The 249,152-nt window shown below is 40.9% G+C and overlaps 1 protein-coding gene and 1 long non-coding RNA gene across 4 annotated transcripts in view; both read left to right on the forward strand.

Annotated features, from left to right (window-relative positions):
• The first annotated feature begins 61,314 nt into the window (after nucleotides 1-61,314).
• SAMD12 (sterile alpha motif domain containing 12) lies at nucleotides 61,315-239,055 on the forward strand. Of its 3 annotated transcripts, XM_042785943.1 has the most exons (6): nucleotides 61,316-61,469; nucleotides 80,909-81,084; nucleotides 108,066-108,195; nucleotides 147,843-147,983; nucleotides 158,510-158,581; nucleotides 229,719-239,055. In XM_042785943.1, exons 1-6 carry the CDS (start codon nucleotides 61,457-61,459, stop codon nucleotides 229,739-229,741), a joined length of 555 nt encoding a protein of 184 aa, XP_042641877.1. In that variant the 5' UTR covers nucleotides 61,316-61,456; the 3' UTR covers nucleotides 229,742-239,055. The 3 variants fall into 3 exon arrangements, with proteins under 3 accessions (XP_042641876.1, XP_042641877.1, XP_042641878.1); XM_042785942.1 differs by lacking the exons at nucleotides 158,510-158,581; nucleotides 229,719-239,055 and adding an exon at nucleotides 164,863-165,284 and having other exon boundaries at nucleotides 61,315-61,469; XM_042785944.1 differs by lacking the exon at nucleotides 158,510-158,581 and having other exon boundaries at nucleotides 61,319-61,469.
• Nucleotides 239,056-246,757: 7,702 nt separating this feature from the next.
• The window catches only part of LOC116963344, a 3,931-nt gene continuing 1,536 nt past the window's right edge, over nucleotides 246,758-249,152 (forward strand). Inside the window, exons 1-2 of the long non-coding RNA XR_004408095.2 lie at nucleotides 246,758-246,858; nucleotides 248,289-248,494. This is a non-coding gene — a long non-coding RNA (uncharacterized LOC116963344). The remainder of the gene's footprint in view (nucleotides 246,859-248,288; nucleotides 248,495-249,152) is intronic.

Below are 249,152 nucleotides of genomic sequence, written 5' to 3' on the forward strand. Positions count from 1 at the left end.
CTTTCCTTTCCTTTCCTTTCCTTTCCTTTCCTTTCCTTTCCTTTCCTTTCCTTTCCTTTCCTTTCCTTTCCTTTCCTTTCCTTTCCTTTCCTTTCCTTTCCTTTCCTTTCCTCTCCTTTCCTCTCCTTTCCTCTCCTTTCCTCTCCTTTCCTTTTTCCTTTCCCTTCCCTCCCCTCCCCCTCCCCTCCCCTTCCCCTTCCCCTTCCCCTTCCCCTTCCCCTTCCCCTTCCCCTTCCCCTTCCCCTTCCCCTTCCCCTTCCCCTTCCCCTTCCCCTTCCCCTTCCCTTCCCCTTCCCTCCTTCCTTCCTTCCTTCCTTCCTTCCTTCCTTCCTTCCTTCCTTCCTTCCTTCCTTCCTTCCTTCCTTCCTTCCTTCCTTCCTTCCTTCCTTCGCCCATTCTGAAAGTGGCAAGATGGCAAGGAAATGATCTGAGCCCTCACGATGACCGTGACAAACAGATGGAGAGGCTTTATTGGCTTGGCTCCAAAGGAAATGAAATTACTTTGAGGAATTTTCAAATTTTGCATAAAATTAGCTGGATGCCAACCCACATGTTTAGATGTGGGTCAGATGAAAATTATTGTCATAGGAGATGTGGAAGGTCAAATGATGAGACAACCCGCTCCTTGTGCTTGTGTCCAACAATGACAAAAATCTGGAAGGAAGTGGTAACATAAAGGGGGCTATCTGGGATTACAGGCTGCCAACACTGGTGCAGTGGTTTTGTTGCATGTCTATTTGGAACTAAAAATCATAGCAAAAACTGTCATAAGGTTGATACTTATGCATGTACAGAATGTTCAAATAAATACAGTACTGGAGTAATTGGGCTTCAGGGGGACTAACAGCAAGTTTGCAGAAGAATCATTTCTGTAGGAGACTGTTGGTATAGGAATGGAGATGACAGGAAAGCAGTGTTGGGGCAGCTGGGATGGTGGTGTGGTGGCACAGATCTTAGGTGACACGGATCAAGCACTTGGTTGCAAGGTGTAGGAAGAAGACTGCAGAAAACTTATACCCACATCTCTGTACAGAATACACACAAGAAACAATTCATCACTCCAGAGTGGAAAGTCTGGGAGATGATGACAGCCTTTCCAGCCTTGTTTTCATTATTTATTTCAACCCTTAGAAATACTAGGAGGTATCTGCTCTCCGCACTACAGCTCAGAATATCCAGAACAGGGCAAATAAAGAGTATGATGAATTTTTAGGTAAGAAACAACACTAATGATGGTCTCTTGTTTGACATCTAAGACCCCACCTGAATAGCACAAGACTTAAAAGCCCCACAGGTCATAGGGGCAAAAAAAGAAAGGAGAAATCAGAAAGATCTGAAGCAAGATTGGCAGCCAAAAGCAACTTGGGGCCACTGATATGTTAAAGCCTGGGACACAGTCAGTGGATTTGTTGGCGCCGAGGAAGAGCCTGATTAGAAATGCCAGGAAAGAAAGGAAATTTTACAGCCCAGACATGGAGTATGGCTTGCATATGCTGGCCAGGCTAGAGCAAGCAGGATGCAGGAGCTAGGGACGAATTCATCAGTGTAAGCGGATATATGAAAGAAAACATTTCAGACTCTTAGTCCAAAGAAGGTGGGAGAATTTCACCCCTGCCAAATAAATCATAGGAGACCTTGGGGTGAGATCATTATTTACCTAGAGGGTGCGGTAGGACCTCAACCAAGCAGGGTGCTCAGCCTGGGGCTCCAGCCACAGAAGAATCACCACAAAGCCAAGTGGGGAAAGCAAACAGCATCAGAACTGAGGCCAGACAGGTCCAAATCTGATAAAAGTTCTTAAATCCAGACATACCTCACATTTTTCCAGACTTTTATCAATGCTGTTATAGAGAGTATTGTAAGAACTGGCAAATTGCTGCTACAAGACGATACTCTTGCTGAGCCCAAGTTAAAGGAAAATATCAATTAAAAATTTTTTAAAATCCTTTGTTCCACTCACAGTATAGAAATCAGGGAAAGCTGAGGCAATTGATCCAACACAGCACAGTATCAAGAGCTCTTCTTAGTCTGTAGAGTGAAAGCTCTACAATTCATGCACTGAATTAGCCATCAGTATTTTTTTCATCACAAGTAAAATGAGTTTTCATATGAGATTTTCGTATGTGATAAATGCTCACATGACAGCAAAATAGTCCTGTCCCAAGCACACTGGGAAGGATAAACAGAATAGCTTATTGTCCCACACCCCAGAGCTGTTCCAGGCCTCCCTGCCAAGCCAGCAGAGTGCAATGGGTGTGACACTCCTCTGGGAGCTGCACTTCAGTCTGTATCTGGCTGGTCTCTGCGTGCATTCCCTACTGTCCTCCTCATACCTATGGTCAAAAGCTCCTGAGGACCATCACTGAATTCCTCTGAGAGCAACGCTCAAAAAAACAAAAAGAAAAAAAAAAAAAAAAGAGAAAGGGATGAAACACCTGCCTTTGTTTTCCATGTTTTTCTATTTCCAATATTATCCAAGTACGTGAGAACAATTGGTCTCAAAGAAAGAGTAATGTGCATGATAAATTATGTTCTGCTTCAAGCTAGAGGACAATAGACTTACAATGGAAATTTTGCCCCAGTCATTTGTTTCTTCTATGAGTTCCATTACCAAAAAAAAAAAAAAACAAAAAAAAAAAATTGGAATTTGTTTTTTCAATTTCAAATGCTTGAGAAGTTTTCACTCGGAAAACACAACAGAAACCATAAAGCATGTGGGTGCGTTGGCAAACCATTTGGGTTTTAATGACCATCATGTATATTTTTACTGGGGAGAAAGAAGTTCCTGTGTTTTTTTTCCAATATACCATTGCTTTAGTGGGAGTCAAAAGTGAAGTGAAACCATCGTGTTAACCGAGAGGATACCAAGATGACAGTGTTCTTCGGTTGTTCCCAGCACTAATACCCACTTGAAAGCAGTAAGGAGACCTTATTTCCTTTTGGGGGGTTTATTTTAGCATTTGAAATATGGCAGATAGCATAATTGGATTTTAAATATCTGATCCAAATTTATTTCAGGGGGTTGAGTCAAAACAAATACAAATTCAAGTTTGCCTAGTGCATTTAAAAACTGGCAGCACACACATTTCAGGACCTCACCGATTACAGCACTTCACTCATTTCTGAAACAGTTGGCTGCATATTATTTCTATCTAAAACCGTGTCCCACACTTTCAGGCTTAGTTGCGGGTCCGTAAGTGTTTGTTCTATTATTCAATCATATTATAAAATGAACCACATTTTCCAATAGCTACTTCATGTTCCCTATTTCATTTTTAATTGCGGCATTTCTTCAAACATCAGCTGTCCCGCAGGATTTCATTTTTGGACCACTTCTGCAAGCCACTAAAAATGATGAATTCTTGAAGCTTGCAATCTGAGCTTCGTTTAAGCCCACATACCAAAATCTTATCCAAAACCACGTGAAAGTAGCCAAAACCAACTCCATACCACTTCCTAGGTCTAAGTTGCATAACAAATAGGTCTGCACCCTCCCATAAAAAAAAAATAAAGTCCCCTCGCCTCTTGTATTTTTCATGGACAGAGAGTTACTTCAATATCCATGATGCATTAATATTGTCCTGCACCATGTAAACATGAGCCTTCTGTCAGTTGTATCTTTTTAACTTTTAACTCTTGCATTTTAAATCTTCTGATTTCCTGTGGTCTGATGACATTTTCACTCAAATACAGGGAAAAAGAGTTTGTGATTACTGACAGGCTAGCTTTCATCATCTAAACCACCTCTTAATCTTTATTTTAATTTCTGAATGTCTAAAACTGTCTAGATGCTGCTGGTGCTTGTTGTCCCATCCCCATCTGACCCCTTAAGGACCCTTCTCTGTCCTGTGTTGCAACCACTAGGTCATCCCACGCTCTCTCAGATAAGTATATGGGTCTTTCAGTGTGGCCCTAAAGAATTTACAGAAAATTCTCAGGCCAGTAATCCAGCTTTCTGTGGAAAAAGATCATTATTACAAGGTCCACATGTGAAGAAAATAATCAATCACCGTCTTCTGGTGGAATGACAGAAAAAAATGCTGGTGTGGATGAGGTTGCTGCCATATGACTTATGGTGGCTGGGATCCAAGAAATCATCATATCTCAAGCAGGTCAAAAAGGACAGGCACCTTCAGCTTCATCTCCTGTCACTATTTTTTTCATAACTTCTACTTACACCACCGAAATTATCAAATTTTAATTTTTCATGTATTACATATTGCAAAGCACTCCAAGTGGAATTACTTCTTTTATCTAAATTCTCCTGAAAGGAACCAAAGTAGTGAGTTTGTCATGGGAATGCATTCAAAAATAGACTCTAATATAAGTTGCACAGACACAGACATGCAACAAGGAGCTGCAGCCTCTTCCAGGTGTCACCAACTACTGCTGGTCTCTGGTCATGTAATCTATCGAGCAGCATGTGGGGGCACGTAGGGAGCACTGAGGTGGTGGCAGTGCTGCCCAGAAACTACTGGCTGTCACCTCCAGTGTCTTTGTTCCCCCTAAGCAGCGTATTTTTGGCTTCAAGTTGCTGTTGTTAATCCTCCTGTGACACAGAGGGTGGCATGCCCTGTATCCGGGCTATGGAGCTCTTGTGAACACTGGAAGAGAAACCGGGAGGTTTGTTGAAGCTCTGATAACCGTCTAACCTGGCCCTCATATGGCAGAGCAAAAGAAGGCCCAGCTTCTGCTAAGCATGCTGAGTTTGCAGTCCATGTTTCCATATAGCACTTGAAACCCTTAGTCCACATCACCACCACTTCTACCCACCATGGTCACAGGCTTCTTAAGCCTCCCTTCTATCACACAGTTGCTCACAAAGCGTATCTCTCTTCTATACAGATCATTCCTGCTTCTTTTAGGACAAGAATCCTCAGGTCTTTCAGGAAGGCCAATCAGAGCAAGATGAAGCTGTGTGTTTTGCTTTCACGTCCAGTGAGAAACCAGAAATATTTCTTCCTACACTGTAATGAAAAACATGGTATCATTGCTAGAAGCAAGGCCTGGGGTAGATCCTCCTTTCTCGTGTTCTGAAATGCCTCTTTTGGGAAATGTAGTCCACAAACAGCAGGTGAATAAAGGTGTCTGTGAAACATGAAAGAAACATCTCAGAATATAAAAAAAGGCCTATGTCCATTAATCTAAGAAACAAGCCGATCCATGTGCATGTTCTTGTCCTTCACTAAGGAATCTGTACAGTCCCTCAGCTTGGGACAGTCATGGGAAAAGTCTGAAAATGGAAGATGAAGAAAGAAAAACCAAGAAAAATGCAGAGTATAGAGCAACACATTTAAGGGTGGACCCACAGTCTGGTTCAGCAGTTAGTTCATAAGCCCTTAATATACAGCTCCTTCCAACAGGCATCAGGATTCTTCATAACCTTCAGCTTATATAAGATTCCACATCGGAGGAGTGTTACAGAAACCTCCTTTTGGGTGGCTAAAATGTTGATATTTGTGACAGGTTTGCATCTGGCAGAAAAGGTCATATTTGCCTTGACATAAGCATAAAAATTACTCCTGGCCAGAGTTGCTCCTGGAGAGTACAGGTACACAACTGGAATGTGCTGAATGCTGTGTTATGCTATCCTACAAGTGTCAGTCATGCTTTCTCAAGGAGTGCTGGTATAGATTCTGCCAGCTCTTCTGGCTGCCTTCCCTACCCAATTCATCCTGTCTGGCATGAGTGATGAGATCTCAGCCAGGGCTTAAGCTCATCAAAGTGGTGTATCACTCATCATCCATGGCAGAAATGACAATGATGTAGAAGCTGAAAGTCATCAGTGAATTGGATGCACCAAAGTCAATGTTCCTCCCTAATCTTTCCAGTGTCTTCACACAAAAGCTACGCCAGAATCAAGGGGATATAAATTATTAAGGGAATACAAATTGAGTCTAGACTACAGACCCCTGTTAATCTCCTCTCACAAAAGAAACACTAGAACTGCAAGCTGTTATCACAGGTACTTTCCTAAGTTTTCCTCACTCTTACAGATAGACACAGTACTTCTATGTGAACTTCTAAACACAGGTACAATGCCACACACTACTGTGTTCTATAATGGACAGTAAGAACTAGTGCTCAGTAAAACTATTATACCATGCTTATTCACTTTTTAATTGTCTATAATCCAAAGTTCCTTCTGAGCTGTATGTCTACATCTGTATCTGGTTGAGTGTTGGCAATGAAAGTAAGGACGTGAATTCCAAATAAAGCCATTCTGCATGCAGCTACACAGGACATTCATTTAAGATTACAGTCTGTATTTGTAATTTTGATGCTTCTTAACGTCTGAGAGCCTGTCTTGCAGCTAGCTGTCTTTATACGAAGGGGGTTTTGTTTGCAATTTTTAAGATTCTTTGAAAATCCAACAAAATCCTCTCAGCAATTTCTCTATCTGGAATTGTATTGAGAGCATGGAGGGGTCACTGACAGGACTGGAATTTCTACCCAGAGAAAGTAAGATTGTACTGTCACCTTCTGGGTGGACCAGATTTCTACGGAAACGTGAGACACAGTCTGAAAGTAAACTTCACAGATACTTTTTAGATGCAGACAAACAGCAAGTCTCAGCAACTGGGTATAATCTCATGTCTTGATGGTCACTGATTATATGTGCAGATTTACACGTCTTTCTTTTCTTATTTTTCTTTTCTCCCTTGACACATCCATGACCTTTTTCACTTTATTCCCTCTAGTCCTTCCTTATCTCAAAGATCCTCTTTCCTATGTCTGCATAGGAAGTCCCATACTCAAACGTTATTCAACATAATGCTAAACTTTCTGGTCCCATCTGCAGTCTCCCCTGTTTCTGCTTTTTGTCCTCTATTTCCTTGCTCTTCTTTTCTTCCATGTACATGATCCTGGCTCCATGCACAGCTTCTAAATCGGTTACGTATCTAGTGAGCCTTCTTCCCATCATCTTTTACACTTATGGTCTTTGCTTCAATCTTTCCTTTCTTCCAACCAGTTCTCACTGATTCCTATTCCTAACTCTCTCCTTAGGCTTCTCAGCCATCTCTCCCTCCTCAGTCTCTCTTTGCCCAGACTGTCTTCTCATCCAATCTGCTCTCTTCTGTAACTACCTCTTCATCCCAATAGTGTCTAAAGGTGACCTATGCCCTTGCACTCATCCTTCCTTGTGGCTTTTCATGTAGCCAGCATGAAATTCTTCATCCCTGCCTTTGTCCTGTTCTGATCTTGCCAGTCTCACAGTTTTTCATATTGCCCCTGTTCTTCCTTACTGATTTTAGATTACAGCCTCCTTGCCTAAGCAGTTTCTCCTTTTATTTTCTTTCTGACAAAATCCACCAGCTTCCATGCTTTTCCAGCTCAGCCTCTTGGTCCTCTCTGGCCACGTATCTGAGATCTCGGTTTTTTCTCTCCTGGACTCAAGTTAGACCGTTTCTTGCTCCCTGTTGATCTGGCAGTGTGTGGGCACAGGAGGCACAAGTCATGCGCCAGCTTGCTGCTACTCTTAAAAGCATCTGCAAGGAAATCCTGGGTTAGTAAGGATGCAGAAGGCTCAGGTCACTCTGTGGAGATAATGCAGTTGGCATGCAATAGGTAGCACATGTTCAGGACAGACAGGAATTTTGAGGAATTTATCTGCCAAACTCTACCATATTACTAATGAATAGGGTTTAAAACCCAGCCAAATATGGGCAAATGCTTATGTGTCTGGCACCAGGATGCCTCCAGCCTGCCAACCTTCAAGTCAAAGCATGGAGAAGCTAGCATTTCCAAAAAAGAATTCTTACAACCAATTCATTAACATTGGCAAAACAATGTCTTTTTTCCTAATCTTTTTTCTGGGAAATAGCATAACCATTTTTGCTGAAACTTTCCAAAAAAAATCTAGGCAGAGGCAGACACCCAGCATAAAAATTCACAAAGTTATAAATAACCAGAACAGGGATTTATAATTAGAAGCATCAGGCAAATTTCTAGTATTGGGTAGCATAGTATCGATAACAACCATTTTTATTGCTGTAGCCCCAAAAATGCTGCTCAGGGACCACAAATCCAGGGTGTTAAATGTGTACAAACACTGAACAGGGATACATCTACAATATTGTTGTCCCAAAGAGCTTAAAACTCAAATTTTATACAATAAAAAAGATAGATCCAGATACATGGCGAATGCAAGGAAACAATAAGAAAATACTATTCAGCATTACTGGCAAATCATCACAAGGTACTCTATGTGTTGTCAAAGTTTTCATGGGCATTTGGAGAAGTAAGAGCTTTTAAGAAAATGAGGCTTGATCGGAGAACGATGTGGTAGTTTTGCAGATACTTACAGAGGCATAGGGTCAGAATAGGAAAAAGCACGGAGGAATTTAAGTGAAACTAATCACCCATGCTGTGGACCTCCTGGCAGATGACATCCAGCAGTGAGAGCAGACTGGAAAGCAAGCCAGAAGCAAGGACAGCACCCAAGAGGTTACCCTAGTTACTGAGATTGCCACGTGTGCCTGTCTCCGTGCACAGAGGGGACCGTACAACTTAAAAGACCATTACTGCCCTTTCCTTTCACCTTTTTGTCACCAGAACAAGGAGGAAACACAGACCACCTGCCCCACTGTTGTGTGCATGGGAAAGATGATTATTTTCGGAAGAAAATAATCTGTTTGTCACCCAAGAGAGATTGGTTGAAGGTAAAATTAAAACACACAGATAGCTCTAATTGTAGTAGGGGTTTTTTGGATATGGGCTAGAAGTGACCTTATCAGCTTGACTTCAAAGCCTGAAACTCTCCACCATCCTCAGCGCTGCTCTTCAGCCTCCTCGCCGGCAACGCAGGAGGCGGCCGCAGCCCCGCGGCTGTTTTGAGCAGGCGGGTGGGTGTTTAAGCTGGGAAGGTTTGTTCCCCTTTCCTAGCAAGAGGATTGCAAAACAGCAAGGAGAAATTCACCCCGGACGGAGGGGGCCTCCCTTGGGGCAGCCGACCCGGAGGCCTGTCCGGCCAAGTCGGCCGTAACTACCGCCCCGGGCGTTACAGCTGCGAGTACCGCTGCGGTAGAGCTGCGGGGCTCCGAGGGCAGCGCGTGGGCAGCCGGAGGGAGAGCCGGGGCGCTGCACGCGGACGCCCCGCACAACGTCGCTCCCCAGGGGAAAGCTGCAGGCAGCCGGGGCTCTCGGCACCGGGCGTGGGCGGCGCTGTGAGTGGGGGGACCAAGCCTGGAAGGCGGGGGGGCCCGGGTGCTGCGTGGGCAGGGGCCGGGCCGGGCCGGGCGGCGGAGAGGTCCTGCGGGGCGTGCGCGTGGCGTGGGGAGGCGCGCGGCGCGAGCGCCATCTGCTGGCCTGGGGGGGGTGGGGGGGGGGATGGTGCGCCGCGGCGGCCGCCATCGCCCATTGCCCATCGCCCATCGCCCCCCGCCATCGCCCGCCGCGTCGTGGGCCAGTGGGAGCGGGGCGGCAGGCCTCTCCCCGCCAAAACACGGGGGGCAGTGGCGGTGGAGATCGCGCCCCGAGCACTACGCCGGCACAGCCGCCTCCCGTCCCCGCGAGGGGCTGAGGCGAGGGGGGTGCTGAGGCGAGGGGGGTGCTGAGGCGAGGAGGGTGCTGAGGCAAGGAGGGTGCTGAGGCGAGGGGGGTGCTGAGGCAAAGCGGGTGCTGAGCCCTCCTCGCCGTGAGGCCTCTGCCGTGTGAGCCGCCCCGGCCCCTCTGCCAGTGCCCTCAGACTGAGCTCGGCGCCACCTTCGCACCCACCCGTGTACCCACAGTTGATGCTACTCGGCTCTTGTTACCTCTTCCAGGTCGCTTCAAGCTGATTTCAGAGCTTTGCCTGCAAACCTGCAACGTCTTAAGCACCAGTAATTTAGACCTGACCAAAACATCTGTAGTGGACATTGCAGTTTGGCTCTCCCTGCAGAAAGCACCTCGAGATCTTTGTTGGGTTTATTATCTTTAGCAGGATGATGAGTTCTTCCAAAAGCCTAAGCCTCCTCTCCAGAAGCAGTGAGGGGGCTCATCTTCCCAAAACAGGCATTCAGTGATGCCTGGACCTTGGCTGAGAGCATACAGTCTCCTGCTAGCCCCACAGTGCTGTTTCTGTGGGGCGTAAGTATTCCCTCCTACAGCAATCAGCATCTGGGACCCGAGTGGCTGGCCAAGGTGAGAGAGGATCATTGGAGGGGATGGAGCAGCATGAGATAATTTCAGCTGTATGCTCGAATTGGAAAACTGCTGGGGAAATAATACCACCATTCCAGTGCCAGTGGCCTGGTGTGTCCTGCTTTGCTGAAAGTGCTTGTCGTTGGCTCACACTTTCAGCTTCTCGCTACCACACATTCATAAAGTTCAGGTGGGAAAAGGTTCAGATAATTTTCTTATGGATTTCACCATTATCTTCATACTGAGTTCACTGAGAAAAAGAAGCCCTTCAAGAAGGATCAAGAGATGAAGAAACCATAACCAACCTTGGCAATTTGTTCCAAGGACCAATTGCACTCCCTGTTAAATTTTTATTACTGATTTCTAATTTGCATTTGTCGGGCTTTATCTACAATTCTGTCTTTTTTTTTTTTTCCTTTTTTTACTAGTTGGTAGAAAATCACATATTTTCTCAGTCTTTTTTTTATTAGCTAAACTGGCTGAGCCTATTACAGTTGTCACTGCAAGGAGTATCTCTAGGGCTTTGGCAATTTTTATTCATTCCAGTATCTTCTTCAGTTTTTCAACATCCACTCTGAAATGTGAAGAGATGATTTGTGCAAGTATATTCCAGTTTCAGTCCAATCAGAAAGACTATGAACAGAGGAAAATCCCAAGACCCATGACTCCCATGTGACATATCTATGACCATATTGGCCCTTTTCTTGAGGATTCACACTGAAAGCTTACACTTCTCTCTTTTCCTGCTTTCCAGCACTCTTGCTGGTTTTCCTGCAACCATTGCCTACATTTCTTCTTCTTGACATACTACTTTTACTTGATTTTAGTAAAAGTCAGTTGATTTCAAAAGGCGTGGATTAAGAGATGATCTTTTTTTGCCCTATAAACATTACTTTTTACCACACAAAAGACCGCATTTGATGGTAATTCCCAATGACAGCTACTTTATGAGATTTGCGGTGGTAATATGTGAAGTCAATATCTGTACATTTCAGGTAGACGTGAGCATATTTTCTATCCTCATTGTCAGAGGCTGAGGGTTGAGACACATCAGTGGTTTAACAATTTACGGCATGATGAGTTTTGATGACCAGCTGTGTGCATGCCCTTAGCCTGTTGCAAACATGAGACAAAGCATTTCAACTTAAACCTCAGTATAAGTTGTGCACATCACTTTGTGTGTGTACTTTTAAACCACTAGAAATTCATTCAGTAAGTCCTTAACCTGTGAGAAGTCACTTATTTGTATGAGTCCTGAATTAGGGAAGTGGTCTCAGAAGCTTTTCCCTTTGCACATCTCCAGGACTTATTTTCTCTGGAACCACCAATGTGAAATAACCAAATAGCATAGGAGTTATTAAAAATAAAGAGAAAATGTATTTGAAAAGAGGTAAAAAAGGTTTGAATAACATCCACATTCACATTTCAAGAGAAGTGAATTGCTTACATCTGTCTCTTTGGCCATTTTTTTGTCAGGTCTGCCAATAACTCCTGTTATCTAGGCAGAGACAATCTCTGTGTTGTAGCCAAAGATCTTCCTTTTCAAATCTGTGCTGTCCACAGAGGCTGCTTCTGCTTTTCAAGCCAGTTTTCTACAGCTATTTACACTCTGAGTATTTGTGACAAATTTTAACTATTTCCAGGAGGGATATATAAAACTGCCTTATGCCAGCAGAGGAGATTCACTTCACTGGAATAATGGTGCACTCTCCTGGGAATTGCACTCTTTTAACTAGGTTGATTTCAGATTAAATTAATTAAAGCTGGAGAAAAATAAAAACTGTAGACGAGTGCTAAAATATCCCACTGAGATTTTAAAGACTCTTAACAATGATTAACTGCTATCTTAAAACCACTTAACTACTCACTTCTGAGACCTTTCCCTACAGATTCTTCTCCATACAGAACACAAGTACCCAAACCTCCACTTTCAATCCCCTCTTTTTATTAATGGTCCCTCCAAGCACCTTTTGGAAAATATGTGAATGGTAGTTTCAGACCATCTGTAATGATCTTGCTCTTCATCAGAGTCCTCTTATGCATCATTCTGCCATACTTTAACATAAAAGCGTGTTGCAAATCACTTGTAAATAAAATAAGGCAGCAGAGGTGAAACTGAGAGCTTGGGACAAAGGATGCACTCTGGCGCTCACCTTGGTAGGACATTCCTTCCCAGCAATAAAATTTAAACCTAGTATGTAAAAGCTTGCCTTTTTTTTTTTTTTTTTTTTTTTAAGAAATAACTAAGTATTTAGCCATTACGGGTACAGCTAACACAACAGTGGGCTAGGATTGGCATAGTATGAAAAGTGTTACTAACTAACTGCTTTTTCCCAGTTTCCCAGTTTGCCCCTTTCCATCTTCAGTAGTGTGGTTAAAATGACTGTTTCTTGTCTACGCTCTGAGTCCCATCAGTCATATTCCTATCTTCAGTGGATCTGCACTCCTAGGAATATGAAAGTGTGAAACTTTCCAAAGAGATGTCAAAAGATTGAAGCCAAAAGGTTATTCTTCTCTTTCAAAATGTGTCATTCTGAAATCTTATATGGAAGGCATTATCCAAATGATAAGCAGGGTGAATTAACCTAGACTTTCTCCTTGGAGAGAAGTAGATCAATTATTTCTTGTTATGTATAGAATTTCTTGTTACATTAGTCCAGCTGGTCAGCGATTTTGTCAACTTTACTATAGTCAGCCCAAGGCTACGGGCATAGGTGAGGGTAGGGGCAGCAGTATGTTGCTTGCTTCTGTTGAGTGCACCCTGACTTCATTGCTAGGCACAAGTAGACTCCCCACAGCTATCCGTTAGATCAATTCGGAGGAGAAAACACCACTCTACTTAAGAAAGTAACAAAACTGCCACTGACCTCCGGGAGACTGAGTCTTCTTGTTTCTCAACATTGCTGCCATCAACTATTTCAAATTTCTTCATTACTGAGGACCTTTTAATATTATTCTGTGGGGACAAGGATATTTCTGCTTTATGTCCTGATTGCACTTTTCATCAAGAAATCATTTCTTTGTCTCTTCCCTTTTTCTCCCTTTGTGTGTGTTTTGGGGTAGTAACTAAGTTTATAGTGAATGGTTATAAATATTAGTGTTTGAACCTTCCTAACTGTCTTAATCCTGATTCCCAGGGGACCCTGTACGCACATAGCACATATATTGACCCAAAGAGTTCAATCTAAATTGGATGTATTACATCTTTCAATACCTCTTGATAAAGCTGACCATGACCTGTTGTGGACCATGCCTAGAGCTGCCTGAGGTGTGGCAGCTTTGGGTGGTAGCTACTACCAGGGTGATGGGGTGATCTAGGAGGAAGGAGCCACCCTGATGCTGAACGCTTTGCATTTTTGAACATTTGGAAGCATTGAGCTACCTGGCAGCATGTCCGTAATTAAAAGGTTTACTAAGATAGCTCTGTGATAGAGTGACTGCAACACTGAGATGCAGCAGCACTTATTTTTGCTGCTATCATTTATATCAACTCCCAGAGGAAAATGAGTTGTGCTAATTAGGACTTGTGAGTCTAAATGTCAATATGTAACTCCAGAGTACAGGGGAAAAAGCTCTTCAGGAATAATGCCTTCACTGTACAGAAGAACACTCAGCAAAACATTTATGCAAAAGGTTAGTCTGAAGCCAGTGGAAGAGCAGGATCCAAGCATTTTAAAAATACCTTTGTTAACATTTGGCTGTTGTAGAATAAATTTTGGACATTGTCGTCTCTTGAACAAACACTCATTATTTGTTCTTCATTTCAAAATATCCTGCACTAAATCTGAGTCTGTGTTGTTCATATCAATAGAGAAGAGAAAATGCAAAAGAGGTAAAAGACATCTTAACTAATTCAAATCTTAAAGGTTAGGCATTCAAGAACACAGATATTTGCCTTTTTTTCCTCCCTGAACTCTTTACCTTTCCATGCACTTCAGATATAAAATAAATTACTTAAGAATGGTAAGATAAAAATAACTTCTGGTAAACTGCATTTTCATGAAGTGGTTGGTTAGAAAAATATTGATGTTTAAACAACTGTAGAAAGAAAATCAATAGTGAATGCAGCAATTTGGAGGAAATTCTTTAAAAATAGAATTCCTTTTAATGTCCATAGTGAAGGAAAAAAAACAGTGATACTATTGCCTATCAAGAATAGCCAACCTAGAGCTAATTTCTTTGATTAAATATGGTCTTGAACAAGTTTTTTGTCCTTTATTTGATCTGACATAGCTTTAAGTCAGTTTGCATAGACTGTGACACATCAGCCAAGCATGGGGGGCACTGATTAAAACCAGCAGCTGCTAAGGCCCAGGAAACATGGTGAACTACAATGTGCACAGCACTGGCCAACGTTGTGCAGTGGTATATTCACCTACAGACCTGAAAAATAACTGTGACCTTCAGATTATTTGCAACATTTTACTGTAAAGACTCATGCGATTAGATCAAATGTTGCTTTAGTATTATGAAATTTGGGATATGGATTTCTTGAAACATGCCTCACGTCCATGAATCTGCTCCTCGTGCACACCCTTGACTGCTCACTGAATCCAGGCTCTCACCTGTGTTGGCCTCAGCCATTAATTTTCTCCAGTCAAGCATGCCAAACCTGCTGATACCAGTTTGGGTATGCTTCAATTCAAGGTGGATTTACCACAGTGAAGAACCTGGTAATATACTAACACAGACCTCATCTCACTGGGAAAACCCTAGTGCACCTCAACAGATAACATACCTGAACGCTCAAGGAATGCAGAGCCAGCCAGGTTATAGTGATATATGTTGTACTTTGTTGTCCATCCTAATCTAGGTTAACCTAGATATTCAGAATTAGGTATCTGTCACGCAAGCGAGAGCTATGACTTACTCTTATCTTCCACCTGAAAATTATGTGGATTGTCGAACACTGTAGGAAAGGACTGTGTTAGAGGATTCAATTCTCAAGAAAAATACTGAGTGGAAATCTATTTATTTGTAGCTGTGACCTAACAAATCTATAACCTGGCAGATAGAAATTTGTTATGACAACTTGGGCCCTAGCAGGGTGGGAACTTCCAGTTGGAATGATCTAGTAACAAATATTTTCTTGGCAAAATAGAAGCATTTTATGGTGAAAATAACAACTTCCTTAAAAAATAGAATTGTTTTTCTACTGAGCAAAAATTAAAATGAAATATTGGGTTTCAGGTTGGCTTGGACAAAATTGTTTTGTTAACCAACAGAGTGTTCCAGCATCCATGCCCAGGACCCACAGCTGCTGACGTGCCGGCAGCAGTTCTGGCTGTGGATGCCAGCACTCTGTCCCAGGGCAGAAGGGACGTGTTTAATTCCACAGAGGAAGCGCAGTGTTGGACATGGTGTTCTCGCTGTTGTTCCTGTTGGCTAGCTTGTGGTCTCTCCACCTCCTTCCTCCTCTGTCCAGTGCTGTCAATCCTATTCTGGGCTGCTGCGCTCATCCCAGCCCAAGTGTCCAATGCCCAAGCAACTCCCTTGGGTTTCTGAATTCCTTCCTCCAAATGGGGCTTTCCTTGCCAGTCTGCAGCCAAATCTTCCAATCTTTCCACCCTGTTTACTTATCCCAGGTTTTAACCTATCATTTTTGCTCTGGCTCAATTTCCTGCTTGTACTTCTGCTCTTTCCTTGGCCGGTACTCTATTCAGCGCCTTCTGGGCATAGTTACTTCCTCATTTATGACAGTCCTGCAGCCGGCTTTGTACCATCAGAAAACTTTATCCCCAGTATGCAAGTGCCTTCTTCCAGGTCATCTGTATGCTGTGAAGGCAGCCTAGCTAGGCAATACTAATCCCTGTATAACTGAAGCAGGGATTCCATCAGTTAAAATTTACAGGACAGAAGTCTCTTGAGGAGAGAGCTGACAACAGCAGAAAGGGAAAGACTGGAAAACTAAAACATCTCTTGAAAATACAGGGGATAAAAAGATGGAAAAACAAGAGTGAGAAACTCAGTGCTTTCAAACTGACTTTGATACCATGGCATGAAAATCTAAAATAAAAAAGTAATACAGGTTTAACCTTCCAACTTTCAGAATGGTGAAACACTTCCTACTGTGTTGACACTTGGTCTTTTGGATGTGCACCTCCTTAACCAGCTTGAGTTTAAGAAGATATTAGAGGTTTCTGAAGATCTTTCTGGGCTCACATAAAATCACTGTTGCCAAAATAATATATCCACAACTACTGTCAGCACGTGACTATTAAGCCTGCAAGAAAAGTGTAAAATTTAAGCTAGACTAACCATCTGCACTGAGGCTAACCTAATTCCAATTGCTTTGCATTTGTGATGGGTGTTGTGGTTTAACCCTAGCCAGCAACTAAGCCCCACACAGCCACTTGCTCACTCCCCCCACATTGGGATGGGAGAGAGAATCAAATGGGTAAGTGAGAGAACTCGTGGGTTGAAATGAGAAGAGTTTAATAATTGAAATATTTTTTTTTAAATACTACTACTACTACTAATAATAAACTGTAATAAAAAAGAAAATAACAAAAAGAGAGAGAAAAAAAACCCAAGAAAAAAAAGTGATGCACATGAAAAACAATTTCTCACCACCAACCGACTGATGCCCAGCCAGTCCCTGAGCAACAGCCCCCCCGCCAGCTTTCCCCCTAGTTTCTATGCTGAGCGTGACATCATACGTTACGGAATATCCCTTTGGTCAGTTGGGGTCGGCTGTCCCGGCTGTGCCCCCCTCCCAGCTGCCTGTGCACCCCCAGCCTCCACTGGCAGGGAACCATGAGAAGCTGAAAAGGCCTTGACTTAATGTAAGCACTGCTCAGCACCAACTAAAACATCCCTGTGTTATCAACATTATTCTCATCCTAAATCCAAAACACAGCACTATGCCAGCTACTAGGAAGAAATTTAACTTTATCCCTGCTGAAACCAGGACAACAGATTAAAATGTACTTGCAGCTGCTGTGATGAGGATGGCGTGGAGTGCATTACCTCATGGTATGCCATTTCTATGGATGCAGAGAGTCTACAGGCATCTGGTCCAGGCCTTCTAGACCCAATAGGAATTTTTTCCTTGATGTGAATGGTCCTCTGGATCAGTCTGGTAATGACAAGAGAGGCCACTTTCTGGCTCATTATCCCCTTGCCAAAATACTTATTATCTTTCTATTCCAAATATGAAATCACTGGGGTGGGAGGCAACTTCAGATGCTAACATGATTAATATCACTAAATGACTTCTGCGCACTACTGCTCTGCAAGCACTGTGCTGCCAATATTGGTCAATCACAGACTTACCAGAAAATAAATAAATTATATTTGCACGTGGTAAGCTCCAGGTCCAGTCTAAGTAGAGCAAGTAATTACAGAGGAAAACAATTTGTCCTTCAGATGGTTTTCAGAAGCATGAGAAATAAGTCAACTCTGTCAGGGCTGATTTAGCAGGAATCCAGTGGACCTCAGTAGAGGAGGAATATTATCCCTCCCGCCTCTGGGCTGGTGGTAGAATTTTAACAAGGAGTTCCTAAGAGACCCCTCAAAGCATATCACTGCATGTAATTCATTAGCTCAGCTGCACCTGAGGTCTTGGATTTTCTGGACAGGCTGTGCTTCTGCAAAGTGACTATAAAAAATAGAGACCATGCTCAAGCTTAAATCTCCAGAGGAAATCCAGATGGCTATTCTAAAAGTGCAACCAAAAAGGCCCCTGGCCTTGATGGTTTGTAGACTGATTTTAATAAGAATTACCAGAGCATTTTCTCTCTCAAATTGGGAGAGGATTTTTCAGTACTGAAATAACAATCTGTCACTCAATTAAAATTTGTTTATGCCACAAACCACGTGGAACTCAGATGGTAAAGGATAGAAAGTGCCACTGACAACCCAATTTGTCACTTTTATTCTTTGGTTTTGGTTTAGCCTTTTATCTTTCCTCTAACCTCGTTTTAAAATTCTGAATAAATGTTACAATAGTTGTGGGAAGGTTAGAGGAAAAATCATTTTACCTAGATTTGAGGAAGCCAGGGTCTGAGCAGTTAACACTTCAGTCAAGGCTGGCGGAAGATATAATTTCAAAAATCTTAACAGATGCGAAGTCATGCTACATGGGGAGGCGGTTCGTTGTCTCTGCTGCAATACTACAGTGTCTGAACACTTTCTAATGAACACAGAGGTGAAATTTGGAGGATAGCAAGTAACAAGTGTTGGCATAAATTTTGAGAAATGGTTGCTCAAGAGTATTTTCTAACGTTCTTGCACACTCAGGCCAGCAAGGAACACTCTTAACCAAAATAAAGAGAGTAAAAATGAATGCCTTGTCTTTCACAATGTATAATTAAACTGTGAAACTCATTTTTACAAAATATTGAGGTCAAGAGTTTAGCAGCATTAAAAGGAAGATTACATATTATAAGGATAATACTAAATCAAATGGGGTGAAAAAAAATTGCAGGTAATGCACAACCTCGCTGCTGCTGGCATAGACAATTCCTAATTAATAATAAGACAGATTTTCCCCTTGGCAGGTTATGCTGTAAGTATTCGCCACTGGATTTCCTGATGCTCCCTCCCTCTGCCAGGAACAAAGTCCCCAACACAATGACTACGCCAGCAGTCCACCAGCACACACCCGATTCCCAGTGTACTTCTTGAAAGGACATCACCCAAAGAAACGTCCATCAAAATTACAGTAACTTTAAGTGAAAAAGATTGTCTCAAGCATGACTGGGAAATTACCTCCAATTCTTCCACAGTCCGTTTTGTCTGAAAAATTGCCATTTTATTCTGAAAAGGGACAGACTATATGGGTAACTGCTGGTAGGGGATGGGACAAACTGTGTGGGGAATCTTGCCTGAATAAGGGAGCTAGCACAGATAGAGAGATAGAGTATTCACATCTCTCAGGTGTTAATTGACACACCCACAGAGACAAATTGTTCTTTAGCTTCTTCCACTGTCACCCATAAGAAATGTGAAGTCATCAGAAAAGACAACATTCTGGTCCAGATTGTCATAAAACACGATTTCTTTCTATGGGAATAAAAAATAAAGCAATTATCTGTGGAATTTTACATACAGAAAGAACTATGTGGAGGTGGACTCCAACAAAGAGTGAAACAGGGAGGAGATAAAAACAGTCTAAGTAAATGAAGTCATGTTTTTGTTAAAAGCACCTTCTTCTGAAAACCAAAATAATTGGTTGACGAGAAGCTCAACATGACACAGCAATGTGTGCTCACAGCCCAGAAAGCCAGCCGTCTCCTGCGCTGCGTCAAGAGGAGCGTGGCCAGCAGGTCCAGGGAGGGGATTCTCCCCCTCTACTCCGCTCTCGTGAGACCCCACCTGCAGTGCTGCATCCAGCTCTGGGGCCCCCAACATAAAGACACGAACCTGTCTGAGTGAGTCCAGAGGAGGCCACGAAGATGCTCAGGGGGCTGGAGCACCTCCCCTGTGAGGACAGGCTGAGAGAGTTGGGGTTGTTCAGCCTGGAGAAGAGAAGGCTCCAGGGAGACCTGATAGCGGCCTGCCAGTGCTTAAAGGGGGCTACAGGAAAGCTGGGGAGGGACTCTGCCAGGGAGTGTAGTGATAGGATGAGAAGTAAAGCTTTTAAACTGAAAGAGGGCAGATTTAGATTAGATATAGGGAAGATATTCTTTACTGCGAGGGTGGTGAGGCGCTGGCACAGGTCGCCCAGAGAAGCTGTGGCTGCCCCCTCCCTGGAAGGGTGCAAGGCCAGGTTGGACGGGGCTTTGAGCAACCTGGTCTGGTGGGAGGTGTCCCTGCCCGTGGCAGGGGGGGTTGGAACGAGATGAAGGTCCCTTCCAACCCAAACTGTGCTATGATTCTATGAATTGACCAAAACACAGTATCCCCAAGTATGCAAAATGAAACCAATTTTAAAATGGAAAATTCCAATGAAATATTTCCATTAGCTCTGTCTACAGTTATGTAGCTCCCAATACAGGGGCTAGTAATGAAGACTACAAACACAAGAACATGCTATATGGAAGTCATTGTGTCTGTCTGTGAGACCTGGTCTTATTTGTAACTGTTGATCTGTTGACTTCACACATAGATACAACTCCTTGCCAATGCCCAGGATCCTATCGTGCTTCTAATTAACTTGGACTTCAGTTTCATATTTCCCCTATGATAACAGCATTATAATAAATCTCAGGGATTATTTTTTTAGCATAAGGCTCACTATGGAGCTGTCTGGGAGATGAAATTGCAACAAGTAGCACAGGAAGATTCAGTGAAAGATGAGACACTCAAGAATAAAAGCAAGGCCAGCAGTTACAGCTCCAAGGAGGAAATTCAGTGGGCCACAAAACATTATCTTTGAGGGTGTTAAATTGATTGCTAAGTGGGTTAAGAGAGAAATTCCCCTCTCCCATTCAGGACAGCAGAGGTGGGAGATTGAAGCAGCTGCCTAACAAAGACTGTGCTTTTCTCGGAAACCTCCAGCCCTGCCTGTGAGGAAGGCACGGGGAGGCTTGCTGTAGTGTCCACTGCCATTTCTGAAGCCCAGAGAAAAACCAGCTGCCTCTTCAGGGTGTGCAGGTTCTGGGCCCCATGCAGATGTCTCAGATGCTCCACTGAACACCCCTGGACCCTGGTGTTCAGGCACCCAGACTGAGCCCCAGAGCTCCATTGACTGAAATGAGAGCTCAGACACCTAAATTTAGATGCAGATGTCATTGTCCAGAGCTGAACCTGGACCCTGTAATGTGTTATCAGCGGCTGAGTGTTAAATGCTCTGTAATTAAAGGATATATGCTGGTAACATCGTAAGTCCTTGCAAACCAGAGTGCAGGATCTCAAATATCCTCAAATTTTTATGAAGAGGAACAGTAAATATTTGGTCTGTAAATGAGGTTCTGGAAAAAGAAGTGACAGCGTGGCTAAATATATCCCTTGAATCTTTTCCTGTGAATCTCAGAAGACCGGAGTCAGCAGCCTTTTCCCATTCAGAGTTCCCCTTGCTGTACATGGGATGATGGACTGTGATGCGAAGTACCGCAGGAGGCAGAGTGGGAAGGAGGAGAAGCGAGCTCTCCCCACCGGCATGGAGCAAACTCAGCAAGCACGACACTCCATCTACTCAGCGAGCTGGGCCTCCGCGCTCCCTTCGGTTAAGGGGAATCTGCTCTCCCCACCCCGTGCTGCAGAGCTGGCTCTTTTCTGCCTCCTCTTCAGCATTTACTGGAGCACAAGGAATTGGATTATGTTAACCTCTGTGTTCATGTGAGGGAGGAGGAAAGAATCTCGTTTCTCCTCTTCCCTGCTGCACAGGTCCAGTGACATCCTCACGCCCGGGTGCTGGCCTGGCTTGATTAAGCCCTGAATAAAGACAGCCAGATTTGACTCAAAGCTCTTACTACTTAAAACAATTTTCTAGAAAGGGTTAATAAGCATTTTGAAAATCCTGTATCAAAGACATATGGCTATATGCCTGGAATAATGCAGAATGTTTTATTTTCAGATGGGTTTGCTTCATTCTATTTAAATTCTGTGACCTTCAGGAAATCAAGTTAGTTCTAGCTTTTAGTTTATAGATTTTGTGTTTGGTATTCAAGGTTAACTTCTTGCTTGATTAGATACAGGCAAATTCTAGCAGCTGCAGTACAGAGTAGAAATGAAGTCCTGTACTGTATTTGGTCAGAAATGTCAAGAACCTGGTAGTTAACTACAAAGAACTCATTTTGTCTTCCATTAGCAGCATTAAGGTAAGTTAGATGCTCTTTTATTTGCATGCTGGAAAACATAAAAATATAATGTGGAACATATGTGATCATTTGAAGATGACTGTCCATATTTACACAGGGTGTGCTACTCTGTTGTTAATTCATTATCACTATCATCACAGAAACAGTAGATGAAAGTTAAAGCAATTTACAAAAATATTTGACTGCTAAAGGAGCCATGCACACTGGTAATGCTGTAAATGCATGCTAAAAATTCTAAATGATTGGACAAAGTAAAATTCATATTATGTGGTACACAAGACAAAAGAAAATAAAGCAAATACATAGGATCAAGACAGGTTCAGATAAAAAAGCAGTGTCTGCACCCTCTCATTTTCATACCCCCAAGTCTTTCCAGCCTGAAAGGACATGGTGCACATCCTCTGATTACCTAATAGCCACCATGGATTGTGAGACACCTTTTGCAAATGGTGTGTCAGAAGCACATAACAAGTCTGCACCTCCTAAGAAACTGAGGTTCTCTAGCTAGAACCTGCTGGACCCAAAGCTGGCTGCTCTCAGGGGTTGCCAAAGTTGAGGGCATTCTCAGATCCACTTTAAGAAAGACTACATTCAAGACTGATTTCAGGCTGCTTCAGATGTCTTTTGCCTTGGCAACAGGCTGTGTCAGGGCTCTCTTGTCTAGGAAGGGGCCATTGATGGGTCTGCTCATGGGCAGTGACATGAAGCCAGGCCAGAAGAGATGGGTGAAGGTGTCAGGCCAGGCACCCATGGACAGGCAGGGCAGCCCTTGAAGAGGCTCTAGTATTGCCCTGGGAGGTATCACTAGCTTGCCCCAGAGACATTTCTCAAGGAACTTGGCTTTCATCGTGTAGACATGGTCAGCATCTCCAGGGAAATGCAGCTGTTTCATGCTCTCAGTTCCAACATGAGCATCGACTTCAATCAGACCTTTGCCTTACGATGTTTGGTTTACAAATATTACTGACTATCTTTGAGTGCAGAGAGACGAATTTCATTTGCAGTCAAAGTAAACACCTTTGAAATGACCTCGGCTAGTACATGGCTGTTATGCATTAGTTTGGAATTAGCTTGACAAGAGAATACACATTGGCTGCTTCTCTTGATGCACAGTTCAAGTACAGACTTGAGAGCTTGTTGTCTGGGAACATTCAGATATGGATCAGGGAAAGAATGTTTTAACATACAGCTTCCTCCTCCACCTTTTCTTTTCTTCCTTTAATATTATTTCCAGATATTTCCTCAAGACATTGGCAATAATAGTTGTTATGTGGCGAAGAAACTCTGTTTAGAGTCTTTACAAGTCATTCTAGACATGTATTCAGACGTTTTTTTGACGCTAAAGAAACATGACTGTTTTTTTCACTAGGTCAAGGTTGAATCAGTGTTTCTTTTTAGGAGTTGCCAGTGCAAACTGGAATGAAGAAATATGAATGAATGCACTAAATATATGCCTCTGTAATTGAAGAGATTTGATCTTTCAGCAGTGCTACTAAGGTACACAGTGCCCTGAACTTTCAGCAAGGTACATAGAGTAAGGAGTACTCTTTGTAGAAAGAGGTCCTAAAAGCTGTCATCAGAATTATAGCAGCTCTCAGAGGTCTCCTCCATGTGGGAATGCAAAGGATCTTCAGACTCACTTCTTTTCTTGAGGAAGATGAGGAAGGAAAGTTAGCTAGGACTCCACTGTGGTGTGGCTGTTCAGAAAAGAGTTATAACTCAAAATTCTCTGCATGCATCAGGGAGCCCAGAGGACTAATGTCCTTTTGGTACCAGAGCTGGGACTGTTTTGTGCCCATTAGAGGTGGTCGTCAGTGGGACTGGGTAGGCTGTAGGCTCTGAGGTGCGAAGCACATGGCTCTCCTAAGACTTGTTCTACCAGTGTCTGTGGACACAGCCTGATGTAACTGTTCCCTTCTCTTTGTATTACCACGTTGACCAATGCCCTTCCCATCTCTAAAGACACAAGCATCTTTCTGCTGTGGTGATTGAGGGATTTCTCCCCGTTCTGGGGACTGAAGGTCTGCCAGCTCAGACCCACCTTTGCAGGACTCCGAGGAGCAGAGGCTGCTCCAGAGCAGGTTGTTGTACAAATGTATCCCGGTTGTGTTGAATCCTGGAAAGAGTTAAGCATAGGCTATGGGACAGATGTGACTTAGTGTTGCTTCTGGGCTACTTTTAGCTACATTAGCTTCTTCACAACCCCCAAGACAGATGCAACCTACCTATATCACTGTGCTCTTCTTGGTGGTGGGGCCAGTTGTTTGTGCTCTGTTGAAAGCAGCACTGTCATCCTAAGTGTGAGCTCAACCAACATCCCTTACACAGTCCTGCACTTTTTGGAGAAGTTAAAGGCTTCTTGTGCCCAGCTGCAGTTCAGCAGTTGCTAATGGCAGTGTGGACATCCGAGCTCAGCTGACAGCATGAATAGGGTCTCGACTGGGAGGGAGCTCTTGGCCAAACTCCTGTGGGATTGTCTGGACCTCACAGCAATATGCTTGCTGTGCAAAATATGTAGTCCTGCTGCAGGACTACAGTGGGAACTAGTCATCTAGAGCGCCATGCGTATCCAGAGAAGGACATCCACCATGTGGTCTGAAGGCTTCTCCCACTGCACCATGTCCATCGTTGCCTGTGGAGGCACCATCTCCCAGTCACGGAGGGTTGGCTTCACTTCTGGACAGCTGCCAGGCACAAGGAACAACTACCTTCCTCCTGCCTGCCCATCACTCCCTTCTTAAAGCAGCATCATATGTGGTAGTTCGCAAACAAATAAGCCAAATAATTATTTCCTTCTAAGTTGTAACAATTCTGTTGAATGTGACAGTATTGCAGGTACAGCAAAAAAGCAGATTCCTTTCTTAGAGCTGTCTTAAATGACGGACAGGTTTTTTGACCAGCATTAGCAGAATCCACACAAGCCTGTGCCACTATTCAAAACCAAGATCCCCTCAAAATATGAACATGTATGTTTGTGGTTTTGAAGGGAAATTGTCTGAAGTGAGGAGCAGGAGGAAAAAAGCACCAAGTGACACAGCACAGGTGAGAAAGCCCAGGCATAGAGTCAGGGCTAAATGCTTGGTTTTGTGAAAAGCCTAAAGAAGGAACAAGATTTGGGGATAAAAGCTGGCAAAAAAAGGAACAGGACAAGAGAAGCTATGCCATGTCATTTAATCCTTCTGTGAAAAGAACGAGGGATCTAATATCAACAGATGACATATCCCAGTGAAAATATTTCATGGGACCTAACATTGCTTAGCCAATGGACCAAAACTTTTTTGAGAATTGGCTTGTGGTTGGTGGCCTCTCACGTGTGTTTCCTGGATGGCCCAATGTACTGGCTTTGTGCCTGGGAGTTCAACTGCATCTTGTTTAAAATGTGGCACGCAGCTCTTCGATCCAAGTGATTACTGGCTGATTTATATAAATGTTAGTAAGAAGACAGAGGTGAGGGCTTTCCTTTTCCCCACAGAAGACTGCAAAATAAATCATGGATGCTAATGTTGATGTCTTGGAAATAAAAGCTAAAGTAAACTGTCAGTGAGACTTATGTAAATGACTCTAATAATTTTGTTTTGAAGAGAACTCAAACTCTTAGCATCAGCCAGCTGGCATGTTCAAAGACTGTCTGTAAATATTAAAAGCTTTTCTTTGGCAAGAATACCAAAATATTACTGGTATCTCTGGCATGTAATTCAAATAAAAATGAAGTCAACTGTAAATGTTATCACAAACCTTAAATAGACCTGATATCCACTAAATGGAGAGCTTCATTATGCCAGGCTGACATAGCCTGAAGTAGTGCTTGAACAACAAGGACTGTGTTGGGTGATTCCCTGTTATGTGCATGAAGTGTTTTAATAAGAGGCATATTTTCTTACACAACTTGGTTCCTTTTCTTTGATGCTGCTGACTCTGCCATGATGACCTCCTCCTCTGGCTCCTTCTGCAGCAGGCCCCAGGCTGGACTGCTGCCTAACCTGGTTAGGTTTTCCTCAGTCTAGTCTCTGTTGATCGAGACCTCCTGAGTCTTTTGCATACGACCAAACAGCACATGTGTCTAATATCCTGTGCCTGTTGGAGAAGGTCGACCTGGCAGCGTATGTGCTGAATGATGATGCGGTGGGTGCACCGAGAGTTTCTGGATGTGTGGTGGCCCTTGATGGACATGCCTGGCTTGTTGTGTGAGCACTCTGTGCAACTGCTTAATGCACAGGTAGAGGCCCAGACACTCAGGAGAGGACTACTACACAATTGGAAATCCTATAGAAATAAAGCAGCTACCTGAAGTACGCTTGGAGAAGATTTGAGGAAGATGATTATGGCAGAGGCTGGCTATCCAGTAGCCTTATCTGTTCCTGATTCCTGGATAATGTGTCTGTTGCAGCCAAAGGTAAGTGTGTCCTGCTTGTTACCTTTGCTTGTATTGATTAAGCCTTGTATGTTTGCAAAGATGGCAGTTTGCCCACTAAGGCACAGGTCATTTCTCTGGTCTGAGGTTAAGACCAAGCTGCAGAACACTGGTGGGTGCTTCCCAAAGCTTCCACACAGTTGGGAAACAAAACAAAAAAGCTGATGGCTGCTGGCAGTTGGGCTGTGATGTGTATGCCCTCATCAGCCCCAAATCTGTCTGAACTGCATGAACAAGAGTTTGGGTCCATGCTAAGGCACTGTGTGTGCCGGGTTCCTCCTCCTTCTCCTCCCCTCAGCCCTCGCAGATTAGCCTGTGTCCTTGCCTCATGCACAAGCATGCTTGTACACAAATTATGTGGTGAGTCTGGAACTAAGAACCATCAAATGAATAAAAGCATGGAGATGCCCACTCCGTTAGTCCAGTGACTGTGGCAATGTAGCTGGTTGCGTACACTCAAACACTGGGAGTCCCACGCAAGCAGCTGAATCTGTGCAGCAACCTGGCAAACCCCAGCCGAGCTCTCCGTGGCACGGCAATTAGCCTGGGTAGACCAAGGCCCGCAGGATTTGTAATTTAATTTTTACAGCTCTGTGATATGGTATGATGAATCTAGCACAAATCATTATTTTGTATTGCTGAAATATCAAAAAAATAGCGCCTGCGATGCAGAAAGAATACATTGCCAGGCACAATTATTTTTAGATAAAAAGAAATAGGAGTAGTTGTAAGATGTTGACTTTCATTTTTCCTGTCTTTTCAAGCATCAACTTGGCAAAGGGTTAGGTATACGTAATGCAATATTCCATGGTTATGCAGAAGGACAACTTGTGCAGTATGGCATCATATTTTTCAAGGCTAGCTAATGAAAGAGGCCAAAAGTGTGTCTAGATTTTTTTTTTTTTTTTGCAAGTCGGTAATATGGAAGATAATAAAATATTTATGTTACATAACAGGAACCCTCTGGTTATGCTTTATTTTTGGAAATGGCAAAAAAAAAATAAAAATGCAAGGGCTCCTCTGAAATGAGCATTTACTAACTTAATGGGAAATGTGATGTGGATTTAGCAGAAGCCATGAACAAAAGCAGCAGACTGAAGTAGCAAGTGGAGTACTTTGGAGTTTTGTTGCATTGTGCTTGCTGAAAGCCACCCTCACGTGAAGGATTATATGCTTACTGCATTTGCCAGGAGGGCAGTTTTTCTCTTTTTCCCCACACAAATGTGTGTCTCGTGTATGCTTCTAAGGCTCTTAACCAAGATGGAGTGTGTTTCCACACTGAATTACCAGTGAGTAGTTAATACTCTGCCAGGGAGCGAAACAGGAGAGGGAAACAGAGTTCAGCCGAAGCGTAGTGCTGATGCCCACACTTTCTAAACAAGGTTGGAGGCTGGTTTTGCTGAACTATTGCAAATGAGGAGGTACAGGATCACCTGCTGCTGGTGATGTTGGAGTTAAAGTTCTTATCTCACTCAGCGTTAACTCTGAGTGCAAAACAGGTGTTGAAATGTTCTCTGATAACATCACATCATCACAGGCATGCTTGGCCTTTACCAAAATGATGCAAAAATACTGCAGAAAGATAAATACAATGTTCCAGACAAGCTGCCTAGATATTTCATCATAGCATTGCTACATAACAGTGTTATACTGCAGCATGCCATTACGTACCTTCTGACAGGGTATTATCCTAGGTAAGGGTTCAGGTATCCTGCAGATGAATTTGATAAGTGAACAGATGCAGAAAAAAAAAAAAAAAAAAGCAGGAACACGTAGTGGGGAAAAGATTGGCAGAGAGCCTGAACTGCAAAATTGCAACTCTGTTGGTGATCAGGTCAGGGAGAACGGACTCATGCGCACAGAACTGTGCCATGTTACTGGTTTTATTTATTCACTTAAGAGTCCTGCAATCAAAACAGCAGAATTATTTGTTATAGAAGTGCTTATACAAAAAGATTATGCACGACTAAGTGGTTTTTAGCACGGGCAGGTTTCCCCCCCAGCTTTAGCAGCTGTTTGTCTGAGGGCTGCTTGCACCAGATTGAAATTGGCCAAACTGGCAGTGGTCAGTGGGAAACCCAGATTTTTCATCTTCTCTGGCCAAGGCTGTCATGCTGGGTACTGATAGCCAGGCTGTGCATAGCGTCTTCTTGACATCAAATTGGATAATGGTGAAGAGACAGGGATTGTTGGTGACCGCTCAAGATTTTATATCAAGTTTTTTGCTTTGTTCATCTGTGGAAGTGTGTTCCCTGAAGCTGCTGGGGCCAATGTGGTTCCTTCCACAGTTCCTGTGTTAGGATTCAAAGTATGGGGAAGGTGAATGATTCAGACAGGATGTTTTTGCTGGGCCTTACAGAGTTTGTGCTTACCAGCACCAGGTGAAGATGTTGTTGATTTTCTGCTTATTCTTTGAGACCCCAGAGAAGGAAAAACGCCTGCTGTATCCTGGTGTTACTCAAGCAACACAATACAAAGCAAGCATCAGCTCACATCAGGACAGTGTTAGAGTCCATGAGGAGCAGTTAGATCTCAGTTGTTAATATCAGCCAAATATTATAAGAGATGAAACTCAGAAAATTTGCCAAAAGCAGAGCTGTCAATCACTGCCCCTGGCTGTTGGCATATGGAGGGTGTGTGCCAGTACAGGGGCAGAGACAGGACAAGGACAGGCCATTAACTTTGCTGCCGGAAGCCATCACCCCACGTACCCTCACTTCGGTGCAGTCACTCAAACCTGCTGCCGGCAGTGGCCCATGGAAATGTTTCAAAGGCTGGTGGAACAGAACACACATCTGTATTCACTCAACACAGAGGTAAATGAATGAAGGGGAAATTCTTATTAACACATAAGGATGTCACAAATCATGCAACTATTGAAAAGTTGTGGGGCATGCTGGCAGTGATTAGTAGTGTCCAAAGTAGGAGGATATTCAGATGTTATATTCAGCTTCCCATACAATATAAAGGTTGCTAGGCATCTACGTGGCTGTAGATATGTTGTTTTCCGATGAGGATATCAGTATTTGAAGAAACATTAAGGAAAACTGTGATTGCAAGATCCTACTTTGCATCTGCTACTACAGTGCTGGGCAGTAAAGAAGAGAGAGCCCCACTCTCCAAGTATATAGTGCACCACATGGAGGAAACATGTACTTAATAGGTATGAAAGAGACTGCTTGAAAACATTCCCAAGCAGCTGAATTTGCTTCTAAAATTTCCAAACAATGCAAAATTAGAACAGCTCAGGCATGCTCTGCCCTTTCCCTAGCTTCCTGCCCATCACCAATACTTCCCATTTAAGACCATTCACCTCCCTTCTCAGCTAGGGCTGTCTGCATTCCTGCTGTCATCATCAGTACATCAGTGTGTGGCTTCAGCCTTAAACAATTAAAAGTTTAGGAGGCTTGTGATACAGAAGGCAAGTTCCTAAATCAAATAAAAATGTTCGCCATTTGCTTCAGACTCTACAATAATTTGTTCCAAATTTCATGCTCTCCATTGGTCCAATTTACACAAACTCACACTAATTAGCTGCAGAGCTTCTTTTAAATTTACAAAAGCAATCATTCTCTGTAATAGCTCTATGCTATGCCCAACTCCCTCTGAATAGACTTTAATGACACAGTAACCATGGTTACAGTATATAAAATATGCAGCCACGAAATGTGGAAATGTAACAGTGTAATATAATTTTCTCTGGAAAATAAAGGGTTTTGGCATATTTGCATTAATTAGGACATCACATTAAGTATTTCATGGCTTCATTCTTTATGAAAATAAAAGTCATAACAGACAAAATGATTCTTGAATTCTATTCAGTGGCAAACAGTACCATTGGGAAAGCATTTTCCTTGATAAAATGGGACATTTTAACTGGACATCCGTAAGTGCCATTCTGGTAAATTGGAGTTATAGTGCATTGGAAACAAGCCCAGAGATCCACTGTGATCAGAGCAGCCATATGTCACAGAGCTCAGGCTTTTAATCTGAGGAGTGGTGACTGGGAGGAAGCAGCAAAACCTCTCGTCTGCAGAACTGAGCGGCTAACGGGGGAAATCCATGGACCAGCGTAACAAACCAAGACTCGCTGCATTGTATTTTCAGGCTTTTTGCTTTCCTGTTGCTATTTGCTATTGCATCTGTTTAACTAGTATAATACAATCTATTGCACAATAGATCAAGCCTGCTGCTAAATGATACTCTAAATATTTTGTGAATGCTGCAGCACCCTCCATCAAAGTTTCATATATCACACAACGCTTTTGGATGAGGGTTGAGGATCCTCAGATCTCTCATCCCTTGACAATCTGCCTCTCTGCAGCAGATCGGATTGTACAGGCAGGCTGGGATATTATATAGAACATTTTATTCCGTACTTACACCTTTAACATATCCACTTTGACAATTTGTTGGGAAAGGGGAGAAGGGCTGCCATCCCGGGGAATGGGAGAGGCAAAACGCAGCCCTTCTCTAACTTTTGCTTTAGCTGTATTGTGTGCCACCATATGCATGTGAAATACAACAGGTCTGGTGCATCATCCATCACTATTTTGGAGTTGTAGAGAAAATTTGAACCAACTTGGCTGTAGTGACCCAAACTCGAAAGCTTACCTCCAAAGTAGATGCTACTTGCTGCTCTGTCCCCTACAGAGACAACTTCAGAATGGTCCTGACAAGCCAATCTGCTTATTCGTATTTGCAGCAGTGATGCCATAACAAGTGGCAAAGTCTTGAATTGACAGTTTTCAAGCAATACAAGGGTGGTTACTTTACTTTCTCTTGGAGCATTCATCAAATGACATTAGACAGGGAATGTATTTATAAAAACTGGTCTCTTCATGACAAACTGATGTGCAAGAGGAAATATTAGAAATTAATAATAATAACAATTTCATTAATAAAAAAATCATTTACTATGAATAGATCATTTAGCTCTAGCCTCAAGCAAACCACCTCCTTACCAGCTGGACATGGAAAGATGCTGTGAGTTCAGCTGTACCTCTTGTTCTCTCAGCTGAAACCTAGTGAGAGAAACACAAAGGAAGGAAGATTAACCTTCAAAAATACAAAAGGATGAAAGGTTGATGAAAATCCTTCAGTTCCATTTAGGTCAGGCTGGAATTCAGCAACAGCTCTGCCCAATTAGGCAACTGGAGCAGATTTTCTCTTTGTCCCTGTGTCTTGTGCACCCTTCTTGCAGAAACAGAAATGAAGGATAACATTTTTATTCCAGTTCCAAAATACAGATATAACAATATTCCATTTAGGGAAATTAGACTGGATTTCTTTTTTGTTAGTGTGTTTTTCTTTCTGTGTTTGTTTTTGATTTTTTTTTTTTCTGTCATGCAGACAAGATCCAATTTGGAACCTCAATTTTGCTCAGCTAGATCTTGTTTTCTTTAATACAATTCTCTACTTAGGACTCTCAAATCCAGTCAAAGATAACACAGAAAATGCAATTAAGATTGACATGTATATGTTCTTTATAACCTTGGACTCAATTTCTGAGATACATTTTGTCTGTGCAGAAGGGACAAAAAGAGCAGGACTCCTTTCTGAATCTTGTGCATTTTGAAACTATTTCTACTCACAGCAGAGCATCTCTGTCAGATATTTACAAAGGACCAGTCACCATGGGAACAAAATTAAACATCAGAAAAGCAAAAGGAAAAACCTATTTTCTACCCTTTCATATGCTTCTGAAGAAAAAGAAGGACCAAGTAGAGCGCCAGCTCCAAACTTCAGTCTAGGTTAGAGTTCATTTCCAGCAAAAAGTACCAGTGACAACATCAACTTCCCTCCTCCCTTTCTTTGAAGAGCATAACACCACCAAAGAAATCAAAGAACATATTTGAGAAGGTAATGACTATGTCCTGGTCTACATAGTGTCATTCTCATAAAATGCATGGAAAAATCCTAGTCCTTATTGAGTCTACGCAAAAATTAGCATGGATTTAAATATTTTTCTTTTTCTTTTTTTTTTTTTTTTTTAAGTGAAACGCAGGTGCCACATGCTCTCCAGCACTTGAACATGAAGTGCTTCATTACTGCTGACATCCAGACAGCACTATTAGTCAGAGGACCAGACTCGCGCTGGCTGGGATTTCGTGGGCCCTCTGATGTCTCAGTGACAGACCGATGTTGGTTCCTGCTCTGTTGATATGGATGTACCCACCTGTCCTGGTCCAGCTCTGCATCCCACAGGGAGCAGTGGCAGAGCCACTTCCCACCCTGCTCTTACCCAAGCACCCAGCGCTGACAAGCCTGCTCGCTGAACAACGTGTCCTCAAACTAGCCTGATGTTCTGAATAATTCAAACCTACTAAAAATATAAGTAATTTTTAAGAATAATTACAGACTACTATTATCCTTTGAAGCTGAGTAAGTATATTCAAATTATAATAAAACAGGACAAAGATAAAGAACTATGAGTCCCTTAGTTTTTACTGCTATGTTCTTGAGCTATACATTTCCACATGCGTTGGATTCTGTACCCAATAGCGACTTGTGGTATCATATATTGTGTTTTTTTCATCCAGTCCCACATCCATGCAGAAATGCCAGCCAGGCAAATCTTGGAAGCTGGCTGTCTAAAGGCTAATACACATTATTTGATGTTAACACATGATATTTGTGCTTTATGTCAAAACTTGTGCTGACCTTATCAGGAGCATTTCCTGATTAAGGGCTGCCACACAGAACTTGACCCACATCATTACTGAAGAGACCCTGAGAAGATCAGTTGAAGCAGTAAACATCACATCCAGACCTGTGTTTAAGTTCTCTCTCCTCCCCAGCCCATGTTGAACTGTATTTATCCTTTTTTTTAAAAACTCTGCTGGCAGATCTTTTTCAGTTGCTTGGAAAGAGGAGAGTCCTTGCTTAAAATTGCAACATCGCTACTCCCAGCTATTCAACAACCCATGGCATCGCACAAAATGCCATGTCCACACAGGCCCACCTCAGAGAAAGTTCCAGCCAAGCGCAACGTGAGTCATCTTCTGAGCTTCAGCTGGCTGACTTGCAAGGAATTTGCAGGTGTGTTTGTTTGGATTACAAGAAGACTATTTCAAGTGGAGACAGAATGTTTCATTCCTGCTCCTCACTCCCATATGCACATTATATTTGTCACTCCTGTCAACAAACATTTGTAAACTAAAAATAATGTGTTAAATATACGTCCTGCATTACAGTGCTTTGGAAGACACTGAGCCATCTCTGCTTACAACTTGAATTTTATCTCTTGGCTTTGGTAGACAGCACTCTTACTGTGCCAGTTGGAAAGACCCATCCCTCTTGCCTCACCCCTTCTCAGTTTACTCACCATTACTTTCATAGTTAACATTCAGAGAAGAACAGTATATTCCGAAAGCCCAAGCATTTTGTAGACAGACTTGGGGAATCTGGCTTGAATCATCTTTCAGGGCAAATTTGTGAGACCTCATTTTCCACCAATGGAAGTTATATGCAAGCAAATGACAGCCTAACCAGGAGCAGGAGCCCCTCTCATTGAACAAACTTAGTCTTCATTTCCAGAACAGTCTTTCTGCTTGCTCTGTGTCAATTTTGCTGAATAGCTGAGACTCTCCTGGAATAATTGTCTCATTAGGTATACAGGATACAAGTTGTAAACTGCATTCTGTCATCTCAAGAATAAATTATACCCAAACAGCTACTGAACAGTGAGTGAGAATAGAGTCTGGCACATGTATTTTTCATGACTCTTAGAACAAGCAGTATCTATAGGTAATCATTACCATTTGGGTCGCAAGGTCAAGGTCAGATCCTTTGCATTGCTTGATCTCTTCCAAAGGCCATGCAAAAAGGAGTGCAATCATTATCTTTATGAAAAACCAAATATTTTTATGAAAATCAGGTATTATTATTCTCAAGGTCTCTGCAGTGGTCTTTCACAGATGGATACGAGACAGGCGCCTGTGGAACATCTTTGTGCAGAGGCAGAACAGGCAAAGAAGGAAAAGAGTCCATAGGAAACAAGGGAAAAAGAAGGAGAAAAAAAAAAGAGAAATATATGAATGGTAACTGAGAATTAACAATGGGATAAGTATGTAAAAAGGCAAGCCAAAAAAAAAGAAAAGGAAGTGAATAAGCACAAAATGCAAAGATTGTAAATGAAATGATATCAGATGATCATTATTATAGACGTCTGTCTTCTCTTCAGCAGAGGCACCAAGAGTCTTCACTTGTGAAATTGTCTGACCTCAGTTTGATTGTACTTTAAGCATCCAACAAGGTGTCACAAGCAGAAATAGAATACACAATTATTTTAATTTTTCTTTCTTAAAGCAAAATGATATTCCATTTATATTCTGTTTTCTTTTCTGTTAACACTTAAAGAAGAAGATAGCCAAAATGATTGGACCTTTTTGTCCTTGATTGCATCTTTCCCTCTCAAAGAAGATAATTTGCCCTTAGGTGGTTTAAGTGTTTGACTAATTAGGGACCCCAGATGTAGAAGCACACAAGGTCCTCATTAGCAGAACAGAATGAGAATTAAGGAATTTAGCGATGATTTGCCTGAAATGGACAGTGCTAGCAGGTGCTTCACAGGCTACAGCAGAAGTGCTGCATCTTTTTATAAATGAGTAGCGGTGGCAATTTCAGGAGTCATACAGTGATATATCACTTTGCTCTGAGGCACTGGTTCCACCTACCCAATTTTCTTCATGGTTCTGATAAGGCATTAGGACCTTCTCCCCCATTCCTGCTTGTCAAAAACTGTCACTGAGCTCCAATGGAGTTAGACCAGGCATTAAGACATCACATGGGAATATACGTGGGCATAATCAGCTCTTCTCTCTTGGTGCCTAAGACAACTGCGCTCTGATTCTGTGACTTGTCACCAGCTCAGTGCATATGTCACACTGGCTCAATAGTAATGGCAACACATGCCCATTAAGATAGACTAGAGATACTGTCACTTACTTATTCTCTCAAGGGAAAGTAGTATTTTTATGTTTCTTTTTGATTTTACTTGCTTTCTAAACACTTCTTCAGTAGGGAATGTCAGTTTGGGATAGAATGGGTTCTTGATTTTATCTATGCCACTGCTATTAAAGATAGTGCCCCTTTTTTTAAAAAAAGGAATATAAAATTAAGGCTGATTTTTAAGGCCTCCTAAAATCATACTTAGATGATAACATAGTTTCCTGATCTTATAGTTGGCTGTACAGTGACAAAGCAAAAGGCTAGGATGAAGCCTCCCCCTACTTTGAAGGGTGTGCACATTGAAGAGCCATGGTCAGAATGGTCTAGCTCTTACAAGTGCTGCCAACGAGAGCAATGTGCAGCTGCAGGGATGCTTAAGCGATGCTCATCATGAGAGCCTGTGCCTCAAAAAGCCAGGGCCCTGTTGTTCAATCTCTTGGCCATGGAGCTGTTACAGTTAATGATAAGAGGGATTTTCCCTGTGGCTAATATCCTTCTACCTTTTTGAGACATTTTGGATCAAAGATGACAAGTGGGAGGAGTTGGAGGAGAAAATTCAGGAAATATTTTTGAACAACACAGTCACTAGGAAAACACTTGCAGAAGATCATTTCTTACAGCAGAAGATGCATAATTTAGAAATAATGATTTGCAATGCAGACTGTTCATAAAGTTATGCAGACAGAAAGAAAATTTTACAAATGAAATGAATGAAACTCTACTACTGTGGGATTAATGGAAAATACCAAGTAGACATTAACTCTGCCTGCAAGAGGTAGCAGACACTTAGCATGCTGAAATGTGTTTCTATATTATTTTAAATGAGCAGCAAAAACTATTGAAAAAATAAGTAAAGGGGATTGAAGATTAGCTTTGACATGTAATATTCATATCCAGAGAAAATAGCTATTATTATTTATGTAGGAAAGATAGACAATACAGGATTCTTGTGGATATCCAGCAATGTTGTTTAATAATGAGAAGTAATTTCAATCTTGCTCCAATCATAGACAAATTAATCTCAAGTATTTCTAATACTCATCTGAAAAATAATGAACAAACAACAGAATAATCTAACTCCCACCCATACATACACCCTCACACTCCTGCATCATAATATCCAAGGGCTGAAAAGGTTTTGGTTTGTGACTCAGGCTGTATTTGGAGTTGTCCCTGGAGACAGGCTGAGCAGGTTGGGGCCAGCCTGGGCCACCGTGAGATGAACACTCCAGCCTGCCAGTCTCCTCGTTTGCACCAGAGGGCTCAGCGGGAGGGAGACTGGTGCTGGAGAGGCAAGCTTCAGCCAAGGAATCTGGTTCACAAGGAAGCATCAGAAAGAAGACATCTAATCTAGAATATAGAATCTCGGGTCACTGTGATTTCATGTCCATACTTTTTTTTTTTTCCTTAAAGAATTCGGAGTTGAAAATTGATTCTCAGCCAAAGACATTTGTGTTATCCCTTTCTTTTTTTCTTTCTGTAAAGTCGGTATTTCCATTTGGAGAAAAATATTTTTCTAATTTAATAGTTGTTTTAGTTGAATGAAGAACCAATACTGACAGCTGCAGGAATCTGGGAATGTTGCAGATGTCCACAACATGAGGCATCTTCAGGAATACCAACTGCTCTGGATGATGTAGTTTAAGGCTAGAGCTAATCTTGTGACCAGTAGGTCCAGCCTTTATGTAATTCTTGTGCTTCCAGAGGTCAAGATTGCCCTTCCCTGTTTCCTTGAGGGATATGCACCAGGTATGTGGTCGAGAGGCCAGGAGGTGCAGGGTGTTTTGCAGCTGGGTGGCTGGACACGATGCACAGTTCAGTGCTCAGGTATGCAAAGAGGTGGCAAAGGGGGAAAAAAATATGGGGGCTGGATGAATTGCTGTGGGAAAGTTGAGTAGTATCTGAAATCATGTTCCCCACTCTTATTGAAAATATTCAGTGACAAGCATATTTAGGACAGCAGAGGGAGTTCAAAATGTGGAGAGATCAGAGAACTCTCAATAGCTAAATATGTGTCTTCTGTATGTCATGAATTGAAATCCACTGTCACTGCTCATAGGGAGGAGCTGAGTCATCATTTCTATCTTTGGGATTTATTAAATGCATTTTTTAATGTAGTTTAAGCCAAAATGATTAAGATGATTGAACACCTGAAATTAAGATTTGTGAAGGCACAGTTCATGGGTAAAGACCTTCCCTGCCACCCACACCAGCCCTTCGATGAGCTGCAGAGAGTGAAGCCCTTCTGCTAATCAAGTCACTTTGTTGGGTGCTTGAAATAAAGTTTTCCTTTTAAATCTTCATTATGCTCCTAAGTTCATGCCAGATGAGAACATGGCTAAGTGTTCTTCCTGGGTAAGGACTTATTGCTGACATGCAGGAAACAAGAGAAGGACATTTTTTACTAGGTTGGTATTTATACCACAAAACCCATGATCAAAGTTGATCCTTTGATTTGCTCAGAGCTACATGAGTATGAATTAAAATGACTACTCCATCTGAAACCATTTGTTACTAGAGAAAGTTATATACCCCAAAACAGAAAAAAACCTGTGTGAGAATGAATAATGAATACAGTTTATAAAACCTCTAGGGAAATTCTAATAGAAAATACATGGTATTTTATCATAAAAATCATAGATGATGGCATTTTATGCCAAACAAAAAACAACATTTATGTCAAATCCTGAGAAAATAGGACTTAGTAAGCAATCAGTGCCCAATTTCCTTTTGTCATATGTGCTACAAAATTAAATTAAAGACCGCCTATGTTCAGCAGCCTACAACATGTTTGTAGCAGCTGCAAGGCTAAGAAAGTTCTGTAAAATTAGTGACAGTCTGAATGTAAAAAAATAAAGGTACAATGCTATGGTTAAACCAGAATGTCTTTGGGAAAAGCACTATGGTAACGTACACTACAAGTACAGTATAAGGAATTTATGAAAATGCTGCATTTGACAGCATTGTGGATTATACTCTACAAAACAACAGGTGAAATAACTAATAGTGCAAATTGTATATGATCACATAATTCTTTAATTTCCCAACATCAATTGATTGGAAACTGCTAGCAATAAAAGTCTGAACAGGGTGGATTAGCATTTTATTTACTAAAAGGTCAAAGAATCAACAGGAAACAATGGTGATTTGGACTCTGTTTCAGTGGGTGTGAAGCTCTTGCAGAAAAAATGGCTATAAAAATAAGTATGGATAGGTTGAGTTCTTCATGTAAAATTGCAATACGAACAAATGCAAATCTGTAATTAAGTTAGAGCATTAGGGATTCTAATTTCCATGATGGAAACAAAATTTAGACCATTTGATGTAATAAAATACAGGATGTAGGAAATTCCTATCCCAGACCATTAAAAGAACTGGAATGTGAAATGGCTAGTCCAATAGGAGGGACTTACTGAAATTGTAAATGTTGTCTGGAAGGTTGTAAATGCAGTACCTATCTTCAGAGAAGGAGGGAAACATGATTTTGAGCAACACTAGGCCTTTTAATATGACTTCTATTTGTTGCAAGTTTTTAGAACAGAATTTGGAAGAATGCATAAGTAAGAGCAGTGAGGCAATAAAAAGTAGACTAAATTACAGCATGGTTTTGTCAAAGATAGATCATGACAGACTAATCTATTTTTTTAAAAAATAAAATCAGTGATTTCGTATACAAAGGTAATGCAGCAGGTATAATCTAGATAGATTTACGTTAAGCGTTTCTTACAACACTTTATAGGAAATTAGTGTTTAAGTCGAAGATATTAGGGATTAATGTGAAGTGGATAGAGAGCTGTTTAAGGAAAAATTTGCTATAAATCATATTTTAAAAAGAGATATGAGGATGACAGAGGTTACTGCTTCAATGATCAGTATTGGGACCTATGCCGCTTAATTTGTTAGTGGCCAGAATCAAATTATTTCCTAATGAAATCTACAGATGACACAAAGCTGAGAGATATTATTAACACTGAGAAAGTAGAGAGTCACCAAAAGGAAAACATTTTGCACAAGACACTGAAATACTTTGGAATATCGTGTTCTGTTTTGCTCAGCTATGTTCAAGAAAACCAAAACTACACAGGCAGCTTTGGAAAATGTATTATCCATTTTATAATGAAAAATGGAGAGATCATAGTTTATTTAGCTTAGGAAAATGAAGGTTTGGAGAGGATTGACTGTTCCTTATATTCAGGAAAAATTGTTAAAAAGGAAGAAGAACCGTTTCAGTGAAATAATAATGCTGACCTAAGATCAAATGTTATAAATCAATAATGAGTATTTATTAGCCTAGACATTTAGAAGACAACTTTTAAACAGCCCAGCAATTAAATTCAGGAAGAATTTTTAAAAAAAAAAAAGTGATGTGATCCATAGTCTGAATTATTTTAAGATGGAACCTGGTAAGTTCAGGACACTGCTCTTTGCCAACCTAAAATGCCTCAAGATGGAAAATGAAGCCTGTGATTAGTCTTTGGGTACTTGGTATTTTAGTATCTTCAAGAAACTATGAAGGATGGGTTGCTGTTTGTTTGCATCATATTTGCATTGCATGTTCATGACACAAATGATAATTTTATGTATCATATTTAGATCTATTTATGAGGATCATTCTTACTAGAAGAAAGGAAAATATTGTTGTCTTTGATAAATATAATTCAAATTTTGAGGTGGAATTAGTGAGAAAGTAGAATATTTCATATTTTTATGAAATTCTCAATGTTAAACAACCTAAGAGAATGTAAATAGAAGACAGTGGTGATTCTAAATGTCATTAAATTCTTAGCTGATTGATTGGTATATCCTGTTCCCATCCTCAATGATAAAACAACTATCATATTTGGAGTCACACTGGTGGTCTGAGGAAACTGAGGCATTGCTCTTTCTTCTGTCTCCTCTGTAACAGAAGGTAGTAGACCACTTCCTAGCATAATTTAAGAGTTTTATTTAATATTTTCCTTCTGGGGACATTGATGAGGTTCTTGAATTCTTCTATTTTTCCCATGGTCCATTATAATGGAACTTTTCATTCATCTAGTATAGATGTGAAGTTTGTTTTAAGATGCTGGGATGCATTCTTATACTTTAGGGTATAGCCTGGTGTAAATTAGATACAAAAAATTAACAGCTGTTGCATGATTTCTCCAACTGGACAAAAAAAGAACTGAGTGACCCATGTGGGTCTTTATTATTATTTGTTTCTTTGTCCCACACTTCTGCAATTGTACAGATGTTCAGTCAGTAGCAAGAGGAATGGGTGGGTGGGTTGTCTGCCATCCCAGAAAGAGCTTGAGTTGTGTTCCTGTAATACCTTTTCTTTTCATGTAACTTTCTTGTTCAAGAACCATTCAACAATTATGGCTTCTTAAGACATTGTACAGAAGACGTTTGATACATGTCATATATGTCCTAAGCTCAGAACATGACTGATCTCACAAGCCAAGGCGGCCTTTAGGGAGGATCCATCTTCTTGAAGATTTCCCAGACAAGCGCTATAGGCAGCATGGAAGAACTGTGTTTTGACAGTTACTTTAAGGAAAGACTCCTTCCTTAAAAAGAGTGCAATTCCAATCCACTTATATAGATACCACACATAAATGTATAGATAACATTGGCACATGTTTTTTGGGGATGAGAGAGGGCAATGACAAGACTATGGGGTTTTTAGGAGAAGTATTCTCTGTATGGAAGTGCTGGATTGTAGAAATGCCATTAAGTTTAGGTTTTCTAGGCCTCATTCTCTCCTCTCGACTTTGAGAATACATAGGATAAAGAATACATCCCAAAGCTGCAGTAGCTCCTGATTCTCAGAAAAATCAGATATGACAAAATAAGAAGCTCAGATACTGCATTCACACTCCTCTCTTACTGGAACATCGAGAAAGAACAGGCTGGTCAGCCTCCAAAAATTATGTAGATAGCTTGTGTATCCTGTAAATCTACTGATATTTTAATGCAGAAGGTTTTTCACGGTGGATGGAAGTCAACCTTTGTTATGCTACAAGGACACGTAAAGAATAGCAAAAAAAGATTATAGTGCATTATAAGGGGATCTAGTAGAAGCACTTGCCACACTAGGCACCTTCCATTCTGTATTTTTGGATACACTCCAGTTGTTCTTTGTCCCCAAACCTGCAATTATTGGTGCTCTTAGCATGAACCCCACAGTCATATGCCAGATGGGTGCTGTGAGATGGGTACCAGTTAGGCTAGTTGCATGCCAAGCAGCTTCACAGTTTTAATTACTACTGTAGGCTACATTCATGCAGATACTTGCTGGTATGATTAGTGAGAGAAACAATATTAGAAAGGTTAACAAAACTGGTCACAATGCTCATGGCATTATTATTGAGGTGGACAATTGAGAGGACAGATGTCCCAGTCCTACTTAACTTAGAAATTGCTAATATGTGTTGGCAGTATTTCAGAACCAACCAGCTGGACAAAATTCAGTATCTTTACCCTCCTGTAATATTTTATGCTCATAAATATTTATTCCAGTAAATGAATGCTTGGGTTTTACAAACACCCATTCTATAGAATAGGTCTTCTTCTGTTCACAGTAGAAGGAAGTGAACTTCTGTTTCCCTAGGAGCTTATGCAGATTTTTGCTAGAGAATTCAGGACCATAGTGTTTCTCTGAATCTTACATTCCTTTCATCAGCAGGAGGTCATATGCTCTGCCAATCCCATATTCATGTAAATCCATAAGCCTAAAGGGGGAGATTTACAGAGAAGTCTCTGAAAGCAACTGTGCAATACTCGCCTGGTTCTGTATCTTATTAGCTTCTGCAGGAAATGGGCCAATCCAGCTCATAGTTACTGCAGTATTAAACTAAATAATGGTCCTAATAACATAGCAAAATATATTCAGAGCCCTATGGTGCAAAATATATTAGATTATTTCAAAGACAGGACAATCTGAGTCTCTGGAGAAAAGTAAATGTAATTAAAATTATTTCTACTCCAGAAATTCACTTCTCATTACAAATGTTGCCATGGAGTATTCCCAATGCAATTTTTATTCAGAGTTAGAGAAAGAGATATTAGCCTTCCTGAAAACTGTGTTATCTTGAGTAAGATAGTGTATGCATTGCCTTGAGTGAAAGAGGAATGGAAATGAGATGCTAGATTGTGTCAGATGACTTTCAGTCTCCAAATTTATATGGACTAGGTTGGAAGATGTAGTATTTGCTGAGGCAGAGTTGGAAGACTTAATCACATGTGACTTCAGAGTACAATTATATGGTATTAAATGCAGTTATTAAACATTTGTGGAAAACAGTGTAGGGTACAAAGAAATGCAGACATAAAAAGTGATGAACAGTAAAAAAAAATCCTCAGGTTACCTACCTAACTGAGAATACTTTATTACATGGAATGAGGGCCATCAGCAGCAGGTCATCTTATCTGACTTATCTTTTACTCATTTACATTTTATTTTCTTAATTTAAATGTTCAGAGAAAATGAAAATTAATGAAATAGATTCACAGGGACTGTGAATACAAAACATGTGCTTTTCAATTAGATATAACAAAGGGGAGAGTTTGCTGAGGAAGAAATCTGCTTATACCTTTTACTTGGACAGGATATTTAGACAGCAGTAGGTGAAAGCACCAACTTGAAAATATAGCTTTGAAAACACTTAGTTTTGCTCCTCAGCAGATAATACATAGAGAGTTCTTCTTCTGGGTGACAGGAACAAGATCATGATTTCTCTAAAAAGAGACTAGAAAAGGGGATGTTGATACAGCAGGGAAAAGCTGTAAGGCAATAATTACAAAACAGTTGATACAACTAAAATTGAAATAGTTAAAAATACTTTGCCTGTGGGAACTCTGAATAGGCTTGAGATAGACAGATGGCTGTCTTTTAAAAAACAAAACAAAAAAGATAACTCTGTCATTTCTAGATAAGGCCAACAGGCTCAGATTTTGATGCATAGCTGAAAAAGTGAACTATATCCAACCATACTAAAAATACCATATATTGATGCAGAGTGATGTCATACATCTCCTCGATGGCAACTCACTGAGGGACTGGCGACGATCCAGCAGTAAGTGCAAATATAGACATTAGCAAAAAGAATTTCCAGAGGTCAAATGGGATTTATATTTTCCTGTTGCCCAGCCAATCTTGTCCAGTCAAACACACCTGCTCTCAAATTCTACAGTCCTACCTCTGCATTGCTTGACCCTTGTCATCGCTTTGCTAAGCAACGAGTAAGCAATGTCTGCACCCTCCTGTATAACTGTTTAAGAAGACTCACAGAAATGCTCCCACCTTTTCCACTTCTTCCTCATTCTCCAAGCAGCAAGATGAGAAGACACTCCACCACCCCTAATGGCAAATGCCTCCCACAGATACTGCAGCCCAGGAGGTGCTTTGCAGTTCTACACTCCCAGTATTTCCACTCTCTCCTCCATTCTGGATGAAGAGCGTGAATGTGAAAGAACAGCAAATGAGAGCCCTTCACTGTGATTAGGATGAGCTGCCTTCACTAACAAACAGCATCCTTCAGATCAAAAGGGTGGAAGTAGATTTTGTCTAGGCTCATCCAGCTTCTTGCAGAGAGCCATGTCTCCTCTTGCAGGAGGATCAAAGCCTACACTACTTCATGGTTTACTGCTGCTTTCTAATAGCTGCCATTGGACATATAAATCAGATAATCTACAAGGAGCAGATAGCCCAGCAGTTCCAGTTTTATGTGGTGGAAGATACTCACCTAGTGTCCCTTGGAAACTTGCAGCTGGTGTTGCTGTGCTGTGGAGGGCACTCATCAGGCACCCCTGGGCAGGAGGGAAAAACGGCCTTTTCTTCTGGCTGCCCTCCCTCTGTGTGCTTGGTGTCAGACTCTTTCTGTTATGCAATTGGTGTAGCCATGTTACGTCAGTACTTTTACACATCCAGCATAAGCACTGTAAAACCAGGCTTTACCTTCGCTCAAGATGCCCAGAGATTTAGCAAAAGGAACATCAGTGCAAATCTTAATTCCATCTGCACCATTTCTCCAAAATCTGAGAAAAACTCAAATTCCTGAACATTTGAAAATTAGATACTTAAAATAGATAATATTAATCTTCTAAGAGAGAAAAAGACCCATTCTGCTTATGCACTAAGCTGGAAAGCAGGAAAGAGGCTCCAAGCACTTTTGCTCATGATAAATGAGATACTGCATTGCTGCTGTTAGACAACCTGCTGCTTTGTGCATTGCTGCTTTATGGTGTGTTTGCAAACATGGCAGGTGAAACACTGAGAGACCTGCTTGTAGAAGAACAACTAAACCTTTCTGCAGAGAACGCATACTGCTCGAATAGGTTCTGACATTAAAGAAGGGCAGAAACATTGCTGTTCAGACCGAGATGGTGACAGCAGAAGTAAGTCAGCAGGTGACGCGCAGCTCACGCTGTTCAAGCTGTAGAAGCAGTACAAACATGGCTTAAAGTATGGCCAAGAGAAAATTACACTACTGCAGATGCAACCCCCAAGCTCTGGGAAAGGCAGAGGCACAACAGGAACCAGAGTGTTTCTGTTATGTCATCAGTGAGACAAGAAGTCTATTTAATTAATGTTGGATGCAGATTATTTACTTTCTGTAACATAAGACTGTTTACTTGTAACATTTTAAGACTTGCCTAGTTTATGTGTAGTTTGTTGCCTGAAGATGAAATTCCTGAGCGGTTGTTTCATGTAGATGTGACTATGGGGTATGATTGGTGTACTTGCTGAATTCTTTACCAGAAAAGCACACAGGTCCAATACTGCTACAATAAATATGCAAATACATAATGGGAACTGGGCTTCCTTAACATCAGATGTCAAAGCAGTGGAGAGTCCAGTCATTAATTATGAGTCACTGATGAAGGAAATTTTGCTGAAGGATTTGTTCACAGAGTTAAAATTCAGCTTAATCTGATCCCATGTAACAGAAGTTACTTCAGGTATTATTTACAGCTCAAAAGATAGTCAATCACAGAAACTTGTGTGATGTTTTAAGAGAAATTGAATCTTGTGAATGACAAATTATGATCTTCAATGACAACAAAGGCAGAGTGGCAGATGAGGTCTTTGTGACCAACAGGGTTCAAGTCCGTAGAGCTAGCAGGGCTAGGAGGGGTATTTGTGAAACCCTTTGGTTCAAAAATATATTCCAGATTGAATGAGTAACACCAATGTATATTGCCTGGGCATAAAAGGCCCCTCCCAGCATTTATTACAGGGGGTAAACTTTTACATTTTAAATATGCCTGTATGAGTTTGCATCAGTACAGAATCACAGAAGTATGTGGGCTGGAAGAGACCTTGGGGGTTTCTACTCCAACCTTCTGCTCAAAGCAGGGTCAACACTGAATCCAGACTGGGTTGTCCAGGGTCTTGCTGGGTCTTGAAAACCTCCAAGGACGGAGCCTTGCAACTCTACAGGGCAGTACTACAGTATTGTCACTCAGGAAAAAGGCTTGTCAGACTGGCTTTGTCAGAGCTTGCCTTGTCCTGCCTGGAGCTTTGCTTTCACCTGGTTTAGCTGTGACTTCTGACCAGGTGGCTACGCCTTATTTGCTTTACTTTTCCTTTACTTTAGCTTATCTCTGTGTGGTACAGCAATAGTTTTATACAGACAGTCATAACAAGCAGTTATTCTGTGTAGAACAAGATATTTATGTTTCTAACATAGATGTGTAGTAGAAAGAAATACAGGCCTGGCATGACAGCAGAGGACTTTAGAAGTGTGGGTACAGGATACTGTGAAGCTGATACAGGGGGGGGATGATAAGGAATGGGGCACAGGCTGGAACTGGAAACCCAATGGCTATAACAGCTTACCCACCATTACTTAAAGAAATGCAGACAGGGAGCTGGATAAAACCAGTTTTGTGGGATAACATGGAAAAAAAAAGTAGTATATAACATATGTAAACCATACCACATATAGTAATTGTGGATGTAACATGGACTTGCAGACCAAAAAAGAAAGAGAAGGATATAAAAATGTGTTAGAAAACATAAAAGATGACACCCTAGGAGATTCTAGAGTAAGGAAGAAAAATCCAGGAACATCATACTCCTCCTGGCAAGGGACTTCAGATGCTGATGCCTCACCATGACAATCTGACAAGCACCAGATTGAATCCAGGGCTCTGAGGACCCAGAGGGACAATGGAAGGGTGAGCATAACACCAGAAAAAGGGGTAGCTACTGGGAAATGTATATATATAACAATTTTATCTGTGTTGTTGCTGTTGTTATTACTATTATTATTATTATTATTGACACTTCCTTTCTGTATTAAATATTCAATTTTTATTATCCTTTCTTTCTTTTCTGAAATACTCAAATCTAGGCCGATAATGAATCTTGGATGAATATTAAGATTTCAATTGCAAAAACAATAAATTCTTGACTTTACATAAAAGGTGTGTTTCCTTTTTGTCCATAGGCAAGATTTTGAATCTAACTAATTGCACAGCCTTTTTGGACAACTGTTTGAATGCTTCTCAGAAATGGTATCCATGTTTTTTCAATAACTAGTCCAAAATCCAGTATTGCCTGGATATTTTATTTTATTTTATTCTTTATTTTACTTGAAAAGAATACAGAAGCACAAGCAGTAGAGGCACAGATCATTTTATACTGCATCAACTCAGCAGGACAGAAGCTGAACTTTGCCAAATGACACTTCAGATGGAAAGAGTCATCTTTTCTTAGGAATATAATTTTTCCAGCAGGACCAGAATCTAATCTTGACATTACAAAGAAAGAGCTTGCAGGTATCAAAGTTTAGAATTGCCAGGAAAGTGACAGGCATACCGTTTATTTTGTAGGCTTATTTCTCGCATGTTGTTAAAGAAACTTTATCCTTATCTCTGCTTGAGGTGCAGATCAGCACCACTTCAGAGAATCTGAAGCCTGCCCTGGGCAGACCTTGCAGAAACCTGCAGAAACAGTGAAATCCTGAATCATAAGTAGCACAACACCTACCTTATTTCATCTTGTGCCACTGCAGCTCTGATTCCTGATGCCTCAGAGTATGAAGTCAGAGCTCTGCTTACTTAAGCCCTTTGGGATAACAGCAAGGCCACTATATTTGAGGCAAGAACACTTAATAAAACCAAGAGGGAAGTATATTGCTGTTGAAAGACTCTTGTACATAAAAATAGAGAAACTACCCTTCGAGCTGTAGATGCAAACAGCATACAGATTATTTTGTTCTGTGAACAACAGAAGGATTCAAATGAGCCGAGATATAAAATGCCAATGGTCAGTGAGATAACTTGAATTTACAGGCATAAATTCAGGTCTTCACAGACATAAAAAGCCCACTGGAAACTGAACACAGGACAGCTGTTTCACCAGTCTTTACCTTTACTAGGTGTCTGTACAATGACAAGTAATTGATGGGAGTACTGGAATGGTTAGTGCAATTATTTGAAGGAGATTCCTCATCACATCTGATTCAACAAAAGTTAAGTGTCTTTCTGGCAACAAGATGGCCTAACAATCCTACGCACCTTAATCTGAGATTGCAAATTAATTTTCCCCAAATGCAGTTGTGCAGTGTGAGCTACTCACTGTCTTGTTATCCCATTAAAATGATACGCAAAGTATGTACAGTCAGCTCTTGCTAAACATCAACTCATTTTCAGAAGAAAAATCTGACAGTGGAGTGTGTATTGGATGCTCTGGTTTGAATTAACATGAAGTATTTAATTGCTTATAGAATTCCTAAGAAGATAACAGTGGCCAATACACTGCCAGTCCAGCCTGACTTACATGGTTCAGCACAGTATGGTTGACACGATGGGCCCATGAGCTGATGCACCATTTAACTGCTGCTCTGCTCTCCTCCTGGTAGGAAATGCCCAGAAATAGCACTAATGTCACAAGTTGCACCTGCTACTACAGCTCACTTGTCTTTCCACTGTTTTAAGCCAGGAAGAAAATCTCAGAGAATCACTATCTGATCAAGGATCATAATTCACCGTCTTGGGATTTGAACGTCTTCTTAAGGGAGAAAAGCATGATGCAGGGGCATCACTGGAAGCTTACCTTCAGGCAATCCAGAGAACTTGAAAACATCAGTAGAATTTTGACAGAAACTGTTAACTGAAGGAAAGCGGGAAAATCTTCACTGGAGACTTTCTATAAACCCTTTTATGGCATAATAGTAAGAGGCATGTTAAGATGTGGCTTGCCAAACATTTTTGAAAGACCTATTCAGCCCTCAGTCAGTGAAAGATTCCTTGCTTCTGACATGGGGTGAACTCACCACAGGGCAGAAGGCCACAACAAAGCAGTATTGATAGCTTATTTGGAGGCCTTATTAAAGGCACGTCCTTGAGCAGGCTCTCAGCAAAAGGGTAGGTTTAATTTTGCAGAAGACATCATGTATTTCCTTGTTCGTGAGATTTGCAGTACTTTTCTCGCACCGTATTGCCACGTACTGCTTTGCTTTTCTGATACAGTGTCATCAGATAAGACAAGGCACTGTTGTAAAACAGGCACACTGGCAAGCATTATCCATGTTGTGGTGTCCACATTCTGCAGTCAGTAAGTATTTAGCTCTAAAGGCTTTTGAGTGTAGTTCTGGAACAGGCAGAGGTGAAATACAGAATAAAGGATTTAAACCTTACTCTAAGATGACTTAAAAATTCACTCAGAGTACAAACAGCAGCAGCAACAGAGGAGCAGTTCAGAGCACAAAGGCAAAGTGAAGCAGTCTCATGAGAGAAACTGAAGGAGGCAGATGGCAATTAGGTGTCAGTAAGTTCTCATTAGAAGTGGATGGTTTCCAGACTCAGTTGAAAGAAAACTCTTTGAAAAGATCTTTTGGAGCAGTAGAGAGGAAAAAGGAGAAGGATTAAAACCCTTACAAGGCCGTTGTGTATTACAAAATCTTTTCTTTTCACTGTTGTTTGGAAAAAGGGTGAAAAAATTGTATTTGGAATCTGTAGTTCCGTAGCATAATAACTTGAATTTCTGACGCTAGAAGCTTGCAAAACAGATGGGTTCAAACTAGTAGAAAAAAGGGAGAAAAGTGGAAAAATAAAAGCATAACTAAAAGACTGTGCTTTGTTTCCTTCCTGGGTGTTAAAAATAATAAACTCATTACAACTTACCTTCTTAAAAGTAACCTACAGTAGGAATCTTAGGAGAAAGCACAGATTTCTTATCTGTAAGACACATAGTAAAAGACTACATTTGCCTCTTATCTTGGAGAAATAATTCTATGAAAGCCATTAGGCTTGAAGCATGGTTGCTTACTGCTGTCAGAGGTCACGCCAGCCACACCAGCTCAGGCTACAATTCCTTGAATCGCCTGGGTTGAACCAAAAGCATCCCCGTGGCTGACCACAGTTCATTCCTGGTCCACACACCTGCTCTCAGAACGTGTTCATCGGGGCTGAGCGCGGGTCAGAACTGGACCCCTGTGCGCCGGGACCTCCCGCGGCGTTGGCCGGTGCGTGACCGTGCTGGATGCATCACGCTGCCCCGGTACTGGGGACGCGCGTGGCCTCCAGCTCCTCTGCGACGCACGCGGGGTGGAGCGCAGGTTGGCAAGGCTGAAGGCACCGGTACCTTCCACATGGGGCTGAGGAGGAGAGGGCTGAGCCATTCCCCAGTCTCTGTTATTCCTGGCAGGCATTTCCATGCAGCTGGGACAACAAACAGTAAGTACACAACTGCTGGGTGTAGCCTCCACCCCAGGGCCCAAGAGGACAGTCATGCCAGCTCCTGCTGCTCCCTAGGAAGCCAGACTGTGATGGAAAAGTCCACCACAAGGACAGTCAGAGATGTCACTGAAAGAATCTCAAAGGGCACCAGACACTTGTGTTTAGACAGCTGAATTGATGCTGGAACATCTACACACCAGTCACAAACACCACTTGCATTTCTGGGCTTACTGCACGTTTCTGAGCTTCTCCATTGCAATCTGTCAGACCAGGGCATTTGAGGACTCCTTCACTCAGTTTGGTACAGCTGCATAATGTCTGCAAGGGCATTTAAGTAACATACTCAGCCTGCAATGCTGTCTGGCACTGCTGTCTTCTAAAATTTCCTTCTTTTCCCCAAGGCTTCTCAGCAGTTCAAAGTCATTCTGAAAGATTACATCTTATTTTGTGCTTAATTTTGGGTAGAAAAATCCAACTTTGCAGTGGAATGGGATTTTGGGGTTACCATAAAATGCTGTGTTAAGGAAGCAAAATGTCAAGGGATTGTGGGAGGTTTTATGATCATACGGATGGAAATAGAATAATTTCATGTTCTTCTCTCACTAACAATCCTCCATCTGACTATCAGTTCTACACCGAAGAAACCTTCTCCCCCTGTCCCCAGATAGACCCTCTTCACCTCCACATAACCATGGGGACAGAGAGAGAGACAGCAGGCTTCTTTGGCCACAGGGAAGTACGAAAATGGACCAGAGAGCTTGAGTCACAGCTCAGACAAGCCTCGGTGAGCTGGGCTTGTTGTTTCTGCTATTGGGTGACAGCGGGCAAGGTGCACTTCCTCCCCCGGAAACCAACGCCTCTCACAGCCCCATTCACGCACGGGCAGCACTAGTGACCAAGCTGGGCATGTAGCTATGTGCTGTTTCCCAGACTGGTATTTTCTCTTGCTAGGACAGGCAAATAAGTATCACAGGGCATTATTTAGGTTATTTACCTACTTCCAGCAGCCTGTTACCTACCCTTGGCCCTGACAGCAAGACCCACGTACAGCCACTTCAGCCAGTGTGAACAGAGATTTCTGTTCTCCTGAGCTGTGGGTCAACTGAACCATGCTAGATGTTGCAGTTGGATCCTCCCCTTGCTTCTATCCCAGTGTAATCCATAACTCCATCCACTTTCCTGGAATGATGCTTTCTGGGTGCAAGAAAGTAGGAATTGAGGACTTGGCACTCCCAAAGATTGCCTTCATTTGCAATCATTAGTTTAAGGTAGTACACCTGAACGACTTAATTTATGATTAGCTTAGTTTTAGCGAGTGCTGGCATTCAGGAAACACCACTCCAGCTACTGGAGTGATTCGATTAGCAGTGCTGAGTGATTAGATTAGCAGAGTGGCTGGACAGAACCGTTAATTACTTGTTGTCATTCCAGTTGATGTATCCTCACTGCACCAGCAGCTTGAGCTCTGCATTTGCATAGGTAAAACCTGTGTATGCTTATATGCCGTTGTTTATTTGTAATTCACAAACTTGCCTCTCATCAGTGCTTCTAGTTCCTTAGCTTATATGTTAGAGGCCCGTGCTAGCTGTAAGCTCTGTTGTTAGCCTGTACTGGAGATCATTGTACGGCGGTGAAAATGTCAGCGAGAGAAACTATTGGTTCTTTGTCATAACTCCAGCAGAGATGTATTTCAGATTCTCTGGGTAATGCTCTTTCTGGAGTGGTGTTTCTTGGCATACAACAGTGCCTCACTGCAGAAATACTATAGGTTTGTGATGCTCTTGCAAATAGCAGTAGTTTTCACTGCCTCTTAAGCTCTTCTGAGTTCCAATCATGGCAAAAAAGGTTTCCTAGGAAATAATCCTGGTTTTAAGGTTGAGTCTTCAGAAAAGTATGTACTCACTTGCTATTTGTGACCATTTCTGTTCAAGGACAAATGAAAATAAAGCAAGTACACAGTGAGAGTAGGATTTCTCTTTGTAAACTTAGTCCCCTATGAGTTACATTTTTAAGCTCATTGGACACCTGTACTACTGTTGTTATCAGGAGAAAGGATGACAAGCAGCTTCAATGAATGCTATTTTTCATCTCTTTGGTGACTTCTAGGAAATGTAGTCTTATTGTGTGCTTGATGCTTTGATAAAGTTCAGTGAGATGAATCCTACCCTTCCTGCTCCCTGCCAAGAGAAAGCAGACCTATGCTGTTGCTCCTCTGCCAAGAAATAGCAGACGTTATGTTTGCCCATATGGAGCAGTGCTCTGAATTCTTGTGCTTGGAATACATGTGGAATTCCCTTTCTATTAAAAAGCAAAACAATCCAGCCTCTCAGAAGTAAGTGGAAGGCTTTTAGGAACGTGGAATAGGTGTTCTTTCCTAGATGCTAGGGACAATTTAATGTTCTGTTGAATCATTATAAATTCCCTTGTCCCTCTGGGTAGTAAAAGCATGCAAAGTACAAAGCAAAAACATAAAGTAATGCTGTATGAATGATCTCAAAACACTGATGAGGAAAAGTAGCACAAGAAAGTGGATAGGGCTGTGATGCTTTGCCTTGCTGCAAACAGTTGATGTTTGTATAGTAAAAACATCAAATCCTTCCACACTGGACCTACACCTCCTCTACACTGGGAATTTCACTGTATGAGGTGTGAGGCAATGAAAAATCAGGGTCATAACATCCCACTGAGTTTCTGAGTCATCTTATTGCACTGAAATAAAAGCACTTTAGAAAATACAAGCCATCTGTGATGTTAAATGCAATTATCTGATTTGCCTTAATAAATGCTCACAAATCACCGCCAACCACTTGAATTTTTCAACACTGCTCTGAGTCATTCGTAAGCAGGTAAAGGTCATCATGCTAAAACATTATCAACTCTGATCATTATCAAGTTATTATTATCTGCAATAACACAACTGCTTCCATCCAAATCCAGCACATAAAAGAATTTTAAAGAAGGAGATGTCATTTTTTTTAAGGTCTAACCTTCAGAGTACCACACCAGGTATGTTATTACACTGAACTCTACACAGTATTGATTATTACTTATAGCTTCATCCTACTGACACTGAGGTAAGTGGCAAAAATTACTGTTGTCAAAGGTCACATCCCAAGCAATGTGTTCCAGATTCCCCATGGCTGGAATTGGGAATTCATTGTACAGTGGGAATTCCTCAGATGTCCTTTTTCCCACTTGCCCAGTAATTTTGTCCAAGTATGATAGGGACACTGTGACTCTACAAATTAAATGTTCTGGTTGTAAGTGCACTATGCTCAGGATGTAGCAGCCCTACTGTGCATACACAGACCATGTTCTAGATAGGCTCTGTACAGAGGCACATGTTCCACACTGCACAGGTTCATCTATTTCTCTCCAGGGAGACCTAGAAGAGCTATTCTAATACTACCTAAAACTTTGTTTCTCAGAAGTTATTTACACCTGTAAAAAAAGCTATAAATACAATTTTAAGATCTATTTTGTGTAAGTGTAAATGCTTGTAGCTCCCCATATGGAAAAGCTGCATGAGTGTTACCCAAATCTGAGCACACTGAGGCTCCACAATACCAACATCTATGCATACACCAGTCAATGTCTAATGTGTGAGTATAGCAGGAGTGGTTTGAATGCTCAGCCAGTAAAAAAGTGTAGAAATACCAAAATAAAAACCTTACATAAGCAGAGTTGACTTAGCTTCACAGCAGACCTGAGCCAGGATCCTCAAAACAGCAGAGAAGAAAATTGATATAGCCAGGAGGAATACAGAGACACTGTCCAAGCATACAGAGGTGGTGTTAGGAAAGCTAAAGCCCACTTTGGGCTTAGGAAAGACAAAGTCCCAAGGTGAGGGACATGAAGGGCAACAAGAGGAGCTTCTACATCTATGTCAATAGGAAAACTAAGGAAAATGTGGGCCCACTGCTGAATGGGGCAGCAGCTCTAGTGACAAAGGAAATAGAAAAAGCCAAGGTACTTGATGCCTCCTTCACTTCACCCTTACTGGTAAGACCAGCCTTCAGGAATCCCAGGCCTCTGAGAGCAGTTGGGAAGGTCTGGAGCAAGCAATATATACACTTGGTGGATGACGATCAAGTTAGGGAACATTTAAACAAACTGGACATATGTAAACCCACAGGACCAGGTGGGTTGCACCCAGCAAGTTCTGAAGGAGCTGGCCAACACCACTGAAAGATGACTTAATTACCTTTGAAAGCTCATGGTGATTTGGGATGATGCTTGATGACTGGATCAGAGAAAATGTCACTCTTACCTTCAAGAAGGGCAAGGAAAATCTGGAGAACTACAGATAAGCCAGCCTCGCCTTTATCCCTGTGAAGGTGACTGAGTAACTGATCCTGGAAACCACTTCCCATATTTAGAATAGGAATGCCACTGGAATGGAATCCATGGTCAAAATGGATTTACACAAGGGAAATCAAGACTGACAAACCTGATAACCTTCTATAATGAAATGACTGGCTTTCAACACTGTGTCCCGTAGCACCTTCTTAGAAAAACTGGTGAAGTACAGACTAGATAAATGGTTGGTGAGGTGTATTGAAAACTGGCTGAGATGCTGGGCTCAAAGGGTTGTGATTAGCAGCACAAAGTCAATTTGGAAGGCAGACACTAGTAGTACACCCCAGCGGTTGATACTGGGGCCAACACTGTTCTGTCACCTTCATTAATGACCTACTGGGATGGTGGGACAGTGTGAACACTCAGCAAGTGTGTTGATAATACAAAACTGGGAGGATTAGCTGATATACTGGTTGGTTGTGCTGCTATTCAGAGGAACCTGGACAGGCTGGTGAACATGTACATACTGGAGTGTCTCCATCAAAGGGCCATGATTAAGGAAACAGAGTATCTCTCATACAAGGAGAGGCTGAGAGAGATGGACCTGCTCAGCTTGTAAAAGAAAAGGCCTGGGGGGGATCTCATCAATGTGTATAAAAACCTGATGTGGGGGAGTAAAGAAGATAGAGTCAGACTCTTCTCAGCACTGCCCAGTGAAAAGAAACAAGGCAATGGTCACAAACTGAAATACAGGAAATTCCATTTAGATGGAAAAGGAAACTGTGAGGAGTGATCAAACACTGGAGCGAGTTTCCCAGAGAGGGTGTGGAGTCTCCACCCTTGGCAATATTCAAACCTGACTAGACATGACCCTGAGCAACCTGCTCTAGTCACCCCTGTTCTGAACAGGGGGTTGGATTAGATGATCCCCAGAGCTGCCTTCCAGCCTAAATGACTCTGTGATTCCATGATTGCCGGTTACTGAGAGCAATGAATTGTTCCAGTCCACATCAAGTTGCAGCTCAGCAAATAATAGCAGAAGTCAAGATTGTTTAAACAAGTTACCTGTTTGCCAACTGGTCACATGGACCTGCTATGGTAGACTGTTTCTCTAGCTCTGTTTACATTTACAACCTCTATTAGGTATTGTTCTTTCATTTTATATGAGGAATGCTTATGTGGTGAGACTCAGTGATTCACGCTCTCCAATCAGGAACAAGGTGACGCTCACTGTTTTACTTTTCTCTGCAGTAACAGGACTCAAGCGTTTTTCAGGAAACCATAAACCTCCCTCACTACTCTCAGATCTCCAGTACAAACTTACCGGAGGCTGTCACTGAAACAGCCAAGTTCTGCATTGGTGCCACCAACCTCACTTGCTCGTTCCCACCTCATACTGCCCAATTCCTTGTGCTACCATGTGTTTGGGCAGTCACCAGTGAATGAGAACAGGTAACTGATGGGGGTAACACTCAAAAGGCTTTGTGCCAGGTTAGTTTTCAGTAAAGAGGAAGGCTGTTTGAGGCTAATAGAAGTAGACAGCAGGAAGTTAAACCACTGCTTTAGATAGCAGAGCTAGCCCAGGGTAGCTAAAAATGTTCATAAGATCACAGGATGATTCAGGGTGGAATGGACCTCAGGAGGTCTCCAGCCCAGGTGTGAGATCAGAGCAGTTTGCTCAGGGCTTCATCCAGTTGAGGCTTGGAAATCACCAAGAATGGTGACTGCAAAGCCTCTCTGAGCAATCAACCTGCCCCAGTCCATGACTGTCCACCTGGTGAAAAAGGTTTTCCTTATACCCAGCCTGAACCTCTCTTTTTTTCATTCTGTGCCAAATTTCTCCCAATCTTTCACCATGCATCACTGTGAAAAGTCTGACTCAAAAAGCTATCATTCAAGGCAGCCACAGCTGTGGTCTATGCATGCAGCCCCACTGCTAATTTGGGATTTCTCTGCTGGTTAAGTTGTCACAAACTTGCTTTGGGAGAAAAATGTGTGGCATGTTTCCATGTTTGCATAAAATTTCTCTTCAGTTTACCACAAAGCAGTGAAGGAAATAAACAACTCAGCAGATCTTTTGATGATGGTAAAAGTCAGTACCACTCTCTGTGCATGATTTAAGACATAGGTGTTACTTGAGAGTGGAATTAACATCACACTTATAACGGGATAGATATTTGTATATACAGCTGTCTGCCTCAGATATGTACAGGCCATATTAATGCATCTGCTTCCCTTCCCCAGTTTTCTATCATATGAAATAAACCATAATAAATTCTATGGATTTTCTGAGTATTTTAACACTCAAATTCAATCTTTTTTCCTTGCAACTAAAAGCAGAGGACATCGGCTATTTAAGAATATATAAATATTTAATATATTTAAGAATATATAAATCAATTACTGAAAAGACAAAATTAGAGAAAATACCAGAAATTGCAACAATGATGAAATACACCTTGAAGACATCCTATGATCTTTTCTGAGTCTCCTACAGACCCCCCCAAATGCACTTCCTGTAGTATTATGGATTATCAAGCAAAACAGTTTTGAAAATAAGGGAATATAGGTAAGATAAACAATACTCAAAGTATATTTCAGCAATAATATAAACAAAGAATATTTATTATGCAATCACACTACTACACTACTAAAACCCGCTTTTCAGTGCCTTACTGACACTGTTAAACTCATATTACATATATATTAAACATGTTTATTCTATTTTGGGGCAGACTGCAGCCTCCCTGCCTAATAGCTCTTCTGATGTCATTCTCAGACCCCAGAAAACTGCTTCTGAACATTAGTGTTTACACTTTAACACATAGTGTACTTTGGTTCATTGAGTGATGGTAAGACTGGATCCATACAAGCATAAGAATCTCTCTCTATGGATCAGAGCATGGGGCATATCTAAAATTGGTTTCTCTTCTTTTTTCAGTAGATGCTTAGTTGAGTTACAGAGCACTTTTTTCTTTTAAAATTGAAACTCTGCAGAACATTAACATCACAAAGTTGGATACTGAAAAAAAAAAAATCAGCAACGCACCTAGCATTTTCTTTCCCATGCCTTTCAGGTATTTGAGTGAGACTCAGCAGGTCTTCTCAGGAAATGTCACTTCCTGCAGCAAAAAAGAGAATGCATACTAACTCGACACTATCCTCCTCCTCTCACTCCAGATCTGTCATGCAGTATCCCTCAGGCTGTTTTTCCAGCCATGTGGCTAGCTCTGACAAATGGAGGGGAACTGGACAGGAATTCCCTACTTATCGCTTCCACACCTGAATTTCCAGCTAACTCCTACACGGTAGTGTCCATAAAATTTCTGCTGAAACTTCCTTGTTTTGCATTACCAAATAAGTGCAGCTTGTGCACTAGGGCATGTGCTGAGAGTGTGAGTGAACCACTGTACAGCCCTTTCCTCCTCCTATTCCAGCCCTCAGTACTGGCAGATATACTGAAATGGAAAACCCCACTTCTTCCCCATCAATATCGAGTCTGTATAGTCCTGTGCATGATCCTCCCACACCTCCCCCCAATCTAAATGTACTAATCATCAGTTATCTCTGAAAAAACCCACCGATTTCCATGTACTCTTTCCCAGCAATTCGCAAGGCAATATAAGAATCTAGGTACTGAGTCGGTAGGCAGGCAGGATGGTCCTGTGATAGGGCTATTTCTGTCACAGTGGAGTTTGATGTTGAACTTCGAAAGGTTTTAATTTCACCATCACAGTTTAATCTCATTCAGCTAAGCGAATCACAGCCAAAAATGTTCAGTCATGGCTGTAATGCTCTTCACTGCCAGAGACACTTGGTGCCCGACCTAAGGTCAATTCAATGATTTTCAGATGCTTTTTCAACTGTCCCTGAAAAGTGGCTCTGTGCACATGTGTTTGGGCACCCAAAATAATTAATCATGTTTGAAAATCCTGGGTCACAATGATAAGGCAGGAGCATCTCATTAACCAGATCATCAGATGAAGACGAGTGAGAATTTCACTATGCTCTACAGAAAGGACTTAGAAGCACAAAGGAATGCTTAAAGCTTAATGGCTGTTGAATTTCTGTAAGGTGAAAGGGAAATAAAAAGGGAAAAATGATGATGGATGGTAGTGTAGTGAAGTATACAAGTCTAACATCTTGTTTAGACTTTAGAACTCTTACAGTAAAGCAATGCTGTTGATGGATGTACTTTCATCTAATGTCAGCTGGCAGAAGTCCTACCTAGAAATAATTCGAACAGCTAAGAAGCCTCTGGTCAGTATTGCTTATTTCATCTGGTGACCTAGGGCAAAGTACACAGCAAATTGACTTTGGCTGTGACAAACCAAGTCTGTTTAAAGGGAGTTTGCTACACTTTTAAGAGAAACTTTGGAATAAACCTGTCTGGAGAAGGGCAAGGTAAAAAGAGAATCAAGAAAGCAAGGAAGTGTGATGAGATAGCTCTTTCTGAGCAGAGAAAGCCCGTCTTTTTCTACTCTGTAATTTAGCAGGGTGTTTTTAGAAAGTTAGCTCGCGCTCAGTGATGTTTTTGAAAGCTCTGCTGAAAACAGATTGTAGTTTAGCATAGATTAATTGAATCAATTTACAGCCTCTTTTCTCTAATGAGTGACATACATTAAATTATAATTTGCCTAGTCTTGACCAGAATTTGAGGAGTTTCTGATGTTCTTATATACCGTTAAATACTAGGTTTCACTAGCTATCATGTAACACTAGGTATCAAACACTACACTTTTTAACATCTGTCATGCCCTATTTGCTATCTAGTCACAGCCATAATTTTGCTGTTCTTCAGCAGGCACAAAGTCGTAATTAAAAACTACAGGGCTGTTTAAAGGGCTTAGTAAAATTGTACTCACTAGGGATGTCCTCAGGGCCCACAGCTGAAATGTAGTTACCAGTCAGAAATTCAGCATGCTAATGGGGATAGTATTCCAGCTCTCCATGTCCATGCCGCTCTAACTCAGAGCCTTGATTTACTCACTCTGTGGCTTCCAACTCATTCTAACCAAGAAAGTACTGCTTCATGTATGTATTAGCCACTTAATTACTCTAACATACCTCCAAATATTGTCATGATTAAGTAAATGATTAACGATTGAAGACATAAACTTAATACAAAATGTCACTAAAATCACAAAAACTTATGTAGTGATGTTGAAAAGAAACTGCTGAAGTTTGTATGTGTGTATTACACATATTTGAAAACTGAAATCTAGGAACACCCTATTTTCTTGACAGAAAGCATGTGAATATCAGTGCATTTCTCCCAACATATGGGATCAGATGTGTGATTGTATTGCCCTTGGGAATACCAGCACATGTCCTCAATCGTTATTATTTATAATGCACTGTGAGTATGCCTAACGCTTGCAAACAGGTGAAAGACAAGGCTGCTGCCCCAGGAAGCTTGTATCTTGACTCATATACAACACAAAGGATAACAGTTCAAATGCATATGAGAGCAAAGAACAAGTGAGGTCTTCAGGGCAAAGCTGGTAATAGAAGGATTCAGGAAAGAACTGGGCTTTAAGGCTGTTGTGTACAGGCTCTGGTTTTCCCTCATAAGTAATGAAGACCCAATTTTATTTTAATTATTTTAGATATTTCAAGAATGTAAAAATTCCTGGGGTTTATTAAGACCTTATTCATTTGCACGTTGTATGTTCTTGCATTCTAATTTGAACTCATGGAGGTTATTTTGTCAAAAATAACCTGTCATGAATAACACTTATTAGATTCCATAGCCAATCCTAACAAACAAAAAGAACACATGAAAATGTTTTCACACCCTACCTGTATTTGCCCTTGTCTGCTCAGTCCCTCTGCTGTTATCCTCTTGATTTTAGTAACAATATAATTTTTGTGAGTGAAGGAACTCACAGACTTTCTGGGTATGTTAATATTTGACGATACATTTAAAACAAAACAAAACAAAATGGTATTTTTGAAGGAGAAAAATCTTCAAAACCTTTTTGATATCTCAAAATGAAACTGAAAAGGGTACAAACCCACAGCTGTTTTTCAGACAGCCAACATTTCAGGACAGATCTCAAGGGTACCAGGTTGTTTGGCATAAGACTTTTGAGGACCTGAAGTAAAGGCTCCAGAACTGTGTCCCTAATCTCCTTAATTTTCTGGATTTTTTGAACAACCTTTCAGAGTCAAACAGGATAAAGACAGTGAATCGTAGAACGATAAAATGGTTTGGGTTGGAAGGGACCTTCGAGATCATCTAGTTCCAGCCCCCCTGCCACGGGCAGGGACACCTCCCACCAGACCAGGTTGCTCAAAGCCCCGTCCAACCTGGCCTTGAACCCTTCCAGGTCGGGGGCAGCCACAGCTGCTCTGGGCACCCTGTGCCAGTGTCTCACCGCCCTCACAGTAAAGAATTTCTTCCTTATATCTAGCCTTAATCTGCCCTCTTCCAGTTTAAAATGGTTACCTCTTGTCTTACCACTACACTCCCTGGCAGAGTCCCTCCCCACCTTTCCTGTAGCCCCCTTTAAGCACTGGCAGGCCGCTATCAGGTCTCCCTGGAGCCTTCTCTTCACCAGGCTGAACACCCCCAACTCTCTCAGCCTGTTCTCACAGGGGAGGTGCTCCAGCCCCCTGGTCACCTTCGTGGCCTCCTCTGGACCCACTTGAGCAGGTCCATGTCCTTCTAATGCTGGGGGCCCCAGAGCTGGACCCAGCACTGCAGGTGGGGTCTCCTGAGAGCGGATTAGAGGGGCAGAATCCCCTCCCTGGACCTGCTGGCCACGCTCCTCTTGATGCAGCCCAGGAGACGGCTGGCTTTCTGGGCTGTGAGCACACATTGCTGGAGTAATGGAGAAAGACTGGTGAAAGACTGAGGGCCTCACTGCGGGATGAGGTGATAACGGGAAGTTCCCGATGCTCTCTGTGTGCCTTTCTCCTTCCCTACGGCAAACCGCCTCCGGCTGCGCCAGGGAGAGCAGCGGGATAAGGACTGGGGCGGGACTGCCCGACACCCCAGTGTCCGGTGAGAAGTCGCAGTGACTGAAAACACCGCAACAGAAAAACCCCAGCGCGCCGGTGACGCCGCTTTCTGCCGGCGGGGCTCGGGCTCAGCCGCTTCCCCCCGCAGCCGGCGGCCGGCCGGGACTACGTTTCCCAGGGTGCGGCGGGGCGGGCGCGCGGCCCCGCCCGGCTGTCAGCGGGCGCGCGGCAGGTTGATCGCCGCGGCTGCAGATGAGCGGAGCCCGCGCGCGGCCGGGGCAGCGCCGCCGGGGCCGGCTCGGCGGCCGCCGCACTATGCGAGGCCGGGAGGATGGCGGTGGAAGGTAAGGGCTCCGCGTTCCGCCGCCTGCCGCCCCCGGGGGTCCCTCCCCCTGTCTCCTCCCCCGGGCACTCACCTGCGCCGCGGCGGGGCCGGCCCCCGGCTTCGACGGGAGGGGGATGCGTGGGGAGCGGGGCCTGAGGCGGCGGCGGCGGCGGGGCCGCTCTGCCGCCCGCCGCCCCGGCCGCGCCCGCGGGGTGCCCGGCCGCCTCTCCGCGCCCCTCGGCCCGGCCGCCCCCAGCGCCGCGCCCGCCCCCCGGGCCAGGTGGCGTGGGGTCGGGCCGCGGAGGGAGGCAGCGGGGGGGGCTGCCCGGCGCAGCCTGCGGCAGCCGGAGGCTTCAGTCCGGCAACTTCCCGGCGGGCCCGGAGGTGCCGCCTCTCCCGGCGGGGGCGGCAGACCTGCCCCGGCGGCCCCGCTCAGCCCGCCCGGCGTCTTCTCCGCCTCGCCGCCGGTCTCCCGCAGGAGCCCCGGCGCCGCCGTCCCTCGGTGCCGCCCAAAGCAGAGGCCGTCATACCCACGAAGCTCAGGCAGCCCCCCGCCGCGCTCCCGCGTGGGCGCAGAGCTGTCGGCGTCGGGGTGCGCTCGGCCCCTCCTATCCCCTCGTAGGAGATGCAGACGCCTAAGGGCCGAGGTGCTCGGCTGCTGGGGAGCCGTGAGGTGTTCGTGGGGTGCCCGGCTCCTGGGGAAGTACCCGGTAATTGAGGTGGTGACTACCAAGATCTGGGAGGATGGGCGCTTTGCTGAGGTCTTCCAAGAGATGCTCCGCTCCTGTGGCAGTCTGGCGTTGGCTGCGTGTGCCCTTTCCATGGGGCATTCGGGAAGTTGGCAGAGAGATGTGACTAGGGGTGTGGGAAAAGGCAAATCAATCCACTTCCCTGCTGTCCGCTTCCAAAATTCACTCGGTTTTCTAGTGCTTTAGAACGAGGCATTGAGAATCCTGGTGTTTGTGTCCCTTCTTGCTTTCTTCTGTGCCCTTTGGAAAAGTTTCAGAAGTCCACAATGTGAAAACCAGCCATCTGACCCCTCTCCTATGCTTAATTTCAGTATGTTGGTTTTCTTGGTGGTGTTTTTTTTTTTTTTTTTTTTTTTTTTTTGGGGGGTGGGGGGGTGTTCATCTTGAGACCACCTCAAGCTTTGTTTCTCATATATGCTGAGTTCTACAGTTCCATCAGAGACCACTTGCTTTATTGCTGAAACTCATGCTGAAAAAGCTGTCATTTGCTGAGTACCCAAGTGAGCAGCACAAATGATAGTCCAGCAGAAACTTGGGCTTACTGAAGATAGTAGGCAGCTTGACATCCCTGAAAAACAGTTTCCTAGGCAAACTCAAATAAGGGCAAACAAAACCACTATGTCTCAAAAGATGTCTGTGTACATCCAAAGTTGTCCATCCTCAGCCTTAAGCCCTTCCACTAGTCAGCCAGATTTCTTACGCACAGGCTGCTGTACTGAATGGCAGTTTTGAAGACTGTAATGACATAAAGAAGGAAGGCAGTGGTCCTGCATAAAAACATTGCTTCTTTGGTGGTAAAAACTTAGCAATGTGAATTGGGCATGCGTGCGTGGTAGGGGGTAAATAAATGAAATGAACTGCCGTGCACCAGATGGTTCATATGCCAGCAGCAACCCCTGTTCCAGTGTGCTCTCTAATCTCATCCTCCTTTATTCACTTGAAGTCCTTCTCAGTCTGTTTGCTAGATCTTTTCAGTTTTGTAATAATTCCTGTCATATCTGCAGTGCCTTCCATCGTGAGAATCTCTAAAAGCTTTGTAAATATTAATGAAGGAAAGCTCTGCTAAAGCTTTGGGAAGCAGTTCCTTTCCCTTCTCCTGAGATGGGATTTTTTCTTTTAACTCCTTCTTCCCATTTCTTTCCCTCAGGATTCATCCTTGCTATGGCCTCTCAAAAAAGACTTTCTTGTCTGTATGTTTTGCTTTCCTCCTGTTTTGGGTTTTTCTCCCTCAACTTTCTTGCCTTTGCATAATTCTGTTACCCTCACACTAGCACAGCAAGATTACTACTTCTTCAGCACAGGTAGCCGTGCAACTGTGACTACTCTGTATGTACATAGTGCGTGCACATTTAAGGCCTTTTCTTATCCATCATTTTCTGTTGGAACTGCGTCTTTGTGTGACTGTGCTTAAAAGTGTGCTTTTATCTTAATGCATCTTCTGCTGTATTAGAGCCCTGGGTGTGAACCGCATTCTTTTCATAAACTGTGACTTTTGGCAGGTAACGTGACATTACAGCTTCTGTTTGGGAGGCTGAGAGGTTACTTGTCCTTCATGGCTCTGATTGATCACCACAGTGTGCAGCTCCTACTCTAGTTGAAAGTAAAGTTGCCGCTGAATCTTCTAAATTGATAGTTTTGTAGAAAAATGCCAATTTTCTGAAATCAAAATGTCTCGGACTCAGGAAACACAGACTGCCTTTTTTTTTTTTTTTTTTTTTTTCCCCTTCCTCGTTCTTTGATTTGTTTGTTTTCATTGGAAGAATGTTTTCCGGGTTTGCTGCTTAGGCTCTCAAGAGTATAACCTGCTGTACATCAGCTCTGTAAACTTGGAAATACGGAAAGCCCTGAAAATCTGGTTTAAGCTGAGGTTGTCTGGCCTTCCAGTCTCTGTGGTAGTCAGCTGGGAGCTTGGCTAGGATGGGCTTCCTGCATCTTTAGACCTTTAAGGCTTCTGGACAGCTGGGCCAACTGGCTTCTTGTGTGAAGTGGCTGGCTCTGGGATGCAACTGGCAGGGAGTGGAGAGGTCCCTGGGGCACAAGGGAACCATGGATCCTGGAGCATGGAAGTTCCTGGCTGCAGCCAACATCCGCTGCCCCACCAGCTCCGCCACGGCTATTGTTCTGTGGAAACCGCCCGTTTGTCAGCCTCTGCCACGACCCAGAGACTCTTTGTTTCTCCTTTCAGAAATGCTCTGTGTGGCTAAAGTGAAAATATTTTGTAACTTCTAGTTTGTGAAGAATCTTCAAAAAATTCTAATATCACTTTACCTAACAAACTGTTGAACTTTTCCTCAAATCTGTTTTTTTTTTTAACGCTGTCTTAGCATGGAGTGCTGGAGTTTAGTTATGGCAACAAATATCCAGCAGTTTGCTTAAGGAAAATATCCCAAATTTTTTACTGGGATAACTGACAGCGATGGATTTACAAATATGAAATAGGAATTTGGAGGATACTACAGTTCCTTGCCAGTTATATATAATACATATCTAAGTGTCCCAAATGAGACTGTGGACTGGGAGGTCCTTTGGGCTGCATAGTACCAGTGCTTCCCGACTGATGAAAAGATTGGTGTGTATGGGGAAAGTGAGTTTTCACTCCTTAATATGAGCCCATCTAGATGGGAGCACTGCCAAGGTAAGTCTATTTTTAGAACTAACAGTTTTGACAATGTTGCTTTAAGTGTTTTTTTTCCCCTCTAGTAAGAATGAAAGAACTAGGTCAGAGCCAGTAGAAAAAGGCTTTTGATCTCTGCGACAGTGTTCTCTCTTTTTTTTTATTATTTTTTTTTTTATTTTTGCTCTTGTGGAGCAGAAGTAAAGGGAAAGAGTGAAATGGTGATTTATTTTCCCTGCCCCGTCCCCCAACTTCTCCCCCCATTTATTGCCTAGGAAAATGAGAGACTGACAGCACCCACCAGAGAATGTATGCATGCAGGTATTCCCACACAGTTCTGTCAGATCCCCTGCAGCTCTGACCTGTGTTGTCTTTGAGATTCCTGAGCAAAAAAGTGCTGATTATATCCTGGAGTTCTTTCATAGTAAGTGTTTAATGAAGTTTGGTGTACTGCCTTTCCTGCTGTGTATAGGCTTTGGAAAGTGCATACATACGTTTGTTGCTGGTCTCCTCCTGAAAGTTTATGTAAGCTTCTACCTTCTTATGGCTCTTCTGTAGTGGGCTTGTGCTATTGAGACCCTGAGTCTACCTATGGGAGAATATTTTTTTACTAAGTGGAGCCTTGCTGATGTAAAATGACAATGACTGGCCTTACCCCTTAGTACTCCTCAAGGAGACTAAAGACTCAAAGGACTTTAGGGCATTCTGGGGTGTGACATCACGCTTAACTGCCTCAGAACTGAAATTATTTGCAGCTTGTAACCAACTGCTCTCAGAGAAATCCTCTGAACTTCAGCAATGGGATATACCTGGGTGCAAAGCCTCCAGTGCCTAGCCAACCCCAACGGATATTGAATGCTGTCATGTGTTTCATCAGAGACTTGTGATCCAGTATGCTCACAGATGTACTATGTCAACTCTGCCAGGAATCTTAAAACGAATTCAGGACCGTCTGAAAGACAGCTTTGAAGCAGGTTTCAGTGTAGGTACCTATCATGCTCTTCCAGGATGTGCCCAAAAGTACAACTCTTTTGACAGGGATTCAGTTATTCAACTCTGTCGTATTTCTAAACTGTGCTGGGTTTGTGTGTGTGGTGGGGTTTTTGGTAGCAGAGGAGGGAGTTACAGCGGTGGCCCCTGTGAGAAGTTTCTCGAAGCTCCCCTGGCTTCAAGTTGAACGCACCTCTGCACTAAGGCTGAGCCAATTAGCTGCGCCTCTTTGATAAAGTATTTAAGAAGGTGAACCTAGGATGAGGAGTTGGAGTTGTGAGGAGGAGTTGCAACATCTCTGTGAACAGCAAGGTCAGTGGAAGAATGGAAGAGGAAAGGCAGGGGAGGGGTGTGCTGGTGCCGAGCCTCTGTATCCTATGGTGAGACAGCAGGGGCCATCCCCTCCCTGACACCCATGGAGATCTACGATGGAGCAGATGCCGACCTGCAACCTGTGGAGGACCCCATGCCAGAGCAGGTGGTTGTGCCTGAAGGAGGCCAGGACTCTGTGGGGAGAAGCAGCCCCTGCTGTTGTAGTTCGGCGCTGGGAGGATTGCAGCATGTGGGGGTGTCCCATGCCAGAGCAGCTCGGGAAGCGCTTCAACCCATGGGAGGGACTCATGTCAAAGAAAGTTTGTGGAGGACTGTCTTCTGTCAGGGGAACCATAAGGGATCAGGGGAAGAATGTGAGGAGTTCTCTCCACCCTGAGAAAAAAGAAGTGGCAGGACTGACTGCACCCTCCATTCCCTGCCCCCTGCATTGCTGTGGGGAGGAGGTAGAGATATTTGGAGCAAAGCTGAGCCTGGGAAGAAGGGAGGGGTAGGGGAAAAATGTTTATAAGATATGGTAATGCTTCTCAATGTCCTACTTTGTCTCTTAAGTGTTGTTGTTAGTGTCTGAATTTTATTTATGTTCTTTTTTCTTCCCCCAACAAGTCTGTCTTTAGCCTGTGACCACAATGTCAGAGAGTCATCTCTCCCTGTCATTATCTTGATTCTGAAGCCTTTTGCTTTATTTTCTCCTTCTCAGCACCCGGGGGGGAAGTGGGTGGCTGCGTGGTGCTCAGTTGCCCTCTGAGCTCAAACCACTCCAGGCTCAGACTAGATGTCTCCACATCTAAATTTCTCAGGAATGTGATCTAATAGATGGATTTTCAGCACAATTAATTGCCAGTGGAGCAAAGAAGTAACAAACCCTGTCATTCAAAAATAACATGTGATTCCATCAATGCTCTTGTTTTCTTCAGTAGTTTCCAACCACTCCTTAGCTTGAGGGACTCAGACACGTGGCTTGGAAAGAACTGCTAGTTGGAAGCAGGGCTGAGATATGAATCTACATCTCCAGTTGCAACTGTCACATCAGGTCATAGCAGAGAAGATGGATAAGACCAGTGGTGGAGGTGCACACAGGAAAGAGAGGAGCAAGACCTGAACTTCAACCTTTGGTCTTGGTACCAGTTCTGTATGTTATTTAGTGACCATTTATAGCAAAAAATGCATCAGCAGTAATGGGATTCCAGACTGGAACATAGGTCATCTCCCATCCACATTGGCAGCTTCCTTGTTGGGCTATAACATCTATACCCTTCTTTCTTCCTCAGCAACAGCACAACTTCAGAAGATGGGTCTTCCCTTCTTGACATGCTACCACCACCCTCCCACCGCCCTCAGTGTGCATACAGCTTGGTGGCACGGTGTGCTGCTCTGCTTTGAACCACTGCTTAGAGATGTCCTATCTAGGTTGCTACATTGGAAAAAGTCACAGTTCTTTGCATCTGTCTGTGTCAAGAGATAGTCAGTGATCCCACTCCAAAGGAATAATGTAGTTATCTAAGGCCAGAAGTCTGTTTTGGACTGGAAGTTCTCATTTCGAACAGGTACACTGTGCTCCTCGGCATTGTATAGGGAGACTGTGAGCTGAAGCTCAGGAAGTACATTCCACTGTGAGAATTGGAGACCCCAAAATGAAGCTGTGGCAACAGAGAATGTCACTGCACTGAAATCTCTTTGGGTGTATTCAGACTGAGTGGGGAGTTGATATGATTGCTGGTTACGTGGTCATTTTCGTCTCCTGCTTTTAGGAATAAACCCATATGAGTCAGGAATAAAGATACAGACTTGTGTCACTGCATGTCTCTTGAATGAAATCTGGTTGTAGGATAAGAGTGTAGCTGGAAACTCAGAAGTGCTTTCAAGTTAATCAATTTAGATATAATTCCATGAGTGTTTGGCCTTTCCCTTTAAAATTCTTGGAAGACTTAGAAGCTTAAGGAGGACATTGCATTGAAACAGCCAATTTGTATTAGTCACTTGAATCCCATCATAAGGATAAAACTTGTCAGGTGGTGGAGATGTATGGGCAAAGGGAAGGAATGGTGCTTTGAAAGTTCATGTGCTTTCTCCACCAAGAAGAAGGCAAGTGAGCAAAGGACAAGAATTAGACATTAGGTATATTTCTTAACATGCTACTGGAAAGTACTGACAAGGTCTTTAGTGATGTTGTAAGATCCCATGTTTACTGCCTAAATGGAAATTATTATAATATAGAATTCTTCTTGAGCGTTTGTTGGGTTTTGTTGTTTGGTTTTGTTTGTTTGTTTTTTTGTTGTTTTTTTGTTTTGCCTTTTTTTCTGAGATGTCCAAGCATGGAAGCTAACATCCAAGGAGGTTGTGTAGCTTTGTTCCTCTTGTTTACAGCTCAGCGTATGTGGCCAGAGCAGGCTGTTTGGAGCTAGTCTCTTGTGTTTCCCAGTACTGCTGTGTCACAAGGGTTATGCAGGAGATCAGCAGTGAGAAACTCAGAGTAAGGCACTGTAGCTAGGTGGTGTCAGAGGTGCAGATTGGTGCAGGTTGTTCAGCTGATAACCCTGATAACCTTGGAGATGTTTCTGTCCAAATCATCATCTGTGCAGGCTTGCTAGTGAGTGCAGACCCTAGGTATCTGGTTAGCACCATAAGTTTTTGTTTTGCCCGTTGGACTCTGAAAGTGCTACAGCTAGTTTGCAGAGGTGGTAGAGCAGTTGGAGGGCTACTGCTCAGTGGAGTTCCTGGTTTTGTTAGGGAAACCGAGTCTGGTTCTGAGGCCAACTTTCTCTGCTGTCCTGGCTGATATGCCTTTACTCTCTTGTTCTCTGTCCTGTCTCTCTTTTTGTCCAAACTGTGTGATCTCTGAGGCAAGGGCTCCCCTATCTGTGCACGGAGCAATCCTATTTGGGTTATTTCTCATTAAGGCTGTTGCCTTTGAATGGATACAGGTATTTACCCTTGCAGATTAACAGTTGAACAACTCAGCCCTCAATTATTTGCTCAAAGCATGCAGAGAATGTGGAGGGAGTAGTTCTGGAAGGTGCCAGAGGCAAAGGTGGAGAAAAGGACTAGATAATTGAGTAATTTTGAAGTCTTCTGAAACTGGTGGTGGTCAAAATAGCAGATACGATTTCAGGAACTAGGAGGAAAAGCTCAGAACAAGGCAAGAAAGATCTTTGTTGCTATATCGTTGGGTATTGCTCTTGTATTTCGAATGCTCCCTGCAGTTTTGCTTGCCACGCCCCCAAAAGGAACAGGACTGGAAAGAATAAGGAAAATGCAATCAGCTGGTCAGAGACACCGTATCTTCTCTGGAGGCAGGTTACAAAGATTCTGATTCTTTAGCCTGAAGAAGAGATGACCATGGAGAGACTCCACAGACATTGATGAATGGTTCGGAGAAAGTGAAAAAGGCACTAGATCACAAGGCAGAACAATGAAACTGTCGGGTTTTGCTGTTAACATAAAAAAAGGGAATAGTTTTTCATATAACATACAGTTCCCCAGGTGCAGCTCTCAACCTTGGGTCACTCCTAACCTCCCAAGAAAGGATCAATTCATGTATGCCCTCCTCTCATACCATTTCCTTAAGCAGTGGCAAAAAGGGCTAGACTTTTAGTCTGACCCAGCCTGATTACTTTTATGATAAAGCCTAGCTCATATTGTGGGCATCCAGAACAATTTCACTCACCACAAGAACTTGATTTGTGTTATGTAACTGTGAGGAGAATTTGGCCACGACAACCCAGAAACAGATAGGAGATGGGGAATTGGGCACTGAGCTATAAAGATGTTAACAGGCAGGGTCATAATGTAACTCTCTCTTTCCCCATATGTAGGAACTGATACTGTTGTGTGAAAGGAACTGTCTGCTATGTCATGTTGGTGGAATTTGGGGGGAAAGAGGGGCCCTACACTAGGCTGCAGTTGTAGAAATGCCACCCTGGAAAATACCAGTTCCCCACAGCAGGTTGGGTTGGAAACTGCTATACTGCCCTGCATACATGAGGTGAAATGTGGTCTGAGAGAGACCCTCAGGAGAGCCTGAAGCAGATTAGATCTACAGATCTCACCCTCAGTGGCTTCTGCCTTGGGTGGTTTGTCTGTTCCTTCACCTTTGCACAGGGTTGTCTTTCTACAGAAGCATCCTGTGGCAGAAGGACTACAAGGAGAATGATGAGGGAGTTGCTGTTAGTAGCTGCATGTTCTCCTTGCAGCATGAGCTAAACTTGACACTAAAGAGCCAGGTTTATTACTCAGAACAGCAAGAATTCACCCTAATATGTGCTGTTCATGGATGAACCAAACAGGTGGGCAGGGGGACTGGACTTGGCCTGAAGTGAACTCTGCGTTCAGTTACGGGATCTAATGTGCTTGCAGGGTGTATGTGACTGAACAGGAAAAAGGCATGAGGAAGACATTTGGTGTCAACTGTAGCCTGTCTTTAGTGCAGTCCTAGCTGTCTCTATATAACGTGGAACGTTGCTAGCTCATGCTCTTCAGCTGAACATTCAGATCATTACTTTTCTCCATTCCCTCACTCATTTGCTTTCCTCTACCCTATTTTTTTGGCTTTCTATTTTTATTTTTTTTTCCCAGAGGGGATTTATTTGAGTTGATTTGCTTCTCTGCAAATAACCTAGTAAAAGCAAGAAAGAGACTTTTAATAATGCTGTTTCAGAAACATAAAGAAAGAATTGTAATGTGTGTAAATAGAAGCTTTCTCCTGGATTTTCCTCTAGCAAAATAATTACATGCTCTCAGCTAACAGTTTGTCGCTACACAAATCAGTTGGGGTACTAGAGTGAGTAGGATACAGTGGTATGAGTAAGCAGTAGGAGGTGAAGAATTTTGCTGGGGGAAAGAAGGGAGGCATTTCCAGGCTCTTAAGTTAAATGTGCAAGGGAAGGGGTAGCCTTGAACAATGGTAATGGGGTAACTTTTAAGCAGTTGAGAGAAAGCCAGGACTGAAAACAGAAGTCAGCCACCAGATTGCAAACCAGTTATGTTAGTGAGAATGAATAAATATATTTTCCTTTGCATGTTGGTGACTTTCTGCATCATTCATGGGACAAGAAATAAAGCCTGGATCCACAGCTGAATTGCAGCCATTTCTGTGCCACGTGTTCAGCAGACACCAGCTTTCATGAGCATGGCAAAGGCAGAGATCGGTGGTGTGTGTCTGGGACAGTGCACCTCTAATGCCACAATAAAGACATTACCTGTGTGAGTCTGAGTCGGTCGATGTATGCTGTATAAGCTCACTAGTGTTTATAAAAGATTTCTGATGTAATGTTGGCTGATTATAGAATTGAATAGTACTAGAGCTATTAGGACTTGAGGCATTCTTAGAAGTATAATTTGCAGTGGAGCGTGACTAGCTAATCTTCTAAGCAGTGATTGCAAGACATGTTTCTCCCAGGAATAGTGGAACTAATGAAGACTTGTTTCTTACCCAGGTTCTTTATCTTTGCTATCTCCTCTCCATTATTCACTGTGAAATGCTCAGAGGGCAACAGTGGTACTTAGTCTGGAGTTTGCCTAAGTCAACTGATGACTGATAATTGCAATGTATAGTAGATACTTTTTCTTCAGACAAAGCATTATTTTAGGTCTCATCCTCTTTATCCGTGGATTTTTTTTTTATTGTTGTTTTTCATACTTCTTATCTCCTGTAGCACCCTCTTTGATTGCAAGTCTGTGCATCTCACAAACTTGAAATCCAGAGAAGTTGCTTCACTTTTCAGGAGAAGCTTTGTAGATGCTTGCACAAGCCTTCTTATTAACTTATTTAATGTTATTATAAGTTAATAACTTATTCAAATCCTTTAATTTAGAATAATTTGTATTCTAAATTAAAATTAGTTTGCAAAACAAATTACCAACTATTTTGTACTGTAATCTATTGGTCAAATTATGTTGCTGTGTACATGTGATGTATGCTACTTACTGACCTTTATTACTTTATTCACTAAGATCTATTTTGCTCTGAGCTAATTGCATAGCTCACTAGTCCCCTTCTTTGCTGGTATTCTCTTCTTCCTCTATACCTGTACAGGATTTGTGGTAGACTTGCCTTCCTTAATCACTTAATTGATACATTTTTCAATGAGCCTCTCTGTTGCTAGTGTGAGCTACTTGTACCAACTGTACATTTATTAAAAAGGAATGAGAAAATGCTTCAGAAATAATTTGGTTGATCATTCATTGTGCCTGCTTTTTATCATGAAATCCCATTGCTGTTACAAAGGCAGAACTTGCATTGCTGAGGCTCCAAGGTCTATATAGCATGGTGATAATATGCAGTCTGTCTCCTGAAGAGTAGGTGTAACAGAAACTGTCTTTTATGTTTACAGCATTTGCTAAAGTCTATGAGATAAGAGATGGCAAGTGGATATTGCCATACAGAAAATAAGTAGCTTCCAGTAGGAAAACTGTCAAAGATGCACAGGTAAATTTCGTAGCTGAGTGAAGTTAAGTACATATGTATGCTGGTGGGATGAGGGTCTTAAAAGGCAAATTTAGCCCATTCAAGAAGAGGATTTCTTATTCAGGTCTTGGTGTTTCTGTTCTGTAGACAGTTAAGGGGTCTTTCTTTTCTCTATACACTCAAGATTTGCATGGCCTTCAGCCAGACTGAGTTTAGTTTGAAACTCCTAAACTACTTATTCTTGTTTCTTAATGTATTTCTGGTGCTGTACAAGACCCTCTACCATCAGCAACCTCTTACAGCTGAGGTGTGTATAAGAGATGTATGTGGAATGTAGTAAATTGTCTCACTCTTTTTCTTCTTTCTGTGTTTGTCTTTGGCTTTAGTTTCGGGTACTTTTTTCATTGTTTCTTGAGAAAGTGAATGACTTGTAATAGTAATTGGCTTGGTATCATGGATGACTACCCAATTGTCCAGCTAGAGATGTTCAGGGATAGTTGTATCAGGAGTGCAGTTACTTTAAATTTTTTTCTTGCTGACGATAAATCTAAAGGGGTAAAAAGAGAAAAGCCCTATAATTTACAGTTAAAAAACTACAAAATAAACACCCCTCCTGAACACTTTATCCCCTCCTGCCTGTCTCCTCTTCCTACACCTGTCTCCCCTTTGCTCTGCCCTCCCTGCCCATCTTGACCTGGTTCAGTGCCCACTTCCTTGCTGGAGAGCTCTCTTCTCTTACTCTTCAAGATACTATCCAGCTGGAGGGCACGTCCCACTGCTTGAACAAACTCCTGATTGTAAAATTCATATGTTGTAAGAAGTTTATTGTTTGTTAAATTGATTCATCCAGTAAATGATTAATAGTCATGATAAAGAGAGGCTGGAAAGACAAGCTACTCTCTGGAGGGACCTGAAGTTACAGCAGTGTGTGGCTGTGTCTGCCAAGCCTTGCTGTCTACGTCTGACTGAGCTTTGAACTCAAACCTATGGGTACAGCTCATCAATAGCAGCAGTTCACAAAGTACCCCACACTCAGCACTGGTCTGGATTTTGACACAGCCTATTTGTAATAGCTTAATGCTGATTTTTGCTGCTCACCAAGAGAAGCAGATAGCCAGACACCAATATTACTTCAGCTCAGTATTTTGGGACTTCAGCCTTAGAGGAGGTTTCTGATAAATTCATGTTTTTACTGAAGTAGAAAAGGTCCTGACTTATTTGGTGGGCTTCTTTGCTATGTGTGAATGCTTCTGATTTGGTGACCATTCGGTAGGCAGACTTGAGAAACAGAGTAGGCAAAATCTTGAATCTATTTCCTCAGCAGGTTGCCAGCAATATTTACTAGGTGGCAACATAAGCAGCAGACTATATTTATGTGAAACTTTGACTGCAGTTTCAGCTGGTCCAGAGTGATGGGTTGGGGGAACTGTGCTGACTTACATTAGCTGGAGATAGGACTGTATGGAGAAGTAATTCCTATAGGCAAAAGCCAGACAGTTTCTCAAAACTAGAAATTGATTGATGATGGGCAGATGGACCATCCATAAGAGTTATAGAAACTTATTACTGTGGAAAAACTTTCTGCCAGATAGTCAAAATAATCCTAGATTTTATGGTACAAATTAAGGTCATCTTTATTAAGTGTTTTTAATCTTGTTTTTTAGTGTTGTAGAAGTGGTAATGACTGCTCAAGTCAGACATAATCTTTGAAATAATCCCATGTTTTATAGGCATATTCAGAGTTATTAATGAAGTACAAGCTTCTGGAAACATGGGAAGGGCGTTGCAGTACAGAGCCTTCTTGCTCATTTGGTCAGTGTGAGCAGCCATATCAATCTGGAACGAGATCTCTGTCTTCTCAATGTGTATGTCTCCTCTCTGATCAACCCAGTTAAAGCAGGTTGTGAATGATGGCAAACAAAAAACCCCAGAGATGTTGTTTGACTACTTGATATTGAAATGCAGCATCTGGAAGTGCATGGAAGTCTGACTTGAAGTGCTGACTGCAAAATTTGATGTGGTTGGAGATTTGATTTGCTTTTGACAAAGAACTGGGCAGAGATGGAAGGAACAGATCCAGTGAGGTTGTTGTCCAAAGATCTTGTAGGATCTCCTGTCCTGGAAATACCTGTTAAATCTTCATGACCTTCATGACTAAGGTCTTTGCTATGTCCAAGCCAAGTTTGTTAATGTTCCAACTGTATGACATAACTTCTGCCTGTCCCTTTCAACAATATGTCATTTTATGGTGGGAGTAGCAGGTGGATTTACCTCTTAGCATTGTGCAGCTAAGTCTGTGGCATGAATACATAAAATGGAGCTTACGTGTTTGCTAGCATTTGACACACAAAAGTTTTCTAAGGATTGTTAGAGGTTGGATGGGTATCTCCCGTGCCTGCTTTTTGTCTCCGAATAGCAAAACCTAGCATATGACTGTGGTGCACACAGAACAGGGTGCATGAGTAAGAAGATGCTATTTTTACTCGATCGCTTTTTAGAACAGAACAATTGTTATTGCATGTAACTCAAATACTTGCTGAATACGCCTTAATGTAGTCTTAATTGATCTGCTTAAAATTTTAAGCAGCCAGCAGTATTCCCAATGAAACAAGTAGTTATGAAAAATTTGACATGGTAGGCAGTAGAGTGCAGAGTAGCAATTGATCATAAATTTGATCTGCTAAGCCTACAGTTGGAGACACAAAGGCTTTCCATCTGCCCATGTAGAAATACCAAGGCTGTGTTTTGAAGAGTGCCTTCAGGCTTTTCTGAAGACAGGATTCACAGAGTACCCTCTAGTAAAAGGCAACGCTTGCCCCCAGATGCCAATAACTTACTACGGCTCTTGGTGACTTCTGTGTACCATCAACTGTGCTCAGACAAGCTGTCTCTTGGCTGGTTGCCATCCAAGAGGCAGCAAGGGGAGCAGAGCATTCACGTTGCCCTGTGAGCTTTCCTTTCAAACTGCGTACTCATGCCGAAAGGGATCTGCGTGGGCACAGGGCTCTGCTGACATGTATCAGCCTCTGCAGGGCAACAAATTCTCTTGCTCTGTATACATGGAAAGGACTTGGGTTTGTGTTCTAGCATGTGGAAAAAATACAGTGTGTATTGCATTCATTTGTTCCTTCCCTAGTTTTTTAGGACAGACGTGGTCATTTTTCCATTTTGGGTGCTCCACTTGACTATTTTCTCACAGAGTTTTTGACACTCATAACTTGGCAGATCTCAGCAGTCTTTTTTTTAAGTTCTGGAAAAGTGGATATTTTCCTGTAGATTCAGCTTTACTGTTGAACTAGGAGTACAAGAGCACTTAAGTACCTTTGTTTTAAATAATAGTTTGTTTGTAAATGTAATCTGTGGATCTATGTTATTGTGTCTGCCAGCACCATTAATTGTGTGCTTGTTGCTGTGGAGTCAGGACTGTACAGAACATCCACCCTCCCTCCCCAAAAGAAAATGATTTCCCGCCACAGAAAGCTCTCAATCCAAGTTAAGTGACCATTGTTGGGGTGCACGGAGAGACACAACATTCATCAACTGTTAGGTGGGATTTTCAGCAGGTAAAGGAGAATGTAAGTGCTCTGAAACTGGATGAGGAGTTGTATTACTGAGACACATGGATGATATACGAATATTGAGATTGTATGGAAGAATATTGGAAGAGGTTCTGTTTCAAAATCTAATGATACTGCTCATACCTAGTGATATTAGGCTGATACTATCAGCTGGCTTGGAGATAGGGTTTGGTGTCTTGATGGACTTTGAAAGTCTGGGAATGGTTAGGTGGATTGAATTTGGTAGAGTGAAGAGGTGCTAAGACAGCAGGGATATCGTCAAAGCAGGGGTGTGAGAAAATGGTCTGAGTGCAGAGGGTGGGGTGAGCTAGCATTAGCTAATACTGGAGTAATGAGAAGTAAGAGCCTGGACAAGTAGTTTAGCAAAAAACTACTTTGTAGGTAGAATCTTTTCCAGATGAATGCCATTAAGTCCTGAAAGTGATTTAAAAAGAGTCAGTTAAGAGGGTCAGAGCAGTTGGGTTGTGGTAAAGTTGATTTGTGATTCTTTTGTAAGAGCTGCTTAGACTCAGTTCTACAGGACGTTAACTGTGGGTGCTGTCAGCCCCCTAGCCCATTTAGTTTTGCATGGTTGATCCTGAGTTTAGAGCTGCCCTTATCTGGATAAAATTATTGGTGCTGATTTAAGAACAGAATATGTTGTTATTGACCAAACATTGACCTCTTTCCCTGCTCTTAACAAATCTTGAAAGGGAGCAGTTATGCTTTGTATTGACATTTTAAAAGAAGCAAGAGCTCTCCCTCTGTTTGCCACAGAGATGAATATATGTATGGTAACAGGAAATAACAAACCCATGCAAGGAAATATTCTTTCCTTCTTACCCTCTCTGTAGTTGAAAGTTGGACGCAGCACTAGAGGAAAACAGTGGAGCTGGCTACCTGAAGATGGTTCATGACAGAGAGATTAGCTTTGCCAAGTGACTGAGATACCTCTACCTCTGCTTTTTTTCCTCCTGCCATTCAGTCTGTCTTCTCTCCCTACTTGAGGCTCTTGTTGAAGATGTGTCTTCCATAAGGAACAGATTCAGTCCAGGTGTATGGTAAGCCGAGTCTGTGATGGGGGTGGAGGAGAGAGATGAACTCTTTCCTTCTCTTCCTATCCCTAGGAAATAAAAAAAAATGTCTTTTCCTCACCCCTCCAATATCAGCAACTTTGGAAAAGTCTTTCCCGAGGCAGCCTGTGTTTCTTTTAACCAGCCACCTCTTCTTCAGTAAAAAAGGTAATGGGCATGTATGTAATTGCTAGCAGCCTCTCCAATTTTTTCTCTCTTTTGTATCCTGAAGGAGCCCAACATAAAGCAATGCTGAAACAGCACTAACATTCATTACTCTTGAAAAAAAGATGGGCTAAGAGTCAAGCAGCATATTGCCGTGTGATTTATTTCTTTTTTAAGCCATCCAGGTGATGCTTGTGCTACCATGTTATCAGAAATCTGATCACTTGCTCCCTGTAATGCATGGTAAATCAATACTGTAACCCAGAAGGCTTTCCTTGTCCATTCCTTACCACCCTCCACCCTAATCTGTATTGTTTAGGGGCACTGGGAAGGAAGGAGTTGCAATCCACAGGAAGCTTGCTACTGGCAGTATTCTTCCAGGCAGTGTTAAGTCCCACTGTGCATTGTGATTTCTCTCTAGCAAGCACTGGAAGGGGGCTGACAGCCAAAAACTGCCTGTTTCTGGGTGGTGCTGAAGTGTGTTAGTGTTTCAAAGGTGTACGCGGGGCTCTTATTCAGCATCCTTGCAGAAGACAGCTGGAGGGATTTTTATGGAACACATTCTATACCAAGTGTCTTGCACTGCTGATTTCTAGTCCTTGCTAGAGCAGGGTGTGCTGGGGGTACTTTTACATGTTGGTTAGGACATTTCTCATTTTTTATGAAGGAGGGAATTAGCTTGGTTACTAACAGAACAGTTTTCATCCTCATTGGGCTGTGAAAAAGTCTGTCTCGTTGGATCACATCCATCTCTTCTGTGGTCTGGGGGTTAAGCAAAGTAGTCATTAGTAATTATTTGTTTCTTTCAGGTAGGTAAATACAATCTAGAGGAGATAGATAACGATAGGTGGGTATGATCTAGGAGAGAGAGAGAGAATTTTTTTGTGTCTTAAAGCACATTGATGTAAATATAAACCACAAAATCATCTCTCTGAAACCTCCCGTGGGAGCTTAAAAAGCCCCAAAGACTCCCTTCATCATAACAGCTTGGCGGGTTCTGGATAACTCCCCATAATGGTGATACAGCCAGAGGATGTTAGCTTCACTGCAGATGTAAAAAGGATTTTGCATTTTCTCTGACACAGAGGTCCTGCAAGGGAAAAATCAAGCAGCAGCTGTGTTCAAGTTCAGTTCCATCACAGTCTTGTAGCCATGATGAAAGCAAAATCCAGGAAGAGGTAGGTATGGAGTGCATCTAGAAATAAAGGACTCAAAAGTTAGGAAATGCCTCTGCTAATATTATTAAGGCTTAAGTACTTATGTTTTGGATTTAATCAGTGGTGTGACTGGGAAAACCAGTAGGAATAAGGGAGTGATTTGAAGACAATCGTCTATTTTTCCCTCCTCAATGGTGAGAGGCAATGCTAGAACGATGGGATTTGGTTTTGCATTGCCTTCAGCCAGCCTACAGAACTGGTTTGAACCAAGGGAGAAAGACTTGCAAGAACTGCAGCTAGATTTTTAGGGAAAAGCAACTTAGAGCTGGTTTGGGAAATGCAGTTTTAGCTCTCTAGGTATCAGGTAGAAATTGAAGATGCCTGCCCTACTAAAATGAGTCAGAAAGATGACAGATGAGAACAACAGCCACACAGACTGCTGCAGACTCCTTTTCCTAATGGGATTTTTTACCTATTAAAATCAAACATGTCTTGTTTTTGAGAAACTGGTGCCTGAAGGGGAAACCCAGGAGTTCCCCAAAACTTCAGAGGGTTTTCAGTGCTTTTAAAGCAAAACTACAACTTTTTATGCAAGGCCTAAGCAGATGGATGATCCCTTTTGAGAAAGGGATTTTTAGCTGGAAATCCTTCTCCTGGGGTGGCCAGTAGAAATCCTGGCTCACCTTCAGCAGCTCTGCATCATTTACCTCTTCTGTTGCCTTCTCCAGAAGGACGTCTCTGCAGGGCTCAGCTCTGGACATGCTGTAGTGTAGTGATGCTGCCTCCTCTTTCTCTTGTGCTGTCTGCTGAAGAATTGACTATTTGGAGAGGGATCTCTGTCTCTTTTACATACTTGTAAAAGAAGTCCAGGACTAATCCCCTACAGCTACTCACAGTGAGACTGAAGTTTAGTTCCTTTCCTGTTCTTAGTTTCATTTACTGTGGGCTAGTGACATATTTTTCTATTCTTCTGTACAAAATGGCTGCAATTTGTAATAAAGCATGTTGCAATTCTTTACTGATTTCCATCACTCACTGTTGTTAACGAATTATCCTTCATAATGTTCCTTTGACTTGAAAACGAGGTGTTTCCATCCCTAGCTGGCAGATGTAGATATTGTAGTGCTTGGACAGATTACTTATCTTTTACTAATATTTGGATGTTTTTAAAAATCTCAAGGAGAAAAGGCCAACTTTTTGGCCTCTGCTTTAATTCTGCACCAAGGAAATGATGTAATTTAGGCCCAAAGTTTTCAATTAAGACTCTGGGATTCAAGGTGAATAGATTTTCAAGAGGTGCTGTAGTTGAAGGACCCTTTGCCTTCTCTGGCAGATGGAGCATGTTTCACCTGAGAGGCTTTCAAGGGCTGGTCCATAGCTGGTAGAAACTGGCAGTTCTGATTCCTTCCCCTGCTTCCCACCCTTTGCTTCTACACCAAGCAAGAGTAAAAGGGCAGCTTTTATTTTAGTTTTACATTGTGTTTTGGGTTTCTATTCAGATCTGTCAAACATTGCACCACAGTATCTGAGCAAAGTTCTTTTGCATACAGGGGAAGTTGGGACCATTAATTATGAGTAGCACTAAATGTAACCCATTTACCCAGGAACACGAGTGCAAAAGTTTGATGGTCGCATGAAGGGAAAGTTGCCTCAGGGTGCACACACTTCAAAATTATTACACGTGCCAAGAAGGTTGTTAAGACTGCTCTCTGAGTGCTGGAACTGTGAAATTTTGGACAGAAAATGATTAAACTGCTGCCATCGTTCTAAATGTGAATTTCTGTGGTATGATTTGCATTTGTTTTATTTTCCTCTGGCTGCTTTCCTTATTCTGCTGTCATTAGTCCGCACCTCATTATATGCTCCTAGAGAGTACATCCCTCTCGCTTGTTAGGATGGTGTAGGTGATCATTTGCAGTGGTACAAAGCGCTGAAGGAGAGATAATCAGCTGGGTAAGTCATTACTCTGTGCAGAGACTGACTTGCTGTGCACAGCTTACCCCACATTGTTTAGGACCTAGAATGTTGTAGGAATTGAAAAGATAATAGAAAAACTTTAACTTGCTTGCCTAGAAAAGAAAAAAAAGATACGGCTGAATGATGAATACATGGGGTATATTGTCCCACCCCAGTAAAAGGTATAAGTTGAGGGTCTTGGACACTAGTGAATCCAGCAGAGCATCATTTAGCACAGTAGCCTGCACTAAATAGCCTTATACAGTGCTGCATTGCTTCTCGCTTTATTTCTCAAATATCTCTCCCTGAATCCATGTCAAGGTACAGACAGTTCTTTTGCCATGATCTGACATGGCTCTGGTTACAATGTGGCATTTCTTAGTACTTTGTGATAAATGTTTGTAACACTGGGTTCTTCTTTCCTAAGCAGAGTTTTCTCTTTCTCATATTTTTTTTCCCAGCTATCCATTGCAATCTGAATCCAAATGGTATTGATCACCCTGCCCCCACAGAAGGTATTAATCTGCAGCTTGAAGGTGAAGGAGTTGAATCACCCTCTCTTAAGAACACTAGTACTCCAAAAGGGTCTGAGTCAAAAGAGACACCCAAGAGACAAGTGGAGCCAGAAATATCTAAGGTGGGTAGGACTGGGTTCTTACTTATTTTTGTGAGTCTTAAAGAATCCAGGCTTCTTGAAGTCCTGGCCACTGCCTAAAAAGCATTTATAATCCTGTTAAAGATATACAAAAGTGCAGAAGTAACAGTCTGAGGAAGTGGGTGTTACAGATGCAAGGTACTGCCGTGGAGTTTTAGCCCACACACATCTTGGACATTGTGCTATTTTATCTTTCTCTAGATGAAGATAATTAAAATAATGCGACCTCTCTTTTTCGGGCACAGTGGAGACCTGTTTTCCAAATGACTTGGGTAACAACCAGAATGGGAATAGATATGTTTTTCTTTGGAGCTTTTTATTTAGTTGTTTATTTTTTCCTGGGACAGGTAAAGAGAGAGAAAGGTTCTATGAATATATGAACATATGGATTTTTATATGGGTGACTGAGTTTTTCATAAACTGTTAACTAATTTTAGGTAAAATACTAGGTCAGTTCTTCTGTGTCTGATATGTCAGTGAATAAACATCCTTCAGAATTGAATTCCTAAGGACAAATGAAGTGTCTGTTCTCATTCATAAGCTGCTGGTTTCTTGTTTGTGTGCAGCAAATATGATTACCAAATGCATGTGAATGTTTTTTTGGGTATAGGAAAATAATTTGTCATATTAGATACGTTTTTAACTAGAACTAGAATGACAAAATAAGAGAATGTTAAAAATAAATAATTGGAAGAGATTCTTTAAAAGCCTTATCAGTCTTTTTGATCGTTAAAGGCCTAAACCCAGTGTTTTGGGGGTGATTTCTGCAGAGTGGAAAATTGAATTTTTACTGAATCTGACACTTTGGGAGTCAATAGAGCAAATAAAATTAGTGTCTCTTTATTTTTTTTTTTTCTTTTCAGAAGAGGTCCAAAAAAGGCAGTAGCAATTAGTTAAATGACTGAACAAGTAAGAGTATTTCCTACTGTCATCAGTACAATAAATCTAACAAATAATACATGTACAGCTGTGATGTATTTCACTTTTAGAATAAAATAGCACTAGACGTTTCGAGCAGTAGCCTTGACAATAGACACTTGGTATGAATTTTCCATTCTGATTATCTAAAATACCTAGTTTTAAATGAGTACAATTTCAACTGATTTCTTTCTGTCTTAAGTCATTGAACTAGATCCAGTACAGCTTGGCATTGATCAAAATCACTGCTACTTGCAGTCTGTTTTGTGTCCAATTATCAAGCACATTGCTGATTTCTCTTGAACCCTTGGAAAACAGGTTTATGCTTACTGCTTTGAATCATCCATTTGATAACAAGACCACCAAATTTGGATAGCCTTTGAGACAAAGCTCAGCTAATAATGCATTTACCTAGCTTTTCACAGACAAAGGCAAGCTAACTCTGCCCATGTTTCAAAATCACCAGTTGAAAATCTGCCGTGTATTGAAAGCTAAGGAGGTGTGTAAAGCTCAGAGGGGATCTTACAAGCTTGGATGTGAAGAAGCTAAATGACGCAATGGGGTTTCCAATTGAGAATGGGCTTATGTGTAGTTGACATGGAACGTGGGCAGATCAAGCTTGTCTTTGCTTGCAAAAGACTCATCCTAGTGGAAAATCAGGATGAAATATATTGATGTTTTAATGTAGTGGAGCCTGTTTCCAGTGTCTGGGTGGTACTTACTGGATTGATGAACAGAAAACCCTTTCCAAGGCTGTCCCTGCTGGAGATAACTGAGGAAGAGGGGAAGCCCACTGCTATCAAAGTAGTGAAATCAGCTATGGGTTTCCTACATCTGACTGCAGTAGCTCTATTCAGAAAGTTGGGCATGCTTTGGATTTAAAAACGAACAAACCACCAAACAAAACTAAACATTTTGCTTGATGGAATAACCTTGGCATAATAGTATCAAGCTAACAAAGTGGACTGTTTTTCAGAATGCATTGCTGCCTTGTTAGTAACTTTGTTTTTTTGTGCTTCATTAACTTAGTGCTGGTTTTCATCTGGATTCATATGTTATAGCCTGAGGTGGCCTGTCTCTTCTGCCTTGCTCTGCCTTAAATTTAAAAATTGTGTTGCTTTATCCTCTAAAATGTGAATATAGAGTTTGGTTTTTAACTTGTGTGGCTTTAAGACTTGAATTAAGCTGTCATTATGAAACTTTATCCATGCAATCATCTGTACAGTGGAAAGATGAGCGGGAACAGAGGAGAGTATTGTAAATAAAACATTGTGGGCAGATCCATTTGTTTTATATTTCCTTATTGCTCAGTTTTTTTTAAAAAGGTTTCTTTGCAATCCTATGTATTCAAGTAATATTAATACATATCTCATATCTACAGTAGTGAGACTTATATTGCATAAAACAATGCAATATATTGCATGCAATTTAAGATGCTTTATAGACTATCTTCTCTGCTTTCAGTTTTCTAATTTGTCTTCATGGGGACCAATTCCAGCACTTTAAATCTCTGGCTGCTTTAAGGTTTTGCTATCCAAAGAAACAAAGAAAATCTTCTTTCTAATGAAGTGTGTTCTTTTTCTGTCCTCAGCTATGAACATGCAGAACAGTAGTAACTCATAGGCTACAGACAGCTGCATGAAAAGGAACTTTGAATCTACTGTAATGTAAATAAGGGGTTGCAAGTAGGTTTGGGGTTTTTTTATTATTATTTTTCTATATTTGGCATGCAGACACGGAACGTGTAGCATGAGTGAAGGATCACTCATTTAGAAGTTCTTGATGAGTATGGAATCTAATTTTTATAGACTGACTGAGGGAGAATTTTAACAGAAAACAGAACAACGATCTTAGTCTCCCTCATCTGGTTCCCTAAGGAACCACCTTGTTACAAATGTGAACAAGTCCAGAAAAGGCCACAGTTATATCTAAACTGATGTGTATAATCCATTGAGACTCCGGTAATGTACAGCATATAATACAAATTAAGGAAACTATATGAAGTGTAAAAAAACTTAGTTTTTTTTTTTTTAATATATATTTAGTTTAAAGTGTGTATTTATGTATATCAATATATACACTTTCTTGGTCAGTAATTGATTTTTCACTATTCACGGTACATAAAAAAAATTCAGGCAGTTGAGTGGACACTTTTACAGAGCAGAAGATTTCACTGGAGAAGGCAAGGATGGTTTTTAATTTACATTAAAATTTATATTATTTTCTTAACATCTTCTACATCTAACCTCTGTTGTGTGTGTTTTCTGGAATTCTTCATTAAAATGTTACTTTTGGCTCTTATGTTTGGTCTGTTTGGTTTTAATATCATAATTATCTTTAGATAAATGCAACTAGTCAGGACATTTGGAGTTAGAGTTCTGTTTAAAAAAAAAATCCTTAGTTTTATTACACTTTTGAAGTCCTGTACCTCTCTGAGTATAAGCTTTAACAGAAGGTGACTTTCCTAACAAGAATCAGAAAATCATCTCTTACAGAAGTATTAACTTTTATCAAGACTTCCCACATGTTTCACTAATAAAGCCCTGTTCATTGTGAGCGTGAGACCCAAATCTGGTCTGTAATTTATTAGAAGATTATTATTTATTGAGAGAGTTCTGATTCCCAAGTATGATGTGCATATCTGGTGACACACTTTGTCTCATTATGTGGTAGCAGCAGTAGCAAATAATAAATGCTTTCTAATGGCAACCACTACAGTTAGACTTTTTATCTGGTGTTAGCAATGGCAGTTTTTTTTAATGTGACTTGGAGACAAATTAACAGTCCTTCAAAATGTTCATGAAAACTATGACAAACTGGTAAAAAGTGAGAAGCTTTTTAGCCTTGCATTCTGTTTCTAAATGCTATATAGACACCAGTAGACTATACTTTTTGTTGCAGTGACAGTCATTAATTCTTTTGGTTGCTTTTGCTTTCTTAAAATAATCCAACTTTTTTAAAAAATTACATCGAACAACACTGAAGGGCTGACTGAACTCAGTAACAAGAGGATGAAAATATATCTTAGCTTACTGGGCACAGTTCAGGGCTGATTGATGTGGCAGCAGCTCCTCTGGGTTCCTGGGGAGTTCTGTTCTGCTCAGGAAGTATTTGGTGTGTGGGTCAAGTGTGTGATGAAATGTCCAAGCACAAATGAGTGAGGCTTCTGAGTAATAAGGGTGTTATAGAATTCTTCTTAGAAATATAAAAGTGTTTTGTCAGTTATATAAAAAGTAAAAAATGTCCTGGTGCTGTTCCTTAATGAAAGAATAGAAAAAGTAATTTTCTAGATGAATTCTCCAGGTTTTTTAATCACTGGTTTCTGTTTCACAGTGTTTATCCTTTTTGGTAAAGCTTAGAAAATGGGTTGGGTGAGAGAGACAGTATTTGCCAAGTAAGTGGTCCTGGAGATGAGTATGATAAATGTGTATGTTCCATCAGCATAGCTGCTTGGTACACTAAGCCCGTTTTATTTGCCCTTACCTTTTTTCCTTTTTTTTTTTTTTTTTTTTTTAAATCTTTTTTTTTGCCATTGGCTGAGAAATACCAATAGCCCCTGAACTGGGGCAATGAGGTTTTGCATTTTGCTTTGTCTTCCAAGTATCCCTGCCTCTTGTGAAACTTGTGGTGGCCACAGGATATATGAGCCCGGACTGGATGGCGAAGTTAACAAAGTTTCACCTGTTGAAGTGAGGGTTCAGCATGACCCCAGCTGGGATGTTCCACTCCTCCAGGTTTTGCTTTAAAATTGTGTGGGAAGGTGTTTTAATTGCAGACCCTGGGTGGTGAAACGTTACTTTACTGACAGAAAGTTTGCTTTTCTTAGTTGATTTTTGTGGAGAAATAGTTAACAAATTATCAATGTCCACATCAGATCACCACAATGAAAGCCAATAAATATGGTGTGAATGTGATTTTTTTTTTTTTTTTAAATTTGTTTATTACCTCTCCCCACCCTGACTGCAGTAGTGACAAAACACCACTTATTGCATTGGGCTTTTATTGCATTGTATTTTATGGCTAGCAAAAATAAGTACAGAATCTGAGTGTACAGTATGTCTGAAGTGGATTTAAAATATTTGGTAAATGTTAATATCAGCTGAAATAATTACATTTCAGGGCAACGTGCCTTTCTAATGCCTCATTCTTAGTAATACACTGTAATTAGTGTTCTCACTTCTATCTTCATTTTCAATAGACTTTTTCTTCCATGTGTTACAGTTAGAAGTATGCATGTTTCTTTCTTTCAGGTGTCTAGACTAGGGGCTGAAATGTTTGATGTGTATGTATCTCTTCCTCTCTCAGCTTATCATTTGTGATTGTGACCCCTGGCTGAAGTCTGAAGTTTCAGAACCATGCAGAGAACAAACCTATCCTGTGCGGTGAGACAGGACTGCTGGGTGACCCTGTATATCTCAAGCAGCTGAGGCTGATGTTTTGTTTCTCACTCTGGGGTTTTACTGATGTGAATGAAGTGCTGGAGTAACCCTACCCATAAGTGCAAAATATAGCTGCTTGCTTCAGAATTTAAATTGTCACGAGCCAGGAAAACAAGAAACATCTCTCTGTTGGGGTCCTATAAGCCAGTTTATCATAGGAGGAGAAACACCTGATGCAGAATCCAAGTAGTGTCTTGCTCTGTAGTATGTTTTTCCCAATTGCAATATTATCCACTCCTGTTATAAATAGTGTAATATGAAGGCCCACATTTCTGCAGTGAGGTTTCTACATTCAGCATAAACATAAAAAATCTGGCTTCTCCTGTTCATCCTGTTTGCCCTGACTACACGTGTGGGGATTCTGCAATATTATCTGCCCTGACAGCAGCTGCATGTAAGTGGGAGATCTTGCCTGAGTTAATTTGTTGTGTTCTGCCCAGGACAGTGAGGGGAAAAGAAGGACATCTGCAGAGGACCATTATAAATTTCCTTCTCCCTCACCCCTATCACAAAGTGGGATTATTTTCCAGTTGCTTCTCTTCTTTCTCCCCATAAGAAGTCAAAATAATTAGCTCAGACTAATATTTAGCTCTTTAGATGGGTATAAGTAGAACAGATGAAGTTTACTCACAACAACTACTATTGATTGACCTTCCAAACTATTTAAAGGGATCCTTTATGAAATTAATCTGTACAAGCATGCTCTATCTACAATTTTGGTCCATCAGGTGGTAATAGGAAGATAAATTTTTGTTTGTCAGCCTTTTTACAGTTGGACTTTCACCAAAAGATCAATGATGAAAACATTTTCTGTGGTTGCATGCACACAGTGCATGCATGTGTCGGATGGCAAGGTGTTGGCCCGTGGGAAACAGTGCAGTCTGTGACCCAGCAAAGTGGTGGTTTCTGCCGCAGGGAGCGAATGCAGTCCTCGTATAGGGCAAGCAAGAGCAGATGGTTACAGAGAGGCAGCTGAGGGAGCATAAGGAGGGAAATGTTAGTCTGAGCTGGCGCCTGTTGTCCTGTGAAAGCTATCAATGTGAAATTTGTGTTCTTTCCCATTCCACTAGTGTGAAAAGGAGCAGCAATTGCAGTACATATTAGCAAACATAAGCAGTAAAAAGCCGTGATAGAACTCTAGAAGTGGGATGTCTAATACTATAGACACATGTAGACACAGACACATTATTTAAGATAACTTATTCTCTTTGGGGAAAAAGAAATATAGATAAAAAGATGGAGCAGCTTTTAGAGGAAAAAGCAATTCCATACAGCATGTGGATGCATAATGTACTTACAGTGCCAGTTCTGCTGCTTGCCTCATTGTGAAGCTGCTTCACAAAGCCATCCAAACCCTCTGCTTTCACTTTGAAGCTACTTGAAGGGTTTCGTGGTGATTGCTTCAAAATAAAGCAGTGTTTTAATGACACAGCTGCCTTGATGGGGAAGGAAAAGTATAGAATCGCCCAGTAAAGAAAATAGCATTGTGATTAGAGGGATTACAAAATGTATTATAGAACCAATTTAGCATTTAAAATGGGAAAGTAGTTTAATGTTCCACTGCTGGCACTTCAGGTTCTGCAAACAGTACATCTCATCTGAGTTATAACAATAATTTCATTAATCTGCCACATGTGTTTGCTGGACACTTCTGACAAAACTGATTAGCAGTTGCTGTAGTGCACCTTTCTCTCTACAAGTGGGAACTCTTTTCTTTTCCATTTTGAAAAATAACATAATTGCTGAGCACTGGGAGTGAAATGTGTCACAGTCACAAAAGGGGTGTGGGACTGTAATAGCCTTGATGTCTGAAGGGTGTTTCTTGTGTTATCAACCTCTCAAGCTTTCTCTCAGTGCAGAGGTGCTCTAGGGAGGGAAGGGATTTAATTAGGAGAGCCTGGAAAAGGGTGGCCTGGGGCAGAGTGGAGTCTGTTTTACCCTCAGTTATGGTGGGTGGAATTGAGCTTGCTGATGAGGGCAACTCAAGTGCCTATGTCTAAGCTAGGTGTCTAACTCCTGTTGCATTTGTTGGAGATCTAGTCAGTATGCTCAGAGTAGTGTAGGGAGGGATCAGATTGCACCTGAAGTGAGCATGGCTCAACTGAATCTGTCTATGCTTTGGGGACTGCATTGATACTTGAATTTAGGTATTCAGATCTCAAACTCAGTCTGACTTCTGCTGTACTAGCTAACCAGCCTCTGCATTTGATGTTGAAATGGTTATTTATGTCTGATGGAGGTGAAGCCTTGTGTTAGGAGACTATTTCAGAAGCGGCATTTACCTCTAAAATCATATTTTGAACACAGTCCCATGTATACGGTTACATTCAAGATGATCTGGCAAGCACATACTGCTTAATCTGAAAAAATGTCTGTCTCTGGGATTAAAAGGAAGTGATTGGAGTGTGTGTGTCATTTTCTCCCTTTCTTTTAATTGGTTTTGGACGCTAGAAGCCTGTTGCTGTTCACTAGAAGTGAAGTTCTTGCTGTGTGGCTCAGTTTTTCCAACTGTAGAATGATGATAATTAGAAACAGTTAAAACGGTTGTTTCAATAGAAAACTGAGATTTGGAATGAATTTTCTAACACACTTTTGTCTCTTCTCATATGTATGTAAAATTGATTGTCCAAGAGCACTGCAGTGTGTCCCTGAAAACTGGAAAATATTGGTTTGGTCAGGCTGCCCAAGAATAACAAATGCAGCAGCACGTTTGCTGCCTGTTCCCATTCCCCTCTGTGGGACAGATTCTCCAGCTGTTTTCTGTGGTGGGTAGTGGTGAAAGCCTCCACTGGTGCTTTGTCTGTGTCGTGCATCTGATTTTGATTGGAAGTATTTGGTGGATGGGGACTAGAGCGTGCGTGGTGTTTGGCTCTGAGGGATATCTTGTCTCATTTGGGGCCTCTAGGCACTGCAAAAATGCCAACAGTGACCTCTGAAATCAAGGAGGCTTTTCAGTATGCTTTGTAAATACTAGTTCTTTTTAGCTATTTCTGAATGTGGACTTCAGTCAGAAGTGTTTCTATTTTATCTGTATTCCACAGTCAGCCGCAGATTACTGTGTAGCTGATGTGCCACTGCAGGGAGCAGTGAAACAACTCCCAAATGTTAAAGCAGACATTTTGTACGATGCTGTGTATTATCAGTGGGGCAAGCAGAAGGTAAGGAGAATGTTGTGTCTAATGACAGACAATTCTTCCCTTTCCCTCTTTAATTTTTTTGACCAAGTGATTTGTAAGTAGCTTGGGGTTTCCTTGGCTGTGATGCCATTAAGTGAAACTTTGATATAGTGATTCAGCCTGGGGATGTCTTTAAGTGCATCTGACCTACTTCAGTACTTTTGTGCTTCTAGTTATGTTGATGGGGTGCTTTTATGTTGTCATTAACCACTCTGGGCATCTGCAGGGCTAGTTCAAAACTAAGAATGATATCCAAGTATGACAGACTCTTAAACTAAAACAAGTGTTGTAAGTTTGTAATAGGAGAGTAAAGGGAGGGAGGAAGCAGCACAAGAGTATGTTTCTTTGAATTTGGGAGGTGTCAATATTAATGTGCAGCTGAGGCCTTTGGTACTTGGGAAAGACAAATGCTGTTGGTGATAGTGGCATCAAACATCACAAGTAATTTCCTTTTAAGAGATTAGGGAACGTGAATCCAATTCCTTCAACAAATCCACAGTTTAAGAAGAGAAAAGAGATTACCTTCTGGTTTTAGGCTATTTACTTATTTTAGCTGTTGAACTGTCTCACGTTTTGTTCATGCAATCTTGTGATGTTTTCCCGTTTTCTAAGTATACCAGCTGCCGTCTTCGATCTGCCAGCCCTGTGAGACCCTACAGACTGACACACAGCCATCTTCTGCCCACCAGTTCAGTCTGCATTTCACCTGCCAAACTGATCTTGTTACCCCTCGAGCCTGTATCTTTTCATCTACCCTCCCTGTTCACTGGAGTCAAGGAGTTAGCTATGACCAGTTAAGACTGATGTAGTACTCAATCTTGCTTCACAAACTGTTGCCTGAAACGGGAAATGCTGATTCTGGTCCCTGTGGTGCAGTGCTGCTAAAGCCCACCTATGCCTGATTCCAAGTGAATAACCAGCAGAATCTGCTTAGGGCTTCCTACCGGTCTGGCTGCAAGTGTGTGGTGGGAGAAGCTCAACATGGGTTTCAGAAGGCAGCAGCCATGACCATCTTATGTCCCACTGCAGCTCACAGATGTGACCCTTCTTGCAACCTCAGGAGCTGCAACAGTAGAAGCAGCTAAAGCGTGCAGCCTGGGCTGTTGGGGAGAGGGAGCAAGGCTACCATTTTGGGTTATAGGAAGCTGTTAAATTGGGCATTTCTTACAACATAAACATTGCATTTCCTGCCTACCTGGAGGTTGCCACACAACTTCTAACAGTTATTGACATTATTTGGAGCATCAGTTCTTCTACCTCCCTTACCCTCCTAGTTCTCACCCAGAGATCGTAGTTATTACTGGTAGGGGCTGTTCTCAGAAAGGTGTACTTGGTAGAATGAATATTTCTAATTTTATCAATGTCTAGGAATGAATATTGTGATGATGCATTAAGCTGCACTTCTAGGGTTAAATGTGTCCTTGACATGCATATGTAAAAACAGAAAACCTTCAGCTCTGAACAAGGTAGAGTTACTGCATACCTTGAGGCCTTTTTTCTATCCTCAACATAGAGAATCTTATAAGTGGGTATTATGTTCTGCTGTTTTACTTTTTTCTCTAATATCTATAAGTGCATCCATCAACTACTGATGACTTTACTGACCTAGACACCCTCTACTTTTTTTGCCTTTTTTTCCTTGCTTTAAACAAAACCATAACAATTCAGTCTGTATCTAATGGGTTTAGAACTGCTATTAATTCATCTTTCATTCAAGGCTGATTGCTTTCAATCTTAGCAGTACACTTTAGATTGCAAAGGATTTTGTGAATGTGTTTTCATTATGAAAAGGTAGATGTGACTTAACTTCAGCATACCTATGCTGATAATAGTATTTTATCTAAATAAAGCTTGTGTATAGGTTCGAAGATGTATTTTCAAATAGTCAATATCCTTGCTGATTAAATAGTCTTTATCTCCAGAAAAAGCTTTTTCTATCACAGTCGTATGCTCTCCTTCAGATACAAGGCCCTCTCAAACTTTCTGCTCCTCTGGTGACTCAGAATTTTTGCCTTTTTTCAGGTTTGTCCTAAAGAACAAATAGCTTAATTGTCAACATTTCAGCATGGTGATTTATGAAGTTGATGAGGAAAACTGAGTGTGTTATTCCATTTACTAAGCTTTCCTGAAACCTTTATTGTGGACTGTAGAATAAGAATCTGAAGTGCTCGTTAAGGTCCATGCTTATTAAACTGTCACTACTGTTTTCTTTTTCTGTAGGGAAGGCTACTTTATGCCTTGCAAACTATAGTTAATTGTCCATTAACTGGTAGCGGATTATTTCGGAAAAGTTTTTTTGCCTGAATAATAATCAGCTTTGTTTTCCATAGCTGTTGTTTCATGTTCCCTTACTCTCTGTTGAAATAATTTAGTATTGGAAGGGTTTCATTTTTAAACAGTATTTTTGAAGGGGAGGAAAAAAATAAGGAACAGTGCCAAATGAAATGCTTAGATCAGCTAAGTGTTCATCATGTTGATTAAACTCTCAAATTCAGATGAAATTCAGTTAGTTGTATGTGTCCATTAGTACGTATTGTCCCTTCTACCCTCTTCTGGGAGGAAAAGTATAATACCTTTCCTTTTTTTTTCCTGTTGACTTTTTCTCCCCTGCCCTGGTTTCCAGGTTTTAAAGGACACAAAAATGCTGATAAAAGCTCCAAAGAAGAATAATTGGAAAAGAAGTTGTCTTAGCTTTTGATTCGAAAAGAATATTGTAGAATGTAGTCAGGTTATGTGAATAGGCCTGACATTTGGTGGGGAAAAAAAACACCAGTGTGTCCTATTGTTGTGCTCTTAAATATTTTATGCAAATTACAAGTGATTCTAAAAACACAAAATAAACTGAACAGATGAAACTGAACTTGAAAATTAAATTAGTTGCTCTATACATGGCACAATGATGGCAAATAAAACCGGGTCATTGTTGATGAAATTCTTATTTAACTCTTTTCTGTGTGTTCATCACCATCTTCTTTCCGTACCTCACTTCCATGGTTAAGTTTCTGGTTTGGGTTTGTGTGTTGGGTTTGTTGTGGTCCTGTCCTAACCTGTACCTGCCCTTACACCACCCCCCTCCCCCACACACCCCCGCTCCATTTTTTGGGACAAATCTGGTTCCCTTCAGGATTTTACAAAGACTTCTACCAGATTGGAGAGGGGGCAGGATGGAGTGGAAGTGCAAGTGTGTCCCAGCTGAACTGAGCTGATGATGGAGCACCCCATTTTGTGGTGTATTTCCTGCAGCACATTTCAGTACTCAGCCCCTACTTTTCCTCATTTTTATTGAGTTAGCTGCTCATTTCTTTGACTTCAGTGAGTTGATCAATTTATCATCCACCTGTATTATCTCAATCTGGCTTTTATTAGTGATAGAGTACTCTGTATTAGTTGATCAAGAGCAACCAGTAAGAACTGTCCCCTTTGGCAGTGTTTCCTTGTTAATTCAACTTATTTTAATCACTTTGCCATGGTGGCAGTAGTTAAGGCGAATATTGCTTTGCTGCTTTTGCTGCTGAAAGAAAAGTCTGTGGAAGTGCAGTCTAAATAGAGCTGAGGGTAGACTGAATCAGATTATGAGGAGCAACAAGAGATATCAATCAAAAAGAGTAGTAACCCTCATAACCAAATATGTTTTGATTTTACACAACTTCACCAGCTTTACCAAATGCTTCAGTTTGTCCTAATGTGTAAGAGATGAAAATTGGGTGATTTTACAGTGAAATACAAGATTGTAAACATTTTTTTGCTCAGAGAAATGTAGTAGCCCTCTGTGTCCAGTGCTATAATTACATGAACAATGGAACGGGGAGCAGTGAAATTACCCATCTTGTAGTGTGGGATATAGTATTAAGCTTAAAGGATCAAAAGAAAAAGCTGAGGAAAGCATAGGCTGCAGGGGTAGTGGGTGGATGATGGAGGTCAGGCAAAGTAGTAGAATATGTGCAGTAAAAGGGAATTTGACTTCAGAGGATGAAATATAGTGAAAAGGAAAAATAATTTCTAGGATGAGTGTGAATATCCCACTGTCTTTATAAATCTTAGAATTGAGGAAGAGGTAAAAACAAAATTGTTGCTGCTGCATACAAATACACTAGAAGAATAAAACTTCTGTGCTGACACAAGCAAGTAGGGCTATAAAACAAGGTAGAACTTGAAACTTTCTTATTAGAAAGTTCCCTTCATAATTTTATTAATGGGTATTAATCTGCCACATGTATAAACAGATTGACTACAACCTCTTCTTTAGCAAAGCTTATATCGTTTGTTTCTCATTTTTAATCCTGTTCTAAATAGATTGACAAGGATTATTGTATAAAAACAGTAAATTGAGTTTCATTCACCTTCAGAATCTTCATGAAATACAAAAATATAAGTGATTAGCTTCAGATGTGCTACTCCTGTTTTAATCAATGAAGCAACACAAAGTAAAAAACATGTGAGAATTTCTTTTCTACTTTCACTTTCAAGATTAATTATCACAAGTCATTCTCATGTTTTTTAGTGAAGGCCTTTAGGATCAGTGAATTTTGACCAATCTGTTAGAAAAGTTATTCTAACTTACTATTTTTATTCTCTTCAGACACATATAAATAATCTAGCTCTTACTGTGTTGCAACACAAATCTTACACAGTAAATAACTGTGATAGTTCTAGCAAGTATCATATCGTATATCATATCATAGAATGGTTTGTGTTAGAAGGGACTTTAAAGATCATCTAGTTCCAACCCCCCTGCCACAGACAGGGACACCTTCAAACACAATATCTACTTTCAAACAATGTGCCATAGCAGTTCAGTGCATTTCTACTGTGTATTGTGCCTGGGTTTAGAAGCGATCAAGATGTTAAATAGAATTCCTAAAGGTTATTTCTGATTATACTAGCCGAGAGAATAGCATCAGAACGATTTGTGGATATTGATAATATTTTGAAGAAACCTCCACCTCCATGTAATCTCTTCCATGAGAACACAGAAAGATATTTAATCTCATGAAGTAGACCCTGAAGCTTTCAGTAATCACAAGGTGATTGCATCTCCTCTAGGGACAGTTCAAAAGTGTTCAACTTCAGTGGAAAATCCTTGTTGACTGAGGAGGTTTTGGAAACATGCCTTCATAAACAGCTGGTAATAAAATGTTAATTTATAATTGTAAAATGGTGCTGTAGCAGCTATGTACAGAGGGGGACCAGCTCCATGTGGGAAGCTTCAATAACAAAGTGAAATGGGAAGATGGGGGGCGCCTGACTCCTAGAACTGTGCTGCTGTTTCTTGGAGCAAGTGGGCTGTCTCATGAGCTGTGACAAGCACAGCTTAAATGGCATAGAAGAGACAGGGCAGGTGAGAAAGAATATGTGAAAACTACTACACATCTCCAAGGGAAAGCTGAATTCCTTGAAAACTAGATTATCTGGAAGCCCCATGCAGTGCCTTGCAAAACTGTCTGCGTCTGTCAAAATGCTGCCTGTCAGTAGATGGTGCTCTTTATATCAGCTGTCTCCTCATGCTGCCTGAGTTTGACTGTGTTTTCATGTAAAAGGTCTGGTAACATTCCTTAACAGTTCATTTCTCTGAATTCTGATGTCTGGGAGATTAGAACACCGAGGCTTTTGAGGGATTGCCAAAAAAAAAAAAAAAAAAAGTAGTGTTGACTAGGTTCCTTTGAAACATCCTCCATCCTTGAAATTTTTCAACAACTTCTTTTGCTTGTGAATGTGTATTGTTTTGAACTTGGACAAATTCAGAAGCTTTCAGCATAAAAACCTTGAACAAACATTGTGGATTGAGAATATATAGCAGGCTAATTTAGTTTGGCAACGGACCTGTAAGACACTGCAATAATGTGGTCTAAAATAAAACTGTGAGGCAGATTTGGCAAGTCATTTGCAGTTCTAAAGTTTTCCTTTGCATATCAACTTTGCAGTTTTAACTGCTGTTTCTGGATAGATAGGAATTAGTTTATTTTTAAATGTAATGCTTCTTAGAAAGGACTTAAATTAATCAATGCAACTGTGAGCTTTACCTGCAGTCATTTATGCATTGGTAGTTGGATGGATATAAAAAGCTGCATAAAAATGAAGATTTCCTTATTAATATGATTTGAAGTATTATTGGACCTGCCTTCATTTTTTTTTTTTTATTATTCAGAGAATATGCCAGCTCTGGAGGAAAAAGGTTAAATGTGTTAATTGTGTAAAAACATCACTTGCCAAAGGCTGCTGTTGAGACGAAAGCCCTGATCTGGGAAGCAGACCAGAATGGCAGGCCTGATGTAGAATTTGAGATGCTTAAAGTTATGTGTGTCTTTATGCAATGGGCTGTGTATAGAACATCAGCTACTCAACCAAGAGTTAAAAGTTTGGCTTGTGAGATGAATTTGCCTCTGGAGTGAATCTTGAGAACTGCCTGCTGTTCACTGCCTGACACTACCGGTCTTTCTGCAAACAGAAAATGAAGGATTAGTGTGAATTTTTCATGTAATCTTAAACTGCAAGCAAATGATCCAAGAAAGAGAAGGGAACCGAGTTCCTTTCAGAAATTTAATGAAAATACTTCTAGTTCTTATTCAGGGCCAGTTTGTCTTCCCAGCGCATTGATTTAGGTATCCCTTCACAGATCTCTCTCCAGAAAGGAAATATATTGTATGTACTCAACACATTACAGCAGATTAATACCGTTCCTCACAGTGCTTGATTTACCTTCTCTCAGCCCTTCCTTTGCACTCATCTCCTTACAGCCCAAGTTCCTTATATTGAGGTCAGGTGGGCATAATATTTTTGTTGAAAATCTCAACTCTATATTTCTAGGGATATCTCACAGCTGCCATCCCCAGGAAGATGTTGCTGGAACATTTTGGGCTGGATTTACAAATAGTACCTGGAACCAAAGATGCAAATCTTCACTTGACTGGCATTCCTCCCCTGCTTAGCTTCCTCATGGTGCCTGCTGGGATGTTCTTGGCAAAGTCCCATTTTCCCCATGAGTGACATGAGCTAGGAGGTATGTTCAGAGCATGGCAACAATATTAACCTTTGCCTTCCTTCCCCACCCCCCGCCCTTGAATCTGGTCTGCTGAGTCCATCTATGTGGGCTTTATAGCTCCAAATCTTCAGGGTTTTGAGCAGAGACAGTGCTGCTGCCACATCCTTCTGTTTCCTTTTAAAATATGGACACGATTCTGACCTTTTTTTTTTTTTTTTTTTTTGAGTTTATTTGCTGCACTACAAGAAGAGGTGCTTACTGTGAGATGTCTCCCTTTGGCCTGGACTGGCTTTGATGTGAATATGGGACTTGTGCTTTGTGGCTTCTTCTGTATCTTCTTGTTTGCTAACTTAGGCTGCTTCCTAGCCAGGAGGGGCTGGCCTTCATGAATCTGAGTTTGAGGCTTTTTTGCTTTCTCTAATAAAGGGGATAAAAGGGCATTGTAGTGCTTAAGCTCTTTTTATGAATATAGGACTTAATAGGGATGATAAGAGAATACAGGAATTCCCTTATTAGGGAGAGAAGTCTAGTTTCTCAAAAGAAATTACATTGATGTCAGAAGTGCCCTGCCATGTTTTGAAAAATAAGTAGTGTGTCTACCTTCTAGATATTTATTTCAGTTGAGAAATCCATTATGAACTTCTACACAGGCATTGCAATGCTGCTGCATGAATCAGATGGCTGGGCTCATCTGCCTGTTCTATCAACATTTGCCTTTTTTTCTCCTGACTTTCCAGAAGTGGAAACAATGTCTTACTGGGAAGCAAGAGATGGACCTGTCAGCTGAGGTTTAGAGACCTTTTCTTATTCATACTCATGTACACGTCTGGCCTATAAAGTTGTTCTCAAAATGTATTTGGCTCAAGAGAACATAGTTAAGAGTCAACTGGCAAAGATACCTAGAAAACTTTGATTGCTGTTGGGGTATAAAATGCCTTGGCTGCTGCACTTGCCTTCTGCATATAAATGAGCCTATCCATAAAGACTGAAAGTTGGCATGGAAAGGTTATACTACTTCTTACAGTACAAGCCTCTTAATTGGCACATCTGCTGGAAACAAAGGTGCCAAAAATGTGATTTGCTTGGAAGGAGTAAACCTTGTAAGAAAGCAACCTGTCATTATTTAATAGGGATTAAGATCCTCTCAGGATGTTAGATATTCTCTTTGTACAAATGCACTGTTGATGAGCTAATAGTGGAATTAACCTCATTACCTGTTAATGCTAAAGTAACAGTTTTATAGCTCTTCTCATATAGAAATACTTCACTGTCTGTGTCTTTGGGATCAAAAAATGGACTGAACCCTTCACCTCAGACATAGAGCAGCTATTTAAAACAACCCACAGCTACTTCTTAAACCCTATGTTGAGATATGTCAAGTATCTTCTCTACTGAATACTGTAATTAGAAATGGAAGGATCGAGGTGTGGTCTGTGCTGGACAGATTTATTATGTCAGGGTGACTCCACCAGTAAATCCCAAGAAGAAAAAATTCTGCTGGTATCATTAATGACAACTCCCCCAGAGAAAGGTAGACTACCTTGGTAAAAGCAATATTATGCCACAGATGTGTTTTTCTTTAAAAAACGTGTCACCAAAAATCACATAGCCCCCACTGATACTGCTACATATATGTTTCTGAGATTAGGCTTAACCTGTATTTGAATAACCTTTTTATTAGAATATCCTGAACATTTAGAAATATGGGGATTTTTTTTTTTTATTTAATTTGTAAAGAGAAAGTCTTGGGATTTTAGATACCCATTTATTTTTTGTTACTAGTGTTACTTGAAATCTGTGAAAGGCCAGTGTACTGCTCTGTACAATTTTGTTTCTTTGTTTGTTTTCTTTGTTTTTGTTCTTTTTTTTTCCATTTGTATTATTGTACCATTTTCCTATTTGTACTATAGTAGTATTCCTATTAAATAAAAATAATTTTTATGAGCCATAGAAAATTCTATTATTAAGCTACATATCATAATTTTTAATTGACACATTCCAGTTCATATCCCTGTTAGTATGGATAATGTGAATGTAAAACAGGTACATTTAAAACAGTCATGGTCCTGTCTAGTTCTTCTCATTTCAAGGCAGCATGTTTTGTGATTCTTATTGCTAAGTGTTGATAATTGAGCTGTTCTTGAAAGAATCCAATTAAATGACTGAAGAATTGCAGATAAAGCATCACCAAATATATGTGCTTACGAGTCAGAAGCATTCTCATGATCCACAAAGCAAATACAGGCTGACCAACTTCCTTTAATTCTTATTATTTAATTCAGAAGTATAAAATCAAAACTTTGTGTTATCCTTCAGATCTCTACTTCTTTACCTCATCTTTTGCTGTTTATTGTTCTGTAATTAAAGAGCAACAAGATTTCAGTATGTTATTGATATTTTTGTGCAATTTAAAAATTTTTCCAGTATAGTTTGGCCAGTGGATTTTGTTACTGCTGCAGGCTGTATTTTAGCTAAATTCTTCTGTCTGTCTGTTCATCTTTAAATATGTGAGAAAATACAAGAAAATCAGTGGACCTACTTATATGCCTGATTTGTATTTATTTTAATGGAGTTCCTGATAAGCTGTCTTGGTTTAGTTCAACTGTAAATGTAACTGCCTAAGATGTAACTTGTAGAGGTGTCAGGATTGGCTTAAAGGAAACCAGAAAAAGCGGGAATAGAGACTCCTTTGTAATTCTCAGTTTTGTAGTATAGGTAGGCTTTGGGTGGTGTTATATTTTTTTATTTGTATTTTAATCTAGACCTGGAGAAAATATTTTTTCATGTTTCCAGTTCAAATACTGAGTTTCCTCAAAAGTTGGAATTTCAGTTGCTCTGATGGTATTTATGAGTTCAGGACAAACTGCTGAAAAAAAGAGGAGCTTCATTTCATCACTGTCTTAGTTATTAGATATTACTATTTGCTTTCTTACATGTACCTGAATGTATTTGAACTTACAGCTTTCACCGAGATTGGGCACTCTTCTGTGCCTACTACCAGTCCAAACAGAGTATTCTGTGATAAAGACTCATGCCATAAATCTTCTTCACAGTGGGTGTAGTACTTAGTCCTAAATCAGGATAAAAAATGAGCTAATCTGCAAGTTATGTGTGCCATGTTGAGGGTGAATGTCTTAATTTTTTTATTCTTGCTGTAGTGGATGGTTAAATGCAACAAAGAACATGCGCTTGTAATAAAGTTTAGCTAATTACTTGTTGTAAGTTGCTGTTAATACAGGGCTGTTAATTGAAATTAATTGTGTTTCTTCTTTGACTCAATAGTAGTAACAAGCAGGCTAGAGAAGTTCAAGGAGGAACCTTTTATCTTCATAGCTGCACAAGGCATGCTAGTAGGGCACCTGCTGTGTGAACAGAAATTGTCCGTTCTCCAGAGCTGTGCAGGATACAGAGTAGGTTTCTGTTTGTAAAAGCAGGAGGATTTGTATTTACTGTGAAGACTGTAATCTCCAATATAAGATAGTGATGGTTGGAGTCCAGACTTGGACAGGATCGGGCAGAGAAGAAAAAGCAAAGCCACATCAATGAAGAAGTATCAAACAATTGACGTATCTTGTGAAGTAGGAACCCTCACCCTGACAGAGCAGCTCTCCCTCTCTGCATTTTCTCTGCAAATATCCAAAAGCAAATATTTAATTTTTGGACTGGTAGGAATCTTCTGCACTGAGAGAAATGGAGCTTTAGTTTGGCAAGATTAAAAATGCCGTGTTTTTAGATGAAGTGAATTTTAAAACATTACATGCTTTGATTTGGATTTGGTTGTGTGGGGTTTTTTTTGTTTGGTTTTTTTTTTTTTTTTTTGTTTGTTTGGTTGGTTGGTTGGTTGGTTGGTTTTTTTATTTTGCTCCCGGTCCTACTTGTGATTTTATTTTAAGCATTGTTGGCCTGTCTGTCCTGGTTGTGGCTTTCGGGATTTTTGATAGCAATTAGAATTTTGTCAGGCAAGCTTCTTGACAATGCTGAGGAGTGCTCTGTCTTCTCGTTTCTCATCCTGACACTTCGTTTCTTCAGTTAGTGATAGTGCCACTGCCATTTGTATCAACACCAGCACCTACCAGTCATGATTCTTGCTTTCAGAGTGCAATATCTCATTGAAAGAGAGTACTCTTATGGGAAATGTGTCACTTTATTTATGCTTGCTTGTTGTTTCGATATTGTCTTTATTCCGATCAGGTTAATGCTCAGTGATACTTTTTTTGACAACTTTATCCTTTCCTTTTGATGGTTATACTTGTACCTTAAGAGGGAGTTAACTTCTTACTTTGCAGGTCAATCTCATTATTTTGCATAATTTGTTTCCTTTCTCCCCCTTTGCAGTCTGTTTGTAGCACACCTAAGCTTGTGACACCGGTACAGAAGGTACTCAGTTGGGTCAATGCCAGCATTGCTTGAAAACCTCCCTCTTCATTTATTGGTCTTTGAACAGCTGATGGTGCTACTCCAATTTGGGATCCCTGGGTAGAAGTTTCTGCTTGTGCAGAGATGGCTTTAGGCACTGCCAGAGCAGTCTCTTGGTAGGGACAGCAATTTACAGCAGTCTGCTGGAGGCAACAAAAAGACGACAGTGGCTGACTTGGCTCTTGGGGTTGTGAAAAGGTGAAAGAACTCTGGAAGTGAGAGAGATGGGAGGCTGTGGACCACTGGTGCTAATATAGGAGGGAGGCCCTCGTGAAAGTGGCATTTGTTCCTCTCCTTTTCTTCCAGAAAGTGGGAGGATAGGAATAGCAACCTTCCCTGCCTTCCCTGACATTGTCCAGTCTTTCCCCTACCTGGTCCTTCCTGGAGAGGGCTGACCTGGCCCTGTTCACCCTGTGCTCAGAGCCCTGAGCTGGTGCTGCTCAGGTGTCCTCATTCCCCTCTTCAACTCTGTTCTCTCCTCTCTCCCCTGCAATGTCAGAGGATTGTCCCCATCTGTCAGTGACTGGATTGAGGGGGCAGGGATTCTCTGCGAGTCCCGTTTGTGTGTCTCCTTAGACTTCAGATGTGTTTGAACTAGCTTGGAGTCAGTGAGGATGTGGTTCTCCTGGGGCCTTGAGTACCTTGTCTGGACTTTGTTTGTGCTCTTGCGAGACACAGTGAGCTGGCTGCACTGATTTGCTGCTTTTAAAACAGTATATTCTGAGAATGTAGATTTAGGTGAACCAGTAGGTATTATATACAGCCCTACTCTGATCTTTCTGCTGACCAGTCGTGGGAAATAACTCCCTCCTGTGTGTGCCTGTTAACTGATCTTGTCTTTTGTGGGATGCTGTATGTGGACCCCAAGTTAGGCAGCATGTTGTGTCCGTGTGCCAGTGGACCAGACCAGAGAAGGAGGGACTATGTGTAGGACAACATGCGTGAGAATGATGGGGGGAGGGCTCAGATGTGGGCTGGGCACCACTTCTGGAGGCATGCGTTCAGCATCAGGCTGTGTTAATAAGTGTGAGCACCCTGGGAGCTGCACAGCCTCCAAATCTTGCTCAAGGCACCATTATATGACTCTGCCATGCTCAGAGGGGTCATAGGTTAGGCCAGCCAGTGGCATTTTGCATCTTGCAATGTGGAGCAAGTAAGTTTGGGGCTACAGATGTGAGGCACAAGCTTGCAACTCAGGGGATGCAAGGTGCTAGCTGACCAGGCTTCCAGCACTATTTGGGAGTCTGGGAAGGTCTCCCATGTCTCTATAGTTTTCATTCAAAGTGGAAAATGGGCACTGTGTGTTGACCGGTCATAGGTATATGACCTTCATGATAGCTGCTGTAGTATCTCTGTTTTATTCCTTCCTGGGTGGCATTAGGATTTATGTGTTGTCTAAACTAAAGTTGGTGCAAAGTTGGCCTTTAAAGTGTGTTTTAAACTAAACTGTAATGATTTTTCTTTAAAATATATTTGCCATACTGATTTTTTTCTTTTTTCACAGTGACGTAAGTAATAAATTAGAATGTAACTGAATTTCTGATCCAGTCAAAGTTTTAAACATTCAATCTTTTAACAACATAAGAGGGAAGGTGTCCTACAGTATTTTCCTGTGTGTTTTTTTTTTTTTTTTTTAAACACACACATGGGCTTTGGTTTGTTGTTTTCATCTCCCCTTAGTTTTAAAATCATCAGTAACACAGATAGGAACACAATGGAGGTTTCAGCAGTTTCATGGGGTGTCTGCTTCTTAATGTAATTTTCTTTAGTCTTTGTTGAAAAAAGCTTTAAGTATGACTATCTGAGAAAGTGTATTTCTAAACCAAAACATGTCCTTTCCAGATTCTCCAATATTTTAAGATATCATATAAAAGCACATGCACAAGTCTGGCTCATTTCTTTTGTTCTTTCCAGAACTGAGACTGGCTTTTATGTTAGTCATCGATTCTGAATTCTGTATAGGCAGTTTAATGTTGGAAAAGTAATTTGGAATATATGAAAAAGATTGTTATTTTCTCAGTTTTAGAAATAGAACCCAAGCATGTTTAAAAGAAGAAAAATCATGCTTTTGAAATTCTTAATGGGCATTGCTGCTCCTTGTCATAAACAATGAAGATGACGCTGTTAGTCTTGCTTCCGGAGCAGCCTGAAAGATTTGACAATAACTTAGATAGCTTTTTGGAGCTGTATAGTTTAAGTTCTCTGCTATAGGTATCTATATCACCTGTACATAAAATTTTATTTTTCTAATTTTTAAATATATTATTGGCCCTTTATAGTTTGCTTGTAGAAGACATTATGTTTTGATTTAACAAATATCTCCTCCTCAACTTCACGCATGAAGTGATCCCATTTCTTTCCTCCCAGTCTCTTTCTCTGATCACAGGTACTTCAATGGTTTTCAGACACATTTCGATGTTTCTTGCCCAAGATGACTCTGCATTATTCTACGGGTGACAAGAGACCCATCTCACTCTCTCAGTCCCTATTACATGACAGTGACCTTGCTACTTCTTTCCTTTGCTCTTCCCATACCTCCCCTCACAGCTATCAGCCCCCTTTTCTGGTGAACTGCCTAACTGCGTTAACATAATTGTTCAACATTGAGCAGTTGTACTCCATTTGAAGATTTCTTCATGTCTGAAACACATTTGGCAGAGATCCACGCTGCTGGTCTAATAAATGATGGTGCTTCTCCTTGCAGCCTTGCCTTGCTTATGTCCTTTGACCAACACAGCTGTAACAAAATTGGTCCTGTTTTGTCTTTTTCTAGTTAAACTGTAAACTCCAGAGATGTCTCTTGTGATGTCTGTTGGAGCAGAATCTGCCTTAATACTTTAAACACTGCCTCTTTTATCCATCTCTGTTTCATACAAGCGGGTTTTTTTTAGGCAGAAACCATAGGGTCTGAGTTCGGATAAATTTGAATGTAAATACGCATTGACTTCGCTTATATGTCAGGATCAGTATGTTGTTAAATTGGATGTTATAAATGGTATCAGGCAGCTTTCTTCCTTCAGCCCTGTTTGACTGAGGACTCTGATCTCCACAATCCTTGGATTTTTTAATCTGAGCAGATTTGTAAATGCACAAAATGTTTGGGTTGGAGAAGGTCTTTTAAATAACTTGGCTCATACTATGTAAAGTAGTTTTAATAATGAGACTGAATCCTCTGTCACTCAAAAATACAGAAGCCTTTATTTTCTGGAGTATAATACAGTAAATAAAGACAAAGAAATTCTGGTGAATAAATTAACCTTCAAAATTGTCAGGCTTGGTGAACTGCACCTGGAAAGCTGAAGAGATAACTTGTACATCATTCCTTAGGAAGAGCAGGGCTTGGTTGCTAATGCTATTCTGAACACTGAAATACACTTTCTAGTAGCATGCAGGCTGTATGTTTGATTTGTTTATTCTTGAGTTGGTGATGTTAAGTACTGTCTTCTCTGCACTGTGAAACAAAGAGAGCATGAAATTGTGTCACGTATTAAATATGCTATTTTTTTTCTTCTTGGGAGTCATTTTTATAGTTTGAGATACATATAGTGAAAATGGGGGGTAGGCAATTTAGAAGAGAGTTTGACTCAAAATCCTAAAGAAAAAGGTTTTCCTTCAAATATACAAGAAAAGATCAGAATACTGAAGACTTTTATTCTCATTAGATCTATATCTAGCACATGAGTTGGCATAGCATTTGGCAGGATTAAAGCTATTAAAGTGTTGCCAGCAAAGGGTGATCTTAGGATGAGTTTATGTCAGGAAAATGAAAGGGCAGGTTTGACTAAAGATTTTTTTTTGTTGTTTTTACTATATTATTTTAATTAGCTCGGGCCTGTTGTTTGACTAAGCTGATAAACAGAAATGAAGTAAAACATAATACTTTTTCTACCTGTCTAGGTAGTTTAAATGTAGTTAGTGGCAGGGAACTCATCTGGTAGATAAGTTTGTGGTAGGGGTAATTTTCCTTGGTTTACTGGGAGTTTTTAAAGTAAAATATGATCTAGCTTTAGAGCAGGGAAGAAACTAACAAATGAGTTTTGTGGGAGGGAAGCATATTTTTTAATAGCCTTTCAGTCAGAGCATCTGGTTGGAAAATATTTTGGGTATGATGTTCCAAAAATGAAGGCAACAACAATATACTTTTTATAACCATTGCTCTGACAACTCTGCATTCTTCTAACTCAAGTCCTTATGAATTAGAAAATTAAACATAATGCTTGATGGTGTCATTGTAAAAATGTTCTCTTTGGACTGCAGTTATAAGTTTAAGTCAAAGATGTTTCAATCATAATTCTGAACATTGGACAGTAAAAAATCAGCATGTATGTTTGCTATGCCATGATCTGTATATTGCATGGCTTAATAGTTAGATTTGAAACTCTTTCAGTTCTACAGGCAAAGAGGGAAATGTTAAATTTGTGCTGCAATTGCTGGTAAACTACTACAGATATTTAACGTGTTGATACTTAAACCTTTGAAGAGGAGAGTAGTTGCTGTACTGAAGAGAGCAACCTCTTAGTTGAAACACACATTGGCACTACTTGTGTACTTTCAGCTAGGAATAAATAGCTTGTAAGTCTATAGCTAGCTATATATATTTGTAGCCAAATATTTATAGTTTAAGTATTTTTATGAGGTACAAGAAAGGCCAGTTACAATTTATTTTTCGAGGACTGGCAGACTTTCCTGTAGTCCTCAAAAATTTCAATGCTCAAGAAATATATTTAAATTTAAGCAGTAACTCATAAAAGATAGACATTGAAATCTTGACCCTGCTGTTCAGAGATTTCTGTGGAATCAGAGGGACTGATTGTGTTACATGGCTATTTTTACTTGTTGTTTTCTTTGATGTATTTGTGAAGGACACGCATTTATATATGCATGTAATAAAATTCAGATAACTGATACCATAATATTGGGCTCTTCATTGAAATTCAGTTTCTTCTTTGACTCAAATAGCAGTAACAAGTAGGCCAGAGAAGTTCGAAGAGGTGCCTTTGATCTTCCTAGTTTCATGAGGAACAGTTACAGGGCACCTGCTCTCCCTACAGAGGCTGCCTTTTCTTCAGACCTGTGCACTGTCCAGAGCAGGTTTTTTGTGTGTGCAAAAGACAGACGTGCTTCTCTGAAAGACTAGTGGTATAGCAAGTGTTCTCCTGGTTATAATGCACCATCAACACCTCTGGAAGTTTCTTTTTTTGGGTATCAAGTCTGTCAGTCAGGCTTCTGCCTGCTGTAGGTCAGTGGGTGGCAGCAAAGGATGGGAATCAATTATTTGGGGTGGGTTTTTTGGGATGCATTACTGTGATACTTCTACATGTGGATAGTGCCTATTCATGTATTTGAAACAAGATTTGTGTTTCTGGTGAGTATTTCTGTTCAAAACAAAAAAGGCTGAGCTAAGGAATGTGCGTTGTATTATATGTTTAACTGTATTTTTCCTGCTGTTAAGTAGCCAGGCTATGAAAAAGGGGGAAAATTGGACGTAAGAAATTCAAGACATGTTTGCCTTTTGGAATTTTATCTCTGCCATATTTCCTGGCCCTGACTTAGTATCTTTGCATGATGTACTTTATGGACTTAATAGGACATGCAAAGCACTAGCTTAAAACTGCTTTGGTCCTTTGGGCTTCCAGTAATGAAAAATTTCAAAGCAACTTTGAAAAGGTCTGTCTGACAAAGTACATCTGTGTAAATGTTGGGATAAACCCTGTCTGGCAATATCGAGGTAATCCACCATGAGTCTTAATGGAGAAGAATAGTTGAGATGACATTCCCCTTCACCTCAAATTTGTGCAAAAAAATTCTCTTGAACCTTCTACATTACAAGGAGCTGGAAGAGAGGTATTCTGCGTGTACAGCGTGGGAACAAAGATACTTTGATTTTATTCTGTAGACTCAATTCTTTCACAAAATCATGAAGTAAATGGATACATTGGTGTTCACACCCACTTATATCAGCAATGTCCAATGTTAAACACTTATTGTTGGTAATAAATGCCCATCTGTTTAAGATTTTAGTAGTCTCCTGGGCAGACTGTGCAAAAAAAGGATGAAATCACTTTGAATATATTTTCTCTTTTTTTGTTGTTTTGCCTACTTTGACAAGAGGCTTTAAATCCCTACAGTTCAGGTTGTCTAGAATTCAACATTTTCATATCTTTATAAAAAGTATACGTGCAAAGGTGAATTGTTTAAATGAAATGTGGCTTTATACATATGATAATGCAATTGAGTTAATTTATACGTTTTATGTATAAACAATCTATTTGTTCAGATAATCTATTACAAAACTGAATATTTACAAAAGTACTGAGCAGCGGTCTTTCAGTTATTTATAAAGAAGCTACTGTTTTAAGCAAGAGTCCTACTTATTTCTCATAATGGCGATTGTAGGCGGGTTAAAGGTAAAAGGGAAGCAGAAACACTAAGCCTGCTTGCAAACATCACTCAATCCTAGGAATGATGTCAGCTGAAATACTCGGTATGAACTGGTATCACCAGCCTTACTTTAACTGTTGTGTAGTCTCCTTTTCCCAGGCAGAACCAGTCTTTAAGCTTGCTTGCACTAAAGGGCTTTGTTGAAAGATCTTTTCTAATTGAAGTTGAGGAACATGCCTGGCCTGAAGATAGTCCTGATCTTCCATGGTTATATCCAAACTGGGACACAAATATACATCCCTCTTGTGAATCTGAAGGCTTCAAAGGCTGCAAGTATTGCCCTTCAGGTGCAGTCAGAGTTCATCGCTCTTTAACTGTTACTTAAGACATGGTGCAGTATGTTTCTGTGATGAAAGGAACATGTATACAATGTAAAATAATGTTAGAGAACCTTTCACTGCGTGTGATACCTATGTGATGTATTTGAATATCTGGGTCTTTTGTATCATGCTGGTGATTATTTGGTATCTGCCAATCAGAGCAGCTCCTATCTTGCATTTATTATTTTAATATTGAATATTGATGTCACCGGTTAATATTTCTGAAACTTGTGTGGACTAAACGTCATTTCTCTTCTTCATTCTGTATTTCTAGTCTGGGACTGTGAAGCTGACCAAGCCTGTGGCATTATGGACCCAGCAGGATGTCTGCAAATGGCTGAAGAAACATTGCCCTAATCAGTATCAAATCTACAGTGAGTCATTCAAACAGCATGACATAACTGGTAAAGTATGCACTATCAGAAATATTTTACTTACTTAAAATGTGACAAATTGGTTTACTTTATTGTTAATGGACTGTGACTGTGCACTGAAGGCTTTTTGTTGATTGTATGACTAGAGAGTTGTAAGGTTTAGAGCAAGAGGAATATACCAGCTTTCATAGGATGTGGTAAGTGATTTCTCTATCTTCCTAAAAGATAAGTTTCAGATTATTCAGGGTTAATATAATGAGGAAAGGAGTCAGTCTGTGCATAAGGGCCACATTCTGTTCATTCCAAACAAATAAAAAAACCCCTAAACATTAAGAAATGTCCTACAAGGAAAAATGTAAATGAGGTTTTTTTCATTGAGATGTTTCACCTTGAGTTCTTATTCTTTTTTGCCTTTTATTTATTTATTTTTTTAGTTAAACTTATGAGTCCTTACCATGTAGAATGGGAAGCAAGCCCAACTGAGCTCCTCCCTAGGGCTGAAGCAGGATCAATAGAGCACATTCATTTCTGACAGATGTTTGTCTAATTTTCTTCTGGAAAATTTGCAGTGGAGGAGATTTTTACATCTCTCTATTCCAGTGTTTTATGGTCCTTAAATTTGGTATTTTCCTAGTATCAATCTAAATTATTATTTCCAGTCAGTGGAGCTGATTTCTGTCTCAAGTGTAGCTCAAGTGCAATCATTCTTTCTTGCAGTGTTTCCTTTATTGGATAGCAGGCTTCCTACTTGCACATACTTTCCCTGTCTAGTCTAAAAAATATTAATTTGTTCTGTCATGGTTTCTCCCCCAAATACCTGCAGGACCTACAAGCCTTCAACTCTTGGTGTCTTGTCTTAGAAGAATATATTAAAAATCATAATTGTATTTTATTTTCCTATTTAGAAGTTGATATTGATTTTGTTGATCTGCTCAACTTGTTAACTCCTACTCAGTTTGCTGTAGTGGTATTTTAGTTGACCACTTTGAACTGACATCAGTTTAGCAGAGTAGCTGGATTAATATAAATACAGATGTAATTTGGGACTTAGATAGCATTTTTACTCATATCCCAGACAAGAATTAATCTGTAAAAAGTTTTATGTGGAGCACAAATTTGTTCTCTGACATGGTGGTATACAGAACTGATAACTGGCAATCAGCCCTTTAATATCAGAGATTTGAGTTTCACATACAAATCTCAGTATTATCAATCATGCATTGTTAATTAATGTATGTTTCAATCAGTGTCTGTTCATATATGTATACCTGTGGTGTTTCAAATTTTACATTGATTCCCGTTGCTATTATTTCATTTCTGATAATATATGAATGATTTTAAACATGGCAAACTAAACTACCAATATTTGTTTACTGTGTAGCCATGAATATGCATACACACTTATATGTGAGAGGTGTTTTGTATTGGTTTGGTAAGTGTTGAGTTTTAGTACTTAACCATTGTGCCCATTTCATCTAAGTCATCATCTGTTGAATGCAGTCCGTAGGAATGTAGTCTGTGTTTCCACCCATCTGTACAGAGCTGACTGCATCCAGAAAAAATTGAAGCTATTTTAAAATCTTTTCTAGTACCATTTTTCGGTTATACGGTCTCTTTTTAGAATTAAGGCACTATGAAATGAAGTGGAAAGGAAGAAAAAGTTGTTTTAATTTGATCATAAACATAGATGGAAACCTTGTAGTTTCCTTGCAGATGTGCAAACTTCGAACTTTATAGACCTCTGTGAAAAGAAGAATCAAGATCAGTCCTTCTTACTTTACACAAAAGAGGTATAAGGAAAATATTAGTACGAGTGTTAGAAAGTAAGTCTGCAGGAAAGAAAATAACTTCAATTCAGTAAGTACCAAAGAAAAGAAGAAATGTGATCAATGTTTGTAAGGATTTAATAAAAGTATATTGTGATAATATTATGAGTGAAATCAATAACTCAGGAGGATATTTCCAGTACTGTTGGTCCCTGTGACTCCAATTATTTGAAATCTAATAAGGGAATAGAACAGTGGATTTGTGGCTCAAAAAAAAGTAGAGCATGAAAGGAGCATGGAAACTAATGTGAAGATTAAGCCAAGGTAGTGTAACTGTTTCCAGATATGGCTATGGAAAAGTAATGTGATTGTTGAAAATTTCTCAGGAATTAAAGTGACTTTACAGGCTGCTTTGATATGGAAAAATACAATGGAAAAGAAGAAAATGACATGAAAAGGATATTTAAACTTTATTTGAAGATAAAATCTAATGCATGGTCATAAGCCAGGAAAATAGTCTTGGGCAAACATATCTAACAGTTAACCATAGGTGTTGAAAAGTGTGGCATTTTACTTGGGACTATTAGTTGCTGATTACAGTTTATTGAGTTGGGGGAAAAAACGCAACCCAAAATCTTTGTGGAGATTTTATACCTTTATATTACTCCTAACAAAAGGCAGCTGCAGATGTATAAGAAAAAAATATTTATTCTGGTCATTTACCTAGTAAGAAAAAAGATCTTCATATTGACAGTGATCTTGAGGATGCCATGGGACGGAGTATATGTACTCTCATCAGATTTGCAGATGACACTAAATTGGGGTTAACAGTCAATAGACTTCAAGAGTAGGGCTGCCGTACATAGGGACCAGACATAGGCTGGAGGAATGTGTCAGCAGGAACCCTATGAAATTCAGGAATGACAAATGCAGAGTTCTGCAGCTGGGAAGGTCAAGCACCTTGCACCCCATTCAGCCTGGGGCTGGCTGGCTGGGTAGCGGTTTTGGTGAAGACCACCTGTGCTCTTGATAGTCAGGAAGATGAGATGAACCAGTGTTGTGCCTTGGCAGCAAAGAATGCTAACAGAATCATGGCAGTATTAACAGGAGCATAGTGAGCTCATCAGGGATAGTCATTATTCCCCTTTACTTTGTGCTTTGTAGACTCTAGTTCTGGGATCTCCAGTGCTGGAACTTGCACTCCAATGCAAGTTCAGGTGAGGGCCACCAAGATGCTCAGGGTGGAAGCACTAACCCTGTGAGCAGGGAATTGAGGAAACTGGGCCTGTTCAGCTTGGGGAAGAGGCAGCTTGCTGGGGTGGGATGGGGGGACTATTAGCAGCCCCCAGTGTGTAGAAGAATGTTATCAAAAAGAGGGAGCCAGTCTTTTCACAGTCATGTATGAGAGACACTAGACTTTAGCTGAAACAAGAGGCTGAGGCTGAACTTAAGGAGAAACTTCTTCCCCGTGAGAACTGTTGTGCATTGGGACAGATTTCTCAGGTTGCGGAGTCTCTGTCCTGGGAAGGTTTCAAGCCCCAGCTAGACAAAACTTTGAGAAACCTGATCTGATCTCATAGCTGACACTGCTTTGAGAAGGAGGTTGGGCTAGAAAGCTGCAGGGGCCTCTTCCAACCTGAATTTTTCTGTGGTCCTGTGATTTGCTGAGTACTTACTCAGTACCTCAGAACTGGTAAAATGCATTTTGCATCCAATGAGGGAGAATTAAATATGGAAAGGTCTAATAAGAAATTGAGAGATTTCTTTTATACACAGAATCCTTGAGTTCAGGGAGTGGAGCCTTTGGTTAAATTGACTTATTCAGCAACAGGTCAGAGGTCATTTTTGTGGTGTTGGACCCAGAGCCAGAACCAAAAAAATTTGAAAGACTAACACTGAGCAAGATCTAAGGGCCCCCGATAGGAATTAGCAATGGTAGGAAAAATAAGACAATAAAAAGGGGGGAACAAAGATGACAGTGGTCTGTACAACCAAGGAAGGAATGTAATGTTAGGGCCATGCCACTGGAGGAGGCTCTACAACTGGTGTTTGCATTTACACCACTGTGAGGGGGCATAAGTTGCTCTGACTGGCCAGCTTTTTACACTCATTTTATACCCGTATAATCCAGGAGGCAAACCTGAGAACTGGACCTTGCTTTCAGTGTGCATTTGTGGCTTTGAATTTGCCAGGCAGCAATACTTTTAAATGACTAGGGAGTTCTTGAGAGATAAGCTGTTCTTTGGCAGTCTTATCCTGTACCATTGAAACAAATGCAGTTTTTTGCAATATCTCAGCATTGACAGGAGCAAGGCTGGGCATAGAATGACTAAGGAATAACCGTTTTGGGGAGAATGGTCCATTGACAAAGTAATAAAAATGATGTTTAAGTAACTTATTGATGTGTGATTTTTTGAAAAAAAGGAAGGAAGGAAACCCTGTTTCATCTCTTGTTTTTATGCCATGTTCCCCAGTGTGCTAATGCATGTCTTCAGAGCATGAGGTTTTAATGCTATGATCATTAAATAAACCTCATTCTGTCAAAGTAATACCCAAGAGATACCTTGGTCCAAGTGACGGAATTTGATAGGAGATACTTGAAAGGACTCAAGCCTTTTTAAATTAAACTTTTAAAGAGGAAAGGAACAGGACTCAAGAAAACCTCTTTAGTTTTAGAAGGGACCAGAACTTATGAATATGCATTAAATACCAAACGGCACCTTGGAAAATGAAAACCTGCTGCAAAAAGCCAGAAAAACTGGCTAATTCTATAACCTCTAAAGATGCTTATGTTAAATCAGCTATATTGACATATATTTTTATGAAATTAATAGAAAATCTTGCTTTTAAAGTCTGATTTGATTTATTTTTGTCACTTCAATAATATCTGTGCAAATGTTAGAGTTTTATCATATCATCTGAAATACTCAAGTTGTTTAGCATGCTGGTAAAGGGATGGTCTTGTGGTTTAAGATACCACACTGGAATTTGGAGAAATCTTGGATCCATTTCAGGTTACTCTGGTATTCTTCGGAAGCACACTAAATCCTAAGGGTCTAAGTTACTCTCTCTGTACAGAGGAAGGTCTTCTTTTTCTTATCAAAGTGTTGGCAGATATCTTTCTGATTTCCAGGACATATATTGTTTAATTATGCCCTTTGTTTCATGGAACTCAGCCGAATTTTGTGCTGCAACCAATGAACTGACCTGAGGACAAGAGATGTGTAGTAGAGCACAGGAGGCCTGCTTCTCATTCCTACCTCTGGGGCAGGAAGGATGACCAAACCCAGGTGGCTTTATTCACCATATTGTGACCTCCTGTTTGTGTTCATCCTTCCTGTATATGTTTTGGTGTCTGTATAAGAAAGATAAAGATACCACTGTTGTTAAATAAATGTATTGTGATCTGTGTATAAAAGATGTTGTTTAAGAGTCAGCTGAATCTTCCTATTAACAGGTCCATTTGATTTGGAACAACTTTTATTCATTTCTTGATCGCTCACTTGGCAAGTGATTCCAACTGTGTTATCCTTCATCCTTCCATTATTGATGAGTATCACATTGACCCAGAATATCTCTTCTGCCTGTGACACAGCATACCTGATGTGAGGCCTGATGCAAGAAGCAAAATGAGGTCTTCTATAAGGTGACCTCAATAGGTGCTCACCCTAGTGCTTCCCCATCTGTGTTGCCTGACACCTGGCCCTGCAGAGTCTTCTCACAAATCCTGCTGTAGTTACAGTGCAATAGACTATACAAACCAGCACCATTTCTTAGCTTATTTTACTGGGCATTGTTTTATTGTCTCTTATAAAACTGGTCACAACCTACCATCTAGGTTGTTGTTGGTAGAGGACTGTTTTTTATTATTGGGTGTAGGACTGGTTCCAAGTGAAGAAGGTCATGGGTCAGGGCAAGGTGTTGTAGGAAGTACTTTAGTCTCCTTTAAAGAATTATTAAAGTTTTGTTTATGGCAGTTTTCTCTGGTCCCAACCCTGTAGCAAGTTTTGAGAATTCTGCACCACTATCATATATCTCAGAAACCATCTAGTTTATTCACAGAAGAAGAAAGGCGCTTTTTAATAGAAACAAAAAGAACCTTAATTGTGTCCAAATGGAGGGTATTTCCAATAAAACATGAATTATCTTCCTTGTTTTGCATGTGACAGTGCTCTTCAGCACAAAAGATCTCTCCTCCCAAGCACTGTTCATCTGATAGTGTTGTTGTAGAAGCAGCTTCCATCTCCAGCTGTCTCTGTGAAGCCCTTCCCCTCTCCGTGCTGCAAAGCTTAAGCCAGCCTTGCCCACAGTCCCTATTTATGCTACTTTTCCCTTCTCATTCTGTGAGGTCTTAACAGCAGTGTTGATTGGTAGGCTGTCAGATCAATCCTAACTACATCCATCTGTGGTTTAAAAAAATAAAATAAAATCACTGCTTCACCCTGGAGAGAGCTTTTATTCTACTGTGTGGATAAGGTCAGACTTATTTGCAGCATTCTTTGTGAAGCTGTGATGCTTGTGTTAGAAAATGTGAGGGACTAAAGAGTTTTCCCTGTTTCATACTTGACTGCTTTCAAACTTCTAACATGTGGAACACATCAAAGAGTGATGGGCATTGGGATAAGGCTCCTGTTTGCATAATATGTGACAACTGTTCCTTTTTGCATTGAAAATAATATTAGAAATATATTAATGCAACCCTGTGTTTATATAGCATAGAATTGAAAGAAGTTGGATATGCCAAACAGTTGGGAAGTGGGAATCTTTTCTTCATTATTCAACCTCTTATTGATAAGGAAAATTTTGCATGAAAGTAATCTCTTGCATCTCAGCAATGACTCTTGGGTCTGGCTTTTCAGTCAGATTATAGCTCATGCAATATATAGCAAAATCCCACAACAGGAGTCAAAACTGTAGTGGCTCATGAGAGAACTGGTATGACCAGGAAGGCTCCTCTGCAGTTGAGAAGGGGACAAAGAGGCACTTGAACACTTCATGGAAGTTATAAGTTAAGTTTTAACATAGTTGATTTTCTGATAAATTAGCTTATCTGTGAAACGTTATGGCAGAAAGTCATATTTTGTGATTTTTTAATTTTATTTTATTTTTTTTTTAATCTGGAACAGGAGAACATTTTCTAACTAGCTGCTGTGACAAAGTCTTCATTGCTAAACCAATTTGCTGCTTGTGCATTTGAGAACTAGGCCCTATATGCATAAGAAGAAATCAAGTCAATTAGTCATGAAGTGGAGCTATCTACTGTGTGCAAACAAGTGGGGAGTGTCTAATGCTAGTGTTACATAAAATCCTGTGTGGAATATAAGTGATATTATCGTCTATTTGGTTTAATAGGAAAGGGAACTTGCTGAAGGGCAACTGAGGCATTTTTGGCCTTGCTTGTCAATGACATATTTTTACTGCTTCTCTATCTACTGAAATCAGAATGAAGAGTTTCTACGATCCTGCTCCATTATCAGCTGTGAGATCTGCTGTGCAAGTAGCTGATGAATGTTTTACATCATTTCCTGTTTTATTGGATATTTCTTGGGTCAGGTTCCTTTACTTTGGTATGCTCTCTCCACTTGTAACAACCTGGGAAGATCTCTCATGGTTTCAATTAACAATTGCTCTACAGCATACTCGGAAGGGAATTGTACTCTAGCTGCCTCTTTTTCTTGACTCTGTTGCTATATAAGAATTCGGTAAAAGCCATGGTAGCCAGATTTGCTGTAGCTTTTACTCCTACCTGATGTATAACACAGAATCCAAATCATCTTTGAATTGAAAAGTGTAATTCCTGTCCTTTACCTTCAAATTTTAAATTCTCAAATTTTTAGATAAGTTCTTGTGTGAGTATTTAGGTGACAGGAGAAAAAGCTGTATTGCTCTTCATTTGAATTAGTGTTTACTTGCTTCTCAGTACTTACTCCTCAAGTGCTGTCAGATGTTGAGGAATTAATGTTTCATAATTACATGCAATGATAATTGGATTATTCCTTCCCTCTAACACAAGGGTGTTTTGCATTTTTAATTTAATCTTGTTCTATTTATTTTAGTCAACTTTTACTAACTAGAAATTGTATCATCTTTTACCCTTCTCCTTTAAAAGATCTTTGTCGTACAGTCTTTGTAAACCTCATCCACTGCATTCTCTACAAAACACTGATTCACGTCAGTATCGTGTAAAACTCACCCTCAGAACCTCTCACCATGGCAGCCAGTTTCAAAATCATTTTCTGTTTCTTACTCAGAGGGGAGCTAAAAATGTGAATTAGGGTAAGATATGGAAAACTGTATCAAATGTCTTAGCAAAGCCTATTTCAGGAATTCTCAAATCATATTGTAAAGCTTTGTGCTTTGTGATATTTCCTAGTTTGCTGATAAGACTGCGCAGAGTGCCACTAAGAACTGAACACTGATTGTGATCCACTGACAGAGCCAAAAAGCTCAGGAGCTACTGATTTAGCCTTTGGGTGCTTATCTATCTTAGGTGACTCAGGCATTCAACTTAAGTGGGATTCCTAAGACCATGGGTAAGGGAGTAAACTGCTGAAGTAATCAGCGGAGGGGCAAGGGATGCCTCCAGACAGATTAATTCAGTGTACTTGATATAGCTAAGAGAAGATGCTATGAAAACACCCCTTTTAGGTTCGCCCTGTTTCCTTTGTCCACCTTCTTTTGTTTTGCGATCCTTCACATGTTCTTGACGAAGCATTCTTTTTATCAACTGTTTTTTCTTTAGCTGCTTTACAGGGATATTGATTACTTATTAATAGTTTCAACACTTTGCCGAACATTGAAGCTCTACTATCTCATTTTATTTCTCAGGAAGTGTTTTTTCTACAGGTTTTTGGAACCATCACCAACTTTTAATGACTATATTATTAATTTACTATGTTCCTTGATCGCTAAGCTGTGTGATCCCGTTATCTGGAAGCTAGGCAGGATGAAGCACTGTTATTACTTGGAGACCTCCAAGGAACAGCTTGAAGCTATAGGATGTAGTATTGTTAACCCTGGTGGCCCTTCTTCATTTATGGTTTTTTATATGTCCATTTTTTTATTTCCCCCCTTGATTAATACTAATGAACTATTCCAATATGGTGCATAATAGCCTGGAGTCTTTCCACTCAAAGGATGGTGTCCTTACTTTAGAAGTGGTCATTGAATATTTAGGCATTCCTATGAATTGTGCCTATTCCAAGTAGTGTGCTCCAACCAAAGTCTCATTAAGCTGTAATTCTCTCTTGCCTTTTTAAAATTGCAGCTGTATCTGTTGAGTCTGGAAGTTATTTTTGCAGCTTGGTTAAACTGCTGGTTAGTACTGCTGGGCTTTCATTTCCCGCCAAGTCAGTCTTTCCTGCAACGCCTTGGAAGTTCTGGTTCCCATTCTGGTGGGGAACAGGACAAAAATAGGAGGTACTGGAGGGTCTCCTTTTAGATTACTTGTGCTACCATCTGGGAAGGAGTATTTATCTTATTGCTCTGCAGACACGAAGTCAATTTTATGGCTCAGTTGTAGGTAAGGAAAACTTAGATGAGGAAAACTTAAATGATTAAGTGGAGGAGTTGTTAGAGGACCTTACAATTCTTCACTTTGAAGAAGTGAATTAATTTGCTGCGTAGTGGGTGTGCGTTTGTGATATCAGTGAGTGGCTAGAGCTGATTCTTTTTATTTCAGCTTGTTACTTGCCAGCATGTGCTATTCATGATATGGGGATTTAGTCTTAGTGTAATCTTATAATTATTTGGCACTGTTTCCCAGTCTAACAACAGAGCTAACCTAATGATGAAATGTGGAAGGAAGCTCTCCTGAAATCTGAACCTGGAGGAAGACACAACAGAGAGTTTGACTTCTGTTTTGTGACACAAACGAGCGAGTGCATATTAATCTCTCTCATCCAATCGGTCTGCAATTTGTTGTGTTCCTTCTCTGACCTCTGACTCTGACAGTCCTCTAATCCCCTGCGACTCTTCTCAAGCCTTCTGCAGATTGTGCTGTGATTCCAGCTTCTCCACTGTCTCTGTTCTATAGGCAGCCAACAAATCCACTCTGGCACCAGATCTCTGACAAGTGGATTAACTTGCATCCTAAATGTCGTGGCCCCGTGTTCTCTCATCTGCTTTCTGCTCTCTGTCCCCTGGACCCTTTGTTGGGACTCACGGCGTTGCCAGCAAGAACAGGGGTGGCTCTGTGCAGGTGCCCCCACCGCGAATTCCCCTGCTGTTGCTGAGCGAAGGCAAGCAGCCGCCTGCGGGCTTCAGTTCTTCCCAGGTGTATGTGGGTCGCTGTTTAGAAAGAATTGGGAAAGCACTTGGGAAACCGGTGGAGTTGTGTTTTTTTTTTTTTTTTTCACGTTTCCCTCTTGCCGAGCTGCAGTGCAGCCGGCGGGGCTGGCGGGGTGCGGTACCGCGCGGCTCCTCGCGGGGGAGCCGGCGCACCGGCCGCGGCGCGCACCGGCCGCGGCGCGCACCGGCCGCGGCGCGCACCGGCCGCGGCGCGCACCGGCCGCGGCGCGCACCGGCCGCGGCGCGCACCGGCCGCGGCGCGCACCGGCCGCGGCGCGCACCGGCCGCGGCGCGCACCGGCCGCGGCGCGCACCGGCCGCGGCGCGCACCGGCCGCGGCGCGCACCGGCCGCGGCGCGCACCGGCCGCGGCGCGCACCGGCCGCGGCGCGCACCGGCCGCCCGCTCCCCCGGGAGCAGCCCCCGGGGGCTTCCAGGGGACGTGTGCGCGCTCCAGAGCAGCAGCAGTTCTCTCATCTTCTGTACTCAGCGACCACTGCGCTCGGGAGGGTGGAAGACAAGCCAGTCCTTACCCCTGGCTTTCAGTCTTCTAATTAGCTTGTCACTTCCTAATTTTTTCAGGTGCCTTTTTGAAAATGAGTCCGTTTTGGGAAATATCAGACCAGCCAGCTGAGCCTTTTACAGAGAGCAAAGAGACTGGAGGAAAAAGCATTCCTCTCTTCACTACCTCCCCCATATTAGAATAAAAATGAAATCCAAAGCCGCTTTTCTTTCTGAACTGCTCGAGTGCTAAAACAGCTGGCCTCTGAAAGTCAAGATTTGCAAAGCGAATAGCCTTCAGTAAAAATGAAGTGCCTTCCAGTGCTCCAGCAAAAATTATTGTTTGATTCGATATAGTTAATTGAGCAGGTTAAAAGTCTGACAGGGTCTGGTACAGTACACTTGACACTGAGCTTTATCCTTGTTATCACAGAATGTACAGCAGAAGAAGGTCACAAATACCAGGCTCTTTTAGCAAAGACACAAGGACTGAGCTCCAGTGTTTTCCCCTAAATTCAGTGGAAGGAGCTCTTGGCACCAAAAAAAAAAAAAAAAAACAAAAACAAAACCAAAAACCAAAACAACCCCCCCAAAAAAACAAACAAACAAAAAAAAAACCAACAAAAAAAACCAAAACAACAAACAACAACAACAAAAAACAAACAAACAAACAAACACAAACCAAAAACCCACAAAAAAGGCTGGATTCTGTCCAATCCCTGCACTCAGGAATTGATTTTCAGCCCTTCATCCAACAAGGATCTGCACACTGTGTGAAGTGTTTATCTGAATTCTCAGATCCTAGTAGTGATCAACATTTAACTGATGCAGATGAAGGCTTTCTGTCCTTCTGTGTGTAGCCAGAATTGCTTGCTACTCAAAAATAGGAAGCCACTGTGAGAAACTTTAGTCTTTTGATTGATTTTTGTTATCTGTGAACAGAAACTGTATGCTTATAAATGTGAGCCTAGACACACAAAAAGGTAGGATCTTAATAAGCCGTTTTATTGTGAAACATGGACATGTAGATTAATCCATGAACCTTCTTAACAAGGTGCACTAAAGGCATGACTCCTTAAAAAAACCCAGTGAAATATAGCCTTCCTTACCTTGAGATTTCATTAACATTACTGAGCCCCAAAGTACTTACCAGAGGCTAACTGTTATATAGCAATCAACATTAAGTGGTTAACCTCAGATAAAACTTGGGGACTCCTGTTCTAATGGCTTAGATTAACTACAGCTACTATCTAACATAATTCCATATGTGAACACATATATAAGGGGGCTGTGTTGCTGCTGAAAATCAGGTGCTCTGTACTTACAGAACTTCAGTGGCTGCTATTACAGTCTGCTGTGGATTCTGGTCTTTCAAGACTACATTCTTGCATATCTACAGCAAAAGCAGGGTTAAAGCATGAAGAAAACCCAAATAAAAAATAAAAAAAAAAAAAAAAAACCAAACAAAAGAAACCCAAACCCCAGGTCAGACAATGAGCTATCTGACAGGAGTCTTTGGAACCTCAAGAGCCTGCAACCCATCAGGCTGTGCAGATCTGCCCCTGTTCCCCAGTAGCTGTGCTTGAACCACAGTGGGATTCCTGCCCACCAGGTTGTTAAGAGAAGCCTCAGACAAAGAGAAGTTCCACAGACAAAAATGCTGCTTCTTAATCACTGACTAAAAAACCTAAATGCTCCCCAAAGGGGAATTGGAGGTTTTGTTCTGTTTTGTGAAATGCTGAACAATGATACCCTTGAGGAAATGTGTATCTTTTGTCAGTGTGCCATGTATTTTAGACGAGCTGTCAATGTAATCCCCGTCCTGTCAACTGTACTGACAGGGCACCTGCATTGCACAGGGCCTGGTGACATTGTGCTGTGATTAGAGGGAGGTCTTTTACAGAAGTGTTTCATCCCCCAAAGAAGTTTATGTGTATAAACCCCTGTCGCTTTCTCTGCAGGTTCTGTTGGGCGTAGGGAATTGCAGAATTGAGATTACTTACCTGTTTGCCTGTCAAAATCACCAAATCCTAGAGTTGTTTAGGTTGGAAGTGTCCTTTTGAGATCATCTAGTCCAATCCCACTGATCAGGCAGGATCAACTAGAAGAGGTTGTCCAGGACTGTGCCCAGTTGGGTTTTGAATATTGGCACAGATGTCCTATTTAGTCAAGGCTTTCCTTGGCTATCATTTTGAATGTATACTTTTTAATGTTTGTTTTGCATAGGTTATGTAGATTTTATCTTGCAGTACGTGTTCTTGATCTAAATATAACCGCTCAGAACCTGAAGATGGATTAATAAGGTTGTTCAAAAAACGGTGCCAAATGTGGAATAATCGTAAATGGCCTATAAGGAAATGTTTGTTACATGTTGTAATTTTTTGTTGCTGTTCTTAAGTATAAACACTGTCTGGAGATATGCCAGGAATGTGACAATCTGTTATGAGCATATCAAATCTATGAAGTACTACAATCCAATCCGCTGTCAAGCACTATTTAAATTGCAATGCTAAAATGCTTGTGTCCATTGGTTTATGGATGTTATATGCATGTAGATAAAGCTTGGCCTATACTGGTTTATCAGAAACAAACAAAGACATCTTGATTGTGATGAATGTCACCTGTAACCTTTATCCTAAGATAATCTATGTCTGAATTTGCCATACACAGATGTGTACAGTTCTTTTCTATGTCACATTAAGCCATGTTCAGACATATATCATTCTGACTCATTCCAAGTCAGTCCCACAGAGAAAGCTTCTTTCTGTTCAAAAACTATGTTCTGAGATTTTTTTTTTTTATTTTTATTACACTCAACACAAGGAGCTACAGGCCTCGTTGCTTCTTGCCAATTCTGCCAAAATAATGGAACAGTTAATTTGGGTTTCTGTCAACAAAGAATTGCATTGTATAGTTATTACCAGACATCTTGATGTTCAGCCTGTCAAACTAACCTGGTACTTTTTTCTTTCTTTTTTTTTTTTTCTTCTTTTCCATTGGCAAAGGTAAAAGTTTAGCAGTTAACAGCTACTATGTGAAATAGAGTATATTTTTTTGCCCCTAAAGCACACATCTTAGGATCACATGACATCTTAATTAAACGTGTGCCTTTTAATTCCATATGCTGCATGCTGGAGTCACGCTAGTTCATTGATAGATGCCCATATGCAGCAGGGAGACACTAATGAAAAAAGCCTTTATTGGTGTCCGCTGGTTTAGCTAGTTGTACAACATTGTTCAGTCTTTCTGTGTTAGTTGCCTAAGTGTTGCAGTTGATACGGTAGCAAACAATTACCAGGATGGGTTGATGGTACAAGTGTGGTATAAATAATCTAGCTAAATGGTCCTGACAACATCTGTTTTATTATAGCCAAATATAGTGTGATATATAGAAATCCCTTCATCCTACAGGTATGGTCTCTTCCCCCTTGGAAGGCAGGCTGTCAAAGAAGAAAATGAGTCAGGAGTTATTGTAGGTAGCCATGTTACACGTACTCTAAATGTAAAGCTAATAGGACTAATGTAATATCTGGTTATAAAAGTTGTATTGAATAGCTGGGACTGTTGTAACATACACAGGTCAGGTCGCTTAAGTATCCTACTAGGATACTGTGTCCAGTTGTGGTGCTTTAATTCTAAGAATAGCACAGAAGTAGATGGAAGGCGGAGCCCAGCCTTTTCCCAAGTCTGGAAGATGAGCCTTGTGTTGTCATGTTACGGGAGATGAAGCTGCTGAAAGGAAGGTTGATAGGTGACTTGATAACTGGGTATAGAGACTTAGCAGGACAACAGCATGTGTTCAAAAGCTGAAATTGGAAGCTTGAGTAATTCAATAATCAGAAAATGAATCCTGGCTTTGCAGGTCATTCAGCAGTGGAAGTGCTTACTAGGAAAAAGGGCAGACCCTGACAGAATCAAGTTTTTAAAAGGTGAGAAAGATGGGTGGAAAAATACATGGCAAGCATGTGTACTTGCAGCACCCAGGCTGCATGGTCACAGTGGTCTTTCAGCAGAAATATCTGCAATCTCAAGATTCTGGTATAGTCTACAATCTCGTGTGAATTTGGATAGGGGATGATTTGTATTTGTGGTTTTGTTTTTCTACTTGTTGAGAGTCTAGGCCCTCAGAAGCAAAGGCCCCTGGGAAGCTCAAATGAGCCTTGAACTAGGCACCCCACATAGCGGGAGAAACTAATTAGCAAAACTACAGATAAAATAATCTGCCAGTTACCCAGCTGTTCTTCCTGTGCTCTACATGTGTTTTTTCCTGCTTGTTTAATCAATATGTCAGACTAGGTCTAGGGTAAAAATTTCTGATATAAGGGCAGCTTATCTTTGTATTCCCACATCAAGCTGGATGTGAGCAGTCCTGCACGCTACTATATGTACCCCTGTTGTAAACATCGTATCTGGGGTAAGTACTTGCACTTAGCCAGCTACATGGTAAAACCAGTTAGTAATCTATACGTATAATATGTAATTTCCTGACAGCTCTCCTAGGGATCGAATCTATTATATTTTCCTGTGTTTGTCCAGAGAACATGATAGGCTACATTCAGGTAATATAGAAAGTCTAACTCTGAGATTTAAAGTCCTCCTCTGTCTCCTTTTAAACTTCTTCTGTGACTTGAATTTTGCAAGTGTACTGAATGTGACATATGCAAAGATGACATCTGTAAACAATCTATTATACATTTCTCATTAATCCAGTGGGATGCTGATACAGGCTCACATACCTGCCATTCCTTTCATTCTCTTCTTAGGCATCATTTCTGTACAAAATTCCTCACACAGCCTATTAATATCATCTATTTTTCATGTCTATTTACACATTCTTTCTAGATCAGATAAATATTTGTTGCTGAAGCTGCATGTGATGCTCTCGTGCTGGGACAGGTACCAGAACCTGTAGCCTTGTAGGAGGCTGACTTCTAGAGCTGTTGCCTGGGAAATACTGTAAAAAGCACTGTAGGACTGTTATCTAATTCTTATGTCATGCTATGCATTTCCTTACATTTGCAACATCAGAAGTGGCTCTTGCACTGTCATAAAAATGGTAATGAAAATAACTGTTTGAAATAACCATTTATTCTGAAGGCATAACACTTCATGTATTTTTTCCAATTCAGAAATGTGTGGCCACTGACTGATGTAGCCTGGATCAGATCAGTAGAAGGATTTTATCCGTGGAGCTATCTTTGACCTCCATACACTACATAAAGTAGTGCCGTAAGGTTTCCTGATCTAATGCTGTGTTGCTGCGATGGGACTTGGAGCTACAAAGTGCAGACATCAAATCAATATAAAGGAAAGCAGGGTTCATACTGGCTCTGTCCCATTTTTAGGCAAGAGTAGATTCTACTTGTGCAAATACCATTGCTTCTGTTTTGCTGTGTTTATGGCTTCTTTGGTCTTAAATAGATTATCTAATTTCAGGGTTTGAGATTTTGCAAAAGCTTTTGAGGGATTCAGATTGTGAAGGTCAGGTATTCTCTGGTGTCCATTCAGAAAGGTAATTTAAGGACTGGAGGCTTCCAGGAGATTTTATCCTGGTGCATGAATTTTCTTTAACAAAAGCAGAAACAGTTACCCACTCAGGTCAAAAGAATACATTGGCCATAGAACAGTACAAGACTTTTTTTTTGATAAGGCTGAATCTTAAACTACTCTGTGAATGAGAAACACTAACACTGGATCATCCGACTCTAATTTCCTGTATCTTTAATATCACTTTCGTAATTTGTAGACCTGCCCTGTTGCAGCATGACACAGCTTTGTAGTGCAGTCACTGGAGGACAATGAGGGCTTCATTTTGCCAGGGAATTTCACAGCAACTGGCTGACAATAGAAGTCTTGAGAGTCTTCTGTTTCAGGTACTGATGAATGCCTGTTCAAAAGACTGCACATTCAGGCTCTGTTTTGGTCATATCTAACTGGGACCCTCCATCATTTTCTTGTGCTAGTCTTAGTATTTTTAAAATTTTTTCTTCTGATTTCAGAGTTTTGGTCCTTCTGTTGAACAGTCTTCTTTTCCAGTAGTGGAAACCTTTAGAAGTACAGGAGGGACAGTTTTCTTCTCTTATTGTATCTGGCTCTACAAAGGCACCGCCTGGCTTGGATGACTCTGTCCCTTAGCCTTGGGATGGAGCATGCATAGTCTCTTGAAATGACTTTTTGAGTGGGTCTGTTGAGTGGCTGCAGACTGAAGTGCTTTAACGGTTCTAACGTGAACAAATTTAGGTTGATCTTCATGAAGACAGCATGTTGGCACAAACTCTCAAGTTGTTCTTTCCAACTAGAAACTGTGAGGTTATTTTCTTTCTCCCAACAGTAATTTAATTCTTTTAACTGAACTGCAAGTATTTTCCCTGACCTTGTATTGAAAACCATTGAAATTCTGGCAACAACAATTAAGCCTACCAAAAATTAGACTGATGCAAAATAACTGACATGGAAATTTTCAGCCTCAGTGGTTGTGGTTCAGCAATACTTGATGATTATGAAAGGTGTCAAGCGGCTATAATCATAGTCATCAACACCTGTGCTGTATGTGTGTACTGAAACATGTATTTGGTCTCCTTTGTTAGGAATATATGCAATGACTAATTGTTATGAGTCTCTCTACTGGCTGCATTGCACATTTCTCTGTAAAGAGAATGTCTGTTTAGAGGGGCTGCTGCTATTCTGTGAATCAAGAGCATACTTTTATGGAAGCTTTAATTTTCTTCTCTTATTGCTTTATTTAAAAATGAATTTTTCAAGCTAGAAGTACACTATTGTCGTGATTTGAGCCTGGTCAGCAGCCAACCACCACACAGCCACTCTCTTTCCCTTCTCTTCTGGCAATAAGAAGGGACAGATGAGCCAGGCTTGGGGTTCGATATAGGACTGGGATGGGGAAAAAATCCCCCTTTATGGTCACGAGCAAAAGGCAGACTCATTAGGGGAAGGAAAGAAAAGAACATACATTTGTTACAGACACTAACAACACGTAACAGAGTAGGACAGTGAGAAGCATTGCCACATCTTGAGAACACCTTCCCCCCACCCCTCCCTTCTTCCCGGGCTCAGCTCTGCTCCCAGTATCCCTACCTCCTCCCCCAGTGGCGCAGGGGCAGGGAATGGGGGGTGCAGTCAGTGCTGCCGCTTCTGCCATCTTTGGTGGGGGGAGCTCCTGGAACTTTTCCCCCCTGCTCCATCGTGGTCCCCCTCTCACAGGAGACAGTCCTCCACAAACTTTCTCTGACATGAGTCCCTCCCACGGGCCACAGCGTTCCCCACACTGCTTCGTCATGGGTCACCCCCGCATGCTGCAATCCTCCCAGCACTGAACTACAACAGCGGGTCTACCCTCTCCCACAAGACCCTGGCCCTCCTCGGGCACAGCACCCCGATCATCCAGGTGAAAAAACACAGGCCACAAATCAGTGTCTCCTCCACCGCAGATCCCCACGGGTGGCAGGGGGGGGCCGCCCTGCTGTCCCACCACAGGACACAGTGGGGTTTCTGCTCTGGCACACCTCCCTCCCTCCCCCCGCCTCCGTTCCTCCACTGACCTTGGTGTTCACGCAGCCGCCACAACTCCTCACAAGTCCCACTGCACGTCACCACGTCCCTTCTTAAATACGTTATCGCAGAGGCGCAGCTGATTGGCTCAGTTTTTGAGCAGAGATGGAGCTGACTTGGAGCTGGGGGAGCTTCGAGAAGCTTCTCACAGGGGGCCACCCCTATAGCCCCTCCCCTGCTACCAAAAAGCCCCACCACTCACTCAAACCCAGGACAACTATCACTCCTTATATAGAAAATAATTGTCAGTAACTTTAATTTCTTACAAATAGTATGTTGTATATGCAGTTTCCATGTGATGTAATAATTTTCATGGAAATCTCTCTCAAACTTCTGTATACATGGTTTTTAAATATATTCTATATGCATCTTTAAAGCAGTGAAGTAGCTGTGGTTATGAGTGTGCTACATCAGGCCAAAGATGCATCTAGCCTAGAATCCTCCCGTTGTTTAGAAGTAGTGCTTAGGGTGGAGTATGAGTACAGGACAAGCATATTTCCTTCTAATACCTTCCTGCCTTCCAACAGTTTGTTGTTCACAGTCTTCCACAAGGTAGGATAACTCCAGTGTTTGAGCAGCTACTATATGAACATATAGCCGAAGTCTCTGTGGTAATATGTACGAGTAAAGGACAGAGGTAAGAGTACTTACACAACCTGAGATCTGAGCACTGCTGCTTTAATTCTGACTTCTCGTGTTCAGCAATGGTGGTGTGTTTTGCATTAGAGGACATGAAGTTTTTAAGATGTGAGGAAGTGATAAGGGTATTTAAAAAAAAAAGAGCCCCAAACACAAAACACACAAAAACCCCTAAGCTGATGAAGTAAAAAACTGTGTGCCTCTTGATCCTGCAGTTTTTACTGATATTTAGTTGATATTTTAGTTAAAAAGTGGATTCTCTGGATTATTTGGTGGCACAAATACTTCTACATCCCCAAGATGCAACCTAAATAAACACAGTATATGCCCATGTGAGTCTTTCAGTTTTCATACATGATCCAGACTTGTGGTGTTTGAATCATAGAATAGTCTGGGTTGGATGGGACCTTTAAAGGTCAGCTGGTTCAACCCCCACCCTTCAGTGAGCAGGGACACCTTCAACAAGATCAGGTTGCTCAAAGCCCTGTCCAACCTGGCCTTGAATGTTTCCAGGGATGGGGCATCTACCACCTCTCTGGGCAACCTGTTCCAGTGTTTCAGAACCCTAATCATAAATAATTTCTTCCTTATATCTAGTCTAAATCTACCCTTTTTTAGTTTAAAACCATTGCCCCTTGTCCTATTGCAACAGGCTCTGCTAAGAAGTTTGACCCATCTTTCTTTGGGGCCCCTTTAAGTACTGAAAGGCCACAATAAGGTCTCCCTGGAACCTTCTCTTCTCCAGGCTGAACAACGCCAGTTTGAGATAGTTCTGTCAACATTGATGGAAGTCTGCTTTGAAAAACTTGCAGTATTCACTTACAGATCCCTACTGTTGCAATACAATCCTGACCTTCAGAGGCACCACTTTTGAAGAACTCGCAGAGCCTTTTTATTTTGTTGAATTTGATGAATCATGCCTGGCTTTCATTTCCCTGACAGACTGTTTATTTTCACCAGGTGTGCTTCAGGACTGACTCTTTGTTTGTTTGTTCTTCCCCTGTATTAGAGAGCTAGTTAGTTGTCAGTAAAATAACAATTACAGTATCTGAGCATTTATTACTTGTGCTGGAATGCCAGATGTCAGAATACAACTTAGCAGAAAAGATGGAAACTTCATCTCTTCTTAGTCATAGTAGTCTTGAAAATTTAAGGCGAAGTAGAATATGGTTTTTTACATCCCATCTGAGTGAATCCTTCAGCAGTAAGCAAGTATTTGCATACTCTTTATGTAAGCGAGCTCAAGCTAAACAGCATCCACTAAATCTTGTACAGTCTATTGCTGACTTGCAAAAATTGCTAGGAACTGTTACACCAATATGATCATCCATCTGGCAGAAAAAAACACTGTAAACTGCAGTGCCATTAACACTTTTGTATGGCAAAAGCTCTGATGTGCTGGATTCATTCTGTACCTCAATGAATTACCCACAGTAAAAGAATAGTATAAACAGTTGTACTCTGAAACACTCACTTATACAAACCTGTAATTATAATTGGTAGCAAGAGACTGTGGGACCAAGTATCTTTTGGCAGTAGCTCTCAGAAATTTACCAAAATGATTAAACAGCTTTCCCAAAGAATTTGAGGACTTGTTAATTCTAGACTGATACATGAGTTAAAAAAAAAAAAAAAAATGCAGCTTACTGTTTTTCAATAATTAATGGCTTTCTCTCAATGCAGAAAAGGGAAGTTGCCAAATTTGACCTTGGACCAGAATCATAGCTGGAATATTGAACTTTATTTGTTTTATGTAAACCACAATGACCAGTCATGTAATTGTCCTCTGCAGGAGGTTATTGAAAAGCACTGAAACTGATTGTGACTCCAGAGGCCCAACATGGACAACAAATTAGTTTGATTCAACTTCAAATCCTTTTGCACTAACATGCCTTGTCCCTATAAACTCTGTATGTCATCTGGTTGTCAAACCACATTGGAAGTGGGTTAACTTAAAGGCGGGTTGGATTTGCCATCAACAAAGTAGGCATGGATGCCCTTTTGTCCTCTTGCAATTCTTGCAAGCTTACTATGTTTTCTAAGTAGTTCCTTATAACTCATGCAGCCAGTAAAGCAGTTGCAGACTGATGTGTTCTCTTCCTGCTCCAGGGGCATCTGGGCAGGATTTCATTTCTAGTTTTAAATATTGGTGTGTAGCTGTTACCATCCTGTACAATTTTAGTTTGTGGGGAGATCACATATTTTTGTCCCAATTACGCCCCAGTCATGCCTCAGGCAACTGGATTGTGGCTGTGTACTGGAAATTCTCAGTGTAATTGACCCCTGGAGAGGGGAGCTTTATCTTTGCCAGCTGTCAGGCAGTAGCTTAACAGAGCTATAAAAGCAGGAGTCATGTCAGGTTCCAAGAACGGGGACAACCCGGGCTCTCTCCAGTTGCTTTGTAGAATGGAATAGCTGTGGTCAAGCTATACTGTATTGACTCTTGCCTCTCAACAACATGATGAGAGGTGTGATGCTGTAACTTAAAAATCTTCTGTGTATCTTAATAGATGTGCCACACTGCTTTCAAAGCGTGTAGTGGTATGAATAATATAACTCTTAGCCAAACCCATGTGCTGCTAACCCTCTGACCCAGGTGAAGTCATAGAAATCTTCAGTGAGTCCAAGTTAGAACAAGAGAAATCTGGACCAGAGAACTCCACCGTAACCGATCATATTTCCAATTCCTGTAATTATTCAAGACTATATAGAAATAGAACTTAATGGAAGGAGAAATAATGTACTTACTGCCTTCCTGTCACACCACTACGGGACTGAATGTAGCAGTTAGAGATGATGCAAATTGTTTATTCCTCTTTCAGGGTGATAAGAAAGCTCAGGAAAAATTACACTTGTCTTTCCACTTGTGTGGGTTTTTACCACAATCCAAAAATAATAAAGAATAAAAATAACAATATTACCGAACTAAAAGAGTTTTAAGAAAGGCACTGGAGATAACTTGTGTTTTAATTTCATTGTAGTATCAGTGTGAGAAGATAGAGAGAAACTTAGCTGGCAGAGAAGCAATTTAGCCTCCTTAAGCAAATGCTGTTCTAGCTTTGCACAGCCTTCTGACTCTACAATAAAAATGCTTTAATGTGAACAACTTTAATCTTGGTATACTATTGAATTTTTATTATTAGAAATAATAAATAATGTCCTGAAATTTCATTGCATCTGTCATTTGATGGCTTTATACTCCACTCTTTCTGTTTTGAAGCACTACTGCCATAACATCCAGGCAGGCATTATAACAAATTCAGAACAAGACTATGTGAAAATAACTTTGTAATAAACATCTTATTAAAATTGAAGATATAAAATATGAATGAGGGCGTGAATGCCTCAGTTATGAGTAACACTTTGTATGAGTTCACACTCAAGTATGTAAGCGTATATGGGGCAATATTTTACTTTATCACACAAGTAAAATTTCTTATCTAAGAACATGTATTTCCCACAAACTGCTCCTGGAATAAGAGTCTCTCTCTCTCTTTTTTTTTTTTTTTTTTTTTTCCTAAATCACTTCATTTCATAGAGGCTGTTTCATGTAACTGAGATTATCTGATACTCCATATTGAAGTGCAGGTCTCTCTTCCTTTCAGAAAGCTCTTGATTGCATTGCAGAAGTCAGTCATAGCAAGAAACATTTCCATGTGAAGGGCCTGGTTAGCTGGGTGCTGATCTATCCTTCAGCTCTCTAAAAGCCATTTCCCCCAATCATTCTGGGATTCTTAAGTCTGTCTTCTTAAGGCAGACTTGAATTGATTCTCATTTCTAGGCAAGTGTTTAGTGAAAGGTTTTACAAGCTTGGAGAGTGCACTGAATGGCTGGCAATTCCAAAATGCTGCAAGTTGGGACTTATCTCAGGAGATGCACCTCTGTCTGTAGAAGCAAGTGTTCCTGTTGTCAGCATGTGTGTGGGTGTAAGTCAGGACCTTTCTAAAATCCTGACATTGTGTTTCTCTAATCTCTTCCATCACCCCTCCAGGTAAACCTTTTACAGTGGTTAGTACAGTACTTTAAAGCCCAATGAAAATATCTACGGTGAACCTCAAAACATAGAGTGGGAAATAGCAGTAAGAATGTTTCTTATTAACAGCTTTGTATCATTCAGGAACCCTATCACTACAAACCATTTCTAACTGTCTTCATATCAACCACCTTTGTGACAGCAGAGTAGGTTTTTTGATACCGTGCATTCTTCTGTTACAGCAGTCCTGCGGCAGCTCTGCTGCTACCCAGCCACTCCACAACAGCAGGAGGCTCTTGGCTAGCAGCAAGCAGGTGCTTTCCTGTACTGGGGCAGTTACTTTGCAGAAGACATTCAGTCTGCAGAGTTGTAGGAAGGTGATTTACTTTTACCGTGTGGTGTTTATCCCAAGTTTGGAATGATATCTTATCCATTAATTATTGTGCTTAGGTAAAGACCAAAACCTGGCAACTATCTTTAGAAGCTTCAGATTTTTGCTAGTTTTCCTTTCTTTCTCAGATGCTCTTGTTGCCCTTGCTCTAAAGCTGTTCCTGTGGAATCTGGGCCAGCAGTCTAATTGTACTTGCAGGAAACCAATATTTGTTAGCATTTTTACTGTGTGACATGACAGTGCTTCAGAAGCAGTACTTATTTAGAGGTCAGGATTGCAGAGCACATTAAGGGTGTGCCCAAGAAATGCAAGTGAACTGACACAGACATACACTACAACTATAATTAATGATCCCTGTGAATCAGGCAGAATATATGTGTAAAAATTCTTGACAGCTCTTCTGACTTGTGCAATGTGAAATGTAGCATGTTGACTTTACAATCCAAAATTGGACTTGAGATTACTGCTTTTTGGGCTTTTTCACACATTGCTTCTTAGAGGACTTCACAGAAACAGCATTCCTTGAAGAAATGTGTTGTTGCTTTCCTCAAACAGTATCCCAGTCATTTACACCTCTTCTCTTTTTCCTCCTCATTTCCAGTGTTTGGAAATGTTGGAATACCTTTCTCATGTGGCCTAACTAAGAGCTGAGACAGTTCTGAAAACAGCAGAATTCTTCAAATGCCTAGAGGTGAAAATTAAATCTAAATAAAATTGCCATAGTCATTAAAAACTTAACCAAACATCCCTTTGCCATTACTTTTCCTCATTTCCACTATTGAGAGAACTGAGTTTTGTAACAGTTTAGAACAGGTAGGAAACAACGGAGGAAATCCTTTCTAACTGCTCTGATTTGTACCAGTGGACACAGAATTCACAAGGGAGGAAATAATTTTGTCTCACCTCTGAATCTGTGATTTCTGAGAAACCAGCATATGCTTTTACTTTCCAGGAAGAGATAATGAATCCTGGATGTCCTCTTGGTTTTTAAGATTGAACAAACCCTTACGTAGCAGATGTGTACTGTATTAGTAGCGGGGGTTGGGTTTTGCTAACAGAACTCATGGCTCTCTAATGTTGCTGTGTTGATGTCAGTGATGTTTCCTCAAACATCTTTTGTCACTGAGACTAATTTGTAAGGAATGACTTGTGCCCATGCTGCTGAGGGCTTTTAATCTTCAGGACAGGATGGCTGTGTTCACACCATCTACGGGGAACAGCCCCCCAGTCTCTGTTCAATCCTGAACCATACCTGAGAGTTTCTGGGGAAGTATAAGGTGTCCCAGGCCAAAATCATCCCAGGAACTGTTGTGGTGATTTCATAGTAGAAACAACTGAGTTCCCATGCCTGGACAGTGGTGACACTGGTCAATTTACTGGAATGGACAATGGTGGAGAATGTACATTCTTGGAACCAACCACAGCCATGTTTTCAGAACATGCAACATCAGGTCAGCTTCAAAGGGCTGGAAAAAAATATGTTTTATATGCTTAATAGCCCCCATCCTTCTGCCTAAAGAAACCTTGCTAGTTATAGCATTTCCTTTAGAGAAATCCAACATCTGGGTGCTCCTACTGAGTGATACTACAGGTTGTGTACACTAGTACACGAACAGTTTTGGGGGAGATTCCAAGTAACTAGGTACTTTTTCACCTGTTGCCTTGGTTTGCACATTTCAATTGAATGAATATATTGATACACAAAGTGTGTAACACTCTTCAGTAGCTAATTGTGACCTTGCTATCTCTAGTGAAATGCAGACAGACAGATTTGCTGCTCTGTACCTTCATGGAATAGAATCAGAGAATCGTTGAGGTTGGAAGATCATCTTGTCCAACCCCCTGCTTAAATCAGGGTCAGCTAGAGCTGGTTGTCCAGGGCTGTGTCCCACCAGTTTTGAGCATCTCCAAGAATGGAAACTCCACAACTTTTCTGAACACATGTTCTAGTGTTCAAGTACACTCATGATAAAAAAGATTCTTTACGTTTCAATGGAACTTCCTGTATTTCAGTTTGCAGCCATTGTCTCTTTGCTCTTCCCATCAGGTATTTATACAAATTGAGAAGCTGCCCCCTGAGCCTTCCCTTCTCCTGGCTGATCAGTCTCCACTCTCTCAGCCCTTCCTTACCTGACATATGTTCCAATCCATTAATCATCTTCATGGCCCTTTGCTGGACTTGCTCCAGTATGTCCATGTTTCTCCTGTACTGACGATCCCAGAACTAGATGCAGTAATCTAGATGGGGCCTCACCAGGATCAAGAAGAGAGCAAAGATCATCTCCCTTGGTTTGCTGGAAGCAATCTGCCCTACTGTGGCCCAGGAAGCTGTTGGCCTTCTTTGCTGCAAGGGCACATTGCTGGTTTATATTCAACTTGGTATCCACCGGGACCTCAGGTCCTTTTCTTGCTAGCTGAATAACAAAAATGTTTCCTATGTCTCTATGAATGGATGTTATGCAATCTTCTCCTTATTGTTTAAGTAGCACCAGGATGCTGAGAGCAGATACCAGGTCCTGAGGACGTGACTGGGAGTGCCCATGGTTCACTGTATGTTGCAGAACGAATCTTGGCCTGCCCATCTTCAAAGGTCATAAAAAAATTGCTTGGGATCAGGCTAGAAATAACTTGTTGTAGATCAGCTTCTTATGCAACTGTGCCAAAGGATTTGTAGTTGGTACTTCAATCTGTAGACAGCTGTGATCCTACTTACCATCCAGCTGGTCTACTTCTGGGGTATTGACAGGACTCACACTGTCAGTGCTCACGTGATGCACAACATATTCCTTAACCAGAAAAGCTTTTCAGTCTGAGAAAACTGCAGAAAATAACTTGTTCCAGTGGGAAGAAAACAGAAGAACACCGGTGAGGAAAGCCAAGCATAATGTGTATTGCGAAGAGGACTCAGAGGAGACCGTTACAGAAGAAATAGAAGTGAATTGAGCAAAGAGTATTTACAGATCAGGATGTTTGTTTTAGAATTTTAATTATACACTAGAAGATGAAGTAAATAACTTCTCAGTATCTGTTGTTGCTTTCTGGGTTTGTAGTGCTGCTATTCAGATCTTGCTATGTGAATATTGTTACTTGCTGAAGTTTCACAGGGCATGTGTCTACAACCCAAGAAAGACTATTAAGCTTAAATGGTTATTTATTATGTAGAAACAAGAAACTGTATTTCGTACATAACCAAAGCTACATTTGAAACTAACCCCAAAATGATTTGGCTTCGGTACTGAAGACTGAGTGCAAGCTAATGAATGGAGATTAAGATAAACAATTTAGTACTTGACTAAGGATTAAATTTGTGGCTCAGTGTTAGTACTCAGAAAACGTTCTCTAGACTCCTGCAGTTTAGGAAATTTTTGTCAGGCTAAAAATGATGTATTTCTTTTATTTGATCTGTGTGTGTGTAAACCAGTGAAAAAATGATTTTGTATATTTGTTTTTGAGCTCTGATAAGAGTGGATGCATCTTCACTGAACCTGTCAGGATAGTCACTCTTTGCACCAGGGAAGTATCTGGCCCTAGATTTAACCAGTGTGTCACTGACACCTAATGCATATTTTGTAAGTAAAAGCACTGTGCTTAAACTGTGTGTCATCTGCTTTTTTGGTCTACTTAGAGAGCTAGTCTTCAGTATTACCATAGGAAATTTCTGTGATGATAGTTTCCAGTCTTCTTCCTCTGTATAAATTATTATATGCAAATTGTCAATAAAGTTTATAATACATTCTCTAGCCACAGTTGTTGATTTTTCTCTAATCTCATTTTATTTGTTGATTAGTGTTTGTCAACTCAGTGCCTCTTTAACAAAAAGACTTAAAGGTGGGTCATGTCATGTGTTCAAATGTGTCCTCTCTGTGTGCTCTTTCTTAAAAACAAGGTGTAACTGAAGATTCATACATGATACAATGCTTTAATGTTTGATGTTTTCAAGCGATGCAGACTCTGAAAGAGAAAAAGTTTAATTCATAGTAGAAAGAAAACCCATGGAAGCTATCAGAAAGACAGTATAATACAAAGCAAACCTCTCCCCTATTTCCTGACATTTGGGAGTTTACTAGTACTTGCTGGGTTTATATAAATTTCTTTTTCTTCCTCTCACTCTTTTCCACACTTTTTTCCAAGGCCTTTTGGAATTCTGGATCCCATGCAGAGGTAAACAGCCCCCCCAGCACTGCTGCTTCCCTCTTGTGCAGACCCCAGCAACCTGAGCTCCTCTGAACTGTCTCTTCCAAAAACTTAATTTGAAGACTGCAAGCACCTGAGAATCACCCATTTCACTGCTAGAATTAACCTCATTACTGAACTCAATTCTCATTTTCATTGGTTTAGGTTTACCTTACAGTACTTGTTTCTTGTTTTGCCCCTTCTGGGTAGATCAAATCACATGCTGAGTGGGAGAATTGTTCTACTATTTTACAATGTTGGTGAGGTTCCCCTCACAAGCAGCTCTTAAGTATTGCTACAATCACTGGAAGCCAACCACTGGCCTTAGGCTCAGCTGTAGCTCAAATTAGCCAACTCTGTTTCTGTTAATTAGTCCCTAAGCTACAGGCTTTTGGAGGCTGAGATAGTATTTTGGGAAAGTGTTGTTATATTCTTGCTTTGCTCCCAAGCTCCTTTCTAGGCATCTGCTGCTGAGCAGCCAGGGAGTGAGCGACACACACTGATCCCGCTGTGCCTAGCACAGGACCTAGGTGCGATGCTCTGGATTGCAAACTGAACTCCTGAACTATCATCCAGATTAGTTCCTTGTGTTGTTGCTGAAAATGCCTGGAGGTGCCTCAACGTCCTATTTCCCCTTTTATTTTAAGCATGAATTTACCTCACTGCCTAGAGTTGCTTCTTTATGGGTGCCCAAAATCATCCCAACCTGAGCAGTAGGGAAAATAAGTCTGACTTCCCCCTCTGGCTTTACAATCCTGCCTCCAAGCCAACCACCTGCCTGGGCAGTTGGTGCTTTCCCTGGCATGCAGGGAAGGGAGAGCTGTGTAATGCCATCTCCGGGACACTCCCTGAAGGTCTGGAGTGGGGTCTCTGGTCTGGTCTTGGGAACAGGCTGGGAGTTGGCGGAGGTTTGTCCCCTTGCATCTCGAGTACAGCTTCCCACGTGCTTTCCAGCAAGGTCAGTGCAGCCTTTCCTCTGGAGTGCTGGGAACTCTGGCTTGGAAGAGGACCTGGGCTTCAGCACGCTCCCCTGGGAGTTTGGAGATGAGGTGTCTGCCTCTTTTTGGAAAAGGTCCCTTGCTCCTACCTATAGTAGTTATTTTTATTTAAAAAGTCACATGAGGTCTTCCTACCTTCCTGCACCTTGTAGAGGAAAATGAGCTTTTATTTTTCCTTGGGAGAGTGAGACCCAAAGCCAGAGCAGTGGTCTGGGCTGCATGTTCTATTTGGACCAGTGTGCTGGACTGCAGCCTCTGATAAGGCTCCTGAATGTTAGTGTTATATTATTATTATTATTATTATTATTATTATTATTATTATTATTATTATTATTATTATTATTATTATTATTATTATTATTATTATTATTATTATTATTATCATTATTATTACCATTATTATTACCATTATTATTGGTCTTGCTTCTATATGCATGGTGGAATGTCTTGCTGAGTCAAATGTCTGGGGTACAGGAGGCAGAATTTCAAAAAATAATGTCTGAATTCCATTACAGGGACCAGTTGCTCACAAATTAGGTACGATGAGCCATTGCTTGGGTATCTGTTTCATTTCTGATCCAAGATGACTATAGTCTCACAGTCTTCTACAGGTCAAGTGTAAGTATTAGATAGGAGGAATAGGCCAGCAGAATAAAATCCTTATGTCCTGAATCTCCTCACAGCTACAGTAATAAAGACTGGAAGAAATGCAAAGTTGCTCTGCAAAGTATGTTGTACTACTGAACAAGCACTGTAGCAACAGATTAGTGTATGTATCTGTAAGACTGCATATAATTGAGTAGAGGTAACTCTTACAATAAGAAAATTATCTTCCCCTAGGCTATAAAATGGGCAGCATAAATTGTAAGTTAAGAGCCCATCAGAGGTGCTGTGTGCAGCTTGATAGGTGCCAGACTTCTGGTTAGAGCCCCCAAAGAGAAATGGTAGAGCAAAAAGTGCATATGGGGAGATATGTCTGATTCTTCCTTCAGGTAGGAGAGATGAAGCAGTCTGTGGTGCTTAACCTATGAGCATGCTGCTTTTAATTTTCCATTTTTATTAACATGAATTATTAGCATCATGAATATTAACACAAAACCTTTCTCAATTTCATTTTTTATTGAAAATAAAAGGGTAAAGCTGGTACAGGCATGAAAGAAAGCACAACTGAAAGCTGCTTGGAGGTAATAATATGGAGCAGGAGGCAGCCAGAGGTACAGATGGAGAAATGTTGTAATACTGTATGTATCTCAGCGTTAAGATATGAAAGCTTATTTTAATATTTAATAAAATTTAAATTTTGCTCTTTTTTAAAAAAAAAACAAAGTAGTGATTGGAAAAATCTTACTAGAGAATGTAAGTTCTCAACTTCTGGTCAGCTGGAACATGTGATGGCCCACAGAGGTTTTGTAATGCAGTACAGTAAGCTGTCTAGTCACATTATGTAGGTCCTTCTTGCTTTCCACAAGTTTGGCATTAAAAGAAACTCAGCAAATGAATCTAACATGTTCCAAATACTGCTACTTCGTGTAGGTTTTTGCCTGAATGCTGTATGGCAGTTAATCAGGAGGAAGAAGGGATGGCTTTCCCCAGCATTGCAGCATGTGTGAGATGGACCCCAAGATCATCTTCCAAAGCATTACAAAAACATGAAAGATACTACATATAAATGGATTGTCTTTCCTCATCCTTCCATATATTGCATACTAATGGATTGCGTCCTTGGTGTGTATTTTGTGGTGTAGCACCTTTGGGTTATTGATTGGATTGATTAGTAGCAAATTAGAGCAAACAGCAATATTTACTGACAATTTCTGTCCCTTGGATGAGGAAGGCAGGCTCCCAGAGCCTGGTTTGCAGCAACGTGGAGTGTTTCATACTAGTACAGTTCAAAGAGCTTAGTGGGTACATTTGTCTGTGATAGGAGCAGGTGTTCTTCCTCACTTAATTAAATGGCAGCTTTTCTGAATTCACATGTGTATTTGCCCCCTTTGCCAGATGCACACACCAATTCTATTTCTAGGCAGAACTGCAGAACCCCTTTTGCTTTAGAAATGTCAGTAGGTAATAGAGTCTTCTGTGTGCTTTCAAGGATTTCTCAGTTCCAGTTGGGTTAAGCACTTCAAGAATGAGTGTTGGTTTTCTGTGTGTGCATGTGAGTGTATGTATGCTTGTTTTTCTTGGTAATAAATTATCTTTTTTTTCTGGAAGAAAACTGATTTTTGTAAGGTCCACCATTAGGAGTTACAGGAAATGTTTGAGTTTTCTGTAAAGAGTTCAGTCAATTCTCATACTTTAAAAATTGGCTTTCACTTTCCTAATCTGTTCTGTATAGAAGCTGTGCATTATAATACATGAATGTGTGTTTACTCCTGAATAAATTAACAGGAGTTTTGCCAGCAGGCATGATTTAATGTGATATTTTTTTTAATTAATAAAGAAATGGGATACATAATGCATAATGGGTAACACATGGACCAACATTAGATTAACGAGGAACTGAAGAACTGTGTGTCCTGCTGATGGTGGACAAAATCAGAGGTGTTGACAGATTGAGTCACTCCATCACAAACAAAAAAGACCTTGAGATTGTTTATTTGAATAGGTGGACCATAAATCTAGCACACAAATATAAGCAAACAATAGTCCTAGATTTTGTTTCTTAAAAAATACGATGTGCAGTATAATAGAAGTCCATTATTATATGTCTTTATATCTTTGTATATAGCTGTAGATAATATATAATTATGTATGGCCAGGAAGTAGGTTGGCAAATGTATATACAACAAGCAATGTGGATTTATAGACTGCCTGCTAAAGGTTTACATTTATCCTTAATTTACTTTGTGGGTCCTATCGGGTCCTTCCTGAGAGCACTAAAAATGGTTGTCTCACATTTTACAGTACATTTGAAAAGTGGTGTAATATGATTTGTGCCTGAATTTATATTTCAGAGGGGAATTCAAGTTATTACTATTTCCTCCTATTAAAATCATCAGGTCCTGAATATGTTCAGCTGAAAAACAGGACTGTCTAACAGTCTTTTACTCAGGACTTGTAAGGAATCAATATAGTTCCCATCAGTACAGTAAATTACTTACTGAACCACTTCCAGTAATCACGATGCACAATTTCTCATTAACCCTTTCCCTTCTGTGTATAGAACCAGTATTGTCTTAAAATAAAGATATTTTGGAATGTATCTGTAAATCATTAGACACTTAAGTAAGTAATTCAAAATCTGATAACTAAGACTGTTACATATCTTTAACAGTTCTGTTTAATACCTTTATCAACAATCTGCACAATGGGATTGAGTGCACCCTCAGTAAGTTTGCAGATGACACCAAGTTAGGTGGGAGTGTTGATCTGCTTGAGGGTAGGAAGGCTCTACAGAGGGATCTGGGCAGGCTGGATCAATGGGCTGAGGCTAATTGTATAAGGTTCAACAAGGCAAAGTGCCAGGTCCTGCAGCACTTGGGTCACAACAACCCCATGCAATGCTACAGGCTTGGTGAAGAGCAGCTGGAAGGCTGCCTGGCAGAAAAGGACCTGGGTGTGTTGGTGAGCAGCTGGCTGAGTATGAGCCGGCAGTGTGCCCAGGTAGCCAGGAAGACCAATGGCATCCTGGCTTGTATCAGGCATAGTGTGGCCAGCGGGACTAGGGAATTGATTGTCCCCCTGCACTCAACACTGGTGAGGCTGCACCTCAAATACTGTGTTCAGTTTTGGCCCCTCACTACAAGATATTGAGGTGCTGGAGCATGTCCAAAGAAGAGCAATGAAGCTGGTGAAAGATCTGGAGAGCAAATCTTATGAGGAGTGGCTGAAGGAACTGGGGTTGTTTAATCTGGAGAAAAGGAGGAAGAGGGGAGACTTTACTGCTCCTCCTGAAAGGAGGTTGTAGTGAGGTGGGTGTTGGTCTCTTTTCCCAAGTTAAAAGCAATAGGATGAGAGGAAATGGCCTCAAGTTGCGCCAGGGGAGGTTTAGATTGGATATTTGGAAAAATTTCTTCACTGAAAGGGTTGTCAAGCATTGGAACAGGCTGCCCAGGAAAATGGTTGAGTCCCAGTGGCTGGAGGTGTTTGAAAGACATGTTGACATGGTGCTTAGGGACATCGTTTAGTGGTGGACTTGGCAGTGTTAGGTTTATGGTTGGACTTGATGATCTTAAGGGTTTTTTCCAACCTAAATGATTCTGTGATTCTATGATATAAGGAGGTGTGATGCTCCCACACAATTCTGGTATACAATTAAATACTTCCTTGAAAATGTGTGGTTGTGTCAAGGAGCAGGAACTGCTTGCTTTATTTATGGGAGGAGTTGGGAGCTAGGAGACTCTCACTTCTGTAGAGTGATTTTTGTCTTTAGCATGACTTTTCGAGATATGTGAACTGTTTTGAGCTGCTTGGCTGGAAGTTAGTATCTACCAGGGAAAGAGTAAGGGTACTTCTAAACTGAATATTCAAGATCTATGCTCTGTTAACTCACTGTCTGTCAGTATTTTTACATGACTGCACCATTACTGCAGGTTTGTTGTTTTCTTTCAATAGCATAAATCCAACATCATTCTGACTGAGCAGGTAGACATGCTTGAGCCTGTGTAGCAGGGCATAGGAGCCCCAAGGGTAGTGGTGGCTGGGGAGAAGCAGCCGGGGGTAGCTAGCTGTGAGAGGTCCTTGGGAAGAGCCAGGAAAAAACTGAGTGACAGAAAGACTTCTCCTAACTTGGTGCATTTTCAGAGACCATTGCTGAGCAGGAGATATATAGCTCAAAGGGCTGTGTCAGAATTAAGTGAATAGAAAACTACATTATTTGATGGAATATGGAGGAAATTGGGAAAGGCAGTGCTAAGGTGAGAGGAAGTTATGCTAAACTAAGTAATCTGAGTTAAATAGCTTCCAGATATATCACTGACCACTTAATCAGTTTTTCAGAAACAGACAAATTTAGAAACAACGTAATGTCTTAGTTGTTGCTAATTTTGTACTTGAAAATGCAGCTAAGTTAAAGATTGTGTTGAGTTTCATATCCTATTCATGTTTGTGGTTCAGAAGTGTGGAGGAAGGGCAGAAATGCGCAAGAGAACTGTGGCCTGAGGGGGGTGTTTATGGAAATAAACTGGTTTTATTGTAGATTTATTGGCAACAGTGACAATAGTCATCACTTCCTCTTGTCAGAACTATAAACAGATATGAAGTGAAGATAAAGGATGCAGATAATATTCAGAAAGTGCCTTTGTTTACATACCTGCTTTTTGAGTTTGATCAGACATTAATTGAACAGTATGACAGTGTTTTCTTTGAGAAACTTTATTGTAGAGCTGGCCTTACTCAGATAAATAAAATAATGAATGAGAAAGAGCCAGAAAATCATCTTATTCTTCTTTGATGATGTTAACAAATAAAGATATGTCCAAGGCTAATTTGATCCGTGAGGAAATGACTTCCTGTGCTTTCCTGTGCTTCCACTGGAGCCATACTGGAGTCATGGGCCTCTCCCATTCCTGTGACTTACCAGAAAGTAATTCCTACAACTCCATGGAGGTTTGTTGCATTTGCTAACAGGATGAGAAAGCATAAGAACGTTGGCTCTTATGTTGGAGAACTTCCACACTTGTACATCCCCAATATTCATCAAGGTTAGGTAGTCTTCTTTGCTTCTTTTGGTCCCTATCGTTAGAAATTATTGTTCTCTGTGCTTTATTTTCATGCCAGTATCACTTGTCTCCTAGCTGCCTAAATTAGTCCCCAGCTGAGAGTTGTTTATCATGTCAGAAGTACCAGGCAGTTACCAATAGCAATTTTGGGAGCTAAGTCTCCATCACCTAAGCCAACAGCTGCCATTAAGCTAGAAAACATTTGCTACTATGGTGAGTCTGATGAAAAATGAATCCATTTTTAGTTTTGAAGTGCCTTCCCTGATTAGTGAGATATTAGATAACTGAAGTGGGGCAAAGAGGGTGGTAATGTAAGCTGCAGCTTATTAAGAGTCTGCACCAGTCTTAGGACTAAAATGATTAGTAAGATGAGCAAGATCTAACTGCTTTTGCAAGAAAAGCTATAGATTTGCCACAGAGCATTGATGACAAAGTGGCTGATGTGTCTGATTGACTAGTGATGAGACTGGCATGAGAAGGAGAAACATGCTCTTAAATTCTCATGAGGAAAGCAGAAAATCTAGGACGGTAGAAGATCTGATGGGTCATCAAGAACAGCATCAGGATGTCATATCAAGTTTGCTCTGAAAATTTGATTGACTTCTCGTTTGTGCTTCTTTTACTAGATGTTTCTGAACCCAGCGTCCTCAGTTGTATTTATATCCATTTGTTCTCTTTCCAACCTAGTTCCTTAGTTTAATAGTTCCCTTCTCTTTGCCCAATGTACATCTCCCTCCGTTGCCATCATGAGGCTGTTCTTGCCTCCTCTCACAATTTCACCATTCCTTACTATGAAGTCATAGCCTCTCTCTCTGCCTATTATTGTTTGAAGTCTTTTCTGAGTATATGATGAGGATTTTATACTTGTATCTCACCAGCACCTGAACAATGATATTAATGTCCATGTCTCTGTCATGGAGATTTCTTACTTGATAAGTCCTAGGAGGCTTGTTTTTAAGCACTGAAGTGAAGAGAAGCCAACAATCGGCCTATATAAAAAAGAAGAAAGTTGCGATCAGACTATTTCAAGAAGAAAAAGCCAATGAACTAGAATTATGAACATGCTTATGGAACTAAAGAGGTAAATATAAAAGCAATATGTTTGAAATTGTTCTACCCCAGCAGTAGAGAAACATATTATTATCAATTAAGTAAGAATGCCCTGTTGTGTCAACAACAATTTAAAATGATGTTTGCAGCATTTAAGTATAAACTTGAAAAAGTTTTCATCTTGTATAATTTAGGGGCTTAGTGAATCCCATGTTCCTGTTTTGCTAGGTTTGTCAGCTGGATCCATCCAGAAATACGATCAAAAAGCATATGACTGAAGTTTACAAATCATGGAAACAACAGACAAGCTGCATGTTGAACTGATAACCAAATCCTGCAATGCAAGAACTAGAGAGCACTTGAAGCAGTTAGTAAGAAATCAATATAAAACTGACAAAAATGGGCAATGAGCTTCTGGAATTTGTTTCCCCAGGTGGCTGCAGAGGCAGACAGTATCAGGAAGATCAAAAAGACAAATTTATGGACATCAGGACAATAAGGAGGTGCTAAAAATGCCGTACTCTCTAATAACCCTAGTATAACAATACTGGATGCTGGCATGTTACAAAGGGAATGACTTCAGAAAGTAGCCCTCCCAGTAGCTCTCCTGAAATATATCTCCTGCTGCTGCTCTGAATACAGGGCTGGGTGAGCTGTTGGTCTGGCATAAGGGCATTTTTTAATGTCCTTGTGTTCTCCACCCTGTTCCTTTTTTCCTAGATTCTGTGTCCCATGGTAAGTAAAATGAATATCTTGTCTTGATATTCAGGTATACCTGTCATATTGTACTCAGGAGACAAGATCACCTTTCTTGGCCATATCTCACATACGTCATTTGTTCCCACTAGTGCTTTATCGTTTTCATCAACTTTAAATTAGTCATAGTTTTCTTCAGGGTTTTGTGTGAGACCAGCCTCTTACTAATTATCCGCTCTCATTTCCCTGTATTTCTTCAGTTCTTTCTACACGTTTAATAAGTCCTTTCTTACCTATTCATTCACCTCCATTACAAGTGTACTTTCAAAGCTTCTCACGTGGTATCTCTCTAGAAGTCTGTGAACTGGCAGTTGGTGCAGCTTCACAGGCTCGGGGAGAGGAGCAGTAGACTATACCAGTGCAGGGAGGTGTGGGCATTTCTGATTAGGTGCATCAGATGGTGCCACATTCCTTGCTCTAGGGCCAATGCCAGCCTCTTTGGACCAGTGCTTATATTAATGTTCTGTGGCATGCAGTGTTTCTCCCTCTGTTCAAATTTTCGTCTAATCCCAGCTTGATCAAATGAGAGCTGCAGCAGCTAAGACATATTAGAAAAAATTAGGCCATCAATCCATTATTAAGCTGGAAAGTATTTTATATTCTGTGTCTGCCCTCAGGGTGTCTCAGAACATTCCAGGGCTGATCTGTCCTGAGTATGAGAGGGCTGGGGTTTAGGTGCTAAAAGTTGCATACAGATACTGTGGGAGTTGTGGGGTTTTTTAAAAGCATTTGGTTTCCAGCCTTGCAATTAGCTAGAGCCAAGGCCTAGGTGTTTGTGACTGTGATCTTTATGGTTCTATTGGTCAAGATGTTTTTGAAAAAATCTCCTGGTCTCTTATGCATGTAGCTTCTACATCTGAGAGGTAGTGCCAGTTCTGTAGTGTAGAGAAGTTTTCCTGACATGTAGGTAAAGTTCCTTTACTTGTGTCCTAGCTAAGAGCAGTGTACACTCTTAGAAAATGTTACATTTATTACATGTTCTGCTCTTGATAATATATTCTATCCAGAACTCTCTGAAAATTAAAAATCTATCTCCAATTTTTACTGTATAGCTGTCTCTCTGCTTTAAATGTCATGCTTGCCAAAATGACCATCTTTTGTGTATGCTTATTAATTGCCTTTATTAATCTTCCCTTTTTCAAAGAAAATATATCTTTATCTTGAGATCTTCATGCAAGTTGTTTCACAGAATCGCAGAGGTGTTGGAAGGCACCTTTGGTGATCATCTAGTCCAACCTGCTACTCAAAGCAGGGGCAACTTCAGCATGTTGCTCAGGACCCTGTTAGTCAGGTTTTGAACGTTTCCAAAGACAGAGACTCCACAACCTCTCTGGACAACTGGTTTCAGTGTTCAATAACCCTTACAGAGTTCTTAGCACCAAACGATAACTCTTTCAGACGTACAGTACAGGAAGCAAGACAGTGAAGCATTTGAAATCATGAGCTGATTGTCAGGGCTCTGGCCTTAGTAACTAATTGGCTTTGGTGACTGATCCAGGCATTATCGGTATCTTTCAAAGTCATGACTTAGTATCAGAATAAAAAATTATTCCAATTCTGACTTGGTTGTTGCTGTTGTGAGTGTTGAGAGGGAAGAAAATATGGGGAGGATTGAATTTTCTTAGTTCAGGTCACTTACTGCATTCTTGAAATGCCACATCTGGATATTTGCATTCTTGTCTCATCACTGCCTCAACATGTCACATTGGATTTGGTGCAAGAAGGAGTTAATTTAAAGCAACTTGTGCAAGCTGCTGCAGATAGTATAAGTCAAAGACAATTTTTTCCAATGGCGTTGTGCTTTGAGCCTAAGCCACAGAGGAACTGGCATGCCAGGAGTTGAAAAGAGACGTCTCTGTTTTGTGCACACTCAACTTGCAAAGCCAGTGATTGGGATAAGAAACTGATTTGAATATGAAATACAGTTGCCCAGAGGAAGTAAAGAGTAATGACTATATCCATGTCCAAAAAGAGGTGAAGGGCACTGGATGACATGCATGACCTCTGTCCTTTCATATTACTATTGCTGACTCCCTGGCCTAAGATGACATGCATGTTGGCACTCTTTAAACTGATGACTTGTTTATTTTTTTTTTTTTTTGCTTTCAGTTCCTAGATTTACATTACAGACCATACTCTTGGACTGCTGTACTTTCTTTATAAATTGCTTTAAGATGTTTTAGTGTGATAAGAAGATATAAAAATTAAAGTCATAGTAGCTATCTGGATCACCAGGGAAATTGGTCAGCTGGCGTTGATCTGTCAGAGACTAATTTCCATATTTAGTTATTACATTAATAGTAATTTCCCAGTATTTTACATTGCATCATATCAAGATCCCACTACCTGCTTGACAGAACCACTTCTGAGTGAATTCTAGCAGTTAGTGAAGGGTATACCACTAACTGCTTGGTTTTGGGCAAATACTGTGTGCCCCTTTAAATTCTTGGCATTTATCTTAAATTTTTTAATTAAAATAATCATAAAAAATCTGTACTCATTCCTGTTTTGTAAGGAAAGAGATTGAATAAGGGCCTTATCTGACTGTGTTGAGTCACACTTTATGATGAGCAAAATTGTACCATTCATCCAGAAGCCACAGTGGTGGTAGCACAGTGGCTGCTGTGTTGCAGATGGAGGAACTTGCTCTTCACTATCTTCTTCTGGTTTCAGAATAAAGCCTCAGAAATCCAAGATTTTTTAATAATTAAAAAGTGCTTACTGTCAGAACTTGAGGAGGCAAAAATTTGAGTCTGTTTAAAAAAGTGAACGACATACAATTTTCCAAGGTAGTATCAGTGTAGCTCCAGTGTGATTTGCTGGTATTGGCCAGAGTACCTTTGGATAGCAAATGTATATACTGGGAATGAAGGGTCAGTAGAGGGCTGAAGGGCACTTCTCCCTATACTAGCTCACAGCAGTGGTGAAGACCAAATAAAGTAAGATTTGGGTTTCTTCCTAGAGCTCTGCTTGATGCTTTGGTTCTGTCTTTGGTCCAAATACTTCCTTAGTGTTGACTCAGCCAGTGTGCTGCCTCCCTTCTGTTTACTTATAGCATAGTGATGCTCAAAATATGGAGTTGGAATTCCACTAGCAGAATCTAGGGAGCGTGGATTGTTTGATTTTTTTATTTTTTTTTTTTTTAATATCTCCAATCTGTGTGGAACCATGGTTCAACATTACCCTAAGGGTAAAGATAAGTCACAAACTGGGAGTGATTGCTTGCAAAGACCATAGACTCCTTATAATTGGGAAAATGTCTTTCTATAGGTGGACGAATATATTTTTGAGGAATGATTTAGATATAACTGACAGTGTGAGGGGAAACCTCTGGCTCTTTTTTTTCTGTTTTGCTGTGTTAGGTTACTGTTGAGAGAGATTTGGAAGGCTGGACTACGAAGTACAGGGTCCTCCTGAGAAATGGTGCTCTTACATTATAAACATATCTGAATTGCAGCAATAAACAATATTCATCCTCAGTATATCTTAAATTGATTACATTGGTAAAATTCACTTTCACTTGTGGTTTCTTGGCAGTAATGTAGATGCTTGAAAACAGGTGAGGGTCTGTTTGGGCACTCAGACCAATTGTAGACTTATAGGGGATATCCTACCTGTGGGAGACCAGCTGGCACTTAAGAACAGCAATTGGTTGTCTAAAATGGCACAAGGTACCTATTTTACATGCCTAAATGCCTCACAAAGCACCAAAATGATATAGAAAATCAAAAGAAAAGGGAGGAGTAGAACATAGATCTCTGAGGGTAAGGAAGTACCTAACTGATGAAATGATAACCTCTCAGACTGAGGGATTTCAGAGTTGAGAAATTTTTCTGTAGCAAATTTCCCTGTCAGAATGAGAATATTGCATTAATGGAAAGCCTTGGGTGATTTTTCTTTTTGCCTTTTGCATCCAGGCCGTGCTTTGCTGAGACTTACTGACAAAAAGCTTGAACGAATGGGCATTGCCCAGGAAAGCCTGAGACAGCACATTCTGCAGCAAGTCCTTCAGCTGAAGGTGAGAGAAGAAGTCCGAAACCTCCAGCTGCTTACACAAGGTATGAAAAACAATTTTGGTATGGACAGTTATTGAGATCAGGTAGGAGAAGTTTGCCTGAGGGCATAAAAGGTGACTTGATGTTCTCTTGCAAGAAATGGTGCATGAAAATGTCTCATAGATTCCACATGCTTTCCAAGGTGGGAACAAAAGGTAAAATAATGCATAAATAAATAGAGATGTTCAGCTGCCTGTTTTGCATGATGAATAGGCTCCATCTACAGCTTGATGGTAGTCTTACTTAACTGTCCGCTTGCTAAAATGAAAATGATTACATATAAAGGGCACAAGTAGTGAACACACTGTCTTTACAGACATTGTACATTTTGCATTAATTGTTTACTTTTAGTGTTAGATAAAAGAGTAATCTATGTAACCTGTTTTATGGTAAGAGCTGTCAGTGGAAAATTACCTGTTAGACTGTTTTTTTGCAGACGGCTGATTCCTTTTTCATGTTGGAGTAATTTTATTGACTTGAATAGAGTTGCTTCTAATTTGTGCTGCTAAGAAAAGGCAAAACTGGCCTCAATCTGGAGATCTTGATTAGAAGACAGGGAAGAAGTAGTAACAAAAAAGCTTGTAGTTATTTTCCAAATGAGGTTAAAATGTTTTATAATGACTTGTGTTATTAGCTCTCTATTAAGGCTTTTTAACAGATGTGGTAATGTGGAAGAAAAGAAATCACTGTGGCAATAGTGTAAAGGAATATTTAGAGATCCTCTACTATATATCTGCAATGCTTTCTCAATGTTAAATGTTGTTTGGTAGTCCAGTGAGATAGCATAAACTGCATACTTTTGTGGTGTTTTGGTTCAATGCCTGTTATATGTCACATCATATGAAAAAAAAAAATAGAGTTCTTTAGTACATGCAGTGTATTTTTAACAAAATGTCCTTAACACATGGCATTATTTTCCTGATTAAGCCTTTCTCAGTGTTTGGGGAAAAGCTCTCTGATTAGTTGAGTAAGCTGCATTTTATCTGAAAGACATGATACCTCAACTGAATTATTCCTTCAGGCTTGGTGTCTTGTAGATCGTGATGAGGAACTTTAGGGCTCCTTCATTTTGCCATGATCTGTGAATATAATCTCATCTCATCTCGTGTCATGTCAAAGGCAGTGCATATGCTGAAGCATCAGTGGCTTCCCCAAATGTTTAGAATTGTTCCTTTTCCCTTCAGTCATTCATCCTTTCATCCATTATTCCTACGTCCTTTTCTTCAGTGTTGTCCAGGTTCTTTCCTCCTCTACATCTGGAGTGTTACTTGAGAGTTTGCTGGACTTCAAAATTCTGGTCACCAACCATCATTCTTTTAGGCCTGCTTATGGAAGTTGCGATTTTATTGATACAGAACAATGAAGACCCACTAGCTATACATTTAGGTCAGTTAATCGCCACAGTCCCGACAGATTTCTCCATAAACCCATATTTGGCATTGAGAATTATGTGTCGCGGACATGTCAACTGGTATATGAGTCATGATCAGTCAGACAGTGGCAACTGCCATTTCAAGGAATTCAGGACAGCATCCTTTGAGATTTATTCCTTGCACAAGCAGTTGAGGATATAATTTTGGACTTTGGTAAGAGGACGAATAAACTCATGCTGGACTATGAAGGTCAGGCTAGTGATAGATATATGGATGCATGTTTGGTGTAGTCTCTTTCTGCTGTGTAGAGAGACATCGTATACAGGCATGCCATCATATGCTTCATGAAAGCCAGCACAAACTTACAAAAAGATGGTGGTCTGCAGCTCCTGCTGTCTTACCCCAAAATGGTGCTGGCCATTGTGCTGCACTTCAGCTCCACTCCAGCCTTCTTAAATAGAGCTGAAATTATGGGGCAGTACAGTAGTCCATAAAACGTTCCCCTGTGCAGCAGAACTGTGTTAATCATATGATCCTGGAGCAGGGGATGGGGGGATGGGGACAGTGCGTGGTAGGATGACAGCAGTATTCCTAACCCTTATCACTTCATTTACACCAAGCTGGAGTGTGTGTCTGTTGAAAGTGTTTGTTTGCAAGTACTAAGGTTAAGATACATTTTTTCAACTATAGATTAGTCTGTAAAGCTATGTGTATGTCAGTTGTTCTCTGAAACTGGTTCTGTCCCCTTGCACAGTTTCTTCAAACTGTGTCCACTCATATTCTTATGGTTCCAAATCTAGGCTGTTACTGGAATAGCTTTCTGGAAGTGCTTTTCTGTTTTGGATAAAATTTTTACTCTGAAAATTAACACATTTGCATGCCAGTATTTTCTGCCTTTTGGAAATTCCACCTGCAAATTGCAGGTCACAGTGTGGCTGTTGCTACAACTGTGCTTTGCTGTCCTCCAAAATGTCCTCCAAAATGAGGGGAAAAAAAGCCCTCTGTCTCTTAATACACAGCTCAGGAGATTTTTAGGTGAAAGAGGCTGTTAAAACCCCTTTCTGAATTAATTTATCACACAAGCTGACTTGCAAGCAATGAGGTTCTAATTCAGACCCCATTGATGTCAGCGAAAAGACTTCCACTGACTTTAGTTCATACCCCAATTGAAGCTGGAGCGAACAGGGAAAGTTTTAAAAAAGCATTATGTAATACTTATTGGGTATTTTAAGTGTTTTTGTGTTCTCTTGTCTGCAGAGAAAGTTAACCTCATTTTAAAAACTCAATAGAGAACTAGCATTCTTTTCTACTGCTGTTTCAGAAAATGACTTAAAACTGTTTCATTCTTCTTCATTCAGGACACACCATCCAGTCTGTTCTGGGGATCTTAAAGCCAGAATAGTACGTGATTGTGTAATTGAAGGCATGTCTTGAGTCTCAGGAACACTTTTCTTTGGAGTAAGAACTGCTTGATTGAGGCTATTATCAGCAGAAATGCTATTCCAACCTCCACTAGGATAGAAGGGCACAGGCCCAACTACTGATCTGTGCTTTTTTCCCAGACTTAGTGATGTTGAGGAACTAATTTGACAAAATATCTTCCAGTGTCTCTTGGGGAGAGCTGCACCCTGTTGGAAACACCATTATTGTACTGTTATCACTGTAAGCCTGAGTTGAAAGATCATTTTTTTAAAAAAAGCCTTACATAACTACACAGAGAAGAAGTTATTTTGAGATTTTTCAATGCAAGTCCTGCTTTTGACTAGCAAAGTGTCCTCAAAGTGTTAGAACAGTGCTGGGTGTGATTTTGAGCAAAGTGTCCATAGACAGCAATCTGCTAATAGGGCTGAGTTTAAGAAGCATTTTTGGATTTGGATTAAATGATACCTACATTTAGGATGATGTTGGGCCCCCTCCTAAGGTCCCATGTGAGTTTCATATAGGGCAAAGTGCTACTTGAATATACTGCCAGGCCACAGAATGTGCCAAATTTTCTTCAAAAAAAAATTTCTCCAGCTAGCAAAATGTGTTAGAATAAGGCTTTGTGCTTCATTGAAAATCATCACAGCTGTTGATACTTGTTGAAATTATTTCTTTAGTAAGTTTTCTGCTCATCCTGCACTGCTGCTCAGCTACTGAAAAACATATGTGCCTAATGATAACCACTATAGGACTGATTTTTTTCTTTCCTTCAATTTCCAGAATAGTCCCATTCAAAACCTGTTCTAGTATTCTAGCATTGTATTCTTCCAGGAAGGAGACTAGAGGGCCTTCAAAGATTCGTCTCATCTTCTGAGGAAAGTTGAAATTAGAGCCATGTATTCTAGTGATGGTTCACTCACTGGGTTTTAGGGAAACCTTGTAACAGAAACATTGTCTTCAGGGTCCATGGGGTGAGTAAACCAGGACAATGAAACACCCCCTAGTTGAAACGTGTTATAAGTATTTTTACAGCTTTATCAGCCTCTTAATACTAGAGTAAAGGCAGGCTTGATCAAAATTTGAGCTGTGTAGCACTGAACCCTCCCAGACTGTCAGAAACATGATGCTAGTTCCTGCTCACCTTGTTTGCTTCTTCCCTGTGAATACTGAAGGTGGAAGGAACCTGAGCACTGCTGTTCCAGCTTACATCACCACATGTGAGGAGATTATTATCATTTCCCATAATCAAAGCCTTGAAGTACTAGACTCACTCCCATCTTTTGAATTCCTACATATGAAGACCTTCCCTGCTATGGTGGCTCCAGTACATAGCATGAATGATTGGGAGTTACACACCTGCCTAGAAAAGGACTTGAGTGGTCAGAAAATTTGAGAACATGGGAGCTTGCAAAGTGCAGAACTGGAAGGACATTTGGAGTTAAGACAATTGTAGCTTCCTGTCCCCCTGCTATGTAGGCTTTATGGATACTGTGGTATCTGAACTGCTGTTGCCTACTGTCCTTCATGTTCCATGAAGAAATGTTGCTTGAGATCAGCACGTTTCTTTGTCATCCCTGTAAAGAAGTCATAAAAACTGAAGTTTGTGATAGAGGGTCATCCTGTTACACTTCCAGGATGTACTATTTTATTTCCTGGGTACATTCTGGACTCAAGGTTTTGGCACCTAAGGAATCATTAATTCCTTCTGCCAGAAATACTCTTTTTTCTTGTCTTTAAAAAACAGCAGATGTTGCCTGTGTAAGCGCTCCAGGTAGGCAGTGTGTTCGCCTTCCCAGGCAGCTGGTGGGGGAAGTATGTAACACTTGAGCAATCTCAGTTTCATGTCCCTGTGGTCGTGTTCAGAGGCGTGCAGCTTTTGAAATGTTGACTGTGCCCTTACCAGGCACTTGTTCTTTTGCTTCCATTGTCTTGACCTCACCTTTTTCTCTTCCCTAACCCTGAAGCTTCCAGTTAATCAGGAAGGGCCTTTCTTCTTATAGCACAAATTACTATGCTAATGTTTCTTGCATATGCTGCATACCTGGCATCTATCCAAGGCACAGAAAAAACACTTGATATTTCAGAATTGCTCCAGCAAATTTAATTCCCAACTGATTTCCTTTGCTCTGTGCTCCTGTTATACTCCAGATTCTCTGAGAGACCTAAGGAGTTGAATGGGTTGAACGTAAAGTATAACATGGAAACACTGTCAGAAATTACCCAAAACTAATAGTTTGTCCCTTGTCATAACTTCAAAACTGTGTTCCAGTAGTCAACATGCTAAATTGTCTGATAATAGGTAATGAAATCTTAACTTTCTTCTTGATATGGGCTTATTGTCACTGTAGGTCCATATCCCTTTTACTTCTTTCCATTGTATGTCGTTTTTCCCTGTACCACTGTAGGAATTATAGCACTTGTACTTAACACTGCTTTTGCAAGGCTGTAAAATGACTTTGTTACCATCCATTAGACTACAAAAGAGCAGTCTTTGTTGTAATTTTCCCACTTCCAGTCAAGGACATTTTCAGCACTTAAAGAGGATGTAGGCTCTGGAGTCAGAAGGCCATGGTTGTTCCTGAGAGGCTTTTCAGACTTCAGGCACTGTTAAGACTTCAGAAAATCAATTTTTTAGGTTACAAGTATGCACTGAGGGGTTCTCTATTGTTTTCATTTGTTTTAACTGAAGCAGAATATTGTATGTGGAGTGTGTATCTGAGCACAGATAAAATGTTTAAAATACATGCATCAGTGACGGTAAATATCAAATTCCATCTACAGCATCAGTTATTTGAATTTCACGTGGCTGGTTTCTAACCTGAAGAATACACTTTGCAGTGCAATCAACGGTCCCTGGTAGACCATTGAATTACTGTGGTTCTGTTAGTTACCTTTTAGCTATTGCTGTGATGCTAATACATATTCATATCAAATAACCGAGTGATTCAACTGACAGGTAAAATAAGTTCCAATACACTGGACAATACATTGTAATGCACTCAGGATAGGCTTAGCACAGAATTGTCCTTCAATATGCGTAGTATATTAGTTTGGAATATGAATAAGGAAACACGTATGCAACTATGAAATTTGTAGTGATGAACTTCTATGGCAAGATTTTAGCTGTATCATATGATGATGTGCTTGCATTTTTATGTGTTTTTATAAATAATATTGCAACTCAGTCTACTGGGAATGTAGTATTAGCTGTTTTGTATGACTGCAAGGACATGATTGCAGTTGTCTGGTTTTCTTATTATTTTATTAATGTTGATTTTTTTTCATTCCTGCTTTTCAAATTTCTCAGAAGACAGTCTACTGGAAAATTTGGTCTGGAAAGTTTAGTCCTTCTGAGCTAATGCATATGCAAAACTGTCTTACATGTTTGATGAATAGATATTATGTATATACACACACACATACATATGTATGTATTTCCCCACTTATGTGTAAATTGGAAAGAGAAAAAACAATTTTGATCAAGATTTAAGAAAAAAAATTAAAATATTGCTGTTTGTGCTGCAGCCAGTCATGGAAGACTTTCAACTAAATAGAAAAGTTTTGAGCAGTCAGAGCCTGTGATTTAACAACAGCTGTTTGTGATCAGTGCCAGTAGAAATCACTTGTTTTCACTCAGCCAAAAAGAGCAGGCTGGTAAAAAGGATTCCAGGAATAGGTACAGTCTTTCATTCAAAGTTTAAATAAATCAAGTCTACATATTGTAAGTTGGTGCCATTTACAATGTAACATATTTGTCATTTCTAATGAGATTTTTCCAGAAATCAGACACAGAACAAAATCAGGATTGATAGTTGCTTTATAAAAGAATTGAAGAAATTGGAGCCCTAACTATACTTCTGAGTCCTGAGAAAGTATGTAGAATTTTTCACTGCTGGGCTCCTGGTTCAGAACCTGACTGTCTTCATCAACTAACACCTTTATGATCAAACTGAGTGAATAGCATTGGAAATAAGAAGGTAAGAAATGCCATTCTCAGTCAGATCCAGTATCCCTCTGTTCCAGTACTCTGCCTCTGACAGTAGCAGATGCTGTTTAGGCAGAGCCCAGAAGCCTGGCCCCTCTCTGGGGTTCCATCCCCTTGGCTCCCCAGCATCCAGAATTGCTGCATTAAGAAGAATACTTCCCTGCCTAATTCTTTTAGTATGCATTGTGTATCTGTCTTATTCTGTCATGAAACAAGTTGTTTAACAACAAGTTTTTTAACAAACTAGAACACAGTCACTGGCAGCCTCAGTGGTGCTGGGAGCACCAAAGCCTAACTTGGTATGCCTTCAGTTAGGTATCTTCTGCCTTCCACAGAGACTCTAAGCAATCCTACTATCGTGTGCACGCAGTAGCAGCTACACGTCCTCTGTATTTCAGATACACCAGATACACCTCAGACATCAGATGAGTTATGCCTGTTCCTCTCCATTATTACAGAAGCTCAGAATGGCTGCCACATGTATTTGTCTACATGGTAGATGACTGAACTTAGGTGAGATCAATTCCTACATGCCTAGATGTGAACTCCTATGTTGAAAAAAAGTTGGTCTGAAAGCTGGATGAATTGCCCTCTTCACTCAGATGAGTTTTGGTAACACCATCTTTCTGATTTTATAAGTGTTTCACCCTACTGGCACTTTTAACAAATACGAAAGTCACATAAAGCCTTTTAGAAAATGCAAAATAAAGTTTTGCCATTTTGAATCCCTGAATGTGAATGTTGCCAAATAGTTCAAAAGCATTTTTCTTCCTGTTGTTACTAGCATTTATGGCCTGGCCAATAAAGATTTATAATTATTGGAAAGATTCAAGGGAGGTGGGGGAAAAACCCACTCCTTTTTATGCCTTTCTAAAGTTGCTTTTCTAAGTTGTGTAAAAGAACCTGTTTTATTTAAAAGCTTATTTTTTTCCATTTACATTCTTTAAAAGCCTTTCTGTAATGCAATTTTAAAAATGAATGTGGTTCTATTCAAATAAAAGTTTACTCTTAATGGCTTTTATGCTCCATATGATAGAGCACCTTCATTTACTTAGTTATACATAGGCAGTCAGCAGTGTTATGAACTGTTTCTTTATTACTAAGCAGTATGCTTAGTATCTGGCATCTTCCACAAAGGAAAGGGTGGGTTTTTTTAAACTCTTTATTTGACATGATCATAAAGCATGGGTACTAGCCCAGTGTTTTATGACATTCTCAGGTATGATTAATAATTTTAACTATGCTGGTTCCCCCTTAAGATCAATATTATAGAATTTTTCCAGTCACTGTTTGAATGGATTTTAATTGAAATTGATTCCCTATAAAATAATAAATTGAAGTGTATTAAGAATGATCTTGTGGTACTTGATGTTAAGGGGGTTCAGAATTCTAACAAAATTGTGAACAGTTTTCAAAAAATACCCGATTTTCCTCTATGCAGCCTAAGTACTTATCAAGCACCTGTAATTTTTTTTATTTAAGTGCTAATTCCAGCAGATGACAGCATAAATACAGCAGCCTTAATTTGCAACATGAATGTGAACAGAAATGTGTCAGGGAATTGTTTTTTAAAAAATGTATTTTTCTGTTTGCAGTTCACCTACAGCTGTATTGTGTGATCCTAAAATTTAAATATATACTGTTATGCATAATGTTATCTTTTAAGTTTTTATCAGTAAGAATACCTCCCAGTCACCTGACTTATTAAAAGTTACCAGTATGAAGAAGGGATACATTGAGAAAATTTGCAGCAAGTATCTCTGTAAAAACTTGTATCACCTGTAAGGACATTGAGTCAGTCTTTGTTTTCTTCAGTCTCAGGGTGACAAGTGGAGTTTTAGGTAGTATGTACATGGCAATACCATAGTTCTGAAGCTCCTCAACCATACTAAGGTTTCATCCACATCCTAGAGTTTATTCTCAGTTAAGCTTATCCACGTTGTTGGAAAAGTAGTTGGTTTGCATACGTTTGGCTTGTACAGTGACTTCCACCTGAAGACAACCTGATTAGACAACAGCCAGACTCAGGAATGCGTGAATCATTTTATATCCAGGTAGCCTGGCATAAAATGTCAGGACTCTGACAATTCAACTATACAAGAAGGCCTCTTCAACTATACAAGAAGGCCAAAACTCTCATCCTCAGAAACTGTAGGGATAAGTCAGTCAGACTTTTGTATGTAAACAAAAAGGCATGTCAGGGTTCCCCTTCAAGCTTGAGTGCAGTCTGAAGGCATATAATTTGACACAGTCTTAGAGTTTTGAATCCTTTCCACTAGAAATAGGATTCAGATCTTCCCAGTCAGTGCATCTGGGACACCCAACTGCCATCAAGTGGCATTGATGATGTGCGATGGAGTTAAAGCAACTCCCAACACCTGGGTCTTGAAACAAGTAATTTTGTCATGTTCTTTCATTCCTTACTGAGACCAGTTGGGAGGCTTACTGTTAGTAACATCAGGTGGCAGATTCCGAAGTACAGTTCTTTGGTTTTTGTGTTGAGAGCACCGTTGTGTAGGACTTTGAGGAGCTGGGTTTTGAGAGAAAGGCTTGAAAGAAAAAAAGGTCTTGCATGGCAAGAAGCAAAGGTTCTTACTGATTATGACTTTGTTCAGGGAGCAGTAATGCAAAGCTTGTGTTAAAATTTATTTTCCAAAGTCCTCTGAGCTGTATGGTTTTTCATTTCTATCCTCTTCAGCATATATCAGAGGTAGAGATGGAGAAGGAATGGTAATCACATTTCCTTCTTTCTTTAAAACGCTATGTCATTCCAGTCTTCTTGAGAAATAGAGAGGAAAGCCTTCTTTCCCACTCTTTCTTTTTGTCTTTCATTCCTTTAAGAACTCATGAGTAGCTGAGGATTTTTGTTAAAGTTGGGCCAAGAGATTAATATAATGGGTTTATAGAATACCAGGTTGGAAGGGACCTCAGGGATCGTCATGGTTCAACCTTTCTTGGCAAAAGCACAGTCTAGACAAGGTGGCTCAGCACCTTTTCCATCTGAATCTTGAAGGCATCCAGTGTTGAGAAATCCACCACTTCTCTGGGGAGATTATGCCAATAGCTGATTGTTCTCATTGTGAAAACTTTTGCGTCCAGTTAGAATCTTTCCAAGAGTAACTTGTACCCACTACCCCTCATCTTTTCCATGTGACTCTGTAAAATATTGCCTGCTCTAGTTTTCTTGTGTTGATTTTCCTTTAACCTGAGTGTTTAAAGGGCTGATTAGACTACAGTTGTCTGGTGAGGAATTTCTTTAGCTTGTTCCAGAGAGTGTAGCTATGTGAAACACTTTTCAGCTATTCCTTGTAATTTTCTGACATAAGTTACCAAGATGGTCCAGCCATATTTAAAAAATCTTGGATGCTGGAAGGAGCAATCAGCATCATCTTAGACAATGGACTGGCTTTTAGAAGTGTCAGGCAATTAAGGATGCAGATAGACCTTTGAAAATTCCCTATGCTGATCAGTCCCATGGTGTCACAGCAGTTATAATTCTCAGTCTAGACTTTAAAAAACTTTGAAGCAAACAAAACTATATTTCAGATGAAAGGGACAGGGAAGAGGAAGGGAGGGATAGTCCTACCTCTGAAGCTCCACTGACAAATCAGTTGTCACCGGGGTAATTTCTGAATGCATCTTTCTCTAGACTCAAGAATTGCTTTAATGTGCCCAGAAGTGCAGCTGCCATCCATTCTGTTACAGCTGTTGACTGTGACACTAACCACTGATATTGTTGACTTTTGTAGATCTCTACTTAAACCTGGAGCATGATTTTTTGAGGGTCATAGAAAAGCAGCCAGCCCTTATAGTCCATCAAGGTAACTAATGTCTTTTTGCTGGGGTGTATCTTCATAAAATGAGACATCTATGAGCTTTTTTGGTCTTTTTTTCTAGAAATGTTTCCTTTAGGTGTAGCTTTTTTTCAGCTATTGTCGTGAAAATAGTGTTTAATTTTCTTCTAATCCTAATAAGCTCTTTGCAACTGAATTATTATTGTTTATAGATATTTGCTTGCTAGAATTGTTTGTTGATGAAGTTTCTTTCTCCCTTCTTAAATATCAGATGCTGTGATAAGCACTAAAATGTGTGACCGTTGCTTTGTCAGCAATTCATATTTTCTTTTATTATACCATTATGGCTATTCTTGAAAGCTTTTTGGTTCCCTCTAGTAATGGGAATGTCACTGTGGGAATTTTACTGTACTTCTACATGGCTTAGCTGATCACATGGTAAGTCTGGTACGAGAATATATGTTTTACTGATTTCTTCAGTGTTTTCTCTTGATTCAGATGATCAGAATCCAGGCTCTTAAGGTGAGGAATGTAAACAGGTGCTGGGACCAGAAGTGAGGAATCTTTTTGTCAAGGCTGTCTCTAGGAATTAGGAGCACCTAAAGCTAGTGTCTTGGAGTTTCTGCTGCTTATAATTAATTTGGTTAGAGTCTTTGGAAAAGTCTTTAGCTGACTTAAAACCTGATCTATACTCTTCATGCACACATGCCATATCAATTCTAGCACAGTGAGCAAATAGCAAGAGTAGCTACTCTAGTAAGAATGTCAATTTACGTCTACCACCAGCTAGGGGTTGGTTTTATCCCAATTATCTCCCTTGGAAAATCTGAGACCTCAACTTTGCTCTTGGTTCTGTAAGGGCAAATGAAGGAGTCATGCTCCATTGATTTCAGAGAAACGTGAAACTAGTTAAAATGAGAACAGGATCAACCCCATTTTTCCTCTACAGCACGAGACTATAAAGCCCATTCAAATCAATGAAGGGTACCAATGACTTTGCTGACCTTTGGATCAAATCCATAAACCTTTTTAGTAGCTTAATTAAAACCACAAATACAGAAACATAACTGTTCTGTTCTCTAACCCAACATAGGTCTTTCTAAAATTGAAAAATATTATCCCTTGCCAATTTTATTGTATCAAAAATACAATTCTGATTATTTTTTTTCTTTGAAACTTTTTTCTTAACTATGCAAAGCCTATTTTTCACTTGGTCTCAAAACCTCTTTTGATGATGTGCACTGCCTATGTTATTTGCAATCCTAATTTCATAATCACTGTTGAAAACAAAACCCACAAAACTTGCTTTTATCTTACTCTTCTTAATCATTTCTTTACTAAAATGACATAATCAAAGATAAAAACAAGTATACTGTCTTTTAGCTTGAGCAGTTTGAAGTGCCTTTGTCACATCTTACATTAGCCAGCTAAAAGTTAGCTGCCTGGTTGAACTCATTGCTGGAATTCCTCAAATAATCAATGAAGAATGACAGCCACCTCCAGAGATAATCTGTGCCCTTCTAAAACAGATGCCCATGATAGGTGCAATGCATTGCCCTCTGGAGGTTCCTGCCTCTGTCAGCTGGAGAACTTGACATCTAATTTGGGATAGCTAAAATTAAATAGAGGAAAAGTAGGCAGTAGCTTTTCCAATTTTTTGCTTCTCAGCATGAAGTATATAACAAGTAATATTACCCACTTTTAATTTGACACTGACCTTCCACGGCCTTAGTATATTAATTTTATTGCCTTTATCTGTACCTCTTAGTAAAATTTGGTTATGCTATGCCCTTAAATTGCTTTTTTTTTGCTACGATTGATAACACTGTCTTTCCGATCCTATTACTTTCCTATGAATATTTTTTTAACTGAGCTAACTACTGCTCACTGGTAGTAGAATTAAAGCACCAACCTAAAAGGCTAAAATTAATGAGTTACAAGTTCTGGGTTAAGGGGTTTTGGTGTTGTGTTCCTACTTGTAATTTAAATTGTCCTTCAGTCTGAAGCAGACAATCACTCAATTTATATATTGTCTTGGGATAAGGTTATCATTTACCTGTGCTTTAGCAATTTTTCTCAGACACGAGTGCTTTAATAACTGCAGTTAGAGAGATCCTAGTCCTCTGAGTTCTTTCTTTCATCTGGATGTGGTTAAGCCTGATGTAAATATTAAACCATTATCATCATTATTATGTTGTGACTGTGGCTTTTGTTGCCTCTGTGGAACTGGGTTCAGTCTTACACAGGACGGCCACGACCAGGCTGAGATCCCCAAATGAAATGCTCATTGGGAACTGAACTTTTGCTTTATAATTCAGAAAACTTACTGAAAACTCTTTCTCTTTCATATAATTAATTAGTACAAACAATGAAGGTGTAAGTCTCTTGAAAACCATGAACTGCATAGTTTCAATTAAATAGAAAAGCTGATAAAACCTATCCAAAAATGACTTGAAATCACACAGAAGAGTGGCTGAAAAACCAAGCTTCTTCATATGTCTTTTGTTTGGGCTTTCTTTGTCTCCCTTAGAGCTCTCTTGCATTCTCATGCAGCTCGTTCATTTTATTGAATGCTAAAGCCTTTTACCATCTGCCAAAAGGTTTTATTTTGGGGTTTCCTCTTATGTGGGAGGGTGGTTTCCTCCTTCCCTTCGTGCTAGTTTCATTGCTATCTTTAGGACTCAAAGCCTACTGGAGACCTTCCTGTCTCCCTTTTATTACAGTCTCCTCCTTCCTTGCTGCAAGTTCCTGTTCCCGAGGGCAAAGAAGAAAATAAGAACTGAAGCTGCCTTTTTGAGCTGCCTGGCCGATGCAGACAGCTTTTGTTTCAGACACAGAAGTCCAGTTCCTGGAGTGCAGGGCTGCGCACACGCAGCAGCAAAATTCCCTGGGGTGGGTTCTTTTAGAAACGGTTCCTGTGTGAAGGTGTGTAACTGCCCCGTGCTTTTGCTACAGAATGCAATGGGCTTCTGAAAAAGGGTGTTTTAACCTGTAGCATTTACCCTAAAAGCAGTTTGTTCCTATTTGTTAGTCTTTTACCTCAGCACATTAATCCAACCTGTTCTGCCACTGTTAAAGACATCTATAACCATAGCCCTTTAGTTTTTTCCTTTTATGGAAACTTTTAGGTGTTTATTTTTGATATGAACATGTCAATTTCCTATCTTTACCTTTGCTGTGCTATAGAGAAAAGGAGGTGAAATTGGAGGTGCTATATTTGCAGAAGGATAGAATTGCATCTTTTTTTTTCTTCCTGAGAGCAAAATAAAGTAGATGCCAGCCTGGGTTTTTCAGCATAGTTCTCAATGATGCAGGGAGTACATCTTCAGTGGGATGTGAGTATCCAGGTACCAAGCCATGAACACGACAGGAGGAGGCTGTGAGTCCTGGTCAGACACCTCCATTTAAATCTTTGCTGTGGAACTCTTCAGGTACCTGCCATCATCTCTCCTCAAAGTAGACGCTACGTGGGGGAAACAAAGGGTCCTGCCTTTTCCCTTCAGCTGCTGCCTGCTGGGAGTGAGAGCAGACTGTGTCTGAGAAGCATGCAGTCCTGTTACTGCCTGTCCTAATTTGCTATACAGCTGAGCCTGTGACCGGAGGCAGTCTGAATGTGGAGGGCGCAGGCACAGGGAGTTGCGCTGGGTGTCAGATCACCTCCTGAGAGCTCTGCCAGGATCCATATCAACCACATTATGCCTCAGCAGAGTGCATTTCTGGCTTTCCTTTTTTGATTTTTTTTTAATTACTAGCATTACACCAATCAGCATGTCAGGTAGTAATAGGAATGTAATATTATTTTATTTGTGATTAGCTCATTTCGTGGACTCTGAGATGTTCTAATCACTATCCTTCTGTCATCACCCAGCTCTCTTCGAAGCTCTATCCTTTGGTTTATTTACTCTCCCACTATAATTGAGAACTTTGTTGTCGATCGCCATGAAAAATTGTCAGTGCTTAAAAATAAATGATCCATCTTCCATCCCTTCAGTGCATCTAGTTTTTATGACTATAGGAATCTAGTGAAAGGTTGAAATGGGAATGAGGAGGATAAGGGTGTCCCAGGGTGTTACCTAAATGTCTGATCTACAGATGAAGAGGGGGGATGCTGGGATTTCTGTTCAGGAAAGTGCCAGTAAAACTACCTGTTTCTTAGCACTGGATATTTTAATGACATTCAATTCCAAACTCCCGGTACAGCATTGCACAGAGAGGTCAGCGGTGCCCATTTCTAACAGTAGAATGGTGCAACATAACACAGCAGCCTGAGACAGCATTCTGAAAAATAAGAGGGCTGTGTGAAAAAATTTCAAGCAGGAGACACACATATCTCCTCATTTAGAAAGCAAAGCATTGTACTTCTGAATAAATACAGTTTTCCATGTTCTCTCCGTCACACAGATGCACACACATGCACACACCCTAATTGGATAAAAACGTAAACAGTAAATTAAGGATATGATTAAAAATTAAACAACCACTGCAGAAACCATCAATAGTAAGTGCTTATTAACTTACATATAACAGCATGCTGGTGTGCTAGCTTCAAATTGGCTGCTGAAGCTGATTTGCAGCAAATAAGGTCAGCGTTCCAAAAGGATATTTCTGGGTTTCAGTAATCAGACCCTCAGCTCTGATTGCTTGTTTTGTCCCTTCACAATTTTTGCCAGCCTTTTTAAGTAACTGATAATATGCATGACTTTCTTGAACTATAGTGAGCGATGTGCTTAATCCTTTGCCTCTGGTGCTTAGCAGAAAGAGACAGTATGGGTCTGGTCTAGCTTTGTTCCATCTCATGCCTTGCGAGACTTTGCCCCTCAACTCCATCCCCTTTTTTTGCAAGGCTTCACCAAAGCCCCTATCCATTCTGTGACCCACCTTTCTGGCTGTTTGTTTAAATACATGCTGCGTGCTAAGCTGAAGGGAAAAGCTGATTTATATGTATTCATCTGCCCATCTGAGTGCCACATCCACACATGCACACCTGTGATCTGCAGACCAGCTCCATCTGGCACTGCATGGCAGAGGCTGCAGTTTCTGCAAAGGGGACCTGCCAGCTCCATGGTATCTTTCCATCCCCTTTCACAGTATTTATGCCCTACTCTCTTGTGCGTCCTGCATATGGAGTCCTGTGTATCAGAGGACAAGATGTTTGACCATCTTGCTTCGTTAGAGTCATCATGGTTTCAAGATAGAGCAACTGATTCTCAGTAGAATTGTTATAGCCTTGATTCAACACTGGCAGCTCTATGTTAGCTTTAAATATTTAGCAGGAAGTTGAAACAAGGTTAAACGAGGTCCCCTCTCAAAATTGAGACTCATCTGGAAAAGCTGAGCAAAGCCAGATCTCTTCCAGTGAGCTCTGTCTTCTTGGATGTTTGCTTTTCAGGTGGGTTGGGTAATATGGTTGTGTGAACAGTGTATGGTACAAAGGAGCTTGTGTACACTTGTTTCCTCACTTCATTTGGCCAAAACTGAGTGCTGCTCACTCCAGAAAGCAGCTAAACTTTGTGCTTGTTATCTGGATCTCCTGTGTTCATTTAGACTAGGGACCTCCTTCCCTCTTCTCTCCTGCCAGTCAAAAGAAAGAAATGAATGGGTGTTACTTGAGTTAAAGATCTATAGCCAGCCCAATATAAGTGGGTTGTATATATCCTGTAAAAAGCCCTTTAATTCTACCTTCCTGTGAGAAAGTAGCACATCCCTTGAATGGCTGCCCAACTCCTTGCACGTGGCTTCAGGTGGCTCAAATGAGGTTTTTGTTAAAACATAGCTGGAATATGATTTCTTTCATGAACACCTCAGCCCTGTCAACTGTTTCTGTGCTTATTCTGCTTCAACTGGTGTGGTCCGTATCTGGAGCCATACAGTGGGTGGCTCATTGGTAGCTGCTAGTGTTGTAGTTCAACGTTGGCTGCAGCCACACTTTGGGGAGCTGGACAAATGGGGGCAAATACTGGAGCAGCTGTTGTCTGTTCAAAATTGCTTTCAGTCTCTTAGACCACTGGCTTGTGTTCCGAGGGATATGAAGGCTGCCCTGACTGGCATATTGACAGTGGAAGTTTCTGGATGTAGCAGGGGAATAGTACGAGAAGGGATGTTGTAGCTCTAAGAAAACAGAGGACATAGTGGGTACGAACCGGGTCTGAGATGCAGAGTGGGGTGCCTGCAGCTGCTGAGAGCCACTGCTGGAGCCAGGATCCCGGGTTAGGTGGACTCAATATGGGCTTCACTCTGGCTTTCTGTGCTTTTGTTTTGTTTCCTGACTTTGCCAAAGCCTTTCCAATATTGTTGTATCCCTGTCCCAGCCACCAATTCTGAGACTGTGGAGAGAAGGGAGAGGAAGCCAGAAGTACACAACGTACACACATGGAAGGCAGCGAACAAGGTCGGAAACCCACTGGCTTAGGCTGATAGAACTGAATTGCTGTCAGCTGCAGAGGGAAACCTCTCCAGAGTGGTCTCAAGTGTACAGAATACCACAGAGAGCAATTCCTTTTCTTCTCAATGTCCTGAAGAACAGATGGATCTGACATGTTTATTGCCTTAAGCTGTCTTGTTTTATCACCACATCAGATCTAGGTGTTTGACAGATGTGCCAAACAGAAAATAAAATTCATCCATGCCCAGTTGTATGGGTTTTAGCATCTCTAGTTCCTATTTATAACCATTGTCTTTATTGTCCAACTTGGCCAGTGTATAAATGAGGAGGTATTTTGATTTAAAATTGAGAGAAGACAGAGGCAAATAAACTGTTACAAGTGCAAACCAATCTTGTGAGCTTTAAATGCACTGTTTGGCATATTCAACTTTTTGGTTCAGAGCTGTGTCTGAGATAGCAAAAATGTCAAACTCATCTCAGAGAGGCCAGGTTGAACCATACTGGGAGTAGTGAAGCAAGATTTTGTACATTACAGCTTGAATAGCTTGAAATTTTAAAACCTGTGTTACCGTTGCAAAAGCATGAAATAAAAGGTTTTTGAAGCCAGCAACTTGTTTCCTCAAAAGTTATTGCAACACAGTTGTGAATATCAAAAGCTGATTTTATTCACATCTACACCATTCCTGTTTCTTCCCCCCAGCAGACACTTGGATTCTATAGGGGATGAGGTAGCATGTGCTTCTGCATCTTTTTTCACAGCAAGGTATCTGTCATGGGGTTTTTTCCCTCCTCTTCAAAAAAGATGAAAGAACTAACAATTGTGTTAACATACTGCAGTATTTCCAACAGTTGCAAACCATGCAGCGCAAAGTGGGTATGAAATACTTAACATGATTTTAAAATAAAATTATGCTACGTATTTACCTTTTTAAAGAAAAATACACTGGACTTATTTGAACTTCAGACAGCAGAGTAAAGTTAGATCTTGCAGATTCTTGTAATTATTTAAATTCATGTTTTTCAAATGTATAGCAGTGAGTATATGCTGCTGATATGCAGAGGAAGTCAAACAACAGAATTGGTGAAAGTCACTGGTTAAACACCTGTTGTTGAAGAGCTAAACTCTTTTTTTACTTCTGCAGGTGCAGAGATAATATCTTTTTCATGTTTGTTCAGCTATTTCAATTCAGTGACTAGTTCATTCAAAAGTAAGAAACCACTTGGGAGAAAAAAAGCTGAAAAGCTTGTTTTCCTCTTTTAATCTATAAACAAAATCTGTGCAGTAGAGGATAAGATCTACCAGTTCTGCGATCTTGAGAAACATGGCAACCAGAACTGACATTCAAGTTCACCAAGGTAATGCTTCCTTGCTTAATGAGACTGATTACTTAAGCTTATTTTTGCCTTGATAATGTAGCTTATTTGGAAAATACTGTTCTTCAACATTTTTACTGCATTTCACTTTTACATACTAAGATCTGTTTTATAACTAGAACTTAACATGAATCCCAAATAAAAAAAAAAAACAACAACAAAAAAAAACAAAAAACAAACAAAAAACAAACAAAAAAAAAAAAACAAAAAAAAAAAAACAAAAAACAAAAAACAAAAAAACAAACTACCTAGCAGTGTATCTCATCCCCAAATATCATGGATGATGAAAATCATTCAAGTGTTGTGTAAAGAAGTACCGATCATGTAAATAAATCTGTGTAGGTTATGTTAACTGAAAAAGAAATGCCATATTTATTGATACATGCTATGTTTAAATTTATGTCAACAAGCTGACAAGTTCAGTATTACATCTAGAGTCTACTGCCCACGAGCTTAGGACAAGTGGCTTTTGTGTTTTTTGAATAGTTAACAGAAGTATTGATAGGAAAGGTCCAAGGGGTAAGGAGCATTTTAACTATGAAGAGCTATTAACAGAAAGCAGTTATATGGAGGACACAGAAGAGCAAATAATCTTTCCTGGTTTAGAGGTCCAGGCACACAAAAGACAAGGAGGTAGCTGGGAGGAGCCAACATGGATTTACTAAGGGCAAAGCAGCCTAATTGCCTTCTGTGATGAGAGAGCTGGCTGTGTGGACAAGGGAGGAGCAGTGCATGTTGTATACCTTGACTTTACAAACACCTTTGACATGGTCTCCCACAGTGTCCTTGTAGCAAAATTGCTGGTTTATGGTATGGATAAGGAGACAAGAAGTGGATGGAGGACCTAGTGGCATTCCTAAGGGGTCAACACTCTCCAAGTGACCATCATGATGAGACAGGGTGCACCCTTGGCAAATTTGTGGGATGATACCAAATTGAGGACAGCGCTTGATGTGATGGAGAGCAGCACTGTCACTCAGAGGGAGCTGGACAGACTGGAGAAGTGGGCTGACAACAACCTTACAAAGTTCAACAAACACAAATACAGAGTCCTGCATCTGTGATGAAATAACTGTCTGGGGAGCACTTTGCTGAAAAATACATTGGGATCTTGATAACAATTTAAATACAAACAAGCAGTGTGTCCTTGCTGCAAAGGAGGACAACAACATACTGGGCTGTACAAGCAGCAGTGTGGCCAGCAGGGCAAGGGAACTGATCATTCCCCTCCGTTTGGCACTAGGGAGATGACATCTTGAGCAGTCTGTGCAGTTTTGTGCTCAGTACAAGAAAGACATTGACAAACTGGAGCGAGTTCAGGGGGTCTTACTGCAATCTGCAACTGCCTGCTGGGAGGGTGCAGAAAAGACAGAGCCAGATTCTTCTCAGATGTACCTGGGGCCAGAATGAGAGGCAATGGACACAAGTTGTAATACAGAAAATTCTAACTAAATAAAAGGAGGAGGGAAAGGGTGGTCAAACAGTGGAACGGGCCCAGAGAAGGTGTGGATCTCCATCCTTGTAGATATTAGAAACTTGACTGGACTCAGCCCACGGAAACCTGCTCTAACACTTACCCTTCTCTGAGCAGGTCTCTCTGGACTACAGACCTCCAGAGGTGCCTTCCATCATGTATGGTTCTGTGATTGATAGATGGCAGTGGGTGAGCTAATTAACAGAGCTTCCCTTTGTGGGTCACTCTAGGAAAAATAGGAAGCATTAGAGATGTTTTATGTAATTTGCTTTAGGCATCTACTATGGTACAAGTTGAATCTCACTTTGGGAGACCCTGATCTCTTCTCTGGAGTGACAAGCTGAATAGATGCCTACCCTTGGTCAAGTGAATCTTATTTAGGCTGTCTAATAAGAGTTAAAATCTAGAGAGGATTACTTTTGTTTCTGAGGGCAAAGGAAATTAGTGAAGGAATTTACTTTATGCTTTATTCTGAGTAATCAGAAGGAAGTGGTTGAGAATTTGAAGGCAGAAGGATTTTCTGAGTGAAAATGATCACAAAAGAGTTTCTGATCTGAAGGAGAGGAAGGAATAAGTAAAAGCAGCTGAATAATGTCAAAGGACTTTAAAAGAGCTGGTTTCTTTGAACTTTTGAATAGATAGGTAAGGGCTGGGAAGAGAGAGGAAAAAAATGTTCAAGGGAACTGACATTTTTTTGGAAGACAAGACACTACAGACATGGCAGCAGACTGTCCAACTGAAGGAGGAAGACACAAAATATCACAAGTACATCAGGCCCTCTGTAATTACTTGAAAATCAAGAATACTACACCTAATGGGAACAGAAGAATGCATTGCTAAGGGAAAAATTCAAAAAGTAGCACGAACACCTGGCTTAATGAGTTGCAACTATAAGGGGTATTAAAACTGAGGTTTTTCAAGACTATAGAGATAAGGGAAAGATGAAGAAAGTTCTGTTACTTTGTGGATAAGAAGGGAAAAGCAGGTCACAAAGAGGAGGATGAACACCAGCCTTTCTTGGATTCACTTTTCCAAAACAGGTTAATTGTGACGGGGTGCTTGGAGCAGTTAACTTAAATAGAGGGAAAAGAACACAAGCTGGAATGGGGAACAGAGGTGAAATATATGGAGTGAAGCTGGGCGCAGTGAAGTCATTGGGGTCTCCTGAAAATGGCCCCTGAGGACCTGGGAGTCAGACAAAAACATCCCTGAACTTTAGCTTTTATCTTTAAGAATTTTTGAAGGATGAGGAAGGGCAAACTTAAACACTCAAATGAGAACACCTGTCAGCTTAACTTTGATACATGGTGAAATGCTCCAGAAAATAATTAATCAATTTACAAACACCTAGAGGATAATAAGCTGATAGTAAAACAGCCAGTGTGGATTTGTTAAGAAAAATAAAAAGTGTCAAACTGCTCTAATTTTCTTTCTGAATGGAATAAGAGGTGTAGGAGACAGAAATAGTAGGTACGTCTTTAGTAAGGCTTTTGGCAGTGTTGCAGAAAGACATGTAGCCTTCTTACAAGTGAACGGGGAAAAAATCATCTAGGTGAAATTACTGTGAGACAGGTGAAGGACTGGTTGAAGTACTGTGTTCAAGAAATTGTTATTGCTTGCTTGGCAGACGGGAGAGAGCCTGAAGTGCAGTGCTGCTAGACTCTGCCCCAGGTCATGTGGTGATCATGGTTTTCATTAGTGTCTTGGACGATGGACTGGAGACTGCAGTGTGTGAGGGACTATAAGCTCCCGTCGGCTTTGGATATTGCAGAGGACAGGTTGAGTCCAAAGTGATCTGGATAAAATGCAGAAATGGTTAAAATGAGTAAGATAGGAATTCAGCAAATGTAAGTAAGAAAGCCTGCAGTGAGGAAGGGAAAACAAGTGTATGTATGCAGACGAGGGATATCTGAGTAAGCAACAGTACTGTGAGAGAGCATGTGGTGTTGGGATATCACAAGCTGAATGTGAGTCACAGCTGTGAGGAGAAAATGGGGAAGAGACCAGACTTTACTGTAAGTGGGAGTCTTGCATATAAGCCATAGGATACCCTTAACTCTTTTCTGTTGGCTCTTTGTTGCTCTGCTGGGATAGTGTCCAGAGTAGGCTTCACACCATGAATCAATATAGATAAATGGGAGAAAGCCGGGAAGAGATCTGTAGGAGCAAGCAGAGATTTAGAAAAGACCAGTGAGGAAATACTGAAAGAGTTAGGTCCAGCATGCAAGGACAAAGTTGGAAAGAGACACAGTCTTTCGAGTATATTAAAGGATTTGTAATACAAAATCATAGTGGTGTTTACCCATGCCCTCTGTACCTACCTAAAGGTAAGAGGGAAAGTAATTAGTTCAGTTTGTACCTAAGGAGATTTAGGTTGGGTATTATCAACTTAGCGTAAGCATATTAGAGTGGAGTATTTGCGGGAATGAGAGTAGAGGAGGGTTGTAGGTGTGAGGAATAGATAAGAATCACCTGTGAAGGTATTTGTCTTTGCCGCAAGTGGAGGGGTAGATTAGATGATCTTTTTGAAGTCCACTTCAGTTCTATCTATGGTTCTGTCCACCAACGGAAATCACAAATTAAAAATGCAAAACAAGATTAGAACTGATTTAAACCAAGGATTCCTTTTTGTTAATTTGAACTGTGATTATATTCAGCATTTTAAATAACCTTGGTTTAAATTAATCCCGTATGTTGCAGTGTTAGCATCTTCTATTTAGGGAGGTCTTTTACAATGCCTTTTTATTTATTAAAAAAAAAAAAAAAGCTTCTTGGTGTGATAATCTCTTTGAGTATGAGTTATACATGTAATGATGAAGAGACTCAGATATGCTTAAAACTGTTCTGAGATATTTGCTTTAATGCCTTAGTTTTTCAGTAAATTGGCTGAATCTATACTGTAAAAACTAGACATCTCTTGAGACAATATAGTCCTAATAAATGCTGATTTCTTAAATAGGTAACACTTGCATAAAGAAATTTCTCCCTTATAAAAATGAGGTACTCTCCACACAGCTCATCTAGACAGTAGCCTTTTATATCTTACTTTATCCAGTGCTGTACTGGTGACATTAATTCAATGAGGAGACCAGAATGGGAGCCTGCTAGTTATTTTTCATGTTTGATTTTCTTCTCTATGAATTTAATATGAAGATGGTTATGTTAAGCTAATTATACCTTGGCTTTTTATTTTCTGCTGCTGAGTGAAATCATATAGAAGGATTATTTTTTTTTCCTTTTCCCTGAAGAATGGAACATTTGACCACGATTACCATTTTTTACATTAGATAGAGCACCTTGCTGTCTATTATCACAAGTGATTTATTAGTACATAGGGCGCATTGAGAAACAGTGTCTGGCTAGCCAATGGGACTTAGTAATCACACAACACAATGCCTGCAGAATCAAATTATGTTTGACATTTAATATTAACCCAAACTGCAAAATAAGACTTAAAACAAACAAAAAATTTTCAAATAAGAAAAGACCAAAGGAAAACAGAAACCAGGTAATTGCTGAGATAAATTTTCTTCATATAGGAAATCTGTGCTGAGCAGAGCGTCCAAGGCAAGGGAAGAGCTGCTTTCCGCCCTTTCGCATTCTGCTGTCCCCAGCTGTCCTGCTTCCTCCGTCTGTCTCACTCCACATATGTGCCACCCACCTAAGGAAACAAATAGAAACGACTGGTCCCACTGTGGCACTTCAATCCTCCAAGTTGATTCTGACCAGGAAGATTTCTTATGTATAATAATAGGTTATACACACACACACACACGACTTGTGCTTCTGTCAGTGTGGAGGGCACATGCTCACCTGCTGGCACAGAAGCACTGTCATCCACTGAGCTCCGTTTAGCCAGGTGCTGAGCACCTTTCATCTGAGAAAAATGGATTCTTAACAGCCACTGCTAAAGAGGTTTCTGACTGGTATAACAGATTAACAGCAGGGATGAAAGAGTTAATTCATTTTCCATCCATAATTTTTTCTTTGTAGAACCGATTTGACACAGTCTAGCAGGGTGCTGTTACTGAAAAATTGAAACACCAGGTGTGATTAAATAAGATCACACGTTTCATTCCCTCTTTAATTTCACATCACCCTTCAGCAGCTGTATCCCTTTGCTTTCCTATAGTTGGGGAACGCATTGCATTTACAGCAGGCAGCTTGCTGCATTGGTAGCGTGCACCACTGCGCTGTTGTGAATCAAATCTGTCTCTGCGCACAAATTTTTTATCGTTCAATGGACCAAACTTGGTGATCTGTTTATTTCTCAAGAGTAGAAAATATATAGTGCATTTGGGTAATGGAGATAAACCTATCCTGGTTCCTCAGTATTTCCAGAGGTTCATGCATGCAGCAGAACAGGTTTCATTCCACTGCAAAGAGTAAAGAGGCGAAGTGTAAAAACAGTGGTGGACTTGGGATCCTTCTCCCGTTCTTATCAAGCATAACTTTGTAGGATCTGACGAAGTCCCTGTTTTCCTGAGATTTCCTGGCCTGCCACTGACACAAGGAGACCAAAGCACTGCCCTCCTGGCCACTGCAGAGCAGTAATACTGGCACTTTGCACAGACTGTACCCTTGTCCTTTTGCTGCTGGGTCAGAAAGGTGGCACTGGGGCCACAATTGCTATTTGCAGTTAGAACATGATGGCAGAAAAAGAAAACGATCAGGTTTTTAACTTTCCACTGGTTTAGGATAGTGTTCCTATGAAAAACTGAATTGGATTCTTAAAATATTGCTAGTAATTATTCCAGGCAGCATTTCCACTTTCAGACTCTGGCTTGCCTTACTTCTCAGTCAAAAGCAACTCAGAACAAAGACATTTATCTCTTTTTTTGTTTTCCAGTCCTTAGAGGAAGAGGGGTTTTTTTGCCATATTCTGTTACCTGCAGTAAAAAGTTTGTGCAGATGTGACAGTGCCCTGGCCTGAGATCTTCCTGTGCAGCTCTGCTATAATTAACCCAAAGAACAGAAGTCTGTACTCTGTTGTGCACCAGTATATGAGCTGATGGATTATCATCCTGTGGTGTCAGCACCAAGGCATACAGTTCCTGGGAACATGGGCTTGGGTGTTTCTGAAGAGGCCTACTTCTGTAGCTTTGGCTTTGTTTTCTCCTCCTACACCTCTCGTGTTGCACTCCACTAATTTCCTGCTGCACACATTGGTGATATCACAGAATTATACAGCTATGATGTTTCACGATATGATATGGTAACACTTCTCAGCAATTTTGAACAGCATTTGTCTGCTGCCTGTTTATAGATGTGGGCATACAGCAGTCTTGCCTGTTCTCCAGCACCCCTACCCCGCTGTGTAAATAGACACTTTTGCTCACCGGGGCCTTGTCAACAACGCATCCATCAAAATTAAACAGATGAAATAAACAAGTAAAATTGGACCTGAATACCATAGCTCTTTCATTCCCGAGTGAACGGGGTTTTGCTTGCTGTAGCATTATTCCCACCACCTGGAGGAGGGTGACAGAAGAAGTTTGGAGGTTCTGGGGGATGCATCTGGGTCTGCGTTTGGGTATAAATAATGCCTATGAACACCTGTCCCTTCTTAAATTTGATCTTGGAAGCAGCATTGGGATCAGCTCATTTGATGTCTTCTTTTTTAAATGGAGCTCTGCAGATAAAACTGGCTGCCTGTAGAGCAAGGCTTTCCTTAAAAGTGAGCTGACATTTATGCAAACATGACTTAGTTCATGCAGGAAAAGATACTCTTTGATCTGTGAGAGAACAGAAAATAAAACTCCAAAGGAAACGATTTTTCTTTTCTTTACTTTAGTAGCCCAGTCTTCATGGAGATGGAGGAAGCTGCTCTGACCTTTCTTTGCCTGTGTGATACAAACCGAGTGTGACTGTTTCATCGTAAGTGGAGCCAGTATCAAATCAATGGTTGGAACTAACTATGCCAGTTTTGGTGTAATTATTGCCATATGCAGTGGGCTGTGTTTGCTGCAAATGCTTTTATAGTGACTCTGAGTTGTCTAAGGTTTACTGCATTTAACACAAACAGGATTATTTCTTAACTGCATATTCACATACACACAAATGAAATGTTTCAAAAGGTGAAATTATATTTAAGTAATTGTTTCTTATGCCCGGGATTGTTTTAAATTATCTTTTGAGGTTACAATGATGGGCTTAGGAAATCTTTCAGGTTGTGAAAGTTACCCAGTAATGTCAACCTGAAGTATTAAAAAATCCAGTGTTGACTCCCTTCAGAAATAATGGGGTTTAAAAGGAACCCACAGTTTGCTCTGGATGCTTTGGGAATTTGTACCTTTAAGAAATTCTTGGTTTCAGGCTGAGGCATTAAACCTTTTTAAAATTCGAAAATAGGTATTTTCATGCCATTCCCTGGTTTGTGCAGATGTTGCTTTAAGGGAAATGCTAGATTAATATTGGGAAAGTTGGCAGTAGCCCTTACTCCTCCTGCCAATGCAAAACAGGGTGTTATTTTCCCTACTGCTTTCCCCGGACCGCTTCTTTTCTTTAGGTGGATGAACTTTTATTTCTAGCTCAAAAACCAAATGCCTTTGCCATTGGCGCTGCTTTTCCAGCAAGGTCCTTTAGTACTCTTTTCCTCTCCACATGCAAAGCAGCCTTTGCTCACACCTGCTGTGTGATAGGATCCTTCTCCCTGAGGAGAGCACAACATCTGTTTTGTTTCCTCCATGGAGAAAAAGAGAGACATTCTCAAGAAATTCTCCTCCTTTCCTGCTTGCTAACAACAAAAGAGATTTGGTGTTTCTGGAGAGAGGAAAAAACAGTGGAGCCCTAGACAGGAAAAAAACAGCCATGGAAAAATAAATTGAACATAATTTGAGCTATAATTAAAGGTCTTAAAAAGAAGCCAAACTGCCAAGTTGAAAAGAAAAATGTGCATCTTGAAATAAAGTACCTTTATAGAAGGATGTGCTTGGGGTTGCAGTGTAGGACTGCCGTTCAGGACGTCTTGGCTCTATTTCTGCTCTGGGCTTCCTGCATGATACCAGACCAGAAACTTGGTCATCCGTATGTAAAATTTGGTGGTCCATATGTAAAATTTGGTGGTATTGTGAGTCTTGGTATTTCATAGTGCTTGTAAGCACAAGGAGGTGATAGAAGTTATTGAAACAGACACTGCTGTAGCACTGCAGTGATGGCAGCTTTTTGTTTATTATGTTGAAAAGAGATCATATTCTTTAAAATATTAGAAGCATTGTGAAACTTTGTGCAACTGTATCCTTGGGGAATCTGTTTGTTGTTAGCACAGTGTAAGTGTGCTAACAACACCTGCAGCTTCAGTAAGGGGGCCTACCTCAGGATGAGTTACAAGGTAAACTAAAGAAAGAGTGCTTCATAGAGAGCTTCATAGAGAAGGGCAGTGTGGCCGGCCTGCTGACGCCGTCCGCACACCTTGCAGGTGGCTTTGAAAGCAGCAGTTTTGTTACGTACAGTCTGCTTGCTAGTTAGAAGCCAAATTGAAACCAAAGGCTCTAAATTGAGCTGTCTGTGATCCGGATGGCGAGAAGATTCACATTTGTGACGTTGCTTCTGTTGTGACATACAATGGGAAGCTCACGGGCTGCACGGTGTGATCAGTGGGAGAGTAGGGCACTCCTCCTCCTGCCTGGAAAATCCACATGTGCAGCTTTAAGCTACTAAATAAGCGTTGCTACCTACTGATGTGATCACAACCCATTTGTGATATGGTTAGAGCTGGTGTCTTACAGATGGCTAGTTTCATCATTCATAAATTCTTAAACTCATATGAATAAATTCAAAGATTTTTATCTTTTAAAGGTGACCTGCAACTCTTTAAACTCTTCCCTATTTACAGTTGAATACCTCAGCCACTCTGACAACACTGCCAATTTGCACTCAGCAAATCCAGATTTTGTGAGACAGATGAAAAGTCTATAATGCGCTGTGGCTTCCTTCTACAGTATGAATCAAAATAAATCAAAGTTATTCTCTCTTATTCTCACTATTGGTATCGAAACTGTCTCCAAATCAGCATGGGAATGTGCTAAGAGGTAAAGTAAGATGTGGATTTTGGTGGCATCTTGCTATATTAGCAAAAATGCACATTCCTCGGTGGTTTAGGTGTGTTTGAAGGGTCAGTACAAATTACATTTTCAGAAGTGTCAAAGTAGGAGATAGGTGTTAATAGTGTTTCAGGACTCTTAATTCACCAAGCATATTCTTTGTATGTTTCTGCAGATCGGTTTGGATGACTATTTAGAAATTAACCAAAGAATTTTACAACCTGAGAGTTATCTTGCAACATGGTATTTATCCTAAACTGATGAATTTGGAACACATGCCATGGTTTAAAATAGAACAGTCAGGGTTTTGGGTTCATTGGCTCTAACATTTCTATGGTTGTCGGAACTTTGGGCCACTGGTGACAGTTCTGTCCCCACTCGAATGCTCACTGTGATACCCATATACATTTCCCAAACCTACTGTTCACTTCCGTTGTTATCTCTGTTCGATACTAGAGGAAACCACCAGATTTCCACCATCTCCATCCATATGTCCATCACTGATGACAGTATAGGTTGTGGATGAGCAGCAAAGATCTATGGAACAGAAATGCTGTTAAAAAAAAGCAACAACCAAGCAAACCTTGACTACTGGAGACAGAAAATTCAGAGCTTAACATTGGTTGAGTTGCAGCAAAAGTAATGAAGTGTGAAATGTGCTATTCCCAACCAGTATGCCATGCTGCTTTAATTTACAGAATATATAATTATATAACATTAGCATTCTGGTACATCGGTCTTTGACAAAAATTGAAATGAAAACAGACAAATACATGAATCTATTTATAAGACAATTACTGTAATAGTAGTGGGTAAGAATACAGATTTTGATTTTGTGCCCTGGTAAATACTCACATGCTGTTGCAAATTAACTTAGTTTAGTAAACCTTTACTAAACACTTGTGTAAGTCCTTCCAGCGTACTTCTAACTTGATCTGAATCTTATGACTGTAAGATCAGGATTCTGCTTATAAATCTACTTTTGAACTGCAGGGATAAACTACAGGTGAGATTGGTTTTCCCAGTCAGATGATGGTCCGTTTAGACCAACATTCAGCCTTTGGCAGTTGCTCGAATGGGCTGGTTAACCAGATGTACAGTGCTACAACAATTACAATGAAAAGCGCCACATCCCATCACTCCCGGCATCTGTGTTAACCACAGAGTTAGAATAGGAGATGCCTTTTTATTTCATTTGCAAAGAGATGACAAATGTTTACTGTTAGTGGTTCCCACTATATGATTACAGAGGAAGAGGAGAGAATCCTTTTCTAATCTTCTGCAGGCAAATTTCTCCTCTGAGACACTGTTAGGTCCCAAATTGACCTACTGTGCTTGTGGTGTGGTCCAAGTATCTCTTATTTAAACTGTTTTTGAGAAAATCCACTGAGTCTGGATTGCTCGGGAGACTCTTAGCGGTCTCTGTTGTCATTTGCTCCCATGTAGCTGAGGCTGAAAGTAAACGGTTGATTAAAATCAAATTGGATGGCTTAGGAAATGAATATGCTTTTCTGACATACCCACTAATGGTCAAGTCTCCCCATCACAAACCTGCCATGAGGGCTGTCCTGGGTCTGAGTGAGTGGTGGGGTTTTTTGGTAGCAGCGGAGGGAGCTCAGACCACAACAAGAGCATCTGCTCTCCTCAAAAGGCCAAGTAACTCACTTTCCAATACTGGTCAACTTCTCCTCCTTGGATATAATGCTTCCTCTTAGGGTCAATTTAGGGGGCTCGGAATTGCACTGTTTGGGTTTTCTTTTTTGCTCATAATTTACAGGTTTTTTCAGCTGAAGAATAAATAAGTCCCCAGGCTTTGTTTTGCTGTGGTGTTTTGTTTTCAGAAAATGTGTATTAAAAATCATATTAGCTTTCATCTTTCTGCTACTTGATAATGATTTATACTGAGCCCATAGACAACCTGGGGGATACAGAGTACATATGCATAGTCTGGTTGGGTCAAGATGTGACCTTTCTGAGTTCCTGTCTCCAGAGGAAGCAGAATTGTTTAGTCTCTAGGATGCTAACAGGGAGGTGCTTAGAGACAAACTAATTTTGGTAGCTTCATGCAGAAAAAAAACCCTCTGAAATGCAATGACCTTCTGTAGGGGAAAAAGGCTTTAGGCATGAAGATACAAGCAGAAATCAACAAGATTGTTATCTGGGGAGTGGAGAGAATACAGAAAAAGAAACAACTGGAATACACTGTATGTTTGAGTTAACTAAAAGGTATTATTTTGACATAGGAGCACAGTTGACAGAGCAAGTAAGGTATGATTTTCAACATACTGCATCACTATATTTAAAACACAGCTCTTGATCCTTCACAAGGAACGAAGCAGGATTTTTATTAAGGAGTACCTAATGATTAGATATGTTGCACATCATGAAAGGCATTAAATCAACACAGCATTAAATTCTGAGAATCACAAAATGGCATATTATGAGCAGGAAGAAACTGGAGAGCATAGTAGGTTGTTATGCTGAATTTGGGGAAGAGGGGTACACTTCTGACAGGAACAAGAAACTCAGATTATTGAGATTATGCTGAGGAAGATCGTCAGACTTGTATGGTTTTGTGGGTATAATGTTTGAAGAGGTGGGTCTGGTTTGAAAAAACACAATAAAGCAACTGTTTAGAATATTTTTATGAATGAATAGTTTTCTTACACGTACAGATTATGCCAGTGTTCATACAAGAGTGGATGGCAGCATGGCGTGGGGATGTTTGGGAACAGAATTGTTCTCTTTTACCTTAGACCACAAGGTTTCTTAGGAAAAAAACTCTAGGTTGAATACTAATGAAACCTAGATATAATAGGTTTCACAGATCATGTAGTCCATCCCTTTGCACTGAAACAAAATCAGTGCACAGAATTTATAGTCATATCTGGAAAATGGATAGGGTTATTTTTAGTTGGCAATATTAATGGTTTGATAGCATATTACAAATGTCAATTATACAATGGCCTATTATAATACTAATTGGACGCATCACGTAGCAGCCATACAGTTGCTGAAGGACATGATAATGGGATGGTAACTTACTCAAATTTATTTGTATGTCACCAGCCCCTGGCCCTTGCAGTTTGGTGGTGACCAAGAGAAATAAGTTTATTCTTACAGAGATGGTGAGGCTGCAGATCTGCAAGAATACAAGCCTTTGTACTGATCCTTAGTATTTGATTAATCTCTGAGGAGATTACATTGTTCCTGTACCACTTTGGCAGCTCTGATATTGGGGGCTGTCTTAATGAAGAGATTGGGACACTGTGCCAAAGCAGCTACACAAAGAATGAGTTGCTGTGGGACTTCTCTAGCTGGTATTCCATGTTAGACAGGCAGTGCTAGGTCTCGCTGAAACTCCCACTGTGCAAAAGGCTGACAGATGCTTTGGAGTGACACAACAATAATACCAACTTTTTATCATGTATGTGCCAGATGAATTCAACATATCCCTGAGCTAGCTCAAGTCTTTCTATGTTCCATTTAAGAAATATTGACAAAACGGGCCGCATTATCACTCAAGTCATTAATATATAACCTATAAAAGGACCTGGACAAAAAAGAAAAAAAATAAAGGAAAAACTCTAAACCAAACCTATTTTCTGCTCCTATGCTCCTTCTGCTGGTTATGCAGAAGCAGTAAACAAGCCCTATTCCCAGAGCTGTGCTGACAGCACTGATGATGGTGGTGCACAAATTAGGAGGTAAACAAAAAGCCGTGTTAATTTCAAGCTCCATTAGAAACACAGGCAGTAAAAAAAAATCAATGTCTCCCAAACAGAAAAGGTCAAAATTGGTAGGGAAAGAAAGTTGGTTTTCCAGTAGATATAAGACTTTTTAATTATTATTATTATTTCTTTTAAATAGGGTATAAGCAAGAGGAAACTACTGGTCAGTGTTACATTAATAACTGATACACTGGAAATAAACAACTAACAAAAAGTGGTTTTAAAGAAAAATAAACTCAGCTTTGACTCAGGTTGAAAATCTTGTATTTAAAGGCTGGTTTCTATTTTAAATTTTGCCTGTAGGTTCTGTGGATATTCAGTTACATTTATAATCTTGGCATGACACATTTGAGGGATCATTCTTTTGAAAAGTGTAACCATCAGATTTCACTGTTTTCTCTTGGCATAGTCTATTCTTGGATCCAAATCCTTGGGGCCTGCTAGTTTAAATTTTAGGCTTTGTTGTGCATCCAGATTAAGTCTTGAAATACATGTGTGTCATTTTGTTATCAAGTCGTCTAGCAGAGGATGACAGGAAGAACAAATACTGCTTTATACTGTTCTTGTTTAATGGTAGTGTGTCACCTTCAACTCCGCTAACATTAAATGTTTATCACTTCATGTGATCTTTGCTTTGCATATTAAGCTAAATTTCACATGGCTATATTAAATTATGTATGGTGATGGAGTTCTGCGGTAAGGTGCTGGAAACCAGTTCTTCAAATGTGAATGCATATGCAAAAACTTTGGCATACAAGCACCACAGAGTATGACCCTACAGAGCAAAGTTACTCCCTGTCTGAGTGTTTGAGGAACTGGTGGTCTTAGTGCGGCCACAGATGTTCTGAAAATTATTATGCTTAGACTTATAAATCTGCTATAGTTGCACATATTTAGTGTAACTTCTTTTGGTCAAGAGCAGTGATTGGAACAAGGCTGTTAATGCTTCTTCATTCTTCAGCACCAGCTAGTCACAGCATTTTGCTAATACTTACTAGTGTTCATCCCTGTGTAGTAGACAATATTCTCCTCTACAGAATAGCGCAAAGGCACAGGGAGTTTGGAGACCATGTTTTATGTATAAAAATGTATTCATGTGATATTTAGATTTGTTTGAAACCATCTTCCACGAAAGTATGGTCAATATTTTTGTAGCAGAGTCAGGATCTCTGTGGTAGAGAGCACAGATAAGAGATACAAAATGGTCCCAGCTCAACACATTTCCTTCCAAACAGCTGCATCTCCTCATTGTCTCTTCATCTCATCCCTAAGACACAGCTTGCACTTCTAATTGTCATTCCCTTCAGTGGACATTAGCATACTTGTTAAATTGCCCATTTGTGTCCCAAAACTCCCCTGCCTGTCCAGTGACTCACTCAGACCTGCATTTTGCATGCCCTCAGGGAGCACAGAACAAGTTATCTCTGTACTTCCATCTTCTGGTCCTAAAACTGTTGTGCACCAAATTCAGTCATCCCTTATTGCTTCATTAACCACTTTAAAACTGCAGTTCTGAGAAAAAAGTGACTTTTAAAGAGGAAAAAGCCTAAAAGGATGTGTTCTCTCATATAGATTTCAACATCATCTTTGTTTTCTTTTGTTTTTACAAGTTACCAGGTGACTTTTTCCTCCCTGGCTGTGCTGTCCTTCCAACCTTACCTGCCTCCCTCCTGTTTCTTAACGCATTCACTACCAAAAGAGACTTACTCTACCTGACAGTGTTGTAATTAAGTCATGAAGGTAGCATACAGAAGTCAGGTCGTCTATCCATAGTTGCACTGGGAGTATATTGCTAACAGTAGTCAAATCCTGTTTGGCCAGGAAAGTAAGCATTAGTGATTTGAGGCTGTGTAGAAAGCTGATAAGTTGAGTGCCGGTTTTCAAAAGTTCCTCTGATCTGTTTACTTTCATGTTCAAGTTTCGACTCTCTAGGTTAATGATTACCCATTTTGAGAGCATGACATTTTTATTTATTTCAGAAAATGATATCTTTTGTCTCTCTAGAGTAGACAATGTTGTGTTCTGTCAAAACTTCAGTTATAAACAGCCTCCAGTCTGCAAGCACGAGGCCAAATACTGTCCCTTGAAATCATAAGAAACTAACTTCAGTGAGTCTTGGGACTTGGCTAGCTGGTTTTTGTGTTGGTCTGATAATAAATTATGAACATCATGTTGAAAAAGACTTTCTAAGTCTCTAAGCAGTAATGACTTCAGTGAAGCTTGAGGGCATGCAAAGTGCTCACCGTTTACTACTACAGTGAATTCTTTCACAAGGCTTTCCTCTTTTGCAGCACAATTAATTTTACATTTCATTTACTGACACTGGCATGCACTTAGCTTTATAGTATTAGTTAAAATTAGTTTATGATGTCAGTCTTATTTTTAGCACACTGAAAGCAGGGGAATAATTGAAGTGTGCTGTTGTACAATTTAGGGCTTGTGGTGGACTTGGAGAGATGAGGATGTGCCATACCTGCTTCAGTCGGCCTAGGGGGAATAAATAGCTCTTCTCTAATATTTCATTGTAATCTTTCTGATGATACCTCGAAATGTCAGCTTGTGCCTCATAGCTTATGTTCCCAGAATAACTTATGATGCACCTCAGAATTTTAGAAATTAAATCTCAGTGATATACACTAATAACATTAGAATCTGAAAGGCTGTTGAAGTTCAGTATATAATTTCTTTTGGTTTAGTTCTTTTTTCAGTTCTAAGTTGTCTCATGTCTGTTAATACCAATGAGTTGACTTCATAGGCTGCCACAGAGTACTCTGCTGGTCATGCTGAAAAACTTTACCAGGTTGCAGTGATATATTCTAGTGAAGTCTTAGTAACTTTGCAGGATGAAAAGGAATTAAGAAGTATTTTGTCTAGAGTTTATTTGCTTGCTTTATACCATAGTGCTTTGGTTCTAAAATGCCTCTTTTGCTAATGACAGTAATGTTTAGTTTTTCTACAAAGAAATTAATGCATTAGGAAGTCAGTCAAGCATTGATTAAAATCTGGTTTGGGGCTCGCACTAACTTCCATAACCTTTCTTAAATCTTGTGATGACTTAGAGAAAGGGGCATTCATAAATGTTTCCTATCAGGAGTGATGTCTCATCAGGAGTTTGAAGGAGGAAGACCACTCTGAGACATCTACACGTGAATGGCATCCTACTTGACTTGCCTTCAGGGAAAATAATGTGTGTAGATCATAAGGCTGACTCCGTCTTTTGCGTTTATGGAACATTTGCCTCTGTGTTTGCTGTTCCCTGTGAGATAAAGCAACCACGGGGAAGCACTGAAACTCAATGTCTTAGGATGCACAACACATAGAGCTCAAAGAGCTGTAAGGCCTTCATCCGTTGAACAAGTCAGGCCATGTGTTGACCTGACCCTACATGCACTTTTTCTGTTAGAAGAGTAGGTCATTTGCCAGAGTCATTCTGAACTCTCACTATGAAACACAGTTTTTCTGCTGTGCTTATATCTAAATGCTATCTATTTTTATTGCTGTCCCCATCTGAAATATTTCAGTCTAATGAAACAATATGATTGTTTTTATCTCCGAGATATTTCATTTCTACTGATGAATATCATACAGAAGAATGCAAATCTAAATCTGAGCTGTTATCTGTGCTAGGCTGCTTTTAAAAAATGAATTAGCTTAGTAAAGAACTGGCAAATACATGCCGAACATTTTGTGAGGATCGCTGATTGTGAAGTTTTGTTATACTGCGCTTTCTCCAAGCATGTACAAAAATAGCAACACTGGAAATCATGAAGCTGTGTCTTTTTCACAACTGAAGCTATTATCAGACTGCAGGCATCATTCTCATTCCCTGTCTTCCCCTTCGAAAGCTGAACATCATCTTGGAAATGTGAAAAAGGAGTAAGCGTGGTGCTTAATGTGACTGACTGCTCAAGAAATAGGTATTATTTGCCATTTCAAGCATTAGCCAGCAATTAGGTTTTGCAGCACTGAGTCTCATTCCGTTTTCATTAATGAGGTCATTAACAAAGATATGATGCAGTCTCTTCCTCCTGTTACACATGCAACTCAAACAAGTGAGGACTTCAAATACTACCAGGCCAGTATTACTGTCTTTATGAACCCACCTCTGTGATGCCCATAAGCACAAGCAAGGTGAACTTTGCAGTCTTTGTGAATCTGTCCCCCACAAAGTGTTTGAGAATCCTTTTCAGGCCTGACTCTTGTGTACTTATGAAATCTAAGCTGCTTCTCTTTTATTCCTGCCCTTCTTAGGCTCCCTCCCTGGCAGTTTTTATGGACTAGCAAGGTCATTCCCCACTGCTGCAACTCCATCTCCCATCACCCATGTCTAAATGTTGGTATCACCTATGCTTTTCCTTGGGAAGAGCTCCCTGAGAGCTACCACAAAGTCAGCCCACAGTCTCCTTCAGATCCCACCTGATGATTGTATCTTGCTGGCTGAAGGTTTGCCAGCATTTGAGCTACCGAAGTGTGCTGACTGCTTGTTGTCTTGCCGATCGATGTCTCACTGTTTCCTTGTGTCTCTGCATCTGCTGTGTTTGTCTTGTCTTTGGGTATGTCTGCACTGCCTTCGGCAGCATGTTGTGGAGAAACATAATCCAGCCAGTGAGCTAGAAGGAATCTACTTGTAGGAGGAAGAGGTTTGTGCTCTGCTACCATAGCTCCTTTTCTTGAGCCAGCTCATTTAAACTTGGATCACTGTACCATACATTATGCTCTAGCACACAGACTTTCTTTTTGTTTTGTGTTGGGAATGCACTTGGCATGACAAGTAGGGGAATGTTTTCATTACTAATAGGTAAATATGTTTTCACGTAAATTAGACAAGCAATGTATATGTATACAGAGCTGCCCTATAATGACAAGAAAAGTCATAGAATCATAGAATACCAGGTTGGAAGGGACCTCAGGGATCATCTGGTCCAACCTTTCTTTGCAAAAGCATGGTCTAGACAAGATGGCCCAGCACCCTGTCCAGCTGAATCTTTAAAGTGTCCAATGTTGGGGAATCCACCACTTCCCTGGGCAGATTATGCCAGTGGCCAGTTGTTCTCATTGTGAAAACTTTTCCTCTTGGGTCCAATTGGATTCTCTTCAGGAGTAACTTGTACACATTACCCCTTGTCTTTTCCATGTGACTCCTTGTAAAAAGGGCATCTCCGTCTGCTTTGTAGCCACTCTTTAAATACTGGAACATGGTGGTAAGGTCTCACTCAAGCCTTCTCTTCTCAAGGCTGAACAAACCCAACTTTCTTAGCTTTTCCTTATACAGAAGTCCTCTGATTACCTTTGTTGCCCTTCTCTGGGCCCTCTCAAGCCTGTCCACGTCTTTTTCATACAGCAGGGACCAAAACTGAACACAGTGTTCCAGGTGTGGCCTGGCAAGTGCTGGGTAGAGTGGGATGATGACTTCTTTATTTCTGCTGGTTATGCCCTTGTTGATTCAACCCAGCATCCTGTTGGCTTGCTTTGCCACTGCATCACGCTGCTCACTCATGTTGAGCTTGTTGTTCAATGGGTCCCCCAGGTCGCTGTTCAAAGAGCTGCTCACCAGCCAGGTAGATCCCAGGCTGCACTGCACTCCTGGATTATGTTTTCCCAGGTGCCAGACCTTACACTTGTCCTTGTTGAACTTCAGAAGGTTCTTGTTAGCCCAATCTTCCAGCCTATCCAGGTGGCTCTCCCTTCCAAAGTGTCCACTTCCCCACTCAGTTTGTATCATCAGCAAACTTCATCCAGGTACACCTAATTCCATCATCCAGATCACTTTATGAAGATATTAAACATTGGAATTCACATTTTCCTCACTGGTGTGCTGCTTGTGCCACATCTGATTTGTCCTGCCAGGCTTCAGGACACATACTGTGTCATTGTAAGTGCAGGCTCCCTCCCTGTCTTTCAGGTCTTACAATAATACAGTTATTAAGAGTATAATGTAAGAATTTAATTTCTCCACTGATGTTGCTGCACAAAGACCGTTAGAGGACAATCTCCTAATGAAACTGCCAGTTTGGCATTTCCCTGTCTCTTGAGTGTTTTGGTAAGTGTATTATTTTATAGAACATTTCTAATTTTTTCACCTTGATGCTGTTCACATTGGACCCAACTGTTCCATGACGTTGATTTTTCTTACTATCTTGCTAGAAAAGCAAGGGCGAAGGATTGAATACAAAAACTTGACATTTTAAGATATTTTCCAGCTATTGTTTTGTATTGCTGTTGTACCTGCCACCCCCTGGTGAAAATGGCAGCATGTGCATAGTAGAATGCAGTGGCTGTCCTAAAGAGCTTACCTGCTAACCAAGTGAAATGGTAGGAGGCACCATCTGAGGGCTGCTCCTTGGAGGACGAGGCACAGAGGCGCTGAACTACATGTTTTAGGTTGTGTAGGAAATCTGTGCTGGGACCAGAACTGAACACCAGCTTGAAGTTCCTCCAGCCTCTGTTCCTGAGGAAAAATGCTACTCTTCATGGTTTTCAAAATGCAATTGGGTAAAGCAATTCCCTGAGCATCCATGTGGGCAAAAGCGAAAGCAATGCTGAGCCTCATGGCTCCCTTCCTACCTCTGTGCCACTTTCAGGAGCCCTAATGAGACCTACCAGCCTTTTCCGTCCAACCTATCTGCTGAAGACTGGAGGAAGGTGTGATTTATTAGCTAGGATTGGGATGGATAGCATCATAAATCTCCTCTAGACAGCAACAATTAAAGTTGCCAGGGCTCTCTGCTTTGCCACATGGAGTCCACGCGACTCTGACCAGATTTGACCGGCTTATTCTGCTAAATGAGGGTGTTGAAATGACCGTCTGGATTTTATTAATAAGTGTATAAATCTGAACTACAAGGGGAAAAAAGATGAACTGGTGCTAGTATATCTGTGACATATACTTAATAATAAAACTTAAACTCTTATACAGCCTGATACAAATTACTTGCTCTACTGCGCCAGTTCTGCCACAGCTACACATTTCATTTTTGTGATACGCTCTGCGACTGCTCAGCTAGTAAGTGCTGAGAAGGGAGAGTAATAGATAGATAGATGCATCTGGTATTTATAGAGGACTGTTTTAATGGTGCTAAAAAACTGATGTGCTCAGCGTTCCTTGCAGCTGCAGTTGCGTTCGTGTCAGTAATCCGATCGGGAGGGTTGCTGGTTTCCAGAGTAATTAGAACCCTGAAGCAAATAAACACCAAATGAATTCCCTTCTTTTGAAGTTATCTTTTTTCCTCTCTTTTAAATAGCCCTTCTCTGGTATAATTATGTACCAGTCATTATAACATTAAAAATCATTTTAAGTGAATGAATGCTATTTTTGTTGTTGTTGTTCCTTGCTAATTATTATGAACTAATTGTAATTCAAGATAGTCCTAAAAATCTCATTTCATTACAGAATGGCCACTGACTTAAACTGCTTCCTGCCTTGATCCCAGGGAGAGTCAGCAGCTCCAAGCTGGGCTCATCTAAGCTGGTATGGTGGCTTGTGGCACATGCGGGTAGAGTACAAGTTGTTGCTCAAAAGCCATTGTGATAAACTCCTGCCCTTCTAGTGTTTAAGCCATAGGTTAAATATAAATGCACAGTACTGTATGCTTGCCACCAGGGAAGTGATGACAAAGATACTATATGATAATATAGGGAGGTAATAGCCTTCCTATCTGGCTTTTTGCGACTGTGTCTCGGATAATACATTGAGCCCTGAGCAGCTCGTTCCTGAAAAGATACTGGCAGGAATTCAGAGGACAATAACAACCCATGCAGCCATCTGGGGAGGGCTTGACTCTAAACTGTGGTATCTTCACCGTTTATCTTGGTTATTACTTTTGCAACATTTGTGGCTTTAGTCAGATGTTTTGGATTTGTGCACACATATGCTGAGTTATGGTGTATAGGCGCTGGGTCATCGTTGTGTAAACTCCAGTCTGGTTTGCATTTTTTGGCTCTTGTATTCGAACGGGTTTCAAGATTAGAAAATAGAATAATAAGGATCAGTTACAGCTACATAAGCAAGTATATATTAATTGACATTTAGTGGTAATGAGGTATGAGAATGAAAAACCCACCCCACCTCTCAGATCCCAGCTTGAGTTTTTAAGATTGGCTGTTAGAAGAAAAATGTCTTTGTACTCACAAATTGAGCACATTCAGCCCAGAGTTACTAGCACGTAATAAACATGGAAACATCTAGTGACACTTTCTTTAATGGACTCATTCTTTAGACTAGAACCACAGCTTTTATAACTCAGATTCTTAAAATGCCTCTTGTAATGTCATTTCTTAAACAGCCTTAGTTTCTGTTGTCCTGTAATGGCAATTCTTTCTTACCAAGAGGACCAAGACTGCACAGTGCTCTGGCTGTGACCTGGCACATTTGCAAAAATACCTAAGAGGGATGACGTGGAGATACTAAAGCTTCAGGTGGTGCAAATATTTCTAAAATGTAGTTCAAAGTGGAGTTCAGGAGATACTTTTGTAGCATTGGCTGTGCTCAGGACTTCCCTCCTTTCCTCACCCTTCCTGCAGTTATTTTGGATGAGAGAGATTTATAGAGATGGAACAAATTGCCATGCTAAATCTGAGCTCAACTTTCGAATCACTCATCGCTGAGCAGGGCCATATATACACAAATACATAGGGGAAAGATAAGCCAAATCTGCTAATGCTTTAAGTCAATGCATCTGTGATAGAGCACATAAAATCCTCTAAGGAGAATTACGATGTTGTGAGTTATGACTACTTTATGCTTGAATGAAAGCATCCACTTGTAGGTTTAAGGGGCGCAACCTCCTACACAGTGACTTCATTCTTTAAGGTTATTTACCTTAATTTTCCTCAGTGTTTCTGTGTTTTGGATTGGAGCTCATGTATGCTGAATTATAGTTTATAGACCTTGGGTCATCTTTTTCTGAACTCTGTATTTTATCCTGCCTTTTCTACCTCTTGGCTTTGAAAGGCATCTCCTGAGGAAAGAATGTGGTTTTGTGCTTGTGATACATCTCAGATGCTATTTAGATAATGGTTTCTTGACAAGGAGGTGCTTATGGTTTCTTTGCTAAGTCTTTTATTCCAATTGTGATAAATTTGTGCTGTATAACAGTGAAAATAAAACCCTCGTAGTTTCTTTTGAAATGAGCTTAGGAGTATACCATCCAAATGCCTCATGCTGTCAGAGAAACCCTTAATACCTACTGTTGCACACACTTCTGCTGATCCAGAAGTTTTTAAGCAAGCAAAGCAAGATATGGTTCATAGATGTGTATCAGCACCAAAAGGAAGAGGAGAAAATTCTGTTTCCAGGAAAAAATTATATTACTGCAGAAGGTCTTAAAATCTTGCAGTGGTCTGCCAGGCGGCAAATCCCGGAAAGTTATGTGATCACAAATAGCACTGGTATGTCTGTTACAGGCTTCTGACTGATATTTCAGTCATCTAGATAGAAGTGAAGATAAAAGTGAAGCAGAGGTAAAGAGTCTAATCATCCAAAAAACACATACTCACACATACACTATCTCTCATCCGAGACAAAATGAACATAGCAGTTCACTTAGAAACACAGCACGCATGAAAGACTAGTTTCCTAGTCCAGAAAAAAGTTAACAATATAGAAAAAGATGCTCTTAATTAATTTTTGCTCTTAACTACATATTAACATTTGAACAATTTAGATACAATTAATGGGACAAGAAAATACTTTTTTAAAAAAACAGACTATGATACTGTTCTCCTTACAATTATTTCTTAATGCTAAATAAACACACTGGTGAGAAAGTTGTAATTTGTAATTATTGCACAGTGCTAGAAAGAGCAGTGTGATAGCCAGTGCCAGGTAGGCCCTTGGTGAATAAAACAGTAATTTATAACATTATGCAATGCTTCATTCTGCCAGTGTATAAAAGGAACAAATTTGAGTGATGATGTAGATTTGGTAAAAGACCATCGTGCCAACCTGCTCTGGGTTGGTTTTTGGGAGATGGAGAAAGGAGAGGGGAGGGATAGCAATGTCTATCACAGGGAAAAAAGGCAATGAAATGCGACCCTCTTTTAATTAAAGGCTCCCGCAAAGTAATTTCCCCCTTTAGCTTGTGATAATATGCTTTTGGCAGGAAGAGTAATGCGAACAAAACACTCTTCCTTATAAGCAAAATCAAGGAGGGCAGGCAAATTGTATTCAGTAGCAATTTGTTGGAGAACTTGTCATTTGTTTTTGAAGAGTGCTTGGAATTGGACAGCAGGAGAAGGGTGTTTTGCTTGTGCCTTGTGAATGGCAGCAGCAGTGGGGTTTGAAAACCTTTTAGAGGAGTCTGGGGATAGTGTCCCATGGGAAATTATGGAAAATACCTGTCAGTCTTAATGGAAACTCATCATTCCAAAAGGAGACTAATGTGCTCTTTGGAAATATATTCTATCAGCTTTAAGTCCTCTTTGTGGTAACATAAAATAGGGTAAATACAATTGAGGCAGTGAACTCTTATAAACATCTCTCCAAGCTTAGGGAATTTAGAAAAAGTTATATAGGTTCCCTCTGGTTATTTGAAAAGGGTGTAAATAATTATAAAAATTGTCTTTTTTCCCATATTTTGATATTTTTTGATACATTTATTCCTTATTATCTGCCATTTATAGTCAGATTGAGCCAGTATGTTTTATTTCCATTTCCCAGCCTAACAGCACTTTCCTTGTGAAAAGACCTTTTAAGGATGTATTGCCAGAAGCGGTGGGGCCCTTTTTTCCCCCACTAGTTAGATATCATTTTGGTCTGTATCCTTAGAGGCTTTAGAGAAGTGCACCACTCTTTTACATGGGATAGGAGAAAATATACAGTTGATGTAGCTTAATTAGTATATCATGTCTCTCATTGTGGGGTCTTCTGCGTAATGTGCCCCAGGAAGGCTTTTTTATAAAGGTGAAATGCAACATCCTGGACGGAGAGACTGAATGACCCTGAAGTGGGTCTGCAATTAGTGAGCAATAGCCAGAAGAAAGCATGCTGCATCTGACACACAGTGCAGTGCTTTCCAGCCAGAAGAGACACATGCACAGTGCTAGGAAACAGCTGACGGCAAGCCTTTCTGGAAGAACAAGCTGTAACATAGCAAAACTTAATCAGTGCTGTCCTCCCTCTTTCCTGCTCTGTATGTCTTTATTTCTGCCTTGTGCATCTGCTGCTTCTATTGAAGACATTAATTTAGACGTTAATGTCTAAAACAGGGATCCTACGGAGGAGTCTTGCGGAGTGATGGGTTTAGGTGGAGGCAGTAAGCTTTAGGAAATGGCTGGAGGTTAGAGATGCAATAGTTGTTGTTACTGGCAAATCTGTTAAAACTAGAGGGAAATGGAAAAGTAAAGATGTGAAGAAAGTCTAAGTGCCATGCTGGTACTGGATTTTACTATCACACTGATAAAGGTAGGGTTAGGTTCAATGTGATAGACTACCTTGGAATAATTGGCAGGAGTCCTTTCCATTTTTCTGCTGATCCATTTTGGTCCCTTATCTTGAATAATCTCACTATTAAAAAAAAAAAAAAAAAATTAAAAAAAATCCCTGCTCTTAATCCAATGATTCCAGAGGCAGGTGAGTTGCTGTCACTGGGCTTGCCCTCCAGCCAGGTCAGAGAAGCAGCATGCACCCGCAAGTGAAAGGCAGGGGATAGGAAGGTTGGTTACATTTTTATGGACTTCTGCAGTTCTGGTAGGCTTCAGTGGCTGCCCTTTCTGTTTCCAGAGGATACCCAGTCACACTGCTGGACTGAATTGGGAAATAGCTGTTACAGCACAGGTTGATCCCCTTTTCAGAGATTCCCCCTCTCCTCCAAGATGTTGCACAGTCTGCCAGTGAGATGGCTGCGTATTTGGTGGAGTGTGAACCAACCCTGAAGAACCTCTTCAAGCAACCATTGCTGCTGGTTTCTCTGCTGCCCTAAGCCTGGTGATCCCTTTGTGAATCTTTAATACTGATCTACAATACATTGTGGGATTTTTTTTCTGATGGATCAAGACATATTCTGACCCTCCTTCCCTCAAGGGAAGAGAGGACAGGCAGAGACTATCACATCTGAACCTTCAGTAGAACCTTTTTCCCATTTCTTGCCTGTAGCTTCGTCACTCTGCTGCTGCAGCTGGACTTCTGGTCTAGTACCTTTTACTAGTCTCCCGTCCATCTGAAGCTGTTACCTGATTCTGAGTCAGTATTGCAAGGTCCATCAGCTGGCACCTCCCTCGATTCCCCCACTTTTAAGGACATTTGGCTTGCATCTGATTTTGTGAAAGGTGTTTCTGCTCTGCTTTCTATTCATATTTCAAGTGTTCCCAGGACTGCTTCTCTTCACAAGTCCACTGGTACCTCTGGCAGGGGCAGAGGCATTTCTGGCCATCTACCAGAAATACCAGAGGAGTGAGGTACAGGTTATCTTCTCCACCTAAAAGTCATCTTGCAAATTCTAAGTCCTTTTAATAGCAGAACTTCCTCTTTTTTTTTTTTTTTTTTCAAATGAGCCTCTATAGACCTCATTTGTTCAGCTTTTTGTGACTGGCAATATGGCATCAATGGAAACCTGGTGAAAATGTATTTATCATCTCACAAAATGTATATAAAGATTTCAAACACACATAATTAAAAGCATTGTCTTTAAGATATATTCTTACCAATTACTTACTCGTAGCTTCTAGACCAAATCTTACCAACTGGCTGGTAGGGTATATCTTGAAGATACGTGTCACAAGACAGGATGAGATATAAAACAAGTGTATCAGTAGTGCTATTTCAGTCGTCACAAACTAACCCTGAGTTCTTGAAGATCTTGAGTGAAATGTTTCATTATCTCTTAGGAAAAGCTCTTGACAAAGAGGAGAAAATGAGGCGTGATGGAGAAGTGTTTCTTTCCTCGGTGCTGGAAGTGTATAGCCTGTGTGTTTCCCACCAAACTTTCATTTCACATCTGGAATTGTGAAACGAGAAGCCCCTTTCAAGCCACTGATTCAGATAGGCTTCCAGAAGGCAGTTCAAATTTGAGGCAATATTCTTCCTTCTCTGAATATAAACTAATCAGATTCTAAGCTTATGAAGGCATTTATTTAAATGCATTAAATTCAGTGGATGAAGCCAGCGTATGAGGTCTAACTCTGAAGCCTAGCAGAATTTGCTTGGACAAGAATTTGGCTTCCAGGGAATTAAAAGTTATGTGGAAAAGCCAGGCAGAGCTCTCTTTAGAAGTCCTTGCTCCACAGCTCTCACTTTATGAAGATGTTTGTTACCACTGCTCCCTTGCTCGAGTCTTAGGTCAGTCGTTTCTCTGGTTAAACACTCTAATTAAAAATCAATTACATCATTCATTCTACATTCATTAAATAAGGAAACTCATAGATTTATTTTTTTGTTCCCTTTGCTGTAATTGTTATATAAATTCATCTGTGAGGCCAGGCTTGGAACAGGTCTAGTCAGCAGCTGCTTTCAAGTTCTCTGTGCTGTAGACACATCAATGGCAGCAGTGAGATCCTGATCACAAATTTCTACCTAACACAGCAATAGGAATATTTAGTAGATAGGCTCCAGTTTTGAGATCTTTGTGTAGCAGTTTAAGGTCATCGGTGTGGAGACTGCTGCAGCTTCTCCCCCCCCAACTTCTTGCAAGTTCCTAACTCCTCTCTTGGGACTCGTACAGCAGTGTGGAGTACTGATTTACTGAGTTGGTCTAGCCAGAAACCAGTCACTTTAATGACTAATGACTACCAAGGCATTAGGGTTTTTATGCACTGAGACATTCATTATTCACATTAGCACTCTTCACATCATGCAAACGTGTTCTCACCTTCTCTGTGCACACAAACACACATGCTCATTCATGTTTTGCTTGGAATATGGAACTAAGATCTGACTTTCTGGTCCCTGTTTCCCCCTTCCTCTGAGCGACAGTACAGCAGAAAGCAGAAGGGCCTGTACTTTTTGAAAGTTGGCACGTTTTGTATCTGAGCTTTCGGGAACTGGTGCAAAAATTCCAGCCCTATTTCCAGACCTACCTGTTGCATGTGTAGGGTATTGGTGAAGGAATGGTGTGTGCTGGATTTGGACTCCTTGAAAACCTGCGCCAAAATATTTGCTGTGGGACTGACCTCATTTTTGGTCTGGTGGGTCCAAACACCAGTGGTGGAGTTGCTTATCCATATGCATAGGGAGCACTGTCAGCTCCCAAGGGTGCCCTGTATCTCCAGCTGTTCCTGGGGCAGATAGGGTAGATCACCTGCAGGTCCTGTCCATGGAGAAACAGGTCTAGGTCTCTTCCCAGAGGAAGGCCGGGCAGTTCAGTGGTTCCCTCCATCCGTGGAAGGCTCTGTCAGGTAGTGTGGATGAGGGATGAGCAGATGGAAGAGTGAGTGCTCCCTGGGGAAGGTCACCAGACAGTGCAAACCTAGCCTTCCTGCAGGTCTCCTATTGCGGGCTTAGAAGACAAATAGGCAAAAGATCTTTCCTTGTATATTTAGCAGTTGTTTGCTGGTGATAAGAGGACATTTTAGGAAGGGGACTGTTTTCCTGTACCCATCCCCTAGTACCAAAGCTCTACCCATGACTTTTGTAATAACTATTCACCATCAGAGACTGCCTTTCCTCTTTGGTGATGTTATTTAGCACAGGCTTCAATTAAACAAGCAAGCTGGGGAAAATAGGGGTTGGTTGCCTAGTAACCAATTGCCTTGAGATCTGGAAAGATACATCAGAATCACGGGTTAATTTTTGCAGGTGAAAGTAGAAATGTTCAGGGATGTGGGTGGTAGAGGTTTTAAGCTAGAAAGATCTAGGACATGGTTCAGAGAAGAAGTAAGTTCCCACTGGGTTCTCGCTCCAAATAACAACACAAGAAGAATGGTGTTTGTTTAGTTAAAATCCACACTGATGGAAATTTAGAAAGAACACAAACAAGATCACTGTTTGAGGGTGCTTCCTTGTGTGTTATATTTACGTAATTTGCACCAGCTTTGCAACATTTTCTATCTGTGCATCTCCTTCAGAGTTCAACGTTTGCCTTAAATAAGCAGCTGCTTATGGCTGCATAGCCTACAAAAAATAGCAACTTTTGTACATGTGTTCCCTGGGATAGCCTGATTTTTACAAGGTACCTGCAGGTGTTAAAATTTCTATATTAAATGCTTTAAGGTTTATTTTGAGAGAGCCAAGGCCTGCATAGAGCTTCTGGGGGCTTAACACCTCTGAAAATCAAGCAGCGATCATGCTTCTTCAAAACTTCCTATTCTGCCTTACTGATTGCATATTTTCCCTTCTTTAATGAATTTTAAGTAATTCTAGAATTGGATAAACAGAGAAGAGAGATGGTTTGTGTGATAGTGTATGCTACTTCATGAAATTATCCTTGGCATATGCTGCTAAACAGTCTTGAACCAAAGAGCATGAATTCAGATGGGAAGCCGCGTGGCCTTTTGGGTGACCTGTGTGCCCACCCCCAGTAGAGGGAACAGTGGTGATGGAGCCAAGAACAAGGCAAGTCAGACATGAAGGCACCTGAGCATGCTTCAGCCTGGACTTATTCTACAGTGTCATCATGAAGAATGAAACTCATCTGCAGATATGCAGACTGATTCCCTGTGAAGGTAATCACAAGGCATCCTGTGAAATCTCTTCTTTGCACATTAAGTAGTACATGTAGTCTGTCTGCAATACATGCTAGTTATTTTCTGTCTGGATATTAGAGTCCTTTTTCTTACTGAGGAAAAGAAGAGGGTAAAATTAATCCTTTCTACATGCTGTTGTTATTTCTTTGTGCTTATATGTATTATGACAGCATTTCAGAAGCCCTCCTTATGGGCCAACACCTCAATGCACTTGGTGCTTTATGAATATGGACTGCAAAAGATTGTATGCTAAATATGTCAGACAGCAGGTAAATGCAACAAATAAATATGGGAGAAAAATAAGACAGTAGCTTTCTTAAAATAAGCCACATTCCCAAAAAATCTGTCAAATTTTTGTAGACGTCATGATAAAGGAAAATCTTTCTAGATTTCTACTAAGATTTTTTAAGAAGGCAGTAAGGTATGGCCTCACAGGTGTTTTGAACAAACTCTGCCCAGAAGTGGGAGCCTATTGGGAGAAAATCTAATTGTTTTCAGAGATTTTTTTTTGACTGGGTTGCAGAGACTGGTGTCCCTGGCAGAGGTAGGATCAATAGCTCAGTAACAAATAAGAAATTATGTGTAAAGATAGGCTCTGCTCATAGGAACCTTGAAAGTCTTCAGGCATTTCTGAGTCTGCTGTTGCAAATATGAATCTATTATCATCAAAGCAAGGAAACAGAAAATAGTTTTCATGGCAGCATTTTGAATGGAGGGGAAGCAGGGCCAGGAGAGTCTGCGAAGTGTTACAACCCACAGCTGATGGACCCTGGCTCTCAAGATAGTCACGAGCTTGGACAAATTTTCATTTGGAAATGAAAAATATTATAAGAGGGAAATAATGCCAAGACTTAAATATGTTTTTAATCTGTGCAAGAATGCCCAAGTCCCTGGTGAAGCACTGTTTGTAATGTCACATTTTAAACTGATGACTGGATTGTTGTGAATCAAATTTGACATGCTTTGGCCAGGTGTGGGTACCTAAAAATATCCTAAGGCTACCAGGTTTGTGTTAGGTGCATTCTGGCAGAAGAGAAATCTGTGTGTTTGGGATTTTTTGAGTGCTTTATAGTAAAATTCTTTGGAGTATATCTTAAAATACTGTATTCCCTCACTTCCGTTCCCACTCGGAGAAGGTTTTATGCTGGGCTCGCTGTGCCGGATCCCACTTATGCCACAACAGCCCCTCTGTACAGAAGCACTTTCCTGTGGGACAACTGTATTTTTTGTTGGGATTTACCAGTCGCAAAGACCTTCCCTGTTTCCCCATTTCCAGTAATAGAGGTTTTTAAGTAATCAGCTTGTCCCTGAGCAAGGAAGAAACTTCAGCCATGATCATACGATCTCCGAGCACAAGGTGCGCTCAACACTGTTTATGTAGGACCTACAGGCAGTAAGTTTTTTAATTAAATTACTTTGACCTAGAATGAGGTTTAGTTAAATACTGTATGAAACAGACTTAAACAAAAAGGCATTTAGTAAACCACTATGCAAATTTCAAGGTAATTAAAATTTGAGATCTGTTGACTTTATACTATCTCTATAATTGATGCTAAATGTGAACAGATCAAATAAGTACCCTTTTTATTTTGTTTCTTCTTTTTCTTATACAAGATGAGATTGCTAATGATTCCTTTGAATTATTTCTCTGTCTGATCTGTTGGATTCATCATTAGAGTGGGTGTCTTTGGGGCTGGTAGTTACTGGTTGGCTTGGATGCACCAAAGAAGTCTTGCATAATACAGAGGTGACAGGGAACTCATTAAAGAAAATAAGATAAAGTGTTAATTGAAGACAGTAAAGAAGAAAGGGCCCATAACCAAAACCACTGACTACTGGCTTTCCTAGTTACACTGAAAAGAAGCTCAAAGGGAAAAGTACATGAAACCCATAAAATAGAAAAATGTCCTCCAAGAGTTTCTAGAATTGGAACTGGACCAATTCCAGTAGAGCAGGACTGTATTCAGTGCACCAAGACAGCTGACTAACTTAATCTTTGAAACCAAGGTCAAGAAAGCACTGAGCAATATTCATCATTTTCTAGCCAAGAATGACTGACCCTTGCTCTGAGTGATAAATAATCAGTATGCATACATTGAGAACCTTTAATAAATGCCTGCAGTTAGCCAATATGACCTCAAATGTTGAGGAAACTGATTCTGCTGTTTGACCCAGTAGATAAAATGTGTGGTGAGGGGAGTCCTTCTCTATCCAAACCTCACAGAGAGTCAATGAGCGTGATGTGTGGGACCAGCCTGTGTCTGCCTCTGCAAAACCCAAGGCTTAACAAAGACAACTTATTTCTGCATTGGTAGCATCTGTTACTACTGCTCCTGCTCTGCAGTCACTGATGTGACCCAGCTGTGGATCAGCATTTATGAAGGAGCTGAGGATTGTGTGCTCAATATCTTTTCAATACGTCCTGCTGCGAACTCTGCAGATTTCCAGGGAAGCCTCTGGAGAGTAGTCTGAATGTTCCAAAGGCTGCCAGCTCTCCCTCTTACTGTCTTTTGCATTGTCCTGCCTCTCCTGCTCCCCTGCCTGTCCTCCCTTACCTTGGGAATTCATCTGTCCCCAACCACCTCAAGAAATGATTGTGGTTTTTGCTTTCAGAGTTGCAGTCTGTGTCACAGAAAATTATAAAATACCCACAGCCAGTTGAACTGTCAGGATTTAAGATGACCTACAGAAATCTGGAGACTAGAGAATGTAACCATAGATAAAAATTACAATTAAACTTCTATTTTCCAAAAAAGAAAAAACATGTGAAAACAATGGGCTCTCCGATTTACCCTCCAGATTGCAAAAGGAACTGAAATCAGTTCTTATTGTATTGAGTCCTTAAAAAAGATCTGCCTTTCTCAGCATTTTTACAAATTAGTCTGACTTTGAAATTGTGGTATGTGGATGGTTTCAGAGGTGAAAAGATGAGCATTTTTTGCATAATAAAATCACAAAGGGAGTGAGTATGCAAAATTTAATTTATTTAAAATTCACCCATCCAACATGCTGGGCACAGGTGCGGAAGATTAATAATAAAAATAGTCACCTACAGCATATAAATTAATGGCAACATCCAGAATGAAGAGCTTCCTTCCCCACACTCAGAAAAACCTCTGGAAAAGCGATATGCAGCATGACCTGATGGTGATCGATTCTGTTAGAGCAGGGAGGGTGAGTCTGTGCTGGCAGCTGGCTTGCTGCAACACCCCGTGGGGCTCTGAGACCGAGCTGCTGTGGGGCAGGGTGGCAGAACGAGCAGGTCTGAGTGGCAGTGGTACCTCTGTCAAACAAAGGGCATTTTAAGTGTCCTGAAGGATCAGCTCTTTTGCTCCAGAGACATAAGTTTGTCGCTTTTTTCCTCAATCACGTCTCTGTAGTTGGTAGACACAAAATGGATGACAGAAAGGTATTTGGTAGTTCCAGGATCTTGTTAAAAATAACTTTTTTTTCCTATTACAAGCATCAGTGACTGTAATGTTTGCAACAATGCCACTACATTTCTGACAAAAACTTGCTGAAGACACTGTATTTTATTATAATTTTTGTGTTACGTGTTTAGTGCTGTATTACACTTAAAAAGCCCAGACTGAGACATCCTAAATTCTCTCTGCATGCACTGAATTTCTTAGTAGAAGGTTTCTGAGGCTCCTACCCAATAGGGAATATTTGGCCAAGGGACAGGGAATGACATTTGAGCTTGGATCTGATGAAGAGTAAGTTTCAGCTCTTCTCTCCTAACTGTAGATCTAATGGTGTAACCTACATCTTACCTGATTGAAGGTGAGATGAGATGAGCTACACACCAAAAATTCCTGTTGCTCTCCATTGTCGAAGAAAGGAAGGTAGCCATTGACCTCTTGGCTGTTCTGCTCTGTAGACATCTGCTGTTAGCTAGATAAAACGAATCCTAAGGGGATTGAGTAATGGCCTGAAAACATTTAGTAAATAACTATGCTCATGGTATTGAAATTACATCTGTAAGGGGATGTCCTAGGAGGCATCATAACAGAGATTAAAGCATCTAAATATCAAAGTGTATGGGAAGAACAAAGACTGCTGTTAGATTTTAAATGGTTTTATGGTTTGAATATATGATTTGTAAATATCAGTGGGTTTATTTTGACTGATTTTTTTAAATCAAGTCCATCCCAAAAAGCACATCTGAAAACTCCACGAGCAGCTTGGAATAGACAGGGGTTATCTGTTAATTACTGTTTTGCTTACTTTACTGCTGTGTCATCCATTGATATGAACCTCTCTGCCCACTAATAGTGTTGGTTGTGTCCATACTGCATCCATACTGTGGGATCCAGTGCAGCTTCCCAACACCTGGGCTTGTCTCCTTCTCAGCTCCACAGTGGTGCAAGATCCACATGTTCCCTCCTCTCCGTAGACCCTAAGACCTCAGTTTATATACAGAGACAGCACAAGTAGCAGAGCATCACAGGATGCAGAGCATCACCTCCTCAGGTGGGCCATCAGAGGGGAATAATCATAGAATAATTTAGGTTGGAAAAGACCTTTAAGATCATTGAGTCAACTGTTAACCTAATACTGTCAAGTCCACTACTAAACCATGTCCCTAAGCACCACATCTACAGGTCTTTTAACTACCTCTAGCCATGGGGACTCAACCACTTCCCCGGGCAGCCTGTTCCAATGCTTAATAACCCTTTCAGGGAAGAAATTTTTCCTGATCTCCAATTTAAACCTCCCCTGGTGCAACTTGAGGCCATTTCCTCTCATCCTATCAGCTGTTACTTGGGAGAAGAGACCAACACCTGCCTCACTACAACCTCCTTTCAGGCAGTTGTAGAGAGTGATAAGGTTTCCCATAAGCCTCCTTTTCTGCAGACTAAACAACCCCAGTTCCCTCAGCCACTCCTCATAAGACTTCTTCTCCAGACCATTCACCAGCTTTATTGCTCTTCTTTGGACGTGCTCCAGCACCTCAATGTCTTTCTTGTAGTGAGGGGCTCAAAACTGAACGCAGGATAATTGTGGGCCAAGTGCGTTTTACAGCATGTTCCTGCCCTACATTATAAACTGAGCCATGGTGATCAACACAGAGGGTATTATGAGTTTAACGCTTGGCTTTGCTCCCAAAGTCCATTGTTCACAGGTTTATAGAACAAATCAGCAAAAATTTTGTTATTATATAGGACAATGATAGATTTTTTTCCTGCTTTACTTTCTTCACCTTCCCATTTCTTATCCCTCTTCTGAACTAGTCCATATTGCATCTCTCTCCTCTACCTCCAGTTGTCCCCACAGTGCACAAGTGTCACATACATGTCACTGTCCTTTTCCTTCTTCAGTAGGGTTAGATGCCACACAGGTGTTTGCAGCACCAGACCAATGACTGACAAATCAGTAGTCAATGGCAGCTAAAGAGAGTCTGCAGCCTCAAAGGAGTGAAGTGAATTAGGGCTGGGGAAAAGGATAGTGGTGCCCTGGGCATGGAGTTGCTACATTCAGGCACCTGCTCAGAAGCAGCAGCCAGAGAAACCACAGTTACAGTCTGCCTAGCCATTGTCAAATGGTAACAATCAATAGGTGCGATGGCTAATGCTAAAAAAAGACCCAAAGCTGGGTAACTGTAGGAGCTCTCTCCATTCAGACCATGAGTCTCTTGCTGGGGAACAAGGAAGCCTGGATAAAGGGAGTGTGTCTAAGTTGAAAGATCTCATCTAGGCAAATTTCACAGGTCAGAAGGTCATCTCCACATGAGAAAGTCAGAGATGGGATGAGAGGCCCACGGTACACGGGCAGAGCTGTCAGAGGCATATGAAGATGATGGACCCCACAGCAACATTTTGAGTGCAGTAAGGAATGGCTGGGAAGCAAGAGTGGAAGAGGAGCAGGTGGCGGGCAAAAAATGTGTGATGTGGTCAGAGATTGGAGGATAAATTTCAAAGTGTTGACAGCATATGGATTAACAGATCAGCAGGGTCTAGTAATCTAGATGCAAATCCATAGATCTGCACTGATAGTGCTGAGACCAAATACTGTCACTAAGAGAGCTGAGGAACTGAGCATGAATTTAAGAAGTGAGGCAGCAGTGGGAGGCACAGACAGGGCAGCACACACAGGTAAAATGAGTCTGGGAGAGATCACTCAGCTTAGTTCCTCTGCCTTTGCTACATTCCCACTACACCCAGGAAGAAATCCTGAGGGAGAAGGCCAGAACAAGAACTATGACCCTAATGTGCCATAAATCATCTCCTCTTTGCCCAACTTTCTCTTCCCCATGCCAGTGGCATAACGGGAGGTCTTCTCCTGAGGGCATTTCCTCTACCAACTTTTCAGAGGATGAAGAACAAATATGTTCACTCTGGAGGAGTATGAAATGTGGCTGATACCATTTGTGGAGGAAAATTGTTGAGGGTGGATTTGTGCTTTAGTAGTGCTGGAAATAACATAGCGTGTGATACTGTCCAGATGTGGAGAATGCCTTCTTATTTATTCTATATCTGGAAAAAGTATGAATGATAGTAAATATTGTCTGCTTCCGAAGAGATTTATGGCATGAGCTTAATGCAGGCTTCTCAAGAAGATATGAGAGGAGAATATAAAATGAAACACGGGTGTTTATAATTGAAGAACATTCTCCCCAGGGGTTCATATCACAATTTTTTTTTTAATGAAAATTCAGTCAACTAGATATTTAGTTAGCCCAAGGTAATATTTTCAGTTATCAATTAAAGGGAGTATGTGTGTTCTGTTTCTTCAAGATGCTGTATCTTAAAATGAATCAGGATGCTGGATAATTATCACTTTACTCTTTATTAAATTGCTGCTTTTCCTCCAGCAGTGGCTGTAGCAGCTGTTCAGCCACATTCATTAACTTGTAGAGTAAAAGTTTTTATTTTAACCACAAATGCTAGGACTAAGGTTACTTTTTTAAAGTTAGTTTCTCAGTTGATATTTGAATACTAGAATCAGTAGAAATTTAATCCATTTGCTATTTAAGTATGATTTCACATAAAGACAAACTTCTAAATATGAGCTACATTTGGGATGGACTTAATTATAATGTTATTTTCAGTGTTGTTGTAAAGATCTGCATTTTTGAGAGTTTACATTAAAAATGCAAAATGGCTTGCTCACTGTTTAAAGCAAGTGAATTAGAAAAAAGCATTTATAAATTAAAAATGCTTTTCCCTGAATATTAATAGGGCAGTGCTCAAAAAAAAAAAAAATTTAATTTATTGAGAGTTCACTCAGAATTTAAGCCAAAGCGCAGTTCTGCTGTAGATTAAAAGATGTTTAAATGCACTTGTCAAGGTGGGATTTCATTGTTTTTTCACAATTGCAGGCTGGTTCAAAACTTGGTGGTGTCCTGGAGTGCACAGGAATAATGCTGCAAAAGAGTGAGGAGCTACATGCACATATGCAAAAAAAGCATTTAACTGTAATACTTGCCAGTATCTCTGTGTGATAATGGTTAAGACAAATTTGTAAGTGTAGCTTTTGCAGGGGCTGGGGCTGGGCTGTAGTTTTGGTCACTGTATTCCACATTCGCATGCTGACTCTTGGCCACCTTTTCTCTCAGACCATCAGATGTCATCCTAATCCTCCCTTGAGTCTCACAGGGTCCGTAAATTCTCTTTTGGAAGATTTTCTGAGGACACTGCTAAACAGTTTCAAATCTGTAGTTTGAGGACAAGATGCTGAATTGAACACCTAAGCACTCTAGATGATGGAGTTGAAGGATGATATGTAAAGAATAAGTAGTTCAGGAAACTCTCCAACTGTAAGCACACAATAGGGTACATTAAGAGTTGAGTTTGCATTAAATGCATTTCTCCTTTATTCCTGAAGTATTACACTGTTTTACTTAGAAAATTAGAGGCTTTCAAGTAAAATACAGCTACAAATACTAAATTAATTGCCATTGGTGGAAGAAGCAATCACAGAAGAGAACAGCTGAGATGGGAAGGGAGATCTTGAGTTTGTCTAATCCAAGCCCTCTACTCGAACCAGGGTCCTCTAGAGCAGGGTGCTCAGGGCCATGCCCAGTCAGGTTTTGAGTATCTTCAAGCATACAGACTCCATAATTACTTCAGGCAACCTGTTCAGTGTTTGACCACCATCACAGTAAAAAAGTCTCTTCTTATGTTTAGACGGAATTTCCCGTATGTCAAATTCATGCCTATTGCCTTTTGACCTGTCACTGGGCACTGCTTCAAAGAGTCTGGCTCCATCTTCTCTACTTCCCCACATCACATGTTAGACACATGCACAAGATCCCACAGAGCCTTCTCTTCTCCAGAGCTGAACAGCCCCAGCTCTGAGCCTCTCCTTGTATGACAGAAGCTCCAAGACCTTAACCATCTTCATGGTCCTTTGCTGGACTTGCTTCGGTGAGTCCGTGTCTCTCTTGTACCAGGGTGCCCAGCACTGGACAGAACACCCCTGATGTGTCTCACAGGTGCTGAGCAGAGGGAAGTATCACCTCCCTTGACCTGCTGACAATGTTCTACCTAATGCAGCCTGGGAGGCTGTTGGCCTTCTTTGCTGCAAGAGCACATTTTTGGCTCATGGTCAACAGGGTGTCCACCAAGGCACCCAGGGCCTTTTCTGCAAAGCTCCTTTGTAGACATTTGGCTGAGGTGTGTACTGGTGTCTGGGGTTATTCCTGGCCAGAGGCAGGACTTTGTGCTCCCCTTGGCTGATGTTCATGGAAACAGCGATATTGAACCAACAAGTTATGAGGTTCACTGGCACTCAGGTTTGTTTCCTAAGGAGAAGAGGACAGAGTACATTGACTATTAAGTAAAATTAAATGAACCACTTGTTTCCCGTGGTATGGTTACATCTTGTCATTCTCTAGATTGGCAGACCAGGAACTAGTTTGCTGAACTGCTGATGTTTGGCTGCCACAATCAGATGTGAGTTTCTGATAAAGAAGCTTAAGCCTGGAAGTGCTGGAAGTCTATGGGTGCCATTCCATGAGGTGGAATGTGAGAATGATCCATCCTTGTTAACGTTGGGTCATTTCTAGATGCAAAACTAATGTGGTTTGGTACCTAATTTTCACCTCCTTTTTCTGCAAGCTTTTTCTTTCAAAAGGCTTTTGGCTGATACACGTTCATACCCAAATAAGCCCAAAGGTAGTGCAGCTTTTCTGAAAACTGCAATCTCAATGATCCAGCTTTCCTGGCATTCACAGGCAGTGCTCGAGGGCAGTCTGACATGTTCAGTCCAAGTGAAGGTGTTGTGCATACAATGAAAGACCTCTCATTGTTCTTAACCTTAGCTGTGAAATATGATCAAGCAAGTGCAGGCAAGTTTTCCTTTGTGTGTTTTCAGCTTAACTGAAGTTTGAAAATGGTTGCACCAAACTGCAATGTAGAAGAGAAGACTGAAAAAAAAAGAGAGGAGTCAAAAGGGCTATGAGTAAGCATCTGCTCAAGATTTAAGATCATTATTTTTCAAGATATTAAGATACATAGACATTGCATGCTATTAAAGATTTAAATATTGATGTTAGATAATAGTAGGACCAAACATTTTTCTGAGAATAGCTGCTCTCCAAGAAAACTGTTTGGTAGGGCTAAAAGAGGTCTCTTGCAGACTGTCAAAATGCACTCAGCAGTTTGTCATCTGAAAGTGTAATGAAGGAATGCCTGTTACTCAAGGAAGCTCTCGTGGTGAAATGGCTCAAAATCACTCACGGTCCCAGTGTGCCTTCATCTTTGTTCAAAGTTAGCCTAGGATGATGGAGGAACATGATGCATCAAAGCATTTACTTCTGCCTGTGCCAAGTAATTTCAGTTAAAATCCGATTCCTTTCCTATGGCACCTTCTGTTTACAGACCCCCCAAAATTATGTACCAAATGCATCGCAGTGTTGACAAGCCGGTTGTGTTTTCTGTTGGGTCTCCTTTAAACAAAATCCATGATAAATCTTTATGTATCAAGACTACAGTAAATGAAAAAATGTATGCACTGTTCACTGTCCTAGGACCAGTGTTTCTGTGTATTGTTTTGAAGTGTAACACAAAGCCCAAAGAATCAAGATTTCTTGGCATGCTAATGTATATTAAAAAAAAAAATGTTGGCTGGAGTTGGGACTTGTTTTTAACTGTTTGGAAAGGGCTCGGGGAAGGAGACGGGAACCATACGGGGGATGGCTATCTTTCCCAGACAGTTGACTGATGCTGTGAAAAACCAAGTTCACGCATAGGCACGACTTCACAGCTCTGCTTTTCACATGTTGCTGTCAGCAAATCTTTCAGAAAGAATCAGCACAGAAATAGGCAGGTTTGGTGCTCACCAGTGATCCCACCTTAACACCATCTGGTGAAAACAAGAAAACCTGGGAGCATATTGTGCAAATGGATTCGGCAAACAGGTTATAATCTCACCTGCAGTGCCTGTAAAATGCTGCCTGGTGACATTTTGTCAAAGGATAATGAGGAAAGGGAAAATATCTTGATACTATAAAAAGAATATTCTTGTGCAAATGTGCAACCTCATATTTAGATCAAGCTCTTCTTATCTTGTGAGTTTTTGATTAAATGGGTTATACAACCCCTAGGTTGCAAAAGCAACTGTGTATTTTCTTTAGGTTTTGAAATTGTATGTTCTTTCGCATATATTTTGTTTAACTTCATTTCCATTCATGGAAAAGCAAGGGATAATTCAGATTTATCTTGGGTTGAGATCAGTATGATTCAGATGTTGCTGGACCTTTTTGGCCAGACCTGGCACAGACTGCAGAGAACTGAATGGGTCTGAACTTCTGTATCGAATGCTTTTCAGTCTTTTACTTTCCCCAAAATTGCAGTTTGTAGAACAGGTGATTGAATGCATTTTTTTGCACATAAAATAATGAAAAGCAGTTGGTGTATTGCAGGAAACAGAGGGCTTCTGAATCATCATAAAATAGGTTTTAGCAAATAATTTTTTATAACTAGATTTTTTGTGTTTTCTAAGATTACATCGCTTTCTTTTCTTCATTCAGTTTGCTTACTAGAACAAACACTAGGCGATATGTGGTAAAATCCTTTTGTTTTTTGTCTGACATGGGAAGTTCATCTTTGTACAGTAGTTCTGTTTTTATTTTTCTTCTTTCAGATTCACTGCTAGCAATTTAATCCAAGCTTAGCTGTAAATCAACATATGACTCATTCTCTGGATGAGAGTTTGAAAGGGGAGTCTTTACATGTCTCACTTGTTATTGTTTTACTTCCTTTTTAATATTTCAAGATTTGCCTTCTATATTAAAATAGTCTGTAAGAGAAACTTGGTACTTTTCCAGAACGGGTCAGTCGTCAGTACTGACCATAGAAGTCACTTCTGTTAACAGAAATGTCTACTGATCTTTGAAGAGTATTGACATTTTTGGTAAATTTTGCATTACATAATTGTGGAAATGGCATTTTCTGTTATCATATTGCCAGTCTTTTGTAAAAATTGTCAATTTATGAGAGGAAATTTGAAAAAGTTCAAGAAAATCAGTAGGTGGGAAAACAGTAGAAAAAACACCAGAGGGCAAATAGAATTATAGGAGGGTTTGAATTTTTTTAGATCTAAATACCCAGTATTGCTGTGATGCTTCTCTGAATCAGGCATTTCCATTTAATACAGTGGAAGAAAAATTAAGACAAGTGCTTTTGAAAGTAACCCCACTACTCTCCACATATTTTAAGCTCTCTAATCAGAACAGCAGTTTAAATATTGTTAAGTTTACTGACTTAATCATAAAATGTTGCAATACAGTAGCAAACGCAATCAAGAACGAGGAACTACACATCTGATTCCATGGAAGAGCACAGGATATCAGATGCATTACTTCCTCCAAGAGAAATTTTCTACCTGAAAATATTTCTACATGTACTGGGTTAAAGCAGGTGAATTTAAAAATAAATTGTGATTGCTGAAATCCCTGAAGAAAAGTTTAAAAAATACCCATGCTGTACTGGAGTTCTTTATAAAATAGAAATATTCTGTATTTTCTCTTATAAAAAAAATATTTTTCAGATTTTTTTACAAGTCATGCCTTGCTTAAAAGTCTGTGTGCATGACTTGCTGCCAAAGGTAGCATTTCAACCCTCAAGATCTTAAAACTGTGGCCAATCATATGGTTTATCATGACTGTGACAATATTTGGTATTTCTCTACGAGCTACTGCTTCTGAAGTCATGTGAAATTATGAGCTTTCAGCTTTCATTAAGCAATAAAAAAGAATTTTCTGGCCCTTCATGGTCTGCAGAGAACAGCTTGGATATGTGATTCTAACTACTGAAAAATCAGAAAGCAGATCAATCTCTCATATTGATTTTTCACCCAGCCTTATGGTTTTGTGGAGGGGAGCCTGACTCTCGTCTTCTGCCAAGACTGACAATATTGTCAATATTCTGTGATCTCTGGCACATATTTTATCAAGATCAGGCTCTCAGATTTTATACAAAAATAAGACTATTGATAGACAAAATAAGAGTAGAAATATGGAAAAAGGAGAATACTTTGAAAAGTAATTGTATGTGTGTGCAATTTCTAAATGTGCCTTGAAATTTCCTTTTCTGTAAGATTATTTATCTGTGTATATGTAATTGTGTGTGTACATACAAGTGCATATATATACTTATATATTTGCATATGTGTGTGTGTTTGTACACACCTATAAGTGGTCTTGCAGAAGAAGAGACAAACCTGCATGATCCTGCATAAGGCTGTGTCAGGTTTATCTCCAGAGCTTTGATAGCTCAGACACGGTTAGAATTCCTGTCCTTTTGATATTCAGGGCTCGGTTTCACATGAGACATCCGAACTCATCTCCTCCAGCCAGGAGAGGAAAGTACAGGGCAAAGTTTTGCTGTAATTATAGATGTAATAAACCACTTTTATATTTCTTCAGAAGCAGTTAACTGAGAACACACATAAGCTTATATCCAGCAATCTACTATTTTAAGATTGCCCAGAGCAAGTTAATTTTAGGTTTAGTGCTTTGTAATTTAACTAGAGAACTGCACCTAAAATTTTAAGATTGAGTTTTGCAGACTTTAAGAAGATTTACTTCTTTGAGTTTATTATTATTTATAGTTGAAGTATGTTTAATAATTTGCTGTGTAATGTGCACAAAACTACCACTGCAATCCCAGTTTAGCTAATGGTAGTTGATGGCATTTTTTTTTTTTTTTTTCTGGGCTGTTTTAGAGACACCATACTGTGATCTTACCCTGATCTTAATGAAATCCAGCCGGGAGTTAGAAGAGCAATACCCCCTCCACGCACACACACGTGCTCCAGAAATGTCGATGTGGTTGGTTTACAGTTCAAAGCAGGGATTTGGAAAGCGGCTTCAGCCTCTGGGAGCTGGGGGTTGTTGCAAGGGGCTGGTGAGAGGTAACTAAGATAAGACTGACTGTGGTCAGCAGGCTTCCAAGCATCATGCAGGACTCACACCTGCAGAGGAGGGATGTTTCTGAGAGGGCTACAAACAGACGCAGGATGAAAAACTGCTTGTGTTTCGGAGTTTCCAGCTAAATTTGGAGGAAGACATCAGTTCTCAGCCCAAGACTAATCTGATAATGTAGTTCAAATGTTCCTACTAATAACAGCCCTGCCTTCAGCCCTGTTTTGAGAAGACTCAGTTTGTACAGGTCCTCCTGCTCCTACAGAAGTCCCACCTGAGGAAGCAAACAGCTCCGAGACACCCACAGCTGTCTCACCCTGTCCAAAATAGGTGTAAGTTGCCTAAAAAGTAGTCACTGATTTGCATTCATTTGTGCATCTGAAAAGAGCAGAGGAAGAGACAGTGGAAGGATTAACCACTGTGTTTTTTGCTGTAAATGGCACAGAAATGTGACTCACATCTGAGCAGCACATTCATTGACGTGGAAATTTCACTGGTTTGTACCACAGACTTTCCTGCAGCCATCCTCTGGCTGGGGGGACACCGTGCTGTTAAATATAACTCTCCTGCTTTGAAACCTGTTTATCTGAAAGTGTCTTTCCAGACAAAAAGATTGTGCTGGATGAGCTGTAACTCTTGCAGGGCATGGTACAGACTTACTTTGTCTGCCTGCAGGTGCCATTCAGACAGGCTACATCCGAGAGGAAACTCTGGTTAAGTTTCCATAGATCCAGAGAGGCAGAAAAAACTGGAAGGAAAAAATGAGCAGGATGAAGGCCTGAGTGTCTTTGCCCACAACTTACCATATTAAGTAGAGAGAAATTCATACCATTAAAAAAAAAAAAAAAAAAAAAAAAAAACAAGGAAAAAGTCGAAGGAAACACGTTTAAACAGCTAAGGGTGAGTCAGCATACAGGAAGCCAATGCACATGACGGGTGAGATTATCAGTAAATCTTTTTTCCCACTTTTCTTCTCCCCCTCTTCCCCTAAATTACAGTTTAATGACTCTGCTTTTAAAAAAACACCCTGTGAATTAAGTATAAAGCTTGTTGCTTTTCTGGAGCCCAAAATTTCCCTCTGTCCTGCAGAGAGGTTGGCTCTCTTCCCCTGCAGCCGCCAAGGCACAGAGCCATGCACCTGTGGGCTGGGGGGGATTTTAAAGCCCCAAATATGTTTTAAAGCTCACTTACGAATGATTAGATTCAGGAGAGAATAACTTTGATTTCATAATAAGCATTTTCAAGTCCCTTTTTTCAGCCAAGCACAGAAAGGATATTCAGTACCTTTGGTCATGAGTGTGTGAGAAGGTAATACTCTAGGGCCTGGATTCCTAGCATCTGCTGAGGCACTGAATACCGAGGATAACTACACTTCTAATTGAGAAGCACCGTCATTAATTCAGGGATCTAAAGTAATTAAGAGTAATTAATAATCATCATTAATTAAGGTATAAATTAGGTAGGGTGAGTGCAATTGTAAGGTCAGACTCTGGTTGATCCCATTTCTGTGAGTAACAGAGGAAAGAGAACTCAAGAATTCCTCCAGCTCCCTTCAAAGATCTCCTGTAATGTATCTTGCATAGCTACTGATGCCAAAACCCCTCACATCCCTAATTCAGGCTGTCAGTATGGCATCTTTCACAATATCTAATCTTTTACTGGGTAGGTGGGGAGCTGGATTGTTTTTTATTTTCTCCTTCTTCAGAGTTGCAATACTTGATAGAACGGATGGAAGCACATGCACTGGCAAGCCTGCTGCGCTAATACTCATGGGATGCCCAACTGCCTTGTTTCCTGAGTACACGGTGTTCATCAGCGTAGGTTGACTGTGATGCAACTCCAGCCAACACCCTGAGTGTTTCATAGTCTTGATATAACTTGATTCCAGGAACGACTAGAGACAAATCTGCTTCAACTTCTCTCCTTCCTCATTTGTACTTATTCACCTCGATTTCATGCCTGCAATCCAAGTTTGTAAAGTCAAACCACAGCTCAGGAGAGGAAGGTGTGGCTCCCTCCTTTGTTCGCCCAAGTAGACCTGAAATAGGAACTAGGAGAAGGCAACATTTCTCTTCCTTTAAAGAAGATGCATCAATTCAGTGCTGTAGGTACTCAGTGATCTTCATCAGCCTGTTCAAGCAAAGCTTCTACTGACTTTGAGTTCAGGTTCAGAACCTCATTCATGGGCACTGATGGAGATTTCCAAGCGGAGAATCCTAATACCACATTTTTAAGCCTTTAAAAAAGGCACTTAAACAAGTGGCCCCACTTTCAAGGTAGCAACACTCAGCTCCTTTCAGTCATGTTTCAATACAAATGTTTGAAAAGGTTGGGAGCATTGTTTAAACAAGAAACCAAAAACCAGGAACCACCAACACAGCCCTTTTCTGGAACCCTGTTTTGCACTGGCAAGGCACAAAATGCTGATTTCTACTCACCTCCAAGCAAAGGGTAATAGAAGATGTTATGTTACTCTAATCTCACTGATGACTATTTTTACAAAACAGACTACAGTACATGATGAAGGGGCATAAATAATTTAAAGAACAGTTGTCAAAATAAATGAGCAAAGTGCATTTTATGATAAATTACACTTGCTTTTTTAATGTGTTTCTCACTTAGTTGCAAAATTCAGTAATTTGCAGTCGATCTCCCAATCATTAAAGTGAATTAGCAAGCCTCTACTCTCTTAGCCATAATTTTTATCTTAACTAGAAAGGAATTATTTAGTATTATTTTGACAACGGCTCCTCCTTAATATTCTTTTAAAGCCACCGTCTTACAGTGTAATATAAGTTATGCATGTACTCTGGTGACTTGGATTTTATACCCAAAGTTTGATTATGGACAGTAAAGAATTTCAGCTAGCGTAAAGATATAATTGTTTTAAATAGAGTTTAACAACAGTCCATATCACTGACTGCTTCAGTCCTTCCATTGGCATGCACGTGCCAATCAAATTTATAGTTGCTTAAGGAGCGTGTAATGGGAAGTTATTTTTTAGAGGTCTAATACTAACATTAATGTATACACAGACCATATGTCTTCTTAATTTGTCTGCTTGCTTTTGTTTAGGTTATAATTTACATGGTGGAACTCTATTGTCATCATTCTTTTTTTTTAATATACATACATCTGTGCTTGTTCCCTTTTATAGTTACCCAGAATTGGCTTTTTCACTTCCTTTCTCCTGAAGTTAAGGAGACCGCCACAGTTGAGCATCTCTGCAAATCAGGAGTGAAGTCATTTTTCCCTACCAGCCTGTGCGTCCTTATGATGCTTTTTTGTTTTGTTTTGAACTGGGTTTATTTAAAGAGAAAAAATATGGCACAAAACCCACAAAAATTGGCAGTAGGCTTCAGGTGCACTAGTAATAACCAAAGTATTTTTTTAGAGCATTTGGATTGCATGAACTAGTCATGGAGATGACAGTATGTTTTTAAATAAATCATCCCTGGTTAAGTATCACTGAGTGTCCATTTTGGTCTTACTGTGAAATCAAAGAGCAAATTTCCCATAAGTGTTACTCAGAATAAGGAAAGACAAAACAGAAGCACTTTGGGGTAAGTCTGGCATGCATCGTGACACACAAAGGATGAACTGGAATAGTGAAAAACATTCTTGTTTGGCGCTGCTGACAATGTGGGTGTATGCAGTAATCAGTGCCAACACAGAGAGACAAGACAAAAATCTGATATCCAGATAGATAGATAGGTGTCAATAAGGGGTGTTTTCCTGATTCATCCCCATGGGACAGATTTGACTGTCTATACGAATGACAGTGTTCATTCCATAGGCCCAGATATAATCTTCCAAAGGGCTGAGGTATTTTTGTCCTTGTTCTGGCCCTTTCATCTTGGCCATCAGTGACTCAAATTAGGGCAAATCATCAACATTAAAAAGGCTTTTGTTTTGGGGAATAAACCTCAAAAACAAGCTTTTCTTTTAAATATACAAATGGGATCTTCCCCAATCTAGATATCCTACCTTGAAACTGAATTTAATGTTTCTAGTGGAGTGAGAAACTGGCTGTGTATATAATTTGATTTCACATTCAATATTAAAAGGCTGAAAGATCGCAGACTGTTCCAAAAGTGTAACATGGAGAAAGGGTGTCTGATGACACTAGAAATCAACTACCAGCTAACCTCTGATGCAGCAGGATTACAGGTGATGCTTTTAGGTCACCAAGAGGTGCTGGAGAAGAAGTTGCTAATTCCTCATTCATAGTGTATGTATATGCACACACACATTTCTGAGCATAATTTTTGGCCCTTTCTTACACTAAGCAACTGCTGTGGGGTGGGGATGCAAGAACATGAAGTCCCAAAAACTCAAAGGATTGGGAGCTACTATTCATTTAGGATGGATGTGCTTCTGGGTGATGAGAATTCCATTAGTCTCAGTCAGAATAGACTGAGGTGGTTTGCTGTGCAGTCACAGAAGAACATTTAACAGCTGGCACGTAGCTGGTATTAGACCTTCACAGATTTTTATTTAGAGAGAGTTCTGAGAATCAAGGCACCGGTATGGAATTAACAGGGAAACAATTCAACAGGGCACAATTACCATTCCAGTCCTCCAAATCTTTTGTCTGGTCCTTAAAATATCAAATAAAGATTTTAATGCAATTTATATCCAGCACGAAAATTAACAGTGATTTATCATAACTTGGTAAGAAGCAAGGAGTCTTGGCTGTTCGCAGCAAAGTCGGTGATTCTGCTGCCATGCAGAGAAGTGAGCACCAGCCAAGCTACTCTCCGATAGTAAAAAAAAAAACCTCCACAGAAAAGACCCAGGGAGACCGTTTTTCACCTTTCTAGTGCTTGCCATGATCTTCAAAAGGCAAAGTTTCCCAACTAATTCTGTCTCTCACAATCAAATCCTATAAAACATTTTTAGAGTGTGTTATTACTCATCGGTATGTAAAAACAGCACCACCTCACTCAAAAAATCTGTTCCCGGTATGTATTCAGACCCATGCATTCAGCCTTGGTTAACTAAAATAGTTTTGTTGCTTTTTTTTCCTCTTAGCTCTGTAGATGCAACACAGCTAACAGTTCATTTTCTCACTTGTTAACTGAGATTAACTGTTGGACAGGTCAGGCAGTTGAACTAGACGATCATTGTAGGCCCCTTCCAACTGAACTATATCAATGAAAACCTTGCTCTTCTGCATCACTAAATAAAATTTTGAGGTGCCATCTGCCTGCAAATACCTCCCAGGTTTCTCAGTGCTCCCAGTGTAGCCAGCACTAAGGATCTCCTGAGAGCAATTGGGTTTGGGGCAGGGGCCAGGAGGCAGATGGCTGTCTCAGCGCTGACTGCGTAGTCAGTCTGCAGGCGTACTATAGGTAACAGCAGTAGGTGTCTAAAAATAGTTGGATGAATCTGGACAACACTTTCATTTGTAAGACTTTTGCTGGTACAACAGCCCAAAAATACCAGTGTGGTAGGTAGGCTTTGGGTTGAATGTGTTATATAATGTAAGTAGCTGATGTTGTGTGATGGGGAACTGATATTTTAAACGATCACCTACAGTAGCACTTTTGTCCTGGTCTTTGGTAGATGATTCAATGTTGTTTCAGAATGGATCCAGATCTTTACCACAGATTTTAAAGCCCATTTGGAGAGATCCAATTAAGCTTTGGTTGTCAGAAACACAGGAGGCTGTGTCTTTGCCTTGGCTTTAATGGACAAGGTTATCAAGCTTTCCAAAAACCTCTTAGAAGCTGCTACAAAGGTTTTGTAAGCAGAATCTTGAAACACGGGGCAAAAAACATGGTCTCCAAACTGTTTTTCATGTTAGATCAGGTGAACTGCAGTTGTGTAAAGATATTAGCCACTCAATCATGAGCTCATATCCTAGACACTTGTCCTGCAGGCAGTCTGCTCTCTGGGAATAGAGGTCATTTTCTTTAAAGGTCGTTGCAAATGATATCTCAGCATGGTGGTATGGATGAGTAGCTGGATCTACAGAATGTAGGTATTTAGTCGTAATCACTTGTGATTATTTTATATATATAGTCATGATTGATAGATTTTGTGATATATATATATGTATATTTCTCATGACAGTTTAGCTGAAGCTATTGTAGACACATAGCCTGTCTAGATTCTAGACACAGAACCTGTCTATATTTTGCATTTATTGTTCAAAAGTGTTTTAAAAGTGTTGTGCACGCTTACAAGCACCTCATGTTGTCACACCAGAGATGATGGCTGTCTAGTAATAGACACAGTGAACTCTTTTGTTCATGGGCAAATGAGTATGCAATTGTGTGGTTGGTTTGTAAAGCACGCTTGAGTGAACAGCCCTTGATAAAAGCAAGATAATCACCATTCATTAAAATTTGTTTTAAAATATCATGTACATATATAGACTTTAATTTCTGTATCTTCTACTTTAACTCCAAATCTGTATCATTAATGAAACTGAGTAATTTGCTGTTAGCTGACAATGTATTTATTGAGTGTCTAAATTTAAATATCAGGACTATAACTGCAGTGCATATTTTTCCCATGTAGTTTCTTTACAAATGGCATATGCCCCATTTGTCTAATCCCTACTTCTGTGATTACAAAATAGCCAGGTTACATAAAAACAACTAAATTATATATTTGCATACAATACTGCTGTGGCCCTGTGGAAGCCATTTTGGGCTGTTCAATGCTTATAGTTCCTTTCATTTAAATGGTTTGTTATTTCACCAGCAGTACTGCAGAGTTGTTCCAGTCTTTTGCTTGGAAATGTTTTTTTCATTATTATACTCTGATTGCAGCAAATGAAGTAAATAATATTTAGTAAAATAAGTAATAAAAGACAATAAAAGAAAGTACTGCTAATGTAGTTCTTTCTGCCATTTAAACCTATGGGATTTTTGTAAGTTGGATTTCAAAGTCTTTGGGCAGAAACCAGCCTTTAGTTAAGTGTTTGAATAGCACAGTGGGACCCCGATTCATGGCTGGGCACTGACAAAGTAACGCTACTAAAAATAGTTTGCAGAGTTTGGCCCTCCAGTAGCAAAAGAAAAGTCGGAGAATGCATAATTTGAAGAAATGCTCTGGCTGTTGCCAGTGGGTCTACTGTCCGTATTATATAAAACCAGAATTAGCCGTGCCTGTTATCTACAGCGCAGTCTATCCATTCACAGGCTGCTGGCTTCATTCTTTATTGCCTTTCTAAATCGAGTTAAACATCAATGTTCTTTGGGAGACCACAGTCAGCATTCGGGGAGACACGAGGTATGACTTCACGTTATGAATACTTCAGTCGCGGAGCTGGCTGAAGGGGCTCCTGCCACTGCCCTTGGCCATTCCTCCCCGCTCCCTGCCAGGACCGCTCTAGCTGTGGTGGAGCTCTAAAGCAGATCTGGGAAATGAATTGGTTTAAAGCTTTGGCCTCTCTTTTCTCATGGGCTTATTTCACAGGACAGTTGTACTGTGCAGCAGGGTTGGCCCAGCAGCAGGGCAGTGGAGGAAAGGAAGGGAAGATTGGAGGACAACCTCTGTCTCCACTGTTGCGTGATTCTTCACATGGAATTGCACTCCCAGTATTGTGTGCATGCTGGAAGCAGAGCTGTGATATTCAGCTCACGACCAGAAGGGGAATTTCTTACCATTGCATGAAGGTGCAAAGAGAAAGCTAGCTTGGCAGTGAACAGAATGTCTCCCACTAGGCATCCTGCAGGGACACAGGACGTGCATACTTGAAAAGCAGGTAGATGTTCCCAAAATACCATGTGGAGTTTGCATAGATAAGGATATTCACAAATCCCAGTGTTACATAAGCCATATACTTTAGCTTAAGAAGCTAGAACAGAAGGAAAAACTTGCTTTCCAGGAGAGGAGGGCAGAACTCTTGATTCACCTTTTTTATACACCAGATTCAGAAGTCATACCTTTTTACCAGACATATCATTGGTTATTTACTGGTTAAACTCTTGAGACTTTGAATCAGAAGCAAAAAAGGGGTTTTTTAAAAAGGTTTGAATTGTTTGTTTGGTTTTGTTTGTTTGTTTGTTTTTAACTTTCTACATAAAGCCAGTAGTATCTGCAAGATGAAAATCTGGAATGGATGGATTTCTTTAACTTCTGACTGATGGTCAGGGTGGATTTATAGCAGTGGAGGTGTTATAGAGGTGTTCATTAGAGTGGCCTGGCCTGTGTGATAGCTATGAACATTATCCATGTATGATGAAGAAACATCTTTCAGCTATATCAGAAGATGTAATTTCCTGAGACATTAAAATGAATTTCTGATCTGGAATCTGGGCCAAGAGGTTGAAGACAAAAGTTCTTGTTGGCAGGCTGTGCTCCAGTGATCACACAGACATCTCCAGGATGCTCCACTAAGGCCACAGATATCAGAATTTCATGGGAGTCTCTAACCAGAGAAAGTTGGAAAAAATGGAGAGGCCTGGGCTGTAGCAGCACATTGTAGTTACACCCTAGTGAGGTAAGATCATTTCTCTTTGTAATCTCAGAACTGAAAGTAGAGGCTGAATGATAGTGTCATTAAGAAGTTGATATTTAACATGTTTACAGCTCTCTTGGTTCCCACACCCTTTGGGACCAAACTCCAGAATCCTGAAATCTGTGGCTCTTCGGGAGAAAAACCCTTCATTAGTGGGGTGAACTAAGTGGCAGTTCCTGAACGTCTCACACAGCTTTTCTGACAAGGCTGCTGTTTTCTGACAAGCCTCTGCAATGTCATAGCTTTGTTTTTTTCCATGTAGGCATTTTGTCAGTACAATGTTTAAATATACCTTCTCTGGGAACCTAGGGCATGGATCCTCCTAGCTAACCAGTGCCAGCACCCATTTCTCCACAAGGCACCCAGGCTGGTGCAGCCTAATCAGAGATGAGGACTGAATACAAAATCCTTGAAGAGTGGATTGGAGGTGACATTTAACAGGCTGAAAAATGGCTTAGCGAAAGATCTTCTGCCTGTGTTTATTCTTGGGCAGTCTGTGATAGTGGCTGGGCTTGTAAAACAAATCAGACAGCATGGCTACCTGAGCAAGTTACAGTGAGGCAACTGGAAGATCAGGTGTGAATGCTGAACATCTGTTGCATGCTCTTCATCAATGACCGTGCACCGAGCTGCCTTACGTTTACCACGGGGTAAGGGCATACACATGGACAGTCACAGTAAAGCATCTGTTCTGCTGTAAATCCAGATGCTGGTTACCTCGCAGTAATGTGTTCACAGAGGCATACCCTTAATTATCCTAAATAGACAAATGCATGATGCACACTAAAAATTTCAGACATATGAATATGCCAGAAGTTTCAAATCTCTTGTGGGTGAGGCTTTAGAAATGTCTTGAGGGGTTACCAGAACTTGTTGCAGCCCCAAATCTGCTTTTGAATGATGTGTCAGCACCTGTTTAGGATAAATATTAAAAGGCTTGTAGGAATCATCAGAGAAAATTTTCACAAGTAACTTGGAAATCAAAGTCTTGTTGACTTTTAATGAGACTTTGGTGTGCAAATCACTTGGGGTTTTTTGAAAATCTTGTCCATCTTCTTTCTAGCTCAAATGCGTTTCATGTTCCAGTGGCAGAAATACTTATTTACTTCCTTTCTTGAAGCAAATATTTAATTGGCATCCATACTGTTCTGGCACTGGAAGAGAAATACCACATCCTGTTAGGTATTTTCCCCTGATTTTTGAAGCACAGAAGTTTGTCTGCACATGAATTGTGATAAACTGTTTGGCCTGAGATAAAATGGTAGAACTTCACCAGTTACAAATTCCTACCAACCTAATTGCCTACCATAGCTAAAATATGAAAGGTGTTTAATAATAAACAAAGCATTATTTTTGTTTACTCTAATTTTAATTACCCATGTGAATTCCTTGACTATGATGTCCATTTGTTCATATACTGCAAGAGGAAATAAAAAGTAAATAAGTGGCAAATCGAAACAATTTGGCAGCATGGACACAATAAATTATCCAGCTGCAAAATGATACCAATAGTGCTGAGTAAATAATTCCTCTAAAAAACTTTAGTATTTTGTGGATTATTTGCAGGAAGCATCTCATTATCTCGGTTGTGTGTATGAATTTCTAAGAAGATTATTTAGTGTGTAATTTCCTTGTCAAATTCCAATATCCAAGGCCTCAAAGGAATTTAGGGCTCTTATCCCTCACTGGAATCTATGTCATTCTTGATATCAGTTGAAATGTAAGCATTAAACATGCTAATCCTGAACATTTTGGTACCTACATTTTCCATGCTAACTGGAATTTATAACAATCAAATTAAGCATAAAGTTGCAATTCCTGTCACCTCTTGTTTTTCATTTAATTGCTGGATACTTACTCTGAGCTCATCATTCAGCTTTCTTGATAATCAGTGAAGAGTTGCCAAAAAATTGTTTATCCGGTATGGCAAGTAAGTAGGTGGGTCACTCTTCTCTAAGGGCCCTGTCTTTCTCCACTGCTTGTGGAAGAAGCCTAGATAACTAGCATAGACTGGTTGCCAATCCAGGATGGGTGAAATGAGTTTGCCTATGCAACCACCACACAAACTTCAGAGCCAAGTGAGATCGTGCTCTGCAGGGACAGTTACTTCTTATAGCTCAGCACAGGCAGGGATGGATTCTCCTATCCCACTTCTGTCTGTGATTTGAATTTATCTGGGGTTGCAGTCTACAGTTAGGCATGGAAATATCCAGCTAGCTTTGATCAAGCTACCTGTAGAAGTTCAGCTGAATCATCTCAAAAGTCCATGCAAGCTTATTTATTTACATCTCCGACCTTAAAGACAAGCTTCCAGGTGGGAAGGAGATAGGCTATTTATCTTTTTTTGATGTTGTTCCACTTTGTGCAGAACAATTATGTATTTATTTAACTAGACAGCAAAGGGAAGTCTAGTGGTCTGTGATACAGCAGATACGGCCTTCACGTTAACCACTGAGTTGCTGCTCTGCTGCATCTTTCCCTTTCCTGCATCCATCAGTCCATACTGGTATATTCTGCAAGCAAAGAATCTGAATGATAAATGAAAGTCTTTTTTTCCCAATATGACATTTAGCCCCAAACCCCTCTGTTTAAAGTGTGGCAATGCCCTTCTGTCTGACTTTTAAAGGTCAATTTCCACCTGGTATTGAATTATTTTCTGCCACTAAGTATGTTGGTCCCGTCTTTGATTCACACTGGGTGTGCCTCCACTGTAGCACCTGCGTGAGTCCCAGCCCAGAGCGCTGGCTGCCTGGCCTGGACAGTGATGACTGCATGTGAAGGCGAGGATGGGAAGTGTGACACCTTCCCAGGCATGGGCTTCCCCTGGGAGGAAAACTGCTTTTTCAGGCAGCCAGGGTGATGGGGAGTACTCCAGCAGGTCCTGTAATCTGCTCCACAGGACCCACCTGCAACACACTACAGACGTGTTTCGTATCACTTAGTTTGGGCAAAGGCAGACATTATTCAACATTTTGCTTGGGATGGCAGCAACCAAATACAGCAGCATCTCCACAGCACGCTGAACAGCCACTGTGGTCTGAAATCATTTATATACATTTCTGTGCAATCATATTTTCAAGGACATGTGCATGATGCAAAAAGAGACATAAAAATATGCAGGTGCTTTGGATAGCCTCCAAACTAAAATAATAGGAAAGGGGCAAATCAGAGTAAAGCAGAATTTGCAACTGGTCAGAGAGTTCCTGTGATGAGCTAATTATTACTCCCCAAAACCTTGAATAATTGAACATCTCATGCATTCTGAACACTGGCTAGACAGTCTTTGTTCCATACCTGTCATGTTTTCATGAATGACTTCTTCACTTAACTCTGTGGTCAATATAGCCCACATAATTTCAGGCCTTGGACTTCATGCCTGACTTAGGAACCTCTTCAATAAAATCAGCCCATCCTTCATTTATCAAGCCCTTCTGCAGAGGCAGCATTACTGGTATCTAGGGTCTCTGGTGGGTATACATCAAGATACGGTCTTAATAATCACCTAGGGAACTCTTCAAAGGCAGTAACTCATTTTGATCTCTGTAGTTCATTTTCAAGCTGCCCAAGCAGAGACATGAAGCTTGATTTGCAGAGTGGTGAGCACTCTCTGCTGCCTGCCTTGTCACAGCATCAGTTGCGGGGAGGAAGAGGGACTCTGCTTCAGACAGGACTTTCCCTCACTCCAGCACTCTCCCTGAGCTTGGTCCTGCAGCTGGGAGAATTAGATCAAGGGCATTTTATTTTCTTTGATTTTTAAAACAGTAGTGGTGTATGCATCATGCTAATTTTTTGTAGACCTTTTCGAGGATGCCTAGGAAGAGTTCCTCATTCTGGTCACAACCAGACTGGTGAGGATAAACGGTGACTGCTTTTTTCCTAGACGACCCAGTGGCCGTGGAGGGCTGTGCTGTATTGTAACACCGATGGTCCAGCGATTTCCCCTTCAGGTGGCAATCAGTAAGGGACAGTTTCCAGATAAAATCAGACCTTGGGGCGGATTAGGAGAAGGCATCATCTAAAAGCACATCGAGACATCTGTATAAATGGTCAAACCCAGCCTTTGCCATCTTTACAGTCCTGCTTGTGCCCCTCCTTGGAGCTGCAGCTTCCAGACCCTAAGTACATATTCCAGAAGCCTCCTCAAACCCCCTTTCCTCCATAGGGTTTTTACCTAACTCAGGAGCCCCACATAGATCTGACAGCCTGAAGCTCTTGGTTCTGCAGCCAGGAGCTGGACAGAAAGCACCAGTGCAGCCTTGTAACTCTCTTTGTGCCTAACTAGGAACGGTAAAAGGTCCTGGGAGAAACACATTGAGAACACGATGTGATAATACAGGTAAAGGGTATGTATTAGTTCATCCCTCCAAAAGGCTGAAGTTGCTTTTCCAACTAATTAAGGTGGGGGGTGGGGGAGGAGGCACTGATTTTGTAGGCTTTATGATGTGTTTTTGTTTTGTTTTGTGGTAAATGTGTGCGTGCATATGTGCAGTCTTTTAGGTGGTATTAGTAGGTATAATTTCCTTTTTCACTTGGTTAATCACAGAATGGAAACTTTAATTTCAGGGAACCTCACAGTGAATGTCTCCCTAAAGGTGGGTAGTTTGTTCCACCTGTTAATCCTGCATAAGCTCTGCATAAGCACCAAGGGAGTTGTAGCTCCAGAGAGTTTCCAAACTCTTGCTATAATACTTTGATTTTTCTAGTGATGTCTTTGGTTTCATCTGATTATGTTTCTTAATGCATATTTCACTGAAGATCCTAAAGCAAGTAATAGGATGATATAATGAACAGAACTCATTTCCAAATGCTGCTGCACACTTCTGAACAGGATAGGCTTGAAAGTTTCCTGCAGAATCTGCAGGAGAAGCACAAGAACAAGTTCCAGGTGATGATCAGAGCAGCCACCAAACCACTGCAGGCCTCTGGGGACTGTGTTGTTAAGCAACTCATGTGCATGCTGAAGATACCACTTAAGGCCATGTCTTTTTTAAGTTCACTCAGTTTGCACAGTTCCTCATGCTTCATATTAAAACCCAGTCTCTTGAGACAAAAGCAATAGATATGCAAAGTCTCACGATGTAGTGCAAATGCCTATTTAGAGCCACAGAGTGTGGAAGACTATTCATCTGTGACAACCTTTTTCACTTCCTGCAGAGCACCCCACAAGGACTTGTGAAATCAAGAACTGATTACAGGCAGGCAGTGAGAGATATGCATGATAGGGCATGAAGTCAGCAATCTCATACGCGTTTTCAGTTTCAGACAGCACCAGCTGAGACTTACCAGACTCCTTAGCATCACATTCCTTTAAATCTTTCTGTTTGGTATAATTCGAGTCTCTAGAAAAGGATGCTGGTGGACAGCCAGTTCACTGTTCACAGTGATGAGTAAATGTTCAGTAGATCAAGAGAATTCTTTGAAAGAAGCTATAAACATTGAGGAAGTGGTTGCATGCACTCCTGCAAAATATTTTAACTGCTTGTTAGTTCAAGGAAATGATCGTGATCTGTTGAATACAAAAGCATTTTTCTTTTTTCTTTCTATGTTTGCAGCAGCAGGTAGGTGGTGGGATGTATGAAGCATCTCGAGTAGAGATGAATGAACCACTTTGAAAGAAGAAATAGTCTCTCCCAGGATTTTGCCTGAATCAAACTTTTAAACTTGGGAAATTTTCACATGGTGGTTAGGCTCAGGCATAAAAAAGACATAATTTCTTGAGACAGATTTTTGTTCTTAGGTTTCCAGATTAACACTGTAAAATCAAGCCCAGAAGATGCTAAAAGGATTTTAAGATATTTTTCAGAACAAGGCTGGAGGGTAAGCTCAAGCCTTTAGAGAGTCGTCCACCATGAACTCTGATTTTTGAAGGAAGAGGTAAGGAACCGAAATTCCTTCATAAATCATCTGTACACAGAATCAACCTGTGTCCTCGTTTTATTTAACCTAGTAAAGTTGCTGAGAGATTTGCTTTGGTAGGGAAGCTGGAGTTGTGCGTGACTCATGAAGAGACTCTTGGCTAATCTGACTATTTCAGGGCATTGAATAGCTTAGTGAAACACATTTTGGACAACTACATTCTCAACCCATTCTGTGTGAACCAACTGTGTTCCTCGGAGCAGCTGCGATAACCTCTGACTAATTGGCTTTTCAGAAGGTTACCTGCTGAGAACATCTGCCATGTCATCCATTCTCCCAGAAATGTTTCATCTCAGAATTGCCTGATGCAGGCTACAGAGCCCAGCAACACAGGCAAGAAGTGAGTTTTCTCTTGAGTCGGAATATAGGGGAAAGGATTTGCCTGACCTTGTTGAATGTTCAGCATCTGTCTTGAAGCACTGAGCATCCCGTCTAAACTGCATTTTAAGGCCACCCTGAAGCATTCCTTGAGACGAGATTTGCTGTTGATCCAGACAGCGAATCTGCAAGCGAGCCAGGATCCCGCATACCCACATACTCATGATGGTATTTTAGGTCTTTCACACTGCGTCAGGCAGCGTCACGCACAGTGCCGTGCCCGAGCAGGCTGTGCTCAAGCTGTATGCCAGCTGCCGCCTCAAAGCCCTTGTAGGGACCTGGGACCACTCGGAGTGAGCAGCGTACCAATACATAAATAACGCCAAGGACTTTTTATTGCATGTAAAGTCATTCTTTTCCATAGATCTCATACGGGAATATATATTCAGTAGCATATTTATGGTGATGGTATCAACAGATATTAAGAGATATCAACAGATATCCAGAAGGATTAGGAGAACCTGGTTATGGGAGCAAGTCGTCCAGAAGAAGAAGTGTTTTCAAAAAAAGAAACCCTAAGTTCATCATTGCAGAAATAGCAATTCACGTGCTGGCTGACGTTTGTTTCAAAGACTTTGCTCCTGGAGTCTTGTGATAATACATCAATGTCCCTGATCATTTGAACAAAAAATGTCTTGTTTCATGGTTGGGTTTCACAGTTCATGACAAATGTGTCCTAACTCTACCCTAAAAAAAAGTAGGGGTGAAGGGAAAGCAACGTTTTTTTTCCATGTGTTCCATGTCTTTGCAGCTTTTATAATTAATTTGCATGACCTTATTAACGAATATTTGTCGTGGTTTGGGTCTGGTTGGCAGCCAACCACAATGCAGCAGCTCTCTCTCCCTTCCCCTCCGGCAATGAGAAGGGACAGAAAGCCAGGCTTGGGGTTCGAGATAGGACTGGGATGGGGAAAAATCCCCCTTAATGATCATGAGCAAAAGGCAGACTCGTTAGGGGAAGGAAAAAAACCCATACATTTATTACAGACACTAACAACACATAACAGAGTTGAACAGTGAGAAGCATTGCCACATCTTGAGAACACCTTCCCCCCACCCCTCCCTTCTTCCCAGGCTCAGCTCTGCTCCCGATATCTCTACCTCCTCCCCCAGTGGCGCAGGGGCAGGGAATGGGGGGTGCAGTCAGCGCTGCCACTTGCCTTATCTTCGGTGAGGGGAGTGTCCAAAACTTGTTCCCCCCTGCTCCATCGTGGTCCCCCTCTCACAGGAGACAGTCCTCCACAAACTTTCTCCAACATGAGTCCCTCCCATGGGCCGCAGCGTTCCCCACACTGCTCCGTCATGGGTCACTAACTTCCTCCGACTGGATTCCCTCCCACGGCTGCAGCCCTTCCCGAGCTGCTCCGGCGTGGGACTCCCCCGCATGCTGCAATCCTCCCAGCGCTGAATTACAGCAGCGGGGCTACCTTTTCCCATGAGACCCCGGCCTTCTTCGGGCACAGAACCTTGATAATCCGAGCAGGAGCAACAGGCCACAAATCAATGTCTGCTCCACTGTAGATCTCCATGGGTGGCGGGGGGGGCCGCCCTGCCGTCTCCCCACAGGATACAGGGGGGGTCTCTGCTCCAGCACACCTCCCCCCTCCTTTCTTCTTCCGTTCCTCCACTGACCTTGGTGTTCATGCAGCTGCAGCAACTCCTCCTCACAAGTCCGACTGCCCGTCACCACGTCCCTTCTTAAATACGTTATCGCAGAGGCGCAGCCGATTGGCTCAATTTCCCAAACAGAAGTGAAGCTGACGTGGAGCTGGGGGAGCTTCAAGAAGCTTCTCACAGTGGGCCGCCCCAATAGCCCCTTCCCTTCCACCAAAAAACTCCACCACAAACTCAACCCAGAACAATATTGAACAGTTGGGATGGTCTAGATGTTGTGCTTATAGATCCACCTTTTCTGTCAAGCTACTCCAAAACTAAAGTCTTGGGATTTCCTTCTTGTCAAGCAAATTAAAAAATCAAAAGCAAGAAGAGACTTTCTTCCTTTCCCCCTTGCTATTTTTCTACTGTATTGACACTGTGTTTGACAAACAACTTTAAATAACCTTCAAGACTCTATCAGCTAGGAGGTCTTAGTAATGAGGAGAAAATCAGGCAAGCCAGACCAAGACATGACTGGTTGTGAATCAAAACAAAATTGGCAGTCTTATCAAGAACCATCCACATCTCTGCTTTCTCTCTCAGCTGCTGGGTGTTGCGTTCAGTCCATCGATTAATGTGTCACTGTTTAACAGAGGCTGCTGGGCTGTGACACTTGCAGCGAGGCAGCTTGCTGTCTTTGTGCAGCCTGCGGCTGGACTTGCTGCCTGTGCGAGCCGGGGCTGCTCGGATGAGTGCCGGCGGCTGGGAGGTGGACGGAGCAGCCTGGCAAGTGTTGCTTTGCCACCTCCTCCGTGCTGGCTCCAGCCAGCTACAAGCGTGCAAATGTTTGAGGTAACCTTGGATCTCTGGCACTGTTGACTCTGCTTATCAGCGACCTGTTAGGTAATAATGATGTGCAGCAATAGCTGCTTTTACCTAAAGGTTAAGAGAACTGCTGCTGTTTACACAGGACAGTAATGGGATAGTTTTGTGATGGAGTGAAACCAAACTCTGGTACAACTTTGGTCCCCTCTGACCTGGGGCAAATGGTTTCTGTCCCTACCGATGTGGCAGCATTTCCCAGCCCCTGCTAATCCTTCTCCCACCATGGTGACTGACTGAGATCAGCAGCTCCCCAAGTAGATATTTTGTTTTCACATAAACTTCCATGAGCCTCACAGAGACACCTTACACTGTCACACCTGAAGAGTAATAATTCAATGCACAATAAAGGGGTAAATCTACAAATAGGCTGCCAGCCATTTCCTTTTGCCAGTGTAAAAAATGCTTCAAAACTAGTAATATCTCTAACCAGCAAGTAGGAAGATGCAACAAGTCTGCAGTAATGTGCAGAATATTATAATGTCTCAAGTGACATGTGTAGCATGAAGTGAAATACCTGTGGCCTTTCTGACACAAGAAAAATACTAGTAAATGTAGCTGAATGCAGTTTTTCACCAGACTCCAAGGAATAGTTGGTATATGGATGGTGGAGATAGTATTTTTACATAATAATCCCATGTTTGAAATGTCCTAACCTTAGAAATATACTATAAAATTAGTTCCAGGAGGAGAAACCTAGCAAAGATAATAGATGCTTGTTTGCTTTATCAGAATCCCTCTATTACAAAAATGTGACAAATAGGTAATACTGCTAGGTTGAGCTGAATTAATACATGTTTAATATTCATGAAAAATATGTCCCTTTCCCAGTTAGAAAAAAAATTACACAGTACAGGTACTCAAAAAACGAAATATGTCACTGGCTTTGAAATTATTGTTGTCTTTCTACAGCAGCTTCTTGAAAATGTCATGTGAGATTAGATCTGTACGCTGTTGTGTTGGTAAGCGTGCAAACCCCCTGCAAAGGGCGGTCTTCGTTCCAAGAACTTGCAGTCTCAGGCAAGGCTTTCAAAGACAACTGCTCATTTGTGATACCTTTGAAAAAGATATTACTTTCAGAAAGTGCTGGGTACATACTGATAGAAAACCAGGGTCCTTAGAGGAGTCTCCAGCTGGGCACCAAAAATTATATAAGTAATGAGGAAGAATAAGTGCTTCTAAAACCCTGTCCTCAAAAGACAAAGTGAGAAGGAAAGAGAAGAAATGGGCTAGATGACCACTAAATCCTCAGTTTGCTTGCTCTAAGTGCAGAACTTAACAGAATTACTACTGTTCCCTTGGGCAGTGTTGCTGGTTGTGTCTGGACTGGCTCTGTTAGGTGTCCTGTGTGGCTCGAAGCGGTTGTGCTCCCTCTGCAGTGAGGGTGGAGCTCAGGTTGGGATCAGTCCCCATTTCTCCTCGTTCACGGGTTTCTGTCTGAAGGGCCACCTGGCTCATTTCAAACTTACGCACAAGTACACGCCAGTGGCTGGGACAATGTGGATGATTGGGGAATTTCAGCACAAGTGCAATCCTGAGGCCTGACCTCATATAATTAGCCAGTTTACCCATTTCATTTTAGTCCTGCAACTCGGTGGCTAGGCAAGATATCTTCCATTACTTGGAAGAGCTCTTCAAATTTTCTCTTGTTTGCAGCAGATGAGCTATTTAACCTCAAAAAAGGTCCTGTTTCTCCTTTGTGAGACCAGCCCATTTCTGTTGATGTTACACAGATGGGAGATATCCTCCAGTTCACCTGGAATCAAACACTTTCGAGGTGAGGTACCAGTTTGCCTCTTTCCAAGTTTAAAACCTCCCTCCTCTTCTCAATTTCCCCTTTATCTGCAAACCTGCTTAATGTCACCATTGCTTTCTTTTCTGTCCTGGTGGATGTGGTCAGTTATCTGTCTAGACCAGCTGAAGGCTCAAAACCCTCCTGTCCATTCTTATATAACAGAATAAAACAGTTGCTGGGTCCCAAACATGCAACTTTCTTTGGCCGCTACTAACATGGGTGTGTCATGTAGTAGATGATGGTAGTTGGTGGTAGGATCATCACACTAGAGAACCTTGAGAATAAAAGCAAGGCAGCTGTAAAAACCGAAATCAAAAGTAGCACCATAATCAGGTGAATATGCCCACATAAGGAAGGAAATAGCTAACAAGACAGGGTTTTATTGTTCTTCTATTTCATAGGACGTATTTACACTGAGGAGTAAAGTACTCACGGCAGGGTGTGGGGTTTTTTTTAAATCTTATTCAGCATTCTTCCAGAACCTACTGATTTAACATCTCATCCTTTCCCCTCTCAGACTTTCATGTCCATTGCTACAAGAGTTTGGGTTTGGGTTGGGCGAGGCAAATATGGACAAACTGACAGCTTGGCAGAGCCAGTCAGCCCACACCCTGCAGAGAAGAGACCACCGGGCATGATTTTGAAGGGATGAGAAGCAGAAATTCACTGTCAGCCTGAGTTTCAGCTGACATGAATGCTGCCTTGGCAGCATCGGTATCCCATTAGCCTCACAATGTGGACTCTGGCCCCAAAAAAACAACGATCCAACTCTTCCCACGCATACAGACACGTCCTTTCATGCAAGAGGCAGGACATCAGCTGGAAGGGGTGCAAAGCCCACTGCAATGAGTCCCATCCCAGCACTGCTCAGACATCTGGTCCATAACTGGTGATGGGTGAGGGCTCTGTGATAAACAAAGCTGTGTCCAAACACGTTGAAATAACACAGTGAACTTGCCTCTGCATGGCTTCTTGGCTCCAGAGGCTAGCATGAGCCTGAGCCTGTGACAGGTTTACATGCATTTTCATGGCTACATACCGAATAAATGACTGAACGCGCTTTAGTGTCAACAGTCCTGCATGGGCACTCATCTCTTGTTCAGAAAGGCAGAACAGGAAGCACAAATCCCAATCAGAAAATGCATAATCATAGCACAGTTTAAGTTGGGAGAGACCTCTGGAAATCATTCCACTCAACCGTGCTCAAAGCAGGGCCAGGTTAAGTTGTTCAGGGCCTTATCTGGTTGAGTTGTGGATATCTCTGTAGGTGGAGAACACACAACCTGGTTGGGTAGCTTGTTCCAAAATTTGACCACCCTCTCTAGGAAGAATTTGTTTTCCTTGTACCTAACTGGAATCTCTCTTGTTGCATCTTGTGTCCATTACCTCCCGTGATTTTGCTGTGCATCTCAAAGAAGAGTTTGGGTGGAGGGGAGGAGAAGTTACAAATAACCTCCACATATTCCCCCTTTATGGTGTGATCACCTTACTGCTTTGCAAGGGCTGTCAGGCAAGGAATAGTAGCCACCAAAGCTGAGTGTGCTTTACTGCTTTTAACAGTGAAAGAGAAACTCTCTGCAACCTCCTAATTATCTTATGGGCTCCGAAAGAGGGAAGGAAGTGGGTGAGCTGTTTTCACATCTCCTATGCAACAATGGCCAACTCTCGCCATCCTTTCCAGCAGAAATGGTGAGGGAACCTCAGCTCCTAGTTTGGCATTTGGTGGAGCCTTTCCCACATTTGGCTATCAAACCTTCAGTAGTTAATGCAAGCCCAGCCAAACAGAAGAGCCTGCTCTCTGGGACACAGACTAGAGGAAGAGGAAGCAGTTCTTTCACGTGAGGCAATAAAATTCAAGTAGAATTGTTAAATCATACAAATTATTGCTGGTCTGCGCTTTATATTTATCTAAGGAATTGATTAAGCACTGAGTTTTTTGGTTGATGAGTGAAGCTGATTCAAAAAGTACCAGGGTCACAACATATATGCTAGGAGTAGTTAGTCTTTATAGCAGAAGTACACTTCCTCAGCTCAAACCTAATTTTTTTTTTTTTTTAGTTGAAATACATGGTAATTCCTTTGCTCTGTTCTATACTCACTGTCTGGGTTTGGTTTTCTCTTTTGTTTCTTACAGCCCCAGCAGAGAGCTCTCCATAAACATTTCCAGCCTCTAAAGCTTCTGTCCTGCCACTTGATGTGAAAGGGAACTTTCCTTCATGAAAAAAAAACATAATAAATGGCACTGCCAGAAGGTGACCATGGAGGATTGAAGACAAACTTGAAGTAAAATCAGCCCACTCAAGATGATGCATTCTGGGAAAACCTGGTCTGCTGTGGAGTAAAAATGTGGTGCATAATATCCAGTGCTAATTTATTGAAAATGGTCATGACAGACCTTTAGCTGGAATACTCCTTCCAGTTTTCATCACTGTGCATAACTTTTGAGTTCCCTTTAGGGGACTGTCTATGCCCTTCACTAGAAGTCCTGTTTTAGCATGGCAACTACTGGATTCTTTTATTATGTATGCAGATGGCATGATGTTTTAGGAAAAACTTACAGCAATTCTCCAATCTCAGTGGATATGTTCACAATATTAAACCCTGATAGGAATGTAAACGTCTTGTATATGTTAGTTTTGCAGTCTAATGGTATTCTGTTAAACAATATCAGCACTTCATATGTGCTTTCCACACAGAACTAGCACAGTCCATATATATATAATGGTCTTTTTTTTTAAATACTGAGGATATGTTTCAGTCTTTGTGCTGAGACTGCATCCACACTGAAGTCCACTGCTAGCATACCTTCACAGATTCACAGTAGATTGTGTAGATAGATTTGCACGTGGCAGAGGTGTGACTTCTTTTATCGAGACTGAGAGAACAGCTGTCACAGAGGTAGCTGTCACAGGGTAGGTTGAATGAGCTGTAGGAAACTGTCTGCTCTCCCTCTTGTTCACCAAATATCAAAGGTTCTTGTTTCTAGTGTGCCAATGTGTTTTCTTACTTTGCAAGGGAGAGGCAAAGCCTTTCTCAAAGATATGTGTGACCTTGGGTTTGGTCTACGATAGAACCAGAATATACTGGAAGAATTCAGGTTCTTTATGCTGGCCACCATTTATGTTTTGGGCAGGGCTGGGGAATCGTAGTCCAAACCAAACTCTCTGAACAAGGTAAAGTGTAAGACTATACTTCTAAGGAGCAAGACACTCCCTTTGGAGAGGGCAGACTTCTTCATTAACTTTTTCCACTTTCTATCCAAAACAGTATTTTGGTAGGAACTGGGAATAAGCAAATGGTTCCAATAAGCCTTTCAATATACTGTAGCAGGCTCAAGACTGTTGCATTCAATCTGAACGTTGTTTTTTGTTCAGTCTCTGAATGGCTGGCCTCATCACTGGTTGTATCACAGCTGGCTGTGGTACTGTTTCTTCCCTGGGGACTCAGTGGAATTAGTGTCTATCCCTCACATTAGGACCTTCTTGACACACTCTTTATAATGAACTGATGCCATAAACATACTGAGGGGACTTACTTATTTGTTCCTTCTTTCTTTAAAATCAAAGGTAGCTTTTTTTGTGTATTTAAAGACCATCACTCTCTCCAGCCTAATAGATGTGTACTATAGAGTCGCTGTTAGGATGTATGCCAAACTGGATGAGACGCCGTACTGGAGTGAAGATGCAGCGATGGAGAGAATGTGCAGCTACAAGTCCAAGGGACCTTTTTAGAGGAAGCTCTTGTGTCATAATGCTTTAAAACTATTGTACAGTTCATTGCTACAGAATGGAAGGTCAACCACTGAGGGTGCCCATACAACAAACAGATAAATAACTTTAGGGCTTAATTTTTTTCAGATGCATATGGGCTTAGGTTTCAGCTCTCCACCCATCTCAAATTCAGCCTGTTGGATATTTCTATAGTATCCAGTCCAAAAGCAAATTGTTTTTACTGATGACCAAGATTCTCAGAAGTTACTAATGATTTCTAATGGTTTGGGTCTTTCCATGGGTTCTGAAATGGAGTTCACAAGAATTACAAAGCAGTAAGCATCTACATTCTTTTTCTGAAAATCCTGGTCCCTAATTTTAAATTAATTGGTGTAAAAATTCTCCTTAAGACATAAGAATCTTTGCCAATGGCAACATTTGCACTTTTTAGAGCTTTTCATAGGGCTGCAGGTTGGAATCTGATACCAAGAGACCCAGCCATGCGCATGGCACAGGTCCACTGTAAGCTTTAGCAAATTTTACAGCTCTTTATGTTACAGGTTTTAAAAATACACTCTGGCAACTGACATCAATTTCATGTTGGTACAGCAATTAAAAAAACCCACTTTGATATAAGTTATTTTAAAAAGAAGGAGAATGCTATACTTCTACAGTATGGTTTCTCTTCTTTTACTACCCAGTGAAACAATCTGGAATAATTTGAATTATAAAAGAAGAGTTTATCAGAGAGTGTTATCTTAAAAGGGCGTACGAGAAGAAGTTGAGTTAGGCAGAGAGCCACTAGAAGCATTTTTTGTATCAATGTTAGTTTTGAACATCTTCCAGTATATGGGCATGAATTTAGATGTGTGCACTTCTCCTGTTAAAACAGTTTGTTTTAAAAGCTTCCCAGGATTTTAGCTATGATGACCTAGAAAAGCAGTGTTTCAGGCCCTGAGAAATGTGAAAATCAAGTCCAGACCCTTGTGTAGCCAGACTCAGTGAGAAGTCTGCTGTAGGTGCCTATCGGACAAATCTCCTTTGAAGCTGGTGTAGGTCTCCAGCCTACAGCCAGCCTGTGCATGTGGATAATTGCAAGCATAGTTCCCCCGAGCCCCGTGACACTTCTCATGTGTGTAATTGTCTGCCAGAGCCATAAGGAAATAACTGTACTTTTTGGCTTGTATTTAACTATTCATTGTGTTTGGATTTTCTAATCACTGTTATTCTCCCAAAGTAGGCCATGCTTCCTCAGGGATATTTATGAAATTGTTCTGCATCTCCTGAACAACTATCTGGATTCCAGCGTATTCTTCTGAAAACTTTTTAATATAAATAAACATGCAGGAGAGATTTTTGTTATTATGAATGGGGGCAGGTACTGTGTTCTCGGAAAGGCTATTGAGTGCAGACAATCAAGTCTATTGCATTTTTTATGCTGAACACCTTATTAATAGCAGACACATCCGCTTTTGCCTGGGTCGCAGGAACAGTTCAGGGGAAAGAATTCTTTATCTCTAGTCAATAAATCATTTATGTCGAGAGTGCCAAAGACCAAGTCAACATGAAAGGGAGCAAATAAGTTATTCCGGCAAAGGAAGTGAATTTAAATACACTCAGAGCCATTAGTTCAGTGCAAAAGAGTGGGAGACTAATGCTATTTTCATAAAACAGCAATTATCAGCCCTGTGAAGATAGATAAGTTTGCAAAGGCCAGTGCTGCTGTTACACTGATCACTAGTTATTATCTCCGAAACAAAACGTTATTGCGATCAGGACACTGTTCCCTGTGTGCAGACCTGCAGCCTTCCTCCCGTGCCCGGTACCTCTCCCTGCCGCTACGCTCGCCTAGTTTCTTTGTGTCAAGAAAGGTTGCAGCATCAGATGTGGCTAAGAAGCTCTGACAGAGACCTGGCCATCCCAAGTGCTTCAAACCGTGGGAAGTCCTGCACTGGAAACCTGAAGGAATTGGTCACCCCAGAAAACACACTGCAGCTGAGAGCATCCTTTGCACTGTTTTGTGGGGTTTTTTTGTTTTTTTTTTTTTTTTTTCATCTGCATAGCTTTCTGTGCCTGAACACCCACTATTTATTCTGTTAAGGTAATTGCCCAGATATCCAGGTAATTATTCTGTTAAGGGAAATGCAGCCTTCCAGGAGAGGAGTTTGAAAAAGCTCCACAAGCTGTTTGGTTTTGGGCATCCAGCTGCATGGCCATGCTGTACCTGTGGATTCATCCTTCCCTGTCTGTTCTTTAGGATAAGTGTTGTCACTCAATAGCAGCTGCAGCGTCATTGAGGAAATCAAACCATTAAAAATGACAAAATTCTGGTTTTGTTCTGCCCTGAATTTTCAGAAGACCCCAGGCCAGACCCCCAGCAGACTTACATTGGCTCTATTCCATCAGATTCTCTGGAGCTGTGTTGATTAGTGCCAGCCAGGCCTGGGGTGGCTTTTTTGTCATCACTAAAACTAACCTCCCTCCACCCACCACAAAGCCACAAGATCTCAGTTATTCAAAATTGTCTCAGGCAAGCTGAGTAAAACCCTGCATCTTTCACATTGGTCCCCTTTTAACAATTAACATCTCTGCTGTCAGCGTCTCCTTGAACGCCCCACTGCAGGACTGCACTGCAATTGATCCTGGTATATATAGACTGTGGTCAATAGGATTTTAATTTAAAAAGAAAAGGTCCACTGATATAATTAAAATTGACAGGTGAGGGGGAAAGTACTACCGCCATTACCTGCAGCCTCCTATAGTAAAATTCAGGAGTTGTCTGGAGTGCAAAAAAAACCCACCAACATAACATATGGATGATTAGGCTGGCTCATGAGGATAAATCAGCAAGTAAGAAAAGTAAATGTTTGATGAGAGAAGACAAAAAAGATATGGGAAGTCAGTGGTCAATAGGTTAGGACTGGTTAGACCAAAGGCTTTATATATATCCTAATAAATACTATCCTAGCAAAGCTAAATCTGATGTTAGACAGGCACAGCACAGTGATTACTCACAGTACATGCAATAAACAACAAATATTCTTGGTTTGTATTTGAAAGCAGTAGGAGGGAGTCAGATTGCACATTAAAATGTAATTCCTCCTACTCCATCAGTAATTGCGGGTAATATTAAGCAGCAACTATCCAAACATATTTTTAAATTTGTAGAACCATTAACTGAATCCAAAAGTGAAGGAAAAACTTATCTAGGACTCCTCAGAACCGGGAAACATAAAAGAAGCTTCAAATGACACCAAAACCCCAGTAATTTAAAAGAATGAGTGATTTGACCCAGAAAACTATAGGCTCATTATCTTCCTATCAGTCTTAGGCAAAATCATGGAAAGGTTGATATGGCACATTCATTAAAGCAATTAAAAATTGACAAAACCCCCCAAATGATTTTTATAGAAATGTATCATGGTGAAAAAACTTGCTATCATTTTTTTGTGATATCAAAGACTTGTTGACAAAAGTAGCTCTGCTGGCATACTATACTTAGCCTCCTATAGATCATTTGATTCTGATAACAAAATAGCACAACGCAAAATCAATATCACCCATATTAAGTGGATTAAAACTGATTACAGGCTAGATCACAAAAAATAGCTACAAATATGAAATTAGCATCAGCAAGACTACTTCTCATGAGTAACAGCATCCCAAGGTATGCTGTATTTTCAATATTCCTCCCAGGGAAAGAGAAAAATACTGCTGGCAACAGCCAGAGATGACAAAAGGAGTGGCATGGTAAATAATGATATGGAGCAGGTCAGTGGTAGAGAGTAACCTGGAGGATGGCAAAGTCAGAAATCCAGGAGAGATGGCAGCAAGTCCAACTTGCAGGCATGGGGAGTACATCTGGAATAATACAGTGGCTGTCAAGTTGTGATCAATAATCCGCTCAACATCAGCCCCAGAGATGCTTTTGCCAGCTGGGTTGTAGGACCTTGCAATAGCAATGCTGTTCCAGTTTAGTTACTGCCTGTCTTTCAAAAATGGTATCGACAACCTGGAAATATTATTTTCAACAGCTCCCAGTGTCATTCAAGGGCAGGAAAACAGTTCTTATTATAGTGTCAGACTAATGAAGCTGAAGCTATTAATTTATCAGAGGCAATTTGAAGAGTTGACTTGATCTCTGTCTGCAATCAAAATCTTCTACCTGGGCAGGGAAGTGCTGTCTGAAGGCAGGTAGCTCTTTTATTTAGAAGAAAAGAGAATGATGTGCTCTACTGGCTGGAAACTGATTTCAGGCTAGAAATTAAGTGCAAATGCTCGACAGGGAGGATAATTACCTGTGGAGACAACTTAGTTAGTTACCTGGCATGTTCTCCATCACATAAAGTCTTTAAATGTATGCAGAGTATTTTTCTAAGTCAATAAGCTCTACCTCAAACTGAAATCCAGGCTCAGTGCGGCAGTTACTGGATGAGGTTATTAGGGGTGTGTTATGCAAGGATTAGACTAGATCATCAGATGTAAACTTCTGAATGAAAAATATCTTAAAGTTTCCAATATTACAGGAAGGCAAGGCAACCTATAACCATTTTTTTCACACAAAATGGTCTTAATTTAAACACCTTATATGAACAGAGCTGTGCTTGTGAGCATTTGGTGTGATCATTGGCAGGTCTGCTCATAGCTGTAAGGTTCTTCTGCACATAAAGAAAGAGAACTGGACCAGAAAGGACAACAAAAAACCTTGGACACAAAGAGAAAGTCTGCTGTATTTCATTAATAACAGCCTCGGATAAAATGCTGCACTCATGCTGGGGCCAAGTGGATATGTAGTGTGAGCAAGGAATAACAACTATGGGTTTGCCTCTTAAGTAAGGAGGTAGCATCTTGCTGGCAAGACGCTTTTTTTCCTGCCATGAATAACTGGCACAGAAGCTGTGGTGCTGACTGAGAGTTATATTGTATTGCTGTGCAGCTGAACACGGTACACGAGTTCCTTGCTTCAAAACTATTCCTGCCATCATGACGAGCCCCATCGGAGCTGGTTAACAAAGCCCTGGAAGTGAAATGACTTCAGTGGGACTAACCAGAGTAATGACAGCTGCTCCCAGCAGTGGGTTTTTGCAAGACTGGGCCCTACCACTGTGGGCTGGTTTAAACGTTGGACCATAGAGACAAGGAGAGGAGCGCTCAGCATCTGATTCAGGTTTCACAAAACCACTGTCAATAGGTGCAAGGCAAGTGTGAACTGTCAAGAGTTCTGCTGGGCTTCATCCAGCGGTGGGGAACAGCACGGGCTAGGCTGGATGGTTTGAAGAGTAAACAGTTCATGCAAACAAAAGAAACTATAACAACAATACTTACTGCAAATTGGTATTGAATTGACATCAAGAAGCTGAAACAAGAAGGGAGCTAGCTACAGCCATAGCTAAGAAGATAAAGATTTTGGGGGATTCTTGCTCTAATCCAGTGTGAAATCCTAAGAAAATTAGTTTGGTCTAGATTTATTGTTTAAAAAACATTGGTACTAGCCAGCCGCCTGTCAAATAAATTCTGCAGAGTCACTGGCATCTTACAAGTGTCCTCACACTGCCGAGACACCTTGCAGCTCTGGAGGAGAGTGGTCCTTAACGGGCACGGCTGGGGTCGGGCTGGACAGAGGAGAAGCTGATCTTGCAGATGACTATATAATGTCTGCTTCTGCCATAGAAGTAGAATTGCCAGTGTTATTATAACACTTCCAGGCTTAGTCTGACAATGAAATGAATAGCTCTTTTCTGATTTTAATTCGAAATATATCTAAATACCTTTTCAGAAAAAAAAAAAAAATCCTCTGTAGCTGTTGTTAAATCTCTAATCATGTTACTTCTATTAAGCACTTGCCTTGAATTCATCTATTTAATACCATAAGTCACCAAATTAAATAGCGATACACAGGGTTTTATAAAGCAGGGAGATCGATATTGCAGCAAAACTGCATGTAAGCAATAAGAAGCTGTGCAGAGGAGGAAAAAAAAATATGATCTGCCCCATCAAATGCTTAAGGAACTTGTTTGTTTTGTTTGTTTATTGAGAGCACAGTTTTACATCTGGACAGGTTTTCCCTACTGAGCCAGGCTCTGGTCTCAAAACCAGTCCAGATAAAGAAATGTTTGGAGTCCTTTTACCACTTCATCTGCATCCCTTGTATGCCAAAAGTTCCTTATCTGCTTTTTTTCTGAGAAAGGTAAAAAAGAGATTAAGTGGCAATAGAGAAAGCACAGAGGGACATGAGCTTCCAGCCTATGCAAAGCATCTCGGCATGACACCCAGATCTCAGGCTTCTCCCCAAGTCCAACGCCCCTGACCGAGGGGAGGGACGGGGCCAGCCCGCCAGCGGAGCCCAGAGCCCTGTGCTGTGCCGAGCACTCGCTTGGGACCATTGCAAGAGGCACGTTACCTTGCAGAATCGGACCCTGTGTTTCAGGGCATCAGCTGGGGTTGCTGCTGTCCGATGGGCTTCCCCTAAAATACAGATGAACTGCACAGGGCAGTGCTCTGGCAATGGGAATGACCAGCATTTCCCCAAAGAGGCTGCGTGCTCTGAGAAGAAGACTCCTTTGCTTTGCACTAAGTTGCTGAGACACTTGGCGAGCCTAAGAGGCATATTTTTAACTATCTCACAGTTGTTGCAGAACCTGAAAGTGGCAGGGACATGTTTTGGAAGTGCTGGGTTTTCCTTTCAGTTTTCTATAGGGACTGTAGCTATCTGGACCTGCCTCACAGTTTTGGTTGTTTTTTTTTTTTTTTTTCCACAAGTGGGAGTAAGGTGGGAGTAATGCCTGCCTGGCTCTGTGCAGTGTAAACCAGCAAAGGGGGCTCTGAATTTGAGCTCCTGTATTTGGGGGAGTTGAATTAAAGGTTGATTGAACCTGACTTTGAGGAGCGCAGATAACTGACGGCTGGAGTTGTCTCCAGAGGTTGCCTCCAAATCAGTAGCCCATGGACAGAATCAGATGCCAGGCTGCGCTTGCGCGTCGGCACCGGCAGCTGATGCTGGGTGTGAGCTGCCGGGAGGGGAGCGAGGCTGGGGTCAAGCTCCTGGGAGATCTGGTGGCCCGATGCAGAAGAGCTGCTTGCAGAAAGGCTGCGTGCGAGCCCATGGCCGTGCTGTACGGTCAAAACAGTCTCCTGACACCAGCAAGTTGTGTCTGGCCCAGCTGCCTCGGGAGTCAGCTCTGGTTTACATTCACTAAGGAACTATCAGCCAGTGATCTCCTTTTAATGTTAACTTGGTTGAAAATCTAGGAAAATGCCAGCACTCTTAACAGTTAAAAAGTGACGCACTGTTACTCCCAGTCCATCTGTGGCTGAACTTTCAAAAGATGGAGCCAAATGAGGTGGCATAAGACAAAAGTGTGCCTTTTTGTTTGACGTACCCTGCATTTCCCGAGGCATCCAAGGTGTTCTTCTCTACAACAGTGCTTTCTTTCCCAAAACAGAAATGATCATGCAATTTAACTTTTAGTATACAAAGTGGCCATCACTGTTAATTCCACCCTACAGTTTTTATATTTACTCTTTAATTCCTTCTGTTTTCAAAAATCAACAAAAAGTAAAACCCAGGTGGGAGGGAGGAGTTCTTTTAAACAATTAAATAAAAATCAATATCAAATTTTTGGTATCTTTGGGCATGATCTCTGGAAGCTTTGGATATCTGCTTTATCATTTTGTATATTTGACAATTTTTTACTCTGCATTGTTGACTTCATTTGTGCATGGCGATGTATTAAAACATGGAATTTTTATTATACAGTAAAAGTATTTTGTTTGATTTAAACAAGGTCAGGGCTTGATCCATTTCATGAACAGAAGGAGAGAAAAAAAAAAACAAACCCTCAGTGGTTTTTGCCAGCAGCCACTCACACTTGACACTCTGACGGGTCTCATTGGGGGTTTCCAGCACCTGAGGGCGGGCAGAGCTTTTCACTCGCCCGCACGTGTCCTTCCCCAGCTGTGGTACTCGGGGTCTGCGCAGCGGTGTGCTGTGCAGGGTGCAGGTGCTGTGTAAATGCAACATAGTCGTTGATGAACCAGGAGGTGTTAACTGAGCAAAGGGCTGTGTTCTGCTTGGCGGGTTTGGGTGTAAATCCACACCGACTGCGCTGACTCGACTCGATTTAGCCCAGATTTAGTGCGGTGCGACTGCGAGCAGACACTGCACACTGCGAGGAGGTATTCTGCTTTCATCACCTTTATTGCTCACAACTTAGGGGATGCCCGTGTAAGCAGTGAAGCAGCTTCTAAGGGGGCTGAACCACAAAAGGAGCAGGTACTACACTGTTTATGGTGCATGGCATTTCACTCCCATCCCACCCCCTGTTTATTCTCAGTATTTATGGCATGAGAGTAATTTAGAAGTCAGTGGATAAGGTAGTTTTCAGAAAAACTAATTCCGAAATTCCAGCATGATATTAAGTTCTCCTATATATGTGGTTTTTTTATTCTTTTCAGCCATAATTCTGAATGTTCTCGCATTTGTAAGGTAGACTGATGACATGTTTTGGTCAAACATAAAATACTGGGCTTAATACAAAATAATAGAACAAATTATATAGTGTGGAGCATAACTGACAAAGTCAAGATAAATTGTCATCTAAAAAACCCACAAATCACATGTTTTTTATTGTAACATCGCTTGATGGGGCTGCAATTTACTAAATTCTGTTTATATCTTTAAAAAGCTTTCTACACCAAAAACTTTGTCAGTGAGAAGAATATATTATCAGGGAAAGCTCAGTTTTCATACAGAGCTGTGCACGTTACATCTTGGGCTGAAGGAAATTAGAACAATCATACAAGTAAAGAAAACAAGTTCTATGTCACATATCCTTTTCGCCATTGGAGTCTCCATAGGGTTTACAGTGGCACCATGTTATTACTACTCTGGATGCTGCACACTAAGATTATTTCCATTATAAACAGTATGCCACCTAAATAAGATCTGCTTTATAATGAAACAGCAGCCACCATGATAATGAAATACTCCTCCCTGGAGACAGAGAAAATAGCTACCGATGCTGTGGAACAAGGACTTTCCATGTGTGCTCATATGGGTTTTGCATTATAAATCTCACTGATGGGGTTACAGTTTCTTCATTCACAGTTTGTCACTCAGAAGTCATCAGTGGAGCAACCAGTTGTGTAATTTGTTTTTTTGGTTGTTTGCCTTCCAGTGACGATTAGTCCTTGATGCAATTTGCATGATCTTATGTTATATCCATGTACGTCGCCCGGTCCACCAGAGCTTACCTTACCCTGTGCTGCTACCATGGGTTACAGGCCCAGGTTGTGCTGCTTGGACCGTTGGGCTCCAATGCCATGTCCAAAAATTGGATTCCTGAAATGAGACCTTAGTAACTGAGCAGATCTGTGATGATTTGAGGAAAGCCTTGTGATATGAGCAAGTGTCCTTATTCCGCCGTGAAGTCCAGTGAATGAAGCACAACCCCAGAAACACACGTGATGTTCCCAATTCCACCACTGACCTGCTGTACGTGAAAGAACAAGTTTCTGCACGTCATCTCTTCGTGTGCCACTTCCTTATCTGTAAAATGGGACCTGCATTCACCTGTCACTGTTAAACCTTGAAACTCAATAGAGAAACTGTAAGTCTTCCAAAAAGATTGTGTTGCAAGTGGCATTGATTTGAATGGACCAAGCGTCCTGGTACAAAAGAAACATTTTCTTTGGAAGACAAGAAGTTGGTGTCCACAGCTCATGTTTATCTGACGTTGCGCTCACTGCGCCCAGGCGCTGGTCTGTCAGAGCCTCGGTGCATGGTGTCACACTCTCACGGGTGAGGTGTTGTATCAGCCCAGACTCAGTTTGTCTAAGGCTTTTTTTCCTCTTCTGTGCACGCCTTCATCTCATTCGTGTCACTGCCTTGTCATTGCCTTCTACTTGCTCCTCTGCACTTGATGTGATTTCTTGCCTTCTACTGCTATTAACGTTACGTGGGAAATGCACTGAGTTACTGCACATGAGAAACACCCTTCCAAATGAAGCAGTTTTGCTTCAACTAATTGTCACCAAGGTGCTGTCCTTAGGAGGAGATAAAGCAGAGGACAAATTACTACAGGTTTGTTCTAGGGAACACAGGGATTAACCTCTTCTTCATGGCTGTGTTGGAGCGACAGGCTGAAATGCCAGCAAGAAGGATGCACACTGGACACTAGGAAAAGCTTTCTAGGAACAGGGATACTGAAGCAGTAGCAACTGCTTAAAGAGCTGGAGAACAGCTTCAACAAACAACCATCAGCAATCCTGACCCTGTGGTGGGGCAAGAGGAAGGACCAAGTCCTCTACCAAAATCTCTTTCTGTCCAATATTTCTGCAGGTAAGACTTGAATAGGAGTCAAAGAGTTAATTTTGTTAATTATTATTTTACTTTTCAACTGGAACTGAATTTAGCTCTTCTTTTTCTACTTCTTCGAGGTAAAAGCCTATTACTATGTAGCTATGAATAATTCCAGACTCATTTAAGTCAATACATCAGGCTGTCAGCTGAGAAACTGGGACACATCCACTGTCCGGGCACAGAGGCAGAGCTGGAGTGACAGCAGGGATTGGGCCCACCTTCTCACCTCAAATCACTACACTTATTGAGAGTCCTAGTCCTGTGCTATATGGCACAAATAGCAACAATTAGTGAGACTAAGAACACAAAAAGGGTGGCACCCTTTAGGGTCAGGGTAAGGATCATGCTTCAGGCCACCTACAACATCCAGGCCTTCATCTGGTCTTTACTGGGCACCATCAGGGTATTAGGGCTAGGTGGAGAAGAGACTTGGGATGAGGGACTTAAAAAAAAAAAAAAAAAAAGAAAAAAGAAAAAGAACGTATTTTGAGCCCACATGTAAGCTGAAGAGAGGCAACATTTTATAGCCAACTGGCCAAAGTCCTGAGAGCTTTAGCCATCTACTGCAGAGGGCCGGCTGAGGGGGTGTGCATGGTCATCTCCAGCCTCCACCAAACACTGTAGGCTGGTTAGGAAAAATGCTTTTCCTTCACTGGGGAGTTCTACTGCAGAGAAATGAAGCCCTCCAGGGCACTTTGTAAGTCTTAGCTTGAACGCTCTGCTCTGGCACTTTCCAGGATGAGATGGGAGAGCATGGTTGGTGCTGAGCGGTGGATGCTCAGCCTGAGGGGCACGTCGGCTCTTCTCCGTGCTGCGAAGTGGGATGGAGACACAGACTACGTGGGAGGCAAATTGTTTTATGGAAAATATTGGAAACCATTGTACTAAGCTGATTAACTCATTTTAACAATTTTATTTAGCTGCAAAAGTTGTCCCACATGAAAAGTGCAGCTGCAAGCATTTGCACAACGAAAATGCTCCCACACGCAGGAAAGACAGATAAGCCCCTGCCTGTCATCGTTATAGCAAGAAATTTTAGTACTTTTGGGAAAAATGCATGGTTATTTCTGACTTTGTTTAAGCTTTAACTCCGAGCATGAAGGATACTGTTATGCTAACTGGTTTTAAACACGTCCCTCATGTCCCAGACTCAGCCTGGTTTTGGCAATTCTTGGGAGGTAAAACTTTGTCAGAAATGGGAGGAATTGTGGGAGCCTGAGGCTCCTACTGCCTAATTCCACCTGGTGACAACTGCTGCTTGTCTTACACTGGGAAAGGAGCCCTTCTCCCCTCACCGCCACTTCCCTGAGTTCAATAATACTAGGTAGGGAAATTTTGATTCATGTTTTCCCTCTTTCTCTGTGTTATTAGTCCCATAACAGGCTGCCTCTTAATCCCAAAGTACAGACCTTTTGGACAGTGTTCTGCTAGTCCCATGAGGGACATGGCAACCAACAGGACAACCAAGATTGGAATATTATCCAAATGTGTTGGATCAAGGACCACCCTCAGCCTTCAGTGTTTCTCTTGGGTCACCAGTCACACACCCCTCCCTGTTAAATTAAAACCACTCTAAAAGCAGTGTGGTTTCAAGCGCTAGCAGCAGGACATTTATGTGGGGTTTTCAGACTGATACTTCTCCACAGACCAGTTTGGGACCCCCTGCGTGTAGGATATTGTCTCAAAATATTGCCTGAAAGCCATCAAGGGGCATTGGTATCCAAGCACAAAAATAACAGCTCTACCATCTCTGAAAATTTTAGCTTTAAGTTAGTTTTATCCTCTCTGGTTGTTTTGAAAGTTCGTGGCTGGTACTTTTACTCCAATTTCCTTTGCTACCCATTGTAGGCACAGAGCTGCCTGACTTACAACGTGGTGAAATAGAAAATGCGGGCATGCATCTCCATGGAAGTATGTACTTGGGAAGCATCTGAGCGATTCTGGGGTTTACATTCTGCCGTTCATTTTGTTTTGAATGGTAGCACTGTAAAAAATCAATATGGCACATTTTAAATGGATTACGAGGCAGTTAAATGGCAGGTCTCCGAAGAGGAGTTGCAAATGAAGAGTGATCCCATGGGAGTTTTTATAGAGGGAATATTCAGGAAGCTGTTCTTGGCTGTTTACTTTAGAGGTCACGATGGATAAACAATTGAATATGAGTTCACCGTGTGATGCTCTTGCTAAAGGGGCTAATATGACCCTAAGATGTACAAATGGGAATATTGAGTGGTAGGGGAAGTTTATTAGCTCTATACCTGACATTAATGAGACAAAAATAGTCCAGTTCAGCTGTCAACACTCAAAAATCATGTTGAAAAACTGAGAAAGGTTGGGAGAATTGCTATAAGACTGATTGAAAGCCTATCTTGCAATGACCCAAAGGAGCACAATCCATTTATATTATCAGAGGAGTATAAGAGATGAATTGATCAAGATCTATAAGTATCTATGCATGGAGGAGGAATGCAGTATCAGAGGATTATTTAATCTAGCAAAATCATATAAACCAGGAAGGCTGGAGCTAAAAAAAAAAGAAAAATCAAGTTGAAAACGAGGCACGTTTTTCTCCTTAATGGCCTTGTAATTAACCACTAGAGAGGCTGACATTGGATAGGTTCTCCATCACCCAAAAAGATCCTTAAATTAAACATGGATGTCTTTCTACATGATGTAGCTCATGTATTGGTGTGGGAATTGCTGGTTGAAGCTCCATGGTCTGCATTATGCAGGAGGGCAGAGGAAACCACTATGGTGGCACCTTCTGGCTGTGAGATTTACCAAACTATCAAAGTGATGATGTCTGTATATCACATCCCAGCAGCATCTAGCCTGTTTATGCAACACATGTTATGAAAAGACTGTTTGAGGGATATTTAGAGGGCTTTAAATATTTTATTAGAGGTTTGTTTTTGTTTTTGTTTTTTTTTTTTTTTATAAACTCAGTCTGTAAAACCAGGTAGATGAAATAAACCTTAAAAAAAAAAAAAAATCTCCTGAAATAGATTTCCTATACCCCCAAATCCTAGTATTAAAGGCCAGTATCTCAGGATACTCAGAGCTTTCAATGTGATGCTCCAAGGACTCAGCCCTTCATCGTGGTTTAAAGCTCCTATTTCACAGATTTATAGATGCTAAACTCAGAAGGGACCACTGTGATTATCTAATCTGGCCTTGTGCATAACGGAGGCCAGAGGGCATCCCTCAATTACTTCCAGGCTACGCTGAAGCCTTCCAGACTCTTCCTTCATACCACAGCCGAGATACAGACTTTCCCCTCCATCCACACAGATAAACTTCGCATCGTCTCACGTCTCACCGCAACATCCTTCCTTCCGCCCCTGACAAAAGAAATCTTTCCTGTCCATTCAAATTGCTGATGCAAAGATCATTGCCATTCCTGTGTCTCCTTGCCTGCCTCACTGGCTCTCCCTTCTGCCTTCCCATCAACACATCTCCTGCCCTACCTCTACCTCTTTGTCATATTTGGTACCAGCTCACTCCTGCCTCTCATGGCCCACTTTGCTCACTTTTTTTTTTTTATCTCCTTCTTTTTTTTTCTGAACAAGGATCATGTGGTATAGCACCAGTCCATGGGGAGGGCCCCTAAGACACGTCCTTGCTGGTAAATGAAAAGATGCTGGGAGCATCTGCACCCAGCAGACTAGGTGCTGCCACACATGCTTCTAAGCTGTGACCATTTCATGACACTGGGTCTATGGGTTAAGGTTTACGGCAGCAAAAATGTGGGCAGAAAATCCACCTTTCAGAAGAAGAGGAATTCAGAGAAGATTGTGGCACATTATAGCTTCCTGTTAGCTTGGTTTGGCCTTCAAGACTGTCACAGGATTTATGAGTGCAAAGGTAAATCCAAGGGAGATGGAGCTTTAAAAAGTGATAGAGCCATAGAGATGTGAGACATTTATTTGTGCTTCTCCAATTTACTGCAGGGACATCACCTCCATCCTTGAGCTATTTGAGACCAAATCCTTGACTGGTGCATCAAAATCAAGGGAACGCTGTCAAGGTGTATCCATGAAAGACCTGGATTATGGTACAGGGAGAAATCATTCATGTGAATTATTAAATGCCTCTATATCATTCCAAGGTATACAACAGCATGGTACAGTTTGCATCTAGACAAAGTCTGTATTTTAAGGCTCTCCATTTTTCTAAAAGAACCCAGCTTGATAAGCTTGAGTGCAGGAGCTCTCTTTGTAAATAAGGGTAAATTGAGTCAAGGAACAGGAGGTCCCACAACGCGGAAGTGGGCTGCACAGGAGGAACAGTCAGACCATTGAAAAGCCCATCCCAGACTTTGCTTTCTAGAGAAGAGCTCCTTGCTTTCTGCATGCAAGTAGTGCTTTGTCTGGGGTAATGGGGAAGTGAGGAGAAAGGATGCACAGAAGCAACCTACTGCCTTCACTGCTTCCGCTCTACGGAAAATGAAAATACCCTCTTTTACAAAGCCTCAGTGCTCAGAATTTTTTAACCTAAAACTGCTATACATAACTGCACAACTGGTCTCCATCTGAATTCACAACAGTTACCTTACCTTGTGTTATGAGCAGAGTTTAATCCTTCTGGAGCCAAACTGCATAAAATTGCCAAAAGCTCCACTCAGCATTGCCTATTGACAAGCAGCCACCTCTGGCCAAATCAAGAGGAGAGCATCTGTCAGTAGGTGTTGATGAGACCATAGCATGTAACAGGCAAGACCCAACGAGCTCAGCAAGATCAGACAAAATTTGTGTTCTCATCGGGTGATCACAGCTATCTACAGTTACACTCAACTGTCAGGGGATCACTCGCACACATCATCCTTCCTTACACAGATACTTTATGAATTTTAGAGTTAGCAGGATGCAAATCTGACCTTTCAAGCCCATCTGTCGAAGCAGAGCTTTGGCCAGTACCTTGAAGGGGCATGTGCAGGAAAACAAAGTGGTATTAAAGAATGTCGCAAGTGTCCTTCTCTCTGAGCCAGCACAGCTGAAGCATGGGGTGGGAAGGACTTTTTTTAGCAGAGATGTAAAATTAAATGCCCCATTGCTTGTTACTAGTCCTGGTACCATGTTGTTTTTGCAGGAAGTCATGGGCAGCTTCAATCTTCATACCTGCCATCAGTCCCGAGTGAAATGCTGCTGCTGCTGCTGCTGCTGGAATAGGTGTGTCAGACAACAGGATCATGGATTTGAACAGTGGTGAGTTAAAGCAGAAGGAAGGGAGGGGAAAGGGGAGAGAGGGGAGGCAGTAATTCACAGAGAAATATTTCATTTAATTAACTGATTATTTACATCTCACTCTACAAATCAGAGCTAAGTATATCCATCCAAGCCAATATACATGATTCACAGTTTGTCAAATAGATATTCTGGAAGTGAGAAGTTACAGAAATAAAATTCATGAATCATCAGTTGTTGTTTTATGCTCGTGGACAGCATCTTTTATTACATGTAAATTCAATTTATAACCATTGCAAACAGAAAAAATAGCTAAAGTCAAGTTTGCATGGATAGAAAAATGACACACCTTTGAGAACAAGAAATTGTAAGTATGAGGATGGATTCTGCCCCATTGTTTTAGAGGGGTCCACCTGACCAACAGCAAACATCTGCAATGTCTGTTTACGGGCTCTACTTGGGGATTCTCCGTCCGGGCCTAAAATAAGCATCTACAATGATGAAGCATATCCTAAAAGCTGCCATTTCCCTCTGTTGACCATCAGAGAAAGCTCAGATAAAGACTGTGGTTTAATAGAGTTAGGTGAGATGTACTCTACTTGCTAATGCTCCTTGAAGCCAAATTCATAGACAAGTCCCTACAAATTTTGAGAATTTCAGATGAGATACCCACTTTGACGCACAAGTCCTTCTTTGCAGTACGCTGAGCTCCTGTGGTGCTACCTATGAAGATAAAAGCTGCAAATACCTCTCCACACACAAGTTTAAAAGTCATGTTGCAGAATCTGAGCTGAAGAGCCAAAAAGAAATGGCTCTTTTTTAATGTAAGGTTTTTCCTGCACCCATTTCACAGGACAGGCACTTGTTACTGTGTGGGTTCACTGTGGTCACGACTCAGCCCCATCCCCCTCTTTGAGATTCATCACGTGCTTTGGCCATGGCTTGCTGGGAGGACACACATGGTTTAGTTTGCAGAGGTAGTAAGCATGTTTCTTCATGTTCCTTTTGACATGTCAAGAAATGTCAAGGATTTGCACAGTGGGAAAAAGAGCCCCATCCCAAAACATCTCAGGTGGGGTGCCCCTGTTGAGGCCACTCCTGTCCCGTGTCTCTCTCTTCTAAAGATGCACCAAACAGGAGGACTACGCTGTGTATTTTTGTTTCTCTCGAGCACATCTGTAGAGGCAACAAACAGGTGGATATAAAGTTAGCTGTTTAACTGACGTGACTGTTTAGAAATTTAACAAACAAATTTAAATACTACGAGGTATCTGGAAACTAGCATTTTCTTTTCTGTCTGAGACAGCAAAATGAATGGAGAGCAACATCCAAGCACTGAAAGTTAGCAGACTAGGGACAAAAATATACCAGTTGCTAGGAGATGGCATTTAATCAAGAATTTTAGGCAATAAATAAAAATGAAGTTATAGAAGAAATATTGTTTATGACAGAAATCAACCCAAAGCAAGCGGTTGTTTATGAGAGGGAGCAAAGCTGTTGTGGCCGCAGAAGAGCAAAGATGCTGCCCAACGTCATGCCTCAGGGACGGAGGTGAACGAGAAGGTTATCGACCTGACCACGGGAACAAAACCCCCGCCAGTGAAAGACATCGAGGACAAAACTCCCAGTTGAAGTTGCTGGGAAATGTGCCACTAAGGTAAATAAGGGCTGTACTTCAACCTGCAAATATCACCCTTGTCAGTGATGGAAGCCCAACCAGAACCTAAACTGTTGTGAAACTCAGCTTGCTCCCTCCCACAAATGTTGTAAAAATCACAGAAAAACACAGAAAAAGTGAATTGCTTGTGAAGTCGAATCCCAAATTCACCAGAATCTGCTGGTTTCTTTCCCCACTGAAAGCCCTACTTTCTTAATAGAATTAATACTGATAAATGCTGTTTTTAAAGACTAGGATGTCTTGTGAAATCAAATGTGCTTCAAAAGCAAGGCCACCAGGGAGTGGGCTTGGCTGCTTCTTACAGCAGCCCAGCTCTTGGTGGGATTTGTGCAAGTGGGATTTTAGCCTGTTGAAATCAAGGGCAAAATTGCAATATATCTCAACAGGTCATTTTCTCCCACACATACACATGTAAAGGTTTGCATGTAATCTAGTCCAGCACATGGTAATCACCTACATCTTTTGAGGACTCAAACCTCTTCTGGTTCATATATAAAGTAACTATACGCAGGTATTAGAAGCAGTGTTTGCTTCAACACCACCATAACGCTGGGTAATTTCCATCTTAGACATTAACTTGACTGAGACTGCTAAGCACTTCTACAATATTTGGCCATGGTGATTACATGAATTAGTA

This window comes from Tyto alba, unplaced genomic scaffold (genome assembly GCF_018691265.1).
Source record: "Tyto alba isolate M040663 unplaced genomic scaffold, T.alba_DEE_v4.0 Super-Scaffold_9, whole genome shotgun sequence".
Lineage (NCBI taxonomy): Eukaryota > Metazoa > Chordata > Aves > Strigiformes > Tytonidae > Tyto > Tyto alba.

Bases quoted from the DNA above. Each gene is read 5' to 3' on its own strand.
- SAMD12 (XM_042785942.1), top strand. The intron at 108,196-147,842 runs GTAAAGTATGCA...TTTTGCATCCAG, and splicing joins CAAACAGCATGACATAACTG to GCCGTGCTTTGCTGAGACTT. The intron at 147,984-164,862 runs GTATGAAAAACA...TCCCTGTCCCAG, and splicing joins CCTCCAGCTGCTTACACAAG to CCACCAATTCTGAGACTGTG.